Source organism: Lepisosteus platostomus, chromosome 14 (assembly GCF_059453375.1).
Source record: "Lepisosteus platostomus isolate fLepPlt1 chromosome 14, fLepPlt1.hap1, whole genome shotgun sequence".
Lineage (NCBI taxonomy): Eukaryota > Metazoa > Chordata > Actinopteri > Semionotiformes > Lepisosteidae > Lepisosteus > Lepisosteus platostomus.
The window spans coordinates 7389476-7624133 of NC_142624.1; the positions used below are offsets into that span (position 1 = coordinate 7389476).

Below are 234658 nucleotides of genomic sequence, written 5' to 3' on the forward strand. Positions count from 1 at the left end.
GTTTCCCTACTTAGGCTCACAGATTTGGAAAATAGTTTCAAGACAATTCAAAGACCCTTAATGTCTCTTTTAGCGTGATGAAGGTGACGGTTAAAAAGTGAAAGGCACCCTGGCACTGCTTAGATCAAGCTGTCCCTCCAACCTGAACAGCCAAGCAAAGAAGAAACAGTAGGCATGACACCCTGAGGCGAATAGAGAACAGAGTTCAGAAGCTGACATGTGAGGAAATGTCCTTGGTTCAATATCCCAGTCACTCCGCAAAGGGGGCTTGTTTTTCTGCAGTTCCATACATCTCAACTGCATGGGGTTTGTAGCACAGCCTGAGGTGGTTCTGCAAAAGGAGCCAAAATTGGTGGCTTCTGGTTGGAAACACCAGCAAAGTATTGATAAATCATACAGGAAAACATACTTTAGATGTCAAAATGGGACATAAAAGCACCTTCCAGCCATATAATGATCCAGAGCTCTACTGGAGTACCTTAAGGATAAGAATGAATGTCAGTCTGTAAAAAGACTTGAAAACTGCTTTTAACAATCAGTCCCCAAAAAACTTGAAAGCACATGAAAATCTGACAAGAAGAATGGGCAGAAGAATTGCACCAAGCTGGTGAGCCAAGTTTGCAATTACTGCAACAGATGTTATTGCCAGATATGGAGTTCACAGGTCTGCTAGCCTGAGATCTCCCAATAGGTGGTTCACAAATGCAGCCCTGTGGCAAGGTGGCTGGTGATTCCACCTGAAGCCACAAGAGGGTGCCATTATTCTCTAAACCCTAGCTCCATAATTGCTGCTGGAAGCATTTCTGTTTGAGTAGGTGACTCAACCTTATACAGCTGGTTTCTATTTTCTAAGAGTTGAAAGTATAGCTGCAGCACCAAAGCTGTTTTAATTGGAAGACTTCGGAGTACTGCTTAAATATAAAACTTCTGAAAAGATGTTTTTGTAGTAACTGTGGAATAAAACGTCTGGCTTAGGGAATAGGGAAGAATCTTCCTTCACGAGAACAGGTTGGGGGAAAACAGAGTTTGATCAGTGGGCCACATAAAGGACCTTGCTTAAAATATGGGACCTTTAGGTCAGGACACAGAGTCCAAAAGCCAGCATGTTAGGAGCTGTAAGGGTCAAAAGTAGTACTAAGTTATAGTGTGAGGAATCCCAAAACTCAGCCCAAATCATGGGCAAAACTCTACCTCTTGTTTCATGACCTAACTTACTTCTTTAGTTCCCTATCTATAATACACTAGACCAGGGGTTTTCAGTCTTTTTGACATGCGTTCCCCCCATTTGTCCAAGTTTGAATTTGCGCCCCCAACCCAAAACCCATTGAGAGAAAACAATACGAACACCCACTCACACAATATAATTGACATTATGTATACATACATTTTAGCGCCTTACATTAATTTGCTTTAACAATTTCACGTTCACGGCTGTTGTTAACTTTAGCAGTAACCAAACGGTCCATTTGTAAGTTTGTAATCGTGGTATAATGCAAAGTCTCAATGCTGCTGTAGCCTTCGCCAACGAGAATAGACGGCAGGTAGCCTGCTTAGCCAGGGACACGAGCCAGCTTGTAACACCCCCATCTAGTGGATGAATAATTAATTGCTATTAACGACTGAAACAACATGTTCGCTGCAGTTGTTTTGATTCTTTTTCCTTTAACTTGCGTGTTTGCGCCTAAATAATAACAATAATAATAATAATAATAATAATAATAATAATAATAATAATAATTGCTTACACTTATATAGCGCTTTTCTGGACACTCCACTCAAAGCGCTTTACAGGTAATGGGGACTCCCCTCCACCACCACCAATGTGCAGCATCCACCTCCTAATCTCGTGCCCTCTTTGACAGGTGCTCGGGGGGCGCGCACCACAGGTTGAAAACTACATTTAGCGTGTAGTTTGTTTTTTTTTTCCTGCCAGTAAAGCTCTTAACTTGTCTATATTGAGTGTTATCTGCAAGGTTTACTTTTAGCTTTTGGTGTTTTGCTAATCTTTCTATTTTATCATCATCCATGAATTTAACTCGGTAACATAATGTACAGGAATCTACAGTCCAAATAGTGCACATCTTTTAATACTCTCATTCCTATTTCTGCAGTACATGTCATGTTTTTCCCTCCTGCTTTTTTATCCTTGGCACGATAAGCTTGTAAAGTTTGCCAATATAAAAAACCATGGATCTAACTCTGATATCCATGAGTTCATCATGATTTTTGGCTTCGTAGCTGTTTTGTTCTGTGTTTATTAGGTAGTTTTCTGTCTGAATGCATTTATTACCTTGAAAAACCTTTTATGTGAAATTGGACAACTTCGGTTAAGCTGAAGATTTCTTTATTGCAGTAGAAAAAGGAGGACAGACACAGCTGGCAGCTCATTTACCATCTCAGGAACAGCAACAGGCTTTTAGTTTTGGGGATGAGCAAGATTTCCATATAAAACATACATTTTTATGATTGGTTAGTAGCAGTATTATCCGGTAGAAAATCAGTTTGCTGAATACCAAGGTTGACCACCAGTTAAGCAGCCAATGTCTGTTTCCAATTTATATAGCTAAATCAGACACAGTATACAAAAACACTACCACTGTCTATGGGACCTTGGCTGTCTGGAGTACAAATCTTGTAGAATATGCATATTTTGTAACATCATAACAAAAAGGAACATCAAAACAAGCATGAATGCCTTCAACAGAAAAGTTAAATTTCCATTGTCAAAAAATGTGATTATTGTAGACTGATCTTTGCTGCTGAAAAGATAGGCTTTTTAAATTGTCTTTAAAAAGTGTGAATTGGATTGAGGTCTGTCATATGGCCTCTGGAATCTGGTTGTCAGTAACTCTGAAGCAGGGTCAGGGTCATCGTCTCTGGAGTGAAGATGGACTAGTCAACCATGATATGGACATATGAACCTTATCTGCTAGGGCCTGAGCTGGAGTTTGTGACTTACGGCAGCAAAGACTGTCACCATTCTCATGTGTAAACACTTATCCCTTACACTTCTCATCTTCTACAATACTCTTAACAGTTTATACCTAATCCTGTGAGAGCATTGGGAATTGCTTAATTTTACAGATCTATTCAATGTCCATTCCAGTTACAATATTTATATAAAATGCATTTATACTGTAATAATGCAATACAAAACTGAAGAAATCTTTTATAATCATCTTGTATTACAAGGTATCTGTTTAATCTAGTCAATACCAAAGAGAATTTATGCACTTGTTTCTCTTGTCCTCACCATAGACACCTCATATATCCTTTTCATCCTTTGGTTATCAAAGTGGAGCCAACACTGCTCCGAAATACAGATGAATCCTTGATTACTGTCTAAGAATATGTATTCATTCTTTTCTGTAGGGAATTGAACAGTTTCAAACTGTATCAGTCTATATCTGTGCATGTAAAGGAGGAACCCGTATCTGCTCTTCTTGCATTCTTCCTCAGCAGTCTGTCTCTGAGCCCTGCTGTGTGGGTCGCACAGCTGCCATCCTGGCTACCTCACACGCTGCAGAAAAAGATATATTGAAGCAGACATTGTGAAATCTTTTATTTGCATGTGTTAATCATAGAGGCTAGATATAAAACTGACAGCACAAAGGATGGGTTCCAAAGGAAACGGGCACTTCTGTGTGCTTTTATAAGTCCCAGTCCCAGGTGTGTGGATCTCCCTGCTGGTTCTCAGGGGGAGCAGGGATATTGAGGAACAAGGGATACAGTGGGTTAAATGTGTAATTTCATATAGTTCAATGTAAGGGTATATTAATGAAAACACTCTTAAGGGGTCTTTTCAGAAGTTATAGATGTGATGATGTGATCTAATCAATGGGAATAATGTTCATTCCAGTAAAAGTTATACTGAAGGACACTTTTATTATTAGTAATAAAAAAGTGAATTCTGACATTTGCATATGTTAATGTTACAGGTTGGATAAAATAATTAACAGCACAAATTTGGGTTAAAAAAGAAACAGGCACTTTTATTAGTCCCAGTCTCAATCCCAGGTGTGGATCTCCCTCCTCTTCACCTCACACACCTGCTGACGAGACACAGTGCATTTAAATAGGAGGAGCTCAGCTTCAGCACAGACAGCTCGTCTGTCCTCGTCACCCTCTGGTTATTACATTGGAGCCACGTCTGCTCCACGATGTTAAAAACGTCACTAATGTAATGACCTGCAGAGACACAGAGAGATGAGGCTGAGAGATGAGACATTATTACACATCACAGTGACAAACCACCAAGGGACTTTTCATTGACTCTACAGGCAGTGTCAGTAGATTTCTCTACATCAGAATAGCATTATGTACTGTATTTAGCTAGAGTGGTAGTTCTGTTGTGTTTGTAACATTAGTAAAGATTTAAAAATATATGTCCTCCTCACCCTCTGGTCATTACACTGGAGCCACATCTGCTCCGTGATGTTAAAAACATCACTGACCTACAGAGAGGCAAAGAAAGACATTAGGTGTTTCTAGTCAGCAGAACTTCATTTTCTTTAGAAAACACATTATATTGTGGGGATGACTAATTTAAACTGTTATAATTTCATGAGTCTGGATGTCTTGAGAGGACACACTGTTGTCCTTAATATAAATAAATTGGATTTTCTGAGGATAATGCTGATTCCTCTTAGAAAGACCAAGGTACTGTAGATCTGAACTAATGGCAGGTAATTCAAGAATGTTTAATTCCAAGTGGAGTGAACTGATCATAAGTTTGTGTTAGGAAGCAGATCACTGAACGGCCGCTCATCAGGGAAAGGAACAAATGATCTGATGATCAGTTTAGGACTAAGAAAAGGACTTGAGGATTAGGAAGAATGTGATCTGACAGGAATGAGATTCTGCTCATCTATTGCTGTGGCTGTTTTCGGATATGTGTGAAGGTGTCAAGACTGTTAAGGAGATGTGGGCCAGAGGTAAATGGGGGGTTACCTGGTGATTCTTTCTACTTGTCCTGAGGGGCTGTGGAAGGTCCTGACTGCAGGCTCTCCTGCAAGCTCATCTACAGGGCTGCAGCCAGGAGCTCTTCTTCACTGAGCCCCTCTAACAACCTGTAGGGACAGCATTGAGAGTGTGAGCTCTGCTCTCAAGCAGACTGACAGGACAGGTGCTTTCTCCCCAGAGTTACAGCACACAAAGCTCTCCTTGACTACCTGCTCTCTGTCACTTGCCAGTGGTAATAACTGGCTAGTCTTCATGTACTCAGTCTGGAGTTTATGAACTGGGTTATAAATTTACTATAATTAAAACAAGTTCCATAACCCAATAATGAGAACTAAATGCAGGATACAAGCTTCAATATAGAGCAGTACCTTGTGCCTGAAGCACAAATACAATATTTTAAACAGCATCCACTATGATAAAAACTAAAAGATTACAGTCCAGACTGTTGTAGTGAGAGCATGCAGTGGAAGAAACTGTGCAAGAATTGTGTTATTCTGCTACACCTTTTAGTGTCTCATAATATGTCAGAGCTGGATTTTACACTCCACTGACACAGCTGCTCTTTGCTGCAGACAGTGTGACACTGTGACTGTTTCTGGGCCGAAGAGGGACTCACACTGTGGGCTCAGCTGTCCAGTCTCGAGCACGGGGAAGCTGGACACCACCGCTGCAGTGGGCTTGAGTGGTCAAGCCGCTGGGAATGCAGGATCAGCACTCTGCTCAGCAGAGGAAGGGGAAGAGGGACAGTGGGAATATCAGTGAAGAAGCACAATTCACTCTAATTGTATTAGACACTCTTGTGATGGCACCCCTGGGCGGTGTGCTGATGTATGGTGTGACAGAGACTAGTTGTTCTAAACATCTCTGACACTACTGCTCTCCACATCCTGGGCAAAATAAGTGAGATTATCTCTGGTTGACTGAAGAAACCTAGCTTCTGTTCCATACTACATACTACTATATGTTGAAACTGAGTCACAAGATAGTGTTACAAGCTGGGAATGAAGCCTAATGAAATTAAGAATGCTAACATTTTAATGAAAAACTTACTATGTATTGTGTGTAAGCCATATAAACAGTTACTGAGTTTATATTTAAGAAATAGTCTTGAGAAGAAAACAATTTTAAATCTTGGTACAAATCAGGATGTAGGATAAAAATGCAACATAAGAGCCTGAGGCTTTATCAGTTTCCACGCACATATTCTATGAAGATACAGTGAACTTCACTTGTGCTGAATCAATCTTATTTCATCTCTCTCCAATACAAAACCCATGTTCTCCTGCCCCTAAACCATGATGCCTGTCTCATGAAGCACATGATAAAAAGCCCCGTGTTCGTCCCATCGAGCATCGAGACTGACCTTGAAGTAGAGGTCCAGGCAGTCCTGGATGGAGCCCAGTGGGAGGAGGTCCAGAGACAGGTGGTGAAACACCTCTGTCCTGGTGGCTTGAGTTCCACAGCTTTCAGAGAACAGAGAGGCAGACGTGTGACCACCCATTACTCCAAACACTTCCAATTTCCTTTCAAGGCCAAAATCAACTCTTAATTACTAAGACTGACTTGTAGCTCTTTTCCTGAGAAACTGACCTCATGCAGGTGTGTTTATGCTGGAGCTGAAACTCAAAATTTGCCACCACAGGACAGGTGTAAAATGGAGGCTTTTCAACCCCCTCTGGCTGGGCGCCCTGGGCACTGAGCAGCCGTCGGGCCCAGGACAGATTCAGCCCCTGTCCCTCCTCCTTCAGCCGAGACAGGCAGTGGCTCAGGAACTCATGAGCATCCTGCAGTGAGAGAGCTGTGTGTTAGGGAGACGCCAGCTCTGCTGTGAAGGAGACCTACAGCCTACCTGAGCAGACAGAGGTCTTTCCTGTCGTGTGTTCATCAACTGTGTGTGCCAGCCCTCCACTACAGGATCCAATTCTGGTGAAGCCTAACAGTATAAAAGAGGTTTGGGAGACAAATTACCCGCATGGGCAAATTACAGAGACTGGTTAATCTGGCCAGCATATCTGTTGGAAGTGAGCTGAATCCAGATCATACTGGAGCCACCAGCTGCACAACAGCACTGCCCAGTAGAGCACTGTGTTTTCTTCAAAGCCTTGCCTGAAACTAGAATCAGGAAGCATTTAGATCAGTTTAATTCTGTGGATATTTTTTGAGGTTTTAGTAGTGGAATACATTCTGTGGATTCTTCAGGTGTGTTTCAATGTCTAATATATGTGACAGAGTGATAAATGTCTTAGTTTCGCAGCTCTCACTTGTTGCCTGTTTCCACTGAACTCCTCATAAGCAGCTGAGATGAATGTTTTAATGCATCTCAGCTGCTCCTCCTTCTGACTCAGGCTGCTCTGGTTCCTCCCTGCAAGCAGGTGAGCAAACGACCTGCAAGGAAGAGAACAGAGCTGTCTGGACACTGCTCAACACAGCAGAACAGAGGCGAGTCAGTGGACTAGAGGAGCAGATCTCAGTATTGGCGAACAGGAGGAAAACTAAGACACATGATCTAAACAACAGGTTCAATTTACATCTTTGTTTTCCACTGGAAGTTATAATTTTCACAGTCAGGAGGACTTGTGTGACCACGCAAGTTGATTTTGTTCTCCAGTCCGACTCGGTCTCTTTAAGTTGCTTCCTCCTGCCCTGGGCTCCAGTACCTGAGCATCGTGTCCCAGCTGTCCCTCCTTCAGGATGTAGTTGGAGAAGGACGGTAGGCCAGAGAGACACTGCAGGGCAGCGTTCATGTAGCAGCTGTTTCCCAGGTTGGGGAACCTGTGGACAGAAGGACAGGGTCAACTGAGGAAGCCCTGGGACAGGCTGGAGTCTGAGCTGCACTAAGGGGACCTGGAGCTGCCCTGTTCCTTCACTCCCTGCTGCAGCAGACACTGCAAAGCACTCTGGGCACTTCCTGTCATGTGTTCCTCATATTATTAAAGTATGGTTCTAACAGTTTGAAATATTGTCGGTTTTGAATAGTGGATATTAAAAAATGTGATCCTAGCTAGATCAGGAAGAAGATGTCAGTCAATCAAGCTAGATTTCTGAATATATTCTTCACTAAATGTCCCTCTTTGCAGTTCTGCAAAAGTGTAAAAAGTAAAGCAACAGAGATGTTATTACTTTTATCGGCCATTGCTTGCTGGTGGAAGTAAGCTCACTTATAAAAATCAAGGCACTCAGGAGAGAAGCAACGCTGGTCATGGCTTCTTGTGATGAGTGTGTGAATCCGCTCCTAGAACTGTCTGAACGGGCGGTTCACTACCCCAGGAGCTGGGTGGTCTCTCTGAAGGGCGCTCTGACGCTGAGAGGAGGCGCTGTCCTTTCAGAGTGGGGAGAGCAGCACACGACACTGGAGCTGGAAAGGAACAGCGTGTGTTCACAGTGTAAACTGACATCATGAAATATTATTTCTTACAATGACTGGAAAGGAATAACTGAGACCTTCTGACTTTCTCATGGGTGCTGCACCAAGAGCTCAGTCAGCTCTTTTGGTTGAAACGAATGTTTTGTACCTGTCCAGTAAGTAAGAGGGCTGCTGGTCTCTGCCCTCTCCTTAAAAAAAGAAAGCAAAACAGAAATTGTGGAACTTGAAGACTAAAACTGTAATCTTGGTATTGGCATTAGATTCTTAACTGACTACCACATTCTATCTGTGTTCTTTAAACCTGTCCTCTAAAAACAGAAGTCGCTTTCCTTAACGTGGAAATATGTGATTGTATTGGCGTTCGTTTGCCAGTGAAGTATACGATTCAAAGTTAGAGAAGATTCAGTTTCAGTTGTATGTTTAGGGAAAGCAAGCTACTGTTTCAAACTTGCACACATCTCTATGGGGGATTGCTCTTTAAAGAATCATAGAAGAAGAATTTATTTCTGGTGTAGCAAAATTACATTAGAAAGGTGCTTGATGATTTATTTGCCATGAAAGACATTCTTCATACATTCTGCTGGGCTGCACAGTGCAGACAGAAGGACAGGACATACAGACCTAGAGCTGAGCTGCTCTTCTTCTCAGTGTGCTGCTGCTCACCACCTGGGGGCGCCCTGTCAGCACTCCTGCTACTGACACAACACAGGAAACACAGCAGTTAGAGCTCAGGCTGTGACTATCAGTCTCACACACTGATACTGCATGAGGAGCAGGGCATTAATTACCTTTCTCAACATATCAAATATTTTAAAACCTCAAGTGCGTAAAACATGGTTTAGCTGGAAATGGAGATTATTTTAAAATTTACTGAATTCCTCCAGGAGCTATAACTTAAGACTTTAAGGTCTTTGCATTTATTATACAGCATTTATTTATACCTATGATTGTTCTTATACAGAGGAGTATAACAGTAGAAGACATGCCTGTTGTGAGCTGCGAGAGTGTCTGACCCAGAAAGCTCTGTGTCAGGCAGGCCAGGAGAAGAGGTCCTGGGGCTGGTCTTCTCCTGGACCTGACGCCCATCAGCAGCTCCTCCTCTGTCAGGAGCAGACTGCTGGGCGCTGCTGGGGCTGTTTGAGAACAGAGTGGAGACACTGGGGTCAGTAAAGGGCAGGGGAAGATGATCTGGGAATGATGCTCTTCCCATCATTACTAACAGGAGATGGGAAGTCTAGAATAAAGCACTTCAGGTAAGATGATGAGCGTCATTGATAATAAAACCACATTTCTTTGCAAGGACAGCAAGAAATATACAGTAGCAGTCAGCCAAACGTTCACATTACAGTTTGACTTGGCTGTAACATCTTCTTCTTCTTCTTCTTCTTCTTTTTCACAGCCTTAGTCCCAGACTGTCCTGGGGTCAGCTGCTTTGGTTGCTCTTCTCCATTTGTCTCTGTCGAGCACATCTTCCTCACTCACTTCACATACCTCCATATCTTTTCTCACACAATCTATCCATCTCTTTCTAGGCCTGCCTCTTCCTCTGTTACCTTCCACCTCAAATTCCATTACCCTCTTTGTTACTTCCTCAACGTCCCTCCTCATGATATGTCCATACCACCGTAACCTCGCTTCTCGCATCTTCTCAACCACATCCACCACCCTACATCGTCTACGGATTTCTTCATTTCTGATCTTATCCTTCATTGAAATCTGCAGAATCCATCTCAACATCCTCATTTCAGTTCTTCTCATCAAGTTCTCTTCCCTCTTTCCAACTGCCAAGCATTCAGCTCCATATAGTAATACAGGTCTAATCACAGTCTTGTACATTTTGCACTTTAACTTTCTGGGAATTTTCCTGTCACAGATTATTCCAGTTATTTCTCTCCACTTGTTCCATCCAGCTTTCACTCTTTGTTTTACTGCCTCCAGTGTTTCTCCTCCCTTTACCAGTTTTGATCCAAGGTATTTAAAGTCATCAACTTGTTTCAGTTTTCCTCCATTTGTCTCCTCAACATTGGTCATAGTATCTCCTCTTCTCTCCATTACCATTATTTCAGATTTTTCTGCATTCATTTTCAGTCCACCCTTTTCCAGACTCCTCTGCCATTTGAACACTTTCTCCTGTAGTTCTACTTCTGAGTCTGCCATCAGTGCCACATCATCAGCAAAGATGAGTTCCCAAGGCACTTCTGTTCTTACCTCCTCTGTCAGTGTGTCAATAATGTTTATGAAAAGGAAAGGACTTAGTGCTGATCCTTGGTGTACTCCAACTGTGATTTCAAACTCTTTTGTCTCTCCCTGTTGTGTTATCATCTTTGTAGTTGTATCTCTATAGGTTGCTTGAACTAACTTCACCATGCTTTCTGGTACTCCTTTCTTCCTCAAGCACCAATACACCACCTCTCTGGGCACACGGTCATATGCCTTCTCCAAGTCCAGAAAGGCCACATACAGCTTTTTCCCTTTCTCTAGTGTCTTCTCCTGTAACTGTCTCATCACAAAAATGGCATCTGTTGTGCTTTTCCCCGCTGAGAATCCAAATTGTGAGTTGTGGATCCTGATTATCTTCCTGAGTCTCTTGTCCAGAATTTTTTCCAGGATTTTCAATCCATGTTCCAGAAGTTTTATTCCTCTATAGTTTTTACACTCCATTGGGTCTCCTTTCTCCTTGTAGATGGTAACCATACTGCTTTTTGTCCATTCTTCTGGAATTCTCTCTTCCTTTGCAATATTGTTTAGCAATCTCGTCAGCCACTGAATCCCCTCTTCATCGAGGTTCTTAAAGTGTTCTGCTGCTATTCCTGATGGTCCAGTTGCTTTGCCCACTTTCATCTCTTTGATAGCTTCTGTCACTTCCTTTACTGAAATTTCTTGGATTGGTCCACACACTACGTCTGCCTCCACTAGGTTCTCCCTCTCATTTTCTACATTTAACAGATTTTTGAAGTACTCCAGCCATCTTTGCTTGATCTGTTCTTGTTTAATCAAGACTCTGCCTTCTCCATCCTTGAGTACCGCCACCCGGATAATATCTTTTTTCTGTCTCGCTCTATGTTTAGCAATCTTGTAGATTTGGTCCTCTCCTTCCTTTGTTTCAAGTTTCTCATACCATTCTTTCCAGGCTCTTTCCTTTGCTCTTGCTACACTTCTTTTTGCTACCTTCTTTAGTCTCTTATATTCTTGTAATTCTCCAGTGCCATCTTTCAGTGCCTTGTATGCTTTTTTCTTTTCCTTCAGTGTTTCCTGAACTTCCATATCCCACCACCACTCTTCATTTTCCCTCGGTCTGCCTCCTCTTGTCTTTCCACAAACCCTGGTAGCAGCCTCTTCTAGGATGTGGCTCATCTCAGTCCACTCTTCTTCAACTGAAGGCTCCTCTGTTTCCTCTGTGTTGTTTTTCATTTCTTTCACCAGCCTGTTGAAATCTACTTTGTTTTCTCTCAGTTTCCACACTTTTGTTCGTGCTGGGTGTTTCCTCTGCCTTATTCTTCGCTCCTTCAATATTGTGATGTCCATCACCAGTAGCCTGTGTTGTCTGGTAACAGCCTCATAGGGCAGGACTTTAGCATCTTGGACTTTCGCTCTATCAATTCTTCTCACTAATATGTAATCTATTTGGGTATCATGGCCTCCACTCCTGTATGTCACCTTTTGCTCATAATTCTTCGTGAACCCTGTGTTCACTGCAAACAATTCAAGAGCTTGGAGTGTTTCTAGTAGCCTTCCTCCTTCTTCATTTCTCTCTCCTAGCCCTCTCTGACCATGTTCATCTGGATAATCTGGGCATTTCTCTCCTAAATGTGCATTGAAGTCTCCTCCAATTACCACCATTTCATTTCCTGGGATTCTGCTAACCACTTCTTCGAGATCTTCCAAAAAGCTATCCTTTTCCTCCTGTGGTCTTCCTACCTGTGGTGCATATACAGAGATGATATTCCATAACCCACTCTCAAAAGCCACCTGTACATTGATAATCCTGTCTGAGTGTCTAACCACCCTCACTATCTTGTCTGCTAGGTCTTTGCACACTATCACACCCACTCCATTCATTTTGGTACTCTTTCCAGCATATAGAATCTTGTATCCCTCTCCTAGGTGTCTTGAGCTGTTTCCTTTCCACTTGGTTTCTTGCACACACAAGATCTCCACTTTTCTCCTTGCCATAGTTTCAACCAATTCTCTCCCTCTCCCTGTCATGGTGCCAACATTCCAACTCCCCACTCTCATTGACTTAACATTCCTTCCAGGCCCCTTCACCTTGTTTCTTTTCTGTAGCCCCCACTCTACAGTTTTCCCCACAGTAGCATAATTTCCATTAGTACCCTGTTGGGACACAGCACTAATGGCGGACGTTGTTAACCCGGGCCCCGGCCGATCCGGTATGTGCTTTGTGTTCTTTGCAACCATGGTTTTGGCAAGATGGTTTTACGTCGGATGCCCTTCCTGACACAACCCTTTTAGTCGCCTCTTACGACAGGCAGGGATACCCAGGAGGTATTCTGATCCCCCTCCCGAGGGAATCTTGACTTGGCTGTAACATAACAACAAAAATAAACCTTCTAGATTATGACAATGGTTGGTGATACAGTTAGGACTGACAACATGATCTTGCAACAGTGATTAATTGACACTTGAATAAATCTGGACAATTGGCTTCAGTAAGTAGAGGGGTTTGACTCCATTCCCACTGAGATCATGGAGCTGTTATCTGTGAGCTGCTCAGTACCTGTGTTGGGGGAGCTCAGTCTGGACCACACAGGAGACCTCCTCTCCCTGGCTGTAAGGTTGTGTGTCCAGCTGTCCCTTCTCCTGGGCCCCAGGGTCCTCAGTGCTGTCTGGGGTCCCAGCTGTGGACACTGTGTCCACCTTACCTGACCTTACAGCCCATCTGTCTTTCTTCCTGTGTGGTGTTTTGCTCCCCTCACAGGCTTTCTGGGGTCGAGTCTGAAAAGACCATGAACACACCTGAGTCAGAATAACCCTCCTCTTACCCACTGCAGCTCACTCTCCACTTTGTGTAGAAATGCAAATCAAAAACATTGGAACAAATAACGTTAAATAATGTGAACATGGTGAATAAAGATTGTATATTGTATCAATAAACGGTTGTGATGGCCAAGTATTTTAAGTCTGAAAAATGTATATAGTGTAGCCTCTTTATAATAGTTTTCTATATTATTACATTATGAATTAGTTATTAAAGCTTCCAAAGCCTTGACCACATAATAACCAAAGCAGACTGGGCCTCTGTGTAAAATGCTAGTAATGCAGTTGAAAAGGGTCTCTTTGATAAATGGTATATACTGATCTCTAATGCGGACTGAGTCATTATTAACTGGGTCCATTCTCATTATCCCTAATGATGAATTGCCCAATGTGAGTCTTCTGTCTTGTACACACCAAGGGACATCTTGACTAAAACCCTAGGCCAGAGGTCACAATCAATCACCCAAAGGATGAACAGGCAATGAGGATGCTCAAGACTCTACCTGATAAAGTCATAGTCACGAATTGTGGTTTCCAGGATTAAACATTACTATAGAGCTTGCTTTCTTTTCCCATCTCCGCTCTCAGTATCAAACATAGGAACATATCAGTGCTATAGTGGAGAAGAACGGAGCCCTCAGCCTGTGTCTTAGTTGTGGCCAAACCAGGCGTTGTACTCAGACTGTAATCTGAAGTTCAGTGCAACACTATTTTCAGTCAGGAGTCAACTTCAGAACCATTTGCTCTCTTCACACTGGACATCAACAGCCAGCTGAAGGAGACTGGACAGATGCAATGGACCCAGCCCTGATATTTTAAACATTTCAGAGCATTTGATCAAGTTAGTTCACACAGTAAATGAATGTGATTCATTAGATGTGATTTGCATAAGGATAAATTAGGATATCGAAAATAACATACTCTGTATGTTTAATCCTGATGTTATTATTTGTAATCTGTGAATGACTATTCATGTTGGTTTGCTACTGTATGTATGTTTTGGTGATGTATTAATAAATTGTACATTCTATACTTAGAATCCATGCACAACGACTGCTTCTTCTGTTTGATCCTTAACAAGCATAAATGCGCTCTTGCAATTCACTGTTCCAGCAAAATTTAATTTCAGCAAATTAAGCCACACAGATCACTACGCTACAAAACAGAAGAAACTACAATATTAAGAGGTGCTATTTCAAATAATGTGAAAAGAGGATTTGTAACTAGTAATCATACACTTGTATTAAAAGTTTCTAGGTGCAATCATTGAAACGATTCTTAGCATAATATTAAATGTACTGTTTTAATGGCTCTTATAGTAATTTAGTAAAAATGAATTGCTAAAGCTTTGTAAAACATAACATACTTGCAATGCCCTGTATTACAGATGTACAGTATATACAGATATTCAGAGACCGCACTCCTACTCTACCATCTCAGAGCCATAAGCTACTGTTTTTTTAATTAACATTAGCGTAGGCTTTCACACAATAAGCATGACTAAGTGGATGTAATTTATAATTTTTCCAGCTAATTTATGTCTACACAGTGAAATCCTATGTACATTAATAATTAGGAACATGCCAGTTATTAACGGTCGTCCTCACCCAAATCAGTCTGCCCAGCTTGCTATCTTCCAGTGCAGTGCTATCTTCCAAGCGCACAAAATACTGTGCGCATGCGGGTGCGTGTTGTTTACCCACACGGTGGTGGCTGACAGGACTGTAGTTAGAGTGGAGAAATGAGCGACACTGAAGCAAATGTAGTGCTGCCAACGACCAGCTCGAAAGACGATGACATCGTCGACAGAAAAGGTCATTCAACTTCGGAAATTTGGAGATATTTTGGCTTTTTACGATCAGACATAAAACAGAGCACTTTAAACTTTGCAGTCTGTCTGAGCCATCTTCTATGTGTGTTTTATCACACTGCAGTATTTAATTTTTCTATTAAGATATTTATTTTGTAAATTTTACTCATGCATCTTTTGACATAAAAAAGACTTGAATACTCTCTACCTCAGATTTGTTTAATGTTTCTGCTGTTTGGCAAGTGTTTGTTGTGTTCTTAAAATAAAGTTGTTTAATTTACCAATTAATTGTCTGGTTTTCTTCAACTTTCACTCAGGAGAAAAAATCTGCCTTTAAACTTGAAGAAATCATGATTTGACATTTATTGTGATAATTATCTATATCGACTGATATGAACATTTTTATCGTGTTAATGTTTTTGGCCATATCACCCAGCCCTACACTTAACTCATGTAACTTTTGAAGTTTTGTGATATATACAAATAACAACATTTTTTAAAAAATATTTAGTATTTTAGTTTTTCAAAGAAATGTTTATTTGTTAAAAGAAAACTCATGCTGAGAGCTGGGTTCAAACCCCCAACCTCCAGCATGCAAGATACACACCCAACCCATTAAACCAACACGCCGCTTAACAACTTAAGCTGTGGCTGAGAACGGCAGGAAAAAGTTTCCAAGTAATCGCGGGTGAATGAGTCAAACTGATGCAGATGTTTACAAAGAAAGTGTACTACTGTGATAATTTGCGCTATATGAACATAATTATATTGTTATTAATTTCTTTAGAAACATACATATTACAGATGCAGCCATTCAAAGTTCGCAGTACAAACCCGTACCTCTCTCAACTACATACGAGCCACCATGCCATACCGCAGTACATGACTGGCTGGCCAAAATGACTGACGGGCACTAGTGATGCATTGGTCGGTAGTGAAAAGATTTAATCATTTAATCTACTGTTCACATTTTAATCCGCTCAATATTGAATATTTATATGTAATTTTACAACTACAGGTTTAATACAGGTGGGTAGCTGTGGACAGCATGCGTAGGCTGCAAAGGAACAAGTAATAGGTTTATTCCATGCTGAAAAGAGGAGAAAGACAACACAATGTTTCAGACGTCTCAGGCTGCGCTGTTCTGCTTCCTATGGTGATGTACGGGTTTTCGCACAAAGACAAACATGCGGTATGATGTGGTATATTGCGCCATGACCACCACATTTTAAAACAGCATACCATGCTCATTTTGAATGGCTGGATTTTTCCTAATGGAATTGCACTCTTCTAGGACAAACACATTTCTCCATTAAGTTATTTATAATATGCTTAGCTAATTATAAAGGAAATTATTGACATTACCTTCCTACTTATAACCATACGTTATGGTTTGGTTTCACCAATACCCCTCAAGAGGTTTTTGGACTCCAATTAACAGCAAATTAGTAATATGACAGCCCCACAATAAGTGAAATGATAGAGTAAGAACAATCACTGAACCTGATGAACGTCACATCCATACTTTTTTAATGTGATAGAAATTTCATAGATGCGCTCTAGAGAATGTTCCTTCCTTAAAACATATTACTAATCAACCTGAATTTAAAAAGGGAAACACACAAGGTTTGAGCATTTTCCCTCATTCAATGTTCATGAAATGGATAGAAAATAAAGGGAGTTCATCCTTTACAATCCCTTGGATCCTACATGCTGACAACAGTTGAGTCTGCAATGAAAGAATAAACTTGCAAACAAACTAAAACAACTCAATATAATAATTCGAATGGACTTAGACATCATAGATCACGATGAAGTCGCTGGCTTACCCGTCCAAGAACAAACACTGCCTGAAGACTGATGCTCTCGTGCTGGGTGAAAAGCAGAAGAGTTTGCGCCCCCTGTAGGGAGAAAAATAAATCAGACTCTACTGACAAAAAGGTTCAACAGATTCCTGGAAACAGAACACTTTTTGAAATATAAATGCATTCTGGAAGTGTGTGGCACACTGACATTAGCGAAGAGCAGAGAGAAAACAGTAGGGAGCCCAGGACAGAGGCCTAAGGGACTCCAGTGGAGAGAGAGTAAGGAGACGTCTTTCCAGGAGACCTGGTGTCTGTATGAAGTGAGGGAAGAGGAGAACTGGGCGAGAGCAGGACCACAAATACTAAGATTGAAAGTACTGAATATAAATTACAAAAAGTCACCGATGGCATACTTATGAAAATATATTATGCAATTTACAAAAAACTTTCAGATCAAAGGCTTCCTATATACAGTCAGAATTACAGCACTGTCAGATTTATTGCCAAATAATATCTCCATCTCCACAATGCCGAACTACTGGACAGAATATAATACCACCACTACAGAAACATACACATGTTCTAAAATGTACAGAAATGTGTTTACATGAAGGAAAAGGTGGAAAAACACAAATAAGGCATAAGGGAAAGTTCGAAAAAATCATTACAATCTCTCCATTAACTGTTGGATCAAGATTTCTAAGCATGTGACATCATAAAAGACCCTGTTAGAAGACCGTGTTACCATGGCGCCGATGATGTCACTCAAAGAGTCTTGAAGATGACAGTTGTATTCATCTGCTTCTCAGTCTGAACATGGAGCTGCAATGGGAAACACACTGAGCTGTTTCCAGTGTTCCCCTTGTCAATGTACAACATGGGACTGTCAGAGAAAAACAAACAAGGAGGCTGACCTCCTACATGACATCAGACAGAGGAGCAAGCCTGAGAGGAGGAGGAGAGAAAGAGAAGAAAGGAGAGGAAGGGCGAAAGCCACCAAAAGCCTGAGACAGAACAGAAACAGGAGGGCAGGAGGAGCCTGGGTCAAGAGGACTCCTGAAACAACACAGGGGGACAAAAGAGACTCTGCTGCCAACAGCCCAGCTTGGCTGAGTCACTGCCGAGCCTCAGAAATTAAGCCCACCTGTGGTGGAACGGATAACACAGATAAGATCCAGCAACAGGAGAAAGACAAAAACAATGACCAAGAACTTTCACCAACTAAGGAACAGGAACAAGAGATGCCAAACCTCACTGTGCCTCCAGAATCTCTGACAGAACTAAAGGACAGGCCTGGGCCGCTACAGGAACCTGGGCTAGAGGAAAACTCCCCCCCCTCTCAACTCTCACTGCACAGACTGCTCGGAGAACGACAGCCCAGGAATCAAACTGAGGACACAAAAGACAATCAGCAGGAAAATGACCAACAAGTCATGGCTGACAATGACAGTAAATTAAAAGAAGAACGCACGATGAACATTGAGGATAGGGATGAGGACAAAACTCCTAAAGAAAATCTGGACAAGGGAAACAAAGCACTAAAGAAGGCAGAAGAGAAAGAGCTGGAAACTACGCATAACAATGAAACACAAAAAGAACAAGATAGGCTACAAATTGAAAATGCTGCCAGGGATGAGGATGATATCAAAAAGGACATAGTAAGACCTTGTCCAGCCAAGGACAATTCAAAGTCTGAAGCTGAAGTCAAGTTCAGCCTAATTCCTGTGCTAGACTACAATCTTGAAAGCAGAAGACAAATGAATGACTGGACACCTGAGTGCTTTTACCTATTGCCCACACAAGCACATGGTACAGGGACAACAGTGGACAACATGAGAGGGGACTGTGAAAAGACAACACAAGGACTGCCAGAGCAAAACACAGAACACCCTAGAGACAGCTCTGAGGATGACATGAAGAGACACAAGGCAGGAATGGAGAAGGAGGTGGAGAGAAGTGAGGCAGAACTCACTGTCATCAACCAAGAAAAAAAAGTAATAGACTCTGGAAAAAGAATTGCAATGCCAAACACAGAAGAGGACATAATGCAGGACAGGATTAAACAAGAAACGTGTGCAGAATACACAAACTCAGCTTTGTGTGGAAAAGACACTCAAAGAACAACACCAAGTCCATCTGAAGCCCCACCTGTGAAGCAGCAATTCCTGACCACTGGAGAACCTCACAGCTCTGCACCTGACACAGAGGACCAAGCTCACCTGAGAGGACAAGAAATACAGAGCGGGGAGAAAACTGAGGACGACAGGATGGTCCAAACCCACCAAGTAGACAAAAAACTGTGGATGGAAGATGCAGAAAGTCCACTATACACTCAACATCGAGGCATTAAAGAGGACAAAGACATAGAAAAACAAGACGAAGAACACATCAAGTTTAAGATACAAGAGAAATCATTGGCGATACAAGAGAACAATCTACACATTGTTGCACCTTATCCCCCAAAGATACAATCAAAGTCTCCAGCAGAAGGCAAACTCAGCCAACTTGCTGAGTACAGTCTTGGAAGGAGAAGCCTCATCTGTTGCAGAAAGCAAAGGAATGACTGGAGAGCTGAGGGATTTTTCCTATTGCCTACAGAGACAGAAGGCAGAGGACTGACAGTGGAGCACACGACACAGGACTCTGAAATAAAGGACAGCACTGAGGATGACATGAAGAAACACAAGACAGGAATGGAGAAGGAGGTGGGGAGAAGTGGGTCAGAACGAACTGGCATCAGCCAAAAGAAGACAGTGATAATTCTAATTCTAATGCAAAACACGGTGGAGGACATAGTAAAGGATGGGTTTCAGGAAGAAAATTCTGAAGTAAACACAAATTCAGCTGTGTGTGAAACAGACACTCAAAGAAGGACACCAAGTCCATCTGAAGCCCCACCTGTGCAGCAGCAATTCCTGACCACTGCAGAACCTCACAGCTCTACACCTGACACAGAGGACCAAGCTCACCTGAGAGGACAGGAGGGCCACACAAATGGAGCCCCCTGCACACCTCCCACAGCCCTGAGAGACGAAGGGCTAAGAAATACAGAAACACAAAACAGACACGAGCCTGAAAAGGAAGAGGAGAAAAAGAAGACAGAGGAGGAAGAAGTGGAAGCCATACATAACACTGAAACAGAAAGGGAAGAAAATAAGCAACATGATGGAAATGGTACCAGCAGAGTGGAGGAGACAGAAAAAACAAAGAGCCAGTCAACAGGAAAATATGACGGCTGTGACAAAAATGACAAAGGTGAGGAGAGTGTGTTAGCAGAATGTAAGGAGGTGACTCTCAACAGAACTGAGCCCATGATGTTGCCTGGAACACAGATACAGGGAACAGTCTGCACTCCTGGAACTTCACAGAGCCCCGTTCCTGCCAACCTGCACCTTCACCCACAAGAAATACAGAGCGGGGAGACAACTGAGGATGACAGGATGGTCCAAACCCACCAAGTAGACAAAAAACTGTGGACTGAAGATGCACAAAATCCACCAGATACGCAACATGAAGACTTTAAAGGGGACAAAGACATAGAAAACAACAATGAAGAACATTTCAATTTAAAGATAAAAAAGAAATCATTAGTTATACAAGACAACAATCTGAAGGAGAAATCGCAGCACGGAGAGAAGAGAGACTTCGTGGCAGAAATGCCACCTAATCTCCCCCCTGTCAAAACACCTCATGATGCAGCACAGGAGTCCGGCTTAAACACAGTTGTGCTGAACTTTCCTCCTTCCCCTGAGCCCATTAAGCATCGCAGGAGGAGAAGAATCAGGGGCAGAAAGAAAAAGAAAAATATGGAGCCAGAAGGGGATGAACCTCCCCCAGCAGAGACAACGCAAAATAACTCCAAGGAGATGCAGTTCGATTACCGTGCCAAGACAGAGGGAGAAAGGAAAAGACAGACAACCCAGACTGTCAAGGAGGAGAAAGTGTCACCTGAGCCACTCAGACAGACAACAAGCGTCCACACTGGGGCCCGACAGGTTCAGCCTCAGATCTTACAGTCAGGTCCACAGCCTGGCATGAGGAACAGGTGCAACACAGAGCACATGTCTTCCTCCTCAGAAAGCCACTCCAATGGATCAGCTCACGGGGGAATATCAATGAACAGGAACACAGTCACATTCAGAAACAAGAGAGAGCTCACATCCAGTGCCAGGCAGGGGTGTGGACCTCCACAACAATTCTCAACTCGGGGGCGGCTGCAAAGCTCAGACACAAAGTTGAGCCCCCCTGGCTTCTATCGGACTTTAGTTTTCTGGAACAGCCAGATGAAGGACAGACGAGTGGAGAGATGGTCCACCTGCCCTGAAAGGATCACGCCCTGCCCCCAGGCACGCCCTTCCACCCACACAGACAGTGAGCAAACAAAAAGACAGTCAGACAGTGACAGTGCACCATGGAAACTCAGACGAGCTGAACGGATCTCTAGTGCCACATTTGCACGTACACAAGGAGGAAAATGTAGAGCTCAAAACATACAGAACCAGACAAGCGGACCCAACACCTGTCAAGTCTTTAAACACAAGAGGACCGGAGCCCACCTGACCTACTCTGAGGTAGTGAGAAGACAGTCTGGGCCTGGTGGGAGAGCACTCCCGAGTCAAACCCCCCCACAGATCACAACGGGGGGAATCACTGAGGACCTGGACAACAGCCTGTGACCAAGAACACTGACTAAGCACCTAAACAACTCACAACTTCATTTCTTCAAAAATAAATTTACCATATGCAATAATAGCTGTGTTTCTTTTCTTTCTACACTAAAAACCTGAGTCCATTTTGTTTCAGAAATGTAGAAGATTCCAGCACAGGTAAGGAATGATGGAGAGTCGTGTCCAGTCTGGTGCGACACATGAATTTTGTGTCTGTAAATAAATAAAGACAGACTTTGTTTATTCAATGCTTTAACAAGGTTTTGAAATAACTTATTTGTAATATATTAAGAAACTATAAAGAAAATTATTGATATTACTTTCCTACGTATAACCATACGTTATGGTTTGGTTTCACCAATACCCATCAACAGCTTTTTGGACTCTAATTTACAGTGTACCAGTAATATTACATCCCTACAATAAGTGAAATGATACAATAAGAACAATCACTCAACCCGATGAACGTCACATCAATACTTTTTTAATGTAATAGAAATTTCATAGATACGCTCTTGAGAATGTCCCTTTCTTAAAACATATTACTAATCAACCTGAATGTAAAACAGAAAACAGGCAAGATTTATTAAAGGTGTAAAACTCTCAACATTTTCCCTCATTCAATGTTCATGCAATGGATAGAAAATAAAGAGAGTTCATCCTTTACAAACCCTTGGATCCTACATGCTGACAACAGTTGAGTCTACAAGGAAAGCCCACTGTAGGTAGAAAAATAAATCAGACTCTTTACTGAGAAAAAGGTTCAAAAGGTTCAACAGATTCCTGGAAACTGAATGCTTTTTGAATCAATTGAGAGTTAAGTCCACAGGTAAATATCTATTATGTCCAAGGAGTTTGTGACTAAAGTCTGCTATACGTGTTTTCAGTAGAAACACTATCAAATGAGAAATACACTTGTATTAATATATATATATATATTTATGTATTTATTCTCTGGACTAACAATGACGAAACTGGTAGTTAAAGCTATATGTAACAGGATTTGTTTTTCATCTACAGCCAGTTCACTGAACCTTTCCCTGAGGCTGCACCTTCTTTCAAGTGTGATCTCCTCTTTTTAGCACAAGTCCATACGCTATCTGTTTATGATGAATTTGAAATATGGTCTTTAAATCCTTTCTCATTTTCAGAAATTGAACGTTCATGTCTCCACTTTCCACTCCTCACGCCAGAATGAAGAGGTCATACAAAATGTACTTGGAGCCAAATTCTTCTGATGCTACTCCATGTTCAACACAGCACAGATTAAATCTCCAATTGAATGAAACTCCTGGAACCTCTTCTGAGATTGATATCACTCACATGGACAAGGACCATGCCACTGATTCTGGCTCTGAGGTGAAAGAATCTCTTTTCAACACACTATAACAAAAATTGTTAAGAAAAAATAGTCATTACATCAGTATTTCAGAACTGGATTATGTATTGGACCACTTCAGGTTTTCACTGATAGACAAGACCTATCTTATGATGAAGATGGCCAAGCCTAGCTTCACAGGTAAACTATCATGTCTGATTACATTTTTGCTTGGGTTTTCTCAATTTTAGACACATTTCTCACAATTAAGAGAAATATGTGAGATCTACATTAAGTTTACCCACTGATGTTTACCCACTTCATGAAGTGATGAAGATGAAGAGGAATACTTTAGAGATATTCAAATTGATTCCTTAACTGGGTTGTCGTATCATGAAGAACATGATATGATATGAGCATGAACACACAAAATGATCCATTCAACATGTTTGGTCCAGCCCCTGATCTGGATGACAGGTTGTGTGATTTTGTGAATGTAACCAAAGCAGAGACTTTGCTGATGATCGTTTCTTATGCAATAAGGCATTGTCTCACTAGCGTGGCAATTGTTGATCTACTCCAGTTGATAAATGTGTTGTTTGGTATGGATGTAGTTGCATATTCCAAACATCTTGTCAAGGATGTCAGGAGGGACGAACCGTGGAATGGCAGGAGAGCGAAATAGACCCTAGGGGCGTAGGGGCGAGATGGGGGTTAGCCCGGGCTCAGCTATTCAGGGAATGCCGTATAGAAACCTATGCCCTCAGGGCATGAGCAGGAGTGACCTGGTGCTAGGCGGGTCTCAGAACATCTGAACCTCAATGCTGACCGAGGAGCAGAGCAGAAGCAGGAAGTAAATAGGCTTCACAACAAGACACACTAGAAAGACATGAATAATCACAGGGAACTGGGAACAGGAGAGAAGCAGAGCACCCTCTAGGTGTACTGGGCGTGACACTTCTGCTTTCAAAGATATTTAACAAGTCCTCACTGACCTAATTCCTTTTCTATTGAAAATCATACATTGGAACGTACTGCAGATTGGATGAAACAAAAGATAAACAATGTCCTCACTGTCACCAGTTTTGTAAAACAAATAATCTAAACCAAGGCCATTTTTTTCAGAAGTGTTCCACTCACGCCACAACAGCAGTGTCTCCTTGAAAAGCCAGATGGGACAGATCTTGTGTCATACAGAACACAAAGAACAAACAGAGACAACTGTGTGACCTACAGTACTTGATGGTGAGCTGCACAAGCAAATGTCAGCGCCAGGAAAGATTCTGAATGAAAATGTAAACTTCTCGTATACATTTAATAGTGATGGAAGTCCAGTTTTTAATTCATCCACATTTTCAGTTCATGTAATGATGAACGACTTTTCCCCCAGGAAGTGAAGCAAACGCGGGGCACTTGCCTGTGTGTGGTTTGGTAAAGGCCATCCCATGGTGGGAAGTTTTCTTCACCAGGTTGTTGAGGACGCCAAGTCGTTGGCAGACGCTGGAGTTCAATGGATGAGAAGGACAACAACATGTGTAACAAGTAAAGTCATGGGATTGTGTTGCTGTGTGGATTCTGTAGCAAGACTCATCATACAGAATACCACACAATACACACTTATGGTTGCAGTCCATCCTGGTAAAGTGCTTCTGAGGCAAGTTAAATGTCCTTTGTCAGAACTGGAGTATCAAGACATACAGTGCCTTGCGAAAGTATTCGGCCCCCTTGAACTTTTCAACCTTTTGCCACATTTCAGGCTTCAAACATAAAGATATAATTTTTTTATTTTATGTGAAGAATCACCAACAAGTGGGACACAATTGTGAAGTGGAACGAAATCTATTGGATTTTTGAAACTTTTTTAACTAATAAAAAAATGAAAAGTGGGGCGTGCAAAATTATTCGGCCCCCTTGCGTTAATACTTTGTAGAGCCACCTTTTGCTGCGATTACAGCTGCAAGTCGCTTGGGGTATGTCTCTATCAGTTTTGCACATCGAGAGACTGAAATTCTTGCCCATTCTTCCTTGCAAAACAGCTCGAGCTCAGTGAGGTTGGATGGAGAGCGTTTGTGAACAGCAGTTTTCAGCTCTTTCCACAGATTCTCGATTGGATTCAGGTCTGGACTTTGACTTGGCCATTCAAACACCTGGATACGTTTATTTGTGAACCATTCCTTTGTAGATTTTGCTGTATGTTTGGGATCATTGTCTTGTTGGAAGATAAATCTCCGTCCCAGTTTCAGGTCTTTTGCAGACTCCAACAGGTTTTCATCCAGAATGGTCCTGTATTTGGCTGCATCCATCTTCCCCTCAATTTTAACCATCTTCCCTGTCCCTGCTGAAGAAAAGCAGGCCCAAACCATGATGCTGCCACCACCATGTTTGACAGTGGGGATGGTGTGTTGAGGGTGATGAGCTGTGTTGCTTTTACGCCAAACATATCGTTTTGCATTGTGGCCAAAAAGTTCGATTTTGGTTTCATCTGACCAGAGCACCTTCTTCCACATGTTTGGGGTGTCTCCCAGGTGGCTTGTGGCAAACTTTAGACGAGACTTTTTATGGATATCTTTGAGAAATGGCTTTCTTCTTGCCACTCTTCCATAAAGGCCAGATTTGTGCAGTGTAAGACTGATTGTTGTCCTATGGACAGACTCTCCCACCTCAGCTGTAGTTCTCTGCAGTTCATCCAGAGTGATCATGGGCCTCTTGGCTGCATCTCTGATCAGTCTTCTCCTTGTCTGAGCTGAAAGTTTAGAGGGACGGCCAGGTCTTGGTAGATTTGCAGTGGTCTGATACTCCTTCCATTTCAAGATGATCGCTTGCACAGTGCTCCTTGGGATGTTTGAAGCTTGGGAAATCTTTTTGTATCCAAATCCGGCTTTAAACTTCTCCACAACAGTATTACGGACCTGCCTGGTGTGTTCCTTGGTCTTCATGATGCTCTCTGCGCTTTCAACAGAACCTTGAGACTATCACAGAGCAGGTGCATTTATACAGAGACTTGATTACACACAGGTGGATTCTATTTATCACCATCAGTCATTTAGGACAACATTGGATCATTCAGAGATCCTCGCTGAACTTCTGGAGTGAGTTTGCTGCACTGAAAGTAAAGGGGCCGAATAATTTTGCACGCCCCACTTTTCATTTTTTTATTAGTTAAAAAAGTTTCAAAAATCCAATAGATTTCGTTCCACTTCACAATTGTGTCCCACTTGTTGGTGATTCTTCACATAAAATAAAAAATTTATATCTTTATGTTTGAAGCCTGAAATGTGGCAAAAGGTTGAAAAGTTCAAGGGGGCCGAATACTTTCGCAAGGCACTGTATGTAATATGTAATGAGGTTAACGGGCCATCCCTTTTTATTAACCTCCCATACTTCAAAATAGTTTGGAGCTTCACACCTGATTACATGAATTGTGTCACTGTGTCCGTCCTTTGGATGAGACGTAAAATTGAGGTCCTGACTCTCTGTGGTCATTAAAAATCCCAGGGCGTTTCTCGAAAAGAGTAGGGGTGTAACCCTGGCGTCCTGGCCAAATTTCCCTTTGGCCCTTACCAATCATGGCCTCCTAATAATTCCCATCTATGAACTGCCTTCATCACTCTGCTCTCCTCCCCACTGAGAGCTGATGTGTGGGGAGCGTTCTGGCGCACTATGGCTGCTGTCACATCATCCAGGTGGATGCTGCACATTGGTGATGGTGGAGGGGAGTCCCCATTACCTGTAAAGTGCTTTGAGTGGAGTGTCCAGAAAAGTGCTATATAAGCAATTATTATTATTACACAAATCATTCATAATATCATCATCTAGTGCATCTAATGAAGCACATTACATTTACTCAAATATATTATTCATTATTTACTTCCCACCAATTTCAGTTTCTAAGCCTCTATGAAGCATATTCATCCCTTGCTTTGACAACACCCAGTTGAACAGCTCCAGCTTCCAGCCTGTCCACCAGCTCGATTAGAAAATGACCAGCTGTTTCCAGCTTGACCAGCTAGCATCCATCTTGGGTACCAGCTTGACCACCTCGAAAACCAGCTAGACCAGCAACAAACCAGCTTTGACCAGCTTGGAGCAAATATGTATTTTCCACTAGGGAAATCGCTGTATTTATCGTCCATCACTTTTGTAAACCGCTTTGTCCAACACAGGGTCGCCCATCTCGGCAAGCAACGGGCACAAGGCAGGATGGAACCGAATCCGCATTAGCAATTGGATCTTGAATCCCTATCAAAGGCTCAAACGAACTAATTGTGAAAAAGTGAATCAAATGTACACCCTTATCGATATTTAGTTTACTTTTTAAGGATTTTAATAATATTTGCGTTTTCACAATTTACACTCGGAGACCTTATATTTAATCTCAGTAGGGAATCGTACTGTACCTCCAAGGTTTCCTGAAAACCCAGTTCTGTTCCAAAAACTAAGAGAATTTGACCGGTTACGGATCTGAAGGAGTTAAAGAGAAATAACAGCTAACGCAAAACCCATATTAACCTGCTGTCGGCAAGCGGAACTCAGTTACATTCACTCTTGTTTCTTAGACGAACTCTAAATTCGTCGGAGCATTAAGTTTACGTAAGTAACTGAGCTATTAGTACTGTATATAGTTTGTTTTTCTAAACGTGCTTTAACACTACGTGTTAAATTATTTGAATGTAGACTATGAAATGTTTATTTTTATAATCGAATGGTTGTGAAAGTGTAAAAATATTTATCATACCGACATTTATTTTGGCGTTTAATGTTTATGAGGGCTATAGGCTACATTACACACTCCAAACAAATACACGTGTTAAAATGATTGCCCCGTCTCCGACAGTATTAGGGAATTATACACTTTAAATGTGCGAATTCATATAAACAGAAGCGAGAACGTGACGTGCTTTACAAGAAAAATGTGTTTAACAAAGATTCCCATTTTATTGATTGTAGGTTCTCGAACAAGTATTAAATTAATAGTTATTTTAAATTTGACAACCATCTTAATTATTTGTTCAAAAACAACAAAAAATCACGAACAGGGAAATGCTGATTAAGTCAAATCAAATCAAAGTTTATTTATCAAATGCACAACAATACGGCGTGCAGCAGTAGTTGCTGGCAATGACATGTCTTTTTCTGCGAGCTCACATAAATTACAAGAATCACAAAAATTCACAAAAACACAAAACTCACAAATTTGAGGTTACATTTTTGAAATTGAATAAAACTCAATGTGAGTAGAGCTGTTATGTGTTCATGGTGTATGCAATATATACATGTAGTGCAGTTATGCTGAATAAAGTGAGAATTGTGTGTCCATGTAGCCATTACAGGTGATTTGCTAAGGAGCTACAGGTTGGCTATTTAGCAGTCTTATTGCCTGGAGGTAGAAGCTGTTCCGTAGTCTGTTGGACTTGGACCGAATGCTTTGGTACCGTTTACCGGACAGTAGGAGGGAAAACAGTTTGTGACTGGGATGACTGGGGTCCTTGAGAATGGACCTGGCCTTCTTCAGACATCAAGCTGAGTAGATCTCCTGGATGCTTGGTAGCTCACAGCTGGTGATAAGCTGCCCTGACTTCACCACCCTCTGCAATACTTTGCGATCCCTATTTGTGGTGATTAAGTCACCACAAATAGAGGAAATTCATATTCAGAGTGAATTCTGCTTGCATATTTAGCAGACGATGGTTATCAGGAGATAAGATGAAGTATGTTATTTCAATGTTTTCCTACGTCCCACTTTGGTGTTTTTTGGTGCAGAGTTGTAGTCATGCTTGAAATCGCATTCTAGAGGTGAGATACTGTACTCTGGTTGAATTGACACGGAGTGACCCAGTAGCAGATAACCAACCGTGGCTTTCAACTTTTTCAGTAATCTTGCATAAATGTTCATCTTCATGATTGTGAATTTAGAGCTTCCTTTTGTCACTGCTGTTTGTGTCTGGAAAACATTCCTGGTAACTGGTGGTGTTACTAGGTTTCTAAAGTTGACCAGTTTTACAGACTCTTGCAAAACGTTATATGTACTGTAGATTTAGCTTAGTAGTGCTGAGAAAAAAATACGTTTTGTTCAAGAAGAATCTTAAGACGCCACACACAGAAAATGAATTACAGATACAATTAAATAAAAAATGAACATATATAGAAAAACAACTGGTATAACTTCATAAAATGATAAATTCTGAATTTTATATTATATAACATCAGTTTTTCATATTACTTTATGCATGTGTATTGCTTTTTTCTTCTATAGTAAATACATTTTCAATGGGTATTCCTGACTAATGCCAACCTGTTTTTTATTTAAATAGAGCCAGAGGACATGGGTTAGTGTATTAAAACTGTAAAGGAGTCACAAACTATCTAGTGAGGCTGGCAAAGCTGATACCCTGAATATCCAGTATCACCTGGTTGATACTGGCTAAGTTTTTTGGATAAATTAACAACTGGAAACAAAACAAGATAAATGGATAAAATGGGTGTGTTTAGTTTCTTGAATGTGCATGTTTTTTGTGTGTGTGTGTGTGTGGGGGGGTTCCTGTTCTGATTCTGAGTGGTGTGCATGAGTAGGACAGACAATTTTAGTTTATTGTGCAATGTATTATGTCTTCTCTGTCTCATTATTTATGTCTTCTCCATGCAGGATGGAGGTCTCAGGCCACTCACTTGAGGATTTGTCGTACCAGCCCTGGGTGCCCGTGGAAATCGCAAGCACTTGTTTTCTGGCCAAAGTTCATTTTGGAGAAACCTCCTACCAGTTGCTGCTATCAGACTTAGACTTGGTGTGGCATGAGCAATTAAGCACAGAAGCCATCAGACAGCGGGCACAGGTTAGAAAAAGCTTTGGTATTTAGTGATAAATTTAGTACGGGCAGCGTAGTGGCATGGCTGTTAATGTTGCTGTGTCATGCTCCCTGAGTTGTTTGTGTGGTTTTTCTCTGGGTGGTTTTTGTGTCCTCAGCCCTTCCCAGATTCATGCTAGGCTAGGCTAATTGGCATCTCTGAATTCTCTATATTTTTGTGTTTCTTTTGATGGGCTGCTTTCCTGTCCAGGGTATAGTCCTGCCCAAAAGGAATGCTAGTTTCATGGGCTTTGGGTTATTGTGATCCTTAAAACAAGAATATGTGGTTTTCAGGTAAAGGATACTGTTACAAAGGGGGGGTTATTCAGAAATAAAGTAATTAAAACATATAAACCTGAATGGTAGATGTGATTTGAGGCACTTGAGTTCTTTCTGAAAGAGTCAAACTTGTATAGTCCAATATTTAGCAAGGAATGATAGCCTTATAAGCAACACAAAACATTACACAATGTACAGCCTGAAATATTACACTATACACAAAACCTCTTAGAGGCCTGCATCCTACAGACCCATAAACCTAGAATGTTAGGCATGTAACTGAAAAATCCTGCCCTCGTAATAAAAGCATACATTTTACGATCAAGTCTCCCTTCCTAAAACATGGATGCCCAAAAGGGGATGGGAATCAATCTCATTATTCACCAAATGAGGAGAGAATGTGTTTAGCCCGAGGATAGCACAATAAAGGAAATCAGAATTTCCTAAAATAAGTAGGACAGCAGTCTCTCTAAAATAGTTAAAATGACTTTGCCAGAATCTGGTCTCCGAGACTGATCAGAACGAGCTGCTCTCGCCTGGCACAATCCTAGAGGAGGAGGATGTTTCTTGTCTCTGTCTCATTCTTGCCTTGAATTTCTTTCCTTGTTTTGCTGCCATCATTTTATTCTGCCTGTTTCAGTGTTTGTTTTCACAATGAACAATTTGATCATTACAATAAACCAGAGCCATTCGCCAGAAATCTCTTGTCTGATCATCGGTGGTTACCTGTCTGTAAGCTCAGCTGCAGCTACGATAGGTAAACCCCTCCACTGAAACTCAGTGCATTATTTTATAATAACAATACAATGGAAAACTACAAACATAATCAGTCAGAGCAGGACAGGAATCTCAGCAACATCAGTCATAGCAACATCCTTTTTTTCATCAATGTGTACTGGGAGGCTGGAGCACTGTGTATCAGAATCTGTATCCTTGTATCTAAATCTGTAATTGCTCATTAGATAGACATGTTATTATGTGTCCTTCAGAGATTATGGCTACAAAGAACCATTTATGATTGTAGAATCTGACAACAGTATGTACCCTTATACATTGGAGGAAGGATAATAAGTAATTATGTATGAAGTGTGGTATAAATAAGCAATATTACTAAAAACAAAAATAAAAAAAGTACCCTGACAAAAATATGATTAACTCCATTTATTTCATCTAAACATTGAGGCAGTAGAAACATCCCAGTGGTTTTACGGCGTGTATGGCTCATGCCTACTGCTTTCACCGCAGGAGCTGAACAGGCGTCTGACAGCCCCAGTATTGTCCGTCTTCCGTCACCTGCGTAAGGTGGCCCAGCCCAGGCTGGAAGGGGCCGAGCACGGGGCGAGCGAGGCCGTGTTCTCGCACGAGCGCGTCCAAGACAACCTGCACGTGCGCGTGAAAAGTGAGCTTGCAGGAGTGCCCTTCTACTGGGAGTTCCGATGCACACCAGTCCCCGTCACGGTGGTAAGATCCGGATTTAAATGCTATTCCATCGAAGGGGGAGGACAGTCAAATAACCTTTGCTTTTATGGGCTTGTCTGGGAGCCGATATTCATTGAACTCATTGCATTTTCCGAAGTACTTCCTGTATTGCTTTCCTTATGGGATCCTTCCTCCTGGAATTCGATACAGGTGGTCCCTGATATACGTGAGGGTTAGGAGGTGGAAAGTCGCAAACTATAGTGAAACAACATATAAAGGGGAAGTTTTCCTCTGAAGAACGATGTCAATATGGAGGGCTCAGGACCGTGTACATTTTGCCTGTGCGACTTAAAGTAAGAGGCTTTTTCCATAAGAATTAATATCATGGTGTCTGGGTAGGGAGCATAAAATAAACTAAATGTGTGTTTCACTTGTAGCTACCTAATGCAGTATGGAGGGCCCTGTTATAAGTCCAGGTTATGTTCCTAACTAACGTAACAAAATGGCTTAAGGGTAAATTAATAGTCATAAGAAATAATGTAATTAACTTGAGATCCTACCAGCATACAGGTCATGTACATATACAATTTATGTACCTAGAACCCATAAAAACCAAGAAATATATGTAAATAGTTCCACTAACTCCATGGTGCCCCACTGTGGCCTCGTTGAAACCGACAAAGTCGTTCACTGCCTTAAACAGATAGATCTGTTTTTCACGCATTTAGTTAGCGATCAACCTTGGGTCTTTTTTTAAAAAAAATTAGTACTTTTGCCACAGACTAAGCATCAGAGCTTTTTGACTTTTGGGAAATGTGTGCAGGAGGGGTTTCAAGCTTTTGCTTTAGGTGGGGAGAGGGTGAGGCTTCTTGCATTTTTGCTTTTCTTCTCACTACAAGAGAAAATGTCCTCCTTCATTTATGTTTTCTGTGTGCAATGAGCAGCTCCACAAGAAAATATTTCACGTCTGAAATGTGTATATGGTATGTTTCTTATCGTATCCTTCATCCTGGGGACACTTATAAGTCACAGACAAGCATGTCGTGTGCTTGGATATATCAGCCATATCACCCTGCAACTCACAACTGGCAGCCCGCTGAAGCTAAGCAGGTGTGAGCCTGGTCAGTACCTGGATGGGAGACTCCTGGGAAAAACTAAGGTTGCTGCTGGAAGAGGTGTTAGTGGGGCCAGCAGGGGGTGCTCACCCTGCGGTCTATGTGGGTCCTAATGCCCCAGTATAGTGAGGGGGACACTATACTGTAAACAGGCGCCGTCATTCGGATGAGACGTAAAACCGAGGTCCTGACTCTCTGTGGTCATTAAAAATCCCAGGGCGTTTCTCGAAAAGAGTAGGGGTGTAATCCCGGCGTCTTGGCCAAATTTCCCATTGGCCCTTATCAATCATGGCCTCCTAATAATCCCCATCTATGAATTGGCTTCAGTACTCTGCTCTCCTCCCCACTGATAGCTGGTGTGTGGTGAGCGTTCTGGCGCACAATGGCTGCTGTCACATCATCCAGGTGGATGCTGTACATTGGTGGTGGTGGAGGGGAGTCCCCATTACCTGTAAAGCGCTTTGAGTTGAGTGTCCAGAAAAGTGCTATATAAGTGTAAGCAATTATTATTATAGACCTGTGTGCAGCCCTTGATTTGGTGTGTGTTAAGAATCTGTATAAATAGCTGTTCATCGGGGTAAAAATAGCTTTGTATACAGCGCTTACCATACTTATTAAAACCGCCAATTACATTGGAACACAAACGTGAGAAAGGCGAATCTTGCTTAAAGATATCAGAAAATGTTACATACTGTAATTGTAATGTATAGTTCAAAAGTCTTAGATTTCCAGAAGACAAGAGGACCACATCATTCACACCTCTAAGCATTACTTTAAATACAATCCAGCAACAAACAAATCTGCATTCCCAATCTCCTCTTCGTAAGCACAGTGGACACCTCTGGAGCAATAAATTGACCCTCAAAGTTTCCCTGTTTACCTGAGATATAAAAGAAAGTAATACACTAAGATAGCTGGCGTGGCATGGTTATGGACTTCAAAAAGAGGGCTGGCTGTAAAAGAATCCACAAAAAGCGGTATCTATCACTTTTCAATGGAGTGTTGATTATTAAGAAACTTGAGGTTACCGGTGTAAAGGCAGTTCTGCCAGGAAGATGATGTAAAGTGTATCTCGCCGACGTTTTCCGTGACGCACGTGGTTTGGGAGGCAGCCATAATTCACAGCGGCTGGAGATCTCCAACAGGAACTGGCATCTTCAGGATACACAGTGTCAAAACTTTCAGTTTGCTTTCGCACATGTGGCATTCATGGCCGGGTTTCAGGGTAGAAGCCTCTTCACTTAAAAAAGGCAACTGTTAAGATGATCCAAATGACAGTGGGAACCATGCCGTACGTTAAGATTCAATGCAAATTGAAAGTTAGGGCATGCTCATCACCGCAGTGGTTGGCATAAAAGAAGCTGAAGCTCGTGTGAGGAAAATGCTCTATGAGTTGGGAGTGGGTTTAAAACACAGCAATCTGTATATGGCAATCCAATTCAGTCCTTAGATGACTAAAATGTAAATATGCAGTTCATCAGATTCATTTGGGTATCATCAGTTTAAAGGCATTGTCAAAAAAAGGTAAAATATCACAAATGTCTTGACTCTCTGTGGTCATTAAAAATCCCAGGGCGTTTCTCGAAAAAAGTAGGGGTGTAACCCTGGTGTCCTGGCCAAATTTCCCATTAGCCCTTACCAATCATGGCCTCCTAATTATCCCCATCTATGAATTGGCTTCATCAATCTGCTCTCCTCCCCACTGATAGCTGATGTGTGGGGAGCGTTCTGGCGCACTATGGCTGCCGTCGCATCATCCAGGTGGGGCTGCACATTGGCGGTGGTGGAGGGGAGTCCCCATTACCTGTAAAGCGCTTAGAGTGGAGTGTCCAGAAAAGTGCTATATAAGTATAAGAAATTATTAATTCTTATTATAAATGCACACAGCAGGAAGAGTTAATTTTGTACAACAGAATACTAGCGCAGTGCGGTACTTACAATACAGTGGCCCTGCGGCGCAAAAAGATAAACAAAACGGATGTGTTGCAGACACAGGCATGTCCACATTTTTACTTTGCACCTCTGCTCTGTTTGTTTTTTTTTGCATCCTTTGAATTTGCATGCCCACGTTTTTCAGATGGTGCCACGTCTTTTTTTTATCTGTGGCACATGGGTTTCATTTGCTTGTCTTTGGCACTTCTGAACCACTGTACTTTCTGTATTTCCCCATGGAAGTAGATAAGTTCCACCCTGGTTAGTCACAGATGTTCTCTTTCGGCACGGTCAACCTGATGCGTGGTGCCAAAACATGTTTTCATTTGGCAAGTGACTAAAACACCTTGTTTGACCAAGATCATTTGTTCTCTGTTAGTTTATCGAGGCTTAGATTTTTATGTAACACTTTCACCTTTTTGCACGCCAACTGACCAAAACAATACCAGAGCACTCTAATATAAGTCCTCCTCTGAGGAGCTTCCAGATGTGAAGAGAGGTGACTGAGCTAAAGCAAAAAGCAAAAAAAAAAAAAATCTTACTGTAGCAGCTTAAATGTATGCAAAAATATTGTGTTAAAGCAAATGACATTTTTCAGGGCAGTTCTAGTTTTGCTTTGCAAAAGGGTTATTTGTATTATTTCAATTGAGTTACAGATTCAGTAAGAACACACTTGTTTCATGCTTGGTCTATCTGTGACTCCAGTGCAGTATGTTCCAGGTCAATAATTTTGCGACTCCTTTTAGTCAGACTGTCAGCCAGATTTTGCTCTCAGACTTCACTTATGGGTGTAATTCTCCTATCCAAAATGAGCACTGCGTATATGAGCTACACAAATGAGCGCTACTTTTCAGGCCGGTTGGAATGTTTCATCGCAAATGTTTTTTGCTCGGGCATCCTGGGCCAAAGCAATGCAGACCTCACCGTGCTTTGCGTTTATTTGCAAAAATGCAATGTTTTCATTTATGAACAGTCACAAAATATTGGAATATCAATACATTTGCTAAGGATATACCTATTCTTTCAGACTCCTAATTTCCCCTTGAAAGTATTTTTGCTTTTCTATATTACTTAAAATATCACTCGGGGAAGGCTGCGGTCAAAATGTGCAGTAAAGGGCCACTTACAGCCCAGAATCTGTTTGTTAAGCAGTTAAAATTCCAGCTGCGTCACATTTGTCACCTCCTGACTGCCACATTTCCAACTACTGTGCCCGCAGCACTACCAAAACTTCATTTTGTCCATGTCCTGGCAGGCCACTCTGCCAAGCTCTGCAGTTATTTCTATTTCTGCGGTGAAATAATAATACCAAGGACTGCCAGCCAACCTATTATTTCAGACACTGCAGTAGTACAGCAGTGTCATCTGGCAGGGCTGCTGGTAGTCTCTCATTTTTCCATTCTTAGCCTAGGTTGAAAGACCAAAATGCTGCCAGTGGCACTGTCTATCAGTGCTATACTGCACCAGAAACTCTGAACACAGGTAGAACAGTGCTCTGCACCTTGGCTGTGAGCTGGTATTTGTGACAAAATAAATTTGCAAAGATCCACACAGTTATGAGAATAGCGCTACAAACATGAAGCACTTGTTAAAATGTTCATTTTATATTTCGGCGCTAGTGTCCAACGAAGCTTTAGTCACCCAGTTTAATTTTCTTTTCGTTCAGGCTGCCCTGCAGCGGCTTTGCAGCGGATTTGGGTCCCAGGCAGTTTTAACTCGTGAGAAAAAAAAAAGAGAATGACATTTGAAAGTCTACAGGACGTAGAGCAGGCGGAGAATGAAAACACGTACCCTGCACCCTAATCTAATGAAAATGGCAGGCCTGTAAAAAGAAAAAAACAGAATGAAAGCTGAGGAAGCTATTCAAGGGCGCTGTGTTTTCATCAAAATGGTGGTGCAAATAAATTAAATCCATACATTGACAAGTCCAGATGATGCTGCACATTGGTGGTGGTAGTGGGATTCCCCATTACCTGTAAAGCGCTTTGAGTGGAGTGTCCAGAAAAGCGTTCTATAAGTGTAAGTAATTATTATTAAGTGGAAACACAAATTTTCCCTTGCTTGCTGTCTTCTGATTTGAACATGACAGTCAGTTCAAGTTTCTCTTTGTCCAAGTGGATGCTGCACACTGGTGGTGGTGGAGGGGCGTGCCCATTACCTGTAGAGCACTTTGAGTGGAGTGTCCAGAAGAGTGCTATAGAAGTGTAAGGAATTTCTGTGAGGATTTCTTGCAGGGCCCTAATGGGCATATTAGCTCCTTCTCTCCAGCTATTTCACAAACCTGCTAATGAAACGGCCGCTGTTTATTGGAGAAGAATTATCAATCCGTTGTCAACAGCCATATCACTCTGCATCTCACAACTGGCAACCCACTGAAGCTCAGCAGGTGTGAGCCTGGTCAGTACCTGGATGGGAGACCTCCTGGGAAAAACTAAGGTTGCTGCTGGAAGAGGTGTTAGTGGGGCCAGCAGGGGGCGCTCACCCTGCAGTCCATGTGGGTCCTAATGCCCTAGTATAGTGACCGTAAACAGGAGCTGTCTTTCGGATGAGACGTAAAACCGAGGTCCTGACTCTCTGTGGTCATTAAAAATCCCAGGGCGTTTCTCAAAAAGAGTAGGGGTGTAACCCCGGTGTCCTGGCCAAATTTCCCATTGGCCCTTACCAATCATGGCCTCCTAATAATCCTCATCTCTGAACTGGCTTCATTACTCTGCTCTCTTCCCCACTGAGAGCTGGCGTGTGGTGAGTGTTCTGGCATATTATTATTATTGTTATTAATTTCTGGGAGTCAAGTCACTGACAGCTGGCTCTGCTGACTGCCTGCCACAGACACAAAGGGGAAAAAAATCACACATGACTCATGACATGCTCAAGGCAGGTGGAATTTTCACTGGTGTAATCAGAAAGTAAAATAAGCTAAAAAAGCTAAACCGGCCAGCCCTTGTCTACCAAATCTGCATGCAGTTCTGTTATGTTTTGCAATCGGGACCAAAAACAAAACAGAGTAGAAATTTATAGACAGACAGTTTCCGCCATATGTATTCATGCCTCCCATGCAATCGGAACAAAAGTGATCATCTATGGAAAAGCTATACAGTATATTGTACTGTAACGCCTCTCAAGCTAATTACATTATTAGTTATGTTTCATTATATGTTTCATGAGTATTATTTGTCAGGGGTTCTGGATCGATAGGATGCCCCACCATAAGAGGCATATAAAGATCCAGAAGGGGGTGCAAGAGTTTTTTATATACAGTTCTGAATTTTTCCAATTATAAGGCAAGTTTTTACAGCATTTTTTTAAAGCAGAAACGTAAGACACGCCTTCTTATCAAGCTTCTCCCAATTTTTGGTCCTTGAGTCACTGACTTTATTTGTTGCTAACCAGGAAAGTCTTCTAAACCAAATTTTAGGTACCAAAATCCCATAGAGACAGACCGTTCCACTCGCAGTCATTGAATAATGGTATTGAATCACGTCTCGTCAGTCTCCGTGCTGAATTCCAGAGATACTTGCCGGATAGAACAACAGCAAATCCTACTTGGAAACTTGTGGGAAATCCATGCATTTGTGAGGTACAGTCCTCGCCAAGAGAACATCCGAGAAGAGTTTTTATGAACTAAAATCAGACACAAATGCCCACGACATCTTCCATCAGTTAGTTTTGGTTGAAATACTTTCCTGTCTGACCAAAAGCAGGTGAGCACGTCTGCGCGTTTTTGTCCTATTTTCATCTTCCAATCTGTACGAGATTGGATTCTCTGCACTTTTGATGATCAAAGGTAAGACTGGAACAGACTTCATGTTGAAAGTGACTTGTATTGTGCTCTGTCTTCCATAGACCTGAGAATTTTAAAATTCCTGGCAAATGTGCTGAATCCCAGCTTACATTGCTCATGTTTGAAGCCAACTCTTAAATTAAACTGAAGTACAAATGTGAATCTGGGTCATACTACCTTCAATCTAGTTTCACTAGTGATTACATTAAAAATGTTTTATTGCCGAAAGATTAAGTTCCCATCAGCAATTGCAATTAAATACATTTTTTAAATGTTTAAATAAAATTATTAGCCCCCTACAGCAAGGGGGAGGGCTGTGGTTTTGTGATAACTGAAAGGGGGTATTGTGTTTCAGTAGCTGAGATCCGTTTCCCTTATTCATTTTGCTATAAGTTACGTTATTTAGGAGTGTAACCTAGACTTATAACGGGACCTTTTTGTACTGTATTTGTTTAGCTACAAGGGAAACCTACACTTAATCTATTTCATGGTCTTTGACTGACTTTTAGACCATTAATTCTTATGGGAACTCATTTATTAATGCTTTAATTCGCACGGGCAAAATTTACTCTCTTCACTTCATAACCCTACACATTAGTTCTTGTGGAGAACAATTCTACCTTTATACACTGTTTTGCCACTTGTCATGATCTTGTCATGTTGTCTAACGGGGACTGGCTGTACCGTGATAAGGCAAGAATTATGTTAAACAAAGTGTATTATTCGGTGACTGGCCCCGTTTCTAAAATTGTTTTAAAGAGACTGTTTTGGTCAAAACCTTCTTAGTCAAGATATAGCTCCAGGATCCCAGGTCTTTTGAGATAGATATGCACAGTGGTGTGCATAAGGAAACTTCTCCTTTGGTAAGTTATCCAGCTTGGCCTTTTTTGCTTGTACTTTTAAATTTAAATTTCTGTAGTGCGTGAGCTTTGAGAGGTTTGTCTAATTGGCTACAAGTCAGCTATTTCTTGGAGATCTGTTGTATTCAGTTACATGAGAATGACATCAGATTACTAGGCTGGTCGACTGTTCACTGTCCCAAGGACTAAATCACGGACATTTGGTGACTGTGCCTTTTTTGTCGCTGCTCTAGAGTTGTGGAATAATCTTCCTCAAACTTCGATAGACAAATTCTTTCACTCTCTTTTAATTCCAACTTAACATTTTGTGAAGGCCTATATTTAATTGGCATACGTCCTTATAAACCTAAGTGCTCTTGTTATTTTCTCCTTCTTTTTCCTTTATTCACTATGTGCAGCATACTTAGCTTTCAAAAGGCACTTTATAAATAAAAGTTATTTTTATATTTATTATTTTGTTGTTGTGTAAAAAGCCTTTGATAACCTAACCTTGTAACCTCATATCACTTATCCCTTGATGATGAATTCAGGCAGTTTGGATTTTAGATAGATTCCTCCTTCTGGAGTAGTGTAGTATTATACAGTATCTCCACCTGGATGGCTTCATCTTTGTAGTTAAAATTGCATTATGGTCTGAGAGAACCATGGGGAAAAATTGGTGTTCCAATAGAATTAAGAGTATAGTCACGTCTTTTTTGAATGTTTTGAAAGTATGTGTAGTCTCTACCAAAGTAAAGGTTTATTCATGCTGAAAAGAAAAGCCTGCGCATGCTGACACAGCTACCTACTGTACTTGAAATAGTTTCTAGCAGTTGATATCATGTCAGTAAATTCAAAGCAATTGTTAAAGCTGCCCAAAAAACATACTGTAGGCTTGTGCGTTGGTGACAATGAGATTAGATTGGTACATTATCCATATTTGTACTGCCAGTGGCCTTAGTTCTTTGATAAGCCAAGGTAGAACTTAGGGTCTTTTGTGGTGGGTGTACAAACATTAATATGACACTCATTTTGCCACAGTTGTGAAGACTGATTGAATCCGAGGGTCCCACGTGTGCCTCTTATAGTGACATAGCAACATTGCCCTCATGCAGAACCAGAGCGTTCTTATATACTAACTTTAAATCCTCTAAAGTTAAAGAGATAAAACCTTAATTTGAAACATTATTAAAGCAATCCGTGCTTTATTTAGTGCCTTATAAATTGAATTGAATTATGAGTGAATCTGCAGCAGATGTATCCAGGCAGCCCATGTAGCAAGGATCTATAGCAATATAAAAAGTACAAAGGTATTGACAAATCCGCAGATCCTTATCACTCCACGAAGCTGGCCTGTGAGTTTTTTTCTCCCATCTCGGCCGTTTCAAACTTGTCGTTGGTCTCACAGTGGCGTCTCTCGCCTGTTTCCTGTCTGGGTCCTCAGTTTGGAGGGACGGTTTGGTCTAGGCAGTGACTGGAGGTATGATGCACCTTCTGTGTCTTGACAAACGAGCATTCTGTGCTCACAGGGATATTCAGAAATTTCAGTGTTCAAATAGTCCCTTCTCCGGATCTGTGCTTTTCAATGACCTTATCCCAGAGAAGTTTAAAAAGAGAAACTGAAGCAAAATAGTTCAAATGATTAAGAATGGATGAACTTGATTAAAACCTCGTGCTGTTTTGGCCACCTGCTGCGTTCTTGGCTTGCCTCTGTCACTGGTTTTGATCAAATAGTGTTTTGCAGATGCCCTGTCGCATTTTATTCACTATGTACTGTCTAACAGAAATAGGAAGGCTATTAAAAAAAAAAGTCAGAAAGGAGCAGGGAAACTGATCCTTGTGGTCTGTGCTTCCTTGTTTGGTTCAGAACAGCAGTGTGTCTGGAAACTGGCGGCCTATATTATGACCAGCACCGCAGCTGACCAACATAGTTACCATTTTTACACAAACCTCAACTTGAGCTTTTTTCCCCTTTTTTTCTGGCTTGTAGAGTTTCTGTTTCTGGCAGTGTATTTTTAACTGGTTTAATTTCATATTAGCTGTGATTTCAGCAAAGACACCTCTCTGTGCTTCCTTTTTCACTGCTTTTCTGTTCCAATTATGCAGCAGAAACACTGTGTATATAGAAAGTGAAAGACTGCATTCTAAAACCATGTTCTTTTGTTTGGAAACTTGGGTAAGCACTGCAAAATAGTTGCCAAACAATTTATTTGTATTCCTAGAGTACACAGTTTGGCTAAAGTGTGCCATGGAACATTATATTCTTGGGGAATAATTTTGTAAATGATAGAATAACCAAGATAAAAGCAGTGGCCCGTAAAGCTTGTAAATTGTTCGATGTTGTAATTGCTTTACTCATTGGCTTATTATTTAAAAAAGAAGATGCAGCTGGGTAATATATCGACCTTATTTCTACATTTTAGATCAATAATTGTGTGAATGAAAGCTGAAACAATTAAAAATATTTTTTTAAAATATTTAATAAAATGTTCAATATTTTCTTATCTATATGCTAAAACGTTAAAAATGTGATTCCGCTTTCAAATGCTAAAGCATGAAAAAATGTTATTCTCACACCTAATTGCCCTTCCAGTAGTTTTTAGTTCTGCTTCTGCCACCTCTGACCCGGAAGGCACCAGCCTGCAAGAAGATACAGGTAAAGTCATAAAGCTGTAGAAATCAGACTGTGGCCTGGGGTCATTACCCCTGACCTGGCTCGAGTGAATTTTAAACAGACACCTGCAATTGTACGTGACACGGACTTAAAGGTGGGATAACATCAGGAGTAGCCTCTGCATGCCATAAAGGGTATGATCACTCTTAAAACCCCATTCATGGTAGTAACCTGACTAGACTGTAAAACCCTCTGTAACACTGTTGTAATTCAGGGCACTGTGGGGAATACACCTTTTGTGTGTCACCTTTGGCGCTCTCAGGAAATGTATATTTTTGTTTCAATTAAAATAATCTAAAACCTTCCCTGGACTCCTAACATCCCGACAGAGCCATTTAGGTTGTATTTCAGTTCTTTTTTTTTTAGGATTCTGAAAAGAAAACTGTGTATGGATTTAAAACGGTTAGATTCAAATGATACAATGTGTTCATCGTTACAGAGAAGGAGGAGAAGGACAATAGAACAGCAGAGAAAGTAGTCTAGTTCAGACTGGTTTTAAACGAGTGTTGTGAATATTCTGCAGCATTATCGAATTGAATTTTTAAAACTATGCAATTTAAAGGGAGCAGCCCTGCAGGGAATCAGAGTAATTAGTAATAATTCCTTATACTTATGTAGCGCTTTTCTGGACACTCCACTCAACACACTTTACAGGTAATTGGGACTCCTCTCCACCACCACCACCAATGTGCAGCACCACCACAAGTGCTGATACAGAATATAGACAAACTAGTAAAATTCGCAAATGGTATAAAATAAAATCACTTTATTGGCCAGATACAATTTCTTGTATGAGGAATTTGTCTTTTCGCATGCACCAACTTGCTCTCCATGAGACACACAGACGGAGAGAGAAGCTTGGGGTCAGAGCGCAGGGTTAGCCATTTATTAAGCACTCCTGGACCAGTTAGGGTTAAGGGCCTTGCTCAGGGGCCCAACGGAGTAGGATTCCTCTGCTGGCCGCAGGATTCGAACCGGCAACCTTCCAGCCACAGGCGCAGATCCTTAGCCACAGAGCCACCGCACTATAGGGTGGCTATGGTAGAGATCGGTAAGGGAATTGCGATTACAAAATTATGGATTTTCACAGTTAGTGCAAAGTGATCTATAGTGGCAGGAGGAATATACCCAACATATCGTGTTACATAAAGCTGTACACGAAAGGGATTTCTTTATGTAGAGTCTACTGTCTTCTCAACAAAACAATGTTGGGTAACAAAAATGTTTTAAAAAAACATGCTTGGGGATAAAAGCGGTTAGTTTGATATTTTATTTTTATTTTTTAAATCTTTCTAATGCAATGATAAGACCTAATTTACAATGTTTTGGTGACCTTATTACAAAAAGGATTTGAGAAGAGCAAAAAGAGAGCTTCCTTGTCTCGGGGGCTTGTGCTACAAGGACAGGTTAAGGGAGCAAAATCTTTGTAGGACATTAAAAGGAAATTTAGGTACGTAAAATCCCATGAACCATACACACAGACTACTAAGGTGTGTACTGAGTTCTGTAATTAGTTATACAAGGACAAGGGTTCAAAACTGGAAACTAAAAAGATAGAATTGGAGATTCTTCCTTACGCAGAGAGATGCAGATGTCTCTGCCTAGTGGTTGCAGCCTAACCTCTAGACTCCTTCATGTAATGGGTGGACAAACCAAATGAGCAGGATGGGCTCAATTTCACTGTCACCTGTTATGTTTTATGTTCCCTTATCATCCCATAGCACCTTGCTATGCTGTCCTCCGTGCCTATATTAGAATAAGACTTGGTAGCTGGTGGTTTCGATGTCATTGAAAATGTGACAAACTCTCTCTGATGAGAAACGTTAAGTTGAATTTTATTTCGGAAAGACAAAGACTGGTAGGTTGTAAGGGGTTTTTCATCATTCTGAAGTTATGGAGGTCTCTCAGGCATTTCAATTTTATACGGGATCATTAAGACATGTTCACCAATCTAGTCGGCTTTGTGTCATTCAAGTCCAATGCTTGGAGGCAGATGCTGAAGGTGAGATTCAATTACATGCTACTTATTGCCCTGCAAAAGTGTTTCTCTTTCCAATAATGTCCCAATTTGTTTAATAATAATAATAATAATAATAATTGCTTACACTTATATGCGCTTTTCTGGACACTCCACTCAAAGCGCTTTACAGGTAATAGGGACTCCCCTCCACCACTACCAATGTGCAGCATCCACCCCGATGATGCGACGGCAGCCGTAGTGCACCAGAACGCTCACCACACATCAACTATCAGTGGGGAGGAGAGCAGAGTAATGAAGCCAGTTCATAGATGGGGATTATTAGGAGGCCATGATTGCTAAGAGCCAATGGGAAATTTGGCCAGGACACCGGGGTTACACCCCTACTCTTTTCGAGAAACGCCCTGGGATTTTTAATGACCACAGAGAGTCAGGACCTCGGTTTTACATCTCATCCGAAGGACGGCACCTGTTTACAGTATAGTGTCCCCATCACTATACTGGGGCATTAGGACCCACACAGACCGCAGGGTGAGCGCCCCCTGCTGGCCTCACTAACTCCTCTTCCAGCAGCAACCTTAGTTTTTCCCATCCAGGTCTCCCATCCAGGTACTGACCAGGCTCACACCTGCTGAGCTTCAGTGGGGTGCCAGTGATGAGTTGCAGGGTGATATGGCTGCTGGCCATAGTTCTAATACATATTTTTAAATGAATATTTTTGAATACTCAATCTTATGTGAAATACTTAAACTTAGGGAGGAAAAGCAGTTAAATGTTTGTTAAAGCTGCAGGGAAACACGTGTTAGTTTCCTAACTCTTCACCTCCCCATGTCAGTGCTGCTGGAAGCACCTTACAGCAGTTACAGCTCTGAGTCACCTTGCAGTTTTGCACACGGTGCTGGCACCGTTTTTGCCCATTCTTTGCAAATTTAAACTGTTTTATTAGGTGTTTAAAAAGAACATTGCAATCAGAAGTCTAGCTAAGGGAGAGAAAGTATGATTATTAAATATTTTCAGTGAAATTGTAATAATTACAACTTAATTAGGAAGTTTAAAGAATATATTTGTTATTTTTCATTAATGGTTTATTACAGGTGAACTTTTCATTGTTCAACCTTATTTATACGTTTAAAGAAAAATCAGTGAAGCTATTTTCTTACAGTGTTGATTTAAAATGTTGAAAGCTTTGTGCTAATATGGTTACTTTTTTTGAGCAATTGTTCAACCTTGACCTTCGTCAGTGTTAAGTTCATCTACTTTACATTTGTTGAATGTAGGGAGAAATGTGGAAAGGTTTAAAATGAGTTCCAGTGTTAGCCCACTTGCTAGATAAAAGGGATTGTTCCCTTTCACTGTTTGCAGTTTTCGCTCATGAACTGTCCTGCCTTCCAGGTTTGTGAGCAGCTTGTACGCCCCCTGCTGGCCGTGAGCAGGCTGTTGCACTGCCAGGTGCAGGAGCTGACAGCCCTGCTTCAGAGGAAGGATGCGGAAATTCAAGATTACCGGGAGAGTGGGGTCGCGCTGAGCCGAGGTGAGAGCTAGTGGGAGGCACAGCGCTGTCATTCAGACGTGGGTGAAGGACAACGTACTTGTTGATCTTTTTTACTGTGTTCAGTTTTGGGATTCTTCTGCCTGTTTGGTAAAAAATACGCTTGGCCTCTGAAGCTTGCTGCTGTACCCCATTGAGTGCTGAAACTTTTTAAACCCTTTTTTCCCACCAGGAGTTTTTTTTTCCATTTTGAATGAATGGGGAAGGGTTTTATATACAGTCAATGTAATGTTTTCACTTAACATTTAACAGCTGATCCCTATAGCGCTGGTTTGTTTTGTAACTAGTATCCTGTAGTTTTCAAATGACTCTTAATGGTTGCCTATCACTTACCACACCATCCAACATTTAACAAGAGTAGAAATCATTATGTAATTAGACTATTGAATTTTGATGGGTGCTACCCTTAAACCCTTAACTGTGCGAAGACAGGCTGTCAGACTGCTTCAGCTCCTCAGGTGGCAAAATGCACAAAGCCTTGTCAGAGAGCACCTTCATCAGATGGGTGACTCATTATAATTGCACAATCCCTCACTTGATTGCACCGACATTGGAAGGACAGCTCAGATCTGCAGGACTTGTCTGAAACACACAGACAGCAGGGTCACTGACATCGTTTTTGTCAGGGTTTAAAAAGCGCAGACCCCTGTTCCTTGTCGGTCCTCAAAATGGACATTTTTATTCAATAAATAAAGATCACAAATGACAGGAGTCCATGTGGCCCACGCAGCCTGCTTGATTGCCAGCACTTATAGGATCTGAGCGTCTCATCCAGCCATTTCTGGAAAGACACCAGGGTAAGATAAGATAAGATCACTTTATTGGCCATATACAATCTCTTGCATTAGGAATTTGTCTTTTCGCATACCCCAGCTTGCTCTCCATGAGACACACTGGCAGATAGACAGGGAGAGAGAAGCTTGGGGTCAGAGCACAGGGTCAGCCATTTATACAGCACCCCTGGAGCAGTTGGGGTTAAGGTTAAGGACCTTGCTCAGGGGCCCAGTGGAGTAGGATTCCTCTGCTGGCCACGGGATTTGAACCTGCAACCTTCCTGCCACAGGCGCAGATCCTTAGCCACAGAACCACTGCTCCGCCGATGAAATGTTCCCTTTGTGTAACTATTTGCCTCCCTGTCTCAGTGTTATAAGTGTTAAAGCTGGTGCATGTTAAACTGTTTTGAAGGTCCATTGGGTTGACTTTGTCAGTACCATTGAGGATTTTGAGCACACCAATCAAGTTGCTCCATAGTTTTCTCTGTTCAATTTCAGTTCTTTCCATCTTTTTGATATCTCACCTCAGCACATGACAGTGTTATTAAAGGCAGTTATTGTCTCATATTGAACTGCTCCTTTTGCGCTGGACAGTTCTGCCTTATAGTTGTAGCATTTGTGCAAACGAGTGTTTAAGGTAATAGTAATTTAGTTGTGACTCTTTAATAAGTTTGACTTGTGGCTTTCAATTAACAGGTCGCTTGGAAACTGAAGTGTTTGTAGAGCAGCACTATGGGGAGCATTTCCTTTCTGAGGTGAGAAAAAAATAAATCCTTTTTTGTTGTTTATGAAGGAGTTTGGGGAAAAAGTCTGCAGTCTGCAGTGGTATAAGCAAAGCTCATAAAAATACTTGTGAATAGAATCTGTGTAGTCCTCTGATTTCTGCCAATGGGTAGGCCTCTCATGTTTTGCAAAGGGCTTAAATTAATTTGGCAGTTATGTTCTGCATACATTGATTAAAATATAGAATGACAGCGATTTGTATTGGTCGATGTTAATGCCTTTATGTTCATTGTATGTTTAGATCTTTACTTGTGGGTACTGTATATAATTTCATACTGCCCTCAAAGAAACACAGTTGCTTTTCTTTAGTAGTAGTGTTTAATGTTCACTAAGGAATTTTCACTTTTGCTCTAGGGAAAAGAGGTTCAATGCAAAATAGTATATTGGATGTTATTTTTTATCTGCATTTAAAATTAATGCAAATTTGGCATATTAATGGAAAGATGTGCATTCTACATTTAGGAATTACAGTAAAGCTGTAAAGCAGTAGTTCTCCATCCTGACCATGAAGTACCCCTGTCATTTTTAGTCTTCATTACAGTTTAGTTTACGTAAGCTTATAGAACCTTTAGCTGAGCTGTTTTTGAAAATTATGCTTATTATGGGAGTTTCTGATGCAGTATCATTCTCACCTGTTATCTGTACCTTAAATACTAACCTGTTAGGAGGTGTTCAGGAAACCGAGAGTGAATTTAAAATCTGATGCAATGTTTTTTGGAAATAATACGCATAAGAGATTATTTCTGAATCTAAGACAAACAAGAAATTAAGTATTGAATTATTTCATCACAATCCACAACAAACTCCAGTTGACAAAGGGTTACTCCAATATGGTGGAAACACTGTTTGTCCTTATGCAACTTACTGTATATACTGTAGTTCTTGTGACTTTCTGTGCTAAGGTCTTCACTTCGTTTGCAAAAATCTGAGACATTGTGCAGTATGTGGCGGTTTATATTTGAATTCTCGTAAAAGAGACGAATACCCAAACCTACGGTAAGCCCCCACCTGTGAAATTGAGTTCTGCACAAAAACGTTTCAGATTTGCAGAAATAAAAGCACGGGCTGTCCTGTGGTATAGCACTAAAAAAGAAGGTTCCTGGAGCTTTTGATAATATGAAGAATAAATATGTGGAAATGTGAAACAGAGCCTGCTTTGGTTACGGAGGAAGAGTGCTGCTTTGATCAAAGCCTCTGCATAAAATGGAGGCACTTGTGTGCTTTTTTACCAAGGTGTAGTTTTGAGGGTTGGGGGTTGCTGTCATCGTCAGCAGTGTCCTTCAGACTGGAAGGGCAAGAAGGAAGCCCAGATAAAATTATCCTAGGCTGGGAAGTGGTTGGTGAATAGTTCATCTGTTTACATTTACGCTGTTCACAGTATCTTTTTGTGTGATATTCTGCGATGACATGAAAACAGTCCTTATTTATCATAGTGCATAAGAACATAAAAACCGAAACGGACAAATAGAAGCCCACTTGACCTGTCTAGACTGGCTGGCTGACTGGTCGTAGTGTGCTTGTGGGTAAAAAAATGTAGGTTTATAATTACGCATTTTGGGTTTTAACAGGTTGGGCCTGTTATATTACAGCTGTGGGAGAGTCTGTGCCATAAAGGTGAAAGTTGTTCTGCGAGATAACCGTGTGCCTCTGTTTTCAGGTACTTGCTGTGCTATGGCTCTATTTTCAGTTCCGTTTTTTATTTATGCTTTCTCAAAACTTGCTGTGGGTCTACCCAATCATAATCTAGATCCCGGCTGAAACACGCTCATTAGACTATATATTGAATTATACCCTTTTGTCATTAATGTGGTGCATATACTGTAGGAGTCATAGTCATATTGGCTAGAAATTCTAAATAAGCTCTGAAATATATTAGGCAAGCAAAGTGGGGGGAAAAATGTCTATTTTTTGGGGGTACATTTTATTGTAGCCAAGTGGAGCCGAATGAAGGTTTTCTGTGTTTTTGGCAGCATTTATTTGCAATGGAGGTGCCCAATCGACGGTTCCTTGTACTGCTCTAGTAGTGGTGAATTTCATTTTGGCGTTTTATTTTAAACCTGGAAATACTTTTTTTTTTTACATGGGAATTGTGTTTTTTATCACCAAATTCTTGTAACCTTTCTGATAGCTGATGGCAAGGTGGGGAGTACACCCTAGTAGGGGGTGATAATCACGGCTGGCCCCTGGCTTCGGCCAACTAGGTGGCCTTGGTGACTGCCTAGGGCCCCAAGGCCACCAGGGGGCCCCCTCAATGTGCAACACAACACAATTGTGTTCAAGCAGTTCCCTCCAGTGTGCCTTCCTATTGCTACTGTCCTGATCTAGGTTGTTAAAGTTTGTTTGATATAAATTGTAATATTAATTAATTATAATATATTATTAATATTATTAGTTGTGAAATGTAAGTGTAGTATTTGATTTCACTGATGTAGTAAATGACTCTCATCTTTGCCGAAAAATGACAATATCGGCGTGGTTTGAGCTGCCGCTGCACTGAATGCTGCGTGTTTCATTTCAGGAGGTAGTAAATGTAATGAATCATCAATAAAATTACTCGTCACAACATCCGACAAGCAATGAAACGTTAAAAGTGACCTTTTATTTCCATAACAAACCGTGTTGTAACGGTTAGAGATTAGAATCCTGTGGTTGCAAGTGGTAAACATACATCTACCTCCAGAAGGACATACCGGTCAGGCACAGAGAAAAGGAAGAGCCAGATAAGCGATCTCAGAACAGAGCTACTCCAGGTTAGGCCACTGTAATCATGGATTTGTGTTTCATTTGGTTGTGAGTCTGTCAGATCCATGTAACTAGCAAGCGGTAGACAAGCCAGACGTATAATCTACTTGAGATATTTTATTAGAAGATAAAAGACTCCCGTTTCACGTAATTACTATCTGGGTGTTAAAACCCATGTGATCTTTGTGAAATGTGTGCTTCTCATTCTTGTCAGTTATGTGTGATGTGTTCTTCAGAGCTGGTTAATAAAAGTTTTCTAGTGAGACAATTCATTTATTTAATTGCTCTAAATAGTCAAATCATTTGGGGGTGGGAGCTGATAATAGTACTGTCCACACAAATCATGATCTTGGAGGGGCCTCTTCCCAAAACCTTGTCTAGGTCCACCGAAAAGCTAGGGCATGCCTTCGGACAACTCTTCCATGAGGATCATTTTTGTGCAAGCAATGCAATTCTGCAATTGAATTGAATTCTGTAAGCAAAACAATTCTATGGACCACTACTCCGGTGTCAGCTAAGTCTTTCTGCAGCGCCATTGCTGTGACATGTGGCTTCCGCCATGCACATCGGATCAGTTTCCGAGCAAGTAAATAGTAATTGTGGATTAAAATGTGCAGAAATGTGTCATGTTTAAGTTTGTACCCTGCAGGGGCTGTGTTAACTTCTTTTCACTTAGAGATTCAGTGAAACATGCAATTAGACCAGGGGGGCCCAACGTTTTGCATTCAACTGTACAGGTCCCACTTGGGATAATGCTTAAGAGCTGTGAACAAGTCAACTCACATGGAGTCTCTGGTTCACAATGGAGAATAAGTTTGTTTTCCAGTGGTTTTTAGTTAACCAGCAATGACACGGCTGTACATTAGGTCAGCGGAGAGAGTTTATCAAAAATGTCACCCGATTTTTAAGAAGTCAGATCTTTCCTTTCTCTATCCAACAGATTTTAATGCTCCTAAGGTCACACTGGCCCACAGAACCAGTATCCTCCGGGTAAAACCAATTCTATAAGAGAAGAAAAGTAAACAAATACCAAAATAAATTTCCAATCTGAACACAGTGACTATTGTAACTTATACAAGTCACTGCATGATCAATATCAAACTTATTAAATAAAAGAATAAGTTAAATTGTGTTATACTGTGTTACACTATGCCTTGTCCTCCTGTAAAATATACTTTGGAGATCAGCTTTGACTGATTTTTAATACTGACGGATTTTGTACACTTTTGGTTTGCTGGTCTTCCCATGCGTACACTTCTGTTTTGCTCATGTAGCAACATTTAACGTGAGGGAGCTTACAACTGATGTTGTTCACACCAGTGTAACGGTGATCTCAGTCGGGTTCATGGGCCTTCATATTTGTGGTGATCTTTTCATAGCAGCTTTTGATGTATGTCCTGTTGCAGTTGTTGCATTTGGATTTTGTATTAGGGCAATGCATGACATACTATTCAGCAGTGAAGGCAGTGTTGCAGCTCAACCAGTAATAATAATAATAATAATTCCTTACACTAATATAGTGCTTTTCTGGACACTCCACTCAAAGCGCTTTACAGGTAATGGGGACTCCCCTCCACCACCACCAATGTGCAGCCCCCACCTGGATGATGCGACGGCAGCTATAGTGTGCCAGAACGCTCACCACACATCAGCCCATTAGTGGGGAGGAGAACAGGTTGATGAAGCCAATTTATAGATGGGGATTATTAGGAGGCCATGATTGGTAAAGGCCAATAGGAGATTTGGCCAGGACGCCGGGGATACACCCCTACTCTTTTCGAGGAGAACGCCCTGGGATTTTTAATGACCACTGAGAATCTGGATCTTGGTTTTACGTCACATTCGAAGGACGGCACCTTTTTACAGTATTGTGTCCCCATCACTATACTGGTGTATAAGGACTCACATAGACCACAGGGTGAGCGCCCCCTGCTGGCCCCACTAACACCTCTTCCAGCAGCAACCTTAGTTTTTCCCAGGAGGTCTCCCATCCAGGTATTGACCAGGCTCACACCTGCAGTGAGTTGCCAGTTATGAGTTGCAGGGTGAAATGGCTGCAGTAGGTCAGTGATAAAGTAGGTTTATTGGAATTCGTCTATAAGCCACTGGTGACAAGCTGTATGTATTCAACTGTGCGTGCTTGTAGCATAATACATGAGTTGCTGGATCAGTACTGTTAATCTTTTCCTGTATCACATTGTACAGGTTAGTCAAAATGCTGTCAACAACTGCTGACAGTTTATTACAAATTAATTACATGGGTTACCGTGACAAAAAAGGTTTCAAACGAAAGCATAAATATCAGTTTCTAATAGTTACTTGCACTTTTTCGCCATCTGTGGAGGAGAAAACAAAACATTCGTAAAATAACTGGCATTTATACTTGTCGACAACATTTTGACTAACCCTGTATTACCGAGCTTGTGGTCTTTTGTACTTTTTTAATAGCTTATAAAAAAGTTTTTTTTAACAGTTAATAGTCTAAGTTTTTATTCTTAAGTAATAATGGAGTAATTCTAGGTCGTATTTACATTACTGTAGTTGTAGTTATCTTACTTGAATGTCATAAGGAGTAATTAAGCAGTAGGTATGATTGTGTCATCTTGTGAAGTATTTTCGTAATATGCCATTACTACTGTCTTAATCTTTTGGATGTAACTCAATTCCATGTAATGGAATGTTTTGAAATCCCGAAAACCTGTTTTGGCTGGGTGTTTTGCGATGTTTGCAGTGTGTTTTCAGATTGTTTCCTTTCTTATACACCCTGTTTCTTTAAAGCCACTATGTGAAACTATAGGCGCTGTCCCAACACTGCCACCATATGAAGCTTCTTCTGTGACGCCAATACAACTTTCAATGTGTGTTTTACGCCGTTTTAAAATTCGGCTTTGAAGCGAGGTACCTCTTGCTTTTTGAGTAACTTTTTCTACCTCTTTCAGTGTGCCCGTGGAACACAGTGCATCCCGAAACATTCCAGGATTCTAGAATGATATCACTCAAGGCAAAAGTCACGTGATGGGAGGGTTAAGGCAAAGAAAGTGTAGATTCTGTCTTACATTTAACCGCATAGTTGCCTATTTTGAAAAATGGGTGGAAAATAGACAGGGAGAATGCTTGTTTCCAAAATTGGCGGCGGGTTTGCAGCCATGTGCGACCTTGTTTGGTTCACAGCAGCTCCCAGATGTTGAGGTCAGCGTCCACAAAGCCAGCAGGCAGAGCCGAGCGCGGAGCAGGAGTAGTGTCAGGGCTTCCTGCCTCTGCAGCGAGTCGCAGGAACAGAGGGAAAGGAGGGGTAGGATCCCCTCCACCTCCCTGGGAAATGGGAGTCTTGTACGAAGTGTTGCTCTGTCCTGGAATGCAGCCACATCCAAAAATGAGGAAGCCTGCTGCCCACCTGCCAATATTGTCTTGTACAAAGTGGTCCTGAGAATATGCAGTAATTTCACGTTAGATAGGTGTTACATGCATTCCCGATTTAATGTATTTTGTTGTGATGTTTTTCAATGTAGTGTGGAAGAAGAATTAGTAAGACCGATGAGTAATAAAATCTCTTTGTGCTAAAGAAGCACAGAAGACAGGATTTTTTTTGTCTTACATTATTGGGTGACCACAAGGCATTTGCCCAGTTATCATATAATTTCCCTTAATTTGATCCTAGCCAGCAGTAAATGAAAATAGTTTTATAGCTATTAAGGGTGTCCTTGAGAGCCTTTTTTTTTCGTTTGAATTACTAAAGGCTCAATTTACAGTTTCGAAATTGAAAGACTTAAGGAAGAAATAATCAAATAAAAAAAAACAGTCTCCTGTGAGGTTTTAGGGATCAGTCAGGCAGTATGGTAATGATGGCACTTTGAGGAAAAGAGTAGACAGTATTATTACTTCAGCTCCCAGGATCTGGGATTTTGACTGTTAAGGTGTACTATTGAAGCAGGAAGCTATAATGTTCATACTATTTAGATTTCTTAAATTCAGTAGGAAAAGCTATGTATTACTGCTGTCCTTAGATTTGCATGTGCTTAACTAATTTAATTAGTTGTTTCTTACTATTCCTTTATCATTTTATGAATTTCCTATTTACATTTTCATTTTTCCCATGAAAATGTATACTTCACTGTTGTTGCATATATTAATTACATCTGCTTAGGATCCTAGCAGAAAACGGCTTTTCTGCATGCTCATCACTCCAGCGGATCCTACTTCATTTTAAGAATCTGTGTCTTCTGTCCCTTATTTGGGATGTTGGATGTCATTGACATTATTATGTTAACACCAGCATTGATGTATTGCCTTGGATATAGAAACAAGGTTAGTTGTCTTTCTCTCGACTCCAAAATATATTTGAACAAAATGACTTTTTAAACTGATTGACCACCACTGGGTAGGTGTATAAACGGGTGAAACCTTGCACACGAAATTGTAGTGTTAGAACATGGAGAGAGTCAAAGTACAACGTTACAAAAAACATGAACCCCCAAATCAGACTGGAGCCTCAGGTTGTAGGGGTAGCTCCTTTCTTAAAGAAGTGGCGCTGATTATGGGCACTTAATTATCTCGGACAACATTTGTCGTCCGCAATGCAAGTATTATCATACATGCACCCTTGCTGTAATAACATTTTCCTAACAATTTGTCAAATCAGCAGTAATCTGAACAATAATGCCAAAGTCTCTCATTTTGCTTAGCACATGGGACATAGCAACAGTAACTAGGAGGACACATCTTAACAAGGAACCGTATGCATTAATTACTCCACTGTGAGAATGCAGCCCAGCTGTCAGTCAAGATATCTTAAGGTAGAAACATAGTAATTTTAAACATTCTGGCCTTTTCGCCAGTGTCATGTATATCATTAGGAATGCGCAGAGTTTAAGTTTGACTAGAGATGGCCCAGAGAAATATTTCATTTTCATGATTATACATGTACGGTCTTCCTTTTAAATGGAGTTGTTTTGCATTCTGAAAAAAAAACCCGTCTCCTCAGCCCTAGGCCTAAGCTTAACTTTGGCACTGAATGTTGTGGGAGTTTTGGTGGGCTTTGGTCCCCTTTCAAGTTATAAAGGCAAAGATTGCCTGCCAGGACTGGTAGCTCTCTCTCCACTTTAGTGTGGTCATTCAAACCCATTTACTTTGAAGACGTCGACAGAGAACCATCTATACCTTGAATTCATCAATTGAAATCGGTAGGTATCCTACATAATACATGCACAACAGTTATTATTTTTTTGTATGATAAGATTGCTTTAGTGATGTCATGTCCCAGCTCGGAAATTACAGAGGCGATTTCAAAACCACCCATTTTCTTGGCCAATAACTGGCCTCTTGGGGTATTGGGTTTGATCTAGTTAGTACCATACAACAAAACCGCCATCTTAGACACTTCTGATTGAATTGATACAATCCAGACAGGTGCCGAAAGACTGGCCTCGCTCTCTATGAAGGCAAGCCTTCGAAAACCCAAATCAAGCACAGGCAGGTCAATGCAACTGCTTTGTTTCTTCAAATGTGGGTCTTTTACGGTAAGCTTGAAAAAGTGCCATTTTTCCTGGTATTCTTAATTGTACTTCAAAAATAAGCATTCTATGGCTATGAGGTATCTTTGGTTTAAAGAACTGACGTACTCTGGCGGTTTTTGATCAGGGCTTAGAGGAGACATTTTGAGAACCAAAGGACCTACTGCAGGCTGCAGTAAAGTTACGAACCCCTGCCGTATTGATTTGGAATGCTTCTGAAGGTACCGGTAGCGGTGACACTTGTTACAAATACATTTGGATTGAGAGCCAGTTCATGTTTAGAAAATAGAGAGGATAGGTGATATGCAGTATATGATATATGCATTTGTACAAGGACCGCTCTTGCTCATTTCTGTCAGCAGTCGAGAGTCTGGTAGTTGCTGAAATTGCTAAACATGTTCATGATGCCACAGCGGTAAAAACAGCAGAAAGGTAATGAATGAGAGGAGGTCATTGGCCCACGTACCTTGTTCAGTAAGTAGCAGCCAATCCTCCAGCCTTTTCGTGAAGGAAGCCAGGTTTTTCACTGAGCTTCTTCATCCCAACTCCCACAGCCCTTTTAGTCAAGAAGCACCTCCCGTTTTCAGACTTAAATACACTTGTAGTTTCCAGATGTGACCTCTGTTGGGTTTCGTTTGTTTTGTCTTTGGGTTTGTGTGAAACCACAGCACCTGGAGGAAACCCGCGCAAACTCAGGGAGAACATACAAACTCCACGCAGACAGCACCTCAGGAATTGAACCCCGAACCCCAGCGCAGCTAAAGAGCAATGCTAGCTACTCTGCGGCCTCCACCACTTTTTTACTGTTCGGAATTTCATTATATTGTGTTGAATTACACCCCAAAGGTTCGGTGTCTCAAGTCTATATGCAACCCAAATCTTACATATGTCTGAAGCACCCCTTTCTTAGAAGTTGCATGAACACATGTAGATCCTCCTGTATTTGCCCGAGCTGCGTCTGTGGGTGAGGAAGAAGGCACTAAACGGCAGAATTGGGAGGTCCCAGGGGTGTATCGAGGTCAATGGGTGTGCGGTGCTCACAGAGCATGAGAGAGAATGTGCTGTTAGAGCAGCTAGCAGTCCATGAGGTAGAGAGAGAAAGCAAGGACCTTTCCCCTGTTTATATAGGGAAAGAGAGAAATGAAAAGGCATTTTATGATTTTATAATCAAGAATAATTAAACACCAAACATAGCGTAGAATTAAAAAAAATAGACTGTGCACGTAATGAATTAAAATGTCTTTTTTAACAAATATATAAAAAATAACTATACTCTAAACTGTATAGGCATGAATTTAACCCCAAAATAACTGAAAATGTATTTGATTCATTTCTGTTTTACGGTAAGCGGGAGTTCCGACTCGTGCGCAAGGGCGCCGCGAGACGGAAGAATCCGCCGGAACCCCGGAGGAGCGCGCACAACTTTCGTCTCCGCGCCGCGCTGCCGTACCGCCTCTCTTCTACACGTGTAACGTCATCCCGCCTCTTCTAGAACATTTTATGAGGGGCCCCAGGCCAGGTTTTTCCGTGAAGTCGAATTGGCGTTGGCCGTCTTGCTTGTCCTGTGTCGAGGGTGAATAATGGTCATCTGCATTTGGTTGTTGTTACGACCCCAAGTACCTAGGGGTAAAGGGGTGCAACGTTTAGGATGATTTTGGATGCAGGTGGGTTTCTGGTGAGGGACTCAGGCAGCATGACAAGAAGTTTTGGTGCAAAAGGGATTTATTTTGAAGTGAATAAGTGACTGGTACATAAACAGGACACAATAACACACAGGGAAAGGGAACCAGAGTGGTGCCAAAGAAAAGAAAATAAACAAAATTGAGCTGGCTGGTTAAGCGAGGGAAAGCTGACTTAACTAACAAAACTCCAAACACTCGGTCTTCGACGTCTTCTAACGCCCTAGCTTACCTTCACTAACTACCCCAAAACCATACAAGACAAAAGGCACTCACCCATCCTAAACTAGTGTTACTAATACTAAGACCAACTACGTGTACACAATGTACCCGACAACCTAAACTAACCCTATACACAAAAGTTCACACAAATACACAAGTGAACTACGAATACAAATAGGGGAAAACGAGAGTAGACACAAGGAACAGGGTACAAAAGAGCACAGAGGTTGATATAACACGTTAGGGCAAGGTAATGACGAAATAAGGATAAACACACAAACGAAAGTACAAGGAGACGAACGCAAACCAACAAAGCCGAAGCTATATGAAAACACACACACACGAAGGGAAACAAACGAAAACGGAGATGTGAAGCCGAAGCAAAACGAAAAGTTAAGCGAAACCGAAGCTGAGCCGAGCAGAACCAAAGTCAAGCGAAAGGCTCCTTCATTCTGAAAACCTCCAAGTTAAATACTGAATAAGCGGAGTTCTGATTGGTTGAGAGTTAATTGAAGATGACGTAATATGGACCAATGGGGGAGGGAGAACAATCAAAGTCGGGAAGTGTGGAACATGGCACCAAAAACACACATGGACCACACACTGGGACGTAACAGTTGTCAATAGCACATTCCTTACGCTGTATGTTAGGACTTGTGTGTATATTGAAAAGTAGTTGCTGCGCAGTGTAGCAGCACAAGTAATAATAATAATAATAAAAACTTTATTTTATATAGTGCCTTTAAAGGTGGCTTCTCAAAGTGCTTTACAGGATGACAATAACAATAAATAAGAAGATTTCACAAGATAAGACACAATTACAATTACAACAATACAACAATAACAATAGAGGAGACCGTGGAAGGTGGTACTAAGAAGAGCAGAGGGGTGAAGAATGGAACCAGTTAAGTAAAGGCTTTTCTGAAGAAGAAGGTTTTGAGTCTGGATTTGAAGGAGTTTAGAGAAGGTGACTCTCTGATATCCTTGGGCAAAGAGTTCCAGAGCTTGGGGGCATAGCAGGAGAAGGCCCTGTGGCCCATACAATGTAGACGGGCTTGGGGGACAGTAAGGAGGGCAGAATTTGAAGAGCGGAGGTTGCGAGGTGGGGAGTAGGGCGATAAAAGTTCAGACAGGTATTGAGGTGCCAAGCAATGTAAAGCCTTATAGGTGAGCATGAGGATTTTAAAGTCTATGCGGAATTTGACCGGAAGCCAGTGCAAGGACTCCAGGATAGGAGTAATGTGAACACTTGCACTAGACCTGGTCAGGATTCTGGCTGCTGAATTTTGAACATACTGCAGTTTGTTCAGAGTAGATTTAGATACCCCAGCGAGTAGAGCATTGCAGTAGTCAATTCGAGAGAATACAAATATGTTGATCAGCTAATGATAGCATAGGGTGTAGTCTTGCGATATTTCTAAGGTGAAAAAAAGATGTTTTGACAGTATGCTGTACATGTGAGTCGAATGTTAAGCCAGAATCTAATATAACCCCAAGGTTTTTCAATTTTGATTGAAGCTCAAGTACAGAGCCATCTACAGATAGGGTTACAGGACTGGCTTTAAGAAGTTGATGGGGGCTACCAATTAGCATGACTTCAGTCTTGTCACAGTTTAGATGAAGGAAGTTTTGAGTCATCCAAATTTTTATGTCAGAGATGCAATTAGATAGAATAGAGACAGCCACATCAGTGTCAGGTTTGGTATGGATGTATATTTGAGTATCGTCAGCGTAAAAATGAAAGCTGAGGCCATGTGATCTTAAAAGATGACCAAGTGGAAACATGTAAATGCTGAAGAGCAAGGGGCCCAGTATTGAGCCCTGGGGGACACCAGACTTGACAAGACCAATTTCAGACCTGTACCCATTGAGAGAGACAAAGTGGCAGGGATCAGTGAGGTAAGATTTAAACCATTTGAGGGCAGTGTCAGAGACTCCAAACACAGTCTTGAGACGAGAAAGTAAGATGTTATGGTCAACAGTGTCAAAGGCAACACTGAGATCAAGAAGGATGAGTATGGAAAGAGAACCAGAATCAGAAACTATTAGGAGATCATTGGTGACTTTGACCAGGGCGGTTTCTGTGCTGTGAAGTTGACGGAAGCCAGATTGGAGGGGTTAGAAAAGGTTGTTTGTCATGAGGTGGTTATGTAACTGAAGTGTGACAGCACATTCTAGAATTTTAGAGAGAAAGGGTAAGTTGGAGATGGGGCGAAAGTTGTTAAGATTGTCGAGAGCCATGTTAGGCTTCTTTGGCATGGGGGTCATAGCAGCAGTTTTGAGGACCATTGGTACAATTCCGGTGCTCAAGGATTCATGTATAATATTGAGGACAATGGGACAGACCGATAGAAGAGAAACAGGACTGGAATAAAGTGATGGGAATGGGATCTAAAATAGATGAGGTGGGTTTCATGCGCGTAACTCGTTTGTTTAGGGATGCTGAGTCAAGAAGAGAGAAGCTGGAGAGACGGGAACCAGAGAAGTTGGATGAGGAGGGAGGAGGTATGGAAATTATATCCGTAGTGGAGAGAATGTGATGCCGGATGTTGTCAATCTTAGAACTAAAGAAATCTAAGAATGTGTTGCAAAGTTGTGATGAGGCAGGTAATGTGGTAGGGCAGTTTGGCTTGAGCAGTCTGTTGATGGTGGAGAAAAGATGTCTGGGGTTGTTTTGGTGATTTTCAATGATGTGAGAGAAGTAGGTGGATCTAGCAGACTCTATAGTAACCTTATAATCAGATAAGTAATCTCTCCAGGCCTGATAATGTATATTTAGGCCGGAAAGACGCCACCTACGCTCACGTTTGCGACGGGCTGCCTTCATGAATCGCAGATGGTCATTGTACCAGGGGGCAGGGCGAGAGAAGGAGATGGTTCGAGTTTTTAAAGGAGCAAAGGTGTCGAGGGTAGATAAAAGAGCATTGTCAAGTAACTGTATTTTGTCCTCTAGAGGGTCAGAGGAAGAGAAAGAGGATAAGGAGGACAGAACAGAATTTGAACAAACCTTGGGTGATCAATTGCTCGCCAGTTGCGGAAATTTACACAGCATGAGGGGGAAGTGTTAGAAACCGGTAATTCCAGATTGAAGAGAATGGCTAAGTGGTCAGAGAGGCCTAGATCAAGGGGAGAGCAGTGGGAGACAAAGGAGTCATTTGCAATAATTAGATCTAAGGTGGGTCCTTTGTTATGAGTAAGGTCAAAGCATCCCAAAAGAGAAAGGAAGTCTTTAGCCAGACTGGAAGAGGTTGAATCAATGTGTATATTAAAGTCCCCTAGAATAAGGACTTTTAAACTTTTAAACTTAAGGGATAAGAATGAGAGAAAATCAGCAAACTCACCTAAGAAGACTTCACTGGGTTTGGGTGGTCTGAAAACTGTGGCAATAATAGTAGATTGGGGGATAGAAACATTTAAAACAAGACACTCAAAAGATGAGGGAGGAGGTATAGTTATAGGACTTAGACTGTAAAAAAGGGTTGTAAATAACAATGATGCCCCTGCCTCTGCCTGAAAGACGCGGAAGGTCAAACAAACCATATCCAGGAGGAACTAGTTGGTTGAACAGGAGCCCATCGTTTTGTTTGTGCCATGTTTCGGTTAAACACAGAAGGTTAATTTACAATTAAACACTCAGGGCCGTCTAAACACTTGGCTGTACACACGAAGGTAACAGAAATGTATACCAATAATATGAAATGGAAGAAAATGATCTTGACTTGTGAAAAATATTTTAAGTGTTTATGTGAGCCAATTTCCACATTACTCTAGACAGACAGTGTTGGGGGGGAATAAAAATTGTAACAACATTTTAGGATGGATACGTTGTCACTCATTTTGTTTTCTGAAATGATGAACAGTGCCCGTAACCCAAATTGATAGAATATGTGTTTGGGACCACTTTCCCAGAAAGGTTTTTCAGTAAAGTTAAACCTCTGCCCTTCTTTCATTTAAATCCTATATTTTTAAAATTTAAATCAACTGTAAATAACACATAAGATTGATGTACAAATGCTGTGAGTGTTTTGCAACATGATAGTTGTCCTTCCAGTTCTGTAGTTAAGACGACTTTACTTCAGTTAAGAGTAGTCGTTGAGTTGGATTGATTTATTGGATTAAGCCCACCTACTGTAGAAGAGATATAATGACCATCGGAATGTAGCTGTAGTAAGTGGGCCCATATTTCTGGTGCAGAATTCTTAATTGCTTTTGGAGAAAGTTTCAGGAGTCCGTCTCGGAAGTTAAAAGAAGTTTTTATTTCATGCGCATGGGAGCGAAACACACATGAGATGCTCAGTGTGTTTCTCAAAGTAATGAAACTAGGAACAGTCCTTAAATATTTTTCTGTTATCTATCACTCTTCCCTGTGCTGATCGGATTGAGTGTTCCAAAATCACGCACATCTTCCTACTTCCCTATTTGCTAAAGATGACTTCTTTTAATACAATTGGATACTTCGGTTTGTAGCACACATTCCTACGTAACAGTATAGAATTACTCAGTAGCCCTTGTGTCCAAAGTGTGTCCAAAGTTCACAGAGTCCCTCTCAACTTTGCAGAGTTTCGAAACATCTTTTTTTCCCTTGTCCAGAACTGATCTGATTTACGATGGGTAGGCTTCGGAAGTAAAGCATCCTGTTGATTTCATGATTTCATTCTGGATTCTTAATTGAGCCATTTGAAAATCAATGACCATCTATTCGGTAGCTTAGGAACCAGTAGTGAGCAACTAGTTTCCTACTTCTGTCAGTTCTGCATGGACTGATCATGAGAACAGATGGGTTCACGTGGAATGATGACCACGTTTAATCAGAAGAAACGCATGTGTGAGCTTTTTCCCGATTGCCTCTTTCTAGATCAAGTGTTTTTTTTTTTGTGGAAGCAAATTAAAATGTCTGATAAAATATAGGTGGAGCAGAGGTTTGTGGGTGTAGTTTGAGGCTGTAAATTCTAAACAGGATAGGAAACTAAAAGGCAAATAGAAATAGGGCTTTATTTAATGTCAATAAATGGAGAATGGTGACCATTTCTTAGAGTTATTGCGCAACAGGTTAGTCAGTGGTGAGGGACAGGTGTGTGGTGGGCAGAGGACTGTTTGTTATTTCGTGGAGGAAATGAAGGCATACTTTATTTAATCAAGGAGGCTCTGGTTTTGGTTTAGTCATGACAGGTGTTGACTAAGTGATGCGCTGTGCTGGGTGTGCATCAGGTGTACCGCTTAGACTTCAGACCACAGAGTTCCAATTTTGTCTTGTCTGACCACAGTGCCACATGTTTGCATGTCATTTACAGTAGCTTCTTTCTTGCCAACCTCACAGGGGGGTTTGGAGATGTGATCTTCTCAGTTCCCTGCAAGCCCACTCTGTGGAGCGACTGGGATGTTGTTGACCCATGGGCACTTTCCTCCCTTCCCAGCCACTGAACTCAATTTAAATTTCAAATTTGCTGTTGGCCCCGTTGTGGCATCCCTAACCAGTTTCCTGTTTGCCTGGTTGTTCAGTTTGGAGTGAGAGCCCGATCTAGGCCATGTCAGGGTGCCTTCTACTTCTGAATTCTCAAAGAAGTATTAAGGGTTTTTTAATGTTTTTATACCCTTCTCCTGATTTAAGCCTTTTTATGATTTTATCCCTTTTAAAAGCTGCTTGGTCTTCATGGATGAATCTTTTGTTTGAAATTATACGACTGAAGGACCTTACTGAGACAGTGGAGTAGAGAGTTTATTGCCGTATGTACATGTACATTCGAATTCTTGTTCGCTCGTGGGATATACACATTAGAGCAGATGACGTACTACAACAGACAACACCACACAACGCTGACAGTACTTTACAAACAATAAATAAATGATAGTTTATTGTTTTTATTCTGAAATCACGTGAACTGCTTTTATTACGCAGGCAAAGACCATTGAACTAATTACTACTGTATATGTGGCTCCTTTAGGTAATTTGTGCACCTAAATTCATTTAGGTTTGCCACAACATAGGGTTTAAATACCTACACAATCAGGACTTTTCCATTTGTCTTTCCAATTATGTATCTATTTACTGCTTTGCTTTTTTGGGATTTTACTTTGAATGCTTGGAGTAAGTTGTATGTATAAGAAATATTTGCTACTTCATAAAGCTTTCAGCTTTAAAGTAGCAAAATATGCAAAGTTAGGAATTCTTTTGGAAGGCATGGTAAATGCACATACAGGTCTTAGGTCCAATGAAGGGAGGGAGATATGAAAATTTTTCCAGGCTGGTCAGTATGTGTGGAGAATTTAGGATTCAGTACTCTGCAGGATATTGTTTTGAGCGAGACAAAGGGGTGCAGCTGGGGGCTGATTTATATAAATATAATTTGCACTTAATGAGGAATTGGTGTTGTTGCTGGCAATATGACAAGGACAATGGACAAGGAAAATGAGCACCAATTTATGAGCAGGTTGGAAAGTCAAGTGAGGTGTCTCAGTAGATTCACAATATGAGGGAAATGGATAACATCCAAGTAAATCCAGGTTCACAATGGGGAGCAATTTGTATAACGCAGATGAGGTTTGCTAAAAGGGATACATTTTTGGGACTTAAATTGGGTGCTATCAGACTGCAAACCACTTTACATATTAATAAGCTCAGAATCCCGAGGAACAGCGTCAGTGGTGGATGATAAAAGGCAGTATTTTCAGCAAAAAGAAATGCCATCTCATTGATCCAAAAACATCATTTCAACTGGTATCCACAGCGACATGATCTTGTAGAGAAGAAGCAGATCAGGCAAGATTAAGATGCATAGAATTACGTAGGCAGTCAAGTAGGAATTGGAGCTGAAGTTTTGTACAACAGTGAAAATGAAAGGATGTTTTGCTAAACCTTGACACAGTTTTTTTACTTTTTTCAATAATTTCATATTTCAGGTCCCTTGTCAAAATGTTAATGCTTCCCCCTAGTTCAGTCAACTCAATTAAAGGGATAATTAGGGTGTGAGTAATTTACTAGACAATCAGGGTTAATTTGGGCCCTGTTCCGTATAAACCTCCCAAACTCATCAACACAGTGAAGATCTCAACACATCCAGAAGCATGTCATGCCCCGCTCAGAAGATATTCCTGAAGACCTCCAAAAACAAGTCATTGATCCCTATCAGTTTAAACTGGGTTACAAAACCATTTCTAAAGCTCTGGGGAACAACTTATCCACCATCAGAGACATAGTCTTGGAGAAGATGTGGGGACAGCCGTGAATCTGCCCAGTTAAATTGTCCAGAAAGTCACACAAACCCCAGAACAAGATCCAGAGATCTGCAGGCCTCTCTCAACTTGGGTAATGCCAGTGCTCATGCCTCCACCATCAGAAAAGCATGGGGTAAAAATTGGTTTCTTGGGATGGCAGCAAGACTGAAACCATTGCTCTCTAAGAACATTGATGCTTGTCTTAAAAAGTGCTTGTATGGCCTCCAGAGTTCTGGAGGTATCTTCTGTGGACAGATCAGTCAAAAGTGTAACTTTTCATGTTACATGAATGCAAAAAGCAAACACTGCATTCCACATTAAGAACCTCATACCAGTTGTCAAGCATGGTGGTGGTTGTGTCATGGTTTGGAGGTGGTTTGCTGTGTCAAAGATCTGGACAGCTTGCTGTTATTGAAAGATGCATGAGTTCTGGTTTATATCAAAGAATTCCCCAGGAGAATATCAGGCCATCTGTCCATCAGCTGAAGCTGAAGTGCATGTGAGTCAAAAATACAAGCAAGTTTGCAAGAGAACGGATAAAGAAGCAGAAATTCAGTGTTTTGGAATGGCCAGGTCAAAGTCGAGATCTAAACTCCATAGAAATGTTGTGGCAGGACCTGAAACATGCAGTTCATGCTAGAAAACCCTAAATGTCACTGAGGTGAAGCAGTTTGTCATAGAGGAATGGGCCAGAATTCCACACAGCAATGTGAACACTGATCACCAATTACAGAAAGTGTTGCAATTATTGCAGCAAAAGTTGGTGCGAGCAGTTACTGAATATACGTAAGGGGAATATAACATTAACCATTAATGTTTTTACAGAGGAACATTGGATGTCTTAGTTATGAAATAAGGTAAACAAGCACCAGTCTTAAAGGGGGTGAATACGTTTGAACTATGATTTTCACAGAACATCTGGAGATTAAAGACCCTTAGTAAGAAAACAGTGTAAGAAAACAACTAAACCATCCGTAGTGTTGCAAGCATGAGAACTTTTAATAAATGTATCAATAAAGTTATCAAAGATGAAGAACCGACTGCCATATTTTGCATTTAACCAGTATGTAACATGTAACAAGCTTGGCACACAAGCCTTTTTTTCTTAATTAGTATCAAGAAAAGTAGAGTGCTTATCTAATTGCATTTGCTTAATCTAGTACTAAATCTTTACTAAATGTAATGCCCTCACAGATGGAAAGGGAGGGTATCGGTTTAAGCTTAAAGGTTTTAATGTTGAGAATGATTAAACAGTTTAATCCATAGAGTGCGAGAGTCTTTCTGAATTCCGATTATAAAAATGACTGTAGCTTTTTCTGGAGAGCATCTGCACATAACCTACCTTGGGTTGCACTGCCTAACTTCTCAAAAACAGCACAAGTGGGGGGAAAAAACAGTGTTTAAGTGGTGCTGTTTTGAGCCTATGACTAACTAGACATGAAACACTTCTATGATGCAACCTTGGAGAGTCACACTGTTCCCTTGGTTCTGATTAAAAAGCCAGCTTGATTTATTTTATTTATTTTTTTCTAAAGGTATAAAAACATAAAAAAAAACTGCTTTTCACCCAAAAGAGCAGTGGTATAAAGGCCAGAATTACGTAGCCAGCCACAGAGGCTTATAAAATGTGAATCATCTGGCACCCTCCTTTTAACCAAACCATGAAATGCTGGGAATGAGAGGGCACTTAATTTAGACCTGTCTTTCTTCTGTGGCTGACAAGTCTTGCATGTAAAAAAATATATCTGGAGAAAAGCAGTCGGCACCAGCTTGTGTTCTTGGGCAGAGGGTAAGCGTTTGTCCCAGTCATCTGCCATAACTAAGCCCCCTTCTTACCTGCAAAAAGACACTCAGTTTCTTGACAGTGGTTTTCCCAGAGCTTGAACCAGTAGACAAGGTAGAGAGTGCATGGTGTCCATCTTAAAATGTCCAAATCTGAGCAGTCTTGACATGGAGATGTGCATTATACTAGTGGCGGCCACACTGCAGCATATGATTGACTGGGCCACACAGGAACAAAGCAAAGAAACAAATAAATGATCATCAGTTGTACTGTAAAGGTATAACTCTTTCTTTCTCAATGTTTTTATCTACTGTGAATTGTCTACGTTTTCTGCACTTTCATATCTTTTAAACTGCATGTTTCATTCAGTTTGTTTCTGGGAATCAAGATGGTGTTGCAACTTCAAATGAAAAGAATGATGAAGTGAAGTATCTTGGTGATAAAGACAAGTTTTTTTTATGTAATAACATGAGGATGGCTAATGTATTAAATGACTGTTTCGCTCAGGTGTACTGTATACCAAGGAAGAGACACACAATGTACCTCAGGCTGAGGAAACATGAAGTTCCAGTTTAAATAATATTCGCCAGAATGGTTATTAGGAGCACTTTAGATAAATCTCAGGATGGTATTGATGGGTGATACATGATGGTGCTCTAACAGTTGTACTCAATGAATAGGAAGTAGGTTAATGAGCAGATTGGGGTGGTGTAATCGGTCCCAGTGACCTGTATTAGGGTGGTGCTAATTCTGATCTATTCTGGTATAGGTAGTGCACTAACAGATTCAAAAATCACACTAAACTAGGAGGATATGCAAGAACTATAGAAATTGAGCATGAGTAGACCTTGTTCAGGACTGAGCAACACCAGGCAGATAACATTTAATGGAGTTACGTACAGGTTGCTACATGCAGCTTATAAAATTAAAAACTCCAAATATAGAAAATGGGGAAATGCCAGGAGGCTTTTTATGAGAAAGTCTTAAGGTGTTCCAGTTATATAAAAAACAATAAAAATGGCAAATAAGATGGGAATATATATATAGTTAAACTTGTAGAATTCAAATCGAGGTTTGATGCGCTTCAACTGTACAGTGTACTTGTTAAACATCATTTAGAATATGGTGTATGGTTTTGGTCTCCAAAATATAGGAAACATTGCTGCTGTTGAATGAATTCAGAGAGGAGCCTTCAGACATAGTATTGAGCTCAAAGCAAAGTCTGACACTGATGTGTTAAAATTTAACAAAGAGAACTGAACAGAGACTTGATTCAAGTCTTCCGATTCCTGAAAGGTATTGACAAACCCAACCTGATGGTCTGCTTAAGAATAAACAGTGACACACAAACCACAGGACATGAGGAAGCTATATAGAAGTCAATTTAAAACTGAGACCAGGAGGCATGTCTTTGCATACAAGGTTGTGGGAGTATGGAACAAACCTCAACCCACAAACCGACCACGTTGTTGAAGATGATACACTGATTTACGTCAGGGCTGAATTGCTTCGTCCTGGTTTAAAACCATTCTTATGTTTCCATGACCAGCTAATACGGTGGGAGCTGTTCCCTGTCACTGGAGTGTGTTGCTCACCTTGGACAGAACTAAAGTATTTTTAAATCAAACCTAAAAAACATTGCTAAACAACTTAAAGGTGCCTGCTTTGATGATAATAGTGCTTAAAAACTGAGCCAGTTAGGACAAGTTTCAGTGTTCTTTTCATCTATGTTCAGCAGACGTTTATTGGTTAGTTGTATAATTATATACAGTAAGTTATAACAGCGAGATAATGAGGAAACTGAAGGAGGGGGTAGTTTTTCCTAATCACCATTTGCACAAAATGGAAACAGTTAATTATGTACTTCAACAGTAGGTATTTGTGCACCCTGAACCAGGAAACACAGAGCATTGAGTAATTAAATGTGAGGCTAGAGTTGGGAAGACAATAGTAACTGTGTTGTCTGTACATTTTACAAAATGTAAAAGTAACTGTTCTCTCAGAAATGAAGTGTTGCAAAAAAGATGTTTGTTTGTTGCGAATCAAACTACCTTTGAGTCTTTTTTATACCACTGTGAAAGAAGTGAAAAGAGAGTCAGGGTGCAAAGAGCTATAAATATAAGAACTGTATTTTATTACTTCCTTAAATTATTTATTATATGGTTCAATTGGCATTTCTAACGCCATTCACTCATTACTGCTTTTCTTTCATTTATATATGTTGTAGGTTGTGTACATATTCTTTACTGTTATGTCATTTTTGACATCTTTGAGTTGTACTTTCTAATGAAGTGCCACCTTTATCTGTGCTTGGGTTTGAGTTGGTCTTTCCCTTGCATAAAAGAAATACTTCAGTTCCCCCAGAAAGAGGATTAATCTGATCCATTGGTCCTAAAAGAGAAATGTGCTGCAAGAGAAAGAGACACGTAATTGAAGATCAAGCAAGCAGCTCGGTGGTAAGGGAAAGAAAGAAAAGAGTCATGAGATAAGATCAGATCACCTTATTGGCCATATACAATTTCTTGTATGAGTAATTTGTCTTTTCGCATACCCCAGCTTGCTCTCCATGAGACACACAGACAGGGAGAGAAGCTGGGGGTCAGAGCGCAGGGTCGGTCATTTACACTGCACCCCTGGAGTAGTTGGGGTGAAGGGCCTTGCTCAGGGGCCCAATGGAGTAGGATTCCTCTGCCGGCTGCGGGATTCGAACCGGCAACCTCCCAGCCACACCGCAGATCCTGAGCCACAGAGCCACCGCACCGCCCAATGACACAGCATTGAAGGCAAACAAATCTCCTTGAAGCAAATGAAGGTCCTGGAGTTTCTTCTTGGCTGGAGTCATAGGCTGCAACCTAAACAGGATCCTGTTGTGTTAATTTAGTCATATTACATGACTCAAATCTTAAGACCCTTTGATAGGCTCTAGGTTTACTTTATAATATGTGAAAATAAGACCCTCTTTCAAAAGAAAAAAAAAGTTTTCCATTCAGAACTTCTTTTTTATATACAGTTGCCATGATCAAACATCTTGTGGCTAGTGAGATATTTTATGAGATTTTTTTTAAATGGGCACATTATGGAAAACCATCATTTTGTGCCTATGTTTGTAAGCATGGGATAAAAAAGGCAATTTTAAACATACTTTGGCAAGCTTGGGTTCAGAAACAACCCACCAAAAATGCTTAAAAAACACAGATATTTTAGAAAATAATACAGCATTGACTGAAAGTAGTCTAAATTCTCTGGGTGTCTTGTTGTTAGGAATTTTGCAAATCACAAGAAGGTAAAAATAAGCTATTCTCATTATTTTTAGGAAGCTCTCTGGCTTTGGGAGTGACCACTTTTGAACCGTATAAACAATTTTTGATTTGATACTGACTATAGTCCAGTGGAAATTAACAACTGTAGATTTTTTTTTCAATAATCATGCAAATGATTCAAGAGGGAATTGTACTGGGGAGACCACCTATCATCCACAGGTAGTCACAATTCTGGTATAATTTATGGATGAAAGTATTTACATAACTCAATACATCATCATTAATTTTGCCGATGACTCTTGTCAGTGATCTTCCAGACACTGATCGTGGGCCTGTGGTGGATCATTGTGTTTCGAATGGGGTAACAACTCCTTCCTCCAACGTAATGTGTCAACTAAAGATAGCGCCATTGGATACAGAAGGCAGCCACCAACTGCAAAACAAACCAACCGTCACTAAGGAGCATGAAATTGAAATTGTCAGCAGTGACACACATCTTGGCACTTCTCTAGATGACAAACTTACCATTGAGCAAGACACAGAAGCTATGTGTAAGACGAACCAACAGTGATTGTTCTTCCAAAGAAAACTCCACTCTTTTAACGTGGGTCCTACAACGATGACTTCATTCTGTTGAATCTATTCTAACATTTGCTTTGTGAACCTGGTTTAGTAACCTGAATAAGGTGGTAGCCAGCCCAATCTTTGGTGCACAACAGTTAAGACTGTTGTTTCAAACAAATACTGCAGTGCAGAAGGCTAATATAATCATTGACTGTCTTTACCACTTTTTGCACAGGGAATCTGAGCTCCTTCATCAGGGCAATGATTTAGACTACTCAGATTTATGTGTAATAGAGAGAATTTATCTTTTATTCCCATAGCTGCTAAACTACTTAATTTGGACAACTGATTGTATATTTTACTTCATTTATTTTTTCATCAGGCATGTGTCTTATCCATTTCGCACACTGATGACCCAGTGTTTTTGTTATTTGTTTTTTTTCTAAATAGGGAAGATGGCTTAAGCAGCTCACTTATTTTTCTCATCTTGTGCAAGTCTGATTCTTATTTGTAAACGAGTTTATGCTGTGATAAATGCAGTGTGTTATGTCTTTTAACCTGCCTGCAAAGCAAACATCCCGTCTGGGACAAGTACATTTTAGTATAGCGTAGACACTATATCTCAATTAATCTTATTCTTATATAGCGCCTTTCCAGTTAGAGGATTCTTGAGGTGCTTTAGACAAATCGTACTTGGAAAAAATATAAATTAACAGAAGCAGGAAAAGGTTAGGAATTGAATGCTTTTGACAACAAGGAAGTCTTGAGGCGAGACTTAAAAACAGCAGCAGCAGGTGTGTTTTAATATGGTCGGGGAGGAGTATTCCAGAGACAGGGGGACACAGCTGAAAAGGCTCAGTGCCCTTATGTATGAAGTAAGAGCCTGGGAGCAATGAGGAGCCTAGAGCCAGAGGAATGCAGCGAGTGAACTGGGCGATGTGGGGATAGTGGGACACTGTTATTGTCTAGATCTCGTGAATACAGTATGTTGCTGCGTTTTCACCTCTGCTTGTTGTAGGAATGAACTACATTTAAAATCATTGTACGCTGCTTTTTCGTATTTAACCTGCTAAGCAGTTTAATTTAATGTGGTTTTATCTGTTGTGCAGAAGGGGGAAGTAACCGTATTTCATTGTTCTCACCTGCTGTCAGAAAAACAATTGTGAGAGCTCTGTGAATAAACACTGTGGGACTTTTGGGCTTTCATCACAATTGGACCTGTACAGTCCCAGATCTGTCTGTATAGTTCTTATACTGCAGCTACACGTTTCTTCACTGTACTGTACTCTGGAATTATTGATGTTCTAGTCAGTGGATATGGTGAGAAACATCTTAATACTTAAACACTAGTTTTTGCGGAAGTCCACAGGCAAACTACACTAAGTGAGGAAAAGGATCTGATATCTTGGTCTTTGAAGGTCCACCTTAACAGCTTGTTGGTCCCATAAGTAGCCATGGAGGTGCAATATGATCTGACTCTGAGTGATCCCAGTGTCTAGGCTAAGATCTGCTCTTATGGACTACATATGCAGTACAATCAGTTTGTATAAAACTGAATATTGTCGTTATTTAATGAAGGTGAGATGACCTCTTGTGTGGCTCCAGTGAAGCAGAGAGTGAGCTTTCACAACGTGAAGCATGTTGGGAAATATTTGAAGCCAAAACCGAAAAAAAAAAAACAGCTGTTGATACTGCATTTATAGAATAATAATAAAAGTATAGAATAATGCTCTGCCTTATTGATTACTGAGAGGCTAGAAAGGAAGTGATAGTAATCACAGTAATCAATATGACGGAAGGAAAAGTAACAAGCCCAGCTACAGTATAAAAACACATCATACAATTCTCCTGCTACTTTTACAGAGCACAATATGAAAGTGCATTGGGGTGACCAGGCTGGTGACAGACCCGAAACGAAGGGAACTGTAGGAAAAATATTGTATTTTTCTGATAAATTGTATGTCAGATTGTAGTTTTCTTTTGTAGAGATGTTTATTCATAGTATTTTTTAAAACTCTTTTTGGTAATAGCAGCTCCCAATGAATATGAGTTAAAACCAAAACATAAATTTAATTAATACAAAAACATATGTGGGGTACAAAAGTGGTCTGTCTTTGTACAGTATATTCATTGCAAATTTGACCACTGAGTTAAAACAAAACCAAAACAACTTAAAATACAGTTAAAGATACAAAATCTAAAATGCATATATTGCATTTGAAATCATAGACTGGTTCAGTAATCAATGGATGTCACAGTGCAGTGGTATTTGTGCTTAATTCTAATTATCTTTCCACTTCTGTACTGGTATGCCTTTGTAAATGAGTAGATCATATTTACTTTAGTTAACAGAAATGTAAAATAAAAAAATTGCGTGATTTACAAAGTGATTTACTGAACAGCTCCATTTGAAAATGGCAAAAATATTGTTTTCCAATTCATTTATAAACATAAATGTTACAAGAGTAGCAAAGCAGCAAAGTTATAAACCCTGCTCTCTGCCTAGTCTTTTAATGTGTTCATTGTCACTAATTAAGTCTTTTAAATGAGGCCCAGAAAACAGCTGGTAAAGGTCTGAAGAATATTCTTTCTCTTGCAGTACACTAGAGGGCAGCAATATTCGCTAAATATATTTAAAACTAAAATGCTATAAAATATGTTGGCATTGTTGGTGTGCAGTGCACGTACTGCACTAAGGTTCATTTTCAATAAACAAAAGCAAGACAATATCAGAAGCACTAATATATATCCCCACGTTCAAGTATAATCTGATTTACAACATGTTGAGTTGTAGTGCTCACCTTTATAATATAATTAGATCTTGTTGGATTTTTGACAGTGCTATTATTGCTAATACGTTAATCGTCGTTTTTATTTACAAAACAAATGTAAATAATTTGCTTTTAATTTTGTCATGCCTTACTAAAAGGGTAGCTCTGCAATATGTGAAAGTAGTATATGTATCGGAAACGTTCTTTTCAAACAGTGTTTAATCAGTAATATTTTCTGAAATATGCTTAATTATGAGTGATATTGGTAATCAAGGTGGTGTTAGTAGTACCAGCTGTCTGTCCACAGTTATCTGGTATAAAAGCCTCACTGTATCAATGATGCCAGTATCTGCCCACACATAATCAGTGGATAGATAGAAGACCCATATCGGCTTCAGATTTGTGGTAGTCTCTGGATTTTTAAAATGTTGTAATAATAATAATAATAATAATAGTTAATAATAATAATTGCTTACACTTATATAGTGCTTTTCTGGACACTTCACTCAAAGCGCTTTACAGATAATGGGGTCTCCCCTCCACCACCACCAATGTGCAGCATCCACCTGGATGATGTGACAGCAGCTATAGTGCGCCCGAACGCTCACCACACACTAGCTATCAGTGGGGAGGAGAGCAGAGTAATGTAGCCAATTCATAGATGGGGATTATTATTAGGCCATGATTGGTAAGGGCCAATGGGAAATTTGGCCAGGACGCCGGGGTTACACCCCTACTCTTTTCGAGAAACGCCCTGGGATTTTTAATGACCACAGAGAGTCAGGACCTCGGTTTTACGTCTCATCCGAAGGACGGCGCCTGTAAATAATTTGTTCACAAAAAAACAACAAGTGCTTCTGGAAAAACAAAGCCATCAAGATTAAGTTAATAATGTTGACAATCTTTGTGCTGTAGTTTATAAAACCAAACATTTGACAGGATTAAACAGTTAGTACCAGAAAACAAAAGCAATAAAAGCCTTACAGTGTGATATACGTCAAAGACTCACAGGTCACTAAAAACAATAACTTGCAACAAGTTTAATCTTCTTTCTTGAGGTGACTCCGACATCAATGTTTGGGGTGGGGGGGGGGGAAGAGAAGACTGAAGAAATATGCTCACCACATTATCAGTGCATTTAATAGCTAAACATATAAGCAAACAGATCCAGTTTTATCCATAAACTGAAATAGTGCTTGATGATAAGGATTATCTTTTTTTACATAAAGAGGTATGTGAAGTCAGGTGGTTTCACAGAGGCAGATGGATAAGGAAAAGGCAAGCTGCAGGGACTGTGAACTTTGTAAGGAGTGTGCGGAAGCCAGCTATAGGTTTACTGGACGTAGTCCCAAATCATTTATTTTAACTATACATTTTTCAATTAATTTGTTCTTGTATTTTTTTTATTGCAATCATAGTTAAACTTTTTAGGTCATGGAAAATGACTAAAATTACAGAAAGTTTAGTAACCATAGTGTATTTTAATATATCTTTTAATCTGTTTAGAATATTTCCCCAAACTGTATAGTTTATATTGAATAGATTGAAGATTCTAATGCGTACAGTGTTTTGTTAGAGTATTCAGACACTTTTTACATTTTGTCTATTTAAAGCTGGTCGTCATGACACCTTGAAGTTGCACTTAATATTTGCACAAGCCATACCACACACTCGGAGCAAGGAAAACAAAGTAAGCAGTAGTTAATATGAAGGAAAGATGGAAAAGTAATGATTACATATGCATTTAGACTCTGGTGTAGCAATCCAGAGTTAATTTAAGGAGTCTGAAGCAGGTCTATGCCCCCTTTCAATTGTGTTACCTTTTGTTATACCTTATACCTGGAAATTAAAATGCATTAAAATAGATTTGACAGCTTTGATGGTATGCTTTGTTGGCTGTTAGGAGTCTAACAGTCTCGCATCCGGATTTTAAATATAAAATGTACTATTCATGGTATAAATTGAGGAAATTGGAGTAGAGTCGTTGCCCCTGTGGATCGAGAGGAGCCAGTGGAGGCGTACCAAGTACAGCTCACTGGGAAGGAACTCCGGAGCAGACCCAGGACACGCTGGAGGGATTATATCTCTCAGCCGGCCTGGGAGCACCTGGGAGTCCCTCAGGAGGAGCTGGGACTGTTGCTGGGGGAAGGGACGTCTGGTCTGCCCTGCTCAGCCTGTTAACACAGCGACACTCACCAGAAGCAAGTCGTTGGAAGATGATGATGACAGTTTATCGAAACCAACAAGATTAGTAGAATATATTTGTGAAGTGGTCTGCCGTGATAACACAAATTGGTTGTTCACTCAGGGATTGCAAAGACAAGGGTTAAGAACATCAGACATAAAATATATTTGTCTGCCTTGTAGTTTATACTGTGTCATTCCCACTGATATTTGTTTACATCAGTCTCATATAGTTAATCAGATTTATGTTCTTCAAGGCAAGTAAATATTAATTTATTAGTGTCAACTAAGCTTTATCGACAGTGTCTGGAATAAGAATTTCAATCTCAAGAATTATAAGATGAATATAGGCATTTTATACCCAAAGAGCCATTGGATAAATGTTTCTTCAGGAGTTTTGAACTTCCCGCTGAAGACGGAGCTGGGCCGGGTTTGTCACAGTGGTCCAAACTTCCTTCACCTGGCTGGGTCTTTCTTGTGCTGTCCCAAGGTACGGAGAGATGAAGGGAAAAGCTGTGCTCAACTGCTGCGAAGGGCAGTACCCCAAGGAAGGTGGCAGTCGGCTTAACTTTGGCTTTTTAAAACAGCCTCTGTACGGAAGTCCGGTTCAGTTCCAGCTGCAAGTGAGACAGGTGGAAGAACTCTTGCTTCCCGGCTGTAGAGCTTTGGCTGTAGAACATGCACAGATATTCAGAATGTCGACGAAAAGAGTCCACATGTCTTAATTTTGTTGATCGGGCAAAAAAATAACCATGGGTTTGTGAGTCTCTACATTTCATCTCTTGCAAAGAAAATCTGGGGCAGAGTGCTGGTGTTTACCGAATCACTCTCACAGCCTGCGTGTGTTATAAGTTATAGAAACTTATTTTTTCTATTGTACAAGCCATTCATTGAATGTGTCTTAACATACTGTATCACTTGTTGGTTTGGGCTGTTCCTCAAACCAGTAAGGATGAAGCTGGTGAGGCCCAATGCCGACGCTCCCCTAAGGAGGCTTCTTTGAAGCTGGAAGGAAACATCTCAAATTCTGCATGGGCTCTTCTGACGGATATATGTCATTTATAATGTATGGGGAATGTATAAGTGGGTTTTATGGTTCAAAAAAAACAAACTGGAACTTTATACTCTAAACCCAACATCAGCTGAGTTAGCACCATCCCTATTTTCAGGTGTGGTGGCAGCATTATGGTCTAGTTCTGCTTCTCCTTAGCATGGGTTGGTAAAACTGGCTCATCTCTAGACTCATGGCAACATGCAGTAGAACTAAGTGTTAGAGGACAGAACTGCTTCAGACCTAAAACTGTCTCACAATCACAGACGATTTCACCTTCCAGGACCATGATTTCAAAGCACATCCTTGAATTGTCCAGTCAAGGTCCTTACATGGATTCTTTTGAGAAACTACGGAAAGGTATGAAAACTGCTGTCCAAAAACGAGAACATCTAAGCAAAAGATGTGCAAAAATTGCACCACTCCAGTGTGCAAAGTTGATTCACCCAAAAAGGATTGGGACTGTATTTGTTTCTAAAGGCGCATGCACCAAATAATGAGTTCGCATCTGGATACTGCTACACTGAACGCGTTTCTCTAGTTTTTACTGAGGCGTGAAACATTTACTGTCAATTATCTCTGTTTGACTATGCAGGTTTTGAATCTAAAAATATGTAGCATTTTGCAGTTTCACAAAATGGGTCACCATAAGAAGGGTCTGAGTACTTTTGCACTGGTACTTTATGCGTGTATGCACGTGAAAGTGGCTAATTGTTTTCTCTGCTACAGCCGTCTTGCAGCTAATTATAATCCTGCAGCATTTCATATCCTTACTATATGGAATAACATATGTAGGGATGTCGTGGGGATTCCAATGTGATAGGGAGCTGCTGTTAAAAAATCTTTAATCAATTAAGGTAAAAACAGAAAGACAAAAGCCACAAATGGTCAAAAGAGAAGAGGGTGGTAGATATGAATACATTTCAACATTTTTATAACAATTCCTCTTCAAGGGGAAAATCTATGTGTGATTAAAATAGTGGAGTTTTCCTAACGTTTCGTCTGCCAGGTATATTCACTATAATGAATATGAAATGTTTCATGTTTGGACTTTAGGACGTAACAATTTAAGAAAGATCTCCCAATAAGAGGGGGCCATTTGGACCATCCTGTTCATCTGATAGTTTAGCATCTATTTCATTCTACTATTTTTTTAACCTTTTCTTTGGCCCCACATTTTGGCCGTCAACCACCTAGCTTGGAGCCTGTTGGTCTAGATAACAGCTTTCTTGTGAATGAAGACATGCTTCCTATTTTCTGTCCTTAATAAAGCCCTTTAAGTTGCCAAATGTGGTCCCATCTCCTTGTTTGGCCACTGAGGATGCTAGAGTCTTCAAGGTTGAACCTATAGCACCTACATTTTGTATACCTGGATAAAACATCCCCCCAGTCTCCTCTGTTCTTGGCTGCAGAGATTTAGCTTTCTTAATGTGTCTGTATACAGCAGTCCCCTGAGGCGGGGAATTAATTAATTTTTTTTTTGCTCTTCTTTGAACTGTAAGGCTGTATCTTTTCTCAGGTGTAGTGACCACGTCTGAACACAGTATATTAGTGGTCTAACTAGTGCAATTTAGACATTAAGCATCACTTCCCAGGATTGAAATTGCATACATTTAAACACATTTGCTATATACTCAAGTATTCTGTTTGCTTTATATATTGCCCTGATGAGGATATTGAATCCTCAATCCATATCCAAGATTCTTTTCATTTGGAGTTCCTTACAGCTCAGGAAGACCTACCTCTTCCTTGCATGCTGCACAAAGAGGAGATTTATTGAGAATATAAGAGCATCTTCAATATAGAATTAAGATACAGTTGTCATCTCATTTCCCTCTGTTTTGCTTTACACCCAACATGTGTGGAAAGTTGATAAACAGAGATTATGGCTGCACTCCTATATATGAAGGGAATATGCTTGTGGCTATGCTCTGACACTGGTAACATTTCCTTTTACTATATAGTTTCCATTAATGTATTACAACAGTGCGCACTGTACTGTCACATGAAATTCATGAACCTGCTTTCAACTGATCTGTATTTCTGTGTGCACGCTGGTGTTCAGTGTTTGGACAAATTCAATCTAATCATCGGTCTGCAAGGGTTTCTCCATTTCAACATGTTCTGTGCTTCCTTTTCAAAGCGGCCCAACAATTAGTGTCAATTACTGCATTAGAAACATTGTGTGGCCGAACCATTAAAAATAACTATTGGCAACATCCACAACAGGTTTTATACTGGTTGATGATGAGGCATATGTGTTAATTTACATCATGTACACACATGTACACCATATTTCACAATACGCCAGTGTACTTTCTGCTATCTGCAATCCATGTTCTGTTTGCCATTTACTCTAAAAACAAATCAAGCTCTGACTCTGTATTTTTAGTCCTGCTGTTTTCTCTCTAGTGCATTTTTTCACTGTGCCCTTCTGCAAGTGTTAGTGCAGTATCCCAAGCAGGCAAGGCACAATAATTTGTGGCTATTATTGGTATCACGTCCTGCACTGTTTAAAACTTGTGATTTTCTAGTAATGGTGTCTGCAGATCACTTTATTTTCAGTATGAACTCATGAAAACACATTTAAAAGTAAAGGAAGGCAGATTAGCAAGGTAAGCTTATCTCTGTTTAATTGTTTTCATGTACAAGAATGAATTATTTTAATTTGACAGAACACAGCTGTTACATTCAAGTAATATTTCTAAAAGTATGCTTAATATAAAGAAACCGTTTTATATAAGTACTGTATGTAATACAAATAAGTGTATAATAGTAGTAAGTATATAATTAAAAAGTCTAATCTTGCACAATTTTCCCTATGCATGTATTATGTCATCCTGTTTTTGTCATCTAATTATCTGTCAACTTTGAATGTTGTGTAAATAATATATTTTTCATGTTTCTAATTCATTCACCTTGTATGGTTTGTCTCATTCCCCAATATATTCAGTTCTGCTGTGCATAAGATGCAATGAAAATTTAACAAATGTTCCATATAATTGCTTTCTACAAATGGGCTCACAGGCACCTTCTTCTGCGAGCTTTCACTGTGTAAGATTCATTCTTGAGTTTGTGATATATACAGAAAGGTGACTGTGGATGAAGGATGTGCTTTATTAGAATGACCTAACAACACGATTCAGCCTAAATTTATAATCAGAAGGAATACATTTGTATTTGTTAATTTAAATGACTCTCTAGCCAGGGCATATTCCCATTGCAGCGATACAAGCTCAGCTTCACACTCGAGTGGGAAAGAAAAGTACAGTTGCAGAAATATTCTTTGGGATATTCTGTTCTTTCAGCTGGGAAATCAGTCCTCAATCCCATGATTGAGATGGGCTGCTACAAAACTTACTGAACTCTCCACTGTTACCTGGGGGGAAGACCTTGGCCACCCAGATATTGATTTTCTATTGGTGAAGTTTCTCTTTCTCTCCTCCTTTCTCAAGGGCTACTTTTATTCATATATTTATTTCTGTTCTGTTTTTATTTGATCTTATTTTGTTGAATACCTTAACTGTTGAATTGAATTGGCTTCCTGTACAATTTATGTGCCCATCACCCTCACAAGGAGTAAAGCGCTCTGCCACATACAGTAAGAAAACAACTGAACAGTAAAAAATGAAAACAGATACATTGCTTGTTTTGTGTAGATTAGCCTGGAGTATTTTCAGCTGTGGCAGTAAATAAGAAGGGGAGTACATTTTAAATCATTGAAAAACTGAGTTATGGTTTCTTAGGTATTTAACTTGTTTAAACAAATATCATGCAAACATTTGTGCAAATAAATGTGTTTTAATTATACAGTATTATAACATAGATTGAAAATTATTTGATAAAATTAGTAGCAGTATTTTGTGCCCGTCTTGCACGTCACTTAAAGGAAGCCTTGCATATAGTTTTAGATTTGCTGTACTTGAGTTTTATCATCTTTTTGTATTTCATTTTCTGTTTCATTACAACCCTTTAGGATAGTTACAGCCAGAAGCATAGCTAATGAAATCAGAGGTAAAGATTTGCAATGAAACATTTTGTGTTGAATATTGCGAGGTTTTCAGTTGTGAACTACTATTCCGATTCCTCCTTTTGAAATTGTTTTTGGATCGTAGCCTTTATATATGCCCCATACATCTGACTTTGTGCCTGTGTGTATGTACTGTATATATTGAAATTCTGAAGCTTTCTGGTCTGGAAAAAGGAGGAAATGGTAAGGGGGTGTGTGGTGTGGTGACCCTCTGATGTAAAAACAGCATCTCTGTCAACAAAGTGTGAAAATTAGCCGCTTGTTGGAAGGGGCTTGGCTGCCAAGTAGCAATGACCAGCGTGAGGGGGAAGGTGGCTTCTGACAGCAAGCTCAAGTGTGTGCTGAATCCCAGCCTTCTGTTTACACAGTACTGATAAATTTAGACTGTTAATGACAGCTCTGAGGTAGCTGCTCACTCGTGGAGCGAGCTTTAATTGCCACATAACTCTCTCTTTTTTTTTTTAACGATTTCCTCCTGTTTTGACCTCGGCCTCAGCTGAAAGGTTGTACTCTTTCTCCCCCTTCCTCTGCCAAGACTCCATCCTCTCTCCCTGCCCTCGTCCCAAGCTGTGCTGTACTCTTTCCACTTTCTTTCTCTGTCTAGCTATAACCAAGAAACTCGTTCAGCCTGTCTTCCTTCTCTAATGTCTCTTACCAATTTCCTACCTATGCTGTTCTCCCATGTTGCCTCTGCTCTCTGCTTTGTAGGCCTGCCTCTCTTCAGTGATACCCCTTAATTGCCTTCGGCTCTTCTTTCTTTTAATCTCCTGTTATCCGAGTTAGAAAGGTTATTGTCTATTGACAGTACTGGAACAAGGAAGTCTACCCTGCGACTTTCGGTATGAAGTCCAATTACTTGTCCTGAAAAAAAAACATGACTTCTAATGTAAGTACAACTCCTAGGTATTTTATTTTTAATAATGCCATTTCAATTCTGCCATCTTGGTCAATAAAACATCAAAATGATGCTTTTGAACTTCTTCATTTTGAGGAGCAAACGTATTAGAAAATGTGGCTGAGGTTTTGACCCAGTCTCTCGTTAGTAAGCTGTTTATTGTGGGGGTAATTAGGCACATATAAAAGACTACCTGTCTTGCTTGGACTTTTGGAGTCAGTAGTGAAAAGTCAAAAGGAAAACCAAAGAGCTTGAAGGCATCCTCAGCTCACAGGAGAGGAAAACATTTATTTCAATTCTTGCTTATGACCGGTGCTGATTCCTTTTGAGTTGGTGAAAAACCAGGGAACGCATTTTTCTGGACAGATGAGACCATGATACATTTTTACCAAAGTTATGTAAAGGTAAAAGTGTGGAGAAAGAAGGGAACTGTAGGCACTCCAATAAACCCCCCTGCATCTTAAAACATGGGCTTGGTCATGTCATGACCTGGCCACGCTTGGTTGCTTCTGGAACTGGCTCAATCATATTTAGTGATGACGTCACTAAAATGGGCATCAGCAGAAATAAACAGGCAAAACGAATTCGTCTAATGTTTACAGAAACATTGTGTCTGTTTATTTAGTTGAAAATGCTTCCATACTCATTGGGCGTTGCTTTGCCATGCAGCATGACAGTTGCCCGCAACATAAGGCAATTGCAATGAAGTTGATCAGGACAAAAAAAGTGGAAAGATTTCAACTTTTAAGTCTTACTAGTTGATATTCTAGATTCCGACATTTAAATCCAATTAGGCATTTTATGGCTGGAGAGGGAAAAAAAACTGGGAAGTTGGAACATCCCAAGAATAGGGAAAAAAACATCACAGATGTTTACACAGAGTATTCAGATAACCTCAGGCCTCAAAGGGATATGCATCCAAATACTGACTTTTACACTGTTAAACTTACTGAATATGAGAGAGTCCCGATTCTTAAGGTCACTTTTAAATACTTGGATAAGCACAAGTATGTTTTTGCTCTAATATAATCAAAATTTAATATCATTGTAATATAATTTTTATTTTATTTAACAGTGAAAAACACAAGCACTGGGACAGTGAAGTGAAACGTGTCTTTTTTTATGATGTATTAATGAAATTTGTATTTCAGTTCAAAAGGTTAGTATCTTAGGAGGCAAAAGTATAGAATTTCAGCTTTTGCTTCTGGGTATTATTTTGTGTACGTTTCGAAATGTTAGAACAATGGAATTTGTAGCATTCAAGCCTCCAATTTCAGGTGAACATAAGTATCAGATGAATGACTGACAGGTGTTTCTTATTGCTCAGGTGTTCCATGTTGCATTGATTGTGAAAATATAACAAGGATGTGAATGTATAACCTTGATGCCTGCCTTTTGAATTTACCTTTTTGTTCCTGCCTCTTTGAGTTAACAAGCACAAACCAAGATTAAGACTAGATGATGATAATAATAATAATAATAATAAACTTTATTTTATATAGCACCTTTAATGGTGGCTTTTCAAAGCGCTTTGCAGAATGACAACAACAATAAATAAGAAGAATACACAAGATAAAACACAATTACAAGACCGTGGATGGTGGTACTAAGAAAAGTTGAGGGGTTGAAGAATGGAACCAGTTAAGTAAAGGTTTTTCTGAAGAAGAGGGTTTTGAGTCTGGATTTGAAGGAGTTTAGAGAAGGTGACTCTCTGATATCCTTGGGCAGAGAGTTCCAGAGCTTGGGGGCATAACAGGAGAAGGCCCTGTAGTCTAGCGATATTTAGCAAGGTGAAAAAAAGATGCTTTGACAATATGCTGCACATGTGGGTCGAATGTTAAGCCAGAATCGAATATCACCCCAAGATTTTTCAATTTAGACTGAAGCTCAAGTACAGAACCCTCTACAGATAGGGTTACAGGACTGGCTTTACGAATTTGATGTGGGGTGCCAATAAGCATGACTTCAGTCTTGTCACAGCTAAGATGAAGGAAATTTTGAGTCATCAAAGTTTTTATGTTAGATGGTTGTCTATGGTGGGAAAAACAAGCAATTGTGATAAAAGAAAATTCCATTTAGAACTATTGCAGAGAGAATGGACATCACAATCTAATGATTGTACATCAATCAATCTAGAATACCCTACAAAAACCAAACTACAAGTGGAGTAAGCAATTAGCAGACACCAAAAAAAAACACCAGCAGTTGTGACAAACCCTAAAACTCCAGGGTGCAGTGGTGAAAGTATCTGTATGCAGAGGACATTGGCAGGAGAATTTCAAGGGCTACACAGCAAGAAGCAAACCTCTTATCAGCACTAAAAAGAGAAAGGTGAGACTGGAATTTTGCAAAGAAGTCCAAAGATGAGCCACAAATTTTCTGGAATAAAGTGTTATGGGCACTTGAGCCAAAGATAAACATTAAAAAGAGAGAAAACTGCAGGTCATCATCAGCACACCATCTCATCTGTGAAGCATGGTGGAGGTGGCATCGTGGCTCAGACATGCATGGCTGGCTCTGGAATCGTCTCACTGGGCTTTAATGATGATGTGACTGGTCGTGGCAGCAGCAGAATGAATTCTGAAGTGTACAGAAACATCTTGTCTGCCCATGTCCAAACAAACTCATTTTTCAGCAATTCACCCTGCAACAAGACGATGACCCCAAACATACTGCACACTTCACTTGCAAGGAGCTCATCAGGACGAAGTGGAAACTTTGAACTGGCTAAATCGGTTTCCTGATTTTAATCCTATTGTGTGTGCATTTTACTTGACGAAGATTACACTGTAGTCCTAAAATCCCACCAACAAGCAACAACTGAAAGTGGCTGTGGTTAAGGCTTGGCAGAGCATCACAAAGGAACATATCAAGAGACTGGTGATTGTTGATGGCTCATAGACAAAAAGCAGTCATTGCACCCATTGTACGCGATCAAATAATAGTTTTACAGTAATTTAATTTAATTTGTTTCAATACTTATTCTAACCTGAAATTGGGGGGGTATTTAGTACAAAACATTTTTCGCCTAACGTGGTATGCAGATAAATATTTAGAAAAAAAAGTTGAGCTTCTCCTCATTTGCCTTGTATGAATCTTTTGATCTACAATCCAAATTTGTACTATACACTGCAAAAATTAAAAATGATTTTCACTATCCCAGTACTTAGGGTTTTTTCGTTTCAATCCTATTAATCTCACAAGCACGAGTACAAATTGCTTGACTGTAAATCAAAAATAACAGTTCTGACTTTGCGGCCTTAATACATTTGGAGGACACTGTATATAAACCCTGTTTTAAAAGTCTCAAAATTTATATCACTTATAATTACTGAATACAATTTACTCACATTTTAGGGCTTATTAATTGTCAGCCTGTTTGGAAATAAGAGAACATTTTCTGGTCTTGGAGATGAATGTAACAGTGCTAGATCTGTCATGAATGCTTTTGGTGCTGGATATTTCTGTTCCATGTAAATCCAAGACCTTTCTCTGACTGAAGCACAAGTTTTGTGTATATTTGATCATACACAAACTTTCTTAAAATGCAGCAGAATAGACAATTTGCCACCAGTTTACTGCAGTCTTCTTTTTTTAACGCCCTGGTCCGCAGTCTTGTAGTATGAGGAAGGAATGTCTGGAGCTGAGCAGTAATGGACTCATTCTAGAGCCCATTCTCAGACTGGCACTCCATGGTTACAGTGAGCTGATGCTCTGTATTTACACTGACATTCTGGATCCATACAACACATAGGATAGACTCATTGCCTGTGAAAATTCAGTTTCACATTAAAATGAGTTTGGGCCACAATTCAAGTTTGTCGGTACAAGTTTTGCGGACGTAAGTGGCCCCCTTTCTCTCTTTTTTTCCCGTGCTGCACACCTTGCAGTCTAGCTTTAACCTGGTATACCCCCCAGCGACTGTGTCGCCAAGATGTGCACTTCCCATCAAGCCTTGTATTACTCAGTCCATCAAGCATCAGAATTGACATGCCCTCCTTGAAGAGGGTAAATGCGTTGTGTCTGACATGAAAAAAGTGTAAATGGCAGAACTTCATGGATCTGTTCTGAAAGCTATTGTGTGATCTCCGCTTGTCTGCTCGGTCAACAGCCCCCCAGTATGCCTGTCCTCCAGATCACTCAGTAGCCTATGGGGCCCTTGCTGTGGACTCACTTGGTGACAACAGTGTTACAGAACGTTGGACAGAACGGTCACTGTGTCTCCATCGCTAAAGCATGCTGCCAGCACTGATCCTCTCTCAAAGAAGGAAAGCAGAACAGTCACCGGGTTTCAGTTTGAGCTGCCCAAGTTGAGAAGCATTCCTGTATGGTTCATTTTTGCTGTACCATGCCTACCTGTGTTCTGCTAATACAGGGTCTTGACCACAGCTTGAGAGGTATAGTAATTACCCTTGTCTTGGACTCAAGCCTCACTGATTAAATGCATCACTCAGTAAATGCGTCTGAGCACGGTGCCCTATACTCGCATAGCTGTGGGCTCCTGTGGTACACATGTCCCATCACCCGGTCTGGCATGGTGAAATTCTTGATTCCGAGTCTGATTGGCTTCCTTAGGGGTGTACCGATGGAAAAACAGTCTATTCCGGAAAGAAACCATTGACTAGGTGTTGTCATGGCCAGGATGGGGATAGTAAATCGTTTTGGAAATTTTGCAACACTTTGTCGAGAAGGCGAGTCTTAAACAGGGTGTCATAACTGCATTGTGATACCTCTCAATACACAGTCTGTGGAAATGAGCATGATCTCAAAATATGAAAGCAGTAGCAGGACAAGATTTTGGCGATCCAGCTGGTATCCTTACAAATTTGGCCCCATTACTCACGGATTTTAGGCTTAGCATAAAACCTATGGCTAATTAGAGTCCGAGAACTTGGTTAGAATCAGTCTGTTCCGTAGGCCATAGTCTTCAGGGTGCAGTCACTGCATCAGGAATGTAGTGCTAATGTTCTGGCTTCAATGTGTCTGTTTTTTTCTATGACTTAATATGATTAAATTGGGGAGGAAATAATTTTCAGTGTCAGAATTGCTCCTTACTCTTTGAGGACCTCATAATGTGTATCTGTATCTCTTACGCTGCTGAGAAACTCTCTCTCTCTGCATGCCAGTTTGTAACACTCCTCTTTTCCGTTCATTTGCCCACTCTTCCTGCATTGCGGCTAAGGTCTCCTTGTCACAGCCCTCTCAGTACATTCAAACCCCTCTAGATAAAGAAATTCAAGAAATTCCACCTTACTGTACCTCTCCCAGTTGAACCCAAGTTCTCCATGACTTGATACACACTTATTCGCTGGTTTACTCTCACATTGCAATTTTAGCTTCTTAGCATCTGTGCTTATTATCTATAATAGGCAGCCCTTGTTGCTATTTGCAAACACAAAACCAAGCAAAGACTTTTTATATTATATTTGGGTCAAAAATATAGTTTTCCTTCTCTAAGCAATTGATTTGTTAAAAAAACAACAAGATTTTCCTTACCTATGTGTGTTTGTCAACAATAGATGCCCCTTGGCATTCTAGAATGGTAAGAGTTTGGGCGACTGTAGTTGCCCAAGGCAATCAGTGGGTTAAAGGGTGACTGTAAAACATTGCGGTATCAAGTTACTAGAAAGCATGGATAACAAGTTAAGGGAAACCAAAACAGAACACTTGTGTCTTATGTTGAAATCTGAGAGTCATGGCCAGTCTAAAAATAACTAGCACGTGGTTCCAAGGGTCTTTAAGGAAGGTAGGTTCCCCTGGCGTAGATTTTAGGTCTATTGCGGACCACGTTGGCCATGGAAACCAATATTTTGATTTCTTTTTTCAGTTGACTTTTTTCTCCCGCTTCTGAGCCTGAAGGAACCTGTGACTTGCCACTGTTAATTGGGAGCAGGGAGCTGATATAGCGATGAAACCTCCGGTGCAGTTGACAAATCTGTGAGGGCGGGTGTCTTTGCCTGCCTTGTGCTTTTTTCTGATTCTGGGCATGCTCCAGATTGCCCCATTTCTCCTGCCGTTGTCCTGCTCCAGGCTGCGGCGTAACATAGGAAGCCACTTGCGATTGCAGAAATCTGCTCTTCCCAGAGAGCGGTGCTTTGTTATTATCAGAAAACCCTACAGACTTGGCCTCCCTTCCTCCTCACCCTGTCTGCCTAAATTACGGGATTTCAAGAGCTTCCTGATTGTTTCAGTTTACAACATATTGCATCTTCTGTTTTGAGGAAATCTATAGGCAGCTTTTGGGTGGATATTTGTCTCTGTCTGCACATTGCTATCCCTTAATTTCACTCTCTGTTTTGTGGCTGGTTCCTGAGCTTGTACTGTGGGGTGTGATGGTAGCATACTCTGTGCTGAAATGCCACAAAACAGCTGTACTTTGTGATCATTATGTTTTGAGGGCTGATTACTGTGAAGTGCGCAGGATTAATGCTAAATATGAGATCAGCAGACTGCATAGTAGCTGGTGAAAAGAATGGTCTACACGAACGTTAGTACTGAAAAGGACGAATAAGCTCTGCAAAGGAAAACAAGACTTTTATTTTCGAGTGGTAGGTTTATTCTACAAGAAAATAATCAAGTTTGTGTGTCGGTAATAAAACGGTGAGATTGAAAATAGACTAATAACTAGGGTTCAAATTATTTTACGGTTAATTTACAGCACCAGCACTTGTACTGAAATAATGTGACTGTGGTGTTTATATTAAAGAAAGCAAACTAGAGCATTTTTGCTTTCTATAAAACAAATTTGATAGTATACTTTCATATCTTTAAATGAAAGTTAAAAAAACCTGTGAATTGATAGTGTTTGGTAGTATTTTTACAGCCCAAAACTTGAAGATGATATAGAAGGAGGATTTCATGTGTGAGCTGAAATATGAGGGTACCATCCAGGAGTTTCAATCCAAGTGCGACATCAAAGAGGCAGTTTATAATTTTTGCTACAGTATGTAAAAGTCTGCTAATCTTTGAGAATGATTCCTCATAAGAGAAAAGTTTGCAGGTTTTAGAAGAAGTAAAGGAATCTCCAGGGTGAAATCGTGAAACCTACTGACTGAACTTGGAGAAGAGCCGATTAATCAATGGGTGAGTGTAGACACTGATGTCGAAGTCGCTTCACGCCGATGAGCAGCTCATTCTTGTCTCAATCCTGCCTCAGCTACCCACTGTATAAGAAGGAAGATTCTGAGGAGAGAAGAATTCCAGTTTTTCTGCTCAGGAAGTGATGCAACTGCATAGAAATCAGTGCAACTTTCTGAAGAAAAGGCCGGCTTAGTTTCGGAAAATGCTCCTGCCTCATGTTTGAAAAAAAATCGAGCTTGGCATCTTCAGCCAAACCATCGAGCGTCCACATGGAGATTCCCCTTCTGAGGCAGAGGAGCAGTGACGTGTGTGCAAACAGTACAAACCAGTGAGAAATCCAAATTACATTTGTTCATGGTATCATTTTCAGTTGCATGGAGACCCTACTGTATAATTTACTATAGTAAGATTTTCATAAGTTATAGTGTGCCTTATGAACACCGTTGATGTTTGTTTGTAAATGTTTAATTTTTATGTTTTAAATTCAGTACAGTACTTCATGGTGAAGTTTACCGCTGTACTGCAATAGAAGGATTACAACTCAGTGTTGTGTACTGTTATTTTCTTTTTCTATAATAATACTAAGTTTTCGTATTAGTGATTATATACTAAGACGCTTAAATCTTGATTTCCCAATGGAAATCATGGCCTGATGGTCGAGCTTTTACTCTTTTGTACCTAACTGGGATTTTCAACCGATGTTCCTACAGCCGTCAATTAAATAATCGTGTCATCCGATAAGATTAACACGGGGCCCTTTTCCGTTTCTTAAAACCTTCCTCTGCAGCCGATCTCATGAGAAAACAATGCCTTTGCTTGAATTTAAGCCATCCGCACTCCGCACAGATTGTGCAGCATCTATCTCGAAAATGCTGCGTGTTTTGTCCACTACACCTCCTTTCATTACAACAGAAAACGGTTTTGCAGTTTCCACTTTCTGCCATGGTTTGTGCTGTTTATCTGGAACATTAGACACTGCACTGTAATGGACCGTACTGATCATACGAATGTACTGATAACATGATAGCGCTGTGCCAGTGGAGAGTGGAGAGAGATGTTGGAGCTTTTCCTCTCATTCACTAAGCTAAGGATGACATTTCAAATCCCCTCCCCCTCATATGGAAAGGACTACAACCCAGGGATTTTCAGACCAATTATTTGGATGGTATGAGTGTGTCACCACTTGTTACTGACCATACTGCCACATTTTCCTAAAATACAAATACTGTAAAATAAGTTGACAAAATGCAGATGCAGATCCGAATAGATTTATTTCTGTAAAAGTCCACTTCCTCGATGATAGTCCGAAAGCAAGTCTACTGCATTTGAAAGGATATTCTCGAAAACGAGACCTCCTCTGTGTAGTTCATCCATGCCCTGCATGTTTCTTTGCACATCTCTGTAAAGGAATAAAACTCCCCCACTGCACACTTTATTTATGACCATTCTCTTGATGTTATGTTCAGAATTAAATATTGTAACCCAGACAAAATCCGATGCTGGTAATATTTTTACCATTTTACTGGTTGGTACTTTTTTGTCAAAAATTATATTTCCGAATCGGAAGAAAGTTGGGATTGTGGCATGACCTGGCTGGCATCCTGCTTGTGATGTGGATGATAAAATTGCTTTTCCCTTACAAGAAGCAACTACACAATGGCACTGAACCAATGTACATAGAAGCTCTTAGTTATTAGGACGGAATATTTTGTTTTACTGTTACTGTTTTCATACACTGTATTTTAGCCTTGAGGGAAGGAGATTATTTTTAGTAAAAGTGTTTTCAGAAGGCTTTAAAATTTAATCAAGCCTACACTTACAGTTTAGCCCAATCTCATCTTGCAAAGTATGTTTAACATCAGGTGCAAACTGACAGCTGAGCTACGGGACCAAGGTCAGATAGGATTGGTAGTTCTAGGCAATCTATTATCTTGAAATTTTGTGACCAAAAGCAGTCTTGCCTTTTTCTTGAGTGTGCAACAAGTGCAGAGTCTAAATGTAGCTGACAGCACTGGAGCCCAAAGGGAATGCGAATTCCCATCCATTAAAGAGGCTGCTCTGTGCCAACAGGTTCCACACACGCCACTTGATTGGGCGGCTGCAGTATTAGAAACAGATCGTGGTTCCCATCTGCCGGCTCACAGACACGGCACCGTATAATTAGCGCCAACATTTCCAGGCGGTTTGCATTACCCGACGTGCAATCGAGAAAACCACTTGAAAGCTGCCCGTATTAAAGGACAAGTCTTGGTTGGGAGGGATTCTGTCATGCAACAAGACCATTCTTTTTAAAATCGGCCCGCTGTATTAAGGGTAACCACTGCTTTAATCACTTTCACCACTGGAATGCTGAGGGGAGGAGACGGCAAGTTTTCAATTAAGAGCTAATTAAAGCGAGAGGTGACACTGGGCTATTACAGAGCAGGAAAACAGGACTGCCTTTCTGTTTCTCTCTCTCTCCCTTTCTGCTTTTTTGGCCTGGTGTTTACTTTTCTTGATCCATTTTCAGTTGAGAAATAAGGACAAAGTTAGTCTTTTTCCCTTTTCTTTTGACACTTTTTCTGGTACCAACTTCAGTCTTCTCTTTCCCAGATTTTTATAAAGTAGAACAGTACAGAGTTCTATTTTCATTCTCATTTACAATTCGCATTCCCCAGTGTAAGCAAGTATCACTGTTGTTTTTAATTGATCAATACTTACTGTACCAGGGGACAGTTAGTTTCTCAAATCACTAACTGTGGATGCTTTAGAACACCTTAAAATAGGGTGGCTCCATTATCTGTCGTTTCATCCGCCCAGCAACAGAAAATTGCATTGTCGGCCTTTGTGAAATATCGAAAAGTCGAAGTTGAATCTAAGGTAATGCTTAAAAAATAAATAAATATCAACTGTGCCAGGAAAACCATGTTCGTACCAGAAGTCAATCAAATTGCACACTCCATTGACTCTCTTAGCCCATTCTTCGCATTCTGTCCCTTAGTAGGAATCCCTTGGTGTGCTACACGCCATGTCTGTGGTTTATTGTTAATTGATTCACACTTTACAACGGTGTCTTGTTGAAGCACAGTACTAACAGAAATATTTTCACAAACGTTGCGTTGCCTGAAACGAAGAAGTTGTACTATGCAGGGTTGCAATCACAAAGGCACTGACCCGCTTGGATATGTTTCGATGAAGGAAAGGAAGGAAGTAGGTTGATACTCTTTTGTTTGGTCTGTGAGAAGGAGACATGGCTTCATTGTAGGTGTTATAATTGTATTTAATTTTGTCAGTGACATCTTCTTATACCTGTTATTCTTTTTGGCAGTTGGTGGAGCTTGCAGTTTTCTCCTAATTTGGTCCAAGTCTTGGTGTTTGAACAGTGTTTGACAGTATAACATGTACACGTAACAGAGGGTTCACATTTGCTGAGAGAGCAAGGGTTTGTTAAAAAGCCTTTGCTACTTAAACAATTAGCTGACACTTTGTTATAAAAATGTTCGTTCTGCATGTTATGTCATATTTTGATGTTTCATTGTTTTGGAATCACAGGTAAATCAAGATTATGAGTCGTAATAATAATTTAGTTGGCAGATGCCCTTAATGAGTGGGACTTATAAAACGTACTATAACATATCAGGTACATACAAAAACCAAATATACAAATGGAAATAAAAGAGTGAGATTGGCAAGTGTTAAACAGGGTGCACAGGGTGCACAGTGAATCTAAATGTCTACTGAGTGGTAAAGAGGAATCATTGATGATGGTAAAGAAGGGATACCACTGACCAGGGCATGGAGTGCAGTATCAGTCAGGGGTCCACGTTCACAGCATAATGAGAAAGATCACAGGTGCTTTCTGTGCAGATAGGTCTTAAGGGGATACCGAAAGGGGGCCAGGGATCGAGCTGTTCTGATTTCAAAGGGGAGATATAAATGAACAGGCCTCAGTATTGGGGGGGAGAAAGAATACACCCTTTAGAAATCTAAATTTTCTGAAGGAAATAAAACCAGAAAGACAGGCAGAGATGACCAAAGGTTTCCGAGTGGTTCAATCAGTAAAGCCTGGTAAATGAAAAATAGTAATAATAATACAAATTAAATTCTGGCCCCTCGGTAGGTTCACCCCTGCTCTTTTCAACCTTTACAGGTAATGGGGACTCCCCTCCTTCACCACCAATGTGCAGCCCCCACCATAGTGCACCAGTACGCTCACCACACACTAGCTATCAGTGGGGAAGAGAACAGAGTGATGAAGCCAGTTCGTAGATGGGGATTATTAGGAGGCCATGATTGGTAAAGTCCAGGGGGAAACTTTGGCCAGAACACCAGGGTTCACCCCTACTCTTTTCGAAAAACTGCCTGTGATTTTTAATGACCAAAAAGAGTCAGGACCTTATTTACGTCTCATCCAAAGGACGGCGCCTTTTTTACAGTATAGTGTCCCCGTCACTATACTGGGGCATTAGGACCCACACAGACCTCAGGGTGAGCGCCCCACTAACACCTCTTCCAGCAGCAACCTTAGCTTTCCCAGGAAGTGTCCTATCCAGTAACTGGCCAGACTCACTCTTGCTGAGCTTCAGTGGGCTGCCAGTTGTGAGTTGCCCCGTGACATAGCTACAGGCACGATTAACTCTTTGAGGGCTGGTGGTGGCAAAGCACCTCACATTCACAATCGGTCAAATTTGACAAAGTAAATATTTCTCGATTCCATATTGAAAGGCACAAAAATTAGAATGACCTTTACTAATTCACCACACAGCAGTACAAACCTCGATAATGGTACCCTAGCAAATCTTGGCTTTTTTAATGGATATACATTTTGTGGCTTAAACTTTGACATTAGTATGTAGTCCCACCCTCTAAAAGTAAGTAGTAAAATTCGAAATGAATACTGTTCGGACATCAAAGAACTTTAAAGAATATAGAGCACTTATATAGTTCATCATTATGTCTGAGTTTCTAATTTTTAACAGAGATACGGTATGAAAGAGAGGACTGTTTAACATAGCTCCTTGAATGGAATGTCTTGATTAAAATCCTCGTTTGTAGTGTGCATTTTTTGTTTGTTTGTGTGGATTCACTGTTTTTACTTTTACTGTGGCTTCACTGGTTTTACTAATAATACTTCCATAATGCGCATTTTATAGAGCCTCATGTTATTTCGCTGTGTACTGCTTGTATTGCCTTGTGTCTTTTTTGGCACATTATTTCTGCTAAATGTCGCTGTTGCTTAAGCCGGGAACATTAGCTCCTGAAAAGACTTGTTAAACACAACTGTGAAGGAGTGGCAGGGGGAACTACATTACTAGTGCACCGCTGTATTTCAGATCTTCCAAGAACGGCTTAGCTCTTCATAAACACCGATATCTTTCTTCAGTAGTTTACTTTTTGGGGGGAAAACCTTAGGACATGATCCAAAATAAATGAAAGGCAAATGATTCTGGAAACAGATTAGAACAAGAAGCTCCAGAGCAACCAGGCAACAGCAGTGTATGCTGTATCTTCTTGAACAGTTTCTTAAATCCACAGCGTTCTTTTTTTGCTTCCAAAATAAAAGAATAAAAGAGAAAAATATGCATTAATTTGACAAAAAGAAGGACTGAATTATTACAGAGGAGTACAAAAATAGGCCGTCTTTATTACAAGTTTGTCCACTTTGGTGGTGGAAGTAATTAGAGGGAATGTTTTTTGCATATGAAAAGGTTGTGCTGCTGAAACCAGTAACCTCAATAAAGGCTGGATTAGAAAATGCATTTCTTTTTCCTTTTTCTTTTTCTTGTACTTTTTTTTTGCAAATTTGTTTTATGTTTGGAACCAGCAGCTCTTCGGTGGCTAACTTTCTCAGCCCTGTGGTAGGAAAATAAGTCTTCTTGTGGGGAAAATGGAGCACCACTCCTGTACTTTTTCATGTACTGGTTGAAAGAAAAAAACTACAAGCTGTTTACTCAGATCTGAGAATTTTTTTCGGATTTTGCGTCATTTGCAGTAATAATAAGAGGAGCCAGAACTCTTAACTGCTACGGCCAGAAACTCACTCCATTTTCCTTTTTCCTTTTTTTTGTGTGATGTCCTCCACCTGAGAAATTCTAGATGAGAATTACAGACAGTGATGTGAATGTGCGTCACACCGTTACGTTAGAAGAAATTTGCAGTTTCCTGAAGAATGCCATCTCTTCGATATCCTGTGGGGAATTTGTCTGATTTGAATCGGGCGGGGTTGGCTTTATTGATAGGCGATGCAGCGGCGCAGTGGTTAGCATTGATGCCTTGAAATGCTGGGGCCCCGGGTTCAGTTCTGGAACTGAAGTGCTGCGTGGGAGGGAGTTTGCACGTTCGCCACGAGTTTGAATGCGTTTCACCCGGATGCTCTGGTGTCCTTCCACAGTGTAAAGACATGCTGGTAGGTTAGTTGGCTTCTGCATAAATTGGCCACGGTGTAAAAGTGCCCATTTCTGTGTGTGCCCTGTTGATGATCTGTCTCCGTTCCAGGCTGTATCCCACCTTGCATCCAATACATCTCCCCCACAACTCCGATTTGGGTAAAGCAGTTAGAAGATAGATGGATGGTTGTGTTGATATCCAAGTCCTTAATGAATAATAATTCCTTACAATTGTAAAGTGCTTTTCTGGACACTCCCCTCAAAGTTCCTTGGCAGGTAATGGGGACTCCACTCTACCACCACCAATGTGCCGCCCCCACCTGGATTCTCTCTGGGGCTCTCTTGACTCAGGACTCTTGTGAGTTGCCATCCACGTATTCCTCTAACACTTTCCTGGTATCAAAGGCTGTAATGAAGATGAAAAGTAATGAGAAGCAAAGAAAGGCAAAGCACAAATCAAAATGTCTGCCAGGCACAGTAGTAAGAAACAGTGTTCTTCAGGTTTTCCCTAAATTTGGTATCTTTCATAATTGACATGTAATATATCAGATGCAGAGAAAAGCCTCCATGTCCTGATTTCAAGCTGGGATCATTCCCCCAATGCTTCCTGGGGAATGTAGTTTAGACGAGGTGGCATCTTCTTTGGATCTGCTGTGCACTTACTATATTTAAGTTGGTTAATGGAGAGGAAACCAAGGGTACTGATTAGGACTAAATGCTCAAGCTAAGGTGGTGTCATTAGTGGAGAGCTACAGTAATCTATACTAGCTTATCTGTCTGATTCTGCCTCAGTGTTGCTTGCTCCTTGCGGTCTTGCTTCTATATCGGTGATCTAGATTCCAGTCTAAGCCGAAGTTGCAAATTAATTTCATAAAGGATCAAAATAAGGACTGTTATACCACCGGTATTAAATGGGAAACTCAAGAGGCTAAGTATGTTAGTGTAGGCATCATTCCAGGCAAAGTTAAAATGTACAATTAAAATTGAGGGATACTGATGCATTACTAGAGAGAGAGAGATCACTTTATTGGCCATATACAATTTTGTGTATTAGGACTTTGTCTTTTCACATACCCCAACTTGCTCTCCAGGAGACACACAGACAGGGAAAGAAGCCTGGGGTCAGAACGCAGGTTCAGCCATTTATATGGCGCCCCTGGAGCAGTTTGGGTGAAAGGGCCTTGCTCAGGGGCCCAACGGAGTAGGATTGCTCAACCGGCCGTGGGATACGAACCTGCAACCTTCCAGCCACAGGCGCAGATCCTTAGCCACAGAGCCACCACACTAGGAAAATGCTCTCGTCAGCTTGGAGTATGGTGTACAATTTTGGTCCCGTTATAAAAAAAGAGATTTCTGCTCAGGAGTCAGTGAAAAGTGACAAGATACATTCAAAGACTCACAGGAATACCCTGTAATTGAATATTTTGTAGTCTTGATCAGAGGCAACTACAAGTAGACCTAATCCAACCAATCAAAATTCTATCAAGTTATAGAGAGCCTTTGCAAACAGCTCTGTAAGTGAGAATAACACTGGCCTATTGCTTCACCTTTCTAAACATTACCTTTCTTTAAGAAGAGGCAAGTTTAAAGCTGATTTTTTAGCCATGTGCAAAGTTGATCTCCATGAAATTTAGTATTAAATGGCAATTTAATCCCACACTGCCAACCGTGCTATAGCTCCAGTGCAATGCCATCTAGACTGGAAGTCTTAAGCATTTGCATGGGTCGAAAAGCTGCCTTGAGTTCTTGCAGACTCGTGTTAGCATCTAAATGATTAGCCTGTTCAGAATTGAGCGGTAGGGAATTCCGGTGAGATTATTTTTTGAACTTGGTCATACTTGCGTGGACTTTCTGAAGTATGTGTGAGTGGAAAACTTGTGAGATTTCACAGGGTTAAAGAGCAGATTTTGTTTAATTAACTGTCTTGTCTTGTATACCAGAGGTCATGCTTTAGTGCCTACGTTTTTTTTAGAACGCATTTTCAGAGCATTTGTGTTATATTTCCAGCTGCAGGATTGTAGTTTCTAAATGAAATGTGCTGCATGTTTGAAGCAAAAATATACAAGAATCCTTAATAGTAACCTATTTCTAAAGAAATCTATTAAACTTACAAGAAGGAAGGACTTTTATTTTTAAAAATTGATAAAGCAGAAGTCAGTAAGAGTACTTTGCTGAAGCAAATCTGATGTACAGACCAGGGGCACGGTAGAAAATATGTCTGTAGAGGTAATGTTACATATGATTTAGTCTCTTCACTTTGCTGGAGTGCAACTGTATTTTGTGTCAAAATCATTAACTCCATATACTTCTGAAACGCAAACCACCACATAAATTTAAATCTTATGGAGAGGTCTAAAAGCTGTTGGAGGGGGTGGAGAGAGGGGAAGAAACTCTATTTCCTAATGTTTAGCACTATGGACTTCAAATCCAGCTCTGAAGTAAAATTCTAATTGTTTGTGTTGTGGAAATGTGCGGATGTCAGCAGACGTTAGATGAGTGTTTCCTCAAGTAAAGTAATTTGAAATTGAAACATTTCGTTTTTTTGACGGGTGACTTTGCAGACACGTCAATTGAGGACGGTATTCTAACAACAAATCTGATGTTCCTATATCTCACATTCTGAAATTCCAGTGTAACCTTTACACACAAAAAGCAGTGTGAGTAATGGGTAGGTTCATTATTATCAGGACTGAAGAGATTTATTTTTTTTAATTATCTGTGATCTTCACGCATGCTTCAATTTAACTACACTGCAATTGTTTGATGATGTAAATCATTTAAAATTATGTTCCAGAGTGCACATTTTTAGAAAGCAAACCTCATTTCGTCAAAGGGAGATCCCGACAGTTAAAAGTATTTTATGTGCTACGAAAGTAGATCTATTAAGTATACGTGTGATGTTATTGTATAGCCACTGAGCATTCTGCTCATCACTCAGTCTAATACAGATGGGAGCCGTGTGTGCACTGATAAATATTAAGTTAAGTGGCAGTAGCATTAAAGTAGAGCACACTCTTTGCTCTTTTCTTTCATTAGACAGAGGTGAGTTGGTTTAACCCATTAAGTGCCAAGCAATTTCTTGTCAATGATATATTGGAGACTGAACTGATTCAGTGAGAATTGTATGGGTAGCACCTCAGTTGGCCTCTTTAATGATGAGTGAATCAGTTTAATGGAAATCAGTGAATGTGGCACAGATGTGCAGAATGCTATGCTAATTATTGAGTACAACAGAGCAATATATGCAGAGGTCCAAGTGTGATGATCTGAGCAGGAATGTGTAGTTGGTATAGAACTTTACTTACTGTATATTGGTTGATAGCATACTGACTATACAGTATGACTCATCATTGATCAAGTTAACAGCCATCTATATCTCCCTTTCTGTGATTTAATTCTGATGTGACAGCATTCAGGCAGAACAATGCAGAACTTCAATCTCCTTATGTAACACCATTTCCTTTTGGGAGATTCGAATGTAACGTATGACATGATCTCCGCATGTACCACATATTACCTAACCACATGACAGTGTTACAGTTGTCGTTTAAACTGAGTGACTTTTAAATCAAAGGCTCACTACTGTATATCCCCTTGACGTCCCTCAAAGATCATGGATTAAATTGATAACACTTCCACAGGAAACAGTGGAATTAATCAAATCACTTGCTCGTTTTATACACAGCTGTTGGTAGAGGGCAGAGCTCTGCTTTTGCCCAGAAGTCTGCAGTGCTTCTCTTCCTGGTTTCAGTCAGATGTACCTGTAGTGGAGAAAGGTGCATTCCCCAGAAGGCTTGGTCTGGCAGGGTGAAGGCACACTTCCTGTCCAACCTTTCTGTGATCCAGGTGGTGTCTAGCCCTTACGCTCTTGTACAGTACACGAGGTGTCCTCTGGGACTGTTAGCCCTTCACAGCCTTATGGGAGATTCACCACCAAGGTCTATCCCTTTCACTCCACTGCTAGGTTACCCTGTCAATTTCCCTTCTGTCTCCTAGCAATCTCTGCAATCAGGAGGAAGGCCACGCCACTCCTTAACCGATGAAGGGTCTTTGCTCACAGCTGTCATCTCTGTCGTCTCAGCTGGAATCATGGTGTAACAAGGAAAGCATGTCTTCTGTTCCTCTGTCCTACTCTTGCCCAGGTCTTCACAGACAAAAAGCTCTGTGGCTTTTCCTTCCCTGATACTTTTAGGGCTATTAGCTTTTCATGACCCTGTCTTAAAGTAACACTGATAGGCTGAAGGTAATGGACTTTTTTTCTTCTTGTAAAAAGACAGTGACCCGATTCAAGCACTCAAAGTTTCCAAGGCATTGACAAATTCAGCCCAATAGAGTTCTTCGTAATTAACAATGAAATGTAAACCAGAGGCCAAAAATGGAGTCTATGGTGGTACTGTTCCTCTGACCAGAGCAGCAATGCTTGTTTGTAATGTTTTCCAAAACTAAGCAAAGTTTTCACGTACCTCCCTTCATTTGTATTTTTTTCAAATTTTACTTTTTTTTTGTATTCATTTCTCCCTCACATCTTTCAGAAGAAGTTAATCGTGACATCCACACTACTGTATAAAGATTCCTCACAATTTCTAAAACAGCGAAACTGAAGCGAAACGTCATTAATACACCGACTAACGACTGGACGTAAACCGACATGCTACCCTTTTTTTCAATCTTCTCAGAAGTTTTTGTCGCTTTTCATGTGTTTGCATTTTTATCACCGTGCTCTGGGTGTGAGTCGTGAGGTAAAAGTACAGCAGGTGATCTTGAATTTCACAGCAAGGTGATTTGGATCAACCGATTTACAAAGAAATGTACAGCATGGCTCAGCCGGGAACAAAGTAACAGCTCTTGCAGGATAAAAAGGAAACAGTTCAGAATGGGATACAGAGGCACGCAGGGAGAGATTCACAGAGAGTATGGTTACTCTGCACAGGCATTCCCTACAAGGGTAGTCGTTGTGATCCTACTATGGTCAACAGCAAACATCTCGCAGCCCCCACCCACTGAAGGTCAATATTGACCTGGGGTTAATTATAACTGCACTGGGATGGCAGCACAGAGCTGACCTTTTCGGACTTCTAATTTATTTTTAAGTGCGTTCATATATTTATATGATTTAGTTATTTATTTTTCTGTGGGCTTTTTTTTTTTTATCATGTGAGAGGATTATGAGTGATGGAGAGCATGCAAGTGAGAATGAAACGTCTCAGACCAGAAAGGACTGTTATGTTGTTGGGTTTTTTTTTCTCCTTCAACTTTGGTTCCATTTTGAAACCGAAAAAACAGGAGGCAACAGATAGGCAAGTGTTTCATTGGTGGGGGATCGTCACAATTTTACTATTAATCCTCGCCCTTCTATAGATAGCCTCACAGCATGAATACAGAAATTTACAGTGGATTTAAGTATTTATGGAATTAAAAGGTTTCCTGTATAAATTAGACTGGAAATTGGGTAATTATGATTACTATATATCAAGAAATGTATATATTTATATTATAAGAATGTATATTTTCTAGCCTAGCACTTGTTAAATGCAAATATTTGCATTTCGTTTCTGAATTCCTAGTAAAGCAGTAATGTAAATGGATTTGAAGGTATTTGCTTATTTTTAAGCAACATTAAACACATACTTTAATCAAAAATCATAATTGAAAAATATGGGACTGTATACTGTACCACCTACAGTGTTTTAACTTTTGTAATAACACGTTTTTCATCTTATTAATTTATAAACAGCCTTGAAATGAAAAGCAGTGTGAGGGGTTATAAAGGGACAAGTGTTACAATACATCCATCAGCAATTTATTCAAAGCCTCCACTGGCAGTTTCCTATTGCTATACCAAGCAAGACTTTTGCTCATACAGTTTAGTGTGGGTGTGAAAATCCAATTTACAAAGCTCGTCTTTTAGCAAATCTTAATTCAAATTGGTTATAATCTCCAAAAGATGTGATTAAAGCGATTCAAGGTGACCGCAAATAAGTAGCAAATATGAAGTGTTGTAACTGTTAATCCATCACAGTTTCTAATTAAAATCTAATTGATTTATTGGCCAGTGTTCCTTGTCATTAACCAGATGTTTCTCTACATACCTTTTCACCTTCAAACACAGTAGAAATACACTCCAAGGCTAGGACCATTATAATATTGCATAAGTCAACCATCTTTCAACTCATATTAATGAATTGTGTTTTGGCAGTGTAGGAACAGCAGTCTCATTTCATGCTAAGCTGTCAATCACAATGAAAAAATAGTCATATTACTCTGTTAGCCACACATGTAATTATAGCTGGCCATTACTAAATATGCCTTAGTTGGGTTTCTGGTTTTATTTTTTTCTTTCTTTTGCTTTTTGAAGGAGCCTAATTGGTGGATCCTGTGATACAGGATTACAGGCCCACACCCCCACCGAATCCCTTAGCGTCACAACTGTGTAAACAGTAACTTGGTTCATTTATGCTGGCGTCACACCTCACGGCTTTTCCTAGGATTTTCAGTCGTAATCTTCATTGACGGAATCGGAAGAAAATCACAGCGAGTTGTAGAGAGTCGCAGCGCGCGCCCGTTACCGTCGGTTGTGTAGTGTGACACCCCCCGCGACTCGGTCATAGCGCTCTCAACAGCCCCTACGACTCTCTGCGGCTCGCTACGACAGTATCAAACTGGTTTGATTTTCTCGTAGCGAGTCGCAAAGTCATAGAGGTGGGCTCTGCAACGGTCAACAGCCAGTGAGCGCTCATCCGGAAGTACAGTGCATACAATGCCCACAAACTGTGCCAGTGGAGGAGAGACTTGTTGAACTTTGGAGCCAGCACAGATGTCTGTTCGACGTTTCGTGTTTGTCGTTTCTTTACTTTCGCGCGGTGCCCCTCTTCCTCTTCCAGTGTGCTCAACGTTGATTGGCTTCCAAAATGAGGCGACCTCGCGGTACTTTTGCGGCGCAATACGAGATTTGGAGCCGTGATGAAAAGTCGTGAGGGAATCGTGTAATTAGTCACCCCCTGCGATTCCTAGTCGTATATTTTGACACCCTCTAGGACAGAAAGGGCAGTGAGATTCAGCAATCGCAGTCGTTAAATTTGACATGCCCTCCAACTAGAAGTCGTGTCGAGTCATGTAGTGTGACGCCGGCATTAGGCTACACTCTTCAAGATCGTTCCCCGGTACCTATAGCCACGAGCCCCTTTTGCTTCAGTGAAGTAGTGTGGAGGGATCACTTTTAAAGCATTTCTAGGGAATCCTAGATCTATTAAGATACCCCTGCCACCACAAGTCACATTTGTTGCAGGTCTCCTTCTCTGAATGCAGACCGACACAAACTATGGGATGTTCCTCCAGTTCACAAGTTCTTGCCATCACTTTTCAAGTAGAGTAGATCTTAAGGCATTATTGCTTGTCCCTACTGTCCTGTTTTGGGCAGTGGAGAAGAAACCCTTTGTATGTCCAACTGTACTTAGTTTGTCGGGCAATCCTGAAACCGCGCTGGTTAGCAACAAGAGGTTTGTAAGCTTCCTAAATCAAAAGCTCTCAATAGGAAATGGAATGCAGTAACTAATTTTTGGTCCCTTTCCTCTTCCTAGACAACCATTGCAAAATGATATTCACCACTTGGTAAATTTTTAGTTTCTTCTAGGGCCCAGCCAGGGGCTGAAGTGAAGTGTTTAGTTTAGTAATCATCAAATGTATTCTATTGTTTGTCAGAGATGTGGAGGATGGGGGTGGTTTTCAGGTTTCCTTAATTACAGTATGTTGGTTCGGAGTTGATTCTAGATTTCCCTTGTTAACTACAGTGTAAATCAGGGTCACATGAAGTACAGTACTTGTAAGCTGAAAGATTTGTGAAAAAAAACAGGATAGAGTTTTCACACTGTAAGATCTGGAGATATGGATGAGTTTAAGCTGATTATTTAAGACATGCCACCTCTCTTTAGAATATACTGCTTTATTCCGCAATCTAGACCTGTACAAAAACTGTTTGGTTGGTGCAAATACAGTGTGAAAAAAGGTATTTCTGCACTAACCAACAAAACTACCTAACTCCCTTTTTTCTGTGGCTTGTATGCGACCTGTTCTGATCAAAACATTTTTGACATAAAACTCACATAAGATTTACTATGAAACCTGAAGCATGATGGTAAATATTTAAAAAAGGATGAAAACTATGCCAAAAAATGACATTTGTGTTAAATCGATCATATGGACATAAATTTATCTGGAGAAAAATGATTTGCATAAAAAACGTATGAAATGTTATGCACCTAGAAGAAATAACGAGATGAAAACAAAAAGCAATAACAAGTGGTAGAAAAGCAAATGAGTATGATTTTCACAGAGACCTTGTCAGTTTAGCACAAGCAATGACCGGATGTGCTGGCCTGCAGTAGTTGGAAAAGCTCTGAGTAAAGGTATTTTCATTGTTTGAGCTAGTGTCTCTCGGTCTGGAATCATGAATGCCTGCTAAGAAGATATTTCTAAAATAATATGTTTTGTAATGTGCTTAGACTAAGCCAAAGAACATCACACTGATGTAGTTTCCTCTGGTGAGTTCCTGTCCAGCTCTTTGGCAAATTCAGATGGATTGCAAGTCGCAAGGTACAATATCAACAAAATAAGACACATCAGTAAAAATGTTTGTGTCTGTAGATGCTTTTCTGGCAAAGATTCAGTAATCTACAGATTTTACTGTAGGAAAATGAGAAAAGTTGATTGTAAAACCTCCTGCACATCTTTCTTCCTCTAGCTCAGAACTATTTAGTATTTTTGATTTCCATTGTATTGGAGCCCTGATTACAGCTCCACCTTTAACACTCTAGTTCCATTCCAGACTTATCAGCAAGCTGAATGACCTGGGTATCAGCACTTCTCTTCTGGATTTCCTGACTGGCAGACCTGTGAGGGTCGTGGGAAAGCTTTCTTCCACACTGACCATCAATATAGGTGCCCCTCGGGGTTGCGTGCTTTCCTCCCTGCTGTTCTCCTTGTTCATCCACGGTAGTGTGGCCAAACACAACTCCAACTCCATCTACAAAAATGCTGATGACACCACCATCACTGGCCGAATCACCGGTAACAAAGAGAAAGCCTACAGTGATGAGGTTAGGAACCTGGTGGCGCGGTGCTTTGGCAATAATCCCTCCCTCAACATCTGCAAGAGCTGATTGCCGTTTTTAGAGAGCAGGGTGGGGACCTCACTCCCGTTCACATCAATGGGGTGGCTGTAGAGATGGTGAGCAGCTTCAAGTTCCTGGGTATTAATGATTTAACATGGTCCCAGCGTGTAACTGGAGCCACAAAGAAGGCACAACAGCACCTTTTCTTCCTCAGACAGCTGAAAAAATGTGGTTTATCTTCAACGGTTCTTACTACCGTAATACAATAATATTGAGTAATTTTGATGTACTAATTAGAGGAGAGCATTAAAAGTCAGTCATGCCACATTTGTAGGTGCACTATTGAGAGTCTGACCAGACAGAAAAGCGTTACAGGGGTTGGTCAGGTCAGCCCAGTCCATTATGGAGCGGTGGCTCTGTGGCTAAGGACCTGCGTCTGTGACTGGAAGGTTGCCGGTTCAAATCCTGCGGCCGGCAGAGGAATCCTACTCCGTAGGGCCCCTGAGCAAGTCCCTTAACCCTAACTGCTCCAGGGGCACCGTACAATGGCTGAGCCTGCGCTCTGACCCCAAGCTTCTCTCCCTGTCTGTGTCTGTGTCTCCATGGAGAAAAGCTGGGGTATGCGAAAAAGACAAATTCCTAATGCAAGAAATTGTATAGGGCTAATAAAGAAACAACACACATTGGAGTCCAGCACCCCTCTATTGTGGACATTTTTACAACTGTCTGGTCGTTATTGTAATAAGTACTCCAATAAGTAAGCGTTATTGGAGCAGAAAGACACGAACTTCCAGATTCAGAGCCAGTTTCTTCCCACAAGCTGTTGGATTACCGAACTCTACCCCTGCCACTGGCTCACACTGAGCTTTTTTTTCCCTTCTCACACTGCTTGTGCTGACTTGTATTAAGTTGTTTCTTCATTTACTTGTTGTTGCCGCTGCTGTTATGTGTGTATATTTTGGTGTTTCCTTAATTTTTTTTTTGTATGGGAGCATACATGCAAATAAGCGCTTAATTGCACTTGTGCTTATGACTAATAAACTGAACTGAACTGTGAAAGCCAAGCAACTAAGAAATGGTCTTGAATACACCATTACTCCCAGACATTTGCTGAATCTCAATAATATTGAGTAATTTTGATGTAATAATTAGAGGAAATCATTAAAAGTCAGTCATGCCACTTTTGTAAAAAAATAAGACTTCTAACATTCTAAGGGGATACGGATGCTTTAGTCATAGCATTACCGTCTTTATGACAGTAGTGCCACTATTTACAGAAGCATTGAATTAATGTATATACTGTACTTTAAGAAATGCCTAAGGAATTTAATACCTTTGATATTACAAATGTTGATAAATTACTGAGATTAATATAAATCAGTAATCAATGCAGAAATTATACATGTAAATTAGGTGTACTGAAAAGCAGTAATACAGTATTTGTCATGTCTATGCACAAGACTTTGGCCCACTATATAGAGACAGTTCTACTTGCTCTCCAGGTAACCCTAAACCCAATTTAAAGCCATTTTATATGTGTAAAGAAAAAGATCCTTACACTTACATTTTGCCTTTTTGGACACTCAACTCAAAATGCTTTACAGGTAATGGGGACTCCCCTCCACCACCACCAATATATAGCCCCCAGCTGGTGAGACAAAGTGCGCCAGAATGCTCTCCACACACCAGCTGTCATTGGGGAGGAGAACATAGTGATGAAGCCAGTTCATAGATAGGAATTATTAGGAGGCCATGATTGGTAAAGGCCAGGGGGAAATTTGGCCAGGACACTAGGGTAACACCCCTACTCTTTTCGAGAAACACCCTGGGATTTTTCATGACCACTGAGATTCAGGGCTTCAGTTGTACATCTCAGCCAAAGGACGGCACCTTTTTGTACAGTATAGAGTCCCCATCACTATACTGGGGCACTAGGACCCACACAGACTGCAGGGTGAGCGCCCCCTACTGGTCTCGCTAATACCTCTTCTAGCAGCAACCTTAGTTTTTCCCAGGAGGTTTTTCCTATCCAGGTACTGGCCAGGCTCACACCTGCTGAGCTTCAGTGAGCTGCCTGCTGTGAGTTGCAGGGTGATGTACCTGCAGGCAAGACATTTTTTTCATTCAAAGAATGAAATAGTTTAATGATTTCATTGGCCTTAGTAGTTCAAGTAGGTAGCTGCATCAGCAGTCGTAGGCTGCAAAGGAACAAGTTTTATTCCAGGCAGAAAAGAGAAGAAAAGAAACGCAACGTTTCGGCTGTGGAGCCTTCTTCGGGTGTCTTATATTATTATATTCAAAATGGTGAGACAATGGAAAAACCCTTGCCTTTGGTATTGGTGCTCAAGAGATGTTCACAAATGATTTACTTTGGAAACCGTTGATAATTTAAAACCCAGAATGTTTCTGGCTTTATTAAGGCATTTATCACATTTAATAATGCACTATTTAACGTAATTATAGATTAATATTTATTTATGTAATTATAGATATAAATACATTTAAACATTCCTCAGCTTCATCATGATTATTCTTAAATCATTACATTTCTCGTATTTTTACATGATTGTTACAGTACGTTACGTGTTGCATGATTATATTTTGTGTATGCTTTTTAAACATTAATTGACCTATTTCATTGTTAATTGTTAAGATTTAAGGGCACAGTTACATTTTTTGCAAATTAGAGGCAACATATGCACCATATTTGAAATCAAAACGTAGGATGTGTGCAAAGTAAAAAAAAATGAAGACTAAGCTCATTCTAGTGTGGATCCCCTCAACTCTCCAACAACAATATATATTGTTTGTATATAGTTTCTCTATATGCACATAAAAGCCATTTGAGAGTTCTTTACTGGCACAGATCTCCTCAGCTCTCAAACGCCGCCCTCTGCATCCAGATGAAACCCCTGAGATTTCGCCAAACAAAATCAATTATCCCCAACAGGTGAGCGGTTCAGATGTTGGTCTTTGAGGTGATTTCCCAGGCGGCCTCTAGTGGCCTCTCTATTGTCATTACACCTCAAAGAAAGGCAGCCTTCCACAGCACAGAGGGCCCTGTTGCTTCTTCCAAAAACCGTGGCAAATGCTGCAGAGCGGGGGTTCTGCAGAGCAGCCTTTTTCATGCCTGTTGAAAGGATAATGAAACGTTTTCCTGCAGGTGGCCTTTGCCGTGAACTTAAACTTTTCAAAGCTCTCAAGAACAAAGCCATCATTCTAAATTGATCTACGTTAAAAAGACTGAGGACTTAGGAAGTTTAGAATTGTGCAAAAGATAAAGTTTGTGCATAGTTTTGGATTCCCTTTTGTTAATATGACTCATGATGTGATTTCCCTTTACCATGCTAATTATTTGAGATAAAAAAAATTTCATATGTTGACATATTATTTTACTTAAATGTGAGTCTGGTAAGCCAGCATATAGTAAGCAAATACAATTGCTACATCTCTTAGAGATAAGAGAACATTTTTATTTCCCAACTCAGAATATTTTCACGTTCATACCATGTATGTTGTTCTTATCTTTGTGCTAGACACATAGATTGTAACTGAGTCATTCCCGAATTGCAGTATACAGATTTAGTGGGAGCTTTCTTGGTTTTTAATTCATTTAAAGGTTTGAAAAACCTCAAATTAAGAAATGTTTATAGGTTTCAATCTGAGTTATGTATCTGCATTTTATATTTGGCATAATTTTGTACTGTGGATGTGTATCGGATGTGCAGTGCAAAAGGTAAAAATAATTTGAAAAGCATCCATCTTTACCCTAGTAAGTTCAATCAGCACATCGTAAAAGCGGAGCTGCAGAAATCGAAGAATGCTTAAGTTAGTGTAAACTTATCTTGGAAATGTTAACATATTAAATTGTTATGGGGCCTGTAAAATGGAGTATACTAACTATAGGTTACAAGGTTCTGTACTTTGATCCAGTAATGGGTAACACAAAGAAAAGATTTTTTCAAAGAAAACAGAACAAGCATATGCTAAATATCATTCAGTTAATCCTGTTCTTATATAGTGCTTTTCAATCCAGGGCATGCTCAAGACACTTGACGTATTATGCTTATAAAAAAAGTACAGTCAACAACAAAATACCGTAAAACCATGAATGTAACATTAAAAGAAATAAATAGATTAAGAGTTGAAAGCATTCAAAAACCAGTTCTGACGCAACATTTAAAAAGGTTAACAGAGGCTGCATTTTTAATATGGTTGTGGAGATTACAGTGGAGTATTCCAACCGCTGAATAAGCCCAGTCTTCTGTTTAATTTAGAATTAACACAAAACAATTTAACAAAACAGACAGTATTTAACAACTAAACACATGTTGTATTGTAATACTGATAGGCTCGATATGCTATAGCTTTATATATGGAATCCTAAGTTTGTCTCTGAGCTGATGAACATCTGAAATTTAGTTAAAGACCTCAGCTTTAGCCAATTGTTCTGATATACAGTACTGCCATGAATTTCTTCTTCTTTATCTGCAAGTGAGAGGCGGCCATTAAGCCCATCTTGCTTGTTTGATAGTTTAGCATTTAAATACGTCTAAAATTTCATTCAGCAATTTCTTACAGGTGGCCAAAGTTTGGGCCTCATTAATCTGGCAGGGAAGCCTGTTCCAGAAACTGATAAGAGAAGTCTTTCCTGTTCTCTGTCCTAAATGATTTTCCCTGAAGTTTTGAACTGTCCCCAAGTCCTTGTTTCACTGCTGAGTGTGGAAACAGTGGCCTACCTGTATGTTGAACCAGTCTGTACCCATTGGGCTTTCGTATACCTGAATCTAATCTCTCAATCCCCTTTGTTTTAGCTCCCTCAGCCTGTGCATATATGGCTGTCCTCTTGAGACTAAGAATAATTGTGTTGCCCTTCCTTGAACTCTTTCTGTGGCTATAATATCTTTTCTGTCATATGGTGACCCAGCCTGACCACAGTATTCTAGATGAGATTTTACTAGTGTATTGTAAAATTTAAGCCTGATTTCCCTGGATTTAAATTTGGTACATTCTGCAAAGTACCCAAGCATTCCATTTGCTCTTTTATTGCTTCACCACATTGTCTTGAGGAAATACAGAAGAAGAATCCACAGAAATGTCCAGATCCTTAGGTGCTTGGAAACATGGAACCTGCAGCTTGGATGTAATAATAATAATAATAATAATAATAATTGCTTACACTTATATAGCGCTTTTTCTGGACACTCCACTCAAAGGTAATGGGGACTCCCCTCCACCACCACCAATGTGCAGTCCCACCTGGATGATGTGACGGCAGCCATAATGCGCCAGAACGCTCACCACACATCAGCTATTAGTGGGGAGGAGAGCAGAGTAATGAAGCCAGTTCGTAGATGGGGATTATTAGGAGGCCATGATTGGTAAGGGCCAATGGGAGATTTGGCCAGGACGCTGGGGTTACACCCCTACTCTTTTCGAGAAACACCCTGGGATTTTTAATGACCACAGAGAGTCAGGACCTCGGTTTTACATCTCATCCGAAGGACGGCACCTGTTTACAGTATAGTGTCCCCATCACCATACTGGGGCATTAGGACCCACATGGACAGCTGGGTGAGCACCCCCTGCTGGCTCCACTAACACCTCTTCCAGCAGCAACCTTAATTTTTCCCAGGCGGTCTCCCATCCAGGTACTGACCAGGCTCACACCTGCTGAGCTTCAGTGGGTTGTCAGTTGTGAGTTGCAGGGTGATATGGCTGCTGGTGATGTGTGTATCTTACTGTATGTCCCTGCTAATAGCGTGGGTCACTTGACACTTCCCAAGGTGGAATTTCTTTTGCCAAGTGTCAGCCCAATGCGTGAAGTAATTTGGATGCTGCCGTTTCTAGTGTCTGCCACCTCCCTTATTTCAGCATGATACTGATTTGATTGGTTTGCTAGCTACACCAGAATCCAGATCAGTGATATAGATCAGGAAGAGCAAAATACAGTTGATTTACTAATAGTGCAGTACACCACTAGTCACAGCTACCCCTTAGATGTTACGATCCGTGAGATAGTATGCTGTTTCCTGTTTGTTAACTAATTCACAGTCAGTTTGCATACATTATTGGATTCTTATGGCTATTAATTCAAGAATCAAAAAAGCATGTGCTTTAGTGTTATCTAATGTCCTTCTTGTTTGTCGGAATAATTCTAGCAAGTTAAAAAGCACCCTTCTAAACCTGTGTTGGTTTTCTCTTATAATGACCTTTGTCTAATTAGTGCTCTAATTGAGCTCGCATGAGCATTTCCATAAATTTACAGAAGAGTGATTGGTCTGTAGTTTCCTGATTCAGTTCTGTCCATCTTTTTGTTGACTCATTCTATATTTGCAGTTTTCCAGTCTGTGGGTAATGCTCCATTCTAAGTTCTAAGTGAAATATGTAATATTTTAGCTAGGGGTCTGTGAATAACATGCCTCATTACCGTAATTATGACTGGGAAAATACCATCAGTCCCGGGTGATTTATTTTTTTTTGCCATTATATCCCTTCTAGAACCTCACTATTTTCCTTTTTCTAACCTCTGCATCCACTACAGTCTCATGGGATAGCCTGAGCCTGTCCCAGCAAGCAGTGGGTGCGTGGCAGGATACACTCTGGACAGAACGCCAGTCCATTGCAGGGCACACACAGACAGGGACACACAAACACTCACACCAGGGGCAATTCTCCCAGAAACCAGTTAACCTAGCAGTATGGCTTTGCACTATAAGAGGAAACCAGAGCAAACACAGGGAGAATGTACAAACTCCGTGCAGATAGCACCTCAGGAATTGAACCACCAAGGCAGCAATCCGAATCCAATCTTCTATTGTAAACTCCTGTGTGAAGTGTTTATGTAGGATATTAACTGAATCTTTATCATTATTATTAAGTCCTAGAACTATTACTAATCCCCAGTTGTAGACTGTTCCAACTTTTACTGTTCTTTTACCGTCATAGTATTAAAAAGATGTTTCACATTATTTTTGCTTGCAATATTCTTTTCTATTTGTCTCTTGGCAAATGTGGTATTTATTTCGGCTGCACCTGTAGGTCTGAAGTATATGTTCTTGTATATCTTCTATCTCTGAGTCACAATTTAATGTCATTCGTAAAGTGCTTTATGATATATTTCTCAATATCTCCATTAAACCATTTAGGCCATATTTTCCTGAACTTAAACTTAACTGTTTTAGGAATTAAATTTGTTTGGAGCCTTTAACGTTGTTTTTGAAGTACAGCTATCCTTTTTCTATTGAGTCTGGATCCATCTGTTCCCAGTTCACTGCTTGTAACCTCGGTCTCATTCCTTCATTTTCTGTTTTTCTAAAATTACAAACCCTAATTTTAGACTCACGTTTTTCGAGTTTTTAAAGTACACATCAAAAGATACCATATTATGGTCACAATTTCCCAGTGGTTCTATCGCATCTATTCCCTTAATTATATCCTGTTTGTTTGAAAAGATTGTCAATAAAAGCATATTGCCTAGTTAGTGCTTTTATAAACTGTGTTAAGAAGGAATAATTAACCATTTCAGACATCTCAGTTTCAGCTTCTCTGTCCCTTATCATAACATCTCAATGAATGTGTGGAAAGTTGAAATCTAGCAGTATACTGTACATTACCTTTTCTTTGTACTTACTCATATTATAATACAATATGCTACTAGCACCTCTATCTGCCTTTGGGGGTCTACAGCGTTGACGTATTGAAAACACCTTTGAATTTCTATTTTCCATTTGAACAAACATGGGTTCCAAAGTGCCTGTATTCTCTTTTTTTTCAGTTCTTTAGTACTCCCAAGTTATTTTTTGGTTTGTTGCCCCACAATAATTCTGTCCAGCCTTGCCAAAAAATCAGGTGCTCGTTAATTTCAGATTTTTCTTCATTCTCCTCACCTTAGCATGTTTCGGTCACTCATATAATGTCAAAGTTTCCCATCGGTGTAGTAGCCTCAAGTTCCCGTAATTTATTCCATGTGTTTCCAGCATTGAGGTATAAACATTTCAGAATGGAGCGAGGTCTTTTGCTTTGAATTTGTATTGATTTAGACATTCAGCTCCTACGTTTACAAATTAAATCCTTAAATTGGAATTGTCAACCTACCTTTTTCTATGGCTTGTACACACCATAACAACCGAGTTGTCCACTATCACCTCCCTCTTACTGGGGAGAGTTAGAGAATAATCATAGAGGTTAGGATACTCAAGGAGCTAAACACATTCATTTTTATTTTTGAAGAGAATTAGGAAGGTTTGTCTGGTCAAGTCCATGTCTGTATATTTTTTTTAAATTAAAATTCTTTATTATAATAGCATTTACAGAGGAATCAATCTTAATACATTGGTATTGAAATGTTTGACCAACAGCACAACTGAAGGTAGGCTGTCTTTCTGCATTGCAAAATTTAAAGGCTGTATTATAGACTTGGATCAATCAAATTTATACTGTGATAATGCTCTAAAGAAGCAGATGAGGCTGGGATTGACCATGGAATGATAGGCTGTATGTTTTAAATGAAACAGATACAGTATGCCTCCACATATTTCAATTTTTAAATTGTGAACCATAAATTTACAGGTCAGAGACAAAATGGATTGAAAAGAATTCAAAGTATTTATGTACAGTAGATATGTACTTATGGAATGTGTACCTTTCATATCTTAATCACACACTGTGGTAATTAAATCAACAAAAAAGATAAAGAAGTTTTTCCTTTCTCTTCCTGTCACCCAGACAAGTATAAAAGACACCATGACCATCTGTTTGTTCAAAGCTGACTTTTTGAGGCAGGGAGCAAACTGCACCTTTTATCAGTGGATACAAAATTCCTGATAGACTGATAAAGTTCTGGGACGTTGGCTTGTGTGTCTGGAAAATAAGGTGTTACGTGTGATTAAAACACATTCCAACTGGCTACAAAAGCAGATTAAGAGAAAACAAATGAACCCAGATTTTGAAGGCTTACAAAGTTCTACAGAGGCTAGACGCAAACCTTTTGTATAAAATTGTTGCAACTGGGAAAGAAAGTACATTTTTCAAGTGTTTTATTACTAAATGCACTGCTATCTCTGATAACATCTGAAAGCTGATGTCCTTATGTAATTAAATGCTGAATCCCTGAATGTATGTTTTATGCAGAGACTAATGTCATAACTAATTAGGCACTATGGCAAGTGTTTATGCCTAAATGTAAATGTATATCATTAATGTGTTATTCTTGATGGTATTTCTCTTCACACAAATAGTAGTGCTAATCAATTGGGCTGCACTGGTGAGAGGGAACAAGTCAATAATCCTGACTGGTTACAGTTACAGAAAAGATGTGTATTATGATACAGTGTAAACTATTTATAACTGGAACCTGTCCATTATGAATGATAAAACTGTTCATCACCTACTTGCCATATGGCTTCTTACCCAAATTACGCATGTTCAAGAATTAACCTCAAAACTGGCAGGTATTACTCTAGTGGTAATATAGTTTTGATCACAACCTTCAGAATTTAGAATTGCACCTCATAGGTTATAGCAAGTACTTTATTCACCCATATTGTGTTATGGTCTGCATGGTGAAACATGGGCGCAATACTGTCTGGTCTTCTTCAAACACTGTTTCAAACTAGGTAGGTATCCTTCTTGTGAGAATAGTCCTGTTGCCCTTGATGTGGTCAGTAGTGTATGATGACCAAATTATGGGGTTTACAGGTTCAGAGAAAGTTAAGGAGGAATGTAATGCTTCTCCTTGCATGGCCAGAGTCACTTTCTGAAACAGGTTGTGGATATAAACATGTGCAATTTCGTGTAATTCCTCTATACTTCATGTAATTTAGCATAATGCATATAAAGGTAACAAAAGGTTAATGGGTATTATGCACACTTCTTAAGAAAGTGAGTTTTCAGGGACAGAATTTAGGAAAAGTTGTGATTTTGCCAAAAGGTAGCTAATATCCACTGGTAGCACTGTTCAAACTAGAAATTCTGGATCTGCAAATTTTGAATAAATTAACTACCACTAAAATCTTCCCTGAATTGCAACAGGTAATAATTTACATGAAATCAGACACGTGTTGAAAGATCATGTCCATACATGTCTGTACTGTATGTATGGGCATCTATGCACACATAAGTTTTTAAATTTAAAAACCAGTGCATCACATAATTAAACCTGAGGTTCAAGCAGACCATTACAGTCACATGATAAGTACATGATTGCTAGGTATAAATACAAGTACAAGCCAGAGAAAGCCTCAGTCTGCAGACAGTTGTGCCACAAACAGGAGGTTAATTAGAATGGATAGACACTGAAAGGGGATAGCTGGCCAATGGTTTATTAATGAAAGCTAAGGTGCAAGATATGCCGAGGTTACTGATTAACATGGTGTTAACGTGTTTCAAAGATAGTGCGGAAACCGAATCCAGCAATCAGCTAAAAATATGGCAGGAGGAGAAAACGTATCTGAGGAGTTTGTCAGCTGTTATCTCCACAGCACGTCCGCCACAGAACCAGGAGCAAAACCCCCACTTCACCTAGAGCCATGTTTCTGATTCTTAGTCAGAAGCCATGTATGAATGTGACGTTTCACTGAACTGTTTATATAAGCCACAGGAGAACCTGGTCACCTCTCTTTCATCACAGTTGGACATCTCTGTGGCCATACTGTTTTGGGGGATTTTGGGACACACCTGAAGAAGGCTCCACGGCCAAAATGTTGTGTTTTCGTTCTTCTCTTTTCAGCATGTGCTAAACCTATTACTTGTTCTATTTTTGGGGATACTCAGCATGGGTCTCATAGAGAGAAATAATACAAAATATTTTTTTATTTTAAACCTATGTTTTGTATTTTTTATATTATAGCTATGTAAGTGAGCACCACCTATTATTTTGACTTTTGTCTCTCATCAGCATCTGTTGTTCTGCACGGAGAGACATGGTGTTCTGTAACGCCCCTCACTACAAGCAAGCCCCATGGCACTTAGCCAGACTGTTCAGAGTCAATGACATCTCTTATCAATCTTACCACAATGTTGTAGGATGTAGTCGAGCTCTCAAGATTATAATAGCAATCTCACAGCTTTATGCTCAAACCAAGATTGGTGGCCAAGCATTTCTTGAAACGTTTTGAACTTCCAAGGGAAGACTCTGTGGCCATCTCTGTGCCAGAGAAGGTGTTACATAGCTGGTGGCTGAAGACACCTCCTCAGGAAGTTAGCACTGTTCTGAACTTGGGTTTTAAAACAGTCTGTGCCCAGCGGCTGACGTCTCTGACCTCTGACCTCTGACTGACCTCAATCACCTGACCTCTGACCGGAAGGCAATTCAGATATGTGGCAGGAACTCAGTTCATCCCAAGTAGAGCCCTATTATGGAATATATATGATGGAGAGAGCAGATAGTGTGAAAAAAGTGAGCTGTGCTGTGGCTTTTATAACAGGAAGTGACAGGTGGTGATTGGTCATGACATCATAAGGCGTGGTGGTTTTCTCCACCCTTCAGCTTCCTCATTGGTTGGCCATCCTTTGGGGTGATTGACTGTGACCTCTGACCCGTGGTCCTAGTAAAGAGGATTAGCCTTCATGTTTGCCAGAAAGCCATTCAACTGGACCATTTATCTTTAGTGATGTTGAGAATGGACTCAATTCCCAGTGTCCTGGTCTGTGTTACACACTTAGGATATATTGCTTGTCAGAGAGGCTTTTAAGCTGCATTTTTACTTTTAGTGCTTCACAGAGAGGCCCACACTCCTAGGTTATTGCTTGGTCAAGGCAACAGAAAGGCTATTAGAAATCTTTAATAATATTTCATTCCATGGTTAATAATGTGCCTTGCTACGTGCTACACCTCCTTAAATTTAAAAATGTGAGAATTGTGGTACAGGCAGGTGATCAGAAAATTCACAACCAGCCTCAACAAGTTGAACATATAATAGTATTTTGAAAATGACAGTTCTAAAATAAAATGCTGAGGAGAATCTGGCTAAGGAAAACAAGAGTGTAAGGTATCATCTTCATTTCCATATGTAAAATGGAACTATCACGAACAATTTGCAAAAATGGAGTGACGATTGTGCAAATAGCAGTTTCCAGTTCTCATTGCCCCTAACACCATACACAGTTGCTGTAATTGTAAGAAGGAGAGGAATCTCAGTCTCTTTACTTTATTTAAATGAGGAGAAAATAAAATACACGTATTGTCTATTGGCAATTGTCACATAATTACTATTACACTGGGGCAGCATGGTGGTGCAGTGGTTAACATTACTGCCTTGCAATGCTGGGTTCAACTCCTAGAGTGTTATCTGCGTGGAGTTTGTAGGTTATCTCTGTGTTGGCCGAGGTTTCCTCCAGGAGCTCTAGTTTCCTCCCACAGTGCAGAGACGTGCAGGCATATCCCTTGCTTTCTTTTAACATGCTGGTAGGTCAATCCGCTTCTGGGATCAGCTCTGGTGTGAATGTGGCATCTTGTCCAGGATGTATCCTTCAGTTCTTTGTGCTTGTTGCTTGTGAGATACTGTATATATAAATAAACCATACATAGAAAACCAGAACTTAATTTGGCTCAGTAGAGACACCAGTGGTGTTGATAGGATCACATGGCAGCAACACAGCAGAAAGAGGCACTTGGGAATTGGACCTAATTGGACAATGCTCACATGGAATCTGCTGTGTGAGATCAGTCTGGAGCTCTACAAGCGAGCTGGTCAGAAGAAAGGGCAGCTCTCCTGGAGGCAGTTCCAAGCCTACGTCAGGGTAGTTCCGCCTAATTGTGCAGGTAGGGAGTGTTCACTGCCCGACAGGGAGGAGCTACCAGATTATGAATTGGCACTACCAGAGAGAGGGACCCATCCTTTCTGTCTTCAGAGGATAGAGATGGAGTAAGGACCAGACACCGACAGAGGTTTCCCGTGTGCTACGACTAGGTTCACCTGGAGAAAGACTTCCATAGCAAGAGAAGCAGGAAAGAGTGTGACGTGAATGCCTTTCTTTAACCCAAAACTCCAGTATAATTTGAGCGATAGAGGAAGAGCTCTCTAAGCTGAGACACAAGGGGCATAAAACGAATTAGCAGTAACAAGAGGTTAGGAGTCTGAACCACAAAAGCATAAGCTGCACGTAATGGAAGATTACTCCTGTTAGGGCAGAATCTGGGAGACCGACAAATCCAGAGTGATTACCCTGTGTGTGTGAGACAGGCTCCCCGAGACAGAGGAAAGCCTTGTGAGTGAAAGACAAGCCTGGAAGAAATCCGAGAAGCTCATTACATTATGTCATGCAATGTTGGATGTCTGGTTACGGAGGCAACGTAATTTAGCACCTGCCACATGGAAGAATTAGGGGTAGTGGGTCAGAATGTGCGGTCTTCAGGGTTAAGAAAGCTCTTCAGGTTCGTAGAAACAAATCCGATCAGCACTTTATCATCAAATGGTTTCAAATGGCTTGTTAAAATTATGTGCTAATGCGGCCTATTTGTTTGACAAACCCTAGTCTTAGGGGTATGAGTATCTTTGATTTTTGTGTTTTTCATGTGACATTTCCTTCCCAGAAACCATAGTGTTCACTAGATACAGTATAAAAACTGTACACTGGCATTGTGGCTACTTGAATAGGCCATGAAGCAGTGTTGAATTTTCTGAAGGGTTGACCAACAGCCATTGGTTTTGTAGCAGAAATAATGAATAATAGAGTAATACCTTTTGTGTACAATGAATGTTATCTAATACCAATATTCTCTAGCACAGCTCCTGTAGAAAGAGTAGAAAAATTAAAGTCAAATGTGGACAAGACAAATATTCATCAACAAGGAAATAACACAGCTTAAATACACAAAGCAGTATGCAGCATATACATATACAGTATATCAAGTGGGTAGCCGAGTCAGCATGCATAGTCTGCAAAGGAACAAGTAATAGGTTTATTCCATGCTGAAAAGAGAAGAGAGAAAACACAATGTTTCGGCTGTGAAGCCTTCTTCAGACATGAACCACCTTCTTCATCACATGAAGAAGGCTCCACAGCTGAAACGTTGTTTCTTTTCTTTTTTTTTCCAGCACGGAATAAATATTACTTATCTCTTAAAATGGACTGATATACAAAAATCCTCCTAAAATGTAAAGTAAAACAGAGAGGACAACTCAACACAAGCCAAAACATTGTGTTTCTTTTCTTCTCTTTTCCACCATGGAATATACTTGTACTTGTTCCTTATATGTGTGTAGATACGTGTACTGCATGTATAAGTCTGCGTGCCTCAGAGACCGTGTTCTACAGACCCAGAAACCCAGCTATGTTGGCCTTGTAACCTGAAAAACTATGCAATCCCTTAACAGGCCAGAAAGAGAAATCAACACCGTATCTTCATAAAAGAGCAGGACTCAGTCGCCCTTCCTATCACAAGGATGCTCAAAAGTGGATGGGGATCAATCTCCATAGTTGGACGTCCGAACCACGTTCCCCCAGGAAGCTGTGGGGAATGAGCCGCTGCCATCAGTCACCTGACCTGCGACTGGATGACAGCATGTCATGTGACAGTTTAAAAAGTTAGATATGCTGGTTAGATATGACTGTTGTCTGGAAGACGGAAAGCAAATCGCCTCTTGTGCGACATCACCAGAGGGAAGGGAGAAGGAAGCCACTGACCCAGGGACAGAAGGAACTTGTGAGCTCAGCTGGGAGTTTTGGAAGTGTTTTAAGAAGAGTCTCAGTGATGGGAGTTTTGAGAAAAGTTGCTTAAGAAGGCAGTAAGCAGCTTAGATACCTAGCAGTATTGATAGAGAGGAGCTATTTTAAAAATCCTTTTTTGACAGGCCAACACCCGATGTGTCACAACAGCTTCATTTTGACCAGTTGTGTTTATTTTGTTTTAACTGTGAATACACTCATCTTGTGATTTCTGTTTTCATATACTTTATCGCAATTAGATGCCTCAAATAATTGGTTGACCACTTCCATTTATTTTTTTTTTGTGTTGGTAAGTGAAAAACAGTGTGTTGTAACCCAAAATACTTAATTGGTGGGAAGAGAAAACATTCTTTCTATAGCAAATCAGCCAGGATAAAACCAGTGGAATGTTTTCAGTCATGTGTGTTTATACACAGAGACTTCAGATCTTTTTATCTCAGTTTTATGTTGAATTTTTGTCACATTAGTGTCATCGAAAACACCACCACACCATATTCTTGGTATGGTATGTCATGTAAAGACCTCATTTAAGTATGTATTTAAATATCTATTGCACATCTGCATGCATTTACCTGCATTCCTCCCTCTTATCATTGCATGTTCCAAAGTGTTTCATACTGTATTGAGTTTTATTCCGAATCAGTGAAAGAAGTAATTTTCCCAGGTCAGATCAAGATCCAAAGATATTCTCAGGTTTCCTCTTGTGGGATGACATTACAAATTAGCACTCTCAATTGGGAATCAACCAGTAAACATTGGGAAATTAGAAAACAGAAAGAAAATTACCTTTATAGATCTGCTTTATTTCTTCTCTGTTGGGTTTGTTTTTCCACCTGATAATAAAGGGAAAGAAAACACTTCAATTATTTAAAGTGTCCATTAAATCTGCCTCCTGGTATATTGGCAGTAACATAACATATACTGTAATCAGTCAATTCCAGTAAAAATGTTTATACAACAAGAAGTGAGATGTGCAATACAATATCAGACTCTCGGTTGATACAAAAGTCAAAATGTGCCAGGTTAGGCATGAGCCAAAGAACTGCACCATCTTGGCAACAGACCTGCAGAGTACTGTAAAATATACTGTATACCCACATTCCACCCAGTCAGAAACACATGGGCCTTGCCACTGTAATCCCTTTTCATGACGGACAGTGCAAACAAACTGTACTGGGCTGCAGTTGTCAGTGGAACACTCCTTCAACGTGCATCGGTATTGTCTCTTGATTGGCATGAGCGCAAAATTCTGAAGTAGTGAACGTTTTTTTCTACCAAAAAAATGAGTGGATTGACTGGACTTTTCCGTGGGTTTACTGAGAATGAAATGGAGATTTTCAAAGTATTATTTTTTTAGTTAAACCCAGGAGCCCGAGGTCCAGGAAAGAGACGTCGGTGCGAAGACAGTGTTTTATTTGCAGCAGGTGGCGATGGAAATCCAGCTCGGAGACATCAGGCCGCTCGGAGGTTGAGCAAGGCTGCACTTTCCCCTGTCGCTGACCCCTGCCAGACAGCATCTTTACCAGCCAGAAGGAGGTCAGCTGGGAGTCAGCCTGCCTGCTGAAACCTAGCACGAGCAGGCCGAAAAACAGGGGCCTGGCCACTGTAATCCCTTTACAGTGATAGCCATGTAATGTTTTAATACCCGTTCGAGAGGCCTGGCTGTAGGAGACTGAGAGGAAAATAATGTCACCTACAAATGGAGTAGCACTTTATCAGTTTACCACAGACATGCGGGGGGGAATCACTTTTCCTCCTCAGCCGGTATAGAGCTAGAAGCTTTCTTCACTGTTCTTTGACAGTCCTCATTCCCATGGTTCAGCTCATTAAAATGTCCGTGCAGATCTCATTTTTTATAATATATGATACCTAAAGGGTATTCTTTTCTTTATAATATTTAATACCTAAAAGAACATTTAAAATGAGTAATTGTTAAACAATGAAATGTACAGTAAAAACAGCCTTTTCAAATATTGCGTTGTACTCGGATGTGATGAGTCACCAGAGTAGTTGTATGACTAAAATATGATTCAAGGGGTAGTTTTTTTTTCTGACTGTCTGGAAGGAGGCATTGGGAACAATTCCAGTGGTTCAGCAATAAAATGGAGAGAAAATGTCAAATCCAGTGGAGATCTGAGATCACATCAGAAAGCTTGACATAGAGACAAGCCTTTTAAAAGAGATACAAGATAAGGCTGTGAGGTAGAAAAATAACAATCCCTGTGGATTTGAAGAAATGACCTAGCAAGTTCCTGTCTGTTTTTAGTTTGTTTATATGCAGACATGGAATATTTAGTCTGGTGTTTGATACTTCTTTAAGAATCTCATTGTCTGCTCATGTAAAGCATGCTTACCAAAGATCAAAACGTAAACATGATTACCACAGCCATTCATATGGTCATAATTGCTAGAATAATATGTACAGTAATAATAGTAATGCCACCCGCAATAGTCAACATACAAAGGGATCTGTGATATTTTAATACAACAGTTTAATATGGGCACCACATTTCATGATCAGCCTTAGTTTGTCTGAAAGAATGGTGATTCTGAAAAGCTGTCGCTGTGGCCATAAAGTGTCAGCATAAATAGAACAAACTACTGGAGATGCAATCTGTGACAAATATGTTGATGATACTCTGTCACAGAACAAAATGATCAGGTGAGCTGCATAACATGAAGAAGAGTGAGGAAGACTATACAATCAGTGGAAGATAAGTCATGGATATAATGAGATCTGTCCACTAGAGCCACTGTCAGTATGTAGGCTTCTAAAGCTGGTGTTCACTTAACAGTGTTCCAGTGTAGCTGTGTTGAAGATGCATGTCTGTATGCAATATTTAGTACTCATTACAGTTAGGAGTGCTGCAAAATGTTGTTGCAATTATTGAACAGATTTAATTTGAGGAGCGCACTTCTGCTCCTTCTAGGATTCAAACGTGACTGCTCCCTGGCATTCCCAAGGCCAGGCCCAAGACAGTGGAGAATTCTGCTGTACCAACAACCTGGACTTCCTGCTAGGGGAGAATTCAGTGCTGTCCAGTTTCCAGGAAGGTGATAGCATCTTCTTTCTTAGGCCCTGCGCCCCAGATATGTTCTGCTCCACATGACTTCTAAAAGCCATGCTATTAGAACAGAAAGAAATAATAATAAAGTGATAATGATTGCTTCCATTTATAAAGTGCTTATACAGTAAGTGTAAAGATGACCCATTTCATCCACCATTGAAACCACCTGGGAACATCTAGCAACCTGCAAGGACACAGCATAACAGGTGGAGAAGCCAGGCATTTCTTCATCCTCTGAGTTAAAGGAGAAGCAGAGAGGAAGCCCAGATTGTAGAAGCCCCCCACCCCATTAACAGTGGGGTTAATACTTCTGCTTCTTCAAGAAGAAAGATTACAAATGAAAGGAGGCAAAAAACATCTGGGCTATAAGTGCTTCAGGATAAAATAAAAGAAGGGTGGCAATATACAAAAGCATGGTGACAATATCTGTTATTTGGAGCCATTTGAGCCATGTATGTAGCTTGTGTGGTTTTTAGTATCTAATTGAACCAAGGATCTCCTCCTGTTGTTTCTTGATGTGATAGCATCGTCCTTCATAGTATGGCCGAGGTAGTGTTTTTCACAACCCTTTTTGTTTTAAATCCACTTTCCCTCGGTGTGCATTAGTTTGCCTTCAGATGAACTGCCAGTGGCTTTAAGACTAGTGAATATTTGAATCCTCTCTGGTTGAGACTATGAAAGATGGAGTTACTTTAGCGTTCTGGGGTAGGGCAATATTTTGAGGACAGGAACGTTCCTGGTCACTTTTCTTTGAACAGGTTCAAGAGCAGCACTATCTTTCAATAAAAAACAAAATTGCATATGCAGTATAATAAATCATTACAAGTGAGTTGTACAAATTTAACATACTTTGATTTACATTCCACATATTTAACTATATACAGTATCTGTACATCATTTTCATTCGTAGAGCTTTCCCACATCGTCTAGAAGATGGAAATGATGTGTCAGCACTACATCTTTTTCATAGTGAACTTTCTGATGTCCAGTTTCCCATTGAATAAAGTCAGTTTTTGCTTCCCACAGAAAATACTTTGAACTTCTCTATATTCAATTTCATCAGCTAGTTGTTTGCCAAGTTTTGAATTCTACCTAAATCTTTCCAAATGTTCTTAGCATTTTCTGCTGTGTGTTAATCCCTCTGTTATGAAGACCTGATTACTAGCCATACAAGAAATTATATAATTGATATACGTTAGGAAGAGCAGTGGTAGTATTTGTGCTAATAGAATCATCCCAATTTGGACATTCACCCTCAATCTGTATTTTGTTTTCTATCCAATAACTAGTTCCTAATCCAAAAACATGCATTTCATTAAATATTAAATTCTGAAAATAATGATAAATCATGCTTTTATATATATTACTGATGTGGCTTTCTTCAGGAAACGCCAACAAGTTAGTTAAGCAAGATCTACCTTTACTAAATCCAAGCTCATTATACTCTAGAATCATATTGTTTTAGTTTTGTTCTAATGATCTTTTCCATAGCGGCAGCTACATACAATAGAAATAAGAGTAATTGAATAATTAAAGTACTTCGTTTCATCACTAACCTTGCGGCGCTGGGACACTGGGTTCAAATCCTGGGATGCTGTCTGGGGGGAGTTTGCATGTTCTCCTCGTGTTGGCATGGGTTTCCTCCCACAGTCCAAAGACATACTGGTAAGTCACTTGACTTCTGTTTAAACCTGTCCGTATGTGTGTGTTTGTGTCTGAGTTTGCCTGTGATGGACTGGATTCCTGTCCAGGGTGTATCCTGCCTCGTGTCCATTGCTTCCCGGGATAAACTCTGGCTCCCCCGTGTCCTCTCAATCTTGCGGAAGGAAACCATTGAGCTGGATAAAGTGGTCAGAAAGTGGATGAATGGGGAAGTGGCTTTGTCATATTTTGCGGATGTGTAGTACATTAGCCTTTTTCCACCAGGAGGTGTTACCCCTGTCTTGAGTGAGTGTTGGATGGTAGTCCTATACACATACGTCTTTTAAAGCATCAGCCATTTGACAACACTTGACTTTTATATGGATTGTGTACACGAGCTATCCAAATTGGCTTTGAGTTTCTGGGGCACAATGATTGTCTTATGGCGTTGTTTAGACATTTTGTTGTTCTATTGTTCTCTCTGTGATATGAGATCGCACATATTAATTCCTCAGTCAGTTCCGCTGTACTGCTTTGACAGAGGTGGTGGCCGAATCGGAATTTGACTCTGTATCGGTGCAGTGTAACAGTGTAACGTCTAGTATTAGGCCTGTGACATGGCCCACTGTCATTCATCTGTGTGTAAGAGTTCCTTTATGGACTCATTATCCCAGATGTAAGTTGGACAAATAAAATTAATTATAAATATAATTACTCTAGTGTGTGGCTACCCTATACCACTCAGTAGTTTGGGTGTTTTACCATCACTTGGAGAGTGAACAAAATTTGAGGGAAAATTGGAGGGAAAAAAATGAGGAAGTCTCTTTGTAAATAAACCCTTTTTTTAGAACGCTCTTTTTTGCTTTGGACCCGGTTTCGTTCCGCGCAGCCCTCCCCCAAGCTGGAGCTGCGACTGGATCGTTCGTGCTGGGATTTTGTAAACCACGAGCCAGCTCCCTGCCCTTCGCTCCCGACCGCCGTTATTTCCGTACAGGCAGCCCGGGGAAGCGGAGCCGTGCCCCCGGCTCCTCGCGTGATGTCGCGGCCGCCGTGGGCTGGCCCTGCAGCCGTGTACACTTGCGCAGACTTTCCAATTGCCTGTCCCCGGCTCTGGCTTGGGGCAAAGTCAGAAGCAGGGCCCTGTAATTAGAAGTGTGGCAAAGCCGTGGGCTCTCTGAACTGCAAAATGCAGCTGGCCGCAGTGAGGGTGACTGTGGTGTCCCACAGAGGATTGGGCCTCAGGACAAACGGGACAGATGCAGGCATATGGAACAAGTGGAAGGTGCCTTTTCTCCTCTCTTTATTACTTGTCAACAGTGCTCTTATCGCAGGCTTTCCACATATGTTGCACGGGGATTCCCAAAAGTCATCCCACTAGTTTTAAACCAGCCGTGGCTTAAAACAAATGAGATTTTATTGCTTTACTGCTTCTTATTACAGGGGGGGAAAAATCATTTAGCTGAGTATGTGTATTTGAGGTGTTGAGGTCCTTGATTTTGCGTTTACAGCGATTTAAACATTTTTGACATTTCAAAACCATTTATATTGATAGATTATTGGTCCTTTTTCACACTGTTGCAACTCTAGGTCTCCCACTTTGTACAAGATTTGTGGTAGATCCCTGCATACATGTGGCCATTGACTGAGTTGTGCTCCTATGTCTAGCATCCATGTCTAACATACCGTGTATATGGAATATATTTCGGATTGCATTCCTATTTGGCAAGTCTAAGTCATTTAGTACTTAGTAGTTAATTGTTCCTAGGGTCTCATCCAGATATCTTTCACAGTTTCTTGAAAGAATCTAAGATGTTGATGTCAGTATCCTGGCTATGTACTGCACCTTGTTCCATACTCCCCACAAACCTTTGCATAAAGTCCTTCCTCCTGTTGTTGGTTTCAACTTCCATGTAATTTCCTCCTGTCTGCCTAAAAGGTGGAAATGATGTGTCAGCATATACACCTGAGACATATTCATGAGTAGCCTCTTCTAGATCAGCATTGTGTGCGCAACAGGCACGTGGGAATACTGAGCTCAAGTAAAAACGGGTTCAAGACGTTTTCAGAAAGTTTCAGAAAATAAGTTAGCATTAAGCTGGTTTGAACAGCAATTGGTTAGTCCACATTAGTATAATATAAACGTCTCTGTGTCTGTATGGATATAATGTATGGTATGATGTTGGTATGTTTAGATTAGTACAGTTTGGTGAGTGGGAATGAGGTCTCTGCTCCCTAATACCTGCTCAGCTCCCCGTCTCTGTGTTTCCAGCTGTGCTGGGCATAATCCAGTGGATACAGCCCAATTCTCCACAGGACCAGTTTCAGATATCCATCTTAACTCCCACACAATCACCTAACTTCTCTTGGCATTAGCTCAATGGCCTGTAACCTGAGTGTGCAGAAAGCAATCTCAAAATCCCTCAGACTGCCTTCTCTCAAACATATGCACTTTCACTCATTGATGAGAACTTATAAGATGCAATGTAAATGCCTTGAAGCATACTGCATAGTTTAATGTGTGAAATCACATGCAGCATTTGTAGAAAGTCTATACCATATTTCTGCAGTTCACCTTGTATTGTCATATAGCCTGGAATTAAATTATATTATTTTTGTCATTTATCTAAATATCCTACTGCAAAACTTCCAAGTGGAAAAACTATTCCAGCCATGCTTATAGAGCCAATTCAAATAAATATTGAAATAGGTTGGTTGAGTAAGTGTCCACCCTCCTTGGAATAGCGATCTTAAATTAGCTCAGATGCCTTCAAAATACAAATCCAGGTTAATTGGCCTTCACCTGTGTCAAATCGTACTGACTGACACGATTTCAGGATAAATCCGACAGTTCCTGTAGTTACTGCTGGGTAGTGACCCTGCCTAGATCACTCCATCCCTCCAAATTGGATGACACTGATCAGAGAAGCTGCCAAGAGGCTAATGGCACCTCTGGAAAAACTGCAGGCTTTTGTGGGCAAGACTGCGCAAAGCATGCACGTGACAACAATATCTACAATCCCACAGATCTGGCCTGCGTGGCTGGAGGTCAGGTAAGAAGCTGTTACTGGAAAAAAAACAGCAACAAAGCATTGTGCTACTGTAAACGTGGCAAAGGGTTTTATATTGGCGCAAAACTCATCACAGCACATCACACAAAGGACATCCTCCCTACTGTGAAGAGTGATGGCAGCATCATGATATCCACTTGCAGCATCTGATTTTGGGCCCTCACACGCTCATTCTCACAGGCCTCCTCTAGGCTCTCTAGAACCCTTGCTTCTTATCTGCAGGAGACGATATGCTGTTCCCCCTGCCAGGCCCTGGTCCTCCAGGCCCTGAGGGCTCCCATCAGCCCTGGCTCGGCCGGCAGACCCTGTTCCTCGGCAGGGCACTTCGAGCCCATTGAGCCTGGCGAAGCCCACCTGTCCAGCACTTTCTGGGGCCTCGATATAGCTTTAGCCATATCTTCTACGTGTCACCTTTGCACTCTGAGGCCCACAAGCCTGTAAATCAGCTCCACCTGTTGCCCTCTCTGGAGTTCTCACTCTCCTTCTTCTACTTGAGGCAGGCTGCAATACTCTTCTTCCTGACTGTGGAAGGACCGTTAAGGGTGTGTCCTACCTTGTGCCTGTTTTATCCCCTGCAACTCTTGAGTGGTTTTTATGGATGACCTGTTGTTCCTTTTTCCTTTTATTATTGCTATTTGTTCCTTGCACACGTTATAAACAACTTGGAAAATATAGAGGGTCATTTCGTGCTGAAGAGGAAGAAGAAAGGTGAAACGTTTTCTTCTGGTGTGCAGGGAAACTGAGGAGAGAGCAGAAGTAGGAGCCGGAGGCACAGGGAGTGTGAATACAGTGTGAAAGTGGATGGGGGATATAAAGGGGGCAGGAGAGATGAGGCCAGGGGGAAGAATTCCAGAATTCCATTCCCTTATAAACCGTTCATAAAAACTCGACCACTAAAATGTTTTTCTTCTTTCTTTTCACTTTTCCACTCAGGGTTAACTTCTCTTGAGCAGCTCTCAGTTTAACGTAGCTCCCCTCTCTAACCAGAATCTGTATCATTAATAGACACCAGGAAGATGAAGGGAATCTCCCTGTGCCTTTGGAGTTATTCATGGAAGTCTGGATGGTAAATGGAAAATGTACCTATAGCAGCACGTGAAGCTAAAGTAGATCTCTTGGTTTATGAAGCCATTGTGTACTGGAGTTTGGAACCAATCTTTTCCCCAAGCTTTAATAAAATCCAGCAAAAGCATCGATGAGAACAAAGCAGGAAGCGCTGTTGTAATGATGAGTAATGTCCGTGTAATCTTTGCTCCTGAGATGGACAAGGATGAACTCACGTGACTAAGCATTCCCAGTGTGTGATGTATGACCACATCTGCAGAGATAGACTGCTGTCAAAACTAGTGTCCCACCTGCTTTACTGTGTAGGAACATTGCTATTTGACTCGACTGTACCTGGACTGTCTATAGAGGGATATTCTCCAGTGTTACATCTTTCTTTCTAAAAATAAGCTCCATTTCCCAACTTCTGAGGAAAGAGCTAAGCAGACAGACGGACAGAGGGAGAGGGCCTGAGGTTTACATTGCGGTGTTTGTGCAAACCCTGGAGTTATTCAGGGACATTTGAAATCCTGTCAGCATCCCCTAATTACACACATTTATATCTGATATTTTCTTAGTGGCCGGGTGATGGACGTGGAGAAATAGTCCAGTGGCAAATAATGATAGAGGCTCAGTCTCTCCTTTTCAGCAGCTCCGATTACTTTCAAAGCGTTTTGTTTTCTTTTCAGGCAGTCATCCTCAGGATTGCCACTTTTAGCCTTTCCTCAAACTGACTAGCAAGCGAGGTTGCTTCAGTGTTCCGACCAGCGCTTTGCTCTTGATTTTTTTCCCCTTGTGATTGTTTTTTTCCTACGCAGAAATGTGCGGGCAAACACAACTTGATATTAAACGTCTGTGCGTCACATTTCTGATACTTGGACCTTGTTTATAACTTTTCCGGTTCCGAGGTGGTGATGCCGGAGAAATGTCCCAAAGGCCAAGAGAGCTTGTGTTGTCCTCGACGAAACAGAGGTATTATCTGGGTACAGTGGATCCTGTGGTGAATGTGAGTTCACGTGCTGCTATAGCCAGGAAAATGTGTGACAAACTAAAACGCTGACTGACGTGAAAGACCTCATTAGAAAGGGGAAGAACAAAGAACAGTTTTCTATTTACCATCCAGACTTCCGTGAAGACTTCCTGTAGTATATGTGAATACAGTGGTGTTGAAGATTTCTCCATGTGAAAGCTAGGATTTTTTAAAACCCTCAGGACATATAGTGAGACAGTGTAAAACAGATTCAGCTTGACATCAAAAAACAGAATTGTCTTTCTTTTAAACTGAAGTGAACTGCGTTGTTAATTCTAGGAACTGAGTGTTTAATAACAATTGCGCCAATTAAAGCTAACTTGCAGTTGCCACTGGATGGATGCATTCCTATTACCTGTGGGGCATTTGAGAATACATGTGAAACCACATTGCTAGTCAGCCCGCCCTCGTGTTTACAAGCAAATACTATAGGATTGGGAAATAAATAACTTTCTATTTTGTCATCTTCTTTTTGTCGGTTAGCAGGGGCTGCCCTTGGCTTCCCGTGGTGCCCCTCTGGTGTCTGGTGCCCATGTGATGACCCAGTGATGTCAAACCCACTGGAGAGAAATGAAAGGGCCCGGTTGGCATCTTTTAAAAGGCACCCATCTCTCCCCTTGGCCTCGGTGGCCTTTTATTTTAGAGGGCAAATTAATAACTGTACAACATCAATGACTCTCCAAAAGGGCCTGGTTTGCAGGCTGAACAGCCCTCGCAGCCGAGAAAGACACTGCTTGGAATATTTTTTTAGGATCACCAAAAAGAAATGGTCCTTTTCTTGAGGGTAAAAGGGATTTCTTTGCTAGATTTACCACTTCTGAAGCATTGTCAAAAGCCAAATTAATACAGAGGCTGGATTTTTTTTTCTGAGGAAGAAAACATTTGTTTCAAGGCATTTTGGAGTTTATTATTAGCTGAGTGTATATAATTGCATCTCTTTTTTTTTTCTTTTAAGAAGACAACATGCCCCTTCTGGTATATCATCTGTTTGAAGTAACTTCTTAAACAGATGTCGTTTTAAACCCATGACTACACAACAAAACAACCAGACAGCTAGTTAACAACAGGTGTCGTTTTGGGGCTGCTGGTATAGGAATTCATGGAGGGATGCAGGAGAAATGATGGTTTCTATTTATATTTATCTGATACAGTTTATATGTAGAAAAGATTGTTGTCCCTGTTTTGTATCTCCAGTCTGGGAGTGGCAATAGCTGATCAGCTTTGAGTCACTACTGCAGTCGTCCATGTTAATCCAGCATGCCAAAAGGTGCTCTGTTCTTTTCACACTGGAAATCCAAAACTGTTACATCATAACTTATGTTTCCTTTTGGGGAAACACAGAACTGTAGCTGATTTAGTTAATACCACCTCAAGGTGCCTCTGGGACCTGTAGATTCCAACAGTTGTATTATAATCTGGTGGGGGCAATTACAAATACTCCTTGGTGACGAATCTCAACCACGTCTCCCCATTTTATTCTATTTTCACTTACAGGAAAATACAGCATGTACTTGATCTCTGAAAAGAACAAGAGGACATTTGTTTTTCATACAGTCTGTTTTTATATTGCTTCCGTTTTTATGTATTCAGCTTTGATGTCATATTCTCATGTTATAGGGAAAGGATACAATTGAGAGCTCTAAATGTGTTCAGGACATTTTATTGTGAGTGGTTTTCAGGGCTGCTTCTTTGGAGCTCAGGACTAGATCTATGTCCAGTTCTCTCACACAGTCCAGACGCACGTTCTCTAGATTAATTAGCATTTCTAATGTCCCCCATTTGTGTGTGTGCGCCAAGTTTGGTTTTGGCTCGATACGAGCCCATGTTGGACTAAACCATTTTTGAAAATGGATGCATAGACTTTTTATACTTTTGGATTGAGGTTTTATTTAATTGTATTCTTATCCAAAAGGAGGAATGGAGAACATCTCCACATAGAAGTATACACCGAATCTCGGCGTTTGTGAGGCCAGTCAGTACCTGAATGGGAGACCTCCTGGGTGTAATGGATATTATCTTTAGCTTTTAGCTCATAAAACTGTAAAGGTTAATAGAGGATTTATGTTTTTTCCCCCAAACGATATACTGTACAAAGCTTTCCACGGTTAAGACAGAAATATGAAGTTACAATGACAAGTGTTTTTTCTGTAGTATTTTCTCCTAGAGTAAGCCAACAGCCATATCACTCTGCAACTCACAACTGGCAGCCCACTGAAGCTCAGCAGGTGTGAGCCTGGTCAGTACCTGGACGGGAGACCTCCTGGGAAAAACTAAGGTTGCTGCTGGAAGAGGTGTTAGAGGGGTCAACAGGGGGCGCTCACCCTGCAGTCTGGGTGGGACCTAATGCCCCAGTATAGTGATGGGGACACTACAATGTAATAAAGGCACCGTCCTTCTAGAAAAGTCGCATACGAATGAAACATAATTAATTAATAAATGAAATATTATATGTATACTGGGGTTACCAAAGTATACACTTGATGTTCTGAGTATACACTTGACAGAGGCCCCATTCTAAGACTTTTAGTGCTGGAATCAAGTGTGATGTAGGCACAGGGGTGGGTTTTGAACAGTGTACAGTAACTGCAGAAAATGCCTTTTGCTTAGGAGCAGGGAGTCAGAACACAGGTGACGAGGAGTGTGGAGAAAAAGAAAGGCAACCAATAGCGAGAAAGAGCAGAGTGAAACTAGAAGAAACCAGAGAAGTCTATAGAAGAAGAACAGCAGAAAGCAAAGAAATAGTTGTGCTCGCTATACACAGAGGTAGGAAAGAGTGCAAAACAGAGCAGATTTGTTGCTTTAGTGAAGAGGCCATTGAAACTGCGCAGGACGGTCTTTCATGAAAACTCTGAAATATACTGAACGTGCCAATCCATAGGCTCAGTATCTTCTTTACTCTTTAAATGATTCTTTATTCTTTAAATCTCTGGTGAAATGGATAAATATTACAATTTCTAACGCCTCCATATCGACTTGCAAACTAATTGTGAGCTTGAAAAGTCAAAAAGTTGAGCTGACATAGCAATGAGAGTTATTTGCAATATGAATATCCAGTAGCCTCACACAATGCAATCTCAATTTTAATGCCATTTTTGGAACAAACTACCTTTGTAAGTTTTTCAACTTTGACATAAAAAAAACAATCATACAATATCTCAATAGTTGAGTAAGAGCTCTGAGTTTGACTATCAGCAGTTTTGCACTTTGGGGAAAACTTAGTTCAACATTGAAATAAGTATTTTTTTCTAAGATTAATAATGTAAGAGGGGAGTGTGCTGCATTTGTGTTCTGTAAGGATGAGGTGAGATGTAAAAAGTGCATCAAATCTGCTTTTTGTCGTCTCAGTAACTTCAGTGCATCCAAGTGACCAAAGTCAGTTCCACTTTCCTAGTCAACCGGAGTATGAAGGTCAATCTAACACTTCCTGTGTACCCACTGGTCACATTTATAATATGTTGTACCAAGAACTTGAGGTTGTGAAATTCAGTTGTGCCACATTCTGTCTACTTCTCTTCTTACTGGACTCACACGAACCGGTAACTCCATTGTACAGTGTGCATTGCGCTAGCATGAATGATGCATGCCTACTGTAGTTTACCTTGAGCTTTATGTGTTACGGTCCTTATATGCCACAGTAATTTGTTTAAAATGATTAAGAGATCCGTCCATCCATTTTCTAACTGCTTTATCGGATGCAGGGTCATTGAGAGCCGGAGGCTAACCTGACAAGCAATGAGCACAAGGCAGGATACACCCTGGATGGGCCACAGAGCATAGTGACATACTCACACACACATTCACAGCATAGTTTTCCCAGAGGCCAGTTAACCTACCAGCATGTCTTTGGACTGAGAGAGGAAATTCACTGCCTGAAGGAGGGACTCAAATCAGAGTTTACAGAAATGGATTATATTTATTCTAAAATCATGTGAACCACTAGTATTGCAGAAATAAGTGTGTAACTTGCTAAGGAAATTTACTCTAGTGCACCTACTGCAAATTGATTTGTTTTACACATAAAAGGTTTGAATACTGCAATCATGACTTTTCATTTTTCTTTCACATTATCAATTTCTTTTTTTATTAGAATACAATTTAAGTAAAATGTGTGGAATGTGTGTTGTATTTAAAACAGATTTATTGCTACTTCAAAGTGTCATCACTTAGGAAAGTAACAAAATGTTAAAATTGTCAAGGGTCTGAAGAACAAGACACTGTATATTGAACCTTATTTTGTCCTGGAAGTACTGAATACCAGTGCTGGCATGCATCATGGGCAAGGGAAAAATGGTAAGAACTGGCTCCTCGTTTGGGTACATTTAAGAAAGAAATGACAAATTGTTAACAGAATAAATGGCCTTTCAGAGATATGACACCGTAACGGCAACGGTAACAATACATTGGAAGGTTTAAGCTGAATAAAACGTTTTCCAAAGATGTCTTTGACAAAGGAGGGACCCAGTGTATATTCTGCTGGTCAGTTTATAAAAAAAATTGGCTCCCTGTTTGCTGTGTATGGTCGACAAAAACACATTTATTTGTATGTTATTTAAATAAACAAATACAGATCTGACCAGTATAATTACGCCTCGAGTTATTCCTTCCGAAAATGCTGGGCGACATTTTCATGAGGTAAATATTTGAAGAGCTAATTTGGTGACTTAGTCTGAAAAAGCGGAATATATGTTATCCAGGTGTATTCTTAAACCCATCTCCCCCTCTGTTCTGTGTGAGTGTGAAAACAAACTCGTGGAAGGTGCAAACAAGCCTGCTCTGTGGCGGACAAGAAGCAGAAAATAAATCAGAGTAACAGATTCCAAATAATGTCCTAAAAGGGCAGATTGTTTACATTCAGTAATTTTTTTCCCATTTAGTTTTACACATTGAGTTCTTTCCTGGTGATGTTTGTTTGTGTTCCCTGCTGGGAGGCTGTCCTTCCACTGTGTGTCCTAAGTGGGGTGCATGTTGTAAGCCACAGGGACTGTGGCTTTTTGACTCCCATGAGTGACGTCTTTTGTGTAGCCGGCGACCTTTGACCCCTGGAACTCAACAGAAGCTTTACCTCGGAGAACTTGATGTGACCGAATTTTTTTTTATTCATTAGTCTTTATCTTTAATGTTTCCTAATGCAGTGTACTATACTGCCATTCAGCACATGAAATAGATTATTTTTAAATGTCAGATTAAAAAAGACACAAAAGGAATTAGGAATTCATAAACACCATATTATGTTTGATGTTGACATCCAGAGATTTAGGCTGGATCAATCTGTGTGAGTTGACAGTTTTCAAACCCTGCTGTTCAATAAAGTATATTTATGGTCTCTGTGATAGAAGTTATAAATTGTAGTCAATCATACCTGGCAGAGGTGAAGGTTAAACATCGAGCTGCTCACACTCAGTCTGAGAGGAAGGCATTGTGGTTAAATGTTTCATAGCTTGCATTAAAAAACATCTAAATATAGCCTTTTCTTGTCAGATCTCAGGCACTGAATAGGACTGGCTATATTCAGGATTGGGAATGGAAGACCTCTTAAACCAAGGTTGCTGCTGTAGGTCCTATTGTAAGTAGGATCTAGACTCGGGGATAAAAATTGCCAAATCAATTGTGTCGCAGGTTTTATCCTTTAGATGAGAATTAAATCAAGGTCCTAGCTACTTGGTCATTAAAGGTCCCATGGCACTGTTAGAGTAGAGGAGTTAATCTTAGTTCCACTGTTTTCAATTGGTGAAGTTGTTTCTCAGTTCTGCACTTGATCTGCTATATAATGAGGGTGCTGGTTACTGTGTGTCATCCAGGTGTTTGCTTGCTTCACTTCAGTAGTGGGTGCAGTAAGTTCCCTCCTAAACGTAAAGTGCTTTGGGTCTCTTTGGGATAAAAAGCACTGTATACAGTTAATGTTATTACTTAAAGCGAATAGAGAATTATTTTTGGACATCCTGCCATTTTTTTTTGCATGCACTGGCTGTAACACAGCTAGTCCTCGCTATGTAAGTAGAAGGAGAGAATTATTTTCATGCTTCATAGTTATTGGAAGGGAGTTCATAATGTCTTCATGCTAAATCATTAGAGGCTTCTATAAATTTAGAACAAAGACAAAGACAGTATTCAGGAAAAACAGAGAAAGGTGAACAGAGGAAAAGTTCTGGTTAAGTAATCTGAACATTATATTAGAGAGCTTACTTTTGTGTTTTAGAAAAGTAAATTCTGATTTCATGTACTGTGGAATCCTCAGGCTAAAAGCATTCTCTCCTATTTTGTAAAGTGTTTTACAAGAAAATGCTAGCACCTTTTGAAGTCTAAGATGCAGGATGGGAAATTTAATTCTGTGATATATTCTTTTATGAGGATGTGGAGTTTCACTTTTTAGCTTTAGAACCACACTGTGTTTAGGTTACAGGGCTATAATACAGGGTTTCGAGGTCTGTAGGACGTAGGTCTCTGAAACTGATTGATATGTATATATTGTGTAACTAGTGTATACTGTAGAATGCTTTGTGTTGTTTAGTTGTGTTATTGTATTGCTACTATTTAGTTGTTTGTTCACGTTTAACTATGATTGATTACTCTTTCACCAGAGCTATGTAAGAAAATATTAATAACTCATATGCCTCACATTTTGACTTCCAATCTGATACATTTTATTTTATTTAACCGCTCTCCCTACCTTGTAACAGTTCTTTTTGCTTCACATGTTTATTCCCAGAATACATTTCTCAGGATGTGACGTTTTTTCAGAAACAATTTTCCAATGGCAGATCTATCATCTAGTCCCCATATAGTTGGGCTTTGAAACCACAATAAATGAATAATTATACACATGGAAGGAGTGTGCTTGATTTACTTCACAATTCCTACAAAATCATGCTTGTGTACTTATACGACAGCAAAGGCCTGCCCTTTGAAAATAAGTGGTAAATGTGACTATACGAATAATCCCATTTCTATGTTTTTATATATGAAAATTGTTTAAAAACCTTTTCTAGTAATTTCTGCTATGGAACTGCCTCACACAGTAGACAAGATGCAGAGGACATTCTTTCAAAACAGATATGAATCATTTCATTTATATTGATAAATTAAAGCTCTGTGCTCAATCGCCTGACCTACTTGCTTTCCATGTTCTTGAAGTGCCACTTCACATTTCGAAAAAGAGCTGTCATAAAAATCCTGGTTTTGCTTTGGTTCACAGTCCTGCTCTGAATTTTCAGAATATATCGTCTCACATCTGATCAGCAAAGGTATATAATAGCGTGTTGTCCTACAGGGGTTACATTTCTCCAGAGCGGTGTGTGAGGCATAATTCTTTATATAATAAACAAGGATTCATGAACCAGGCCATGTGAAGCTACCTATTCAGACGTATACTATCGCACACAATTGAAAGGCCTTACCTTTACTGACTGTGTATGCAAATATAATAATAAATATGTTATACAATAAAAACGTATAAGCATTTGTTACAGTTGCATATAATAGATAAGCATTATTAAATGCTGATGAAACTGAACTGAGAAAGAGGATAATGTAGGATAATGCAGGAGTGTTAGAGAGATTCTAGGACGTGCATTACTATGGACTTTGGCAGACCACTTTCGACCTTGTGTAGTTCGATTTTTCACATTGGACAGGTCATTGTTCCCATCAATATTTTCACATAATCATATTGGTTTGATAAACCCGCATTGGCAAAGTGCTGACTTTACTGCCATTCTATAAAAGCCTTGAAAAAGGTCAGACTAGGAACTTAACTCTCGCTCTCTTAAGGACGTTTGATTTCCTTTCTGAATGAGAAAGTTAAACAAAAGAACACTGCACAGGAGGAAAACAGGCCAAAGTCTATAAAGCACTACATTATGGAGATAAATGTGAGTTTACTGTTGAAACAACAACTACGTCGGACAAATCCGATGAAGGGAGTTTCTGGTTGCCTTGCTGAAAGAGATTGAGTAGATTATGAGAACTGAAGGTGAGATCACAAACTAAAGCTTTGTTCCTGGGAGACCTGTGAAATACATATTTCTAGTTTGTATGTAGCATGTAGTTTGTTTTACATACATTGAAAATGGCTTGAAATCAAATGTACTGTATTTTTATTGTCTTTGTAACTTGTAGACCAAGGGCGTGGTGATGTACAGTTTCAGAGTTTAAATGCATAATTCTCTCGAGTTCACGGTGTGTCTCTCTGCCATCGGACTTAGAACCCTTTTATGATTAATCAAACCTGTTGTCTTTCTTCTGTCTCAGAGGCTGTCGGAAGTCTCCGCAATGCAGAACTGCTATGGGTTCAACCAGGACATCCAGAAGCTCTGCACAGCTGTAGCTGCCTATGGGGCAGGTCACAAGCGCAAGAGATCTGACAGCCATTCGCAAAACAGTCCCACAAACTCGGGTGCGTTTAGACAGAATTCTGCTTCACCCCGTCAGCAGAAAATCAGTTTTATGGCATGTTGATCTGTGATTTCCCTCTTGCTGTCATGATTTCTAGTTGGACCATTCTGAAAGAGGATTGAAAAAGTCCTTTGATTTGGGGAAAATACTTTATAATGGTTTCGAACAGATAAGAAAAATTACCAAACATACACTTCGGCTAATTAATTCATTAATCATACTTTATGTGAGAAAATAATGCATGTCTTATTATACCACAGAATTTCCGCAGCACAGTGAATTTCCAGGGCTGATTCTCTACAGGTGTGAATGATTAGACAATTATATTTTAATTTAGTAAAGCGAGGTTACTCCTCTAAATGTGCCACTTATTATCGTTTATTTTAGATCCTAAATTTGATTGCAAGGTTTCTACTACTCTCATCACACAAGTAACTGACTAACTGATAAATCCACAGGTCACTTCCAGATGAGTCACAAGGAACAAGTGTTGCACAGCACTCATACTTGAATTCATTTTTTTAATTTGCTTTTAACATGAAGTAACAGGTGGGAAATTAGCATTTATTAAGATTCAAGATTCCTGTCTCCGGTTTTAATGTATGTGCGTATATCTTTTGGGACTGTCTCTCACAGGGGAAACTCTGCATCACGATGAGAAGTGTTCTGCTGCAGAAAACACCCAAGACAAAGCAGAGAAAGATACTTCTTCGGGAGTAACTGATGGATTCCAGCAAGAACAGGTCAATATTTTCTAATTCAGTTTTTCCGTGTCCATTTCTGTCCTAAACCGGGTTAAAGGTGAGCAGAGACATGAGGGAAATGACCCATTATCCAAAAATCTACAATACGCAGCAATATATTTAATAAGGAACAAGTAATAGGTTTATTCCATGCTGAAGAGAAGAAAGACAACACAACGTTTCGGCCGTGGAGCCTTCTTCAGGTGTGGCAGCAGGATTCCCTGGACATAACGTTTCCTGCCAGAGACATTTTCTTCAGGTCTTTTAAAATATATTTTAGTTTTAGAATGTATTTTACTGGAATCTCACTCATGAATTATCTTTGATAAGTTTCCAGAAAGTATCACAGTATGGAAAGTGTCCTGTGTTAAAGGGCAGACTCAATCAAAGTGAAAGATTAAACAAATAGATTCCAATAAATGTCTGTTCTGGTAATATAAGAAGCAGAAATATCTAAATATCGTTCAATCAGTAAGGCCCATGTATACTGTAAATGAAGGAATCGGCAGCACAAGTACCAGTAGAGCCGGCTTACCTTAGACACAAGTCACCCACAATTAAGACACTTCATTCTCCCGATTGTTTGTATGTATCTAAACATCCACCCGTTTTCATTATGTAATCTCTACTGTTGAGGGGACAGCAAAACGTGAAAACAGTAACGCTATTGTGTCCTGTTTTGACATTACTTAGTTTACACAATTCCTTGAATTATAAATGGGTGAGACAAACTGACAGATCTCGACATAATCTTAAAACTGAGCGTACAGTAGCTTTGGGAATTTGTTTTGCTTTTTTTATTTTCATAAATAAGTTTGATTGGTTAGCTGATAGCACTCTGGGGAAAAAAGGACGAAACAATCTCAGCTTACTACAAGTCGTTCCTGGAACTCGACTTACTTGTATCTCTGGCATTTTATATAGTCATGATATTCTTTTGGAAGACCTGGTGAAAACGTCTCTGGCAGGAAACTATACTGTATATCCAGGGATTCCAGCTGGCTCAGTGGTTAGCCTTTCTGCCTCGAAGCTCTGGGGCCCTGAGTTCAGTTCCTGGGGTGCTATCTGCATGGAGTTTATATGTTTGTCCCTGTGTTTGTGTGGGTTTCTACTCAGGTTTCCTCCCACAGTCCAAAGACATACTGGGAAGTTAATTGGCTTCTTGGGAAATAGGGTCTGGTGTGAGTGTGTTTTTGTTTGTATGGACTGGCGGGACGCCCAGGGTGTTTCCTGTCTTACGCTACCTCTATTGGATAAGCGCTTTAGAAAAATGAAAGGATGGATTAACAAATATATTATTAAGATAGATTTCGGAAATAAAATGAATACTTTTCATAAAATGTGTTGAAGTACGCTATTAAAGTACACTAATTTATTTTTCAATGCACTGTACTTTATGAATTAATTAGAAATGAGAAATATTTTGCCAAACGTCTTTCAGGAAGACATGAGAGTGTACTGTAAAGCTTGGGAGATATTCAGATGAAATATACTGTATATATAACTAGTTTTCATAGAAGGAGATGACTTTTAGAATCTTTTTGTGCAACAGGCAGAGAACAAAGTAAAATCAACTATAGGATTGGGAACTGGGATTTTTTTAACAGTATAAGGGACCTAAATCAGGGAGTTTAGATCACAGGAGGTTGAGAGGAGATTTGATTTGCATTTATACTGTAAGATCCTAAGAGACAAAGACAAATAGTCACAACTGGAAAAATGAAAAGGAATTAAATTATAATGCATACAATTCAAGCTTTATTATCCTCTGGGGGGGAATTTATTTTACAGTCCAGTACACCAATAAAAACAAGCAAGACAAACATTACCAACAGAGAAGAGGGTAAAATGGTGATGCAGGAGATAAGAAAGTTACTTTACATTGTTTGAGAGTGATATTGCAGAGGAGATGAAAGATTTCCTGAGTTTGACCAATTTACACCTTTTAAGACAGACACGTTTCCCAGACGGGAGGGGTGTTAATTCCCAATGGAGGGGGTGACGCACAGCTCATGACACTCTTGGCCTTCTTTACAACCCAGTGTAGAGGATATTTGAGTTGATGTGAAATTATTTTTCTGCCTTTTTTTCCACTAATTTTCCCAACCTATTACAGCTGACAGTACTAATGGGGCCAAACCAACAAGTGAGACAGTATGTGAAGACACTTTCAATAAATGACTTACATAAACGTTTTTAAAGAGAAGTGTATAAACACTTCTTTACTCAGGGCTGTTCCAGTCAGATGGTGCAGGTCCTTACTTTGAGTACTCTTAAGAAAGAGCTGAGCTACATTTGACTTTCAATTAGCCACAAACTTGCCAAACAAGCAAGAAGCTCTTTTTGTATGCATTTATTATTTGCGACTGCCATGCATACACACATTTTTGTCGTGTTAATGCCCAGTGTATACGTTTGTGTTAAGCAGAAGTGACCAGTAGTTGTTGACATACAGTATGGAGCAGTATAGATTATAGTAGTTCAAGTGGGTTTAATTTTTCATTTTAATTTTGAAGATTAAAAATCTCTCCAAACCCATTGTTTCCCATTTTACCGGGAGCCTTATTCAGGTGTAAGAGAGACAAGGCAGTAGGCAAAGGTAATGTAGTGGGAGAACAAACGCTGGGAGGGAGGAGGAGTGAGGGGTGGGAGCAGGGGACAGAAAGAGAGGCCAATCAAGAGGTGTGAAATGAAACCTCCAATTAATTATTATAATAATTAATAATTGCTTACACTTGTATAGTGCTTTTCTGGACACTCCACTCAAAGCGCTTTACAGGTAATGGGGACTCCCCTCCACCACCACCAGTGTGCAGCCCCACCTGGAAGATGCGACAGAAGCCATAGTGCGCCAGAACGCTCACCACACATCAGCTATCAGTGGGGAGGAGAGCAGAGTATGAAGCCAATTCATAGAGGAGGATTATTAGAAGGCCATGATTGGTAAGGGCCAATGGGAAATTTGACCAGGACGCCAGGGTAACACCCCTACTCTTTTCGAGAATGAAGAAAATTTAGAAGAAAAGTAGTCTGTCGTTAAAAGAAGGGGGAAAGTGTGATCCTAGCTTCAGGATCATTTTGGTTTCTGTAGTCTTTCTGATGTATGAGTTCGGAAAACCGTCTTTGAGGACACAGATGGGAGAGATTAGAGTGGTCATGGCCGTCAGAGGTGAAATGGGAAACAATGGGCTTGGAGAGATCTTTAATCTTCACATCCCTGACGTGTTCTCTGAAGCGGTCTCTGAGTAATTGAATCATGTATAGGAAATACAGAACACCAACAATTGTATTGTACACTTATTCAGTGATAGTTCTAAAAATTGAAAAGAAAATATCTGAAGCTCATCTCTATGTGAGGTGTTTACTCAAAAAGTGGTTGCCAACTGCAACATTTGGTATATACCACTGTGTGTGTGAATTTCAACACTCTTCTGGCAAACAGGAATATTTACACAAAAGATTAGCAACTACAGTCTTATTCCCTTTAAAATTAAGAAAACCTCAGACTCCCCTGAGACATAATTTACTGAAAACAGTATGTTCCTTCAATAGTTACCACTTGTGAGACTGTATAAGGGTATGTTTATTTGTGAAGTCTGAGTATAAACCTACAAATATGGTCACATATATTTGTGAGTTGTCAGACTTCTAAGTTTTTAGCATTGTTTTAATGAATCTGTCAGAAAATGTACAATTTTGAAACCTTACCATTTTTCAAAGGAAGAGGAGAAAGGTAACCCCCTGTTCTTTCACATTGGTATCTACCCCATCTCAAAGTTAATCGCTATAAATATGGTATGCTTGGTTTAGAGTTACATTGGCACTTTTAGGGTAAACTAGAAAATTGGAAATTAAGTGATGATGCAGATAAATTGTAAACAGCAAAATATAATAAAAATAGTTTCATAGTATCTCCCTGCAGTGTACGAGTCAAGCTCAGGAAATCTTACTGAACTGTCTTAAAGAGACAGTAATCGCACATTATGAGGATGAGACCGTGAAACATCTCTCATGGTGTGGGGTATGGTTTGATTGTGACTTCTGCTAGCTAAGGCAAAAATAAATGCTGAAGTTTCTTGCTAATTATTGCTAACAATAATAATTATAATAATAATTGCTTACAGTTATATAGCGCTTTTCTGGACACTCCACTCAAAGCGCTTTACAGGTAATGGGGACTCCCCTCCACCACCACCAGTGTGCAGCCCCACCTGGAAGATGCGACAGAAGCCATAGTGCGCCAGAACGCTCACCACACATCAGCTATCAGTGGGGAGGAGAGCAGAGTGATTAAGCCAATTCATAGATGGGGATTATTAGGAGGCCATGATTGGTAAGGGCCAATGGGAAATTTGGCCAGGATGCCGGGGTTATACCCCTACTCTTTTTGAGAAACGCCCTGGGATTTTTAATGACCAAAGAGAGTCAGGACCTCGGTTTTACGGCTCATCCGAAGGACGGCGCCTGTTTACAGTATAGTGTCCCCGTCACTATACTGGAGCATTAGGACACACATGGACCGCAGGGTGAGCACCCCATGCTGGCCCCACTAACACCTTTTCCAGCAGCAACCTTAGTTTTTCCCAGGAGGTCTCTCATCCAGGTACTGACCAGGCTCACACCTGCTGAGCTTCAGTGGGTTGCCAGTTGTGAGTTGCAGTGTGATATGGCTGCTATCCATATTTGAAAAAATATTATTTTTACAAAAGAAAATACAGCCTAATACTCTAAAACACTTACAGCTAAAATATAGAAAACTGTCATAGGTGCACACCTGGCCTTAGGATATCATTGAAAATCCGAGCAGTACCCCAGTACGGGCCACAGCTACAGTTATAGTTACTTCACCACTGCCTGCTGCTGTGCTATTTATCCTCTCACAACTGGCTCTGTAAAGGATCTCTACAATTCTCCTGTAACCACATACTCTTCCAGATAAGAGGAGCTCCTGGTGGCTGGTGGGATACACAGACTTGTCATACAAGTGCAAAATACTGTATATCTAAAATATTCTAGTATTTCAAAATCTGGTGGAAATCACTTAGCAGATTAGGAAAAGTACATTATAATCTTTACTATCTGGCCTCTTACTAACTGGGATGCTCGACTAACCGGCATCGTCTCCATCTGCCAATACAAAATCATCGTTTACCATCCAAGAGAATTTCTGGTCCTGTTTGGCTTGGATCTTTGTTTGGTCAGTGCTGTCTTTCCGTGTGCTCACTGACTGTAAACACAGCGCAGACATAAGGTATCATCTTTGCCTCGATTCATCAATAAATATTTACACCATCCAACATTCTGCGGGAGGCCTCAGTCTTTTTCTGCAATGGCCTCGTGTGTACATCTTGTCCGACAGGTGCATTGTCTGGAGTAATTGTGTGTTCGCAGTGTTACTTTTAGTTGTGTCTGAAAAGAGTTCTAGTGACATGAAAAGCAAGCCAACACTAGCAATTAAAGAAGAGTTTTTTGCAGCACTCTTGAATTAGTTTTATTATTGAAGTACTGTACAGTGTTCTATAATGACATTTTAAGTGTATATTTTTGTCTTTTACAATAGTCTAATATTGTAAGTGCGAACAGAGCTTATTAAAGTGTTTTGACTTACATAAATGTCGACGTATAATTTTACAAAACATTAGTATTATTGATTATGTGATAACGTACAAGCACATAAGTGTTTGAATACTTACGGTATGCAGTAATGACTTTTCCATTTTTCTTTCACATTGTCTGTTTATGTCTTTTTGCCTTTTGCTTTGACTGTGTGGAATAGGTTGTGTTTACCACAATTAATTGCTACTTCAAAGTGTCATGACTGCAAGCTTTAAAGCAACAAACTGTGAAAGCTGAGCAAGGTTCCGAATATGTTATAAGATACTGCATGAAACATGCATCCGAAATACAGGACCACCTTCATGGACAGAGGATCCTGGGAGACAGGCACTATGAATTAAGAACATTTAAGTCTTTCTTCTCTTTTTAGCTTTTGTGAAAAAAAACAACAGTCATGAGCACACACAGAGCAAACAATATGGCGTTTTTAGGTTTTTAGAAGGCTTGAAAAGGCTGGTTAATTGTTATTACAGGAAAGACTTGAAAAGACTTGGAATACATAGAAAACAGCATAGCTAAGGGGTGAATGCCTAAATTAGGGTGACAGATTTGGAGGAGTACCGCAGGAATCTGTACCAGGACCACATTTCTTTCCTTTTTTTTATTGCACTTTCAGACAATATTAAAATTATTGTAAGTAATCCGTGCTCGAAAACGTGTAAAACATCTGTAGTAAAAGGAAAAGCATCAGTGCTATTGATGAAAGTAATAATAAAATCACCTTCTTCCCCAGGTGTTTAGTAAATTGATTTAAAGGGACTTTTAAAATGTACAGGATTTTAGGACCTCAAAAATCAGATCTGTAATAAAGTCTCTCATTCACTTCAAATCAGTCGAATCCTAAATAATTGTAAGTATGCCTTGAGGCTGCTGTTAAATACATGTACTGATTCATTTCTGTTTGATATCCTACATCCACAGACTGTAGTCCTAGGCTCCGTATCTGGGACTGAGAAAAGCGCCGGCTCTCAGCGGACTTCTGTGAAACCAAAGAAGAAGAAAGCCAAGGGACTGTTTGGCTGAACCAGACCTTCCCTGCCTCACTTTTAGTTTTCTTTGACTTCACCTTCCAGACGTCTTTGGTGTGTCATTTTAAATACGCAGTCTTATTTCTCTTTTCTTTTAGCGCACATTGATTGTGAACAGCTATTTTTAAATCATGTTTCTGTTTTTTAATTGCTATCGCTAAATGTACTTTTAAACATGGATATTAATTACATGGGGTGGTTTTACTTCAAAATCAAAGCAAGCTCAACATTAAAGGTCAGATTTCTACATTTGTCTTTTTTTTTTAAATGAACTTTTTCCTTTGTGTTTAAAAAAAAAAAATCTGCCTAAAGTAATATCCACACACGCACTCCATAAGAGGTACATATAGTTCACGGGAGCCCAACTCACCTCAGTTTCGTCATACTCTTTCACAGTGAAATATGACCACAAAGAAGAAATTAATTATTCATTAATAACCTCTATAATAATATAACCTCTCTGAATTGCCTGCACCTTCCAGTGATTACCTTAACTTTTAACAATTGATTTGATGATGTTAGATCACAATTTCAAGATCAAATGATTTTATCAAATAGTACACAAATACACAGATTGTACAGGTAAAAAGAAGTCGAAATGGAGTTCGTAAATGTGTGGTAGAAATACCAGCTTCCACTATTAATATGCTGTGTAGTATACATATCCTGGGGTTGAAACCTTTCCTTTCCAGCATACTTTCCTCACGTTCCACAGTACTAGCCAGGCTACAGCTGTATGCGTACCTTACCTGTTGTTGTGCTGATACCCTTGACCACTTCTGTTTTAGTCTTTCAGCTAGAAAAGCCTTCTGAATAAAGTAGCGCTGCCTTTAACCACAACGCTGCCATCTTCGGTACCTCTCTGAAGGGCCTCAGTCATCTCAGCTGCTCACCTTCCGAAACTGAGCAGCTTTCGGACAAAACATCAAATTCATCCGCTGCGGCCCTTCATAATTCAAAACCTTAACGCAAACCATGGCTCGCATTACTAAGACACCTTCAGCAAAATTTGGGATGGGATGGCCAGTGACTTGAAATACTTTCAACAAGAAACCAACATTGGTCCTGGTACTAAATTTAAAATATATATACTGTATTTCCACATGGAAGGCAGGCATCCACTGTACTGCCTAAGGATTTTTTCCAGCCAAACACTTCTTGCTGTGTAGTGAGGACCTCTCAGAAGGTCTCAGAAGGTGATGACCTGTAGACCATCCAGTGTCCCTCAGGCTATCACCTACCTACTTGTTAGGTGGGACTTACTGACTTCCACTTTTTGATAATACAAATTTTTTAGCGCACACATTTAATCGGAAAAGCGCCATCATAGCAAAATGGGTTTCCTGCATAAACCAAGGCTTTCAGGAAACCCATTTTAGTCTGAAACATCAAACTGCCACTGTCTTAAAGACGTACAACATTTAGTGCTGTAGGACCATTTGTTTGCAGGTAAGTTTGTGTATTTGTAGTGTCTAATTTAAGGGTAAATTATCTCAAGTGGCTCTGAAAAGATGTCAGCTCTAGGAAAACTTATACAACATTAGTATTATTCAATTTATATTATAACATTGTTTATAATACGCATCATGTGTTAAGTCTCCCTATGCTACTGCAACAACTAGAGGGTAGGAGAAGACAGCACTCTGAGCCTCATATCTACTATCTAAGGCTTACTCCAGAACTTGAATTGGTGGTGGGAGGTAGGTAGATATAAATAATTAGGTTAAAATACTTGAGGAACCAGCTGAAAGCAGATGACCAAATGTCACAGTACACCATCAGTCCAGATCCTACTTTCCTCTCTGTTGCTCTGTTCCAGGTCCAGTCTCAGACTGCTCAGCACTCCCACACATCTAATGTGTCACCTAATCCAATGTGACTGTGTGGCAGTTGAGGTGTGTCTAAGGTTGCCATTCAATCTACTGTATGATTCAACCTATGATTGTCACCTGCTATACTGTATGTGCTACAGGCAGGAAACAATCAGACACACAAGAGGAATAAAAGCCCCCTCACTTTTGTAACCCTGTGACAAAAGCATTCAGGAGAGACAGGAATGAAACTTTTCTAATGCTAAACCACGTGATCGATGGAGCAAGTTGAGCGACCATCACTTCGGTACTTCTAGTTTCCAGAACAGCCGCTAGATAGCGTATGATTATTGGTTTGGAGCACCTAGAGGCGATCGCAAGCATGTTGTTTCAGCTCACTAGTGTTTCCCACCTTCGTAGGCCCTAAAAATTTAGTAGGCCCTAGGCACTGTGCCAGCACTGGAGAAGTGAAGGTATGCGTTAAAAAACATTCACGTGCAAGAACTTAACTTACCAAGAACCTAACTTTTTCCTCACAAACTTGCCTTGCTTTTGCGTGATGAGGCTGACATTAGTCTGCCTTGAAGTGGCAGACCTTTTGAACTAGCACTTGTCCCCTATTCCAGATGCAGTGCATCAATCACGGCTCTCATATGTATGTTCAACTATATCACCTGTTGAGAAAAATAAAAGTCCTACTACCTGAGCAGTCAGAGTTGCAGCTGTCTTCTTTTCTAAGGTGATCTATCATAGATGGAATGGAAAAAATGCAAACAGGAAACTGGATCATCCCTGAAAATATGGGTATATCATGGAAGTCCCCCCCAGAAGATACTGCTTCACATCCAGAACCTAGAAGCTTAGAGGCAGTAGTACTAAACACCACACCTTCATGCCACTTCCGAGGGCAAAACATGTTATGCAGTATGAAGTTATAACCTGCGCATGTAAAAGGTACTTTTGCAATATTACTGCGGATGTTCTTGTAACTTGTTTTAAGTACTGTATGTACACGGTATCTATTTAAATATTTTGTCTTTTATACTGTTGCATTGCTTAAGAGTGGATAGAAAAGCTTAGGTTTTCTTTCCTAATGCCTTTGAGACAGATCCTACTGCCCTCAATGAGGGTGCTCCTAGGGGTCAGCACACACAAAAACACACGATGACTGTTAAAAGTCAGTGCTGGAGGATTTACTATTGGGCATTTCGGAATTACAACAAAAGAAAAGCACTCAAAAAATTCCAAACTACTACTGACACAGTGAACTCCCTTCATATACCAAATGCGAGGCCTAATCACACCCATGTGAAGATGGGTCCTTCACCACTAATCTAATCAAATGACCCAATCACCACCAGCTGTGTATATTTACATGGTGTAATGCCATGGAGCATGGGAATGCCGAGGGGTGGAGCTTCTCTCGGGAGAAGCATGTGTTTCTAAGCAACCGCAGCTGTAAAAGCTATCTGTTCTGATGAGACACAGCTGTGGGCGGTCCTATAAGTGCAGGCTGGCTAGGTCTGACCAGCCTCAGGGCTGAGAGATGGTAAGATTGTCTCTTTTTTTAATATGCACTGTAGTGAGCAATAGACTTGGCTCAGGAGAGAGGCAGAAGATCTGGGTGTGTTTGTCTCTCATGCTGAGGCACAGCGGAGAGAGTGGTGGGGCTGAAGAGAAGGGAAACAGGTTGGCTTTTGTTTTTGTGCCAGCAGTGGGCTTGATGTTGCTGCTGTCTTTGTGTGAGTGCAGGCAGCTCTATAAGCTGATTTGCAGTCAGTGAGATGAGATGCCTGCATGTGTAGCAGCTGCAGATTTAGCAGAAAGCTGGCAGCTGTGTTTGTGTTAAAGTGAAGCAGGCTGCAGTGACTTATGGCAACAATTCTGGTGCTAATTGTCATTCAATTTAATAATTGGGATTCAGTTTGTGTGACTGTGAAAGATAACTCAATCTTATCAAAAAGATAATTTTGGTAGTAATCCTGTAGGGGATCTGGCTTATGTGAATGAGAAAGCTCTTCCCTGGAATGGGAGTGGGTAAGAGGAAAAAGTCCCAGAGAGGTTTTGATCTTTAAAAAGACAGCCATTTTAGGGGGCTAAGAAGGTACAGGGCTGTTTGAGATCTTTTGTGTATGAGGTGAATTTCTGTGTGATAAAGGTCAGTCAGTATGGGAAGAGGGGGGTTAAGGAGAGGGGTCCTCACGTGTGTGTGATAGGGAAATGATCCTGTCTTGCTACTAACCTGTGGCCTGTCTCTTAAGGGTGTACTGCCACCCTATGGAGGGTGTGAGTGAGTGTTGGGATACCCTGATAAGCTTTGTGTAGTAGGCAAACTGTGGCTAACGCAAGTATGTGAGAGTAGTCCACAGAAGATCAGGTGTGATCCCGATCTGAGACATTAGGGAGCAGGAGGCTCTGGGAGAGAGAGAATCCAGATCGGATCAGGATCAAACTCCACTTGTAGTCTACAGACTACTTGGGATGGCATGAGCAAACATCCAGATGTTATTTGCTCTGATGGGGAACATATTGCAGCACTTTTGAGTAGAGTGCAGGTAAAATGGAAGTAATTCTGCAAATGGTTCTCGCAACGGGCTGTGATGGGTGAGTTTGTCATCTCGGACCTGTGAGGACAATACCCTTAAGGGATACCTGCTTTCTTGGCTTTGTGAAAGATCAGAGGCTCATCACTAGTGAATGAAGTTGTAACTGCTTTTTCTCTACTGGTTTGCCACAACCTTATTGTAGAATTTTACAAAAGCTGTGAAGTTTTGAGTTTCAACATGAGAAATCTTATCCAACTTAATGTGGTAGCTCTTTTCTTCTGCTTTTTCTGGAAATGGTTGTGGTTTATAAATTAATTGTAGTGCTCCAATGTTATGAGTACATGGTCACGCTGGAAGTCTGTGGACATGGTAGATCCTAGCCAACTATCCTACCATTAATAGTGCCCATTAATTAGAGTCCAAGGCTAAGAAGACCCTTTAAAAATCTCTTCCATAGCTATAAAGTAGGCATGCGCCAGTGGTCAATGGTGTGGCATGGGAGATGTCGTGCATCAATATCCCAATTTTGTGAGCTTTACTGTGAAGGAAAAGACCATTAGGATACCAAATGGAGAATTTATGTATCGCACAAGGTAGCCCAGTGTGCAAAGTTCATCTGCTTTACTTTATGATGCACTGGAAGACCTCTCTCTGTTGAGCAGAGGTTTCTCTGAGACAATACAGCCAAAATGAAGAACCAACCAAACACCTCCCTATCGGAGATTAGCTTAGAGCTTATGACTAATACTTGGTTCATGATGGCAAGCCATATAACTAACTAGCTAGATGGATTAGCCAAGCTATGCAAATATTGGATGATAGTTTGTGTGCAGGTGGCTCCACTTTCAGGTCCCTTTGCAATGGTCAGTTGTCTAGCAAGCTGAGAAGAACAGAAAAATGGGTACCCCTTCCCATGTGGGGAGAATTGTAAGAGATAATGGATGAATCCTCCTGAAGCAAAGAATATGCATTTTAACTTTCTCAGCTTCCTAGTGTATGTTAATGGCTCTTTGTGCCTTATTCTGGCATAGCAGGAATGCTCATATCGTATACTGTGCCAGAAAGGTGGCCTTGCAGCACATGGCGTTAAAGAGCCCATGAAAGGTGTAGAGTCTACTGTCCAGGCAAGAAGAGATGTGCTTCTTGCATGCAATTACTATGCAAGACCACTTTGTAACTTCTCTACTTGAGCCTGAACTATAGTGGAAGCATGGAATACTTGCTATATTTGGGAACAAGGCCGCTAATATCGCATATAGGTTAACAGTCCCGGGAAAGGCAAGTCTACTTTGACAACAGTGTAGCAAGGCAAGATTAATGTGTCCTCAGGGTCTAAGGGAATCTTGCCAGTTGTACTTGAAGAACAAGAGAATGTTATTCAGAAGCAACTGAGACAACTCTTCCAACAGTCATTCAAGATGGGGTTAGTACCCAGGGAATAGAGAATTGGTAATCTTCTGTACAGAAGAGTGAGACAACTGAAGTAAGTAAATACAGACTTCAATTGCAAGTATAGTTATAAAATAATTGTTAGAATGCCATTCAAAACTTATAACTTAAATTGGTGAATGATGTTAAAATTGTACGATGCAATCAGAGTGTACTTCAGATTTAACACTGAAATGTGCACCAGAGGACGCAAGTCAAAACTATATGGAAGTGCATTCAGAGATGATAATGGAAGAACTGCTTTACCCAAAGCGTTGTGGGAGTATGGCACAAGCTGCCTTGTTGAAGTCAATACCCTGGCACCTTTTATATATAAAAAAAAAAAGCTTCCTTGGATCAATAAGCTACTAAATCCCAAATGGGCAAGATGGGTCAAATTACCTTATTCTGGTTTGGAATCTTGACGTACTATCCATCTGTTTTCTAAGCATTTCATCCACTTGAGGATCACAAGGGGGCTACAGCCTATCTTGGCAAGCAAGCAATGGGTACAAGGTTAAGTACAGCCAGGATGGGACACTAGTCTGTTTTAAGGGCACCTAGAGACATGAACAAGCTCCCACCAGATCCAATTCCCCAGACACCATAGAAAGCTGACTGGTATATCTCCAACTCTTGCCCAGGTCTTTAGACTGTGGGAGAAAACCAACCATATCACCTGGGGGAAACCACATGAGCATGGGTGAACATGCAAACTCTCCACAGATAGCACCCTAGTAATGGAATTTGACCCAGGGCAATGAGGCAGCAATGCTAGCCACTGTACTGGTAGAACCTAATTTGAATAATGTGTACAATTTACCGATCTGGAATTGGTCCCAATTTGAGATCAACTAGACGTTCCCCATTTTAAAAGAATGTGTGTTACTGAAGGGTTTAAAGAATGTTTTAATGCTGAACCGAGAGGAGGAAAATATTCAGAATTTTCAAAGGTAACGCTATTGGCCTCGGAATAAAGTGAAACGCATACCACAAGAAGTGGTTATCCATCTGTCCACCATGTTGTTCAATCTGCTACCCTGGCTTCCTTCATGAAACACCCGGATCAATGATCAAATGGGCAGAATAAACTCAATTTGTTTGTTATTCTACTTTTCACTGTATGATTATTTTCTTTCACACTTCTGAAAGTGTCTCCTGATTGAAAGATACCCATTTGTGCCTTCCTGAAGTGAAACATTTTTTTTTTAGTTAAGACATTTTTCTGTTAAAATTAAAAATGGCATTTCACTTAATTGTTCAGGTCTGCTAAGATATCTGCATTATTGTTCAGTTTTTTTTTTTTCCAGATGACAAACAATTTGGGGAGCTCCTCTCCAAGCTATGTTTCAATTATTCCTATAAAGTCATAGTTGCCTGATCATGCAGTAATGTTAAGTTCTTGTGTTTAATTTCCTAGACCTTGAACTTTGAGGTATAAGCATTTAAGAATGGAAGAGCTGTTTATTTAGTTTTTTTTTCTTTGTTGCCCAGCTCCCTAGTTAGTCAACTAATTATACCTCTTGTTTTCCTCGGCTTGACTGTGGCTGCAGTGGAATTCCTGAAAGAAAACTCATGATGTCCTGCTCCCTAGTCTAAAAGGTAAACCTTAAATGTCCTGAAGGGTTATCGGCCTAACTACTCCTGCAGTACATCATTTCCTCTGCCCTGGACCATGATCTGCCCCTGCTCCGACTGGGAGTCGGTCAGCTTGCTTGGAGAGGACTGCAATCTAGTCACTAGGGAGTCCTCAGTGTAGAAGACTGTATAATACATACTGTATAGCAATACTGTCTAAGTCCTGGACTATCTTCTGCGTTACTGAGAAAGTGGGATCCTGGGGAAATACCCCCCCCTTTCTCCAGAAACCTGTGGGTCTTGGACTCGAGGTGCTCGCTCAGCTGATGAACTCCCTATGGCTATCCCTGTGCAGAAAGTTAATTATCCTGCAAACCACACACTGCAGTGGCCTCATTCTCTTGATTTCTTTGCTTGTGCTTTGAGTTATTTCAATGTTAATCTGTATTTAAACCCAGCCCAAAAAAGCAAAAGATGGAGTAGTTTGTTTGAGGTCTTAAACTTTTTAACTTGACCTTTTCTCATGTTTTTCCATGATCTCTTTATTTAAGTTGTATTATACATATATTTCATGTTATACTAATTCATCTCAACTTTATGCTTGCAATTATATGCACTATGTACTGCTATACGAGGTGTAGTGCTTCTTACCCATCTTTCATTTAATGGATTTTTGCTCTTAAAAGCTGAGCTTATGTAAACCAGGGGGTCACTCTTTATTACATTTTTAACTTTTTATAGTAAAGGCTTGTCTGAGTTAAGTGCATACACTACAAGATTGTACTTAAATTTAAAGTATTTACTAGTGACTATACTGATGTACCTGTTCATTGAAGAAAGTTTAATGTGGGGAATCCTGCCTAACCATTCCTCTTCTGTCTGCTAGCCCCTACCAAAGACAAGGGCCAGGAACAAAGCCCAATGTATATTTGACCTTTGTTAGAATTAAGAAAATTCTAACGAAGGTAAAGGGGCAGTCTTGGGGAAAAACTCAGCCAGTGTGTCCAAATGGAGTTGGTTAAAATTCCCACCACTTCAACCAGGGAAAGAAAATAGTTTCACAAATATTGCTGGAGGAAAGTTAACCATGAACTGAAATGTAGGGGGCAAAAAAGTCACCACCAATTAAAGGTTATCCTCTTTTGTACAAAAAATGGTCAAATTAATTTAAAAATGTTGTATAGACAATTCACAAGTCCCAATGGCCTGTGGCATTACAACACATTGCCTTCTTACCCCATTTGTAAAATTTAAGTCAAGTCCATGTATAAGTCTTCTCTTTCATCACATCCCCCCCCATTGTACTTAAGGAGTTTAAATTCACTCTTCTCCCACGGGGAAGATTCTACTCGATGGTAGGTGGTGGGGGAATACTACTCCAGAACAACACGTCTTTCCCCTAACCACTCTGTGTGAGGTTTGTGGTGGTAACAAGCTGAGCAGGACAGACCACGCTTTCCTTTCCCCAGCAACAGCTCCTACTTTCTAGCACCTTCTGATCATCCCTCCAGTCTGTGGTGGGTCTACCCTGGACTCTTTCCAGTGCGCCTGGCCGTACGTGGTATGCCTCCATTGGCTCCTCTTAAGCCAGAGGAGAAACGACTCCAAGCAAGCTAGCGCTGGACTGCTGAGTTCCACCCCCCGCCAGAGTAAACCCAACAAGCCTACCCAGAAACCTCCTTTCTGTTGCTTCTAGCTGTGATCTTGTTCTTTCAGCCACTACCCCCAGCTTCTGCCCATAGCTAAGGATGGAGATGGAGGTCGACCAAAAAACCAAAGAGCTTTAAACCTATCCCCTGCTTCACCACCACCGCTCGGCACAACCTTACTCTAGCTACTGAGCCAATCAGCTGGTCACTCTCGCAATCCCCTCTATCCTCAGTCATGAACAAGACCCCGAGCTACTTAAACTCCTTCTTGGGGAGCAATTCACTTCCCATTAGGACTATGTCCTCTCAGATCTACTGTAGGATGGCAAGCCATAATTCAGCGTCACCTCACTCAAAATACACTAAAGTACTTGGTCTTATACTTTTTCCGTATCCCAAAACATGTACACAGGGGTGGCAAGCTCCCATGCTCTCTCATATCTGTGAGAAGGTAAAGAGTTGGTTTACTGTTCCAAGTCAAGGAGGGAATCTGCAGTGTTGCTCCTGTATCTGATGCTGAGCTAGTGGGTGGAGTCTCCTTTCAGAACGAGGTAACAAAACTCCCAGTGATGTAAAGCGGTCTTATTATATTGTAAAAAGGTAGGCTTGTGAAGACATCTCTTTTAATCCAACAGAAATAGAGCTCTTGACTTTGAGACACTTTTTCCAACAAATACCCCTTACTTGTTTACGATTTTGTGCTTAATGTACAATTTGTAAAATTCTGCGATATGGTCAATTTATTTATTACCGAGTCTTTAGAAATGATCTGAGAAATTGGAACTGCAGTCCCCCTTTAATCTAGGATACAGAAAAATAAAAACATCTATTACAACCAGACAACACTATTGTAATGGGCTATTGTGTGATCCATCCGACTGCACTATATCCTATTTATATTTGTACCCTGTCGGTTATAGAACTGAATTTCCGTACCCTGATCTGAAGTATGAAAACCTCTCCACCTACTTAAGTGAACTTCAAAGAATATAAACAGCAAGTACAGCGCTCTGGTCTGAGAATGGCAGACACCTAGTCGTTCTGAGAACCTCCAAAATAACTGTTGACAGTCTTTAGCTGCAGGGCCCTTAAATTGTGAAATGACCCCCCAGGACACATAGGAACTGCCCCTACAGTCTACACTCAAGACCTGTTTTGCAGTGTGTTTTTCTCAGTCAAACATTCAATAGCACAGTGACTATTCAGAGAGTGTTGCATTAACTCATTGTGTCAAACAGTGGTCTTGTGCCCAGTTACTATAGCACACTTTCCCATCTCTTTATATTCTCATTGGGGAGCAATTCACTCCCCATTAGGACTATGTCCTCCCAGATCTACTGTAGGATGGCAACATACTTGCCATCCTACATACTTCGGCAGCACCACCCGCAAAATACCCTAGGGTACTTGGTCTTCTACTTTCTCCGCATCCCAAACCATGTACACAGGGGTGGCAAGCTCCCATGCGCTCTCACATATCTGTGAGAAGGTAAAGAGTTGGTTTTCTGTTCCATGTCAAGGAGGGAATCTGCATTGTTACTACTGTAGCTGATGCTCAGCTAGTGGGTGGAGTCTCCTTCCCAGCAACCTGGCACATAGGCTTCCTTGAGGAGGCTGTGGAGTGTGAGCACGCTCTAGTTGTAACACACCCTTTGGCCCTTTTTAAAAAGGGGGACCATCACACCAATCTGCCAAGCTAGAGGTACTGTCCCTTCCTTTCATGCAACATTGAAGGGGTACTGTATGTTAACCAAGACACCCAAACACTATCCAGTGCCATCAGCATTTCTGGCTAAATCTCATTCAGCCCTGCTACTAGGGATCTCTTCAATCACTGTAGTGACCTCAGCCACAGAAATGGACCCAGTCCCACTGGGCTCTGAGTGTCTGGCACTGAGGAGGAATCTGGCACTGACTCCTGAAAGGAATGTATATCCACCAGATTCAGGAATTCATCAAAGCTCCTTCACCCACCTCAACAATATCCCCAGTCGAGATCAACCTTGAAGTCCTCACTGCTGAAGTGTGGCTGGAGTGGTCTCTGGAGAAGATTAGTCAGGGTCAGTGTGACTAATCAGCCTGGCCCTTGTAGCCAGCAGCAATATCACTATGCAACTCATAACTGGTAACCCACTGAAGCACAGCAAGTGTGACCAGTACCTGGATGGGAGACCACTTAGGAAAGGGAAGGTTGCTGCTGGGAGGGTTGTTAATGGGACCAGTAGGGGGCGCTCACCCCCCCCCCTCGAAGTATAGTGATGAGAACACTATACTGTAAAAAGGCAACATCCTTCAGATGAGAAACTGACTCTATGGTCATTAAAAACCCCAGGGTGTTTTTCAAGAAGAGTAGGGATGTAACCCTGGCATCCCAGCCAAATGTTTGAAGACATAAACAAGAATGAATTCCACCATTTTCTACTGTGTTATCCAAAACAGGGGAGCCCGAACCTAACCTAACAAGGCAGTTTCCTGGGGGATTCTCACAGGCCACAACCAGACACGAACAAACACACACTCACACCTGGGCCAATTTTCCCAGTAGCCAATTAACCTACCAGTATGTCTTTAGACTGTGGGAGAACAATGGAGCGCCCAGAGAAAACGCACCCAAATGCAGGGGGAACATACATACAGTACTCAATGCAGATAGCAGCCCAAGAATTGAACCCAAGCTCCCAGCGCTGCAAAACACCAATGTTAACCACTGTACCATCCATGAGCTCATTTACAGGTTTCACACAATACTTTGTATGGGAACAACTTCTGAAAATGTCTTTGAAGAACTATAGCAGCCAAGAAGATGTTCAGCTTAGACTTGTTGGTTGGAGTGCCTGAGCTCCATTATAATTCCTGAAAATAGCAAAGCACCGTACAGAGTCTAGGCTTTTGGAAACCTAAGATCACTGAAAGGTTAAGTAAAGTAAGCGGCATAGCCAAATTGATATGAAGTCATGGAATGTGACTGAAGTGGTGGCCTTAACTCTTATCTCCTTAGTGAGTGTACAAATGCAGAAGGCTTCTCACATAATCCTACACTGTGGTGGAAAAGTAAGTACACCTCCTTAAAATCTTATGGTTTGACCATAGTTTACCTGCACCTAGCCCTCACCAAATCCTAACAGTAGATTAAACTAACCTCGTTTGACAAATAACACACACATTCTCCTTTGTCATTATCTAAAAACTCAGCTAGCATTCAATATCTTTGTGTGAAAAATTAAGTGCATCCTTGGTGTACTCATTTGAGTTAAGAGGGTTTGTGGAATCAGTCACAAAACCAATTATTCTGCTTTGTTCTCATGTATGTTTCAGATAACGCCAAGGTTTTCTTATTCCAAAAAGGGAAACTTTGTCTTTTCTGCTCTAAATTGGATTGCTATTTGCTCAGCCCCAATGTTTCAATATGGAATTTGGGTATATTGATAAAGAACTGCTAAATTCATACATAAATACACCGTGACTAGAGTAGTTTTCCCCCCTTCTCAGAAACAGTTTGAAGTTTCATTTATAGGGGAGCTGCAATGCTTTTTTTATATTTCGGGGTTAGAAAGAATCAGCAGTGATGAGTGTACAATAGAAGTTTATTTTCACAATAAAAGTGAAATGTACACAGTAATTTGTAAAACCCCCAATTTACACCACAGAACAGATGACATTTCCAGGTACTGTATGTGCAGCAACATATTCTACGATTCAGAACGAGGCAACAAAACCCCCACTGATGTAAAGCGGTCTTATTATATTGTAAAAAGGTAGGCTTGTGAATACATCTCTTTTAATCCAATAGAAATAGAGCTCTTGACTTTGAGACAGTTTTACCAATAAATACCCCTTCCTTGTTAATGCATGCATGCAGATCATGTTGGAATATTTCTGCGGTGAAATGCCTGCTGCACAACCTGTACTTGTTCACTAGAACATTGCATTACATTACTTACTTAAGTGACTAGGGAGCAGGAAGGGCCAGGTCACATTATAATTTGCACGGACTCCTGCTCTCGCCCATGGAGAGACCAGGGTTTGCTCCAAAATGTAGACCCTACAGTACGTATACAAAGGTCACGATTTTGTGCTTAATTTGCAACTTGTAAAATTCTGCGATATGGTCAATTTATTTATTACTGAGACTTTAGAACTGATCTGAGAAATTGGAACTGCAGTCCCCCTTTAATCTAGGATACAGAAAAATAAAAACATCTATTACAACCAGACAGCACTATTGTAATGGGCTATTGTGTGATCCATCCGACTGCACTATATTCTAATTATATTTGTACCCTGTCGGTTATAGAACTGAATTTCCGTACCCTGATCTGATCTGAAGTATGAAAACCTCTCCACCTATTTAAGTGAACTTCAAAGAATATAAACAGCAAGAACAGCGCTCTGGTCTGAGAATGGCAGACACCTAGTCATTCTGAGAACTTCCAAAATAACTGTTGACGGAGTCTTTAGCTGCAGGGCCCTTAAATTGTGAAATGACCCCCAGGACACATAAGAACTGCCCCTACAGCCTACACTCAAGACCTATGTTTTTGTAGTGTGTTTTTCTCAGTCAAACATTCAATAGCACTGTGACTATTCAGAGAGTGTTGCATTAACTCATTGTGTCAAACTGTGGTCTTGTGCCCAGTTACTATAACACACTTTTCCATCTCTTTATGTTCTCACTGACTGGATGCAGTCTGATGCAGACTGATGTGTTCTTTGCAGAGCATGGAGGTCCTGATGACATGGGACATCAAACCTATGGTGTTCTGAAAAAAAAACTTTCTGAACCTCCTAGTTTAGTTCAAATTTCTCATTTATTTTTAGACCTAAAACAAAATGAGCCTTTAATGAAAGTCGTTATTAAAAGATGAAGATAAGCTCATTCAAAGTATAACCCAAAGACACAAGATATACAGGATTTGGATTATTTAATTACCTTAATATTAAATTAATTGTTTAATTTCATCCCTAAATATTCTGGTGTAAACAAGTATGTGAGATTAGATTCAGTAACTGGCACCTCCTTGAGCAGAAATGACTTCAACTAGACATTTTCTGTAACTGTTTATAAACCTTCTGCATTGCCTTTTGAGAATCTCGGCCATTTTGTTCCTTGCAGAACTGTTTCAAATGTATGACATTTGAGGTTCTCTTGGCATAAACTGGTTGATTTGGGATGTGCTGCAGTTTTTCAATAAGGTTTAGGCCCAGGCTTTGGCTTGGTCAAAAACAATGGAATTGAACAAAACTATTTATCAGCCATTCTGCTATAGATCTGCTTGTATATTTAGGATAATAATAATAATTAATAATTGCTCACACTCAAAGCGCCTTACAGGTAATGGGGACTCCCCTCCACCACCACCAATGTGCAGCATCCCCCTGGATGATGCGACAGCAGCTGTAGTGCGCCAGAACACTCACCACACATCAGCTATCAGTGGGGAGGAGAGCAGAGTAATGAAGCCAATTCATAGATGGGGATTATTAGGAGGCCATGATTGGTAAGGGCCAATGGGAAATTTGGCCAGGACGCCGGGGTTACACCCCTACTCTTTTCGAGAAACGCCCTGGGATTTTTAATGACCACAGAGAGTCAGGACCTCGGTTTTACGTCTCATCCGAATGACGGCACCTGTTTACAGTATAGTGTCCCCATCACTATACTGGGGCATTAGGACCCACATGGACCACAGGGTGAGCACCCCCTGCTGGCCCCACTAACACCTCGTAGATCTGGGACTGCCTGTACAGCCAGGATTGCTGATTGCTGAATTCAAGAGTGGAAAGCACAGCGGAGCGAGAATACTTAACGCATGGAGTGAGACCGTCTGCCGGGGAGAAATGTGAGGCACACCGTTGAAGTCTCTAGAGAAAGTCTAACAGTGAGAAGCAGGTGGAACTGGATGGGCTTTTGGGAACTGGAGTGGTGATTTAATGTTGCCAAAACAAAGCTAGGAGACCCTAAAGGACTGGACAGCCCCACCTGAAAGTCAGGGTCACGTGTCGGGGAGACGGCTGATGTGGATGTTGAAAGTGGGGAAGAGCACAATATAGCCTGCACTCTCGCCTAGAAGGCCTTGGCTATAGCAGTGATCTGAGACTGCTCTCTGGGTGCTTTTATATTGTAACGCAACGGGGTTCTGGCGGGCGCCTTTGCCGCATTAGGTCGGCCCCCCACCGTCGGGGGCTCGAACCCGGGACTCCCGCGTCACTCAACAGGGACCCAGCCCGGTGAGCCAAAGAGAGATCTCTCTACAGCCCAGTAGCTGTAGTCCTGCTATCACAGGGAAGGGCGGCGACGTCACCGCTCTGGTAAGCCGGCTCTTACACACCCTGATGGCCGTATGCGTTACAATATACTGTATGTGGGACTAGACCTAAGAGACGTATGTGTAAAATACGAGTCCTTTCATGTATTTTATAGTTTTAACGTTTTAATATTTCAGTCATGTGCAGTGTTTAAAAGCTCTATATGTATTAGAAAATGTGAACATATATTTACGTTGTCAACAAAAATAGCATTACTTTCAAATACAAAAAAATGCAGTTTTTTATTATTTTACTTTTCAGTGTATGTGTTTTTTTTAATTTCTTCCTACTGTATGCGCTACTCAGTCTTTAAGGTATATTGGCAATACTGATTTTTCTAAAAAAAAAGTATTTTCTTATAAACTCTAAATTAGACCGCTTAAAGGCGTTACACGAAACTTTATTGTCTTCATTATTGTTGCAAATATGAACAATATTAAAAGCCGGGATATTTACAAAATTAATTTGACCTAATCCACATTAAATTCCCGAAACCTAGAGGAAATCTAATTCTGAGGGGACCGTAAGATTGTACCGGGTTGATAAACTCGTTTGCCAGCAATATTTATATGGGATGCCACCTGTTGGGAAAAGGTGGTATTGCACGTCATGAGACAAGGTACTGTCTATTCATTTTCAAGAGTACATTTTAAATAACTGAAAATTAAAAAAAACAGGGGTACCGTTTTTTCTATTGTATTATTTAAAATAAACACACAATTGGTTAACAAAAAGGTTTAAATCGGTAATATGATAAATTGAATATTTTATGACTGTCACTAGATTAAAATCGTTGCGGGTTTATTTCAAGGCGTATCCTTATACGCCTTGAGGATAATGAGATGATTAGACGACGTTTTGCCGTTGAACTTGACGTGAGGTGCAAAACTAATCCAGGCAATTGATTTGTTTGTCCTCGGTTAGCAGGCCAATAGGTTTCGGAAAGATCTGACATAGTTACTTCGTTCAGCTTTGCCCTTTACCCTCATATAAAGTGTATGTCATAAAGAAATCTGATTTAGATGTTTTCTCAACCATTATGCAATGATCCAAAGGTCTCACAGTTTATAATACCGGTAACGGCGCACTCTATCAATAGCAGTATGCAAAAACTGGAAATAATAATTAAACTGTGTTTTTGTTTTAAGTAGCCGAATCTCTTTTGCATTTTAATGAGGTCTTATACAATATTAGAAAACCCATATTGTTAACACTGCTGTGATTAAGATAATCTTGCCATCTTTAACTTGACAGAAGTTGTTGATATTAAATACCACGCTATAGTACAACTTTTGCGTATGAAAGTTGTAAATACAACTGAAAATTGTAATTGTAATTGACAGCACTTGTAACTCTAATTGTCAGTTATACAGTGTATATATATATATGCGCACTCCAGCTCTCCCAAACCGCGCCGAAATCTAATTTGTGCAGTATTAACAAGACCTCTAGTGAGAAGAATCTCATGAGGATTGAGTTCGCATCTTTTCAGTGTCGGACTCTTTTAAAAATGGAGACAAAAAACGAATTTTAGTATGAGCTATCTAAAGTGTTATCAACGTAAATGCGCGGCACGATTTTCCTAAGCAGTGTGCATCGCTGCGATCAGTATTTTTTTTATAAGCAATTACAATGGAAAAATGTTTAGAATTTGCAGACGATGTAATCCTTTCTTTCCCTAAACATATTCCCTGGAGAAAGGATCGGTGTTTTTCTACCAATATATTTAAACCATTTTAAAGATGATTATAACATAATTCCTAGACATTCATTAACAATCTTTCACATTCGGTGCAAAGGTGAGAATTGTGTTGGCAGAGTTTTGCTCACACGTCTTACAGGGAGTGGAGAGAGTACATTTTAGATTATTTTTCAGAAACGCATAATCCTATATTTAATTTTTCGCAACACCTTGGATGAAACACTGCATTTACTGTTGTCCGTCTGAAGAGTTTTAACATCTTTTTGAGTTTTCCGCATACTGTACATTTTCCCCCTGGCGTCTCAAGATTAATTTGCCTTATTTAAAAAAAATGACTCTTTGTGTCTAAACTACATCAAAAACGGAATGACTTTACGCTCATAAACTATTATGAGGAAAAACAAACAAACAGGCGCTTGTATCCCAGGCATCTAGTCCAACGCCAGACACGACCAAAACACGGGGGTAAAACGCAAAACCCACAGGTGAGTGGTCGTTTGCTTATGTACCGAAATGTAACTGGCTGAAATGAATTTAAAGAAGGGGGACCGTCTTATGTGACAGTCCATTGATGTACGTGAGAGTATATATATATATGTTCATGTTGGCTACACATGTTTCAGTAGCGGTAGTATCGTAGATCAGTAGTGCGATGATGTGTTGTGGATATGCAGGTGTTGAGCCTCGGCTAAGGGCACAACGGAGCGGGTGACTTCTAAAAAGTGCGGCACAGTGTGACCCGATGGGAGGAGAGGTAGGCTGGGACAGAAAGGCAGGGCTGACAGGGTGCGGTCTCAAGCGGCTACTGATCTCGGATCTCTTCAATTCCATTTCAACCCAGGGACGTGCTTCACAGGGACGCATTCAGAGGCAACCAGAAGCGCAAACCACTGTTGGGACACTCTTTGACCGCTGCCCAGAGTGCAACCTGGCTCGTCTGTGGCCATTCTCATTTTTAAACCGGCTTTGAACCTGTCTGCCAAGATAAACGAACTTTCCTATTTATTCCTAAGCCTGTTCACTGATTGCAGAAGGAGCGCGGCGGCGTTCAGGAGAACATACACTACAGCACCTGGTCTTCCGTCACCGGCACTACCGCTTCTATGGGACAGGGATCTCCCCTGCGCATTGGGAATGGCAAGCATCGAGGACCCCGCAATTAGATCTTAAAGGTTCTGCCCTCCTCCCCCTCCTGTACCCCGTGGGGGAAATAAGGAGAATAAGGGGGGGGGGCTTAAAATACAAGGGTATTTGTTTAATCGTGCCTCTCGGGTCAGAGTACCCACCGATGTGGGTGGAATGAGGCTGCCTGTGCTGCTGACGTTCTTAAGCGGCTGCGCCCTGATACTCTTCCCGGCCACCGAAGGCTGCGGGCCAGGCAGAGGATACGGTAAGAGACGGCCGCCTAGGAAACTGACTCCTCTAGCCTACAAACAGTTCAGCCCGAACGTAGCCGAAAAAACGCTAGGAGCGAGCGGCAGGTACGAGGGGAAAATAACGAGGAGTTCCGAGCGATTTAAAGAGCTCACGCCAAACTACAACCCCGACATCATCTTCAAAGACGAGGAGAATACAGGTGCAGACCGCCTCATGACCCAGGTAAGAACAGAGCGCTGAAATATTCTTTGATTTTTTTTTCCTGCTGGCATTAACACTTTTCCAGGGAGCCTATTGGATACGTATTTGTTCTGTTCAGGGCTGCCCTTTGCACACTTTGTTTAAACCAGTGCCAGCCTATTGATTTGCTTTTATTGACCGTTTTTTTTCCTGAGTCGAGAGGACTGATTACAGAGAATGGTATTTACACAGTGCTTTTTATAGAGTCACGTAACCTAGCCTTTGCATTGTGTAAATTCCGAACCAGTCACAAACTTAACCAGCCAAAGTCAAACACAGTTTTTCTTAACTAGGGGACGTGTCAGCAGGGCTGTTTATCTCGATGTTTTCTGGGGCAATGAATAGCAACTATATTTCAAAGCAAATATCCATCCTGAAACCTTGGCGTGCTGAATCAGATTTCTTAGGGAATACATGAGACATATCTTTACATAACCAGTCCATCCTTCCCCTCTTTGACTTTATTGATCACTGATCGGGTGGTGGTGTTTATTTGAACGAAATCATTTCGATCTTTGCTTTTGTTTTGGAGCTCGAGACTAGGGAAGGCAAATATTTAACCCAAACTAAGGAAGTTTAAATGAAGTCTCCTGTAGGTTTCCTGACAGGAAAATGCACCGTATCATGTCCTTTCCAATGTTATTATTTTTAGTTTTAAAAAATATTTTTAGAGTAACATTTCAGGCTGGTGTGTATTTATGCGGCGGAGAATTCCCGTTCCTACTATTGATGCGGATCCCCGTGGAATTGTTTTAATTTGAATTATTCATCTATTTACAATTATTATTCTCATTATTCTCAACATATGATTTCATATTAAAGTGTTTATAAGGCACTGTGGCTTGTTTTAAAACCGAAAGTATCTTTAAGTCTCGGGTATCGTCATAAATGTAGGCTGCATTTGACTTTACCCTACGAAAATGCTTAAGTTCCTATAAGACTGTTAGGGGCATTTTCACGATTTAGTTTTATTTTCCGAGTCTTAAAATGACGTTAAATGTGATTAGATCCTATAACCCAAATTGAATGACGACGTCTTCCATCTCATTGCATTTATTAAACGTGGGTATTAACCTGTTGTGAAGGTGTGTATAAAAGCAAAGGTTTTGAGCACTGTGTGTTTGTCTAGCTAGCGGTTAGACGCTTAAGACGAAACCGCACCTGCTGGAAAATCGGCAGTGTTTGAAAAGCTAACAAAGTTGAAAAGATGATTAATGAACTCAAGTTTAGATTTGAAACCGCGAAAGAAAAACTGAATTCAAAATCCACACTGCCTTCTGAAAGGGTATTTATTATTGATCGTGATCTATTATTATTATTATTATTATTATTATTATTATTATTATTATTATTATTACCCGGGCAAAAGACACTTTAATTGAAACGATCTTTTGAGGGATTTATTTCGTATTCTCTTCTTAATCTAGATTGTTTAATTTCCTCGATTCTTATGTTACACTGCAAACAATCTAGTCTACTCTGTAAATGCCCTCTTAAAAAGGGATTAGTACTTGTCCAGTAGGTCTTAAGTAGGCTCAGCTCAGGTTTGTGGTAAGAGTAAAAAAGATGTCGGATTGACTCCCCCAAAGGCATAGTGTACTACATTTAATACGGGTGCCAAGCACTCGTCTTCAGGGGACTCGTGGGAAATGAATAGAAATGTTACTCATATCCAGTATATACAGTACACTATAGCATACAAACTGTGAAATTTTCATTTGTATTACTGAAAAAAGAACTTAATAGACGAACCAAAAAAAAAAACAGAATGGCGTTATGCTGTGAGAATACCCTGCGATTTAGTGTTTATTTAGTTCTAAGGCTTTGGCCCTGGGGATGTTAGCAAAGCCCATCACTACAGTCTGCAAGCCACTGATGGGATTCCTTAATTGAAAGCTGGGGGCCGTCCCACGGGCACCTACAGTGAATTGTCAAACTGGACTGGTTCAGCGCAGGCTCGCCTGGTTTTCAACACGTTCGGTTCCCGATGTGACAATAGGAAATTAACAGGCGACCGCGATAATGGTCCTCATTCAATCAATCAATACATCCGGACATCTTTCTGCTGTGTACATCTTATCGGACGGGAATGAGGGACGGAGTCATTGAAAAACTTTTAAAACTTTTTAAATGAAGTACTGTACGTATAGTATGGTTTTATGGTCATATTTTTGATATTCACGGAGTTTCTGAATTGAATCATGCAAAACGGGCATACCCCTTTTAAAACATAAAATAAAAATAAGCCTATGCATGTTTTTAAAATGAAAATGATTGACTTGTATTTTTGGAGAATGATATTCTACATTTAAGTGGATTTTTTTGCCACGTTCCAGGTTTCACAGTTTGCGCATTTTTTTTAAAGAAAAAAATTTTCCTCGTAAAGGATTGCAAGATGTACAGTATATAGTATCTTTCAGTACTTAAAAACAATTTCTCTTTCACGTAACAGTTCACAGTCCACTGTGTCGGGCATGACGTTTTAAATGTATTTTACATTAATTTATCGACGTTTATATGGTGACAAATACATAATCTCGATCAAATTCATAGTCCTTCCAAAGTAATGAGGGAATGTTATATAATGACGAGAAAAAGGTCAACAACTGAGTTTGTTTTCCTCTCCCATTAATTGACCAAATCCACATTGTCTAGTCCAGTTTTTGAATAGGAAAGAATTATTCAAAGTTTGTATATCCATACTCTGACGGGGTTACGTAAACTTTTCATACAAGCGCACATGCAAAGTTTTTATGTACTTTACCCTATCCTATAATGGTTTATCTGACTGCTGGTGCTATCTGTGGACTTTACTATGCGTCTCACGTTTGAAGTTTCATGACACGTTTATTTTTTGTAAGTAACCTTTTATTTTTCCCCCCAACACTAAAGCAAAAAGCACAACGCAAAAATAAATAGTGCCTTCCCCAAAGCACGCTACACATGATTGTTTTTGTACTGAATGTTTTCTGAGATCAACTATATGTCCCTCCCAGCTGAATATGTTTTGAAAACTCTTATCATTTCACTTTTTATTTGAATTGTGGCAGTGTTGTTTTCTTTTTAGAAATAATTCTGAAGTTTTCTCGGGTTATTCAAATCTTACATAGAGATACATTCAATTTGATGCAGGAGGCTTGGAACACTACCCCAAAGAAACCTCAGGTAATTATTTCTTAATTAGATCCTTAAAAGGAAACTCGAAGATACTAGAATATAAAGTTAAAATATCCTCAATTTGATCTATTGAATGTGACGATAGTGGATCACATTCCATACTATGCATTTTGTTATAAAGACTAAGTGATTCTTCATTGGTTACTGGCAGGTTTTAAAACTTTTTTTCTACAGTATTTAAAAAAGTAATCAATTACAGAAGCAGCAGTACTTTTAATTGCTTACTATTATGGGTTTTAAAAATATAACTGAAACAGTTGTAATTTACCTCTTAAGTAACGGCTAGGTCTCGTACTGATGTATTGTAACCTATGTTACTATATAATTTAATAATCCTGATTATTCTCTCCGATTGTTATAAGTTACATTAGTAGTGGCAGTATTTAGTGTTTTAATTAAACCTAGAATCATTTTTCCTTCCTTCGTATATATCTTCTGTAGAGATTGGTAGTCAGAGATTTTAAGCATGTAAAATACGTCCAGTGAAGCAACCTTAAAATTATAAATACATATATCACAGCAAACATTTATGTATCATAGCTAATTAACTAAAGTTGCACTGCTGGAGCTACGGTACATTAATGCCTCCATATTTTATGCTCTCAATATAAATGCACACCTAAAAGCCTTCCCTTCATTTTACTTCAGTTGCTGAAATAATTTCTGATTCCAATTTCATGTATTAAGAGTCCTGTATGAAAGTGCAATGAAAATTGAGTTTGTTTTACACAAATGTATTCTAATACCACACTTCATTAAACATATTTATGGCAATAAAGTTGAGTCCGTCTCACACATATCACCATCACATGACTTTCAGTAATTGCTTATTATTGCAGATTGCAGGGGAGACAGAGTCTGTCCTGGGAAACACTGGGCGCAAGGCAGGGTACACCCTGGATGGGATGCCAGTCCATTGCAGGACACACACAGACACAGACATGCAGACATTCATACCAGGGGTAATTTGTCCACAAGCCAATTAACTTAGTAGTATGTGGGAAGAAACTGGAGCAAGGAAACCCAGGTTAATTAGAGGAGAACATGGGAGGACTCCAAACAAACAGCACCCCAGGAATTGAACTCAGGACCTGCTGGGTTAGCAATGCTGACCACTGTGCGGCTTTGCTAAAAACAAACAATACACAATTAAAAACACATTACCGTTTTCTTAAACAATGTGTTTTTAATTTTGATAGCTTCTTCTAAAAGAAATGCACAAATTGACTTATGACAGGGTCTATTTTTACGTGGTTTGGTTAAGCAAGATATAGTGCATTCCTTGGACAACTTATGTGGATGTTCAGAGCCTTCAGAAAACAGGGGAAAATCAAATTGCTACATTTTCATATATTGAATATAGGCCCTTGTGTAGCATTTTCAGTTTCTTTCCGGTTCAAGTGAACCTAATTTCTTCAGAGCATAAGAAAGGTTACTACAAGAGGAGGCTTTTTAACTCCTGTCTCAGTAGTGTCCTAGGACCTACAGTAGCTGATACATGGAATGTCATCTCTGTATTTCTTGAAATAAGCCAGTATATCAGTTTTTGACAGCATAACAGGGTAGCTTATTCCACACTCCAACAAGCCCTTATACAGTATAACAACGTCTCCTGTTCTCAGTTTTAAATTGGCTTACCTACAGTCTAGTTTTCACTTGTGTCTTCAAGTTTGCATTTCACTCTTGATGCTGAAGAAGTCCAATTGATTGACTTTTCCTCAGGTTTCCTCATAGTCTTTGTTCAGCATTATCAGATGGGTGGGCTAGAACAGTAGTACATATATTAAACAGTGTATGTTTTCATTCTTTGGGGAGTCAAGTTCAGATTTGACAAAATCTATTTGTGGTATCCTTCAGGCTTTGATTCTTGGTACAATTTTATTATCTTTATACATTACCCCTTAAGCCATATGATTTATAACCTTGTTAAAATACGTGTACTGCAAACTACAGTACGTTACTGTCATTCCTGATGACACTACCTCAACAAAGGTGTTACTCAAATTTGATCCTTAAAACTCCAATGAAGCAAAACCCTTGATAGTGGGTTCTCGCCAGCAGGTCCGTGTGATTAAGCTTGTCAACCATAGACTTTGGTGGCAGTGATTAATTTGAAATTTGAAGTGAGAAGCCTGGGTGTTATTTTATTTTTTTTACTTGCAGCTTTGAATCACACATGAACAATAATTGTTGTTGCACTGCAGATACTTGTTTCTCTTTGCTTGGTGCTCACAAAGTACAGTAGTCTTCATTTCACCGAGATCGGTCTGCTGTAAACTCTTTGTTTTAGATTTATGAGCCAGGCCTTATTCTGGTTTCAGCTGTATTCAGACGGAAAGCCCATTACTAGAGCAAGAATTAGCAATGGAAAAAAGGGGATATTTCTGCATTAGCTGCCAGTGAGATATAGAATTGATTATAAATTATAAATTGTCTTTTTAAGCACTAAACAGAATACTATCGGGATGTCAGAATTGTCTGGCTATCAGCTCCTGCTTTAAGGCAGACTGATTGTGGGCCTAAAAGTTGTGAAATTCTCTGCCAAATCGTATTTATATTGTATGTTAATATACAGTACTGCGTTTTAAACTAGGGTTACATCTACAGTGCTTTTAGAACTTGTCTTCCGTTTTCGCGCAGTAGTTCACAATACCATCTGCGATAGCATAAAGTAGCTCACGCATTGGAACCAAATATCACGGTCTCGAACCCTGGTCTGGAAATCTCTTGCATCAAGTCTAGGTTTACTTAAAAAATTAAGTAATGAACGTTAAATGTTAAAGTTATATTAGAGACTCGCGATTCCGTTTATTAACCGTTGTGTTTGTAAAAGAAGCCATCAGTACAAATAGTATGCAATCGCAATATTCGACGGACGCGTTTTGGACACTTGAAAGAGATTTTAGATTTTAGAGAGATTTAAAAAAAAACGCAGGTTTTCCTCGCTGAACCATCGTGTCGCAGATATAAATAATGTGTCCCTTCCTCGCTTACCTTTTAATTTTCAAGGTGCCTCAAAGAGCACAAAAGAATAAATAGTCCTTCAGCAGCAAAATACACGCAATGATGGCTTAATGCATACAGGAAGTAGCCAATAGTAACGCGCTTCAAGCACAAGGCCAGGTGTTGTGGTCAATTAACCACTTGTTCAAGGTGGCTGTAGTTTTCCTTGCGGGAAACCCTGTGTTATTTTTGATAGTTTATAATGACATTAAGTGTTCAGTCCGTTCTAGCATTTAGAGTATGTAATTTCCTATTAAACTGTTAATTTATTTTATCTTTTGCTTATTTAGCGGCATGAAAAATGCTTTCCAATAAATTGGTTCACACCTACTGCAGAGCTCTTTTCCTGAGCGATTCTATATCCGTTTTATTGAAAACTGTACGTAGTATTTCAAATGAAATTCCTCTGATATGGTGGAATTTTGATATACCATTCGTTGATTTAAAAGTATACACCTTTAACTGTCTATTCTTACTATGCTTGCCTTTTTTATTTCCTCTCAACACATCGTTAACAAAAGTAGGTGTCAAGATAAGAAACTCTCCTTTTCACTGATAATATTTCCACATCTGTGGTGTTTTGCACATTCTTTTATTTTGATATGATCACTAAACATGTTTAGTCTGCAAAGTGTAGGAGAAACTAGATCAATGGTATTAGGAAAACCTACTGTATTATATTAGTTAGGAAAAGTCTTAATATAGATCCCTTTTGCACTGCGTTTAATTAAAAATTACATCATCTGAATTTAAGTATTTATTTAGGTGTACTCTGTTTTTTATACATTGTTCCAAATAGAGGCATTCTGTTGAATGACTTGCAAATTAATCCTTTTTTTGAGTAACATTATTAAAAGTCTTCTAAAGTTCTAAATATACCACGTAATACAGTCTGCTCTGTTTGGATCCATTAGTGCTGTTGCATATTTAAAGGACTTTAGTCAGACAAGCAAGACCTGCCTTTTCTACATTTAAACTGACTTACCCCCTTCCATCACATTGCCTTTCAGTTGAACCTCCAGCTCATTTCTAATTGTTGTTTCCGTAGCCTTGTGTGTAGTAGGAGTTTGACATATTGGCCTGTAATTACTCGGTTGGCTTTTGTTGCCCATATGTGTCAGTTGGTCTCGCTAGCCACTCCTCTGGACTCTAACCCCGGTGATCACTGCTGTTATTTTGGGAGTTGCGTTTGACTTCCTCCCAATGGCTCTGCTGCTCAGCTCAAAGTAGAGCCTGGTCAAGTTCTGCAGGGAGGTGTCAGGTGTCCTCTCCATGCTGTTTATCCAGTTTTATGGTCTGCTAAGCCCCCCCCCACACACACACTGCTCCTGGTTGTATCGGTCATCTGGTTGACACTAGTCCTCAGGGTGCTGTCTCTCCAGCCGCCCTGGCTACTACCCACCGCCCCTTGCTCCTCTCTGTGTGCAGGCCTGCCCTTGGTTGTTGGTCTCAAGGTTGCTCTGGCTGCTGGCCCTTTGGCTATGTCGGCTGCTGCTTCCCAGACCTCTCTGGCTGTAGGTTCCCAGGCTTCTCTGGCTCCTGGCCTACAAGCTGGTCTGGCTGCTGGCCTCTATCCGGCTCTGGCCGCTGGCCCTGTGGTTATGTTGGCTGCTGGTCCAAAGCTCTACCTGCTCTTGGTCATCCGCCTGCTGGTCCTCTGGCTGTATTGGATTACAGTACATATTCATTTAAAATGGGGGAACAGTGTAGTGTAAGACAGCAATTCAGGTGGGTGACTGCGACAGCATGTGTAGTCTGCAAAGGAACAAGTAATAGGTTTATTCCATGCTTAAAAGAGAAGAGAGAAAACACAAAGTTTTGGCTGTGAAGAAGGCCGAAGAAGGGTTCACAGCCTTTCTCTCTTCTCTTTTCAGCATGGAATAAACCTATTACTTGTTCCTTTGCGTAATACAGCAATACCTGGCTGAGGTATGAGGGTGCATTCCAGAGAAAGGGGCCCTTTGGGAATCAGCTCTAATAGAGGCATTTACAGCATGTGTTCAGTAGTGATGCATCACCTCCAGCACTATCCCGTACATATAGTTGATGTATGAGGGCTTCATTGGGGTATCCATAGTGGTACTACCCATATTTCTAACCACAGAAGACAATTAAAAAACACTGTATACAGAAAAGAGTTCTATTTTTAAATAACTGTGCAGTTACAGAAGAGTAATTTGTCGAGGCTTCACCACATTCTGTGGGAGCTTGTGTAGATTGGCCACCATCTGCCTTTGCTCCTCCAGCTTGGTGGCGATGGGAGAGTGATGGGTGGAGCTACATGTGGCAGGATGGCCCAGGCAGTTGCTCTTTTTTAAGCAAAATAGACGAGATCACAGCAGAACACTATACACACAGAGAAGTGAGACCGGAATTAGCAATAGCCCTGGCTGTGCTGTACACTAAACATACAGTATGTATTTTGCTCATCTTTCATTGGCTGAAAGCGTGCCCTCCATAGTTTATTGCTTCTTGTCTATAGCACAGATATTAGTAGGATGCTTCCACCTGGCTCATACGCGCATTACAGAGTGACAGGCATTCTGCATTCATACAGACATATTAGCAGTGATTACAATAATGGTCAGGACAAAAAGAGCTATGGCACATCAGCCATTACAGAAATAGTGCTAAGTGAGACTGTGATTACTCTTGTATTTAACTACCATTCTTGGTACAAGCCCATATATCAGTTTCTAGTTTGTGTAAAATAGCTTTTGTTTTCCTCACATCTTAAGGACATAAAATATTATTTTTAGGGTATTTATGTCCTTATGGTTACAGCATTTTAAATGACATGCATTCCATTTTCTTCATAATTATAATTGCTGTCATAGTGATGACGTACTGGAATGTTTAAGCTTGTAGCCTTATAGTTTAAGGTTCATCCTCTGGATACAGCACCTTGTCTGAGATTAGTTTGTTATTAAAAAGAGCTTTCGTCATAGAGTCACTTGGTCTGGAATACAGAAAATATATTAAATTTATGTCGCAGCCCTGTGAAAATAGTAACCCGACAAGAGATCAAGAATCTTCTCAAACTGTTTTGGAATCTTTGGGAAATAGCTTTAACAATGTGGCTTTGCAGGTTGTTCAAGTGACCTTTTGTGTGAAGAAATGTCGTACTGTACGTTTTAAGTTGTTCTAAATGCATCAGTGCATCATTTTCTTTTGTGCCTGCCAGCCCATGTTCCATTACTGAACGTTTAAGTCAATTGAAGAAAGACCTTAAATCACTTTAAAACCTCAGATCAAGATTAAAGAAATTTATTTTCACTTTAAAACCTTCATATAAAGACGTATTCTGGTAGAACTTTGAAATCTTTGTAGCGTAAAGGAAATGAAAAAGGAAAACGAAACAATTTGAAGAAAAAGAGGCAGAAAATCATGTTATTTTCTTGCTCATCTGCCAGTTTCTTGAAACCTCAAAAAACTTATAGAAGCCTCTGGAGGTCATACTACCCAGACTAAGGTTGCCGCTGGAAGAGGTGTTAGTGGGGCCAGTAGGGGGCGCTCACCCTGTGGTCTGTGTGGGTCGTAATGCCCCAGTATAGTGATGGGGACACTATATTGTAAAAAACGTGCTGTCCTGTGGATGAGACGTAGATCTGAGGTCCTGACTCTCTGGTCATTAAAAATCATAGGCAGTTTTTCAAAAAGAGCAGGGGTGTCACCCCAGCATCCCGGCCATATTTCCCATTTGCCTTTTACCAATCATGGCCTCCTAATTATCCCCATCTATTAATTGGCTTCATTACTCTGCTCTCCTCCCCACTGATACCTGGTGTGTGGTGAGTGTACTGGCGCACTATGGCTGCCGTCACATCATCCAGGTAGGGGCTACACATTGGTGGTGGTGGAGGGGAGTCCCCATTACCTGTAAAGCGGTATTATCAGCAACAATGAGTGAAGAAGCAGAGCTGGTGGAGTGGTGCCACAACAACAACCTCACACTTAACATTGGCAAAACAATAGAGATTATAGTGGACTTCAGGAGGCACAGAGGACATCACACACCCATCATCATTCACAGGGCTCCAGTCGAAACTGTCAGCACCTTCTGGTTCCTTCGCCTCCAGATCACTTAGAAGCTGAGTTGGTCAGAAAACACTGCTGCCATCCTCAATGAAGCCCACCAGTGCCTTCACTTAAGGAAGTGGGGGATGAGCAAGACAGCACTCACCAATTTGTACCGTAATAGGATTGAGAGTGTCTTGACCGGTGGTATTATGGTGTGGTATGGTGGAGCCACAGTACAGGACAGAAAAGCCTGTACTGTGGGTTGTGAGGTCCACGCAGAAAATCATTGGGACCGAGCTACACTCCATCGACCGGATATATCTCGACCGCTGCCACAACCGGGCTTGAGCTATACTTCGGGACCCACTTCACCCTGGCCACGATCTGTTTTCACCCTGGGTTCTAGTAGGAGGTATCGCAGTATCAGAACACTGACAAATAGATTCAAAATCAGTTTCTTCCCCCAAGCAGTGCGCATTACAAACAGCTCAAATTAGCACCTGCAGATATTAGCACCTGCACTTTAAGGTACTGCACTGTTTGCACTATGTCCTGTCTTGGCTGTATTATAATGTTTGTTGTCTTTATTGTCCATGTCTGTTTGTCATTTGTGCCTGTTTTCTTTTTCTCTAATGTTACTGGGTACAGCTGAACGAGTAAGCATTCCAATGCACTTAAGATAAAGATAAAGAAATCTTGAATCTTGAATCTTGAGTGGAGTTTCCAGAAGAGTGCTATAGGAGTGTAAGCAAATATTAATTATTATTAAACTCCCATTTGTGTGATAAAGTTGCTGCCTTTGCACTTCCTCATATTTTCCATTTGTGTCTTCTGGTTCAAATTCAGGTAACTTTGTTAATAACTTTGAGGGTTTTGAATGATTGAATCGGGTGCCTGTAACGAAGCATAGATCAGGACCCTATGCAGATGGTATAATCCAGAAGTAGGTGGAAATGGACACGGGGAGGAGACGATGAGGAACTGGGCAGGTTGACGAACAGGGGGGCATGACGATTATGCACTGGTGCTTGGGGGGGGCGTGGCCATGGCGAACAAATCCAGAGGAGTCCAGGGGGTAATCCAGGACGAAGTCCAAAAGTCCAAACCTGGTCGATCCATCCAAGACAAAAACAAGACTTTAAGGTTTAAAAACCGGAATGGGATCCGGCGCAGGGATGGGGAATAAAAACGGGTGAACGAGGCCTGGCGCTCCGAGCCCTGGACCCAGATGGTCAGGACGCCGTGGTAAAGCCTATGCCGTCGGGTCACTCCTGGACCCGCTGGTAGGCGGACGTCCGGGCGTCCATCTTCCAAACCTGAGCCCAGAAGAGTGAGAGCGTCTGGCTTAAATAAGGAGGGGCTGGTAGGAGGCAGGTGCACATAATCAACTAAAATGTGAAAGAGCTGGAGCGCCTTTAAGAGGAGGGATTACGATCGTGACAGTGCCATAGAAGTGTGTTCGTCATTCGTTCCTTTTTGCCTGTCGAGAATTTGGTTGGCTATTTCTTTTAAGCCGAAGAATAGATTTGGTCTCTGTCCTCTGGACAGGTTATAGAGCAAGAATATCGTTTTGTTTTGTGTTGTGGAAATGTCTCTAGGGCATTGATGTGACAAATTGTACATCGTTAAGTGCAGTGCCTTGCAAAAACTTTCATCACTGCCAGTAACACTGGATTTGTGTTAATCACATTTTTCAGACATTTGGATCTGAACTGTGATGATCAAACTGACCACAGTTGTATGTGGTCAGAGGTTGAATACAGCGAAACCTGAAGAGACGTTCTACAAAGTGGAATTTATTGATTACAACGTTCTCAGTCAATACTTGGTGGAAGCACCTTTGGCAGAAATTACTACTGTCAGTAATTTTGGATAGGTCCCTACTAGCTTCTCACAGTAGAGTGCTATAGTTTTGTCTATTTATCCTGGCAAAATTGCTCCAGTTCTGATTATTCCATTGGGGATGGTTGACAGACTGCAGTTGCCACGTCTTGCCATGTATTTAGTATTGGATTCAAGTTAATTCATTGGCCCAGTCAAGGACAATCAAGCTGTTCCTGTCAGATCATTTCAGTGCGGCTTTGTGCTCCGAGTCATTGTCCTGCTGAAATGTGAGTTCTTGGGTGACTGAAACAAGGTTTTTCTATAGCATTTGCCTTTACTTTCCACTGTCCATTTTCCCCTTAGTCCTGATAAGCTTCTAAGTCCCTGCTTATGAGACCCACCCTCATGATCCAGCCACCGCTGTGCTTGATGTGGAGCTGATAGACTGACCTGTTCTGTGGGGTTTTCGACAGATGCAACACTTTGCATTTAGACCAGGAAGTTTAAATTCTGTCTTCTGTGACCGTAAAGCCTTCTGCCACATGTCTGTAAAGTATATACGATATTCAGGATTAGCTTTTTCAAAAAAGGTTTCTTTCTTCAGCCTCTTTCATACAGGTCAGCTTTCTGTAGGTACTGAATTATTGTCAATGTATGAACATTGACTGTTTCATAAGTACGACTTTGTAAGTCTTTCAAAGTCACTGATGCCTTTACAGAGGTATCCCTAACCAGTTCTCTACTTGTTCAACTGCTCAGTTTAGTAAGGCAGCCCGGTTTAGGCAGTGTTTGGGTGCTATGTTGCACATTCCAGTTCTTAATGATGTGATCTGTACTTAAGAGGGGTAAGTAGCCCTATCCTCTCTACCACTTCTTCATTGACTCCTTCTTTAAGATCCTTGGTCCTCGTGGTCGATTTTGCTCTATTGCTATGTGCTATATGTGAGGATGCTTACAGAGATAGATGCATGTACTCTGAAGTAACGTTAAAACACATAAATTACACAGAGACGTTACACTAAGTTTGTGACCTTTCAAACAGGTATGCTAGCCTGTGAAGGGACTGCAGTAGCTGACAACCTGCCACTAGGGGGCAAAGCGCCTCTAACAATTATTATTGTCCTTACTGGGTGGCGATTAGTGGATTTGAAGGGTTCATGTCAATATTCGTACATGGGTTTAATTAGTGGCGGTTTACTGTATAAATATGGATTCACGGGGTTAGTCGGGCGTTGGGTTGGATGCAATCTGAAAAAATGCTGAAAGCCAGAAGAGGGCTTTATTTAGACAGCCTTTTTGCTGAAAAAAAAACCCCAGCACAAATATTGTAATTAAGACTCCTGTTGCATGTGTAATTGTGGATTCTGCATGTCCATCCTAATATCACTCTAGCTATTGGTGGTGGGGTCTGTCCCACAAACTGTTCTTTTGTACCTGAAGTGATTTAAGGGTTGCTATTACAAAGGTCTTGAATACTGTTGTTGTGCAATTGAGAACTGTCTGATCATCTTTAAAATTTTAAGTTATCTACATACTATCATGTTTTTATCTTTGAAAGTGTCATGATTACAAGTTTAGAACATAACAAAACGCGAAAGCATTTCTGGGAGTACATACTCTTCTAAGGAACTGCACAGTAGGTCTTCTCCTGCCCTGAATTGGATAAAGCAGTTAGTAAATGGATGGGTGTATATTATATAACTTTCTGTTAGATTGTTTTACTACTTCACAAAGTTGTGTAGAAAATTTAAATGTCAACATAAACATTATTTATTGGTGAAGCGTTAGATATCTATGAAAAAGATTGATCATGCTGTGAATAGCTATAAAATGTTATTATGTTGATGTCACCTAATCCCTAATCTTTAAATATAAAGTGATTTTATATATCCCTAAGTCGTGGGTTAGTTTTAGGGTTAGGGATATATAAGATCACTTTATATTTAAAGATTAGGGATTAGGTGAGGTGTTAACATGTATGATAATGAGTTCACATTAGAGGCTAGTTATTATCAGATTTATGTCACTCTATTAATGCTTTGGTAGCTTATTCCATTTATAAAAGGTCTGTATAGAGTGTATGGCATCTGCAGCCGTTAATTTAAAATGTTAGTCATTTTGATAAGTACATTTTCCAAGCAGTGATCCTTTATTACTTTATGATTCTGGTTGCTGTACCATTATCATGCACTTTCCATGTTAAACCAACACCTAAACCTACATTTCTTATATTATCATTGTCTGAATTTTGAATTTTAAATCATACATACATAATTGGGCATAATTGGTTCAGTTGTGTCCTTTCTCTGGACAGATGACAGCAGTTGGAGTGATACCCCTAAACTGATTGACTTTTGGAGTTTTGTTAGCAGTCTCTAAATAGTCTATTTTGGTTCCTTCAGTACAATTGGTACAATACTATCAGGTATTTTATTTTAAGTGGTTAGCTTTGCTGCCTCGCACTGGGGCCCAGGTTTCAATTCTGGACCTGGGGTGCTGTCTGTACAGAGTTTGTATGGTCTCCCTGTGTGGGTTTCCTCTGGGTACTGGTGGATATTTGCCAAAAATGTGAGGTGTAAGATGTAAGTAAAGTGTATATAAGTCGGAGCAGCAAGGTGCCACAGTGGTTAGCATTGCTAACCCAGCGGGTCCTGGGTTCAGTTCCTGGGTGCTATCTGTATGGAGTTTGCATGTTTTCCTCTGGTTTGCCTAGGTTTCCTCTGGGTGCTCCAGTTTCCTTCCACAGCCCAAAGACATACTGTTTGAAAAATCAGCCTTGGTCTGAGTGTGTGTGTGTCTGTGTCTGTGTGTGCCTTGATGTGTGATGGTATGGCCACAAATGTTGAGTTACAGCAGAGCTCCACTTGTAGTAATTGGCAATGCCCATCTGACTATAATGAACTATGCTGATCAAATACTGGCATTTCACTGGGTTTCCTTCCTGTGGGTCCATCCTGATGTGACAAGATTCCAGCAAGACGATCCTCATGTTGCAACAGTGGTTTTCCAGTGAGATGAGAATTGTGACATGGATGACCTACAGTACTTGCCAGACTTGAGATCCCCTGACCTTGTGTAGGATGTATCTTGAGCTCAAGGACCAGCTTATCAGAATAAATGCTGAAATTTGCCTTCTCAAAGGAATCAACCTGTGAAGGACTTGGGCCAGAAGCAAGTCGAACTCTTATGATCCAGGAATGATGGGATCAAGCCTGGGCCTTGTCACCAGCAGAGTCTGACTGAGATTCTTCCAGTGGGCTGCACACAAGTGGCTGAGGGCCACCAAGTACAGGGTGTGAATAGAAAACCAGGGCTCCCTCAACTCTCAAAATACAGAGACCGTGACGGTCTTGCAGCCTCAGGCTGTTTTCTCTGTAATGTGTTAAAAGATGAATAGCTTTAAGGTGGGTGGGTCAGAACAGTCTGCCTACACTACACAGTCTTTCTCTCCCGTGTGCATTCACAGGGTTCTTAGCTGTGATCCCAGATGTGAAAAAAAACAACTTATGATTCCAAAGCCAGGTGGGTTTGCTAAAAAAATAACTGGCAAATCCAAATGGAAAAATACGCCAAGCAATTTTATTAACAGGTTGTTTCTTACACAGTGGATCAATAAAATGCACAAAATTAAAACCAACTATTTTCACATACTGTACAGTACCATCTAGTTTCATATCATCTACAGTATGGAACTGCAAAGACCTCACCTGCATTTTGAACTGCATACTAAACATATAACAGAAAGAAACACACTTTTAATATGTGCACATTGGTTTACTGTTTAGCAAAGTAGATGTTTTTCTTCTGCATAGTTGTAAAAGTCTTTTTCAGGTTTCTGGACCATAGTGGTTTAAATTCATGAACCAAGTACGCTGTAGATCTGGTTAAAGCTGTTCCCTGCAGTTTCCAGTTTTTGAGGGATGATATTTTTCACACCACATTTCATTTGACAACCGAAGAAATTCCAGTTTCTTGCAAATCATTTTTAAGTTGCCTAAGGCATTTGACTTATTTCTGCAAAATTTCTGAATGGTCGTCAGTGTTTAACAGACATTGTAAGGGACACTTTTGGTTTGGAAGCCACAAACATCACATCAGCCCAAAACATGGTAAGCTTGTTCAAAATGTTTCCAAGATCTGTTGCCAAAGAAAGCAAACTTGCTTACTTGTTCAAATTCAAGGTCAGCCATGACAGTAATCCTCCTTTTTTACTTATCATCATAGAATAACACACTTATGGCTGTGTTGTCATGTGAAGATTCAGTTAGTTTTTGACCAATATCATTCATGTGTAATGTGTTTCACATCCTTTTCAAAACCAGTTGTCAAGTACTTGAGACAAAGTTGTGGTCCATGTGGCACAATTTCTGTGAAATACACTTTCTTCCTTGTTTTCCTACCTGTTATTATGAGCTAAAATTTCAAGGACTAAACATAATAAATATATATAGGCAAAGCTATAGTACACAACAGAGCCAAAACAGCTCATCAGGCCAGAGTTTTCTGCATGCAACAAGCAGACTAGAGAATAATTTAACCTCTTAGCGGAGCTCTGTATGGAGTGCAGTTACAACACACTGGAGTTAAACTTGCATCAACATAGCTGACAGATATTACTAAATTGTTTTACAAGGATTTGCACATGCAAGATATCTCTGATATCCTCGAAATCTAGCCATTGCATTTGTTTTCACAGCCAGTGAAACTATTTACAAAAATTCTCAAGATGTTTAATGTTAGATAAAATTTAATCATAATTAAAAATGTTGCCCAAAAAATAGCAGTTGTATCCACATGTAGCCCTTTTCTTAGTTATTAGAAAAGAAAAGGTGGAATATGATCGTGTTTGCATGGGCTGATCACTCAAACAAGGGTGTTGGTTCAGTAGAAATAATAATTAGAACAACTAAAAAGATTGTTTAGGGTTGGCAACGTTTGTGCACTAGTGCTTCTCAGTTACAGGAAATATCCTGAATGGATAGATAGAAAATTTACCCTGGTGTGAGTGTGTGTGCGTGTGTGTTTGTGTCTGTGTGTGCCCTGAAATATTGGATATAGTAGGAAGATTTTCTGGGAGTCCTCTTGGAAACATTTATCCTCGTGTGAGTGTGTGCGTATCTATCTGTGTGTCCCCTAAAATGGAGGGGGGGCCCATCCAGGGTGTACTCTGCCTAGCGCCCGTTGCTTGCTGAGATAGACTCTGGCCCCCCCACGAGCCCAAATTGGAAGAAGGACTTAGAAAATGGAGAGAAAATAGATGAATAAAAACACACCCACAAGCAAAAAAATCTCCTCCTTGATATATTGTAACTGCATCGGCCCCATTGAGACTATTTACTTTAGCCCCTTCCAGAATATGTTTACTTTCTCTTATCAAACACTCTAATTTAGAGAGCTGGGGTGTGCTGTTGACATGAGGGTGATATATAATTTCTGTGAGATTTCTAAACCTTATTTAGTCCTTTGACCTCAAGCTAAACAAAGAGTTTATAGTTTTGAAAGTAAGGACTTGCATAGCTGGGTAAACTTTATACCTCAGATAAATAGCTGTTGCTTTCAGGGTAAATTGCTTATTATAGATTGAAGGCTGAGTCCTTGTCTTTTAATAGCTAATAAAGTATCAAGAGATGGGGCGCCCAATAAAACAGAAGATGGGAATATTATGGATAATCAGTTTCTAATATGAGAACAGCAAGAACTGATAAACATGACATCACAATTTCCTGTCGCATAGAAAGAGGGCAGGAGTGTGAATCTTTTTTTGAGAGTTTTTGTACATTTCACCGTGTCTGGATCTATTGCAAAGAGATCAGGTCAAGTTTTTAATAATAAAATGAATGTTTGCATGATTTCGAGACATTACTCTCAAAAATCGGTTAATTTAAGTGCATAAAAAGAAGAGGAGACCATTTAAGTCCCATCTGACTTGCTTGGTTTCTAGTGCTAATTGACCTGAACGTCTCACCCAGCCTTTTCTTGAAAGAAGTCAGGGAGTCAGCTTAAACAGTATGACTGGGTAGCTTGTTCCAGACATTCACAATCCTTCATTTAATAAATAGCATTGATTTATTTATATACTCACATCATTGTGTAAGTCTGAAAACTAGATTTGTCTCTTTTTGTCATTTGTATCATGTTCTGTTTTTGAAAGCACGCCTTTTTCTTGCAGCTTCCATATTCGCAAATTAAAACGAATAGAAAATGTTGCATCTTTGCAAACCTTTCAGACAAAATTCTAGTCACTTTAGAGGATGGTGAAGTTTTTGGCCAGTTGACCTTGCAAACTTGCTCGAGCGCTGTCAGGTTGGGTTGGATATCAATGGCGCGCAGCAAAATTCTGGATTTTATTATTGATTTCAAGGTAGGACTTTGACTGGGCTTGAGGGCATTCACTTTCTCCTTCCTAAGCCACCTCAGTGCTTGTGCCTTGTGTTTTTGTCCAGCGGAAAGGCGAATTTTGCCCCAGTTTTAGATCTTTTGCAGTCGGAAGCAGGTTTTCATCTACACTAACACGTTTTTGTACTCGACACACAATCATTTCCCCCTCAATCTTGAGAAGCTTCCCAGTCCCAGATGGTGATAAGGATCAGTCCAGTAACACAATTCCTCCACCCCCATGTGTGACAATAGGTAACACTGTGCTGTTTGGATCAGATGTACCACTGTGCACTAAAATGTTCATCACTTATCTTATTTGACCATGTAACCTTTTGCTATATTTGAAAGGTTTCATGTTTTGTTACAGGATTGTGTTTTTTTTCCACACTGCTGTACAGACCATCTTTGTGACTGACTGGAACATAGCAGACTTGTTTACTCGCAGAGGGAAAGTCTGGTATAGGCAGTGTCTGGGTGGCACAATACATCTTTTGCTTCTTCATGATTTACTTCATATTGCTCAAAGGTACTGTATATGCAGGATCTGATTTTTTATACCGTTCTTCCGATCTGTGCCTTATTCCAACTGTGTGAGTCTTTTTGAAAAAACACCTTGGTTGTTCCTGTTTGAATCTTTACTTGAGATTCATTACTTCATTAGGGACCTTACAGAGACGGATATATTTATTCTTTGAACCACTATTGTTGCACACAAAAAGCTTTCAATTGACAGTTGTGTGTGACTTGTCAAAGTAGTTTTGTGTACCTGATCTAATTTAGCCTTGTCATAGAAAAGGATGTAAATATTTATGCAAAGTCACGGTCGTCATCCCTCCTCTAGAGGGCGATCCGACCTTTTATTGTTATTTTCATTATTACATGCACCTGTCTCCTGTTTAACCCGTCACTATATAAGTATATATATCCTAAGCTCTGGGCTCAGTATTGGAAGATGGACACCACAAAGCTTAAACCATTCCCCGGGCTCGTGGGTAGTCCGAAGGCAGGTCTTATGCCCCACCGTCCTGACCATTTGGGTCCGGGGCTCAGAGCGCCTGGCCTCGTCATCATGTTTTTAACTTTTCTGTTCCTGTTCCGGTTCCGACCCGGTTCCTGTTTTTAACTGTTTGTCTTGGATTGATCTCCCGGTTACCTGGACTTTGAACTGCGACCTGTTTTACCCTCTTGGACTCCCACTGGACTTGTTCGCCTGCGCTCCCCCTGGCACCTGGATCACCGTCGGCGCCACCCCCTGTCAGTCCTCCCATCCATTCCTCGCCGTGTTTTCCCTGTTGTCCTCCTCCAGTCTCTTCCGGATTATACTGTCTGCATAGAGTCCTACAGTAAATACACAGTCAGGACCACCTCCCATGACATGCAATTAATGGTGTTGATTTAACAGAGGCTCAGGAGGAGCTCAAGGTCTACATCTCACTGCTGATCCCCTCCTTATAAAGCTCCTTGGCTGTACTCGGCACGGCACGCATCCTTTCTTCCACTCTACATTTTGTTGCAGATGGAGGCGTTTCATTACCGCAACCTTAGCTTGATCACTTTCCTCCCCTACAAGCCTAGACCAGTCCTGTCCAGACACATTCTCTCCTCCCAAACTCTTGCCATGCCATCTGTAGTTTTGTTGCCGCTCTGCAGAGACCCTTCTGTCCCTTCCAGGAACTCCAATCTCTGAACAGCTATGGCTGTTTCATCTCTCCTTTGCCCTTCTCTTCGTCTTTTTCTAACCCCCCCCCCCCCCCTTGCCCTGCTCTCCCTCCGTCCTCCATTCTCTCTGTTTGTCGTTGAGCATCCAACCGCTGAGCCGGAATATGCCACGGCAGCCATGGTGCGCCAGTACGCTCACCAAACACCAGCTATCAGTGGGGAGGAGAGCAGAGTAATTAAGATGTTCATAGATGGGGATTATTAGGAGGCCATGATTGGTAAATGGGAAATTAGGCATGAACTCCGAGGTAAAACCCCTACTCTTTTCGAGAAACACCCTGGGATTTTTAATGACCACAGAGAGTCAAGACCTCGATTTTACGTTTTATCCGAAAGGCAGCCACTTTATTTACGCCCCGTCGCTATACTGGGGCGTGCAGGGTGAGCACCTCCTACTGGCCCCACTAACACCTCTTCCAGCAGCAACCTTAACTTTCCCAGGAGGTCTCCCATCCAGGTACTGGCCAGGCTCACACCTGCTTATTTCAATGGGTTGCCTGCTGATATTTCTTCTTCTTTTGGGTGTTCCGCTTGGAATACGTCCTCATCCATTCCATCTGGAAATGGTAGCTCTCCTCCTCCTTTCACGCCATGCGCCTCTTCCGGTCATACAAGCTCAAGCCCGCATCAAACACGCTCCTCGTTCATTTCTCCCGCACTGCTGGCGAACCAACTCGCTCTTGGCTCTGCGTTCAAAATTTGTCGGAGATTTGGGGATCTGTTGGGGGAGGGATGACAGAGATGATCTCTGACTAGCACTGTCATTTCCTCAGTCAGAGTTTGAAGTTTGCTATTTTCGTATATTTCTTTGTATTTCTCTGTTTTTTTCTGTCATTATTAGAATTTGACCAAACCACTTATCTCACGCTTCCCCTGCCCTACACGAAAAATACCCCCCTGGTTGCACACGGCGCTGAACACATCTTTTTTAGCACCCTCCCCCCCCTGCTTGAAGCAACATTTGCTCTCTGGCTCATCCTTTGTGAGTGAGAGGGGATGTTTTCAAGAAGATATGTGGAGGCTGTTGCTAGAGTAAATATACAGTTCCACTGGGAAAACTCAATCACCTTAAACCAGGGGAATGCATTCATCACAGCATAAAAAGATTATTGGGACTTACGAAAGACAAGTGAAAGCTTTTGTCTCTGTGAATTATTTTTTAATTGTTGTCTCAGAAGGACACACACTGAAACCACAGACTGGGATTCTGCCTGATCTCCTACATCATCTCCATGACCCACAGACAAACGGTTATTGCCAACAATGCAACAAAATTGATGGACTTTGAAACACGACACGTTGCATTTCACAACTAGCAGTTCACATTGACTTATTGTATCGGGCTGAAGCATGGGAGAGTGAAAGGCATGCTGGGAGAACTGAGCTACATGCTTGTGCTCAGCATTTGTTTTACAGCAGGCTTCGACGGTATTAGTGCTATGAGGAGACTTAAAGGGCAGCTGCAACGCTGTATTTATATTCCGGGGTTAGAAAGAATCGGCATTAATGAGTGCATTTTTAACCACACTGTGAAACTACAACGTTTAAAACCTCCACTTTACATCACAAAATAGACAGAATTTCCAGATGTACCCAGCGCCATATTGCCGCCATTATCTGCAATTCAGAACGAGGCAAGAAATCTTCCAGTGAGGTGAAGTGGCCCTACAACATTGTAAACAAGCAGGCTTGTGAACACATCTATTTTAAGCCAAGAAAAATAGTGCTCTTGATTCTGAGACAAATACTACTTGTTAACTCTGCCTGCAGATTGTGTTGGAACATTTCTGCAGTGAAATGTCTGCTGCACAACCTGTAGTTTTTTGCTCGTACAGCGATGATCGCTTGTATGGATGAATATAGGCCACAGCTGCAGGAAAAGGTGAAGACTTCGCACAAGAGCAACACAGAGCTTGCCTTTTCCAACTGCTTCCAGGGTTTAACTGGAGACAGGTGTGGGTACTGACATGCTGAAGGAAAATGAAGGACAGATATGCACCCAGGAGGCAGCCCTGCCCTGCCCTGTAAGTGGGAGGTAGTGACTGAGGGGATTCTGGACAACGTAGGGTGCACAAGCATTATGGATTTCCTATGGTGTGTTGCTTGCCCGGTGCCCAGGTTGAAGACTTTCAAAACAAAATGTAAAGGGTCCCAACCTAAGTCGGAAGTGGGTCCAGTTGTCGTGATTTGTGCAGGAATAAATAACACAGGAACACAGGAACGGGCAGGTTGATATTAAAATAAATCTTGCAAAGCTATTAAAAAGAATTCAAAGGGTTTTTCTGAAGATTACAAGTAGAAATAACGCACCACATAAATAAAGAAGGGAGTGAAAATGCTTCCTATAAAAAGTATGAAGTCATGTGTTGCACAGGTATTCATAAATTCAGACACCATATCTCAGGCTGAGGAAAGGTTTTCCATATTAAATCCCAGAAATATAGAAGAATCAAAAGTGTAACAGGTACCTGAAGGACTTGAGATAATTAGTTCTTCAGGACCTGGTGGTATTCTATCAAATGTAATAATGGAAACAAAAGATTTTATTCACAGACCATTAACGTAACTCCTCCAGTAGTATCTCCTGGCAGGAGTAATAACTAGTGAAAAATGCTAATGTAGCACCCATCTTTAAAAAAAAGTGGCAAAACAAAGCCAACTCATTATAGACCCATATATCTTACTACAAGAAAAGATGCGCTCAAATATGAGCTCAAAGGAAAGTCCTACACTTTTTTTTTCAGTGTTGAGCAGAGAAAACGATGAGAAGATCTGGTTTAAATATTCAAAGTCTGAGAGAGAGACAAAGTCAGAATCAATGGTAAAACATGGACCACATAAAATAGAAACTATTTATTGTGAACGATTTAAACTATTCCATTTAAAACTTAAAAAAATAATAATTACAGAAAGGCTTGTGGAACAAGATAGCCTACTATGAAGTACTGTAGTAGCTGACCATTGAGTCATAAATCAAATTTGATCCTTGATTTAAGAAGCTACTAGCACCTTAACAGACTATATGGATTAAATGGCTTCCTTGTTTGTGTCTTTTCTTGTATTGTGCTTATTATAAGAGTGATTGAAAACATCTCTAGAGAAAAATGACAGGCATGTAGATACGATTAATACACCTTTATTTGCAGGGTAGGAGGATTGATGGGGCTACTGTATATTCTAAAAATATCTTGCAAGCTAGAAACCTGAAGCAATGGGGGCACAGAGTGTTTTATATTGTATAGGAGTTAAGAAATTCTAAAGTCTTAACACTGTCACGATATTAGTCCCCCCTCCTTAAGGGTGCTCCAGCCCTTTCACTTAAGACTTTATTCTCTGCACCTGTTTCCCATTCCCAGCCCACCTTAAAAGCCAGGCGCTGACGCTCATCCGGGCTCTGCATCTGATTTCCATATCGTGCGAGTCCGGGACCTGGAAGCGCCTGGTCCCGTTAAGGTTTTAACCTCTGTTCCCGTTCCTGTTCCCCGTCCGCCGGTTCCGACCCGGCCTTCGTGGTTTTTAATTCCTTCTTCTGATGGATCTTCTGGTTTTGGACTTACCCTTGTGTTTTGGATATTCCCAAAGGACTACTCTCTCGGATTGTTCGCCTCGGCCACACCTCCCCCGTGCACCAGCGCACCTTGGACACGCCCCCCTGTCTTCTGCCCCGTATTCCTGCATGACGTTTCCCTAGTGTTTCCCCACTCCGTCGGATTGTGTCGTCCGCATAGGGTCCAGAAAGAACCGTTCGTTACAAACACCTAATGCAAACAAGGATGACATCTGTATTGATTACAGTTTACTTCTTAATTCAATGGTAAATGATTAAGTAAAATATGTTCTTATTCACCTAAATGTTTCAAACAGCTATGACATCATTTGGGATGTGATGGACCATTGGAAAGCTGTTATCCTATTATGATATCTTTTGAAGTATACTTTAAATTAATCTCCGAAATAAAGGAGGGGGTTATTATTAAGAAAATAGTCTATGAAGAATGAGGCAGAATTTGCAAGTGGTGAGCTGTGAGTCAACAGGATAAGTGCGGTCATTCTTCAAAGCCAATGCTAAATGCTCAAAACAACAACAACAACAACAAAAAAACACTTCTCTAAAAAGTACGTCCAAATCTAGGAAAACATGTTGATGGGTTAGTGGAGAAATTAGGGAAAAGGTCAGCTATAAGGAAGATAAGTCTCCACAGACTGCACAACAGGACCCATGATTCAAAGGCACTACTGAGAAATTACCAAGGGGAAAAACTAAAAGAAAGTTAAAAAAACACAAAGGTAAAAGATGACATAGAGCACATTTTCAGTTTTGCAGCCTTAAAAGTAAATAGTTGATGAGGTAATATACGATGATAAAGATTTATTGTAACATGCTAAATTAATATTTCATACAGGTTTTTACAAGAAGAGATATCAATAACGTGGCTCATTTTATAGAAGGAGCTCAGCTGTACTGTACTGGGTAATTATAGCATAACTGGCACTGAGGTTCTTCAAAAATGAAGAAATCACTGGAGATTGATGATGTTTTCCCAGTCATGCATAAAGAAAAGATGGATATTATTCATAAAGCCCTGCCTAGGATATTTCAGCTCTCACTTAGATTGAGAGTGAGATCAAAGCTTCAAAGATTTGAAAAAATGCCCAATGTAGTAACAATTCATATTCATAAGGGAGACAGAACTGAAACAGGGAATTATTATATTTAATTGTCACTGATCTAACCTGTCAGGTTTAATTTAGTCTTAAAACTCTCAGTGTACATATGTGTGTACAGTGCTGTTATGAATTTTAGACAGTCCACTCTTTGGCAAGAGATACACTGCTGTAGCATTGAATGTATACATAAGGCAACAATTCAATTTACCATTGTAATCTTATAGTCACGTTTGTGAGCTTGCTGGACATTTCTTCATGCTGCCAGAGATGGCCCATAGGACCAGTTCATATTGTGATATATTACTGTATTGCTATGGCTAGTTTCCAGTGGTTCCTGGAATTGTCTATGAGGGGTCACCCTGAATACTCACCATCTTATTTTTGACAGCTTTAGACAATGATGTACATTGCAGTGATATCATCAGAGCTAAGACATGCTCCATATTTGTCTGTTACAATGCAATAAAAAAGTCAATCAGACAAAACCTGGCTTCAGAGATTGTCCCTACATGTTCATCTATATCTATTAATTATGCATCCTTTGTATTTTCTCTATCAGCTGAGAAATGGCAATCGTTACCAGTGTCTGCTGCTGTTTGTGTTATTCATCCAAGGTCCTCCAGACATTAAATGAATTATTTAGCATGAGTGTGTGTTTATTGTTGTGGCTGAGAGAGCTGTAATGCAGTCCTTGGCAACTGATTTCCCTCTGATGTGCACCTGAACATTTCCCTATATTGTACACTGCTAGCTAATGACACCCCCCCGCCCCTCCCAACTGTAAGTATCTCTCATGTCTTATGACATTCAGCTGCTGTCAAGACTCGGAACGTAGTATAAATTTATTAAAGCCTACGGGAGGGTCGGTTTGCTGATTGTGCAGAAGTGGCACTTTAGATGACTTTAAAATTACATTAAATATTAAGGCTTCTCCCTTGAAGTTTATCATGGCAGTTTGGCAGTCAGCTGTTGCTTTTGCTGTGATTACCCTATTCATGAGGAGGTAAAGAACTTAGATGATAACTGGAAATGCAAACTAAGATTGGTTTAGAAGATTGTTGTGTGTGTACAATGGCACTGTGGCTCAGGATCTGCGCCTGTGGCTGGAAGGTTGCCGGTTCAAATCCCGTGGCTGGCAGAGGAATCCTACTCCGTTGGGCCCCTGAGCAAGGCCCTTAACGCCAGCTGCTCCAGGGACATTTCAGATGGTTGACCCTGTGCTCTGACCCTAAGCTTCTCTCCCTGTCTGTGTATCTGTGTCTCATGGAGAGCGAGCTGGGGTATGTGAAAAGACAAATTCCTAATGCAAGAAATTGTATATGGCTAATAAAGTGATCTTATCTTTTGTCTGGCCTGACATGTGCCACAGTCACAATTTTTACAACACCAGTGTAAATCCTCAGATGATATCACAATGCTAAATCGCTAGTAATTTCGATCGTTCTGATTTCCTAGAATACAAACAGACTGAAAATCATCCAACCAATGATGACATAGTAATGTGCAATGCGTAGAAAGTTCCTTTGTTAGATATACTGGATACACATGGGTCAGAAAACATCACCACAAAATCAATCTTCAGATCACTGTCGCAGTTTTTCAAATCTTACAATATCACCTATTCTACAATGAGCTACTGTATGTACTGTATTCAGTTGAGCAAACCTTTTGCATTTTTTATGGTATGTGTAGAAATGAAACTGGCATTTGCATAAAAACGTACTTTGGACATTTGAGATCAACTTATTTATGAATAGTACATTCCCTCTCTACTGGAATTCTTCAGTTTTTATATTGACGGCTGAGGAATTTACATTTGATGTAAACATTTGTCTTAAGTGGGAAAAACACTGAAGACCTTTTGAAAATGTGCCGCTTTTTTGCAGCTTAATACGAGAGCTTTGCCGAATGTTTTCAGAACACAAAAACAACTATAGATACTTTAAACGTACAGTATAAATATAAAAAACTAAATACTTTTCAGAGGCAGTGTTTCAATTTTGTGTAGCTGGGTCTCAGAGGGAGGACATTTTTCAGTGTGAGAGCCCATTGACATTTCCAGATATAAAGTTTCAGAAAGATGCAGTATAGATAGATTAAAGGTTCAATTTAAATTTTTGTGGTTATGCTAGGATAATGTTCTAGAACTGTGGAATCTCATTTTGTAAGCACTAAGAATGAGATCTATTAACGGTGCTTCAAGGATGCTTTGCTGCTACCTAACTATGGTAAAAATCTCCACCTAATTATTTGGAACAATTATAGACTGAAGCATTGTGAGTTTTTTTTTATGTTTCGATTGAAACTTCTGCTGGGTGCTTATTTACAGTTGCATCTCTATTGAAATATTGTACAATTTGTTTCAATTTGTTATTTTACAGAGGAATAGATACAGTGGTTCTAGAATGAATAACTATTAATAGTTTAATAACCATTCTAATAGATTAAAATCAATATAATTTGCATGCCATGACATTATATGCCACTTGTTCACAGACCCTAATGGCTTGCACATCTTTACAAATTGCTCTGACTGCACTGGAGGACCTAAATTAATGTATTTGGCATACAGACACACACTGACTAATAAGGCTCTTTCCTTCAGTTCAGTTACAGAAAATAACTTGACTTTACCCAAAAAAAATTTAAAACCAAATGCTTCTCTTTTTCAAACATTAAGTGTAGATGGCCACAATGGAGAATCCCAACCTTGAAACTGTTTTTTATTGCTCACTTTGTAAGAGTACTTTTCTAATCTGGTTTTGGATTTTGATATACTAATTTTAAAGCATTGACTAACTTATCACTGTCCTTTGTCAGCAGGAGAAAACTGCTTTAGTGTTTATTATATTAATATACTAACTACACCGTTATGGTCACCTCTGTAATTGCCACCCATCTTGCATGTCCCTATAAGTTTCTGCATTTCAGGTAACTCTGTTATTTATTCTCATGGCCAAAACCCCTGCAGACTCCCAGTTCTTATCTTTTTTCCTCTCTCAGGGAAGCCTGTACAGACTTCTCAGGCTCAGATTGTGCTAATCTTGGTTTCTTTACTTATATTCTTCACTAATTCTTCAGCCTTTGATGTCAGTCACTTCAAAACAACCAAGCACTGGTGTTTTCACTCCATGTCACCCAGTCACGAGCCTCTCTTCATGATTCACTCTTCACTAATACAGTCGGGCACTTTTAACACAATCAGCTCTGCTCTTCCAGCTCTTCATTCACAGTCTTCCACAAGCGCGTGCTCTTCAGAAACAACCGTTCATTCTTTCAATGGAGTTATTTTAACTAAAATCTGGGATGGATGACAACAACCACGCTCAGTCATCCCCAGCTGTCAGTGATTAGCAATCACTCCCTTCTTCCTTCCTCCACTGAACACTATAAATACCAAATGCGATATCTCTCTCCCTCGCGTGCGACTTTTGCATCCCACCTCCACCCAAACTCCACCTCTGCAGGTACCCCTTGGTTACCTTGCGGGGGGGTCCTGGGCTCCTCGTCCTATGGCCAGGAGATCGGCCCTCAGCCAAGCGGGTTAAGCCAAATATTCACTCCACAATAGTTTGTTACACTTTGATTTTGTGGTGTTGTCATCCCTCATGAAACGTTTTACTGGCTGATCCTGTTTGGCCAGGCTGCTGCAAAAACCAACCACGCTAGCACTCCCCTTCACAAATGCACTTTCTCGGACTGCACACCTGTGGATCTTCTAATGGTAACAGTGGGAGTCCGTAGAGCCCCAGCTTCGCTCTCAACTGTGGGGGGAAAATATACTGGAACCTTGCCGGTTGCTACACCAATCCTCCAGGTGCTAGTACCCATCATCCCTAGTTCAGATGCCCACACCTGTTGCTTAGCAATGCACTTTTACCCTGTTGAGCCTGGTAACCTAGGAATGTAGGATGCCGTTCCCCCCTTACCTTCAGGTCTAGTGGGCTGCAGATACTTGCCCTCACTTTCAGACTTGTTGGGTTAGCCTTCATTGCTTACCTCACACACATTAGTCTGTTGGGTAAACAATTAGCCCTTCCTAGGTACTGTGCAGTCCACTTCTCCAGCTCCGGCAGCTTGCCTCAGTACAGCCTATGCTATATTTTCTTCCCTTGCTTTATTCTTTCTCATTGAGTCCCACAGGTCTGGAATCCAGCTTCACTCATTACTATTGAGCACTCCCTATGGATCTCTCACTCTCCTTCCTCTCACGCTGGAGCTTAGACAAGCCTAGACACAGACAGAAACTTTTTGTCCTCCTGGCTGTTCATATACACCTTTCCATTACTGATGTGTGGTGAGCGTTCTGGCGCACTGTGGCTGCCGTCGCATCATCCAGGTGGATGCTGCACATTGGTGGTGGTGGAGGGGAGTCCCCATTACCTGTAAAGTGCTTTGAGTGCAGTGTCCAGAAAAGCGCTATATAAGTGTAAGCAATTATTAATGATGAATTCCTGTGTATTTGTTTACATTATGCATCATCTGTCACGTGTTTGCCTGGTCCTGAATATTGAAAGGTCCAAGTGATATTCCACTAAATACATCAGTCCATTCATAGTGTTCATTGTGTATATCAGTTCACATGTATATAGTATGATATGTATACTCTGTTACCCAGTTCTCAATCCAAATTTATTTCTGTGGTTGCCCAAAGGCTGTAATTTAAGATGGAGAAATGAGAACTGTTATCAAAACCTCCTGAAAATCTAAATATACAACAGTAAAGGAACAAATAATAGGTGTATTCCATGCTGAAAAAAAGAAGAAAGAAAACACAACGTTTCGGCCATGGAGCCTTCTTCAGGTGTCAGGTGTCAAGGTGTCAGGTGCTGACGCAGCTACCCACCTGAACCTATACAATAGGTTACTATACAATAGTACTAATACAATACTATACAATAGTAATATCTGTCTGTGTGTCTATTACTGTTGTTGTTTGTTAAAAATACTTTTTGAACTTAAAGCTTTTTTAAATGCATGTTTAGTATGCCCTTTGTTGTTATTGTAAGTGATAATCTAGTTTAAATCAATTAATTATTGTTTCCACACCCTTACATGTAATAGACGTCAGATTTATCGATCTGCAACAATACAAGTTACTCTTAAAGCTAAGGTGAATTCTGTTTGTCTGTATGCATACTGTATGTATAAACATGTACACCTGCATATGTATTTTAGTAAAATAAATTCTAGAATGTTTTATTAGGAAACACACACACAGCTCAAAAAATGCATTGAACAAGGTTAATAAAAATCTTTGATTCCACCATCTTAAGCATTAAATTGCTTGTATAGTGCTCATTCATATCTAGATAACTCACAAAGACACTTTACTGGATTGACATATCCTTGTATTATATAGTACATGTAACTGTAAGTACTAAAGATAGTTCATGCCCAGTGGACTACCAAATTGATTTAAAGTGAATGTGTTGATTATGGACAGTGTTTATACGAAATGGTTCTCTTCACTTCTGGTACAGTGCTCGGTATGATGTTTTTAACTGGTTCCTGAAGAGTTATTTTCTGAAGGAGCAGATGCCGTTGGTAAAACTGCAAATAATCTGTGGGCTTGTACAAAGTATCCAGTATTGTGTATGCCACAGGTGTAAATTATCTTGCAGGGAAATATTTGCACTACTAGGCACTAATTCTTAAGGTTTAATGTTTGTGTTTGTGTAGACAAATAATAGCAGTGATTCTGTCAGTATTTCAGATTATCACTGAGATCTTGATTTCTAATTAAGCTCTGTTGTTTTAACTGCTGCTTCTTTCTGTTTTTATATTATTCTGTTTTTGTTCGTTCCATGTGCCTCTACCCCTACCATCTCTTAACTGCGGTGAAATGCGTGTCTGTAGTCTTTGTGCCATTTTCGCTTAAGCTGTGAATGCTTTTCACTAATACGTTTTCCCAAAATCTGTTTTTGTTTTTAACCTTCTGTTGCTGAGCTAGTTTGTACCTGCCTTTCATTTTCCTGTGCTCTGTGTCTACCAACTTGTATGTGCAAGCGAACCTCAGTTTACACTTGTCTCTTAGTCTCTAAAGTAAATTGTTCTGAACATACAGTATCTGCTTTTGTGTCTTTGGCCTGTCACACGTTTGACTGTATGTGCGTTTACATCGAGTCTCTGTGTGTCTCTAACCCTCTGTGTGTGTCTCTGACCCGGTGTCTGTCTGTGTGTGTCTCCATGACTGCATACAGCGCTGCAAGGACAAGCTGAACTCCCTGGCAATATCGGTTATGAACCTGTGGCCAGGAGTGAAGCTTCGGGTGACGGAGGGCTGGGATGAAGATGGCCACCACTCAGAGGAGTCACTGCACTATGAAGGCCGGGCAGTCGACATCACCACCTCCGACCGGGATCGCACCAAGTACGCCATGCTAGCGCGGCTGGCCGTAGAGGCGGGTTTCGACTGGGTCTACTATGAATCCAAGGCTCATGTGCACTGCAGTGTTAAATCAGGTATGTGGAGAGCAACGCGGCCATTTTAATTTTTTGGACCAGCCTCATCAATTTGATATACAACAGAAAGTCGCTTTAGACGTAAGTGAGTCTAAATTAATATTGATTGAAACAAAGTGCCTCATTCACTGAGTGATGTGTGGAAGTCCCCTCATCTCGTTTTGACAACACCTCCAGTATTCACTAACTGCAGCCCTGCTTACCTAACGTATGCGTTAGAACATGACATGTGGAACAATGACCACATAGTCCCATGTTCAACTTAATTATAAGTAAACATCTATGATGAATAATGTTAATGACCTGCACTATAAATTACATCACCAATTACTGTACCTCTTAAGCAAATGAAGATGATATTCATTAAAGGAAACAAAATTCAATATAAGTTAGTATGCGGTAAGACATTGGTACTGGGTGAAACCAGACATTGTTCATAGATTCAGTGAAGCACACTATTAGTGGAACAGTGCATTAGAAAGTCAGAAGTGCTGCTTTATAATAAGGAGAGCCCAAAGAAGAGTGATTAAGTGAGGGACTGCCCAAGACGTGGTCTTGGAGAAAATGAGTTGGGGATGGTGGTCTATCCTTCAGGAGGAAAAGTCTAAGTGCTTAATGAGATCTGGAAAAATCTGGTAAAGACAGATTGAGGTTGGAGTGGCTTTGTCTATAGGCAGACTTGAGAAGTGCTTGACAGAAGACAGTGAAGAGGAAGACAGAAACGAGGTTTGTCCTTGAGACTACAAATGAACGGTGCCAGAGGAGATTGGAGAAGGGGGGAGAGACAGGGAGGAGGTCACAAAGTTGTGATCTCAGAGCTGAAAGGAAGTGGGTATGAGGTTGGCAGTGCTGTAGTTCCGTGAGAAATTCAGGTGTAGCTGTTTGCCAGCTTTGTGTGCAGCGGGAGATTGTGAAAGCTTATGAACAATTAAGATTTCTTTTGAAATCCCCAAATAGAAACAGTGGTGTGCCATCTTCAGAAAACGTGCACTGTGGGATGTCTAGTTAATCGAAAAAATGCACGAATTTGGTCTGGAGAGACATAGAGGTCAATGATGTAAAAGTACAGCAGGGACAATGAGGTGAAAAGTATAAAAGTCAAAATAGGATAAGGGGGGAAACAGGATTGTGTGCCTCATCAGGAGTGTTGTATTTCCAGATGAGGGAAATGCATATATCGGCCTCAACACCTCATCCATAGGCCTGAGGCTCGTTGCAGTAGAAATTGGAGGGGAGTGCAGCTGGTGTTGTAGTGTGATCTGGAGAGATCCTAGTTTCAGTGAGAGCCATGAAATGTTGGGAGAGATACAGCATGAGGGGTAGGCCGATATGAAGACAGCCTGACTGGCAGTTTTGAAGACCTACAGAAAAGATGAGAGCAGAGAGGTCTATAGCTGGACAATGTTAGAAGGATTACGACGAGCACCTGGAATGACTGGAGACCTGTCAGGTAGTTCAGGTAGTGCAGAGGGAAGGCATGGTGAGTAGGAAGTGTGGTAGTGGGATAGGGTTAGTGGAATATAGAGTGAGAAGAGATCACAGACACCTCCTCGACGGACTCCCACACATACATCCCCTTGTCTTTGTACAACCTAGCCTTCAAACTATGACGCTGAGGAGATGAAGCAGCTCCTTCATTGCCGCTAACCGTGGAATACAGCAACTAAACATTGTCACCTGCATTGCATGTTACTAGCTGAGCACAGCTAACCATTACTCCTGACATCTGTCCGTTTTCTGCTTTGTGTGTATTGCTGTTCTCTAGTATATTACTTTATTTGTTCCACAAATAAAAAAGCAGACGTTCAGCAAAAAAGGAGCAGAGAGGAGGGTAAGGGAGAAAATAGTTTGCTGAAGGAAGACATTTGATCCTTTGGCAATGAGCATAACATATTAAAACAGGGAATATGCAAAACTAATAAAACATGCATTGAGTTAAATACCGTTAAATGTTGAGATAAATATGTCTTATATTATGTAATTTATGCAAGTGCAGATGGTGGAGGGTCCATAAAACTTTCATTGATGTAAGAGATGCTTATTATTAATATATTTGACTTGCACGTTTATCCAAAACAGTACAGCATTTTACTGACTACCTTGCTCAAGGGTACAACAACAAGATTACATAGTTGTGCCGTTTATTTTTTTGGGGGTGTAATTTTGTAGATACCCTTAAGTTGGTGATTTGCTGTGTTTTTACTTTTAATATACAGTGCTTTTAAATGTGTGTTATGTCACTTCCTAAGTGTCTTCACTCTTAATTATGTTTTACTACATGTCTAGGAATCGTTGTTAAAGCTTGGTTTCTAGATTAGCACTGGTTTTAGCAAGCCTTTTTCATGGGCATTTTTTATCACAATATACTGTATACTGTAGCAAGCAGATTATATTTAAGGAGACAGGCCAAACTGAATAATAGACTATTACATGATAACTTTGCTTTACTATCCTTATACAACACAATCAAAAAGTGTGTTAATGAGTATGAAGTATCATTCAAAATCCAATATTATAATGACCTTTGTCACCTGGTGGCAGGTGTGAGACGTCAACCTGTGGACTTCATTACCATGTTGTCATGAAGAGAGCCCTGACTGTGAATAATTATTTCTGCTGTTCCATTCAGTGTTTGATGCTGTTCTCATGTCTGCAACCTGTGCAAGACTATGTTGAACATTGTGCCTGTGTGCATTGTGTATTGTGGACATGTCTGGGGAGAGACTTGAGATGCACTGTTCTGAGAGTTCTTGGTGGGCATCACTGATTTGTTTGAATAGCTGCCAAGTGGATGGGCTAAAATACCGTGGAACTCCTACTAATAAAAAGCACAGATCGGAAATTATAGTGCTTGGTCATCCTCATGTCTCTTGTGAGCACTATGATATTTAAGCTTTGCATGCAAGAGTTTTCAACAAGTGTGGTAACCGTACTGTAGCTGATGGCCAGGAGATGATGAGCTGATGATGACCAGTACAGTATACTTTGATATTTTCAACAATTGATTGTGATCAGGGACACACTCCCCTGTTTTATGACAGTACTGTATGTTTCTGCCATGGCTCATGTTTCAAAATTCATATTATAATAATAATTGCTTACACTTATATAGATCTTTTCTGGACACTCCACTCAAAGTGCTTTACAGGTAATGGGGACTCCCTTCCACCACCACCACCAATGTGTAGCATCCACCTGGATGATGCGACAGCAGCCATAGTGCACCAGAACACTCACCACACATCAGCTATCAGTCGGGAGGAGAGCAGAGTAATGAAGCCAATTCATAGATGGGGTTTATTAGGAGGCCATGATAAGCCTGTAAACATCAGGAAAACAGGAAATTGTCCTCACTGCAGGCTGGTTGTAATCATACTATTCATTGCGATTGCTACCACTTGTACACCAGCTTCCTGTGGCCTTTGCTGTTTGTAAACCCTGCTCTGTTTCGAGTGCCTGGTTAATTTCCTCCCGCTGTAAAAAGGGAAATCATTTGGTGAAAGAGGTTGTAAATACCTGTGTAGGTTAGGCAGTTAACTACTCAAGTATATACTAATAAGTGAGCATTATGACATGATATCATTTAGTTTTGATCATTAAAACCTTTTTATTTTAATGCAAATGACAATTTAAAAAGAATCGTCTTTGCAGAACTCCTAATTTAGTCCTTATTAAGTCCATTATGGACGGTTGGTTATTTGGTGAACTAAGCTGAATATCTTCGGATCTCATTAGTTATTGGAGCAAAACCTAAATGGGAGTCTGTTACATTAGTAATAGAATGGCCAGTATGTATATCGTTATATACTAAATGAAGACTCTATTAGTATTTTGGGGAATCACCTCAATGTTTAATGTCAGTATTATATCTTCAGTTTATTTAATATCTTTTGTTGAGACTTACAGATTGCTGATTACTGATAGTGCTGAACCTGTTTCTTATGGGTTATCAGTGAGACACTAGTTTTATTCTTTGTAAAAAATCGTTAGAAAAAATAGTAAAGGCACTACTTTTGTGTGTTAAATATTCAGAATTTGATTTGTATTTGCATTATTATACAGTATTAAACTGAGTTCAGGAAGGTAAAATCATTATTAAAATGAACAGATTTCAATAAGACACATGACTGCTTTCTGTCTACTTCAGTGTAAAACAGGTATAATCAAACAATTCACAATGCTTGTCATTATGTAGTTACTTTATGTGCATGTGTATTGAAAGAGACTGAATACACATGAATGTGTAGAGGAGACCCACTATTACATGAATGTCGTGTTTGCTTTTGTATAAGAAATGCATTCGTTCGTGTGATGTTCTAATAAAAGGAGACATCTTTAAATGAAGTCATCTTCCTTAGGACTGTCATGCCCCACACTCTCCCTCGCAAACGCCGTTCCATTCCTGTCACACCCCACACTCTCCTCTGCAAAAGCTGTTGCATTCCCAAACCCACTGTTTCACAGTCCTATTCCTAATTGAACCCATCACATTCCCACATGCACCAGATTCCACAACGTCTCACTCCCGAACCAATTATCCAACCACATCCCTTTCCTTTCAGTATTTAAAGTTCCCTCACACACCAACCCTTGCTCACTATTGAGAAGCCTCCAGTAGTAGTCTCGCGTGCGTGTGTGCGTGTGTGCGTGTGTGCGTGTGTGCGTGTGTGCGTGTGTGCGTGTGTGCGTGTGTGCGTGTGTGCGTGTGTGCGTGTGTGTTTCTGAACCTTTTGACTGATCTTCTGGTACCTAATTTTGCTCCTGCCTTTTGACCACGCCTTTTGGATTTTGTCTTTGGATTGTCTTTTGGATTTCTCTGGTTACCGGACTCATTGCCTCCCTAATTGACCAAGCCCCTGGATTTTGTCTTTTGGATTGTTCCATATTTACCCAGACATTGCTTTTTCATTGTTTCCTAACAATTTTCTTCCTAGGGACATAGACATTTTCCATGTGACCTATAGTTTACTTTATGTTCCTGAAGGCTAGCCATGATTTAAAATCATACAAATATTATCACCTAGTTGAAGATTTAAATTAAATGTTATTTTTCTGTGCTACTCCGCGTTCTGTGGGATTCACGGTGACACATTAGGATCCTCCTATTCTACCAGTTGGTTTCCTGACAAGAACACAGTGAATACAGTGCAGCCACATCACGTGTCATTTCTCAGCCTATTGGGAAGTGTGTTAAATTATGCTCGCTGTCACAGGAGAGGAACTGGAAAGCATAGCCTGCTAAAATGTTAGCACGTTGACAGACGATAATCATGATGAGGCTCACTGCTGCCTGCTGTGGGAGGTTTTCTGACACTGCCACTACCTTCATTCCATGTTTCCCTGGAGCTCCATTGCACAACATGTAAATAGTTCAACAGTGGATGCTTTGATGTCATGATTTGAGTAGTTCTTTAATATTTAATTTTTATTAGAATTTGTCCTATATGGAACTTTGTGTTATAAGGTTGATATTGTGTATACACATTGCTTATTAGTTCAGTGTTCAAAACGTTTACTTTCACGCCCGGATCTCCAAACTGCTTAACACTGGTTGGTTGTTTTCCAAAGATTCACGTAAGATTCATGTAAAACGTACCAGTCATTGACAAAATGAAATTAATCTGAAAGGATTAGATGTCAGCCTGTGATGTTAGGTTCAACCTGATAACAATCTGTGTGAGTGCTCGATCTATAACTTAGATCTTATAACTTAGAATGAATACGAGTTACTGTGTTCCTATGTTTTGTGCACACCATTAATGGAATGATTTGTATGGGAATAGAAACCTTTATCCATTATGTAATGGATAAGTACATATGAATGGATAAGAACAAAGGAGAGGCCATTTGGTTTCATATTTTTAAACCTAAATTAAACTAATTTTTTGTCCAGCCATTTCTTAAAAGTACCCAGAGTATTCTCTGCCTGAATACTCCTTGGCTGGGAAGCCTATTTCTGATACCCACAGCAATTTGTGTAAAGAAGTGTTTCCTATTCTCCATCATAAATAACATTCCTCTGAGACTACGAATCTCTCTCGATGCTCGTCTGAACTGTTCTGAAATCTAGAAAATCCTTTTGGGGGTATGGTGTCTAAAACTGAGCACAGTACATTGACAGAGGTCTTACCAGTGCACTGTAAATCTTAAACATAACTTTCGTGGATTAAATTCCATATTTACCCAGACATTGCTTTTTCATTGTTTCCTAACAATTTTCTTCCTGGGGACATAGACATTTTCCATGTGACCTATAGTTTACTTTATGTTCCTGAAGGCTAGCCATGATTTAAAATCATACAAATATTATCACCTAGTTGAAGATTTAAATTAAATGTTATTTTTCTGTACATAATTACTTACAAACTACGTCTAGATTGACCAATTTTAGCCTTTGGATATGATATCAATAAATATACAGTAATATACAATAATCGTAGACACTTATGTTTGTGGACTGGTATCCTTTATTGCTTATAATGTCTTTCATCTGTGTTTAATGACTTTTAATAAGTCATAATGGAGGCTGGAGGCTATTTATTATTTGTATCCCCTGTGGATAAAAATATATTACTGTATGTTTTTGACGTAATGATAAAAGTATACTTTTGGAGCAATTCATATACTGTAGATGTGTGATTTCAAAGATGTATTTAATAATTCAAAATCTGCTGTATAAAATGGATATATACAGTATGGGAAATATTTGAGGTATTATTTGTGAAATATACAGTAGTTGTGATGAGGAGATCAATTATTCATCTGAATTATTTCATATTCAGAATAAAAATGTTTTACAAACACTTTTTCCCAACATGATGCATTAATTTTGGAATAACCCAGTATTTCTCAATTGGTTAGTAAGTCCCACTTAATGAAAAAGGATAATTCTGCTCAAAGTCTCCTTTATTACAGTAGGTTAAAATAAACCTGATTGAGCAGCAAATAAATCAACACAGAAGTAACGGAAGAATCAAATCAAATTTCAATTCTTCATGAGCTCATTGTGGAAACCAAAACTATTCAAGTTTGGCTTCTGACCACAGCCCTGACCTGTTAACTCCCTATACGCCTACAAATCATTTCAGCTTGTTGAACTCTGGCTTTCTTTCAGTTCTGCTTTTAATGCTTGGGGACTTTCTCTGTTACAGAAAGGCTGCAAGGCTGTAGGATGAGCACCCTTATTTGATCTTGCAAGTCAGTCAGTTTCAAATCATGTTTTATAAATTAGTTTATTTTTTTATTATAGTTATTTCATTCATGTGGGTATACCTATTTTTATTATAAAACAGATGAGGCATAACATGAAAGGCGATCTATAAAATAATAGATATTATTTTTGTACAATGAATGAATATAATTAGTACAATAAGTAAAACATGCAGACTTATTCCAACGTCTTAGTTGAATGTTTTCTATATGGCTACGGCAACATTTTAATTTACACCGGACCCAAACGATGTCAGTATCTGTGGAAGTGCACACAGGCCTTAAGGGAGTGTTGTGGGTAGAAACTGCCATTAGTGCCGGTGAGGTAAGTGTCAGACTCTCACAGGCTGATAATGATGTCGAGAGCTCTCCATGCATTGAGGTAATTACTGGTCAGCAGACCTTAAAGAGCACCTGAGCTGCATACACTCAAAGGGCGTAACTGAGACCAATTAAACTACAGTGCGGCAAGTGGGTCCTAGCTCCAGACTTTCTCTATTGGGCACTCTGACACAACTGAACATAATACAAAGAGAAGAGATGGGATCCAACTCCTCTTTGGCCATTTTCAGCTACATACAGCTACTTAAAGGATTAAAGCATCTAAAAAGCCATACATTGTATTGTCAAGGGAACAACATACTCTATAACCATGGCAAGAGTTGTGTTATCAGTGAATAGGCAATGAATAGAGTTCCTATGAATATATAAGGCTATGAATATTAAGCTTTGAAATAAGTCTGTAAGGAATGCTCGCTTGTCATAATCGGATGGATTTGAAATGCAATTGGTTAGCTTTTGTTTCCTAAATCTGTCCAACTAACATTATGTAGAAAGTGTTTAAAAATTCCTGGTGACATTTTAGATAATTTATTCCTGATGAGGAAGGTCCGTGTAGGTTGTTATATATGTTTAACAAAATATTGAATTCATATATATGTAGTGAATTAAAACTATTAAGCAGTAGTACACTCTTATGTGTAAATGCATGTTCAGACTTGACCGTGGCTATCATTGTCAGTATTATCACAGGACTGTAACGAAACAAAATTCCCCTATTACAATATTATTACTATGTAGTACTTTCATAATCAAACTGTAATTCAAGCAAGGACATCACATACCTTAATTCCTTTTTGGAATTTAAGGCATTTGGAATTAGGTTTCGGCTTGCTTGTCACATTACTAGAACGTTTTTCAGCCATGACTGAAATGATGACACTGCAAACACACAGCACCAATTATTCCAGGCAATGCACACACAAGATAAATTCACTCGCCAGACCGAAGCTGCAAATAAAGCAAGGAAAATTAAACACATTACTCACCATTGAGTTGTAATCCATCCATTACAGCACAGAAGTAGATATTACAGTGAAGTACAGCACAGAAAATTGCTTTTAATGATATGCAGTTGCATCACTTACTAAGAAGAATAACTGGAATTCTCATAGAATTTGATAAATAAATCCAGGCCATGATGGGTTAATTTTGATGTCTGCATTCTTGTTTATTCCTCTAACAACACTGTGCGTTCGGTGTTCTTGAAGTCCTCCAGGGTTTCGCAAATGGGCTTCCTTTTGCTGTTTGTGGAGCCTGCAAACTCTTCGTCGTAAAAGGAGTTGCTCTTGAACCGTAGAAATTACTGGGCTCTCCAGTTTTAGTCTTCACAGCACATGCAGAATTATGTACTGCATGTTTGACAGAAAACCGTGGACGATATCCTCATAGTTTACCAACATGTATGTAAAAGCTTGCTCTAGAAAAGAGATTCTGGAGAATTCTTCGATTCTTGGACTGTATAAGAGTAGTCAGATTGTCAGTCAAAACTGTGAAAATATTCCCCGACATAATATGAACCAAAAGAAAGATTCTCTGTCTATCCATTTCTTTGTTCTGCTATGCAACACCCTTGAAAGCTTTTGGCTTCTTATATTTTCTAAAGATACTGTAAACTACTTATCTTGTGGCATAAGACATTTTCCCTGATCGCAGATTTTTTCTCCCCCAAAACATCAAGCTTTCTGATGCCAGGATGAAGGCTTAGGCACGACAGCCGCCATCTGAAAATGTGTGTGCTTCTGCAATCTCCATCTTCTCATAAAAGCCTTCTCAGTCTGCAGGGGTTCAGAAATGGGTGTACATTCCACACATTCTTAAGAGAACTAGCCATAGAACTAGCCATAGAAAACCTTATTTAAGCAAAGATATCAATATCTTTGCTTGTTTCTAACGAAACCTTGAATTCTGGTAGCCAAGCCATTTGAGCCTTGATGTCATACTGTAGATCATCACTAAGCTAATGTTGAATGTTCCTTCATGAAGTTTTTCTCATTTTCACCCTTCTCCATTGGCTTTCTGATCTCCAGCTTCTCAGTGGCTGTAAGATTGAGTTTGTCTCCACATACTGCTGATGTAGTCATGAAGTCGGATGATGTAAATGTTTTGAGACAAAACTAGGCAAGGATCATACGTCATGTCTGCTTTACATTAAATTATTTCAGTACCTACTGTAAGTGCATCAAAGGATGACCGTGACAGAGGTTACATGGTGAATAGAATAATTTACAGAGTAAAAGTAGTACAGTAAAAGGCTGGATAGTAAGGGTTTAACTGTACTGGGGTTACTAATTCTACACTGAATTGAATTCTCTAACATGTTGAAACCAACAATGCTAATTATTGGGATACACATATTTACAAGGGGTTGTAGCTACTGTGATCCTTGCGATATCTTGTATTTTTAGTGAATGGTGTCTACTAGATATTTACAGTAAGACTAGTGATGAATGCTCACATTAATGCCCAAGTTCTAGATTTGGGGAATCAGCTACTGGCTTATTTCAGTTATACTAGTTATATTATTATGGGTTCTTTATATATTCTGTATTTTATTTATCATGAGGAAGCAGCACAGAGGAGTGAATAGAACTCTGGACACAAAACTAGAGGATTAGTAGTTTCATCTAAAAATCCTTTTTGTGGCGGAAGTTCTTTGCATCTTCATGTAAGGTACCTATGTCCAGTTGAGATCTCCCATCCAAAAATCCCATCCATATTGTTTGTCAGCATCATACTATGGGAATCAGGAAGGGAAATCGCTTACCCTGATGAGCTGCTGCTGTAGGGACAGAACACATTTTTAGAACACATTGTTTGGCAGCTAACAATAGCATATCTGCCCTTTGAAATAACCGTACTTGACATCCTTGTGCTCTTCAGGAAATTATTCTGCTTGGGCCTGAATAATTTGGCTGTTTACTTGTACTTTCAGTTGAAGATGCCAGGCACTGTATTTTCCCAGATGCGCTTTTCTGTCGCATCCAATAGCAGACATTCGTACTCATGCTGGTTTACTAATGGAAATCTCCATCTTCATGTTCTAAGCATTTTTTTGCATTGACAGTAGCATCCATGCTGGCTTGTAAGACACGTTCTGCTACAGTATGAGGGGATAACAAAGGTGAATGATGCAGCCTTTGCCACTGAAACTTCTACAGCCTGTAGTGTTTCACTTTAGATCTATGTATGATTTACAATGAGTGTTGCTATGTTGGTGGCCAATGGAATGGGCCTTGTATCCAGTATTAATATTTGTAACTTTTGGCTAACAAATCTGGATTTTTTCAGCAACAGTCTCAGGGGGGAATAAATACCACTCTGTTGGCTAGACATGTCTTTTTAATACGTTGCGCCCTTGTTTGAAAGACATTTTCGTTATGTATTTGCTAAATAGTATGAAAGGTTTCAGTTACTTGCATGGATGCTTTTCTCCAGCTACAACGAAGAATGGATAGGTTTATATTTCTGGGTATGTCAGTTTTTCGTTCAAATCATTGTGTCATTATTTCTGCAGTAGCCATTGTTTGATTTATTTGCAAATTTTGTGTCCTGAACTGTTTACTGAATCCTCAGACAATTTTTAAGATCTTCAACAACACTGTCATTCACCTTATTCAGAGCAATATACTGTAGTATAAGTACAGCATATTAGTTGGCATACCATGGATTACATTAATGTTACTGTACCATAGCATTATAAATATTATAACATAGTATAATACCTTTATAATGTAATATAGTATTGTTATAAGTAGCATTACATAAAATACCAATAAAGCAGCCATTCATAGATTATTACTACTTCACTTCCTAGAAGTGCTGTAGAGTAGTATAGAATGTTTGATAGAGACAAAAGTTTGATTTGTTGCTATAAAGTAAAACATTATGTACATGGTACTAAAAAGTTTTGGGATATTTTTTTGTATCACACATTATAGATAGAAATATATTTTAAGATACCAGTATACCCTTAAATACTGTAGAAAAACCATCTTGTTCGGGGCACTGCTTGCTTAGTAATGCTCATTAATTCCAAATCACGTGTGTGGACAGATGTCTTTAGGAGATTATGAAAGGCAAACAAAATCCGTCCCATTTATCAACTATGAAAATACTATATTTTGAGGGGTTTTATACCTGCATCTTTACAGGTCCTTATTTTCTCTATCTGCAATCTGGATGTAAACCACTACGCAGATTCACCTCACTAGACTCATGAGCTCTTTTAACACGTAGAATCATGAGGACGGTCAGTGTCCTGTAGAAATGTTCTTATGCTAAAAAAAATTAAAAACTGGCAATGATTTTCCTAGTTGAAAATGAGACAGCCTTGGTTTTTCTCTCGCTTGCTTTTTTTTTTCCTGGCTTGATATCAGGGCACGTTGAAAAAGTTAAGTTGTTGTGTCACAGTCTTTGTCCATCGCACCCTTATGAAGTAGCAAATGGCAACAGAGCTGTTGATCTCAGAGGCCCCCTGCTGTCAGTTTGTTTTCACTTTCTTTTCTTTTTCCACTGTCTCTGCATTGTCTGAAGGTCTGTTTCTTGTTCTCTCTCTCTTTTTTTGTTTTATTTCTTTTTCTACTCTTTTCTCCTTCTGCCCAGATCGGTTCGCAGGCTACCAGTCGCAGACTTGAGCGCCGTGGCAACATTGCCTTCGGGCAAACGTTTTGTATGTGGGCCCAGAGAAATGGAACTTCCAGTGTCTGGCCTTAAAAAAGAGAGAGTGACAATTAACTGTAGCTCATTCCCTTGAAGAATAATGACAGTTGCTTAAATGGGGGAAACACAAGGCAATGAGATTATGAACTTGAGAAAACTGCAACATCTGGACATTTATAATTTACTGGAATGAAAATGAAATATCCCCATCTAGATTACTGGTAACACCTTCAAGTAGCTCTCGGAAGAGTTCTGGCCTATACTGAGAGAAGGCTTGAGGAACTGTATCAAGAAGAAAGGAAAAAAAAAACGTACAGTTGTGTTTGACTTTGCACATGGTGAACACTGTATTCGATTAAAAAAAAACACTGAAGAAGGAAATTAAACTGTGATGGCTATAAAAGCAACAGACATCTTTTCAAACTAGATAAAAAAATTGCTGGATCAATATAAACTACTGGAATTTAATGGTAAACGTGTTTATTTTTTAACAGGATTTGCTCTACTTGTTAAACCAGAATCAGATTAGAAATAGCTTGACATTATGCACCAGTATTACATTTGTAGGATATATTCAAATAGAAGAATTAAAGTAAAAGAGTGCTCATTTGGAAAATGTGATAATGAGCGAGCATATTGCCTTACTGACAATGCGTATAGGCACAAAATTGGGCAAATAGGGTAAAACATAAGCTACAGTGGAATATATCAGTTTAGGTTAGAACTATACAATGGAATACTGGAAATATTGGTAGGTTTACAGAACACGAATCAGAACTATACTGGAATACTGGAAATACTGGAAGGTTCAGAGAACAGGAATCAGGCTAACTAGTGGCAAATAATGATTTATGCATTTGGATTTTAAATGGAATAGTAAGGTTAACGCCCAGTTGATAGTTCAGACGATGATACAAGTAGAAGGTAAAGATTGTAGATGTTAAAAGTAAATACTTTGATACTACCTTTTTGCACAAAAAGTACATATTAATGTATTGCTAAAGTCACAGAGTTATGTTGTGGACATAAAATGCTGGAATTTTCAGAATGATGCTGCAATAAAATGACTAAGTGAATAGGAAAAGGCTCATATCTGGTGGGTTGAGTGGCCTGTTATTGTAATTAAGTTTTGGACTTCAAGAATGTTCAGGAATTCCCCTCTAAGATAAAAACTAAGTTGGGTCTGATTACTGTCAAAATCGCCGCACAAGCTGCGCAGTTACAAGCAATGTTATTGGACTGACACTCCCATACTTCTTGAGTGTTTTAAAAGAGAATTTGGGAACTGGCCATTCAAAGTCACAAACAGTATTCCTTATCAGGAATGCTCATGATAATTTTGATCAAGATAAATTTGATTTAAAAAGTTATCAACTGAAGTTCGGGAGGGATATCAAAGACAAGCCAATCTCACCCTGTTGCACCTAACCTTACCACCCAACGAGCCGCATAAACAGAGCTCAAACACCATGTTCATCTCAAGCATCCCTCCTCCACCTCACAGCTACCCCTGCTTCATTCCTCTCTGTATGTACTCGAACCTCCTCATAAATGTGGCCATTTAAAAAGCAGTTTTACACACTTATGTCATGTCATGTCATTTGCCAAACCGCTTTATACCTTACGGTGTTGCGGGAAGCCGGAGCCTACCCGGCAAGCAACGAGCACAAGGCAGGCTACCCCCTGGGAAGGATGCCAGTCCATTGCAGGGCAAGTGCAAGCCAATCATACATGGGGACAATTTGGAGGCCAAGGTAAAGGCCGAGGGGGGAAATTTGGCCCGGACACCGGCATAACTCCCAACTCTTATCGAGATATGCCCGGAGATCTTTAATGACCACTGAGAGTCACTATAGTGACCTTGGTTTAACGTCTCATCCGAATGACGGCGCCCACTACAGTATAGTGTCCCCGCCACTATACCGGGGCATTGGAACCCACACAGACTGCAGGGTGGGCGCCCCCCGCTGGTCCCACTAACACCACTTCCAGCAACAACCATAGCTTCCCAGGAGGTCTCCCATCCAGGTACTGACCAGGCTCAACCCTGCTTAGCTTCAGTGGGTAGCCAGCTGAGAGCTGCAGGGTGATATGGCTGCTGGCAAGACATACTTATCTCACCAAATATTCCAAACAATTTTTGAATGTTTTTGTTCCTAGTGAAATGAAAAAAAAAGCCTTTATGTTAAATTAACAAAGGAGCAAGGCAAGAGCAAATCCTTTGTTCTTTGTTCCTGGCTTGCGTTGTAGCCATAGTAGTCTTACAAAATTGCAGATGAAAAGTTCTACATGGATGTGACGGTCATAGGCCAGGTTGTGACCTGCCCCTCTCCTCAATTCCTCTCACAGCAAGGATATCTTCAGTCATCACCATAGCAACCAGGTGATCTTTATTACTGAACTGAAGCATGGTAGCACTGTTTGCTCTTCTTACATTAATCCACAACATCTTTTTAAATGATTAACTCAGATTCTACAAATTCTCAATCCACTTATTTTGGAGATTTTTGTACCAAACACCTGACATTTTTCATGAAATCTGTATTTCTGTATTTTGTTATCCCAGGGGAAAATGCTGATCAGTAAACTAGCTTGTCTGTTCAGTATTTGAAGTGTTAATGTCATTGATCCAGTCAATTATTCTATTTTTCTAGAACACTTTTAGGAAGAATTATCACCTCAAAGTATGGAACAAAAGAAAAAAAAAGAGTATAAAAACACCATGTTAAAACAAAAGCCAATTCCAAAAGACTAAAGCATCACACATTTCTGACACCTCCTTTTCTCTCTGCACCTGTGAAACACTTGAGACCTATTTGGAGTATATGGGATCACCAATTCTTTTAAATATGTGGGTTCACATTCTATTACAGTATATAAAGATTGAGAGGAAAGAGATGGTGTAGAGAATGACCCTGGTCACGTTGAATTGGAATGCCAGGACAGACAAACCTGTAAATCTGCAAAGGAACAAGTAATAGGTTTATTCCATGCTGAAAAGAGAAGAGAGAAAAACACAACGTTATGGCTGTGAAGCCTTCTTCAGGTGTGAGTGGTTACTGGGTTCACGCAGGCTGATCATTAGCAACTGCAATGGGGGGTATAACTGCTCAGTCCACCATTATGTCTCGATTCAAGACAGTGTAGTGCTTTTGTCCATCACAGTAAACTGAGACACTCATGTTGTTCTTAGATCCCCAAAGAGAGTCTTCAGACTCTTACTCTTAAGAAGAGTAGTAACTACTACAGAGGCCCTTAACAATGCTGCCTAAAGCTTTATCTTCCACTTAATGTACAGCCTGGCTACAAAATAATCTAGTGTGATAACAGTATTGTAATATTGTCATCCAGACCTCATAATGACCTGATATTCCTCCAAATGAAATGAATTAAGGTCCTGTTTTAATTTGTGATGTGATGAAATTGTGTTTCTCACAACTTCACAATAGGTTTCCACCATTATTTCAAGGGAACGTGTTGAAAAACACAGCTGCTGCAAATGGCAATTCTGCATGTTAGAGAATCTTAGAACATAGCATTTATTTCACAGCATGCACTATTATCTGATGGATATGAAATAAACAGGTTTATTTTATAACCAGGTATTCCACTAATTGCGATCCAATTGAATCCACTCACCATGTTTTATCCACTCAACAATTCTATTCCTTTACTTGGAATTAAGTTCTAGTCTTTAAGACCATTCTAGTCAAATTGCAAGGTACATTTCTGCCGGGTTCCACTATTGTTATAGGGTTTGTTACTGTACATCAAATGACATACTGTACACATCTGACTAATGATACAGCTGGCAGGGAATATCTACTGTAGTTTCCCTGGACCGTCTAGGTGACCTATTCCAAGGGGCCCAGTATTTCATAATTCCCCAATGATTTTCATATCTTTAACTTGATATCGCTCTTTGTAGCACTAACAGTTTGTCCTTTGTTGCGTCCTCCCCACAACTCTGTTGCTTTACCAGATTAAGGGATAGTAAATAATATTTTGGACTGCTTTGTTATCACCTGTTTTCCAGGGCTAGCTAGTTCCAGGGCATCAGGAACAGCGGACAGCAGACTGTGTGCATAAATAAAGAAAACAATGGCATTTGCCACATACATATCACCTCATGTCAACAATCTTAGTTTTGTCGTCACCACTGCTTTGACCTTGAAGGGAATACGATAAATGCTTTATTGTTGGTATAATTGGTAATAAATTTGTCTGAAACTTTGTAAGCAACACCACATGGAGTGAAAAGGTCCATTGTATTTCTGACCTAGACGGTCTCATAGACCAGATCCATAAGGGCTTTTTAACATTTTTGAAACTCTCTTATACAGAGGTATTTGGCAGAATCACATCACAAATGCATGATGATATAGACAGATCTAGTCTTCACCTTAAACATTTAAACTCCTCAGATGCTCATGGACAATGTGCGTTAAGGAAGTAGTTTGCACCTTGCAGGTTGAGTTGTTTGCTGTTGGTGCCTGTAAGAAACAGGGCCACTTGGGTATTAGCAATGAAACTTCTTTTGTGGAGGCTCTGTCATCTCCCACTTCTTCATATCTCAACTCCAGCTAGATTTATCAGAAGATTCCCCTAACGATATGAAGTTTGTTTTCTCTGAAACAAATGGAATTCACCAAATGTCATGTGACACATTGATTATGAATCTGGTAAAATAGCCACTAAAACACCATATGAAGATTAGCATTCAATCACCTTACATTAATTACATTCAAGATGGGATATTGCATTTTCTGTGTTTGATCTGGTAAGGTCAGGATGGGATACAGATGACAAACGTAAATCATTCTGCAAGACCTACAGTACCTAGTACACAGGCACCATAAGGAATGCTTCTTGCAACCAATCCAAAAATAAGTGATAAGGTAAGAGGTACCCATTGAAAAACATCTTTATCCTGAGGAGTGGTTACAAAGTTGACAAACATTAATCAGTTATATAACATTTAATTCACCTCTTAGTTCATTAATTATATATACACACAATACCTTTCATTAAATGTTTACTGTGCACACAATTCACTGATGCTTTATTTGTGCAGCCCTGTTAGACCAGTTCATCTCCCTTGCCCTGAAACAGGATCCCCCAAATCTGAAAGAGAGCTCTCTAGGAGTGAAGACCTAGAGGCACATCCACTGTTCTTTTATAGAAGCCCGGAAAATCATCACAACATTTTTAACCTAAAGGTAAAGAATGGATCCAGTTAGGTAAAGGCTCTTCTAAAGAAGAAGGTTTTGAGTCTGGATTTGAAGGGGTCTAGAGAAGGTGACTCTCTGATATCCTTGGGCAGATGGATCCGGAGCTTGGAGGGATAACAGGAGAAGGCCCTGTCACCCATACAATGTAGGGGGACAGTTAGGAGACCAGAAATAGAAGAGCGAAGGTTGTGAGGTGGGGTGTAGGGCGATAATAGTTCAGACAGGTACTGAGGTGCCAAGCCATGCAGGGCCTTATAGGCGAGCATGAGGATTTTAAAGTCCACATGGAATTTGACAGGAAGCCAGTGCAAGGACTCCTAGATAGGAGTAATGTGATCACTTGCACTAGACCTGGTCAGGATTCTGGCTGCCGAATTTTGGACATACTGCAGTTCGTTCAAAGTAGATTTAGATACCCCAGCGAGTAGAGCATTACAGTTGTCAATTCGAGAGAACAGAAATGTGTTGATCAGCTTTTCAGCCACTGTTAGTGATAACATAGGGCGTAGTCTAGCGATATTTCTGAGGTGAAAAAAGATGTTTTGACAATATGCTGCACATGTGGGTCGAATGTTAAGCCAGAATCGAATATAACCCCAAGGGTTTTCAATTTAGACTGAAGCTCAAGTACAGAACCATCTTCATACTGTGATGGTTTTATACACTCATCTCCGGTGCCCAGGAGTCACAGACCTCCAATTATAGCATTGGCTCTTGTTGCTGGCCTCCATACAGCAAATTAAACATACAGTACAACAGCAGGAACAAAGAGCAACCTGGCCACACCCCTAAACAAAGTGAACTGTTTACATTTTACACCTTCCTGCTATGGGATCTGAAGCCTTATCCTAACTTTAGAGTAAGGACCCCACCTCAAAAGTTGCACCACCGTAGTCTCATCGCCTTAGAATCTTCACAATTTGATTTTCAGCAACTACAGAATGCCATTATAGATGTTAAAGCAGACTTTATGAATTATTACAGAGCTTATCTATGAAGAACATTTCTTAAACATAATCACGGCCGGTCTTGACTTCTCTGTAGTACTATCAACACACTTTTTAACATGATCTTAATTACTTTATTGAGGTACATTTATTACATATACACAACAGCTATAAATAAAAAAAACTATAAAATATAAATCAAGACAAAAAACATTGAAAGGTTAAGGTAGAACAGATTTACAATACTGTATATTCTGCTTAGCAAAAAAAACAGCATAACAAAAAAATCATTTTATTACCAGGAGTAATAAAAAGTGTTCACAATGTAACAGATTTTCCCCATATTTTCGCTAAATACATTAGGATTTGTTTTTCCAAGAGATAAAAAAAGATCTAGTGACACATACAGAAGGAGTTAATTTCTCTTAATCAGATTGAGGAGCTTGGCAGTATTCTAGTTCTATACATTTATAAGCAGTAATATAACACCTCTTAAATAAATCTTATATTGGTATCCTTACCAAGTACCAGCACTGATTCATCCCCCAAAAAGACCAACCTAGGATCTTCTGGAATTTCCTTTCCAGTAATTACTTTTAGAATCTTTTTCACCTCCCTCCAGTAGTAGTCACCCTCCAAGGGAGAGCAGGGTCTAAAAGATGTGCAAAAGAGAGCCATTTTCTAGTTTACTGTACCGGAATGTACTTTGTTATGTCTCTTGTGGTGTGTATAACACCCTATGGGTCATCAACTGTTGTAAGCTATCAGTTCTGTTTCCTCTCCAGTCTGGTCAAGATCCACATTGAAGTCCCATATTTGTCATACAAATTGTTTGAAATTGTTTGTACAAATTTCAAGATAGTAAACTATCTTGTTATAACGAGATAGTCAAGTATCTCTTTATGACAAGATAGACAGTTATCTCATTATTATAAGATAGTACATTATTACATAATTACAAGATGCCAATGATCAAGGCTGTATGAGCAGCCTTGTTCAATGACAGCACCTAGAAGATACCGATAGCTCAGCTGGAACTTAGTGTCTGTGACATTGTTCAAAGAAGCAGAATATGCATGGACTTACTTTCAACTGTCATAATGAAATGTTACAATTTTTACTTAATGTGAACAGAATCATTATAAGCATGAGGACTTTCTGACTTATCCTTAAACAAGAGAGACTGTTCTATACAGTCAATTCCACTGCATAAAAGAGCAAGTCAGCTAATGATACTGTAGGAACAAGTCATAGGTTTATTCCATGCTGAAAAAAAGAAGAAAGAAAACACAACGTTTCAGCCGTGGAGCTTTCTTCAGGTGTGAGGTGTGAGCACCCGAAGAAGGCTCCGCAGCCGAAACATTGCATTTTGTTTCTTCTCTTTTCAGCGTTGAATAAACCTATTACTTGCTCCTCTGCAGCCTACGCATGCTGACGCAGCCACCCACCTAATGATACTGTAGGTCTTGTATGGAGATTGCACTAAGACGTGATTCTCACATAAGGTATGCAATAATGTACCATCTTGCAATTTACAGATAAACGTAAAATTATTTCTTTTCTTGATGGCATCAATCCACTTCCGTAACGCAAACACTCCAAAAATACTTGTGGGCATGTAAAAGAATGATGTACATCTCTGTCAGAAAAAAACGTATGATGTCTTTACATCACACTTTCACCTTATTTGTGGGAATTAAACGAGAATCAGACCTAGGGAAGAGGCTGAAGGAAATCTATGCTAAAAGAAGACCATTCATGAAGGCAAGGAGACATTTAAAAGTTAGTCTTTGGCGTGCGTCTTGAACTATCCTCAAAACTGTCAGTTGAAACTAGGGAGACAGCAGGGCTTTTGGGTTTGAATCAACCCATCCATCCTTCCATTTTCTAAACCGCTTTACACAGTACAGGGTGGGGGAGCTGGAGCTTATCCCAACAAACAGTGGTAGCAAGGTGTGATACACCATGGACAGGAAGACACACACAGACACACTATCAGCGCTCATCTTGTAGAAGCCAACTTAACCTACTAGCATATTCTTTGGAGAGTGGGATGAAACCAGCGCACCCAGAGGAAACCCATATGAAAACGGAGAGAACATGCAGATAGTACCCCAAGAATCGAACCCAGGGCCCCAGTGCTGATGGGCACTAACCACTGTGCCACCATGCCACCCTATTTAATTAAATAATAATTGTCACTATAATAAATAATTATAATAAATAATAAATAATAAATGATAATTGTCACTGAATACATATAACACAAAGACATGAGCTCTATTTGGATTATTTGTTCAGTTAACAGTAAGAATTCTCATGAATAATTATGTGCTCCTTAGATTCAAATAAGTGGTGTCACATCCTTGAAGAGCAAAGACTTCAACTAGATGTTTCCAGTAGCTGTTTATCGGGCTATTGTATTGTATTTTAGGGATGTCCACCCATTTTTCCTTGCACAGCTGCTTCAAGAAGGTGACCTCTGAGGTTTTCCTTGCTAGAACCACTCACTTCAGGTCCTACCATACAGTAACAATTCAGTGGGGTTTAGGTTCATATTTTGACTTGGCCAATACAAAATGCTAAATTTCTTCTTCGTCCATCCTCTACTAGATCTGCTTGTATGTTTAGGACCATTGTCCTCCTGCATGATCCATTTTCGGCTCACCTTCAGTTGATAAACGGATGTCCAGATGACATTTTCCTCCAGCAATGGCTGATACAATGCCAAATTCATGGTTCTGTCCATATGCCAGCAGCCATGTCACTCTGCAACTCACAACTGGCAATGCACTGAAGCTAAGCAGGTGTGAGCCTGGTCAGTACCTGGATGGGAAACCTCCTGGGAAAAACTAAGGTTGCTGCTGGAAGAGGTGTTAGTGGGGCCAGCAGGGGGCACTCAACCTGTGGTCCATGTGGGTCCTAACGCCCCAGTATAGTGACGGGGACACTATACGGTAAACAGGTTCCATCCTTCGGATGAGACGTAAAACTGAGGTCCTGACTCTCTGTGGTCATTAAAAATCCCAGGGTGTTTCTTGAAAAGAGTAGGGGTGTAACCCCGGTGTCCTTACCAATCATGGACTCCTAATAATCCCCATCTACGAATTGGCTTCATCACTCTCTTCTCCCCACTGATAGCTGGTGTGTGGTGAGCGTTCTGGCGCACTATGGCTGCTGTCTCATCATCCAGGTGGGGGCTGCACACTGGTGGTGGTGGAGGGGAGTCCCCATTACCTGTAAAGCGCTTTGAGTGGAGTGTCCAGAAAAGCGCTATATAAGTGTAAGCAATTATTATTATTATTATTATTATATAATTATTATTATAATATGGGTAACCTCTCCTAGTCCTGAGGCCCCAAACTACCATACTCCCACCTCCATGCTTTGTGGTCCGGATGGGGTTCTTCTGTTGGAATGTTTGGTTTTCACCTCACAAAACGTTTCTAATTTCTGCCAAGATTTTTGACTTCTCTGTCTAGACAGCATTCTTTCAAGAGTCTTTTTTATTCATTATATTATTTATCCTGCTCTCAGGATTCATCAGTAGGCAGCATTCCAGGGCAGCCTGAACCAGGTTGTGAATGTCAGCCATTTTAATTACCAGCCCAGGCAACTGTGCCTTGCGTAAGCAGTAGAATGCCATCTTTCTGTTTGGAAATGGTGGCATTAGTGAGTCTGGCATACACCACAGCTTCTTTGCTGCTTAAAATCTAGGCATAAACAGTCTGACTCAAGGAGCATCCCTTACTGAAGTGACCTCACCTATTATCCCAAACCTCTTCACATTTGCCTCATTTCCTAGGTCTGTACAACTCTTGACACCACAATTTAGTACACAAAAAAGCCATATAGTACATTCAAAATTTTGGCACTAATGAAAAAATACCAGTTGCAGTGTATATAATAGGTACCAGTGATCTGGTTATATCTGGAAAACAATGGGTCAGAACCCCTTATCCCTCCCTCTCTTTTCTTCATATAATAGGACCTGACATTGTATTTTTCTAGTCCTATTCTGAATTAATAATGAGGAAAGACAAGACCACACCCCTGATTGTTCAAAAACAGCCCCACAACATGAAGGTTATAGACCATAATCACTCAAATGTTCATTTGAGAGAGATGCATCACCACATTTGATGTTAGTGGACCCTCTCTTGCCTTGCCCCTACAGTACATTGCTGCAACAATACATCACCTCAATATAGTCAAAAGATCCATTTTTCAAGCAAGATGTTCTGCCACTTCAACCCCACGAATGTCAGCAAAATGTTTCTAACAAACTCTGTTTATAGCTTCTGATTCTTCTTTGATTATTCTTTGAACCACAAGGCTGTTTCATTCACCACAGTCAAACATAAATTAAAAGGATCCCCTGGAATACCTCTGCCATTGAAAATGCGCCTTTGGAACTCAAAGGAAAGGCCGAGAGCAAATGCTGAACCGCACAGGCTGAAAAAGCCCTCCTTGTCTTTGAAAACATTACAAAGACTGTTCGTAAGGCTGGGACATAAACCGACAGGGAAGCTTGTTCCAGATACAGTACTGATGTGGTAAAGTAACAAACAGCAGTTTATTAGTAGAAGTTGGTACTAGTAATGTGCCTGTGTCTGAGTGTCTTTCACTTTTCACCTACTACCCACAACTCGCAGATCCCAGACTATCCTAATTTTACAGGACAATTTAGACTAATTGGATTTTCGCCAGCTCGACGTTCGACCAGGATCCTGGCCCCCCATTTCAGAGTCTCCCATGCTGCTGGTGATGAACCACACGGCATCCAGAATCTACCATCCAGCCTACCACCGATGACACCCTGGGCTTTTCCGAGTTCTCTGGGAGTGAAGGGGTTTGACTGTCTATTTAATCCCATCCGAGATTGGTGATCTTCAAATTTCCCCCTTGTGGGCAAGTTTAGAGTTTTGTACTGAGATAATGCTTCCTTTGCCCTAATCTACCTTCTAGCTCCAGATGATCTGTTTCCCAGCACCTGTTGTCTTGATTGTCCCCTCGTTAACAGTGTTAGTCAATTTATGCTTCAGAGGTACAGTATGTACTTTTTTTCCCACAAAGCTCTAACATCTCCAACCCCTTTTGTGGTCAAAAATTACTTATTCCCTTCTCAGTGGAAAGAAAACTCTTCTTTTACTCCTTCCTGACCCTGGAAGTTCGAGGCAAAGCAGGGAAGCTGAATTCTCCAGTGGTGACCACTCTCCTCACAGCTCCAGCGTTCCTTCAAAGGATGTGGGAATAGCTCACACCTTCCTCTGTCAAAGCTGGTCTAGGTCCACCTTATGTCTTTGCCTTCAGGTAGTGCTTTCCTCCATCAGCTGTCCCACTATATGAACATTCTGAGGCAGCGCCAGCCTCCATCACTTGATTCAGAGCTCAGCTGCTCCTTTGTTTCTTGTAGCAGCTACCTGTATCAGGACACCTCAGTTACTGACAGCACCTGTAAGTTTCCCCCTGTTCCTCCTGTGTTGAGGCTTGTAGCAGAATCTCCCTTTTCCCCTCTGAGTTCTTTTTTATACATCTCCTGAGACACTACTCACTTGTGACAAATTTCACATGAGTAGTGTTATTCAATTGTCAATCTCACATGAAATTCCAGAGCTGTATGAATATCCTGCTCTTCAGGGAGGTGTTGGCCTCATGTGGTTGCTACCCAGAACTTCATGAGCCCAAGCAGCCACAATTCAACATCAACATCAGGATGTTCTCCAGCACCTGCAACTGTCTTTTTAACTCTTGAGTGTACTGTATTAGTGAAAAGGTAATGCAACTCATGTTACAAAAGGTTTTTTTTTTACATTCATTTCCTTACTTTTCACTCAAAACAATTGATACAATTGTGGTATGTTTCACTATTTTGGTATAGTCTATAGTGGGGAGAAAGATTTTGTAACCCACAGATTTCACAATTTGAATCCTAAAATGTTATTCCAGTAGGTCTTTATCCTATTAATAAAACCTGATGAAACAAATTATACAAAACATGATACTATTTCAATATGTATCTATCCTCAAATGATATAACATACCATATCCATGTGTGGTGAATCTTTAGATTCAGTAATTGTATGCAACCCCCCTGAGCAGCAATTACTGCAACTAATTGTTCACGGACAGTTCTCTTCAGGTCCTGCCACAGCAATTTGATTGGGTTTTGGCCCTGACTTTGGCTAGGCCATTGTAAAAAGTGAAATGTCTTCATTTGTAGATGTGCTGGTATGTTTTCGATCTCGTTGTTTGAATTGTTTCGATTAGTTGCATTTTCTGTACATTCGACATGTTATTGGGTTGCATTGTTATACTGATCACTTTTCTCAGCTTTTGTACTGCATGACCAGGCTCCTCCCCAGCTATGAATCCTAAAATTTAGAAGGCTCTGTATAAAAATCTTCTAAAAAAGTGTTAACATTGTGCTTTCTACTTTGAAACTCCTTAACTTCCTTCGAAAATACAACTTTTGTTGCGCTTATGAATACTTTGCCTCTGTTTGCCTCTGTTTTGGCGGTCCAATTCAATTTACAATCAATCATGGGACCATGGTTCCATTAACAGTTACAGAGTATTTCATTCTATAATCAATTATCACTGTTTTCACCAAACATGTTTCTCATTTAGGCCAAAGTGTTCTACCTTTGATTCATTTGTTCAGAGGGTATTGTTCCAGAAGCCTTGTGAATCATCTAGTGTATGTCTTTGGTGAACATCAAATGGGCAACCATGTTCTTTTATCCTTCTATGAACAACATTCTTGTACGGTTGTTTTCTGATTGTTGAGTCAAATTAACAGTCACATTTCCCAAGATGAGAGTGCCCTGCAGTTCCTTGGATGTCACTTTGGGGTTCTTTGTAACTTCCTTAATGAGTTTGTTCTGGGAGAGATCTGGGAGTGCCACTCCTCGATAGACTGTTGTCTTGAACTCTATTTGTTTGTTTGACAGTGGATTAGTGGAGCCTCAGACCTTAGAAATGGTTTTGTAACCCTTTCCAGACTGATGATCATCAATAACTTTTCCTGAGGTCCTCAGAGATTTCCCTTGATCTTTGCATGACTTCTGAACGGTGAAGACCAATCATACATTTCTGGTCTTTATATGGGGTGCAGCCTTCCAAACTCACTGCCCAAAATCGAATCATTTCAACACCTGATTCTAATTAGTCCCTGATGAAACTTTGGATTCACTTATTTTTCACCTCCTCTGTGTCTAATTTATCTCTTTATCTAATTAATTCATACAGCATTTTGATTCACGAGACATGGAATAAACTTTATGATTATTTTAACATAAACTAAGCATAATCTATGATATTTCCATATTTATCTTTGGGGTTCACAAACATTTTCTGAGCATGGTAAAAGAGTGGAAAATAGTGAAATAATCTTCTCATTAACATATTTATCCGAACTTTATTTCTTGTTTCTCTAGCAGTGGAGTCAAAGGATACATACTTCGTAACATCACTAGCCTACCAAGAAAGATTGTGAAAAGAGGACTTAACAGATTTTATGAAGCTTAGTGGACTGTTAAGTACAGTGAATAATACTTATCGATAATATATTTAAAAAGTGTTCGAAAATGCATAAAGCACAAAATAAGTGAGGCTGAATGTGGGTTTGTAAAAGATCATGCACTATATTTTATAAATACTGTAACTAAAGATAATTGTGAATGTTTTCAATGCTTAATTCAATGCTAATAGGTAAAGCATGATAACTAGGCACTGAAGTGGATGACTCGCTGTGCTGTGCTGGGAGAATCAGGTTTCCATCACTGTGAAAGACTACAGATACAATGGGGAGATAAAAGCTCAGTCTGATAATTAACTGACCCCTTTGTCTCCAGGAATGTGATTTATTTATTGACTTTTTCTGATCCGTAATCTCTGTAAACTGCTCTGGCTAGTTTTTTTCTTAACTTTCCCAAATATTTGTTCTTTACATCAAATCTAGGAACTGTTTCTCTTATCGTCAGCTTTGCAGAACTCATTCAAACACTCGAAATACATCCTATTAAAGGGAGACTATACTAGGATTACTGGGATCCACTTAATCTTCTCATGGCACATCGGCATTTCAAAGCATCCCACCGGATGTAGACGGATTTTATTAAAATAATAATCACGTGTTCATTCAAAGGATGGAGTCAAGTCATGAAACTTTGAAAGGATCCCATTTCTGCTGAGCTTGGGTGTCAATTTTGATCAACTTAAAATAAAAAAAAAAATGTGTGTTCTTGCATCATACTGGACCCTGGATTTTCAAAATTATCTTGGGATCCAAAATCTCAATTCAGTTGAATTGTAGCAAAATGAACAGCATTCCAGTCTTTGAAAAACATGTGTCTGTCAACAACAAGAGTGTCGAATCTTTTTAAATTAAACAGCCAGAACTGTGAACTGCTATTATTCCAAAGAAAAACCATTTAGCCAGTCGGAAAGCACAAGGGCACGGTATTTAGCAGTGTTGCTTCACAGAGCAGGGGTCCCCTGGCTTCAATTCCTGGGGTGCTGTCTGTGTGGAGTTTGCATGCTCTCCCCGTGTGTGTGTGTGTGGGTTTCCTCTGGGTGCCCCTCTTTTCCTCCCGCCCCTCTTTTCCTCCCACAGTCCAAACACATACTGGTCGGTGAATTGGCTTCTGGGAAATCTGTCCCTCTTGTAAGTGCGTGCATGTTTGTGTTTGTGAGGGCTCCCCCTCACAAAATGACTTGAAAATGAGTGGATGGTTGAATGGAAATTTCGCCAATTAACTTCAAATGTGTTAGCTGTTATCCCAGATATAGAACAATCAAAGTATTTTAACACGGTTTTTCTCTCATCAACCAAAAATGGCAGTTTGACTGCCATTTTATTTGTAACTTAAACCTTTTGTCTCTTCAAAGACAGTGTAATTGATTCCAAATCAGACTTGTATCGCTCCTGGCAGGGCAGGATTCACATTATCTGAAAAGTATGAGTAAGAGACTTACAGTAGTGAGATTGTTCAAAATGAGGCATACAATTATGAGGCATAAAACTTCTATTGTTCAAATACTATTCAGGCAATTGACTCCAAATGTAATACGTATCTTTCTGGTACTTAACCATTCAAATATGGGAAAATATTTGTATTTCTAAACAAAATGTTGACTTTATCGATAGCTTTCAGCACATATTTTAAATGAGTCTTTGTTGCCCTCTGCTGGTTATTAGTACCCTGGAACATAGCAGCCTTACAAAAATTAGAAGCAACAATTTTTCTCCTGGTCATTTTATAGATGTGTTAACTCAGAAGAGGTTAAATATAATTCATTAATTTGACTAACATGGCCTTATCCGGTAATTAATGTCATTTTTCTGTACTGATACACTGCTAAAACACAGTTTATTTTTATAAGGGCTCACGTTAAAACACACTGACCAGAAGCAGATACATATTTCTTTTGAAAAATACTACAAATTAAGGAAGACATGAGAAACCATCCATCAAACATCCACTGCAGAGTAACCTTACTGCTAGATTGTATTACTACAATTTTCATCAAATCTTTTCATCCAAGAATAATGTGAAGATCAAAACTGGAGTCTGTCCTAGAAGTAAGAAGTTAACAAGACTTGACTACACTTACTAAAGTGAAGCGATGTGGCACAAACTTGTTATAATCTTTAGCAGTTTACAGTACATACAAGCATTGTAATGACAATGGAACAAAAGAATAGTCAAGAGACCAGTTTTTGTAAGAAAATTTACAGATGTGAAGAGGCCATTTTATCTTTTTTTTTAATTGTCTGTAGAGGTCAGGTAGTCAGGCTAGCTTGTTCCAGTCTCCCACAACCCTTTGTGTATAAAAGTGGTTCTGTTTCCCCTTATGTCCTTATTTTGTATTTCACTCTTGATTCTGGCCACAGAGGTTTTCTCTTCTTTTCTTTTTGGGTCAACCAATCTTGCCTTTGTTTACTAGAGTGTTTTGGACTCTACTTGTATAGTTTCAAGGTATATCTCAGATCATATCATGTTGTTATCACAGATCCTTAATGTTTCTTTCACCTCTGTTTTCACCGAAGATCAATACAGACATTCCGTCTTGTAGATACTCTGATAAACAGTTGGATGGTAGACATTCCTGTTGGTTTTTCTCAGTGCGAGGAAGTTTCAGATCTCCTACAACAAATAAATATAATCTCAACAACCACTATTACTTTTTCAAAGCACGTGATGTCCTGTGCACTTATTTTAACCATTGTTACCCTTTCATTTACTGAAGTACTTTGGATTCTATCTGTACAGGTCCAAAATATACACCAAAACTGTGATCACAGTTCCCTCATATGGTAGGTCTTTTACCTCTGTTTTCCTCACTTTGTCTCAGTTGTTTGAAAAGATAGATCAATACGGACATTCCCTCTTGAAGGTACTCTGATAAACAGCTGTGCAGTAGACATTCCTATTGGTTTTACCCAGTCAAAGCTAGAGATCTCCAACAACAACATATTTCTTCTTTTGCACATAGATCCCTGCTTTATTTATTCGCTATTGAATTATAATTAATATTTTAAAAAAGTCAACCTTAATTTTTCAACACAATGATGAGCTCCACATGACATAGGTCACTAAAGATATTCTGCTTCATTATGGGATTGCCAAGTTATCTACAGACTCTCTTATGAGTTCTCTGAATAGGAATGTACGCTGTGCAAAACCACCAGTTTGAACTGGTACTGGTACCTGATATGGGACTACACACATTATAGTACCAACACTGGGGAACTTAACATTTTGTCAATGGGTAAATACTGTATTTTCAATAAGGCAAAAGCAGTCACAGAGTGCTTTTCAGAATTCTAGATAATTGTTCTATATCATTCTATATCATTTACTGTAGCAGAACACTGGAAAGCATCATAAAGCAAGTGCAGTGTTTGATAGACTTCTGCATGATGTTTGCTAGATAGTTCTGGTTTTATATGGATGGAATCAGTCACTAATACTGAACAGAGACAGCAAATATCATTTCCTGCTGGTACTCACGCTATAACCAAGTTTTGATCAATCTGATGTGGTAGGTTTGGCAGGTTTTATAATTAACCCAACCTTCTTGTTCCCAAACTTCCTATGGTTTCTGCTGTCTGTCATACACCTTTCTATTGTGTGTAACGGGCTTTAACCATATTTATGGCTAGACTTATTGGGCTGATTCCCAGTGATCATAGCTTTTACTTTGACTCTTTCAAACTTCCTCTCTGTGTTTCAAGCCAAGAGCATTATCTTGGCATTATTTGTCCAAACTTGGATCGGGTGTTCTTATTATGACATGGTTATAAATTGCATATCATATCATGGCTCCTCCCACAACTCCTCATTGATGTCTAAATTCCTTCTAGAATTTCTCCCGCACAGTAAATCAAAGGGAAGCACATCTTGAATGGAGATGTCAAAGTCATTTGCTATGGTGGGCCAGACTTAATTTAAATTAGGGTGTCACAGATGTCGGAGGGGTCGAACCATGGAATGGCAGGAGAGCGAGAAAAGACCCTATGCGTAGCCGCGAGACGGGGCTAAGCCCGGGCTCAGGAGGTCAGACAATGTCGGGTAGAAACCTATGCCCTCAGGCCGCGGAGGAGACGACCTGGTGCTGAGGATATCAGCCCTGAGGCGGGTCTCAGGATATCCGAACCTCAATGCTGAGGGAAGAGGAAAGGGTGACCCGGAAAAATATAGCCCCAGACAGAGACACACCAGAAGGAGAAGCAAAGGACCGGGAAACAAGGGACAAGACAGAGTAGGAGCGCCCTCTAGCTGTATAGGGCGTAACATAGGGGTGTCAAACTCATTCTCCAGATTCACATATCTCAGCTATGTTTCATCTCAATAGCACCGAAAAATAAACGAGCAACTATGTATTCCTACCACTCGATTTATTCATAAAACACAATTGATAAAACCTTTCGCTGCAACAAAATTTGGGGTATTAACTGGTTTCTTTTGCAGTACAAAGACATTGTCCTTACAACAAAGCTGCGTCCCTCGTAAACCTGCGTAGTGTTTTTGTGTTCAGCTTCCTCCAGTTTGTTAACATTATGTCAGATAAATAGGGTCAGTACTTCAAGCATGACAAAAGGAAGGAAAGTAAGAAGAGCAGTCCCCTGGCTGTACACCATACAAGTGATGCAATACACTGAAAAAGGCGAGTGCTTGAAAGACATTTGCATTGCTTGAGCCTAACTGCACTGTCGGTATTCAGCAGTTTACCATTGTACGTCCCGTCTTGTTTACTACCGTATTAAGTGGATTTATTATCAAAAACATACAATAATGGCCAGCAGCTATATCATCCTGCAACTCACAACTGGCAACCCACTGAAGCTAAGCAAGTGTGAGCCTGGTCAGTACCTGGATGGAGACCTCCTTGGAAAAGAGGTGTTAGTGGGGCCAGCAGGGGGTACTCACCCTGCGGTCTGTGTGGGTCCTAATGCTCCAATATAGTGATGGGGACACTATACTGTAAACAGGTGCCATCCTTCGGATGAGACGTAAAACCAAGGTCCTGACTCTCTGTAGTCATTAAAAATCCCAGGGCGTTTCTCCAAAAGAGTAGGGGTGTAACCCCGGTGTCCTGGCCAAATTTCCCATTGGTCCTTACCAATCATGTCCTCCTAATAATCCCCATCTATGAACTGGCTTCATTACTCTGCTCTCCTCCCCACTGATAGCTGATATCAGTGTGATAGTGTGGTGAGCGTTCTGGTGCACTATGGCTGCCGTCACATCATCCAGGTGGATGCTGCACATTGGTGGTGGTGGAGGGGAGTCCCCATTACCTGTAAAGCGCTTTGAGTGAAGTGTCCAGAAAAGCGCTATATAAGTGTAAGCAATTATTATGTTAATTATAATAATATTCTTATTTTGACAATTCAATGAGCAGTAAATTGATAGCAAAGTAATAGTGGGCGATTTTATAGACCTCTGAAATGACCTCTTCAGCAAATTATCGTAATGCAAATTTTTTTATTACAAACAGATTTTCAGGAACAAATTATCTTAAACCAAAGCAGGGGAGGTATATTTACATGAACTGGTTAACTGCAGATCTGAAATTAGAGATATACAAGCTCTGAGATGAGTGATTACTGCCTCCTCATTAAGTTGGCTTTGTTTCATGATTAGTACAATTTTTGTGTTTTTACCTAGGAAACAGAATCGGCAAAAGGTAATGTTTGGAGGACATTGGGGGTAATTAATTACTGAAAACATAGCACGCTATTTACTAGATATCAGCAATATAAAACCCAGAAAGTAATAACAAAGCAGTGAATTCTACAACAACTGCTATTGCTCTTTGGAAAGTACTGTACCTTCCAGTAATATAAGTATGCAGGTTTTCCATTCATATCTATAAAGAAACATGAATTTCTCCACTTGTCTTGAATCACACAGCAATCTTTATTCGTATTTTTTGGCTATTTTTATTTATTTGTATGGCCGTTATCACTAGGTTAAAAAATATCTTTGTGAGATCATAAAAACCTCTAGCTGAGCTTGCTCCAAAGTCGTTTTGAGGACGTGTGTACAGCTCTCACTGTGTCAGTTTTGTTTTTCCCACAATTCTCAAGTAAAGGCACACCCCATTAAGGCTAGGACTAGATCTAGTCAGTAGAGCTGACCACAGCAACAAGTAGAACATACACCCTGAGAGGAGAAGAAACAGGTCATGATTCAGAAACCCTGGAACCATAACTACAGAGTAAATGGGCAAGCTGAAATGGGAGACTCACAGTCACATGGCTGTGACCATTCAAGTGGATGACGTAGCTCAACTGATGGTGGATACAACACAAAACCTTATAAACAAGGGTCTAAACAAGTGTCATAACTGATAAGTGAGATTTAAAAAAAACACTTAATTTTGAACAAATATTATAGTTAGTATAAAGTAGTGTGCCAACCGCATGTATAATGTTTAAAGGAGCATCAAAATCATCCTTCTGTTTTTATCAGTGATGGAGAAATTGGGAGTCCAAAATTGGTTGGCTTTAAGCACCACTGTCTTCTGAATGCCTGGTAATTCCGGTCCAGAATTTAAAGTCTAATTTCTCCAAGTTTGGAAACTTTTGATCGGATCAATTGGGATAAATCAACATGAGCCATTTTGGATTGATTTCGTATGGAACCACTCCGTAACATATTTATTCATTGCATTTTAATTAATTTCACAGAATTATCCATTAAGGTCTCTGCCTCTCACCACCTGAATATGGAAATAGAGAATGTGATCCTTAATCGGACACCCTTTTCATGACTTCTGACATAACTATTCTTTCACTAGGAATAACAACACCCAAACATTAAGTGTACTGAAAGGATTATGGGGTGCTTTAGTTAAAATTTGGCTTAACCCGCTTGGCTGAGGGCTGACCTCCTGGACCGCCAGAGGACAAGGAGGCTGGGAGTCCTATGTAGAGTGAGGAGAGACCCAGGGGCAGCTGCACATGTGGAGATGGGGTGGAGGTGGGATTAAAAAACACGTATGCAAGGGAGAGAAGGGGATAATGGATAGTGTTTATAATGTTTTAGGAGAGGAAATGATGTCAGGAGTGTTTGCGATTCACTGATGGCTGAGGCTGATTGAACTTGGCTGTTGTCATCCCTCCCGAACTTTCATGTCACCAAACCCACAACCATGCTGTATTACAGTCATATCTCATCCACCAAGGTACACACTTCAATATTATAAATACAGCTTATTTCAATGTTCAATCTGAGTGTGCCTTGAAAATGCATTAGTCACCTCATGTTGGCATATCTCAACCTCTCTCAGATGTTCATTGCTTTTGTTTTTGTTTTTACGTACATCAAGCAAATAAAACAAGATCGCTCTTTGGGTTCTTCCCTCTCTCGTCTCCTCGTCAGTGAATTCCTTGCTCTGTTCTCACTTTTCCTCCTCTTCAAATACATTTTGATGTTTTTTTTCAGATGGTTGTATTCATTTGACTTTTTATGAAATCATGCATTGCATTAGACTATAATAATAATGTTTATACTACAGTAAATACTGGATACACCTACTACAGTGGGAGAACTTATACCTGTATTTGTAATGTAAAGTTTCATTAATATATACCATATCATATCATTAGCTATCGATGCAAATACTGTATGTCCTAGATTAGATTAATAACAATATGCTCTGTTTTATTAATGTTCCATTATAATAAAAATCCACTTTTGAGATTTAGCAAATAACTTTGATTTGATGTGTTCAGACATAAGAGTGAAATGTTCTGTTATTGTTTATTTTCTTTTAGCTTCCCTCTAAAAGGTAGTGTCTTTGTTCCTTGTTTATAAAAAAATGAAAGTCTGATATCACACAGTTGTGTTTTTCCAGAATCTGCTACTACAGTATAATGGGTTTGTGAAAATTCATTACAATAAAATAAGTTATTCGGAAATATTTTTTACTTGTTAATATTTTGCTGCCTTCTATCTTGCAATGTACAATTTAAGGCAACAGGCTATCTTATCTCTTCAACTAAACTGTCTGTGATATTTTTTTATTTTCACAAAAATAAAACTACATACTGGTGTGAGCCTGGCCAGTACCTGGATGGGAGACTTCCTGGAAAAGCTAAGGTTGCTACAGGAAGAGGTGTTACTGGGTCCAGCAGGGGGCGCTCACCCTGCAGTCTGTGTGGATCCTAATGCCGCTGTATAGTGACGGGGACAATATACTGTAAGAAAAGGCGCCATCCTTCTGATGAGGCGTTAAAGTAAGATCCTGACTCTCCGTGGTCATTAAAAATCCCAGGGTTTTAAGAGCAGGGGTGTTACCTCAGGTGACACGGCCCTTGTTTCAATAATTATTTCTCTGAACATAGTGGTCAGTGGTACTGTGTCATTTACTGAATCAAACTTTTCATTTTTTGAGTCGTTCACCGACTCTGACCAAAAACCACTGACACTGACCAAAAACCGGGTGTCTAAATGTACATTAATTCACACAGTTTCATTAAACTTATCTTTAACTCTGCATGCTATCTGCCTAAAACTACCTAAAGCTATCCGCGGACATTCCTGATGGTTTTCCCCCTTCTGTTAGAAGAAAACCACTTCTTCTTTTACACATGATATTATAACTAGTTTGATATAAAAAAAATTAATTCTGCATTAGTATCTTAATTTGGTGGTCTGTAGTATTCTAATACTATCCTCTATTCACTATTACTGTGAATCGAAGCTAAGTTCTGCTCATCTCATTACAAAGTCATTTATCCTACCTGTACATACTGTACTGTATGTTGTTTTTTGGGGTCAAGAAAGCTGAAGTCTTCTTTAGACTAGCATTCACCCATGTCTTATGTTTACAAATGACTATTCCTGAGAATGCCCCTGATTCATCGTACTTTCTTAGGCTTGTTGCTATAGCTTGTAGATCTTTATGTTCATGAACATGCGATATTTCTGCCATTATTTTATTATGAGATGCTTATGATAGATACAAATGGTAACCAATGGAACAATGAGCTAGTTATATTGAGTAGAATGCATCTGTCCATTTGTTGAGTCTATGAGCGGCTTTTGTCATAGACCTTGCTATACAGTACAGTGGATTTATGTTAAAACCTCATACTTGCAATGGGAGGAACATTAAAAGCTGAAAAATACTGTCCAGTTAGCAAAGAGTGCACAAATGCAAATTTCCTCCCAATTGATCTAGGGCTTAGAAATTCCTTAGCTACAGAAATCTGTTAATTTCACAACTAGCCCGAATATGTTTGTTTGCTCTCTGTTTTGAGCCCAGAACTGTTAGCAGGATCTAAATACAATCTATGTGTGTAAAAGGCCGGCACACCAGCGTCAATTCAAGTAAGATGAATGGGAAATTTAAAAGGGGATAACTGGGGAAAAGAGCCGAAAGGTAAAAATAGAAGACGGAATATTTTGTTTGGGGCATTTTCTTGGACGTTTTTAGCACCTTGTGATTTTGATGGATTGACCTTCTCTTTTCTTGTCTCCAGAACACTCAGTGGCAGCCAAAACGGGTGGCTGCTTCCCCGGAGGGGCCAGGGTCAGCCTGGAGTCTGGGCGGCAAAAGGCCGTGAGAGACCTGCAGCCTGGGGACCGCGTCCTAGCCGCGTCCGACGACGGGAGCCTGCTCTACAGCGACTTCCTCACCTTCCTCGACAAGGAGCCCGCCGCCCGGAAGCTCTTCTATGTCGTCGAGACGGGAGAGGAGCCCCCGAGGCGCCTGCCCCTCACCGCCGCCCACCTCCTGTTCGTGGCCGGCAATTGCTCGGGAGCAGCTCCGTTCCGAACGATATACGCCAGCGAGGTGCAGCCGGGGCAGTGCGTCCTGACGCCGGGCGGCAGCGGGCCCCTGCGGCCCGTCCGCATCGCCTCAGTGAGCTTGCGGGAGGACCTGGGGGCCTACGCCCCGCTAACGCAGCAGGGAACAGTGGTGGTGAACGGCGTGCTTGCTTCCTGCTACGCCGCCTTTGACAAACACACCCTAGCCCAGTGGGCGTTTGCCCCACTGCGGCTTTTCTACAGTGTGATCGGGCCAGCCACCAGGCAAGGGGATGGACTTCACTGGTACTCACGCCTTCTCTACCAGCTTGGGACTCTTCTCATGGACTCAAAGCATTTCCACCCCTGGGGGATGTCTGAGACAGAGAGATGAAGGACGGGAGAGGGACATTATTAATGCAACAACTCCCAAGAGTTTCTTTGACTCTTAAGAGACCTCAGTAGTGATGGTTCACGGACTCAGAATCGGGGGGATGTTGGTTCAGTTCTAGGTGGATGTCTCAGGGGGAGTTAACGTACAAAGTGAGATTTTAGCTGTACAGGTTATTGAGACTTGACAGCAATTGTGAGTCCTTATAGTCTCCCCAGCAATCCCCCCAGTACCGCCACTCACCCCTTAACTTGTTGGGTATGTTACACGTCAGAGTCGTCTCGACAAGAACGTGTCGGGAGGAACTACGGTGCGTGTCAATTTTTTTAAAAGGTGGTCAGGGATCCTGGTTTTAATTTTGATTGCTGTATATTCTTGGCAGATGTTTTAACTTGATTTCTTAACGTCGTTGAAAATATATTAAGATAATTAATTTATTTTACCGAGTTAAAGCGTTTTCATCTATGCGACCTTGCACTGGTACAAAAGAGTAACGTGGGGAACTGTCACGTGTTAATCGTTAGGCCTTCTGCACCGTTTGTCCTTTCACCACCAATGAATGTATGATTCATGCATGAGATTTCATTTGTACATGTAAAGCGTTTTCAGTTACCAACCATCATGTGTTTTACAACAAATTAATTACTTGAAGGAAAGAAGAGCAATCAAAATTGACATCAACCACGCCATTCATTAAATAGCCACTTACTGTACGTTAAACATTTGCTGTATAGATTGCATCATAGTGCATATATATATATATTATTTTTGGAATTGCCAAGTATTTTTTTAACCTTCTGATTTTTAAAACACTAATTGTTATTCATCTTGGATTCACTGCAGTGACCCAGTATCTGCATAGCGGGATGCAGATTGTGCCAGTTCTCTGCCAGTTTGATATTGTAGGCCCAATCACACCCATTAGAGGAGATTGAACATCAGCAGTCACTGACAACAGAAATAGGTGTCCAGTGAATTACAGCTGTTGCATGATGCGCAAAGATGTGCTTTCCAGCACAAACCCACCCACCCTGGACAATTACAGTACAGTATCTGCCTCCATGTGGAGAATCTCAGTTAGACAAAAAGTCAATTAAAACTGGACCATATCAAACATTAATCAAATAACCATCACATCAATTTCACAACAGCAAATCCATGAATACCTCAAGATACTCTGAAAAGTAATCTCAGACGAGCATCAAAACAGGAATAACTGACATTCTTAGTTATTATATAGCAGTGGTTCTCCACCTATTCATCACTGTATGTATATGCAGTATCTCTATGTGTAATGTGCAGTCTTTGCATTTCAGATATAAAGTTATTTGAAAGAGACATAATTCAAACTTGTTTTCATTTCAACACTGGCAAGTGTCAACAAGGAACATTTAAATAAAATAAAAATAGTGATATTATGGAAATATGAGTCTGTTGAGTATTAAAATAATTTGTCAAAACACTTGTCTGGAAGCATATTTTCACAATTCCTGAACATATACTGTATATAATACACTGTCCATTTACGTTGCTCCAAGTTACTGCAAATCTGTACAATTCTTCTTCCTGTTCCTGTTGTAGGAATAATGTTCTTTAAGCTTTAAAGCAGTGAAGATGTAAGGATCACATAGAAAAGCACCAGCAGATGGAATTTTTCTTGTAACTGCTGTGTCAAAGCAGCACACATGATCTATTTTGTCACTTTCCAGACCACATACACACACTCCATGTAACATCAGAAGATGCACAAAATGTAGGTGACCTTCATTAAGTTGAGCAACATGCATGTACAATTCCAACTTGATACTAAAACTGGTAACAGTGCATAGTAACTCATCATCATTTATCTTTCTGACACTCTGTAGATGCCCAATGATATACAATAGACAAAATGAAATTATATCGGAGCTGTCATATTTTAATCTAGGATATTTATCCTTGTCATCAGTTTTAGAAGGAAGCTGCATAACTTCTGGTATACAATAAATATCTGAAGAACCTTACTTTCAATTCAGTTACCTAACTTCCCTGTTATTATGTCACCATATAACGATTCAAGTTGTTGAAACAAAGAAAATAAACAGTGGTTTAGTTAAGTCATTTATGACTTAATTTTTGAGTCCATTACTCTCTTTGTGTGTCTGTTTCCTACCATGCAGCACTGTGCCTTATCACTCAAAATACAATTAAATACCAGGAGACTTTGGAAAATAAATGTTTACCAGTCAGATTAGTTCCCCATCTCTTGAAACAACTGAATTTAGTAGAAGAATAGTTTCTTCTGACTCAGTAAACATTAATGTATGTATTTTCACCATGCACTGAATCTAGATGCCTTCTATGTTTGTCGATTCATTAGCTGTTAACCTTAAAGCTGCATCAAGGTGAAATCTGAATTAAGCTGGGCAGACAGTTGTTCCCAAATTTTCTGATATAGGCCTCCCAAGTTGTTGCTTAACTGCAGATGTTTGATCCTTCCATATGACTTTGGAATTGTTTCTCTAATCATTTAAAAAAGATTCTAAAAAGGATTATCTTCAGTAAGCTTGAATCACAAACAAATTAAGTCATTGTTTAGGGTTTTCTCAAGATGGCTTATTTTCAGCTCTCTGGATATTGCGTTTGAAATCCCAATGTCTTGTTTCAACACGTCTTTCTATATTGTGTGCTTTGCACAGTGAGATCTGTACAACAAAATAAACAAAATGGTTTCCCTTCTCTTCCTACAACACAAAACATTTTTTCTCCATTAATCTTTCACCTGTCTCCCCTTGGCTGTCAAACTGCAATGGTTCGTAGTTTGCTTCATCTCTCGCCTCAATTCCCAAAGACACAATCTTGGTTTTTTTTCTGTGAACAACAAATTTTCTCATGTCCGCCTCACCTGCTCATGTCTGCCCCAAGACTCTCGGCTTTTCTCAAGCGCTTGAATGTGTCTTTAATTTTTTTGGTAGAATGAGCAGCAGTGTGCTGAGAGGGCCAGTAAAGACCTGTGGGCTTGAACACAGAACTACTGGGTTATAGTAAGATAAGATCACTTTATTTGCCATATACAATGTCTTGTATTAGGAATTTGTCTTTTCGCATACCCCAACTTGCTCTCCATGAGGCACACAGACAGGGAGAGAGAAGCTCAGGATCAGAGCGCAGGGTCAGTCATTTATACAGCGCCCCTGGAGAAGTTGGGGTGAAAGGGCCTTGCTCAGGGGCCCAATGGAGTAGGATTCCTCTGCTGGCCATGGGATACGAACCGGCAACCTTCCAGCCACAGGCGCCCAGTAGTAACATTCTCCATACATTCATTATCTATCCTCTTCATCCAATCCTGATATTGTTTTAAAAACAGGGGGGAGTCAGAGCCTATCCTGGCAAGCAACAGGTGCAAGGCAGGATACACCCTGGACAGGACACCACTCCATTGCAGGGAAGACACACACACACACCAGGGCCTGGTTTCTGAAAGCCATTTAAGCTACCAATATGTCTTTGGACTGTGGTAGGAAACTGGAGGAAAACCACATGAACACAGAGAGAACTTTGTACTTTGTACCATGGTATTTCAGTTTCCAATTTGTACTGAGGTAAATCAACAGAGTTGTTAATAAAACTGGCGCCTAATTAAATATGTACTTTCGGAAGTCAGGATTTTAAAAACTCATAATAACCTCAATATGTATTAGACTTCTCATGAGTGTGACGAGTTCTTCCTGCAATTAAAAAATGACAAAATAATATTGAACGTGAACAGCATTTTTGAGTTTTACTTACCTGTAACCCTCTACTGGTTTACGTTGATATTAGCTTTCAGATTTCAGGTTTGCTCTTTCAGTCAAAAGTTACAGGTAGTTGGATGATGTAATGCAAATCTGTATAAACTTTCATACAACATCCATCCATTTCTAACTGCTTCTTCCAATTCAAGGTCACTGGGGAGTTGGAGCCTATCCCAGCAAGCAACGGGCACAAGGCGGGATATAACCTGGACATCATACAACATTTTTAGCTTTTATTGTTGTCAAATATGGAACACCCTATCCCGATCATGATGTATGTACTGTACAGTTAGAAAAATGGGTAAAAGTCTTTTTTCTTATAGAACACATAGGTCATAAGGAAAACAATGATTTATTTATTATTAGACCATAAAATTGAGGCAAATCGAGAGAAATTTATCTGGCCTTTGATCAAATATACTTTATCACAGACTGAAATTAGCTATTAGTTCATGTTAGAGCAATCGGTTACTGGACCTTAATTTAACTTCGCTCTGTGTGGGCCATTGAGAATGAAAAAGGGGATCGAATTAATACAATTGCATCCTGACACCTTCCACCGGTAAACAGCATGCGTTTTTCCTAGGTGTTAAAAAAACAGGACTGCGCTTCGATGAGAATTTTTTTTTTTGGTTCGTTCAGAAATACACTAAGTGTACTACAGATAAGCGGAGGAAAAGTTCACTTTCGAGTCCGCTAGTCGTCACCAGAGGGCCCAGAGACCAGAAAATGTCTCAGTTGCCTTAGTCACGACTATATTTAAATGTTCACATGGCTGCACAGCTGTTCTTCCTAGAACCACGTCAAGAGTCCTCAGCTCAGGTGCACTCTTTCTCTGCACAAGAGAGAATAAAGTTTTTACAGAGCCTTATCGCTCGCCCTTAAAATCGGATAATTAAGAACCTACAACGAAACGATTTCATATTGGCGCTCTACGTGTATCTCTTACAGAGATTTCAGAGGTGAAGTCCGTAAAAAGCGCAGCCTAATAACCCACGCACTATCACAGTAGCTTGATAACTTGTGGTAGCTGTAGTATTATTACGCTGTGTTTGCTCTGTTTAAAAGATATCTGGTCTTTATCTGTCTAACCTGTGGTTAGGTGGTGCATACTGTGTATATAAAATTTTATTTTGTTGAAGAATGTTTAGCTTTTTAATATACACAGAGACATTAGCGTGCAGATTGAACAATTCTATATTTTCACTATTGCCAGATACAGTACAGGCTGTGTCACGGAGCGACAAAAAGCGTGAGTAAGGCAGTAGCCTGGCGACAATATTGAATTTAAGTATGTATATACAGT

At 40.3% G+C, this 234658-nt stretch overlaps 2 protein-coding genes, 2 long non-coding RNA genes and 1 pseudogene across 6 annotated transcripts; 3 read left to right on the forward strand and 2 right to left on the reverse strand.

Annotated features, from left to right (window-relative positions):
- Positions 1-2384: 2384 nt before the first annotated feature.
- LOC148648826 (uncharacterized) lies at positions 2385-7620 on the reverse strand. Of its 2 annotated transcripts, XR_015926473.1 has the most exons (7): positions 7224-7620; positions 6553-6746; positions 6326-6425; positions 5579-5678; positions 4951-5069; positions 4398-4454; positions 2385-4188 (listed from the first exon to the last, which is right to left on the reverse strand). It is a non-coding gene; the product is annotated as an uncharacterized LOC148648826 (long non-coding RNA). The 2 variants fall into 2 exon arrangements; XR_015926472.1 differs by having other exon boundaries at positions 6553-7620.
- An 11229-nt stretch (positions 7621-18849) lies between these two features.
- LOC148648827 (uncharacterized) lies at positions 18850-27488 on the forward strand (annotated as a pseudogene).
- nhej1 (nonhomologous end-joining factor 1) lies at positions 27379-143886 on the forward strand. Its single transcript, XM_088606824.1, has 8 exons — positions 27379-27511; positions 29565-29751; positions 31288-31503; positions 45173-45311; positions 46799-46857; positions 136109-136253; positions 136889-136995; positions 143533-143886. Exons 2-8 carry the CDS (start codon positions 29566-29568, stop codon positions 143632-143634), a joined length of 954 nt encoding a protein of 317 aa, XP_088462950.1. The 5' UTR covers positions 27379-27511; position 29565; the 3' UTR covers positions 143635-143886.
- On the reverse strand, positions 115476-169870 carry LOC148648829 (uncharacterized). 2 transcript variants are annotated; one of them, XR_015926474.1, is made up of 6 exons: positions 169442-169870; positions 167092-167216; positions 124586-124648; positions 118797-118843; positions 117023-117073; positions 115476-115842 (listed from the first exon to the last, which is right to left on the reverse strand). It is a non-coding gene; the product is annotated as an uncharacterized LOC148648829 (long non-coding RNA). The 2 variants fall into 2 exon arrangements; XR_015926475.1 differs by lacking the exon at positions 124586-124648.
- On the forward strand, positions 160797-231039 carry ihha (Indian hedgehog signaling molecule a). Its single transcript, XM_088606823.1, has 3 exons — positions 160797-162258; positions 193269-193530; positions 228921-231039. The coding sequence occupies exons 1-3, from the start codon at positions 161959-161961 to the stop codon at positions 229580-229582; spliced, it is 1224 nt and encodes a 407-aa protein (XP_088462949.1). The 5' UTR covers positions 160797-161958; the 3' UTR covers positions 229583-231039.
- The last annotated feature ends 3619 nt before the right edge of the window (positions 231040-234658 follow it).

What these genes read in the sequence shown, in the direction of transcription:
- ihha (XM_088606823.1), top strand. Translation starts at nt 161,959, where the DNA reads ATGAGGCTGCCTGTGCTGCTGACGTTCTTAAGCGGCTGCGCCCTGATA. An exon ending in CAGACCGCCTCATGACCCAG is followed by an intron (nt 162,259 to 193,268) that starts GTAAGAACAGAG and finishes GACTGCATACAG; the next exon opens with CGCTGCAAGGACAAGCTGAA. An exon ending in GCACTGCAGTGTTAAATCAG is followed by an intron (nt 193,531 to 228,920) that starts GTATGTGGAGAG and finishes TCTTGTCTCCAG; the next exon opens with AACACTCAGTGGCAGCCAAA.
- nhej1 (XM_088606824.1), top strand. Translation starts at nt 29,566, where the DNA reads ATGGAGGTCTCAGGCCACTCACTTGAGGATTTGTCGTACCAGCCCTGG. An exon ending in CACCAGTCCCCGTCACGGTG is followed by an intron (nt 31,504 to 45,172) that starts GTAAGATCCGGA and finishes CCTGCCTTCCAG; the next exon opens with GTTTGTGAGCAGCTTGTACG. An exon ending in ATGGATTCCAGCAAGAACAG is followed by an intron (nt 136,996 to 143,532) that starts GTCAATATTTTC and finishes CTACATCCACAG; the next exon opens with ACTGTAGTCCTAGGCTCCGT.